General features: G+C 40.7%; 6 protein-coding genes across 10 annotated transcripts; 3 read left to right on the top strand and 3 right to left on the bottom strand.

Annotated features, from left to right (window-relative positions):
• Window positions 1–29,106: 29,106 nt before the first annotated feature.
• LOC133127496 (neuritin-like) lies at window positions 29,107–35,527 on the top strand. The gene is made up of 3 exons (XM_061240433.1): window positions 29,107–29,320; window positions 32,669–32,813; window positions 34,138–35,527. The coding sequence occupies exons 1-3, from the start codon at window positions 29,266–29,268 to the stop codon at window positions 34,364–34,366; spliced, it is 429 nt and encodes a 142-aa protein (XP_061096417.1). The 5' UTR covers window positions 29,107–29,265; the 3' UTR covers window positions 34,367–35,527.
• A 20,446-nt stretch (window positions 35,528–55,973) lies between these two features.
• Window positions 55,974–173,682, bottom strand: LOC133127644 (phenylalanine--tRNA ligase, mitochondrial-like). 4 transcript variants are annotated; one of them, XM_061240675.1, is made up of 9 exons: window positions 173,513–173,682; window positions 140,306–140,953; window positions 138,521–138,683; window positions 136,526–136,657; window positions 111,756–111,916; window positions 103,886–104,037; window positions 99,428–99,494; window positions 69,372–69,436; window positions 56,174–56,284 (listed from the first exon to the last, which is right to left on the bottom strand). In XM_061240675.1, exons 2-8 carry the CDS (start codon window positions 140,933–140,935, stop codon window positions 69,419–69,421), a joined length of 1,323 nt encoding a protein of 440 aa, XP_061096659.1. In that variant the 5' UTR covers window positions 140,936–140,953; window positions 173,513–173,682; the 3' UTR covers window positions 56,174–56,284; window positions 69,372–69,418. The 4 variants fall into 4 exon arrangements, with proteins under 4 accessions (XP_061096658.1, XP_061096660.1, XP_061096659.1 ...); XM_061240676.1 differs by lacking the exon at window positions 69,372–69,436 and having other exon boundaries at window positions 56,131–56,284; XM_061240677.1 differs by lacking the exon at window positions 99,428–99,494 and having other exon boundaries at window positions 56,176–56,284; window positions 173,513–173,681.
• A 32-nt stretch (window positions 173,683–173,714) lies between these two features.
• On the top strand, window positions 173,715–219,759 carry LOC133127646 (LYR motif-containing protein 4A-like). Its single transcript, XM_061240679.1, has 3 exons — window positions 173,715–173,867; window positions 181,374–181,494; window positions 219,236–219,759. The coding sequence occupies exons 1-3, from the start codon at window positions 173,782–173,784 to the stop codon at window positions 219,305–219,307; spliced, it is 279 nt and encodes a 92-aa protein (XP_061096663.1). The 5' UTR covers window positions 173,715–173,781; the 3' UTR covers window positions 219,308–219,759.
• A 502-nt stretch (window positions 219,760–220,261) lies between these two features.
• Window positions 220,262–222,695, bottom strand: ppp1r3g (protein phosphatase 1 regulatory subunit 3G). The gene has a single exon (XM_061240678.1). The coding sequence runs from the start codon at window positions 222,447–222,449 to the stop codon at window positions 221,577–221,579; it is 873 nt and encodes a 290-aa protein (XP_061096662.1). The 5' UTR covers window positions 222,450–222,695; the 3' UTR covers window positions 220,262–221,576.
• A 537-nt stretch (window positions 222,696–223,232) lies between these two features.
• rpp40 (ribonuclease P/MRP 40 subunit) lies at window positions 223,233–231,942 on the top strand. The gene is made up of 8 exons (XM_061238873.1): window positions 223,233–223,461; window positions 223,964–224,108; window positions 224,527–224,595; window positions 224,727–224,822; window positions 224,945–225,070; window positions 225,608–225,806; window positions 226,624–226,758; window positions 231,526–231,942. Exons 1-8 carry the CDS (start codon window positions 223,345–223,347, stop codon window positions 231,722–231,724), a joined length of 1,086 nt encoding a protein of 361 aa, XP_061094857.1. The 5' UTR covers window positions 223,233–223,344; the 3' UTR covers window positions 231,725–231,942.
• Window positions 231,943–232,594: 652 nt separating this feature from the next.
• On the bottom strand, window positions 232,595–278,158 carry LOC133126544 (chromodomain Y-like protein). Of its 2 annotated transcripts, none has more exons than XM_061238871.1 (7): window positions 277,757–278,158; window positions 249,069–249,846; window positions 245,869–246,122; window positions 243,760–243,932; window positions 241,138–241,348; window positions 237,685–237,828; window positions 232,595–236,653 (listed from the first exon to the last, which is right to left on the bottom strand). In XM_061238871.1, the coding sequence occupies exons 1-7, from the start codon at window positions 277,778–277,780 to the stop codon at window positions 236,495–236,497; spliced, it is 1,743 nt and encodes a 580-aa protein (XP_061094855.1). In that variant the 5' UTR covers window positions 277,781–278,158; the 3' UTR covers window positions 232,595–236,494. The 2 variants fall into 2 exon arrangements, with proteins under 2 accessions (XP_061094855.1, XP_061094856.1); XM_061238872.1 differs by having other exon boundaries at window positions 237,721–237,828.
• Between the last annotated feature and the right edge of the window lie 10,200 nt (window positions 278,159–288,358).

Raw genomic sequence — 288,358 nt, 5'->3', positions numbered from 1 at the left:
AAAGCTCAAAACTTTTGTCCTTCCATAACATTAAAACTGATCCTCGACCCAAACCCTAACCCAGCCCCCAACTCCAGCTCTAATCCAGCACATTCAAACCTGAAGAAGCCTTAGAGCAGGAATTTTTTTTGTTGAGCTTGCAAAACAGCAGAACTAAGAACATAGGTGGAAAAGCACATTCTCTATTAAATATATATTTGTTATGCAGTTATTATGCGGACCTTCCCGGATAATCATCTATATTTGTTATCTGCATAATTATTATTTGCATAATTTATTATTTGTGTAGTTTTTAATTTAATTACACATACCACTACTGTTAAACTCACTGTTTGCCCAGTGTCGACTAGAAGCAAATGAGCTCCCCCTTTGAGCTGGTTCTGCTCAAGGTTTCTTCCTGTTAGTCAGGGAGTTTTTCCTTGCCACTGTAGCCCTAGGCTTGCTATGAGGGGGTCTCAGGCCTGGGCTCTTTGTAAAGCTCCCTTGTAACAATCTTGTATTGTAAAAAGTGCTATACAAAAGGTGCTGCACAGGACCTCACTGCTTTTAGAGAAGCATATATGTGTCAAGCAAACTACAAGGGGCCAGTATAGATCTCATAGATCTCATTTTATCTCAATTGGCTCTATTTATCTCAACTCATGTTCAACCAAGATTGCTTAATTATGACTCATTACCTTTTGACCCATTTGGCTGTATAACCTGCATAATTTTTTTCTAAGAGGACACAAGATCCCATGTATTCCTATATACGGTTTTACAGATTGCATTAATTTTATTAACTATCGAAAGCAGCTAGCCTATTGCCACACATGTAGTTCCTGAGTTAATTAAGCAATTTATATAGGATTGCTTGCCAATAATTATAGCTGACACTTCTAGAATATTTTCTGATGTGCCAGAAGGAACAGTGACAGTGATTTTGGTATGGAACTCTGAAGAAAACACATACTCAACAAAGGACAACTGTGGTCAGAAGCACAACTCCTGCGTTGTGATGTTTGAGCATTAGTTTCAGGTGCAATTAACTCAAAATTTCAATCTAGTCCCAGAGCAGGCAGTTTAATCAAGTATGGTCAAGAATAGTCCACTAGGAACATATTAAAAATGCTACGGTTTTGTTACGCAGGCGAAAAAATGCTGCATTGTTTTATGCAAGCTTAACAAACTACACCATTGGAAACATAATGTCATTAGCTAAAACACTTCTCAGTCGTCACTTCAATAACATACCCCTCGCGGGTTGTATACTGAGTAGAAGTTATACTGTATTTTCTTGTTCACGTTCACAGGGTTAATGCCTACAGTATACTAGGCAACTGTATTACAGATACTGGTCAGAGAAACTTGTATATGGGCTCATTGTCTTTGAGAGAGCTTATACAAAATTTACAGTGTGCCCCAGTATTATTGGCACACCTGACTGTGACCAAAATGGAATGCTTTGGTCAGATACCACAACGGCATGTTTGGCATTGAAACAGAGATGCATAGAAGGAGAGTGCCTTATACCCACAGTGAAATATGGTGATGGGTCAGTGATGTTTTAGGGCTTTAATTCCAGGGGTGCAGAGGCACTGGTTAAAGTCTATTTTATAATGGATTCCAAGGAGCATGCAATTTTGGCTGACAATGTGATTGCCTCTACCACAAGGCTGAGACATGGCTGTTGGTGGACATTCCAGCAAGACAATGACTCAAAGCATACCTCAAAATCCACATAGTTCAGTGACAGCAAAATCTATGTTCTGCAATGGGCATCTCAGGTGCTGAACCTCGAATTAAAAACCTGTGTGGTGAACTTATCAAAGCTAGCTGATAAGTGCAAACTCAAGAATGTTGCCCCAAGACCTGCATCAAGGAATGGTCCAAAACCCCTCCATATGTGTTCCATACTTTTCTCAAGCATTGCAGGAAAAAACAGTCTGCTGTTATCCTTGCCAGAGGTGGATGCAACAAGTACTAAATCAGGGGTGCCAATAATTTAGTTTTTCAATTTTTAATTCAATGAATGTTTGATTCTGGTTGATTCCATTGAAACATTAATAAAGTACTTTATTTTTCACTTGTTGACACTTTATCTCAATAATTATGTTGTTTATTGTTTAAAGTATTTTTTATGCATTGCCAGTCAGGGGTGGGGCCCACTGTAGACAATAGCATTCCTATGTACAAGTACTTTTATAGAAGTATGCGAAGGCCAGATGGACAACAATGATAATTCCTCCAGAAATATCCTAAGTAAACAATGGACATTCCTTTCAAACGGTATATATTCCTTTCAAACGGTATATCCTGTTACTGTACTGATTGAAAGTTGTACTGTGAAAAAAGGAATGAATGCAAAAAAACTCTTAAGTGATTAAGTCTGGAGACTGAGATTGACATTACAGAACATGGATTTTGTTTTCGATAAACCATTTCTGTGTGGATTTTGATGTATGTTTGCAGTTATTGTCTTGCTGGACAATCTACCTACACCCAGGTCTGACCTTCCTTGCAGAGACAACCAGTTTTTCTGCCAAAATATCGTAGTACTTTCTTGTATTAATTGTGCTATTGACTGTAAATAGTGCCCCAGGACCACTAGCAGTAAGCCATCTCCAAATCATCAATGATCCACCTCCATATTTGACAGTAGTTGACTTGTATGCATTTCCTAATTTGCCACCAAACATGATGATGGTGTGGATGGCCAAAACATTAAATCTTGGTCTCATCTGACCTTAACGCTCTGTTCCGGTCTCAATTCCAATAACGCTTATATGTTGTTTTCAATTACGTTTAGGTATTTCTACATAGTGAAACCAACATATAAAAATACCTTTAAATAAAAGTTGAGAATGTGAATGTTAACCATATGTGAATTATTTGATTACAAATCTAAAATTGTGGAGTACAGAGCCAAAACGAGAAATAAATATGTCTTTGTCTTATATATTATGGAGCTCACTATAGCTTTCTCATATGGTCGTACTGAGAGAAGCCACAAGCCTGCAGGATATTAGAAGAGTGTCTTTATATTACTTTATATTAGATTACAACTGGGGTGAAAGTTTAAAAATAAGGACAAAAATATATACAAGTCAGCTGAAATTGCAATTCAGAACCTTAAATGTTGAAATATAAAAAGTGTTCACCTGTACAAATAAATAGCTCAACAAATGCAACCAGATAAATAGTTCACCTGTGTTTGGAAATGATTGTTCAAGATTGGTGTGATCAGAACCCAGAAAAAGCCCCTCTCCTGGCAACAAGACCTAAGTAATTAATAAAGGATATTTTGACTAAAATAAGAACCCTGGAGAAATTGGCGACCAAGTTATCAGCACTGTCACGGGATATTGAAGTGACATTTACTGTGTCATTATTACAGTCTTGAAGGATGTTTATCTCATAAAGCCATTATCTATTTTTACTTAGTTGTGCTGCTGGGGCACACCACAAAATAAGAAAAGAAGAAGTGTGCCCTATAATGTCAAGGTGACCATGCAAACTTCTGCTAAGCGCTCTCGTTTCTTTGAAAATGTCAGCAAGCAATGCTGAGTGCATTGAAAGTGAGGGTTGACACAGAGCCTGCTGGTTTTCATTATTATGCAACAATAATTTAAGGCAGCTGATTGCACAGTCAACTAATCTCAACAGGTTTCTCGGGTCTAAATTGGAAGGACACTTAATTAAAACGTGTCCACTGGATTTACTTTGAAGTAAATGCTTTTCTATTTAAAACCTGCAGGATATTAGAATACACACAACACAACACAAGGCACAAAAAAATATATATTTCTTTGATCATATCTTTCGTCATATCTGGTCACTGGAAGTACTTTGAGTACTAACATTTATATGATACTTTTACTTTACTTTAATGATCTATTGGAAATGTGATGCTGTAAATGCTGTTTGTTGCAGTTTGTTTTTTTCTAGACTTGAAATGTGGTTGTAGAGTGAGCGCTGTAATGTTTTGGACAAAGTAATATATATTTTTTCTTGTTTTGTCTCTTGTCTCTGAAGCAATTCACATCTCAATGTCAGGGCTGGGTCAGTGAGGGCTTTTTTGCATTCATTCATTTTTCATGATGCAATTTTCACTTTTAATACATACAGTAATCCCCACCATTTCAGGGCATTATATTGTTTGGGACAAATGGCTTCACATGTATTTCAGATTATGCAGATCTGGTGACACAATAAATGAGTTTTTCAACGCCAGAAACAAACAAACAGGAGCTGAAGGTGGCTACGGTGCAGGCATGACCAGAGAAGATATTCAACACCTGGTCATGTACAGTGTTGTAAAAAAATATTTCATATTTCCTCTATTATTGTGTATTTGTCACACTGAATGGTTTCAGATCTTTAGACAAAATGTGATATTAGACAGTGGGAACCTGAGTAAATGCAAAACATCCATCCATCCATCCATCCATCCATTATCTTAACCCGCTTATCCTGATCAGGGTCGCAGGGGGGCTGGAGCCTATCCCAGCATACATTGGGCGAAAGGCAGGAATACACCCTGGACAGGTCGCCAGTCCATCGCAGGGCACACACACCATTCACTCACACACTCATAGCCACAGGCAATTTAGACTCTCCAATCAGTCTAGCCTGCATGCCTTTGGACTGTGGGAGGAAACCGGAGTCCCCGGAGGAAACCCACGCGAACACGGGGAAAACATGCAAACTCCACACAGAGAGGCCCCAATTGGGATTTGAACCCAGGACCTCCTTGTTGTGAGGCGGCAGTGCTCACTTTTTTTGCAGAACTGCTTTTATTCAGAGAAATGTGCCTGTTTCCAAGCATAAACTGCTCTTTATCAGGAAGGGGGTAAATACTATGTTTTTGTCCCAAACATTATGGAGCTTAATGTTTATTACGAACATTCAATGGATATCTATTCTGCTGCTCTAGAAAACCCATCAATAGACTGAAGCAATTCTCTCTCAGACAATGACAACTTGTGATGCAAGTCCTTGAACAACAAGGCACTGTCATGAGTCTCTGTGTAGAGCCTTATTGTCATCTTTCACAGAGTTCTCTCACCCAGTTTAGTGCCTTTATGGAAGGCTGAGGTCAGCCTTTTACACCGCAACAAAAAACAGTCACCCAAAACATGTAACTTGCCATTCAGATATGCTCAATGATTATACCACTGTGGAACAGTTATGTGCAAATGTATTTTTAAAACAATTCCATTAATGTGTATCTTATAATGGATTATGAGGATGCATTTTAGGATTATAATGCATGTAACCTGGCATCTGGGTTTCCCCCCTGAATTGCAACTAGTTAAAATGTTAAATTTTGCCTTGATTTATTTCTTTGTCACTTATTAATTATTCTGTTTGTCTGTTTAGCAGGCTTCATCAAGGATGAGGTTTGCCATTGCTAATACCCACATGCTATTTGCATGGTAGGAGAAGATGAAATAAATTATGTGTTATGAATAAATCCATAAAGATGAGTCATAATGCTTGACATGAACTCATATAAAATCCTGCAGACCATAAATATAATTTGACTCTTCAAACTGAAAATGAGATTTGGAGTTTAGAGGAAACAAGTATGTATATGCCACACAACTATTCATTATTGACCCTTGTGGGGGACATAAGTCTCTGGTCTAATATCCAGAACCATATATTCTGCTCTACTGAAACCTAAACATTCAATAAAGATAAAAGAAATCATATTTTTGCAACAACATGTTTTGTCAACCAAGACGCTTGTAATTGTGTCAAAAATACTTTTTAAGACAAAGGTCAGTTCCACAGAAGTAATTAGGATGGTACATGCCCAACCCCCCTCATCACTGCTAGTCAGGTGCTCCTCAGGGGCTGTGTGGTTTCTCTAGTTTCCCCTAAGACAGGAACCCCGCCCTGGGAGAGCACCCCTTCTCTCAATATAAGGGGAACCAGACATCCTTAAACATTCATTCACCACCAGCAGCTCTACTACAGAAGCACAACTTTCTTCAACAAAGGTAAATAGCAACATGGTTTCTTTCTGTTTTTGTCATATATTGCAGAAATGTGTTTTTGCAGAAAAGATGGAAATATTTTAAATGTGTGCTATTAGTAATATACATACCAGCATTGCTTAGCGTGTTGGTAGTTTTACTGTCATTGTACTTTTATTACACTTATGGGACATATTATGAGAACTGGAAGAATAATGGAATGGTGTACAGAGTATGCCTAATAAAAACATAGTAATTATGTGGTAACACAGTATATTTCGTTTTTTAGGACCGCCATTTTAGATTATGGTATTGTTTTGGTGAAGAAACCAGAAACAGGTAAATGTGTGTGTTTAGAGAGAGGTTAATATAAGAAGGGTCATTATTTTGTACTCCTACAGCAACATAATATATTAAAAATGCTACCATATTTTGGAAAGGAAAAGTAATGATAATATATCATAGTCATATACGTTTCTGCACACACTAATTGATCAAAGGTTAAACAATCCAAGAATGTGCTTTCTAGGCAACATACACTGTATGCCAAGTGAATAGGTGTATCAGTCTGTTAAATGGTAATCATCTCAATTTGTATTCCATACAAAATTATTTTTTAACGAAATAAAAAAGGGATGTCTGTTTTTGGTCATGTCCAGTACAATTCTATTATAAAATATTCTTAAAGTGATGTAAATGGTCCATATTATCTGTATGCTATCAATGAGATATCTACTGTATAGAAAGACATTACATTACATTTTACTTTAAATTCAGGTTATCTGTTGCAAGGGACTGCTGAAGAAATATTCATGGAAATTGTATCAGCAATTCATAAATGCTCTCAATTAATTGTATTGCTTTTCTATTACTTATTTTCCTTTCCTTTGCAGACAACATATCATTTAATAATACATAGAAAATACCTCCCAATGAGCTTCCAAGATTTCCATTTTCATTAAACGATTTTACTTTTGAATGCAATTCACTTATGATTATCTGCTTATATAAGTACACATATCATATAATGAAATATTAAGTGTTTATAGACAGGTTTATGCAGTTTAAAGCATTTTTAATCATGAAAAAAAAAAATGGTTTAAGGATGTGGTTTTAATGTTGTGGCTCATTGGTGTATCAACTCTCTTCCATCACTGACTGAGTGCTTCTTTAGTACTGTGTGCCCTGTAGTGAGTGAAATAATCACTGGCCTGTAGAGTGTGAAATAATCACTGACCTGTAGTATGTAAAATAGTCACTGGCCTATAGTGTGTGAAATAATCACTGGCCTGTAGTGTGTAAAATAGTCACTGGCCTGTAGTGTGTAAAATAGTCACTGGCCTGTAGGTGAATATAACAAAGTGGTGTAGTTCAGCTGAAACTGCAAATATTAACTTTCATTCAATATTTTTAGCCCCACAAATGTAGGCAGAAATTGAACTCAGAATCTTTTCTTGTATTCCAGGCTAAGAGATGGATTTTGGGGGACGCTATCAATCCCCTTTGGACAAAACAAATGTTCTGTTTCCCGATTTTAACCCAGTGCTTGACTTCGCTGGACCGGAAGTGCTAAAACCACGGGTTTTACAACACCCACCTGGAAAAGGCAGGGTTTGCATTTTTTTAAAATTATTTCATACATTCATATAAGCTCAGTAAAGCATAGAGAAGTGTGCGAATCCAAAACAGTTAGGTATTTGATCCAGGTCTGATCCTATGTGATTCCTGTGCTTAAACTTACATGGTAAAGTGTGTAATCAACATTTACAGAGTACATCGGGTAACACTGGTCTGTCTTTGCATGGCACATTATTTGCACATGTTTCTCTATGATGCACTGTATCCGTTTCTTGCTGTTTTAGCTCATACAGGTAATTACAATGCAAATAAATGAACTGTTATCACTTTTGTGAATACTTCACAAGACCAGTTTATTATTACCAACATGACGATTATGAGACATGAATAGCAACAAAAATACTATCAAATATGAATAGGAATGTATCAAATGCATACATGTTTCAGCCCTTTGAGTTCCCTGAATATTTATTATTGAAAGGAAAACAGGTATATTCTGCAGAGCTATGTAGGTATAATCAAGCCCAAGCTACTGTACAGGATTAGTCCAGTAGGATAACCACTACTGTATATTATTATTATTATTATTATTATTATTATTATTATTATTACCAAATTGGTCTATTGTGTTTCTTTAACAATATAAGAGCACTCAGTATAATATGTAAATGACTGGAAGGAACAAGATATGAATGAACAAGACAGATTCAATTGTGTCATTTCTAAATCTGGTATTCACCCTGAGAACATTTCCAAGGAATCTAGCCAAGGAATTATGGTGTCTGAGTAATTCTCACAGGACTATATAAACTAGATTCAACAGGTGACACAGGTATCAGGGCATGCAAAGTCCGATTAAAGTGTGCAAATACCTCTTCTCAAAAATTTGGTTAAAAACTATTTTCTTTCTTTCTTTCCACCTTGCCAGAAACAATAAAACCAGGAATTAGCTACCTGTGTGCTTGTTTATGCAACATTATTTTATTGGTTCCCCTCTGTTCCCTTCTTGTCCTGCAGTATATTTCCTTTCTTTTCCCAACTTTCCTCCATCTTCCCCTCTTATCCAACATTTAAGTGGTCGCATATTGACCCATAGTGGCTAAACCCATATGAGATGAAGCAATTATGACCTGCAGCTATCAGCTAACCCAAACTTGAACTTGAATGCGTAAGCAGTCTGTACCTGTGCTAGTGCAGAGCTACTCAGGAACCACCCTACCCCATCATAGAAGTTGGTTAAATCCCCAATTTGTTCTTCACCCCTGTTGATTTTAGACCTGGTTGCAGAATATGTGGACACAAGACATATAGAGAACAGCAGAGACCACCACACCGATCTGTTTGATGAAGACTTCCTTATTGTGCGCAGAGGTCAGGAGTTCACGATTGATGTTCTCTTCAACTACGAGGAAATGCAACTTTACTCACATTTGGTCTATGTGAAGTTTGAAATTGGTGAGTCCGTTTTTTTCTTCTCTCTACATGATGCTGTGCCATGCAGAACGATTGGCAAAACATGCTGGACAACATTGTTTTTATTTATGAAAAGGGTTCCCTTTCATCCATCATATTACAGGTAAAATAGGCTGGTACAGTGTAAATCTGTTCAATACAATTAAATCATTTGATATATAACAGTGAAAACATCTGGCCACAAATACAATAACATTTTTATTTTAAACACTATATTTAAAAACAGTTTATTGACCATATTTCCTTTCAAATAAATACTTGGATTTTCATAAAACCGTGCAACCAACTTGAAGCAACCATTTTCACTGTACAAATGTATTCATTGCATTTAATAATGGCAATTATATAACATTATACTGTATATTAAAGAATATAGGCAGTAAATAAATTTAAAAATCTGTCTTCTTCCCCCAGGTTACAATGCAAATGTAATGAAGGGCACCAAAATCATATTACCTGCTGTTATCGGAGTTGAAACTGACTGGAAAATGCAGGTGCTGGCTGCCAAAGACCACAAAGTCCCTTTTGCCATCACTCCGCCTGCAGACTGCATTGTGGGAAGGTTCAGATTGACCGTTGGAATTCAATTACCTTCCAATAAAATCAAATGGCAACCTAAAACTGTGAATGATGTCTACATCTTGTTCAATCCCTGGATGCCAAGTAAGTATAAACATTACTGTTATGAATGTGTAGGTATTACATTACATTACATTACATTTCATTCATGAGTTGATACAGTACAATTTTATTTATTAAAATGTATTAGACTACACATGAAACATACCAGCCCTACTGTTATCTGTCAGGGTTACATATTGTTGCTCTATCTCTTCCAACAGTTTTGGAGCTACAGGCATCATTCTTTATCGTTTTATAGTTTTGCATCCGACCTGCTTTGTTAGTATGTGCGGAAAACATGTAGGTTTTTAAATGTAGTGAAATTCTGAAAATAATTTACTCTGTGTAAACAATATACAAACACCCTCCACCCTTTAGCCGTCCTTTGGCTAATTTATATAAAAAATGGAAGCAATGCAAACATGAACTACTGTAATGGTACATAATATGGTAGTTACAATACAGCACCATGACATCTATAATTGGGACTTGGGCAACTGTAATTATTTGCTGCATTTACTATCCCAAAATACCACTATCTATGCTGAACCACTAATTATGTACTGTGCGCTGTCATTTTGCACTAACTGCAGTCAAAATAGTATTTTACAAGTATTAGCTATAGATTTAGAATGAACTTAACCAGATTAAAGTGATTAAAAGCCCTTGAGAGCTTGCACGTATCAGTAGAATTGGACACAATAAAATACATGCCAATAAAGGTTTTTATATGATCAAAACCCTAATATTAAAACCTTTTTCAGTAATTTATACACATAACTGACAGCAGTATCTGGTATCTGGCGGCCTGTAGCGTAGTGGTTAAGGTAAATGACTGGGACACGCAAGGTCAGTGGTTCTAATCCCAGTCTAGCCACAATAAGATCCGCACAGCCATTGGGCCCTTGAGCAAGGCCCTTAACCCTGCATTGCTCCAGGGGAGGATTGTCTCCTGCTTAGTCTAATCAACTGTACGTTGCTCTGGATAAGAGCGTCTGCCAAATGCCAATAATGTAATGTTACATCCATTTTTTGTTTTTTTCTTGTTACACCTTTCTGGTGAAAAAACAGACAACTATTTTTAAAAACTTTTAAATTTAGGATGCATTCCACTACCTTGCTATTCTGATATATTTTAACTAACCTTAGCCCAAAGAAAACACACTGAACTAATTATTTGATCGGTTATTTTTATATGATCATAGAGTAAATAATAAAGTTAAAAAATACTTTAAAATTTTTAAAAAATTTTATTTAAACAGGAAACCCTATTGAGATTAACATCTTTTTTACAAGAGGGACCTGACTATATACATAGTACACAAACAAAATAACGAGACCAATGAATGTAAAGAAATGTATATATAGTAAGAATGTAAAGACTAAAATTCACAATTATAAACAATGGATAAAGGATGTTAAGACAAGTGCACTTTTCAGTAAAAGAATGGTATTAGTGTGTCCATTTTAAGTTGGCTCCGGAGATTATTCCAGCTTTTGGGTGCAAAGTAGCAGTTTGCTGGAATGAAGCTAATAATTACAGGAATTCCAAGATAATAAGCATCACCTTGTACAAATTATCGCTTGAGTGTATATTTCGTCCAGCCACAATGTAACAAGACACTTTCAGACAAATTTGAGTCAGCAGTGACCCTTGTCTTGTGTGTTAGCATGTAGCATGTAAGAACATACTTTTTGCAGAATACACTTATGCATTTCCTCTTGTAGATGACAAGGTCCACATGCCCTCTGAAAGGGAACTGAATGAGTACGTACTTGAGCAAGCTGGGTGCATTTACAATGGCACTGGTGGAAACCCATCACCTGTACCCTGGAACTTTGGTCAGGTAGCCTGTGCTTCACAACTACATTTCCCCATACACTCATTATTATTGAAGACACCAACATAACCATTCATTTTCTGTTCAATTCTGAGGGCATGAGCCTCTCTGGCTGTGTGCACCACAGTAAATGGTAAATGGTTGGCATTTATATCGCGCCTTTATCCAAAGCGCTGTACAATTGATGCTTCTCATTCACCCATTCATACACACATTCACACATCAAGTGCACCAACCATTTTACGGGCTAGGTGTCTTGCTCAGGGACACTTTGACATACTCCTTGCACCAGAGAGTCATATGCATTGCTTCATGATATGTCTCAGAACAGAGGCTTTTAAGCCAGATATAATTTTTATACCTGAATATGTTTTCTTCTTTTTTATATATCTCAGTATACATTCTGTGTCTAGTAGAGAGCAGATTTAGCATGTATGTGTACCGACTGTTCCCCATTGTAATGAAGAACAAATTCTTAAAACTGCACTGCAAAAAAATGTTTCAGTGGGTTCATTTGAATGAACCTACATTTTTCAGTTGAAAACATTTAAAATTGTTTCACTGTCAAAGTCATGTATAATAATAGCAATAACACATTCTGTAATAGTCTTCCATCCTATGAAATAACATGATTTATACAGTTTTTTCCCTCAAATTAACTTGATGTCTCACTGGTAAGATTGCTGCCAGTCTTTTCGCCATTCTAAGGGATATTTTTTTATAGTGTAGGTCCATAATTGGATGTCCCTTTGATGTTTATTTGCATGCCTATCCGTCTGTGTTTGGCAAACACATTCAGACTAGTTCAAACAGTCTCCAGTGTACTAACGAGATATCTGGGTATTGAAACATATACTATCAATGCATAATCATATCTCAGACAGCAATTATTATGCTCAACACTGAGCTTCCCAAATTATTATCACATCATATTATCTGTTGTTGTTCTTGTTGCTCTTGTTGCAGTATCAGCAAGGAATTCTTACAACCTGCCTGGAAATATTGGATGATTCCAACGTTTCCATCTACAACAGAGGAGATCCGGTCATCATAGTCCGGATGGGTTCTGCCTTGGTGAGTTCGCACCTCACCTCTCCAGCCTCTTTGATTTGTGATGTGAAATGTATTCTGACCAGTTTATAGTCCAGTGTCAGGGCATCGCTGCAACCGACAATGTGCAATAGATGTCCTTGTCTCAGTGATGTTTGGCTTGCACATAACATATCAATGCATTCCATAGCCATTACAACAGTATTTGTGGAATGTGAAATGTGGTAAAAGTTTGGTCTAAACCTTATTTACCCCGTTTGTGGAAAAAAAGCTAGGCTACCTTCTGGTGTAAAGTGAATGAGATCTGTGCTACTTTATTTAGAATCAGCACCCAGTTTTATTCAATATATTGAATTGAGCAATGTTTCATTTTGTTCTAACAGGATTCAGGAAAGGGGCCAGGTTCAGCCTGGGTACCCTGGTGCATTTCATGCAGAACAATGTTTATTGGTTTAGTTTAGAAGAAATTGTACTAGTGTTGCATTGCCTTTAATCAGGGGCTTAACCCTTCACTTTTTTTCCTTCTGCTTTGACGCTCTCTAAAGCAAATTTGGGACAGTTGTCCACAACATTCTACAAAAAATAATGTAATAATTGAATTCTGATAGACATATTATCTTCAGGGTTCTTCACAGTTAAAGTGAAGATTAATCTCTTGGCTTATTTTAACCCCTTATGGGCAGATTGACTGTACATTACATCTCCCTTAACAGACAGATGTGACCTGGGCCTGACATCTCCCTTAACAGACAGATGTGACCTGCGCATACATCTCTCTTATCAGACGGATGTGACCTGCGCATTACATCTCTCTTATCAGACGGATGTGACCTGCACATTACATCTCTCTTATCAGACGGATGTGACCTGCGCATTACATCTCTCTTATCAGACGGATGTGACCTGCGCGTTGCATCTCTCTTATCAGACGGATGTGACCTGCGCATTACATCTCTCTTATCAGACGGATGTGACCTGCGCGTTGCATCTCTCTTATCAGACGGATGTGACCTGCGTGTTACATCTCCCTTAACAGAAGGATGCGACCTGTGTGTTACATCTCCCTTAACAGACGGATGTGACCTGCACATTACATCTCCCTTAACAGACGGATGTGACCTGCACATTACATCTCCCCTAACAGACGGATGCAATGCCAGCGTTGTATTTGATCATATGACCATTTTTCCAGACACATGACCGTTGAAATGCATTGCGATTCCTAGGCCTTTCTATGGGTTTCCTATAGGCGCCTTAGTCCATAATGGGTTAACGTCTGTCTGTGACTCTACGTGACTCCCTGTCCCCATCCCGCTTGATGTCCATGGCCTCAGATGAACTCCCAGGATGACAATGGAGTCCTGGTGGGTAACTGGAGTGGGAAATATCGAGGAGGAACCCCACCCCTCAGCTGGATCGGCAGCACAGATATCCTCCTCCAGTATCACCAGAAAAAGCACCCTGTCAGATACGGACAGTGCTGGGTTTATGCCGGGGTCTTCAACACCTGTGAGTGCTGCTTCAAGCTATTTGTGCGGTCTGATGTGTGCTTCGATCAGAACATGGATTGCTATTGTACATTGCTTTTCGGTATAACCATATGCACTGTGATATGCTATAGCAATCCATGTCTCTCTCGGTCTCTGTTTCCAGAAATACACTTTATTTTAAACATTTTAACCCCTTACTGTAAGTCGTACTGGCCTATATTCGGGCTAGAATGGTATTTTTTGCATTCTTTTGTCACAGTGGAATTTTCATCTAATATGGTCACAGCATATACTGTTTGAATACATTAAAACTCACAGTTATATCTGTATAAATTATTTTACAATGCCATTGCTTTAGAATTAATATCCACAGTAATATCGACGACAGTTCCTTATTTTGTAATGTAGCGTGTAAAATCAAGTGAGGGGGGGACCTCCCCTTCTCTGCATTTAGCAGGCTATCCACAGGCTACACAAGTCAGGTTAATGTCCTTTTCTTGGCCAGTGAAGTGAACAAAAAATGTAAACAATATTTTTTGATGTTGTAATAGACATATTTGGCAAGTCCAGATATCACCATTGCAGATATAAATCCTAGTTCCTTTAAAATGTTCTCTTTCTAATATATGCATAGCTTCATTTGTATCGAAGACAGAATCTGAAATCTGAAATATTCAGGAGCATTATCAATAGGAATTGAAAGAATAATCTGTTCATGATTTTTTCCAGAATGTGCCTAATTGCGTGTTTTTGGTTCTCTACTGTAGTTCTGCGTTGCCTGGGAATCCCAGCCAGGGTCATCACCAATTATCGATCTGCCCACGACAATGATGGCAACTTAAAAACTGACATCATTCTCACAAAAGAATATGAATTTGACCAAGAAAGATCCAAGGATTCCCTTTGGTATGGTATACATTCATTGTGTTGATCTTTTTAACAATTTTACATAGAATAACTACATTTTTTAAATGAACAATAATATGTTTATGGATACCAGATGAATGCATTAATAATAATTTCATTCAGATTGAGAATGTATCTTGTTACATTACCATTTTAGGTGTGTGTGGGTCCTGAATACACTCATGCATGCCTAGAAAGATGAAGCAATAAAACAATCATGAAAAACTGTATGGACCAAAATGGAGAGGCCACAACTGAAATTTGAAGGATTCAAAATATTATTAGTAAGATATTTATTGGAAGATAAATGTGTCACTTGCTTCATTGTTCAATCTTATTGATAAATACATATAGCCTCAAGGTGTGCTAGCCTTGAGCTGACTGACATTGGAAATAAAGTGTAATAAATGTAATAGCCAAATGATGCCTTCAAATACAGTACAAGGTAGAAAACTGAACTGAGCACCTGTGGTAAACTGGGCGTTTTCTTCACTTTTTCTTCACTTTGCCTTGGATATTACCTCAACAGGAACTACCACTGCTGGAATGAGTGTTTCATAAACAGAGATGACTTGCCTGTTGGTTTGGGTGGCTGGCAAGTGGTGGATTCCACCCCCCAGGAGACAAGTGATGGTAAGTCACCGCCATCATTTATTAAAATGCACTGCATAATTTGATCCATGCTATTCATTTTGATGCTTCAGTACAGTTTCATATAATCTTGGTATACGTAATGCCCAGTCATACTCTTTGGCCAACCCCATTCCAGCAAAATCCATCTTCCATGCAGAAGAGGCACATGCTAGAGTATGCATCATTTGAAATGTGTGTAATCCAAGCCAATTTTATTCTATGTCAGCTGAGCTATAGAAACCACACTGTACGACTGCAGACAGATCACAAGCATTTTATTGACCAAAAAGTGACTTAGGACTGAGCAGGCAAGGGTTATAACTTATCAGGTCTCCCTTATTCTACTCATCCTGCCTTACATCTCAGCTCAGAAATACTTCCTCCTATTCACTGCTCCTTCCCTGAGTAGCACTATGGCCAATTTTGCATTGTCCTTTTGGGGGATATGATCTCCTTGTGCATGAAATTTTTGAAAATCTTCCTCCTTTGTCCACAGGGATGTACAGGTGTGGCCCTGCATCTGTGGCGGCAATAAAGCATGGTCTCATATGTTACCCTTTTGATTCACGGTTTGTGTTTGCAGAGGTAAATAGCCTAACTGAAAAGATATTGTACTTTAAGGATTATTTGAAAAAATGTACTAAGCATACAATTAATACATATGCACTACTCATGTACCAGTACTAACTGTACAATGTTTTTGAATTGGCTACACTTTAAGTGAATACTAAGTGCACTACAGTTGTAGTTTTCTTCTGTATAACTTTAATATACTTAGTTCTACTTAAGTATACTAAATGGGGACACGTTATACAAACTTAAAGTATATTAAGTATACTAATTGAAAGTAATACATATATTACTTATACATAATATATATCTATATTACAGCCCAGTGTTCCTACTCCATGTCTCTATATCTATATCACAGTCCAGTGTTCTTACTCTATGGGCCAGATTTACGTATTCGAAATTTGCAGCGCAAAAGAGGGTATATTGTGGTCTGTCTGAAATTAACATCGATGAAGACCTATTTGTGAAGACCGATCATTATGCAATTAATGAATGGAACTCTATGTATCTGGTGTCATGTAATAGTTTATCCTGTGCAGGACAAAATGTGTGGCGCATACAGCTGAGGAGGCAGATGTCATTTGAATTCACTAATTACAGGATTCACTATGAGTTGCACAAACTATTTTTTTATTAGCGTTTGTGTGTGGCTTTGTATTCCTACATGGAGTCTTGTTTTATTTTCCCAGTAATTATCTGTTGTCATTGAATAATGAACATGACACTTAATTACTGCTTTCACAGCAAGGTCAGCACCACAGATAAACATGTGTATGCTTACAAGAACTCATTTGTAGCCAGTAAATAATGTGCACAGAACCTACTACTACTTCTATGAGATCCCTTCCTAATGCTGGAAATCCAAATGCTTCGAATGCATTCGGTAACCACAGTCAGTTTATTTTGTATGATTGACTGAGAGAAACTGGTTATGTTTGAGTATATTTATCTCTCCAGGTGAACAGTGACATTGTGTTTCATGCACCTGGGCCATCTGGAAGGCTGCACGTGATTTATGTGGACAAAACAACTGTGGGCATGAGGGTGGTGACCAAAGAAGTTGGTAAAAGGTCACCTGAAGACATCACCAACCAATACAAATTCCCTGAGGGTAAGTTGGAAGGAATGGCTGAAATGGTCATCGATGACGATCAACACATGATCATAAACTAGTTAAAGACTACTGAACTTTCTCTATACAGTGCTTTTCATACATTTGTCTTTAGACAATGTGCTTAAAGGACTTTTCAAGTTTGAAACAAGTACTAAGGCACAAAGCAAAATGTAACAGTGAAAATAAGGTAAAATATACAGTATATGTAAAGGCAAAATATGATAATAAAAAACAGAGAAAGAAGCAGAGTTCTTCATTTGTTCTGAATGTCTAAGTGAAGTTACTAGTACCAAAGGAGGGTGTCAATAAGGATTTTAACACATGGTCTAATGCATTGGTCCTCACTTCTGGTCTTGGAGGGTGCAGGGTGTACTGGTTTTTGCTTTCGCCTTAATATCCTCATTCCTCAACCAATTCAGACCTGGTGAGGTGAGTTAACTGTGTCATTAACTGCTTTAATTGATCAATTAAGTGCTGAGTAACAACAAAAGCCAGCACGCACTGCAGCTGTCCAGGGCCAGGAGCGAGGATAACTCATCTAATTTATAATTCCCATTGCGTCACATTGCTGCCAGTCGATTGTAACTAACCTGGGGTGAGTTTCCTAAAGCGTGTTGTAGCGCTAAAAATGTCTTGAAGTATCTCTTCAAGACATTTGCCTATTTTACAAGTGTTTCCCGAAACATGTTTCTACTCAAGAAGTACATTTATTTCTTCCACCTCATCCTGGGATTAGTCGTGAGATTCTTAGTATTGCGTGTGCCCTGTGAAAACCCTTTCAGCCTTCATACTGACAGAGGAGAAATCAATTACCTTTCTAAACATGCCTAAAACTATGTCCCCCTACCCTACCACAAATGTCGAAGACAGTGGAATTTGTTAGCACAAATGTCTGAATGTCATTTTGATTCCGTATTGTAAACACACCCGAACTGAAGGTAAGGCTATCTTGAAGTACCTCTTTGGAGTTACTCTCGAAAAATTCTCCTCTCGTCATTTTGTTTTGGAGAAACACGTGAAATTTTCAAGAGCTGTGTTAAAATTGTGTGGAGAATAGCATGAATAGCATGCGGAGAGCCAGGAGCGACCAGAGGAAGAACCCTACTGAACGAACACGCTAGGGTTCGCCCCTGAATGCTGGGGTAGGTTTAAAGGGATATTAAGGAACGGAAAACAATATTTACTCCCAGAAGAAAGGGAGGAACAAAAACTAACCCGAAGGCGATTCTTAATAAAAATAAAAATAAAACAACCCTCACAAAACAGGGCGAATAACCAAATCACTATTTGTGCTTTAAAGGCGAGCACAGATACAGATAAATGGGGAGTTCAGAAATAAAAGTACAACCTAGCAAAAAACCGCTAGGCATGAAACAAAAAACCCATGAGGCGCAGCTCAGGCAAAACACAAACTAAAATACAAATAACGTCCCACTACCACCGGCTCACATGACCCCAAAACAAAAATGAAAACCCTTAGGGAAGGCGTCGGTGAACCCAACAACTAAACCGAGCACCTTCCTCACCTTAGTTCGTTTTTTTTCTCTTAATAGTATTGCTTAGACACACACACCTGCACAGTACCTGACTCGTAAAACCACAGAGTCTACCTTGTGCATTTACCGGCTTTGTGCTAGGGCGAACGGTAACACAGAAGCACTGAAGACCAGTCAGAACTGGCCTTAAATACTCTGCTGGGAGGCAATTCCCCTGGTGCAAACGAGGAACAGGTGTTACCAATGATCCTAGGCCCTCTAGCGATCACCACGGGTATTACCTCCCACCATGACAACGTCGCTATCGGGAAGCTCACCCCTGTCTGATTGGTCGCCCCAGGCACAGTGGAGTCGGAGATGACTGTGAAGAACGCCAAGCAGTACGGATGCAAACCCAGAGGGCCCTACGGCCCTCCCTCGGACGTGGAGCTGAAGGTCGACGTGTCACCCGCGCAGGTATATGAAGGCTTCACGGTGACCCTGCATTTGAAGAACCAGAGCACTTCCCCTCGTACCATCGACCTGTACGTCAGTGGCAATATTGTCTACTACACTGGAGTCCACAGCAGCCAGTTCAAGTTCCAGAACCTGCAGGCCGCACTGGCAGGCCAAGAAAGTGAGTTGGATCTGTATACGTTATGTCTCTGATACAAAGAAGCAGAACAGAAGAAACAAAGCATGTCTTTTTTTCTTATGATATAGTGTGTGGATGTGATGTGGATGTTTCTTAAATATGCATTTTTACTGGGCAGCCTGTAGCCTGTAGCCTAGTGGCTAAGGTACATGACTGGGATCTGGAAGGTTGGTGGTTCAAGCACCGGTATAACCACAAAAAGATCTGCACAGCTTTGCTGCCCCTGATCAAGGCCCTTAACCCCGGAATTGCTCCAGGGGGGATCGTCCCCTACTTAGTCTCAGCAAGTCGCTTTGGATAAAAGCATAAGCTAAAGAAGAAATTATTATTATTAATTATTACTGACTGATGGTTTGACACAAACCATTCATACCGAGCAACTGGTTTGCATGTAAAATCATTTACTGAAGTATTACCTCCGCATTGGGGAATTCATGCATTAGTATATTCACAAGTAGTTGGAGATAGAGTCCCTCTTGTCTCCTCCTGTCATGTTGTCAGACATCTTTAAAGCATAAATGCTGTCCAGGAATAGCTGTCCTGGCTTCTTCCTCAGTTTCTATTTTCATAGTCATAACCATAGGCATTTTGAAGTTACAGCAGTGGTGTGATCCTACAGTTAGGTATGTGTCAGCGACCAGAAAACCCTTCTTTGTGAGGAGCAGATGGTGGATAGAGCAGAATGCTGGTGGCACATTTGGCCTGCTGTGCTATATTGACCAGCGTTCACCAAACTTATTTGTTCAAACAAATCGACTGTGTGTGTTGTCCAACAAAACATGTCTTCTGTCAGGTATTCTGCTTTTCATGTTCCTATGGGCTCTGTGTTTGGTCTCATCTGCCAGCTGAAATCTCCCCCGGAGCTTCTCTCACACATGTTCTCTGCTTTACAGCTGCAACACAAACCTTACCTGTTGATGCTTCTGAATACAAGGGAATGCTTGTGGACCAGGCCATGCTTCTATTCTTCATTGTTGGAAATGTCCAAGAGACCAACAAGGCCCTCATTACCACGAAAGTGGTTGCAATGGAAGTTCCCAAGCTGACTATCTTGGTGACAAAAATCAATGTCTTCAATGTCACAGTTTTTTTAAGTGCCTCCAAAACGTTTGGCTTTGAATTTGGCCCATAAATTCACACACTTTCAGATTGCTTGTCCAAAACCAATCGATCCTGCAGCGGATTTACAGTATATCCCATTTACATTTCAATGTAATGATTGACAAGGTATGGAGCACCAAAATGGGAAAATGTATAGAGTGAGTTCCATATAGTCTATATTGGGACAAAGACCAATACCATAATTTTTTGGCTTTGTAACCCACAATTCGGGATTTGTAATCAAACAATTTACATGTAGTTTTTTTTCAGTATTTACTAAAGGGTCATGTCTGCCCTGATGAAGGCCACTATTTGGCCGAAACATGTTGGCATTTTTTAGTGTTCAACTATGAACTAGCCTTTTATAATAAAGCTGTTTTTTACTTCATTGGAAGAGTGCCTTGGATCCACTTCTTTTGCTCTTTTAACTGGATGGTTTCCCCATGTTTTTGGACCAAAGAGCACCTTCCATTATACTTTTGACTTGAACGCCGTAGCCCTCCTCCTCTTCTGTTTTTTCTGTATTTACTAAAGGGTATTTTAATACATTTTGGTTTCACCATGTTTCATATTCCCCCCCATTTCATGGTTCCAGGTTGGGGACATGTTATGTAAAAGAAAGTTTAATGAATTCAGAATTAATTCTGCTGCTGCTATCAGCAGTTACATTACCAATGAAGTGAGCCAGCAGCTGTAGCAGCCATACATGACCAAAATATAACACCGTCACCACATCTTGCAATGTAGCCTCTGTAGTTAGGCCTGTGAAGTCTTCTGTGGACAGTCGTCAATTACACATCCACATTGGAGTGTTTCTGATATTTCAGACAGATGTTTGTGGTTTTCTCTTCATTATGGTGAGAATTCTTTGGTCATCAACTGTAGAAGTCTTCCTTGTACAACCAGGTTCTTTGCAATTACAGAACATTAGTACTCTTTTTTCTTAATGTTGTTCCAAATAGTTGGTTTTGGCAAGCCTAGGGGCTCTATGAGAATGTTGTCTTACTTTCCTACTTTTCGTCTTACTTTTCAGCAATGGTTTCCTTGACTTTCATTAGCAGAACTCTGGTCCTCATACTGACAATGACCATTAAAGGCAATCAAAAGTCTAGGATCAAGACTAGATACTGAAAGCTGAAATGCCCTGAAATGGGTGGACTACAGTATGTGTAGGAAGTGCTGTAATGTCTACATGGTGAAACAAAAATGTATAATCATACCCTTTTAAAAAAAAAAGCTGAGAATGTGATTTTTGTACCACATGTGAATTGTTTGAAAACTTTATATATTAACTTTTAAGTGTTTATATATACATTTGCCTGCTCCTCAACTCTGTATGTTTGTTTGTTGTTTTCACGATTCTCTTTACAGGTGTCTGAAAACCCAATGTTGAATGAAGTACTCACTATCAAGGTTCAGTTCACAAACTCTTCTCCACATGATCTGTATGACACATACTTACATCTGGAGATTGTTGGCGTTTGGGTCTTCACACCTAAGACATACCGGTAAGAAATGTTCAAGAAAAAAACTTAAGTAGATTGCTGATGCACAGGTATTTGTCCAGCTACAAAAAGCTACAAAGAGCCTACTGTTGTTTCCATTTCATTTTTCAGTTCTTTTGGGAGCTCAGTTTCTCAATTCAGTTATTCTAGATGGCATTTCAGCTGGAAATGTGTTCAATGTGGAAAGTGTCAATAGTCAATAGTTTCTGTTTAATGCTCACTTTTTACTTCAGTGATCATAACAAAAAACATTTATGTACTTACGTAGTTATTTTATTTGCACATACCGTGTGTGGCTTTTAGATTGCAAAAAAAATAATTCACAAGCAAACTACACAATTCAAAAGCCTTTTTTTACTTAGTGGGGAACTGGAACATTTCCTTGGTCAAATGTAATGAACCACATAACTAGGCTTTTTCAAAAATCTTTTGGAGAAGCTGCTTCTTTTGATCAAACTTCAGGTATCTCTCAAACACAGTCAAACAGTCTCTCTTGTTGTCCAGTTCAGGTTAGGTTTTTGATGCAAAAATGTACAATTATTTGCTATTATTATTCTGCTGGTGTTAACCGTGTGCATTTATGAGTCTCCATGTTACCTCATTGTCTTTTCCCTGGCAATGCAGGTTTTAAATGACATTTAAACAAGTCAGAGCAGTGGCAGAATGGCAGTGGGCAGTTTAGCAGGGTCGAAATAACGGTTTCCTATCGGTGGGCATTTGTACATTGATGTGATTAATTGCCGGAGGGAGGCAATGATGGTAATATCATGGAGGTGGTATATCATGGGAGCAATTGAAATCAATGGAGTTTTGTTCACAGGCATAATCATTTACATGATTTTACTTTTTAATAGGCCACATACTGTGGATCTTAAGCAATGTGTTTCACCAGAAACTTAATCCACTGGAATGACTGAACCACCTTACTGCCCTATTCCCCCATGAGGTCTGCTGACAGTAACATGAAAGTGTTTATATTACAGCAAGATTCTTGCACACTCCACTGTGACATGGATCGAGTCCTTCGTTCCAAGAAAACCCAGAGACACACTCGTGATCGCCAGTCTATACAGCAGCCCATTGCCGCCGGTGTACAGTGAGGTGGACATCCAAATCTGTGGAAGTACTGGGCAGCCTGGAGCTGATCCATTCCCAGGCTTGCAAGGCTGGTGAAACTAAACAGCATTGCATTTCCCTCCTCAAATTTTTCCTTCTCTAATCCATTCCCTCCAATTGATATTTTGAATTATGTTTATTGATATGCTGGTAATGGGAGTAATACTTAACCCATACTTTCCTCGGCTGAAGATGAACTGAATGGGTTCAGTGTTTCAGATCTGGAAACACAATGTACCTTCTTGAGAAACAAGTAACTTTTATTTTGGACCCGCGTGTCAGCCACTGAATACATTTGCAAAAGCAAAACTGCCATTGCCATTGCAAATGCCATTGTGCATTTTCTGATACCCAGACCAACATCATTAATAAGCATAATTCTCATTGCTCGTTGAATTCTGCTTCAAATTTGATCATTATACATATAGTTACAATACTCAAATAATCAGATACTTATTAATGTAAGCAGCTATACTATTTTGATAATCCTTTTTTTTTTTTTTTTTTACGCTGAAACCCAAGGGTTTCATATTCATTAATTATCTGAGCTGATCATGAAGTGTTATGGAAATTGTACATAACTGTAACATGGAGTAACATGGTGGTTGAATGTGACATTTGCCAGTTGTCTTTAGGCAACAATAAAGCAAAAGTTCATATTTTTATTATTAATTTAAATGTATTTTAAAACGTATTTTTCTAAGCCTAAATTTCCCACTATAAACAGTCACTCGGACTGTCTGGCCGTGGTAACGAGAACTGTCAATTAGCTGTGATGTGAGGCCACTTTCCTGTCGGCCAGTGGCACAAACTGTGGGTCACGAGTTAAAGGGGAGGGGTAAGGGGGAAAGTGTGACCAACCACCATGTTACTCCTTTAAAGTATGACAAAAGGTGTGATACAAAGCAATCATATACAAATCAGTGACCATGTGATAATTTTTTCAAGATTTTTTTTTTGAGTGATTACATTTGGATTGTTCTGTAACTGATTAATTGAAAGCATACATTGCTCTCAGGAGGGTTGTTACCTCGATACCTAGTTCTTTTTCCCACTTTTTAGTCCTTTGCTTTGCGAATCAATAAAATGACAATTCCCTTTCTGAATCCTTTACCTTTTTCATTATTACTTAAGTATTATTTAAATATTTTTCTCTAGTCAAGAATCTCCATTATTCTCAGATAAGATTCAAGTAAGTTGAATGCTGTAAATATTGAAATTGAAAGATAAATAACGTTTTCTCGGACCTAACCTACTTCTATAAATTGCATTGGAGACTGAATATGCAGTCACTTCATTCTTTATTTCATTTGAATGTCAGTAATGCAAACTCAGATATCTCAAATATTTGTAAACTCAGTAATGCAACTTTTTGGCTCAAAGTCTCAGTGAGTCAGAAGAGGCAATTAATGTGTCAATTGGCATACAGGTGAATTTACTTCATCCAGTAAAATTGTCAAGTAAAAGGGAGAGGAGGGTCCACTCACAGCATACAACTCAGTCTTCCACTTTAAATTCAGTAATGTTAGTATCTACCAAGAATTTTCATTGCATCATTTCACATTGTGAAACTTGTGGATTGGCCATAAGTGAACTGATAACACAATTTGTCCACGTCCCTGGAATGGATTTCAAGTTCCACAACATCTGTAGTACATATTGTTTCTTTGTACGTACGTACAGATTTCTGTATGTAAAGGATTTTTTATTGCCCAGGCTCAGCTAGCAGTACTGTAGTAACGGGAGTGAGCTGAGAATATTGTTTTCATACTGTAGTATAACTGAGCTAATCTGTTGGATAAACCAATTGTGGTTCACTTATTAATTAGTTCAACATCAGCGCATTCACAGAGAAGGGGAGGGATAAACAGTGTTGTGGTTTGAGGGTATATGTTGCTGAAATTCCTTTCTTGACCGTGAGGAGTCCGAAATTACCTATTGTACCTGTGGGGAAACTTTTTTTTTAACATCAGTATGCCTCTCAGTTTAGAACTGATAAATCAATGTCATAAATGGCATGCTATATTTTATTATCAATTATGACTGAGCACTTCCTGCAGTTGACAGTTCGTCAGCCTAACCGTACCAGCTCAGCTCAGGCAGGGCATATTGAATTGAGACAGCAGCACACTGTAAAGTTAGCAAAGAAAGATAGAAGAATGACTTGAAACTACTTACTATAACATACATATGTAAGAATGAAGTAAAGAACTAAGTGTCACACTCTGCATTCCCCTGTCCTAGCATTTCCTAGCCTTCCCTGTTTCCCTGTGTTGTGTTCCGTGCCTCATGTCCCAGTTGGCTTTCTGTAGTTTTCATTCATTCATTCATTCATTCATTCATTCAGTTCACCTGTGTCTTGCTGTCAGCCTCCCTTCACTCACACCTGTTTGTCACTTCAGTTCATTATCTATGTATTCAAACCTGCCTGTCTCCCCTATTACTTTGCCAGATTGTAATGTGTTCCGACCATTCTTTCCAGCAGTTTTCTGCCTGTTTCGCTGTGTATTCTGACCCCAAATTTAGTTTTTTGGGTTTTCTTTCTGTTCTGTTTTTGATTACTGGTTACTGAATTTTGCTTGGATTTCTGGATTATGACTCTTGGATTAGTCTGTTTGGATTGCTTACCAATTATTTAACCATTGTACCATAAAAACCATTGTAGCAATCATCAACAAATTTATTATTGTGAAATCCATCCATCCATCCATTATCTGAACCCGCTTATCCTGAACAGGGTCGCAGGGGGGCTGGAGCCTATCCCAGCATACATTGGGCGAAAGGCAGGAATACACCCTGGACGGGTCGCCAGTCCATCACAGGGCACACACACCATTCACTCACACACTCATACACTCATACACTCATACACTCATACCTACGGGCAATTTAGACTCTCCAATCAGCCTAACATGCATGTCTTTGGACTGTGGGAGGAAACCGGAGTACCCGGAGGAAACCCACGCAGACACGGGGAGAACATGCAAACTCCGCACAGAGAGGCCCCGGCCGATGGGGATTCGAACCCAGGACCTCCTTGCTGTGAGGCGGCAGTGCTACCCACTGCACCATCCATGCCGCCTTATTGTGAAATGACAAAAATTATTGTGCATTTTGGCACATTTTGCATAATTGATTGTAATCAAATTATCAAAATTGTGGTGCAATTACGATTACTATCATATATCTGCTGATACTGCTCTACTTGTAGCTTATTGTCTGGCGCAAACCAAGTCAAATTTCTTTCTCTGTATGGAGTAGCCATTAATGTCCTTTCAGTTCCTGCCACTCATGCACTCATAACAGAGGGCATTTAGCCATTGTGGCATTGTGCTTTAACCTCACCATGCAGAATATAAATCGGCTGGTGTGTTATATTTTGTGGATTTTGGGAGTCTTTCACAAGGTGACACACACTAGCCAATAGAAAAATAAAAACAAGAGAGAAGTTTTAACTATGTACGTATTTGAGAAACTATATGATTTTATTTAGAATAAAACTAAACCCATTATATTTGGGATAAATCATGATAATTTTTAGATGCGTTTTCATGCTAATAAGACACATTGAGACTTGGACTTGGCATCGAACCCTTGTGACCTGGGATTTTCAGGTAAATGTAGCTTACTGTTCTGTTGTCCCTGCTGTGACACAAATAGAAGAGCAGTTTTGGTTGGCACACACACATAGTAAAAGTAAAAGCCTGTGACTGACAAACGCTGTTATACGTTTCAGATTATCTTTGAATGTCTGCATATGATTGATTGAAGTGATATTGTATGTAATATTGGGATAGTTGTTCACTATTTCCTGCAAAATCTCTAAATTATGGTGGATTTGAATTCCAGGCATTACAGTCACCCGCCACAAGAGGGTGAAGACAATGCGCAAATGTAGGCTACACATTCCGTCAGTCTAGTAAGCATCCGTTCAAAACGTGTAAAATGCCTTAATATCTATTCCCTCTGTCACTATTCATTTTAAAACACAGTACCAGGACGTTCCCAGCAGCCGTTACTAATGAAAAAGGATATTAACATAAAACCCAAGTCGAGTGGAATTGAATTTTTTCCATGAACGGCAACACAAGGCTTTTTATTCGCCGTGATATATAGCCTCATTGACAGGCGTTTGGTATCCGTATGTGTTTATAGCCTGAGAGGGGACTGAATTAAAACTGAACACAAACTAATCGGCTAAAAGTCGCTTTTTGCTTTAAAACCTGTCCACTCTAACACTCACTTCGGTGTATCGATTTAAAAAAATATTCCAAAAGAATATGATATTCATTAAACGTCTAAATGCTGCGCTGATCAGCGTTTATATATATATATATATATATATATATATATATATATATATATATATATATATATATATATATATATATATTTTTTTTTTTTTTTCCAATGGTGTGCAAAGATGAACAGGAGATATCCTTCGATGCGAAACCGTCCTTTTGTGAGAAGCTAGCACTGCCTTCCTGCAGCCACGAATCTAAATGCACATCATGCAGTCACCATTATTTTAAACGAACTGTCTGGGGACCTAATTACTCGGGTTTGGGATATGTGCACGGCGGAGGGACAGAAGTCTCTGTGCTGGGAGAAGTCGGTCAACTCACTGCAGTGGACTCCTTCGGCAAGTGTGGCAAAGAAAGTATTGCAGGCTATACTGTATGTTTAAATAATTTCTAAATCCCATTTACGTCAGCATGGAGATGAACAAGAAAATCCTTCCCTTAATAGTCTTCTCACCCCGGGCAAATCAACAGTCCGTCCTACACCCCACCATTATGCCATTGAATAGGATTTAGCCATTGGTATCTATTTTAATCACATATAAATCAAACGCAGTTATTTTCAATAACATTGTTTTGTGCTCATGGTGGTATCATAATGTTTTTGGGCATATGGCACTGTAATTCATTTGTACATTAGGTAGCCTACCGAGAAGATTTGTTCAAAAGCAAAATAACCTTATGTTGTTATGTTGCAATATTGTAAATTCTACTGAGATGATATTGTTAGCTCATCTTCACGAATTGCTGTCTTTGTGGAAACTATAGCCTGTTTTCTACGTTACGCGCCATTACTATTATCAAAGATTAATTTGATATATATATATATATATATATATATATATATATATATATATATGTATGTATATATATTTTAATAGGCTACTTTTTAATGTAAATTGGAAGGCTATGACAGACGATAATTAGCGTTCACATCGTATCTCAAAGTCCTAGGACAATAAACTGGTCAAATATATTACATAGCATGTGCGGTTTAGGCCAACTATATGTGTTAACCACAAATAATTGACCTGAGGTCACCTCAGGGCATCTTCTAGCCAGTGGCTGGAGAGCAAGTGGCATCTGTCGCACTGTTGGAAACAGCACACTGGGTTCGCTATGCAGGAGGCTACACCCACGACCAACCCACCCACACGCAAGAAACAAGAATTTAGAGATATGTTTGGGTTCCCTGAAGGGAGTAGCATGACCGCCGACCGCCGAAGCTTTAAAAGCAGTGCAGTAGATACTGAGATGTTTCAGACGAAAACAAATATAGATCTGGCGTTTGCATGATCGGTGCGTAGGCAGCATGCTAAATATTTTGAATAGTTGCTGCACATGCTATGACCAGTTAACAGAAAACCTCGCAAGCCGCCAGACTGTGAATTCATAACGAATCAGGCAGGACACCCATAATGTCACACTTCTGGGGAGGTATAGGCCGCGGTCACGACTGGGTCAACACGTCCATCCCTGAAGTAAAAACATAGCCTAAGCCGTGGTCCTCTGTGTACACGCGCATGCATGACCCACGTGTGGATATCTCAGTAGTCTGTACAGGGAGAAACAGAAAAGGGCTTGCCTTATCTAGCAAATGAGAGAATGAGGAAAGGGGGTTTGGCGAAGGTTCCTACGTCAACCAGGCCATGTGGGCGTGAGGGAAAAAGGCATTACCGCCTTCGTTTAATGTGGTACACCATCGCAATTCTCCTCTTCTTTCCATCCGCGGAAGAAATGGTAGAGGAACACACAGGAACTTATCACATCAGCTGGAGTTGATAGCAATGTCTGATATGCAGAATTTCCTCTCGTTTCTTCTTCCAAGTATTTAAGATCTGAATTCGCCAATGGTTTTACCACACGTAGGATGGGATTAACTTGGGGCGGCAGATATATCGCACTGTTTCTTGCAGTTCAGTTAGGTGAGTCTTTGCATGATATATTTTCTAGAATGGATAAGTCTTTCTCTTACTTTTTGTATGATTACAATAGTAGGCTACCTAGTATGTTCTTTGTATGTTTTTACCAGAGCAGCGAAGAAGTGGCTACAAACAAGGAGAATATAGCCTATTCTATCATTTTTCCAACATTAATTGTATAGCCTAAACGCATACATTATTGCTTCATTTCGCAGTCGCGTATGAGACACGATCCCGTAGGCTAGTGTATGTTGAAGTAGGCTATTTAGGCTATGCGCTGGATGAAAAAACCCACATCAGAAAATCACATAACTTTTTATGTAGACTATTTATTTCAAGATTTTAGAATCAGGTCTCATTTGACCTAACAGTTAATGTTCATTCGTAAACTTTAAATGTAGGCTATACCCTATATCGCCTAGCTTATGTCAAACCACTGAATATATTTGTAGTATGTTAAATGCAGGCTACCAAATTGTAGGCAATTTCGAAATTAGGGTAATCTCTGCAAATTGTCCCCCCTTCCCAGCACGCTTCTTAAACTAGCCTATTGCCAACATCAATCTATATTATTATATTCTCATCTCTATTAAGCGGGCAGCGGTAATCACAGTGAAAATAGACAAATAATTCACAGCCAAACAACACTGATATAATGCAAAATATTTTATATATTTTTACTTGATGAAAATGATCCAAGATAACCAAGATAACATTAATTTGCCGCAACCGAAGGCGTCAAATGCACACTAGCGCTTAGCCTATACATGTTAAGTATTTTTTAAACGGTGCCTTGTGATTTGAAGTGAATATAGCCAAATACTCACATAAACGAATAAACACGACTGCCCCCGACAACGTTAAAATAGTAAAACGAGTTTAAAGCGTAAAAGTTAATTTAACACCATATGATGAGGCTAAAGAAGGAGGCTGAATAAAGAGAAACAACGCTTTAGCTTACTATTATGATAATTATAATTTCCACTTGGTTTTATATGCTACTGTATATTTTACACTGGTTATCAATGTTTAGACATTTCACCGTGTATCCTTAAAATTACAAAAAGGAAAACATTATATTTTTCAGACTATTAGCTCAGATCGGAGTAAAATAGCCAACATTAAATGTGAACTCAACGTTTGTTTGATTTTGCACCCTTCTGCGCCGAAAGAAATACAGCTATCCCGCTAACGTTGTACTGAAACTATGCTACTGCAGTCAATTATTTCAGTTTGGCAACAAATAAAACTGGATCAAACGCGTTGATACGCCCAGATCTAACGCAAATCGTTACTATTTTTGTTACATATTACATCTTAATTTGTGTAGCCTAATGACAAAATGCAGCAACCATGGTGCGCTTTCAATTTCTGATTAGCCTACGTAGAATTATATCGTGGGCTGCGATTAGAATAAAACTATAACCTAGTTCCTGTTATGTTCAAAGGCTGGCTGTTTTCGTTTTACTCTGTAGTGTATTCATCTCTTGCATATATTGAATTTTTAACGTAGCAACTATTTTGGCTATAAATGAATACATAGCTAAGTAAAACATTTAACATTAGAAGCTGTTCAGCAAAGCCTGGGATAGGTGTTAGACATTCATACGAATATTTACGGCTTAATTATCCTATCGACTATCGAGAGATGTTTTATTTATAACATTGAAATGGTTCTCCTTGCAAATTGAATACATACAAATATGTATATAACCAGGCTGCGACTGATTAAGTTTTTCACGAGATTAGTTTCGTCGCTGAGGTCGTTACCCAAATTGTTCCATCAAATCTAGCCTTTTCTCTGGCCTGTGTTCAAAAACGAATGCGGTCACATTCTCCAGCATATTGATTCTGGAGTTGAATTAAAACGAAATATCAGAAAATGATAAGCTCATTCATTTTGAGTTGATACGTGCACAGGTTAGGAAGCTAGAGGAGCGTGTCCAAAAACGCACCAACAATTGAGAGTCGAATCTTGCAGTCCCATATGCAAGCACATTTGCAATAGACAATAAATCTAAAAAAAATAAGAGCGTTAGTTCTAAATCACTACGTGGTTACATTATTTTACGTTTTCTTTATTTCACACGCCAAACAACGATGAACAGTCACTAGCAACAACAACACAACACATAAATTACATTTATTATTGGTGTATAATGTGAATGTATATGGAGGTATATAAAGACGTATAACGAGTAGTTATGTAAGCTAAAACAAATGCTTTAATGAAGAGTCGTTTTATCAGTCTTCTTGTCGACATTACTATTATATCTTTTACATGCACCGACTGATCCATCTAAACAATGCTGCTCAAGATGAACGGCTATCAGATAACAATCGTATTGTTATCTAACAAAGGCTATATATTTAGTACCATGTATGTTGTATCAGTGATAGCTACGCTAACCGTAGTAGCAGGTAGTAGCCTAATAGGATAATAGTAGGCTAGGTGGTGTCCAACAAACCATTCTTTTTTTGTCCCTCCCCTTGCCTTGATCTCCCTCAGAGTTTCATTGACCAGTCCTACGCCGACACCAGTCTCTCATACCCGCCCTCAGCGAACTGAATAGGTAGCCTATAAATAAGGCAGTCTACACGGTCCCTATGTGGAACCGCAGCCGTTCACCCGGCGCTAATCGAATTGTAACAATATGATCAATTGACCCAATCCCCGATTTAACGAACCACGACCGACAGGATGGGAAAACACGTCACGCCCACGAACATTCCAAAATTAATTTACAACAAAAGCGGTAGCCTACCATTTAGGGAATTCGTTATTTTGTCCATCATAGGTTTATGGATGTTCTTAATTTCTTGAACCGATATTGATACCCAAACCACCCCAAGCACACCAGCTCAAACCACGCACACATAAACACAAAAGAAAGACGTCCACCGTTCTTACGCATTACCTCATCTTCCTTATCTGCTGTTTGTGCGCAGCAGCAAGGACGCACTGGATAGGCATCTGGCGCATTCTGAAAGACTAATAAAGGAACGAAAGTACTGTAGCCTGTAGCTGAAATTGTAATTAAAACTTTTTTTTCTGATCATGGTATAATGAACATTAAAGTATGTAGCCTACATTTAAATCATAATTTAAGAAACGACAGTGGTTTTACTTTTCATTACATTTTCTCGCTAAATCGACCTGTAGGGTATAGGCTATCGGCTATCTGTTTGCTTGTTGATGTAATGTTTATTAAAACGAATAGCCTACTTTTAGTCATACGTTATGACAAGTGCAGCCGTCATCCCATCTCTACCGGTGCCGGTCACAGAGTCACAATGTATAGATGTAATTGTAAATGTAATTTGCATGTAATGTTCTTTCTCTAATTTCAGTGTATCTGCTACAGGCAGTGAGAGCTGCGGGGAAATGTGACACTGTATTTCAAGGTTTCTCAGACTGTTTATTAAAACTGGGGGAAAATATGGTCAACTACCCACAGGATCTGGACGAGAAAACAAATCTACGGACCATCTGCTCGTAAGTTGATATAAAAACTGAAGAGTACAGGCTACCCAAAAAGTGTGCAGACATACGTCACATATGACCAAGCTACAACTGAAACACAGATGGCAGGAAAACCCCCCACATTAATTCAAATGCTGGCTCATCAAAATCTCCAGCAGCGAGAGTACGAGTTTCTCTATTCAATTCATAGCAATTAATTGGAAAGAGAATAACCAATTTTACATGCAAGGGTTATGGGATGAACACCCATAAATGGATTGGATTAGATTGGTTTTAGATTGGATTAGACTCGGAGGTGGTTGATCCAGTCAGATGATTGGCTAAATCAGTTCGTTCTTATTCGTTTCATATTCAAAGCCTGTATATACTGTAGTTGGGAAAAAACATCACTTTTCAGGTGTAGCTTTACATGATATTTATTTCAGTCTTACTTATTTTCGACAGACCGAAAGCCTTGTTTTTAAAGTGTAAATTAGCTAACGTGGCTGTTTATGTGGGGATATAAATTATTATGTTTCACATTTACAGAGATTTTTTTTTTACAATTAAAACACGTCCCTGAAATCGAATATCATGCCAGAAAATGTATATTATTTAAGATACATTAAATATTCATTTAAGTATTTTAAAACAATTTCTATTCGTATTTGTTCCTGATATGTTGTGTATTCTACTGCTGTTAGTAAATCTTTATAAGAAAACAGCTGATAAAGGGTTAAATGTGGGTCAGGTGCATGCGCATCTCTAGAGACCCCACTATGCAGAGAGGAGGAGATAGAGAAAGATCCAATTTCCCATGTAGAGTTGTGGGTTGCCCCATGCATTACCCTATCACAGTCAAGAATAAGAGACTTTTGAAGTCTAAACTAGGCCGATAAATTAATAGAAAAGAACATGACCCATATATTACCTTCTCAATATGACCATGGCACGTAACTAGCTATTTTGTATCCTTATACTTTAAACCGTGTTTGCTTTCCTAGCAGAACAAATGAAAGGGAGTCGGTTGAAAAAAAGGTTTTACTGTCCATAAAGTTATTCTGTGGGACATTAAGTGTGTTTAAATGTTAATTAAACATTAAATGTCTAGATAATTATTATGTAATATCGCAAATAGGGACTTATAGTCTGGGCTTGTACTGAGAAACTGTATTCAGTACACGTGTCAGGAGTAAAGCACAATATTTTCAAATGGTCTATCAAACTACTCTTGAGTAGCTATTTTTAATTATTCCCATAGCTCAAAGGGTGACGGGGTTGTGTGAAATATAAAATTAGGCCTACATGCACGTACATAAGTGATTGCAATATTTTAAAATATGCTTCTGGTTTGCAGATACTGGGACAACTTCCATGCATGCGCCTCAGCTGCGCTGGCGGACTGTCAAGAAGGAGCGACGGATCTATGGGAAAAACTCAAAAAGGAGTCAAAGAACTTGGAGTTTCAGGGTAGCTTATTTGAACTATGTGGTGGAGGAAATGGAGCATCTAAATCAAGAGTCCCGTTTGGCTTCATGATGCTTCTAACAGCCGTTTCTGCGTTGGTGACTTGGTTTGCATTTTAGCAAAGGAAGCGAAGATGAAGACTCAATATGAAACACTTCTCAAAAAATCTTGTGAAAATATTCATCGTCCTCTTCATCTATATGGATTTATACTTCCGAAGACCAGCTTAATCAGAAGAAGACCACCTAACATTGCTTGAGTCATTGACTGGACATCCTTGGGAAATGCTCAAGCATTTTGACGGATCTTTGGTCAATCACACTTTGGGGGTCCTTATTATGATAAACCTAACAAAACCTAACAACCTAACAAAAAAAATATTATGAACATTATTTGTTACTTCATTCAAACACTAATACATAAATTACATTGTGAAATTCCATGTTAGAAAAGCATTTACTATAACTAAAATCTGTGAATTTGAAATAGGCTAACACAGTTGCAGTTTACCCGGACCCTTTCTTGGTACTTTATTATTTCTTTAATTTTAGTTAGGTTTGATATTTTCGTTTGCTAAGCAAATGTTTATATCACCCTAAGTATGCCTAAATCAATCGCCAGTAAACGTAGGCTATTTTATACAGTAGGCTACTTACTTCCAACCACCAGAAAAGGCGGAAATATAAAATATTTTTAAAAAGGCAACTCAGGAACGGCTTCAGCCAATGTACAACTGTAATAAATTATTACACCAGGCAATGACAAAGGCAAATGACATCCCGAGCAACAAGAGGATGACGAAGGCCTTCCATGACTCATGTGAAACAAATGAAATAACGTGCACTCTTCTACTCCGGTCCACACCGCATTTGTTCTTCTGAAAGAATATGTCCTCACATACATAGCTTAATGAAAAGATGTTTCAAAAAGTTTCATAGCACAAAACATGCAAGCGATAAAATGAATTATAAGGGTAAAGTTACATTTGCTAGCTAAATTTGATGTTGCCAAGGCACAGACCACGTTTCACTGTATTTTGAACTGAAATAGTTTGTTAGTTCTATTTGTTTGTGTGTCTGTTTGTCGCTTGTGTGATTGGTTGGCTGGAACCTGTGATTTTGAACAGAAATATCCCAAAACTATATAAATAAAGAAATAAAGAAAAAATAAATATATGTATCAAAATATTTTGGAAAAAATGGAACTGCCCAATCCAAATTGGTTTTAAGACAGATGACATCATCAGATGGTTACAAAAAATGAAAATATATATTAAATAAACCAGCTATTGTTTGAAAACAAGTGTGTGGTCTTCATTCAAAATTTATATTTTTAAAATGTTTTATGAATGGTATGTGTATGGGATCATTTAAATAAGAGCATAATTCAAAATACTGGGAGATGCTAGTGCTGTTCTAAGCACAGACAAATATGTTTATAATTGATAGGATAACCCAGATCAAATGACACTGAATCGCCTCCTTATTGATTCGACAGGAAATAGCCTACAGCTTCAGCTTTGAACAATGTGTGATACGATGGAGTCGAATGTTTCCTGCAGAAATAAATGATTTTATTTTCAGGAAAAATAATGGCCATCTCAATGGCAATGAAAACCCATTCCAAAACCTTGTGGCCATGGAAGCTACATTAAGTTATGTATTCTCTCTTTTTTTTTCTTCTTTTTTTTTCAGTGTATGTAGCCTACAATAGGATAATAATTTACAGAATAGCTTCACAGAAAATAAATTATTACGTTGCTTAATTCAGTGTCAATGTTAAAGAAAATTGGCTGAATATTGGCTGAAAATTAGTAGTATACTTCTCAAGGCCCTTTAATCAGTCATAATGGTTAGAAAAAGCACGTAACCTATCATTTACTCACTTGTTCAAAACGAATGCAAAGATTGTTAAAATATTATTCACACACACATACACACATACACACACACACACGCACACACACACACACACACCTAATATTCTGACCAGCAGAAACTCGTTGCTAACACTCCCACAGGGGAAACTGATTTTCTTTTAACAGCAAAATCTGTGTAAATATGAAAAGAAAATTACAAATTACATCTTTTCAAGACGACCTTTTCACTACGAAAGCTTTTTGACGATAAATTGTGTGCCAATAAATTTAAGTCCTATGTGCGAGATGATCATTGTCTTTACATTATCAACAATGCCAAACCTTTTACAATTAGATGCTAAAATAACAATTAAATGACCCTTCAGTGCAAATAACAAGGGCATAGCTGAACAGAAACATATACCTTCATTAGATTTATTAAGATTAGAAATAATGGAAATAGACTAGATGTGCCTTTAAGCTTAAGATGTCGTAAAAATGAGAAAGAACAACAACACTACTACATGTCACATGGATTGATATGTAAGCATCCAATTTCTTCTCATATACAGATCAACTCGTAACTCAAAAGATTTTTTAAAGTTTTTGTTTTTTTGCTGTTCTCCCCAGGGATTCAGTCCCTGTTCTTGAAGGCAAAATCACTGGAAATTGGAGGGCCAGGGGACCAATGGCTTTCCCACTTTCAACCCACTCATTTGAATGTTTTTACCTAAAAGTGATTGTAAAGGGGCTGGACATATTTTAAATAACCATACATTATCATAGAGGATTGTATCCACTACACATCCACCAAATATCTGTTGTCAATAACTGTAATGAGTTATTTAGCTGATTCCTTTATCCAAAGCCACTTACAATTGATTAGACAAAGCAGGAGTCAATCTCCCCTGGAGCAGTGTGGGGCTCAGGGCCTTCCTCAAGGGTCCAACAGCTGTACTGATCTTATTGTGGCTACACAGGGGCTTGAACCACCAACCTTCCAGGTCCCAGTCAAGTACCTTTGCCACTAGGCTATATAGCTGCCCCGGTAATAGTAACACACATTTCAAGGCAAATATAAGGGGCGACATGGCTCAGGCAGTAAGAGCCGTTGTCTGGCAGTTGGAGGGCTGCCGGTTCGATCCCCCGCCTGGGCAGTGTCGAAGTGCTCCTGAGCAAGACACCTAACCCCCCTGACGAGCTGGTCGGCACCTTGCATGGCAGCCAATCGCCGTCGGTGTGTGAATGTGTGTATGAATGGGTGAATGAGAAGCATCAATTGTACAGTGCTTTGGATAAAGGCGCTATATAAATGCCAACCATTTACCATAAGATCTGTATTGAAAACAATGTCAAAATTGTATGGGTGTAGTCTGGACTGCTTTGCTACCCCACCTTCCTCCTCAACACCCAAAACGTACCACCCACAAGTAAATAATCCTGAGGGTCGAAGCGTTGGTGACAATAAATACTGAGCATATGGAGCTTCATTTATTCCTTTGAACATACCTGAACAAACATGACATATTATGTACACACCTCAATGTGTGAGAAACAGCAAGTGTAATAAAAAAATACTTTTGGTATTTGTAGGTTTCAGAGCAAACCACAGCACTGAAACACCCCTTGTTAAGGTATTCAATGACCTTAGATCAAGTAATGATGCCAATAAGGTCTCTGTTTTAAGTATTATTGGATCTAAATGCAGCCATCGATACCGGTGACCACAATATCTTAATTCAAACACTTCATAGCTGGGCTGGCCTATCTGGCCCAGTTCTAAAGTGGTTTAGATCTACTTCCAAGACACTTCCAAGATCTGGAAAAGTCAATATAGTGTGTGGAGTCCCCCAGGGGTCAGTTCTAGGGCCCCTGCCATTAAATCTATTCATTGCCTTGGCTTGGATATAAGGAGGCACAATGTCTGCTACCATTAGGAGCTATTAGATACATATTGTAAGATATTATTTAGACTCCTTTCAATAAAGTATGTATCGTGAAAAGGTCAGAAACCTTGGTGGAATCTCAAGTTCTGATCTTACCTTTGACAGTCATAGAAGAATCATTACTAAAACAGATTTTTATCATCTAAAGAACATATCTAAAGTGAAAGGTTTCTCATCACATATAGACTCTGTAAAACATGTTAATATGAACTATTTTGAATAATACACCCAATTTGACGTAAATCTATTTTTGTAATATAGAAACATTACATTACATTATTTGTTGGCAAAAGGCTAGAGCAAAATGCTCGGAGTCCATACTTGCAATAAAATGACTTTTCAAACATCTTTATTCATCAGGAGCCTATTATAAGGGAAATCTAATATTTCTTACATTTTTTATTTCTGGATAAAAAAATCCATCTCACCAAAAACCTTGATAAAGGTTGCATTGCAAACTTTTACCTTCCTGGGGTGATTCTGTCAATAGTGAATACTTTTGTGTTTTTTCTGTTCTTCAACATTGTTTGGGTGGATTCAAATCAAGCAGACACTAAGTAAACTGATCGTGAATTTCCTTATTGGGGTTGTCATAAAACATCTTATTTACTGGCCATTGTCCTGACAGTTTGTATACACTGTATAGCAGTGGAGGCTCCTCCATAGAGGTGGAGGAGGCCTGGCCTCCCCAATAATTTGAGAGAAGAGAGAGATTTAAAAAAAACAATAAATATATTTATTTTATTTATTTATTTTAACAAAAAACATATTTTTTATTTTTTATATTCATATTATTTTAGTTTTGTTCATAAATCTAAATTTTCCCATGGCTAAAACCCAATATTGCAATTGTAAAGCAACAGGCCAGATTTCCCTATCAGTTTGTATTAAGGGAGGCCTAGGAAATTCGCTTTTCATAGAAGTCAATATAATGCATTTTTTTTCATGCCAATATGTGATTGGCCAGATCACTGAAAATGGGTGGGCAACGGAGGCCTGGCCTCACCATGCATTGTGTCCAGGGCTGAAAGATTGACATTTTGTTCATCCAATCACATGCTACTGGTTCATTTGGAATCAACTGTCCTTTCCTTTCCTATTCAACACAGAAGCCATTTTGAGAATTCGCTAGTCACTTCAGTCAAACAAACACTCGCCATAGTGGCTACGAGTGTCCTATCAACTTGTGCTTTTCAGGAAATTTAGAGAACACCCCTGGCTATCATCCCTGGAGTTTATAGCTCATTTGGCCAAACACTTTTGCTTAAAACTACCTCGGAAGTCGGCGAGATTCTAGCGCAATTTGAGATCTTGGGCTGGAGATATGCAGATTCCAGATACTAGGGAGTGAGAATGACATTCAATAGGTCATGTTAGACACCATTTGGGATTTATTGAACAGTTTTATTTTTAATGTAGTCCATTTCGTTTTATTACAAGTCAATTTAATAATCTTCCATATCAAATTACCGAATTGTTGCTCTGTGAGGAAATTCACTCTAAATACGAATAGAGTGCTGCCCTCTAGTGGATAACGTTAACGTTAGATAAAGCCAACTGGAACCATATTTTTACATATTTTATATTAAATATATTGAATAAAACTACATATGATAAAGAAAGTGTTATCTTATCTTTTTTATATGCTAAACTTGATTAAATTGGTGATTACATGTTGAAGCTGTAGAAGAATGAAAAATGTAAGCTAAACAAAATTGTTTTTAACTACATAATTAAAATTCCTGCCTTTTACACATGTTCACTTGGCATTTATATTACATCCAAATGTCATTTCTCAGCTTAATTATCAGGCAGGCTCATAGACTTACAGCAATGTAATTTCTTCAGGAAGGCACAAGGCTAAGCTCTGCACAATGAATTTCATCAGCCAGAACTTTCTGACTGTAGCTTACACTCCAAATAGTATGCCTTTGGCCAGCACAAAGACAGATAAGAGAACAGGGAACATTCCATCGCGAGTGAAGTGAGCAAGCGGAAAAAAATGGCCTCCTCAATTCTGGAAGTCACCAGCCTCCACTGCTGTATAGCCAATAGCTGGCATTTTGCCTTTCGCCGAATATTGACATTTCTTAAATTTTTCTCATAGTGCTCTAACAATCTTCCTCGCTTTCATGGGAGTGGTGACAACACACACTATCCTCCAAACTGTAAAAATGGCGAATTATTTGCTAGATTGTCGTTTGGCTGCATGGATATAACACAATATGCAAAAAACAAAAAGGCATTTATCACAGTTTGCAATAAAAATCTGTTTACTTGTGACTGTAGTATATCGTCATTATATATAATATACACTCACTGAGCACTTTATTTGGAACACCCATACACCTACTTATTCATGCAATTATATAATCCGCCAATCATGTGGCAGCAGTGCAATGCATAAAATCATGCAGATACAGGTCAGAAGCTTCAGTTAATGTTCACATCAACCATAAGAATAGGGAAAAATGTGATCTGAGTGATTTTGACCGTGGGATGATTGATGGTGCCAGACAGGTGGGTTTGAACATCTCAGAAATGGCTGACCTCCACACAACAGTCCCTCGAGGATGGTGCGAAAAACAGAAAACATCCAGTGAGCAGCAGTTCTGCGGGCAGAAACGCATTGTGAATGAGAGAGGTCAGAGGAGAAGGGCCAGACTGGTTGAAGCTGACAGGAAGGTGACAGTAACACAAATAACCACGCATTACAACAGTGGTATGCAGAACATACAACACGTCTAACCTCTAAGCAGATAGGCTACAGCAGCAGAAGACTTAATAAGTCTAAAAAATAAGTGTAATAAATGCCTAATAAAGTGCTTACTGAGTGTGTATATGATCCATCAATCGTAAATGTTTTGACACTGTGAAAGTATGTAATTTATTTTGATTTGCCATTCATCGTGTTTTGCAATTAAACTCTTCAGTTATGTGCATGTGCATTGTGTAATACAATAAAATTAATAAATCTTAGAGAACCTGAGATAAATGTTTTATTATTATGCCATAGCATACTAGTAACAGTTATACATACAGACAGTGGTGTATCCCCCAGTAGTGTCTTTGGGGCATTTAATACTAGTAGACATGACACTGGGCCATGCAGTCATCCAATGTAGGACAAATGAACAACAGAGCTGAAGGTAGTGTTAGCATGAAGCTATGACGGAGAAAGATTTTGAGCAAAGGGCAACTGCGGGCAGAAGTACCCACTCCAGGATTTCAATTAATTGAGTAACTGCAGGTAAGTGACTTTTGAACCTGTGGCAAGATAATTCAATAATTACAATATATAAATAATGTCTACAATTAACCACATTAACTTGAAACCCTCTTTACAAATTACATAACCAATTACCACTATTGGAAATATCTCTGAAACCCTCCAAGTTACATAAAGGAGTCAGGCTACTGTAGTTTTACAACTTTTATATTCTTCTCTGAAATAGAATAATTGGGACAAAAGATTCTCAACAAGTTCTGCAAAACTAAAGCACAGCATTATAAATGTGGACTGTGTTCCACCCTGTTGTGATTTGGAAGTTCCTATCCATTTCTCCTATACTATCTATTGTTTCAACACATTTGTGTGGCCCTTGTTGATGATGATACCAAAATTTGGTTAAACTTGGTCAAGATATATTGTTGATTGGGAAGCTTTACTTCTCTTGGGGTTGGTCCACGAGGGGCTGGGTATAGGCTGTTATTGATTTGGATCCTGAGCTTGGTTGTCTCCTTGGCAAACTGGTTGTAAGTGTGGTGGGCCAGGACCAGATATGCCACTTAGATAGATTGTCAAGCGCTCTGCAGTTTGTCTTCAATATTATTTAATATTTGATATTCTGCCTATAAAGATTCAGCTGGGATATTATTAATAGTTCATATAAAATACATGATTAAGAAGATGACCAGGTTTTCCACATTATTATTATTATACAACACATAACATTTGCCATTGCGATGGGATTATTGCGATGGGATTATCATTGCAGGGAAACTATTCATGACATTGCATGGAATTTTGCGGTTGTGACATTCTGGCCTCTTTCTGTATTTACTGACATTTATTAATGCCGACCAGGCATGAACAAAGTATATGAATAATTTATAAAAGCCGTTATTAATGTTTTATTAAATGCACTGTATTCTTGTGTTACATGCATTTTTAATGCCAAAATTCACCTTTCTTAAATGTACAAACTCCACTCACAATTATCATTGAATTGACCAATGACCTCAATATTTGCAAAGATGTTACGTTTAAAGAAATTATTACACTTGAAAAATAATCTTCTAAAATATCTTAAAGCATCCATTATTGCTGCGAAAGATTCAAATCTTAACTGAACTAAAGTGATTAAATGCAGTTGGGCATGCAGGCAATGTCTATTTCCTTAAGTCTTTTGCATTTTTTGTCCCCTGTTGCTTTCCATAGTTCTGTTATCTAGTCATTCGTTTCACCTGAATCTGATTATCTGTTTGCACACGTGTTTATTGTTTAGTCATTCGTTTGCGTATTTAAGCCTGTCCTTCTCTGTTTTTGTTGCTAGTTCCTTATATCTGTTACCAGAACCCTGTATTTGTGCTTGCCATTTATCCAACCCATTCCCCTCTGTTTTTCTGTTCTGCTGTTTTTGGACTTCCTGGTTTTGAACTCTGCCTGACTTTTTGGACTCTGTCTTTTGGATTGTGGATCTTTGTACCTCTGCCCTGTATCTTGTATTGACACCAACCGGTTTTGGACTTCGCCTGAACCCAGAATAATTTCTCTAAACCATTGATTCTGATGAACATCACATTTGAACTGAACTGAATCATAGTTGAATGAATCACTTAAGGCAGGAGATATAGCCTTATTACCCTGGCCAAGGGAACCCATCTGAGGGGAAAATAAAGTGAGCTCTCCCTCTGCCTTTTCCATAGATTATTCCGCTTGATGTGTATTAACCGCAATTAATCAATTGTCACATTTGGCTTTACAAATGAGAAGACTGGGGGCTGATGGCCCGGGGCATTTACTAATGACTTTATCATGTCCCACCTTCAGCTGTTAAATGAGTGAATTGATCATATTATATTTAATACAGCTTGGACTCTAATGCCATGGAAGCCATGTAGTCACATTAAGAAGCATTGAGGGAGGTGCAGCAGCAATATGAGTCCACTGATCATGTTGCCGGAAGATCAGCAATATAAACTATTACAGAGTATTTGAAATTATTGCAGAATATTATAGCATTGTCTTTAAATAACAATGGTGTGGAGTTTGTCATTTACTAGAGAGCAAAGCCTCACTAACTGTTGGAGTAATTATGTAGTGATACCTAAGCATACGTTTATGTATATACTGATTAAACCATGATTAATTAATAGACTAATATACTAATGGTACATGTTTTCTTATAATGATAATACACAATGGCCAAATCCCAGAATTGTGTTTACTACTGCTTAGACTTCTGGAAATATATACTGTAGATATAAAATTAATTTCTGTTAAGATTACTGTTAAGAGTTTAGGGATCAAACAGGGTCTTTGCCAAATTAATTCACCGTAAGGTTAATGTGATTAAATTTGACTTGCCTGAATGAGAATTGATTATGTGTAGGCTAACCACCTGTCTTGCGGCTCTCCAGTGTACCCATCACCACATGGCTTCAGTCAGTAATGTAAAACCAGAATGCAAAATGTGTTAATTAAAACATGTTATTCAATCAGGGGCTCTTGGGATTTTTGTACACAATAGTCCAGAGTGGTTTGCAGGTAAATACGACTCTGTGACGAACAAACCAATGCAATACAGAGTCAGGCATTAATAACATGTTTTATTATATGCATTATTATCATAATGCTATTAAATGGGAAAAAATGCTGACACTTAGCTACTGAGTCTCGCCTAAATGTGTTAGCTATTTTAATGAAAGGTCCCATATTATACACCTTTCCAGTGTTTTATTTTAAGTAAGGCTAGAAATCATCAACACTGTCGAGGAAGCTCTAAAAAATAAACCTACCCCCGACGACTTTCCTTCCATTCGCCTCTTTGTTGCGGAGCCTGTTTGACCACAAGTTCTCACAAGGGCACATACTCCTCTTACCTGCCACCCTGGGGTCACGTTGGTCTTCTGTCCCGCCGGCGGCGTACGATGAAGCGGGATTCCGTTCGTCTTGCCATACTCCTACGCCATGTCACGAAGACAAAGAGGTTTGTGGAGTTTCTTGTGTCCTGGGTATGGGCCATTTATGGATTTGTAGGTCCCGGAACGTCACATCCTAGACTTTCATCAGAGACTTTTTTAATGAACACCCAGGGCTGGATTCTAGGGTGCCGGGTGTTGCCATTAGAGGGGGGGTTCTGCCACACTCTGTACTCCCCAGTCTTAATGTTTTTCTGTTTCCTGCGTTGATTTGTCTTCCTTGTCCTTGTCTGTTTCCACAGTCTGTTCATTCATTCATTTCACCTGTGTCTTGTAACCTGTTTCCCAGTACTCATACCTGTTCGTCATTTTAGTTAATTTGTCTGTGCATTTATACTCGCCCGTTTGCTTTAGTCCTTTGCCAGATTATAATGTGTTCCGACTGTTCTTTCCAGCACTCTGTATCCTGACTCCCTTTGCGTACCCCAACTTTTGGTTTTTGGATTTTTCTTCTGTTCTGTTGTTGATTACCGGTAACCAAACTTTGCTTGGATTTCTGGATTATGAACCTTGGATTATGTACAGTACCTTTGACTGTTTGGACTACCTTCTTGTGTTTGGACTTTTGCCTGTCATCTCGATTACGACCCTGATTACAGTTGCCTGTTTTGGATTGCCTTCCCGTGCTCGGACTATTACCTGATACAAAAGCCCAAGCCAGACGATGCCCCTGGATGGTGTACCACTGGTGCTTTAACGTACTGCTGAACATGCATCTTAATGTGACAAAATTAAAGGGGCAAGTTCAGGACAATGAAAGCAGTACAAACAAAAGGTGCCACAAGATCAAGGAGAAAACGAGAAAATCATTGTATTTGAGAGGGGGGATGATGGAGTTATGGGAAATATGAACCTGCAACAAAATAAGGATGGTTTACTAAGTTTACTGAGATGTGTCATAAGTAAACTAGGATATCAAGATCCCCCAGAAAGAAGACTTGGCACAGCAAACATTCCACCAGCCTGATATAAGCCACTAGGGTGAATAATCAATCTTTAAAAAATGCATTAATGAAGATGAAGACCAGCCAGCCAGATTCTGTATCTCGGGTTACTTGGTATGAGAAGGGGAGTGTATCTCAACAAAAGGACTGCTGACTTTGAACCACTTGGAGGACTTAAAAACTTCCACAAGCATCAGCAGGGAGCTTACAGGCAACAGGCCAAATTGGACCACTTTCCTTTCTTTTTTCACCCTTTGTCTCCATCACAGTCATCAAGGTCTCAAGGCACAATCAGTGGATCTAAACGACCAAAGGAACAAACATTTTGGAGGCATTCATTAACAGATTTAAATTACACATTGAGATAATAACTGTAATTTAGATCATTAGGTTTAAACAAAACAAAACAGGTTCAAGGAAACACCCCCCGGCTAAGGCAGCAAGGAAAGATTAAAGAGGACGTTGTGACCTATTTAATAGCAGTGGGGAGCTTATAGAAGCTGCGGAAAAAATGTACTGCAGCGTGATTGATTCCTGAATAACTTCTTTTTTACTCTCCGTATCTTCCACAAGTAATTAACATCCTCATAAAAGTAGACTTCCAGCCAATACAGTAACAGTGCTGAGGTGACAGGTCCTCTTCCTGGACAAAATTTGATAACCCTTGACCTCATTACCCTCTGAACTTTCAGGTGAAGTTACCAGGCATGTTTCACTCAGCGGGGTAATGAATATGCAGTGAGCCATTGGGCTGAGACAGATGGTTTGTCTGGGTTTTGTTCCATTTCCCAGTCCCACAGTTCCCAAAGTGGTTGGTTATTGAAATTCTTAATCAGCACTTTACAATCAAATCAAATTTTGTTTCTTATTCGAGAATACTATCTTGTCTTAAACTTACGTAGGGTGAATCTGACATTAGCAGGGGGGGGGGCGACATGGGGGCGACATGGCTCAGGCAGTAAGAGTAGTCGTCTGGCAGTCGGAAGGTTGCTGATTCGATCTCCCGCCCGGGCTGTGTCAAAGTGTCCCTGAGCAAGACACCTAACCCCCAAATGCTCCTGATGAGCTGGTCAGTGCCTTGCATGGCAGCCAATCGCCGTTGGTGTGTGAGTGTGTGTATGAATGGGTCTATTAGAAGCATCAATTGTACAGCACTTTGGATAAAGGCGCCAAATATCCATGGAAGCATATACAGCACATGTATTTCCAACACAGGATTCAAAACCAACACAATGGTTTCCTCAAAAGGCCCTGTTATAATGATGAATAATCAAGGGTGGCATGCAGAAGAGCAGCTCTGAACACACAAAGTGTTATACCTCTTAAGTGCTTCAGCAACAGCAGCAGAAGAATGAATAAGTCAAAAAAATAAGTCTAATAAATACTGAGTGTACAATTGGATACAAAAGGCAGGGAGCTACTTTCTTTACTCAAGCCACTGGGAGCCACTCCCATAGATTTAATATTGAGATATGTATCTGAACTCTCCAATTAGAATTTGGAGTCATTACACACCGTCATTACAAAAATCGTATCCACATCGGAGCGACTATTTTCCATGCTGTTGCCCTTGCAGTGTTACAAGAGAGCTTATGCTGTTCGAAGAGGAAGCATATCTCTCACTAATTAGCAGCCACATGAGAATCTCTGTCTTACCTTTTCTTTAATTAATATCTGTGAGGTGTTACAAATCAATAATGATGTGTATCTGGGGAGGTAGGGGAGAGGGCTGTGAAATGCATTAAAATGTGATGCTAATTATAGCTTAAAATAATGTTAATGTCAAATGTAAAGGAACAGTAATTAACTTTAACCTATTCCAAGACCGTTCTTCTTTAACAAGGACTATAACCTGGGCAGGATGCAAGTGACATACAATCCAAATGCAAAATCTGGTCACCTCTGCCAGGAAGCTGAGACTTGGGTCCAGCAGGACAATGACTCCAAACATGCATCAAAAACCACACAGGAGTATAGAGCAATTAAGTAAAACCAACAACCATGTTCTGCAATGGCCACCTCAGTTTCCAGACCTAAATCCCATGAAAAACCTGTGGTCTGAACTGAAGAGGGAGGGATGTATCCCAAGGATATCAATGATTCTGAAAAGTTCTGCATGGAGGAATGGTCAAAGATTCATCCAAATGTGTTCTCCAGCCTTATCACAAATAATAGGAAAAGACTGATGGCTGTCATCTTTGCCAAGGGGTGTTTGCACAAAGTATTAAACCAGGTCTGCCAATAATTGTGGAACCACTTTGTAACAAAATAAAAACAACTGCATGGGCAGGTGTGCAAGTGTTAAAGACTTTCAAGAGGGTCAGAAGCCACAGGTCACATCGCTTTCTGAGATACCACAAACCCTCCTGCACAGAGATGGCAGAACATTTTGTTGCCATTACTATAAAAATCGAAGAAAAGTGAGAAGAATGCAAATATTAGTGTCATCAAGAGAAATGTAAAACATATGGGACTACATTCTAATACATTATTCATTGTTTTCATTTCACTGATAGTTCTATTCTGGGTTTGCTCAGAAATTCACAGAACACATTTGAATCTCACAACAATGATTTCCCCTTTACAGGTATGCCTTTTGGTAACACATTACTCTGTATTGATATTTATAATACTTATAGCCAAATTGTATCCTACTGCTCATTGGTTAGGGCAAAAAAAAAACTAAAAACAGTGGGGAATCCACATACCACATATCTCTTTGAAGAATGTGGAGTATTACTGTTTTATGTATTTTCAGAAGATACACACTGCTATTTCCATATGACTGAAGCTATTAAAAGTGTGGAATAAGACACAGCCTGTCAAACATTTAAGTGTGCATAGTGACTAAGGTACATGACTGAGACTGTGGATGTCAGAACGGCAGAGTCTCTGACCTCTTTCAAGCGCAGACTGAAGACTCATCTCTTCAGGCAACACCTTTCCCTCCCTAACTCACCACCATGATTAGCCTTATATATGCCATAGACTGTAATGGCACTTACATAGTTGTATAGATATTGGGTTTTTCTTTGTATTAACTATTGTATTGTTGTACTCTGGGTATTCTAGCTGCCAACTGTGGTATGCTAGTTTGGAAGTTGATGTATTCTTTAAGGGTTCCGATTGTATCTGTATGGTTACACTAGGACTGTAGGAACTGTACTGTCCTCTCAGGTCCTCTTCGCACTTGTACTTGTGCTTGATCTGCACTTCGTTGTACGTTGCTCTGGATAAGAGTGTCTGCTAAATTCCTTGTAATGTAATGTAATGGACCCAGAAGGTTGGTGGTTCAAACCCTGGTGTAGTCCATAAGATCCGCACAGCTGTTGGACCCTTGAGAAAGTCCAGAAACAACTCAAGCATCCTCAACCCTTTGGACTGTTCAGACAGATTCCACCTGCCCTTGCTTCAGTGGAACCATTCACTAGTTCAGATTATAGCCACAGAAAAGTAAAACATAAATAAAAATGGCACATTTCCTGTGTATCACGCAGAACGCAACCACCGGGAGAGGACAGGGAAGAATACTTGATCATTTCATGCCAGTGTGTGTGTGTGTGTGTGTGTGTGTGTGTGTGTGTATGGGAGAGAGCGGCTCTAAATGTTACATTCAGGCTTTCTGTAGAAAACAGCAACAACCAGTACACTGAACCTCACAGCAGGAAGTTTAACAGAACACATGCAGATTAACAGTTAAGACTATCAGTGGTCTTCTGTATCTGTAATCAGATACTTTAAAACACTTTTATCAATACTGTCACTACGCACAATCATTCAGGCAGAGGCACACGCACAGGTACACACACACACACACACACACACACACACACACACACACAACACACACACATACACACAACACACACACATACACGCAACACACACACACACACACACACACACACACACCAGGGAAGTGCTTGAGCCTCATTGTGATTAATACCCACGCCACCTGAACAGCGGTGTGTAGTGTGGAGGGAGAGAGATGCCGGGTCCCTTAATGGGACCTGATATGAATAACTGCACAGCTTAATGTCTGCCGCAGCGGCCCAGAACCGACAGTAATACTCTTACTAGGGCACCATGGGCTCTCCTGCCCAACTCTAAACGCTGCTGCAGCAGGCAGGAGCTGCAGGCAGACATTTTCTCTGAACACAGCAGGGCCTGCAAATGTATGGAGGACGCTTTGTGACATATTAATAAATAAATCCTTAATTAAATCCATTTTATTTATTTATTTATTTATTTACCATTTTATTTATTTATTTATTTATTTATTTAACAATTTATTTATTTAACGATTTATTTATTTAACGATTTCATGCTCCAACATGCAAATAAGGGGGTGGGTTTCAGTTGGGCTGGCTGTTCTGATTGGACTGCAGTGGCCCTATGCTGGGATTGGATTGTCTACAAGTTCTTTACAAGCGTGACTATACTACCGGTTAGCTAGGTACCAAAATTGAGTTTTTATCGGAGCTAAGAAATGAAATGTTAAGACTGGCAGATACCCTTGATAGTGGTAATGTACCACTCCATAATATTATAGAAACAGTGGAAGACTTTGTAGACAGCATTGTAGAAATTGCAGCACTGACTGATTCTGATGTGGACGAGGTTGTGTGGAGCAACCTGCAGACGATTCTGCATCGTGCTGCATTAGAAAATCAACAAGGGAGAAGTGTAGGACGACCCTCTTATGAGATTCCTCCTGAGGTGTTGGAAACGTACATCCTGAGTGGCATAGCTGCCAACTCTCACGCTTTCGGTGTGAGACACACGCATTTGCATGTGCGTGTGAAAACAGGCAAATGCGTGTGTCTCACTTCGAAAGCGTGAGAGTTGGCAGCTATGGAGTGGCATTAAACCAGCAGATGTTGCTTGCCTCTTTGGTGTGTCTACACGAGCTCGATTTTAAGATTAATGTAGCTAGCTACATTAGCCTACTAACCGTCTCCTGTTTGCCGTTCAATTCGATCTGCTGCTTCACGCAGCAGGTCCGCGATACTCCTTTCCGCCATCTTTTTCTGACATCATAGAGACAGCGCATTTAAGGAGCAGTGACTGACAGCCTGTGCAGTCCAATCAGAACAGCTCTTATTTTCATGTTGGACCATGAAATCCTTAAATAAATAAATTGATAAATAAATCGTTAAATAAATAAATCGTTAAATAAAAAAATAAAAAAATAAAAAAATAAAATGGTAAATAAATGATTAAATAAATAAATGTATTTATTTCCGTATATATTGATGGATTTATTTATGGATTTATTTATTTAAGGATTTCATGCTCCAACATGCAAATAAGAGCTGTTATGATTGGACTGCACAGGCTGTCAGTCACTGCTGCAATGATGTCAGAAAAAGATGGAGGAAAGGAGTATCGCGGACCGAATTGAACGGCAAACAGGAGACGGTTAGTAGGCTAATGCAGCTAGCTACATTAATCCTAAAATCGAGCTCGTGTAGACACACCAAAGAGGCAAGCAACATCTGCTGGTTTAATGCCACTCCATAGCTGCCAACTCTCATGCTTTCGGAGTGAGACACACGCATTTGCCTGTTTTCACACGCACATGCAAATGCGTGTGTCTCACGCCGAAAGCGTGAGAGTTGGCAGCTATGCCACTCAGGATGTACGTTTCCAACACCTCAAGAGGAATCTCATAAGAGGGTCGTCCTACACTTCTCCCTTGTTGATTTTCTAATGCAGCACGATGCAGAATCGTCTGCAGGTTGCTCCACACAACCTCGTCCACATCAGAATCAGTCAGTGCTGCAATTTCTACAACGTTGTCTACAAAGTCTTCCACTGTTTCTATAATATTATGGAGTGGTACATTACCACTATTAAGGGTATCTGCCAGTCTTAACATTTCATTTCTTAGCTCCGATAAAAACTCCATTTTGGTACCTAGCTAACCGGTAGTATAGTCACACTTGTAAAGAACTTGTAGACAATCCAATCCCAGCATAGGGCCACTGCAGTCCAATCAGAACAGCCAGCCCAACTGAAACCCACCCCCTTATTTGCATGTTGGAGCATGAAATCCTTAAATAAATAAATCGTGAAATAAATAAATCGTTAAAAAAAAAATAATAATAAAAAAAAAAATAAAAATAAAAAAAAATAAATAAATAAATAAATAAATAAATAAATAAAATGGATTTAATTAAGGATTTATTTATTAATATGTCACAAAGCGTCCTCCATACAGATGAACATGCTATTCGTCTGAACAAAGTAATGAGTCAAGATCAGGTTTGATAGCGATTATTCCATGTGAACGCTCACGGCAACTGCAATGGAAAAATTAGTCTGTAAGGTAATCTCTCCCTTCATTTTGTTTGCCAAGACCAGCCTGGACTAAACTGGTTAACCCTTTATGCACTGCTATATTTGTTCATTAACTGTATTCCAACTTTTTCAGTATGCATGTATTGACATTTCTAAAATGATTGCTGGAAAAATTGTCACCACAGACAGAGAAGTTGCATAAGGACACAGCACAGAATTATACAAAATGAGGGATACTGTAGTGGGGTAATGTAGTTTGAAACCCTTCTTGCTAAAAAATGATGGTTATGTAACAAAAATGCATTACAACTCTGAGGCAGTCAATAATCTAGAAAATGACTTTCATGAATATAGACTGACATAGTAGTATGAAAGATGGATGCAAGGATGTCGATTCAGTCCCTTTCATTTCCATACATTGTAAATCCATGTGCATTTATTTGCCACAACCTAATAATGTACCAACAAGGTATAATGATGTTGTGTTTATGTTTGTCATCCTCGTTCTATCTACAGGATATGGTGTAAATGCTAGAGGACAGATTCCTCCTTCAAGTATTATAAAGTGATATACTGTATTGTGGCCCATTCATGGGACATTAGAGGGCATAACATATTGAATAGGAGACTAAATAAATTACCTGGGAATTTGTAAACAAATACGTGTAGTGCATTGGTATTTATGTACTACATTACTTGTTATATTACTTTAGATACAAACCCTAATGGATAACATTAGTTATATCTAGAACACAGTGCTGCATATAGTGCCACATTATCTATAATGACGTGAGAGGGAGTTGCAGCATCATCAAGAATGGCACTAAAACAACACACTCAGTATCCATCTTCCAACACACTTAAGGTTGAACATTTAAGATTAAGATCTAACACTTAAGATTTTAGCTTAATTTTTGATTTCATTCATGATGTAGCACATATACTTGCTGGTTTGCGAATGTTGCACTGTTGCTCACTTTACTGCATGCACTTTGTTTTCTCTTACATTGTAAGTCGCTTTGTATACGAGCATAGTACATGAGCACACACCATGTTGGTTACTCCATGTTGGTTGGTTAGGTTAATTAGTGGCCACTTAAAAGAACATTTAAAAAAAACAATGGTATGTCATTTGTAAAGTCATTTGAAAAGACACTTGTATGTCATTTGGTTGGTTAGCTTAATTAGTGCCCACTTAAAAAAACCTTAAGAACAAACAGCAATCTTACATAATTTCGTAAAGAAATCAAAATCAAATAAAGCCCCCCCCTTGGGAAAGCACAGTGGTATAAGGAAGTGCGTTACACATCGCACTAATTGCATTCCAGTCTCAATACTGCTGTACTTGAGCAAAACAAAGAGAAAGTCCAAAGACTGCCATATATTTTATACATCAACCACACTCCAGAAGACCTTGAGAAGAGAGCAGTATACACAGAACTCTCCTGTGTAAATAAGCTGGGCTAAACAATGCTCTGAAGTGGAGCACAAGTCCCAGGCTAAGAGGAATTGTAGAGCTTTTGTTTGTTCAGTGAAGATAATTGCCTTTTGTGAGAGACTCTGCATGAAAGGGCCAGGCGCTACGTACCAATTGCCTGAATGGCAGCTGGATTCAGCACCACTCAAAACCCATTTCGCAGGAGTCGTTTCAGAAAATAATGGCACTCATATGGATTCTGTATGCTTTTGCCATTACCACCCCCACAGCCTCTATACTCCCCGTTTGCTGAGCGGAGCTCCTTCACCGGAGAGCTCATCTTGAGTTCTGAGCAAGACTGCAGACGAGATAAGATTAACAGACCAAAGGCCTGTCACAGACGAGCAGCAAACAAAATAAATCCTTCCCCTTAATTGGGGAAAAAATGGCCAAACTAGATATATGACTCTCGAACCGCTTGTGTCGTCTTCTCTTACGAGTCGCTACAATTAGATTAGGACCATTGTTTATTTATTAGTGCAAGCTTTTGAGATGGTGGCATGTTTTTTGAAGTGGATGCTGGTGATAAAACCTTTTTTTTTTATTTTTATTTTTACATTGGATGAGTGGCATTTTCTACAACAGCATGCACTCTAATATTCTCCAGGCTTGTGCATTGCAGCAAAGCCTCCACAATCTGGTTGTTACCATCATGTTTTGACAAGTGGAGGAATATAGATCGTGTCCTATCAGTATATCAGTAGGTGAAATGTATTTCTTTCCAAGTATTTAAGTGCTTCTAAAAAAAGAAAGAAAGACAAAGTAAGCACTCATCATTACCCAGAAACATTATATCTAGCTGAAAGTTAATACCAAGCACGTCTCAAGTCAGACATCTTACAAGAGCGCTATGTAAAGTTCACCAGAATGGAAATCTCGAGGTTCTCTTTTGGACACACACTGAATTTTCCCAGAAGACAAAAATGGATTCCAAGTTCCAATTAAATATATACTGTATGTAATGCTAAGGCAATGTGTTGATATCTTCCCAGGTGAAATTGTTCCATCATTCTTTGTGTAGAGTCCAATCTTTCCTCTTTTCCCAGCTAGTAATTCGTTGTACTGACCCTTGCTGTGTGGCTGATAGAACGTTTTTTTTCTGGTCACAATTTTTCAGAATTGATCGGAGCCTTCCTTATCGGCTTGCTGGCAATGGTGTGGATTCATCCACAATGTTAAATCTCTGGACGGTCAGCAATTTATCAGCTGTCACTGTGATACTGTACTCATAGCTGCTACGCACTATGCTTTCCTACTTCCCATTCCCTGAGGTTTGGAACTCTGTATTTGAAATGAATATCAAACATCAAAGTTGTGACTTAGATTGTTGAAATTCATGTGGCTGTTCATTTTTAGGATTTTAAAAGGGTTTTTTAAGTTGGTATGCCTACACACAGAAATCTCTTCACTGCAACTAAACTGAAATGATTTAATGCTATGAGAAATCGGACATACAGCACATATAAATAGAGGAAGAACGTATTACAGACTGATCTATTATTTCAGCATTATGCTGGGCTACAGAGAGTTTAAAGTTGCCTTGACAGCTACTGTATGTGTCAAAACAATTATCTACTTTCCCTCTTGATGGGAAATTACTGTAGCATCCAGACTCGCAATTGCCATAAACATCAAAGATCCACCGTTTGAAAGATGGCTAATGGAGAGACTTGGATCTCTGGCACACTTCAATTTGGATGATATCGGATTTTACTCATACTTGATATGGTCCATGCTCATTTCTCCAGGCAAACTGACACAGTCGGTTCTCTGCTCACAGAATAAACGACATAAGTGTGTGCTGAAAGCCAAAGAGATTTCCTCTGCTGATCACAGAAACTGCAGCAAGGGGTGTGTGTGTGAGAGGGAGCGAGAGAGAGAGAGTGGGCAAGAGATAGCGATAGAGAGAGTGACTAAGACTAAGAGACTCTCAGTTCAGTGCTTATTGCATTCGTAAGGCTGAGTGGCAGTTTCAAATCTATTGTAATTTTGTAGAACTGAAAATATTGAAATATATTTTTACATTTTTCAATATGTTTTCTTTTTAGGAACATTCCACTACTAGAGTCATAGTAATGGCTAAAATATGCTATAAATGACATGTGGGCTCCAGAATTACTGGCACCCTGCCAAAATTGAGAAAAACATAAAAGTAAAAACAACCCATGTTCTGCAATGGCCATCTCAGACTTAAATACTATGAAAAACCTGTGGTCTGATCTGAAGAGGGAAGTATCCCAAGGATATCAATGATTCTGAAAAGTTCTTTTGAAATATCCAACTTTGTAATATTATGCTTTTCTTATTTTCAACCCAAACAATTACAATATGTAATTTCATATAAATAATTCTTAGTCATTAGAAAGTAAAATTTGAAGAAAGTTTAAATAAATAATATTATTAAGCCTGATGTCAATGATTGTTTTGCCATTATTGACCATGTCTGAATTACTAATTCACATTTCACATTTTAATTAAAACTTCAGTTAGCTTCAGCTAAGTTGATTGGTGAAAATAATTTCATTATAATAATTTATTTATAGTTATAAATAGTTATAAATAAGCAATTTGAGCACAACGCTATGCTTCGCAATTGTCCTTTGGCCATTTTGTGCCAGAATGGTCATCACATATCAGCTGAGTTTGAGAAGAAGGAATTCATTTAGCTGGTCAAAATGGAGCCTGTTTACATGGACAGATTGTGAATTTGGCCAGGAAATCAGGAAATACAATCTTTGAAATCAATACCATTCTCAGTCAGGAAACGAGACGAGTCATCATTATCCAAGTGTCTTCAACAGGGCACTGAATTTATACTTGGTTCAGAGGAAGAACTGAACCCAGCCTGGATTCCAAGGAGATCTACCATGAAAGTACTCACCATGACTAGCTCTCACTTTTTGCTTCACAAGTTTGAAAGTAAACTCACATAGAATCCAATGAAAATATTATTGCGCTGGTAAACAAAGAACAACAGTCTTCTTAATCATGGAGCACAGTATATTGAACAAATATTTTATTTCTGTTCACTGAATTCTAGACATATTTATTTTTTCTGTAAAACTGAGGCTTCCCTTTCTATGAAACTGGTGCTGGAGTCCTGCATAGTGGTTTGAGGGACTAAGACGGTCTACTGCCTGGTGGTCTGAGAGACGGAGACCGGGGATCAGAACCTCCCCTGCACACCCAGCTCCTGTTCCGCGGCTGTCTCGATGGCCTGGTGAATGACCCGCACTTCTTCCTGGCTCAGGGTCCTCTCCATGTGGCGGTATGTGAGGCGGTAGCAGTGGCTAACCTTCTCTGTCCTGGACGCGGAGAGGAGAGAGACAAGCGCGAGAATGAACACACAGACCTGTTATGCCTTACCATCTTAATGATGCAAAATTAATGATCTGGTCATTGTTCTAGTATTGCATATTCATTCTTACAAATAGTACCATCCATGACGCTGGGTTTGAGTAAATGGAGTTACTTCTTGCATAGTAATAAAATTCTTGTATCTGACATAAGTAAGTAAAATATTGCTCAATGCATTGAATGTTTGCCAATTAATTTCGCCTTCTATAAATTGAAATCATAAAATGATTGCAGTATAATACAATATCGCTTAAGTTATTGTCGAGAAAATGTAGTCTGAGGATATAGTCCAAGTAGCCTAAGAATTAGATTGGACAAAATTATTAACAATGGACAATTATTAAGGATATAAGGGTACATACTTCAGGTGGAAGGTTTTGGTGAGTTTGAGTTGAAATAGCTGACATGTTATATACACAACATATCAAATGGCAAAAAAAAAAATTATTTCTGATGACACGCTTTACCCAAGGAAGAAATACTACATATAACCTGAGACCACCTGCAAAATCCAAAACATTGTCTTACTGCAGTGTCAAATATAGACATCAATTTGGCAAGCAGGTTTGGGTTCACAAAGTGCTATTACAGCTTGCTTTGTTTTTTAAAAGACAATGCAGTGAAGACATTGTTTAAATCTGACAGGTATAAAATGGAGAAATCAAAGTTCAGCAACTATCTAAAATAGAAAACATAAAATCTGAACTCAGTTGATATTCCCCACTTTTCTTTGAGCATGCATTTTAACTTCCCTTCAAAATCTGACACCTGTAGTATGAGAAAAGGGTTCAATCACAAGAGAACTGAGCTAAAACTGAATATGTGCACCCAAGGGTTATATCTTGCTTGTACAAATTCATTGATTTTCATCCTCAAAGTTCACAAAATGGTGATGAAGCTCCCATGAAATTCTCGATGAAAGAAAGTCTGTTTAACATCAATGAAAATTTTATCATTTGAGGAACAAAACTGCAGGGCGCAGCACATGTTGATAGCTATAAGTGTGTAATGCCAGTCATCTAATGTATGTTTTGTTTGACTAGGGCTGAAAAGATTGACTTTGACTTAACGTCAACAACCCCTGCTAAACTGCTTACACAGATTGGTCATAATTTTTTAATGTTGGTGAGCAAACTATTTGCAGAAAGAATATGTAGAGGCAGTGGCCAGAAAGGAGTGAACCCAGACACAGATTGATAGCATGAATACTGAGATCTAGATCCTTGTTATTTGATGATATTCCACGAACAACACATAATACTAGCTGTTTATTTTATTACACTTATTAAGAAAGCAAATGTAAACTGATGGGTCAATGCTGTTTGAGAGCCAGTCACTCTGTAACCAAATAATCTACCATAATTTGACAATTTTGGCTCACAGTCAGGAAACAATAGTCCTTCTCAGGGAAATCTAAACAATCCAAAAGATTCCACTGCATCTGCCTAGAGGAACATTATATAAGGGGTCTTTGTAAGACAAAATGGTTCAACCTGGGAGCTTTCATACTTTTTGCATCTAGCATAGCGTATTCCATAAAGGACAAAAGGGTTCCCCTAGATATACCACAGAACCCCTTGTTTAATAAGAAACTGACTGAATTCCACAGTTCCAATATATGTTGGAGTGAAATATGAAAATAGCTTGTTCCTGCCCTTTTCTCCCATTTGGTAAACAAATGGATACAACCATTCCCGGAATGAGAAGAGGTTTTCAGGTGTCATACTGAGAGAAATTGAATTTGGGCTTTAGATTTAATCAGAAGTCTCAGGCCTTAAATCTGACCTGCTTTTCTCTATTGTCCACTTTTATCTTTCATAGCCAAGAAAATAAATTACATTTTTTTTCTTTTGACAAGACGTACATGTTAATAGTTTGACCGGTGGGGAGTGGCACAGCAAGTCACAGCTCACGGCTAAATACCAAATGACAATCAAAGAATTCAGAACTGAATGACATCAAATTCTCACATTAATAAATACATTGAGGCTGGGCTGTGTGAGTTGCTAACAACCTCATGTGCAGATGAGTCACAGGTCACAAAACGGTTCTCAACATGCAATGAAACCAAATATGCACAGGGCTCGACCATAGCCACCAGTCTGCTGGCCCAGCAGTGTCTTCTGACCCCTCTGGGCCAGTCAATTAAGATATGTGATGCCCCACTCAAGCCAGGGCATTTCAAGTATTCAGAATTGGAAAAAAAAAAGCAATTGTTTTCCAATGCTTTATAAGTGGTATTTTGAGAAATCCACTCTTGATTCTAAATCACTTCTACACATTATCATTGAACAGCAAGCACTAAAATCACAGATTTTCATACAAGTTATAGCACCATGTTCACATTCATTTCCCGCCATTCTACAGCTGTGGTAATTGTTAACATGTCTAATACACAGCTGAAATGTGTTAACATTAGCTAGATATGAAGAAATGGAGACAGAATGGAGACAGAAAGATAACACATTTTTTTTTCTCCCCACTACAATTTACAATTGATTTAGTACAGTAGGTATGGGTAAGAAAATGCAAAAAAAAAAAATATATGGGTATATGCGTGCTGTACACAGATGTTTTAACTTCGCTTGAATAATATTTTAACTAGTGTTATGTTCCCAGCTCATTTTATTCAACTAGGACTGATTCAACTGAATTGACGGGGAAGTAGGGCTCATGTGAATGTGTGTGATGGACGTGCATGGTTCAAAAAGGAACAAACCCCCTCATATGTGGAAAAATACTGGCACCCGTGGTCACTCTCTACATACAGTTGGGCGATACCATCAGTTCCATTACATTACATTTACATTACAGGCATTTAGCAGACGCTCTTATTCAGAGCGATGTACTATGAAGTGTAAATCAAACTCAGGGACAAGTGCATTGAGGACCCTAGAGGAAAGTACAGTTCCGAGTCCTAGCATGATCACATAGATATCTGAGCCCATGAAGAACACCTCAATTTACCAACTATTCAGTTCCAGCGAGGATGGCGTGTTCCCCACATTCCGCTTCGGCGACCAGCTCCATGGTCCCTCTCCCTTTTTAGTTCAGGCTTTACAAATTCAGTTTTAAGAATGGATTAAATTTATCGAGGTCTTTGTCTAGCAAGGCACTCTACAACATTGGACAATATAACAAAATTGTGGGGAAAAGAGGTAAAAGGCAATAATGAATGATGGAAAAAGTAGAATTTGTGTTACCTTGTACAATGAAGCCCAGATGTTTCATTCAGGAGTTTTACACATTCCCAGTCAGAAATAAACGTGATGCCTGACACATTTAGGTCACACTCGATGGCCACTGGGACACATTTCACAGCATGCCGACAGCCAAACTGACTAATTGGATAAGGTAATTTCCTTTAGAGCAGAGATTTCTCTCACTCAATACTTCCATATGTGCACTTCCTCTATTCCATTGCAGGATGACAATTAGCAGGAAAAGTGGTAAATGGTAAGTAAATAAGAGTGAACAGAATAATAATACTGCACAAAATGGTAACAGAACTTCCCCACACCTACGTATATCATTCTAAACCAAATGTATTCAGAGTGAACATTTCCCTACAGATTTCACTTTAATCTGGAGATCCAGAAATCCTCATTATCTATCAATCACTCAAAGCCAATGAATGGCACTTTGGAAATAAAGTAATTTTTCAACCAATGCTCATTGCTAATAGGGAAGCCTTTCTGTACTCCAAAAGTGTGTAGCAGAATGTATAGGGGACACTGAAGTCATCAAGTGAGCACAAGTAGAGGGCAGTAATCCAAACACATCAAATCACACTGTTTCCATGTTCTATTATTCTTACATTTTCACCACAGAACCTGCTGCAGTTATTTAAGCCAAAGATCCTGTCATTTGAAAACCGCCAAGAGCCCCATTGTAATTATGCAAAATTGATATTACAAATCTATGTTTCTACACAACAGGAGCATTGCTTGTGTGTTGTGAGATAAAATACCCGCAGAAACAAGGTTAACTTGCCAAACAAAGCAAAGGCACAAATAAACTGGAGTTTGTGGCTGTTCAACATCTTTTAAAAAGCTGGCACCCGATGTGTTCTTCAATCATTTTCTTCAATTTGTATAATTTATCCACATTCAATAAACTCAGTTGAATTACCATGACAATTTTCAAGATTCTAAATCAAGTGGAAGCTGAAATGACCCAAAGCCTAAAAAACCAAAATGAAGGTCTCAGAATACTTTCCAGTTAAGTTTGTACAATTAAATCAGATAATTCTTGATTTTACAATAATTATCTTAAGTCTTTACAGCACATTTATGATAAATTGAAAATATTCTCCACAGTGATGCAGTGTACTGGACCTTAGAAACTAACTTTCACCTCTCGTTCACACTTCAACTCCTGGAAGCCCAGGATAGATGGTCTAAGCTCTTGAAAAGAAAACAGTAGAAGCTTCCACCTCACTTTTCAAAGACATGCATGACCCCTCTTGTCCTCTACACAACTTTGTCCCCCAACCGCGTAAATCACAATATACTGTGAGCCTAAATGCGCTTTTGGGCCTGTAAGGTGCATTTTGATCTGACATGTTTTAGATATAGCTTTTATTCATGTCTGTTGTACTTCTTAATTTTGACTGTTGCTGGACCTTGTATGGTCTTTTTAAAGAACTTGTGAAGTTGACTGTTGCTTTGCACATGATGTGTTCTCGTAAATTTATGCTAATTGCAAAATCAAGTCACAGTTGCAATGTGAGAAACAGTAGTGAGGATCAGACCTTTGTCTCAGAACTCAACTCTCAGTCCCAGCACCACTGAACCCATAATTAAGGGGGGCTGCTGACTGCTTTTTGCTGCACGCATCTGCTTCAAGGCGCTAGTGTTGGCATTCCAGGCTGCTAAGGAGACTGTCACACTGTACATCCACACATCAATTGCTCCCTTCACCCTAGCAAGACCACTCCGGTCAGTCAATTCTGGTTGCCTTGTGGTCCCCTCATTACGAGCACTAGGTGGTGGAGTTGCACATTCACGCCTGTTTTCTGGTTCTGGTTCCTCAGTGGCAGAATTACCTGCTGAACAGCAGAATCCATCCCCATATTTCCATGCAGACCTAAAACACACATTTTCAGACTGTACCTTAGTCCTCCCACCTGAATTCCCACCGCCCCAAAATATCCCTATACCCTATATTTAAAAAAACGCTCTACATGCTTGTTTTGCTATTTATGGATTTGATGGTTTTCTGGAATTTATGCACTTGTTAGTCGCTTTGGATTAAAAGCGGTATTGGCATCCTGTCCTTGCACATGTCCGCAATGGACATGCAGTGGACCGGACCCCTCCCTACAAGCCTACAGTCCTGAAAGCCGCTTCAGATTAAATGAATCAATGCATACAGTGGGCAGCATCATACCACATTCTTCCATGAACACCACATTCCTTATAACACACATTTCTGCTCATGCCTCCGCAACAGCCGTGGCCGGAGGCTATGATTTTGGGTTGCCCTTCCGTCCGTTGTCCGTCCCTCCGCCCCATTTTTGTGAATGTGATATCTCAGGAATGCCTTGAGGGAATTTCTTCAAATCTGGCAGAAAAGTCCACTTGGCTAGAATTTTGGTGGTCAAAGGTCAAGGTCACTGTGACCTCATGGTCCCTATGGAAATCCCCTTGCTTTCCTTCTTTTTTATTTCAAGGTAGGCGATAGCCTAACCAAGAGATTGTGCGCTTGGTGAATTTTTTTCACGACATCAGTGGCGCAATGGGAAAACAATTTTCATGGGCGCATGCAGAAAGTTCCAGTAATGGGTCAGTATGGGTGTGTGAAAGATGTCCAGGGCCTAAACACACTGTAACTGATGCAAATTGGTTTTAATAGGCTGAAAGCGGCTGCTCCTACCGTCCACAAGACTCACATCCCTTCCTCCTAATTACTTTCTGACCCAAAAAATACAAAAAGCCTTGATTGCTCAGCTCCCATGGGATGGTCCAATTCAACTAAAATTAAGTCAGCACCTCTGTCAAACTCCTTTCAACGCCTGAATAAGAGTCGACACGTCAGTAGAAAGGAATGAAACCTGATTTGCCTCAAGAATGGTCCTCCATAATGTTTGAGGGTGTCAATGCTGGGTAACATGATAATGCGTTAATGCCATCTGTAGATTCTGGGTCTCTTCTTCATTTCACTTCATCAAGAATAGTATAGTCATATGAATTCTATACTAAAGTGCCTTGCACTGTATTTTGCCATCCAACACCCTTAGCTACAGTTTTACAAAACATCAATAGGAAGCCCTCTCAGATCAAGTGTTATTCAGTACCCTGAGGTAATTGGTCGCTGGTTGCAAGCAGACCATTGATCCCAGACTTTCATTAAGAGGAGCGGTAACAGATGCATCAGGGGTTCCATTGCTGAGGTGGAATAGGGTGAGGGGGGTAACAGAATATCTGGGCTTAATATATAATCTTGAATACAACTGTTTTGAGAGACATACTGTAGACCTTTTAAATCGAGGATATGAAACTTAACACCTCTGGTGGATCACAGCAGTCCGAGAGAGGAAGCAGGCCAGACAGGGAATTCACTGTCAGCCATGTGTAACAACATTAATCAAAGCTTAAAATATCCCAGAACAGCTCAAATGTGAAAAAGATATCTATCGCTATGATGCTTCCTGGTTTCGGAAAATCGATTTTGAGCTTTCAATGCTTCCCTATTCATGCTTACAGAAAAACCCAGTGAGGCAATAATACACAACAGTATATGTTTTAATTTTAGTAATCCTCACATTAACCAGAATCCCTGCAAATGGAGATTTCACAGCTCTATGGACTGATAGATTTGATGAAGGTGCATTCCATCACTACTAACAAACTATTTATATTTTACTCACAGATAGATGTGGTCTCTCAACAATGACTTAAAGTCAAAGAAACACGATTAAAAGTTTTGGCACATTTACAAATATTTGATAAAAAGTAAAACTTGGAATTATCACTGCTTCATTTAATCAACCGGTGTGTGTAGCTTATCCCCAAGTATTTCCATTGACCACTATGCTGCACTGCACTCATCAGCAGTTGACCACAACAGTTACACAGAAGTCAGTCAATGCATCTGTCTGAAGAAGAGTCCTACTGCAGGCCAATAATAAGGTCTTCACCTTATAAGTTTATCTGGGACGCTGTTTTCCCTAAATGAAGAACATGCCTGCTGCTCCTATAACAGTATGTAAATGCAGTTAGGCTCTCAGGCATTGTAAGTCACTCTGGATAAGAGGCATGTAAAAGTTTAATATAATGCAATACATGCAGCTGGATTGATACTGGATTGATATTGACCCTTGAGAGAAATTGCTGGTAACCAATAGGCTTTCAAACTGACTATTGTGTCCATCACAACATCTAGCTAGATTATTATTTTATTTTTTAAACAACTAAATGATGATAGCAACTGAAAATTATTTGTTGACTGTACAGTATATGAAGATAATGACCTAACATATGAACTAACAACTTTCACAAAACCACAGCTCATAGCACAAGTTATAGCTTAAAGGAGTAAAATGGATGTGGCAGCATCCCAGCATGCTCTTGGCCATGCAAACTGGAGGACAGGGCCTTGTTCTACACGCATCGATTAAAGGCGTCACCTGCAATCACAATCACAACGGCGTCATCTGATGCATGGACGGAAAGCATATGGAACAGAACGGTACATAAAAGCGCGTGTTGCTCTTACATAAGAACGTGTTGCGGTGACAGCCCTCTTTAATGGTCAATCCTTAATTAATCCTTTCTTTCACCGTGTAGCAATACAAATTCGATGGCCGGTGTGCACAAATGCAGTTGCCAATTCAGATCAAAGGGAAGCAGAGAAGAAAGGCACATTTTTCCTAATCAAAGACCTTGCTTCTTCTCCTCCGATGGTGCAGTGGAGAGAAGGCAAAGAAATCAATTTGTATTCCATTAAGAGCTCCTTGTTGCCTGTTCTCACTTACAGCAGACACCCCTTTTTCCTTATTAATACACCTACTCATTTATTTCCCAATTGTAATTAAGACACAGAGGCGTCTAAGTTTTAAGAATTGGCATGCAACAGAAACCCAAGAACTATAATGATGCAACTGCAATAAAACCTGATGATCTGGCCTGTCACAAGTTCACACTGAGACGAGGGAAGCAAATGATTGAGGTTGTGTTTTTGTCTTGAATAAAAATTTCCACTGAAGACAGAGCAGCTGACAGAAGATAAGTGCTGCTTCCCTTCGTGTCAGAAGCTATCACTAAAGTATTTATCGATCCACTTTTTTAACTAGATGTGGAAAGCCTAAATGTTTCTGTAAAACATATCAGTAAACCCTATATCAGTTTAGAAGGCCAGACAAGAGTCTGCATCCTCTGTGTTCCTGTGTCATTTATAGATCTACTTCATTGATACTCAAATTTGGCAATCGAGGAGTACCTCCTTATGTTATTACCATAGAACAGGGCTGCAGTCCTGAAGGGCGTGTGTGCTAGTTTTTGTTTTACCCAGCTGTTCTGACTTAATTTTATAAGCACCGGTAACAATATACACTTAATGTGGACCCACTGTAAAACATGCCCACCCAATGTGCAGTTTATAGATATAACTGTTGGTTTTATTGGGCTTGGAATTGAATTGACTTGAAACCTGTAAACATGCCCTCATTGTGCACCCCAGCAATATCTATTACATACTGTATATCAGAAATTGATAGCACAAAATACGATGGCAACAATTTATTGCATATTATCAACCTTAAAACATACTGCACCTGACATTTTGTATGTAAATAAACCTTGTCTATTTGCTGCATGATAGAATCTAATGATAAAAACCAAGTCTAATATCAGGTTCCCTAATCAATACTTTTTGGAACAAAGACATCTGCACTCCTCTTTTTACTAAGTGCTCTGAAATAATTGGCCTGCCACTTTCCACACATCTGTCATCAGGGAACCGTGTCCAAGGTAAACCTCTTTTTGAGATAATCCCTTTGTTAGTCTTTTTGAACAGATTAAATGGAGTCTACATTAATTAATCAGGACTCTGTGACAGCAGCCATGATCAATTGTGCTTCTGAAGACTGCAGAAGATAGCAGCTGGCACAGAAACTAATTTTAACCTCTTAAAGTCAGCTGAGGAGGATGTGTCAGCAGACATTAGCAAGAAACAGTGGCCAGCACCACCACAGCAAGGGACTCACAGAGCCTGATTGAGTCTTATCAAAGTGTAATACTAATACTACAACCACTACTACTACTACTACTACTACTACTACTATTACTACTACTACTACTACTACTACTACTACTACTAATAATAATAATAATCCAATGTGCTTTTGACATTATAACCTAACTTTGGTGAAAACTGAATCAATTTTAAAATATAGTTTTAGAGATTTCAGATTTCAATATTATAATCACTCGTAACTCATAACAATGTTACCTTTCATTCTGGGGTGAACATGATAGAGATAGAGCTGGTGAAGACCTATAAAGCAATATAAGAACCATTTCATGATGGTATTCTTACCATCATGAAACCATTTCATTTCAGATAAGAAAATCTCCTTGACCTATTTAACACCTGCATCTATTGCCAGGCATGACGATATCATCATATGATCCTTCTCACAGTCCCAACTGCCAGTTTGAAATTTGTCCCTCTGGCCACCATTACGGAATAACCAGGACTAGAGAGAACACATTCCCTTGTCTCTACTGCAGTGCATCTTCTGTATTCACATCCTCAGATACTATTTTAAACTTATTTTTCTGAAGCAATCCTCTGATCTTCTGTTCTGAAAGTTAAAATCTAACACAATAAAACATCAATGTGGATTGTGATTATAATGCATTTTACAGATGTATTGCCATGAATTAGGTATCGCTATTTATGTTTTACATTAAATTAGTTATTTAGCTGACACAAGTGACTTACCATTGATTAGACTAAGAAGGGGCCAATCCCCCTGGAGCAATGTGAGGTTAATATATATATAATTTATTTATTTATTATTATTACAAAATTTTTCACAATAGGAGTCTAGGGCAACACTTATACCTACTGGTAGCTATTTATGAAATCTTGCACAATGGTAGAGGGTGATACCAAAAGGCCAATGTTTTACATTGATTGGCCAAAGGGGGGTGATACAGCAATCAAATGAAATTGCTAACTTTGAACAGGCATATCTCTTGCCACGTTTCACCGAGACAAGTCTCATCAGCTTTGACTTCTTCCATGTTAAGGGACCTTTAGAGTGTTTGTGATATAGCTTTGCATTTTCCTTTGGCTTTGATGTTACATCCCCTCAGGAAGAGCTTTATAGATCACAAATAGCAATAACAGTAATGAGAGCGGAGTTTGCATTCTGACCATTCTGATACATGAGTGTCTTTAGGGATTATCAACAGACAAACTATTCGAGAACCCAGTCCTTTATCTGCTAAAAACAAACACTCCCCTAGATTCAGTCATTGCACAAAGCCACTTTTTCCATTTGCATTTAAATTAAACAATGGTGTTTAAGACTGAAAATCCAAAAACAGTAAAAGGTGTGGCTTGAAAGTTGTGGCCAGGCTGGAGGTGGGCGCTTTTTAGAGCAAGTTTGTACAACCAATTATGGCAGTTACTGCAGAAGGAAAAACTATATTAATAAACAAACTTTTGCTTTGTTTGCAATTTGGACTTTGTGTAGGACCATTTTTTCCAACTGGATACTGGTGACTTACATTTGATTCATTATAAAGCAAAATGGACTTTATCACAGCATTCAAAAAGGTACATTTACTGGACTTGCCTGTCTTTGTATCTGGGCTCCCCTAAAGTGGCAATGCAGTAGAGTGGAGTCTCAACCTGGCTGAAGCCTCTATCCACTGCCTCTAGGTGAGTGCTTTCCATGGTCTTGATTCCCTGGTCTGTGCTGTGCTCTCGAGAAAGAACACATTTAAGGACCATTATGGCAGCGATCACATCAGCTTTAGTTGCAGTCTCAGCTACCCTGGTCAGTTCCTTACTACCCTGACGCTAAAACCTCGACTTGTCTTCTCCATTAGAGTCCACTGATTCGGTGTCAGCGTAGCTGGTAGGTTGTGGTCAGCTACGTAGACACTGAGAGGCCGCTTTTGCTCCAGAAGGCTCTGCATCATGCATTGAGTGCTGTTCCATCTAACTAGCATATCTTGCTGTAGGCGCTTGGCTGGCATTTTCATATCAATCTGGATATCTTCCAGTGTGTCTGTGATGCTGCGGTGAGAAAGCAGACCCTCGTGCACAACCAGCTGAAGCACGTGCGCGATGCAGCCCACGCTTGGTACCCCCATATCATCCATTGCTTTTTTTCATCACATTTGTCCCCATGACATCGACCCGTTGCTTGTCTGTTTACCAAGTGTTCAGCATCTCCTCGATCGCCTGTTTTACATGCTCTGCTGTCTGAAGCCCGCGAAACAGATGAGCATGCAATACCACATGCTTTGAATCGATTCAGTGTGCAGGAAGGCTAAGCAATGACATTGGGCAAACATCAGATCTCTGTGGTAAAAGTGTCTTTCACCCTTTTCTCTGTAAACTCTAGAGATGCTCAAACCACCCAGCGTAGGGCCAATAATCATTCCACAGTTGTTTGGTCTGAACAAAACTTGACCATGTCTGCATACTCTTATGCAATGAGTTTCTGCCACGATTGGCTGATTTGATATTTGCATTAACAAGCTGGAATATCTAATAATGTTGTCACTGAGAGCATTTAATCATATTTTTAGTTGTTATGAACACCTTAAGAAAGCTTAACAGATCATTGTAAATTGCCTGAAAGAATGTATTTTTAGTAAAGGCTGCACACATCCAATTCTCTATTTATTGCCTCACTTCATTAAAAATGATGACTGAGTTTCACAGCATTTTCTAGCTTCATTAAAACTGCATCTATAAATAACTGGAACAGAAAACATTAAAGAATCTCCAACACAATGATAACTAAACCAGTTAAATGGGGTGGCAAATTCTGTGCAGAAAATATGCTGTTAGGTTAATATTTCCTAACTTTTAAATAAACGTAATTCATATTTTGTTAATTCATATATTTTGTGTGAGTTTGAACTGTTCGTACAGTGTTGCTGATTGTACATTAAACCTGTGTACCACTGAAAAACACCAATCTACCAGGATCTGCAGATATGACACTACATTATAAATCCAACTAGCAGGATGTGGACTGGATGGTGGAGCCGGGGGAACAAGTTTACCCCAGGCTTGCTATCAGCAACTGATGAGCTCCAACGACAGAGTGATTTTGTGCGATTATATAACCGATTTCTTCAGCTGGGTGATAAAGTTCACAGAGACCAAGAGAAAAACAAAGAAGCCCGTTTGACTCTTGAAACACCCCCAAGGTACCCAACGGCTAGGAACATTACCATTAAAAACCAATTACTACCAAAGAATGTACTCAGAAACAACCACTTTCTTGTTTCTAGCCATTCCGTATTTTGTGTATTTACATTTCGTGTGGAGAATAAAACCCTTTGGAAATATGGCTGGAATTGTCTTCGACAACTCAATATTCTTGTTTCGTAACAGAGTACCCAAGAGGACTTTAAACTTCACAAACCAACAGTGGGGTGTACAAAGTCAAGATAAAAGGTCGCTGGTAGATCACATGCTCACTTGCAAAAAGAAAACATTGAGCAAGCATTAGATGCCTGCAGTTTCTGAAACTTTTATTTCAGTACCCAGAGGGCCGTTGGCCAGCATAAATAAAGGACAGAGGAACTGCATGTTGAAAGAGCACAACCTGCTGGGGATTTTCTGGAGTTTTCCTTTATGAAAGGGTGCTCTCAAATGTGCCTTTTAAACTGTGGCTCAGAATGCAGGGGTGCTGAATTATTTGGTTCCCAATGGAGTGGCTAGCTGCTCAGCATCCAGGCCCAGCTTGCTGGAGATGGTAGTGAAATGGTGAAGTTATTGATGGTTCAGGATAAATTCACGCCGTTCGGAAAAGGGCATCGGTACGACAACACTTACAGTAAATAACAGCATCCTCTCGCCATTGTCATCATTGTGGGCTCTTGTCAGGCGCCTTGGGACGGCTGTGAAATACGGGATAAGATATTATTCACACGCCATAGAGCCTGCTTCAACACTGCAAGTGTGTGTGTGTGTCTGTGTTTTTGTGTATTTGCACGTGAGTGTGCATGTACACAGAGGGGCCCTACAGGACATAATTCGACCCCACACACCAGCTTGACCGCTCCGCTGCCACAGGAGAACACTTGCACATCCTGCCAGCTATGTGAATGGCTCTCTTTGGCCCTACTGCAGAGCTTCTCAATCCAAGCTCCCCATCCATATAAGAACTGTCCAGTCACTACCCATGTTCTGCCGTAGTCTGAAAACTCATCTCTTCACACTGTACCTTGACTTCTATGCGGGAGTACCCTGATCTATTGCCACTTGTTTCACCTGTTTGAATGTTTTATCCCCTTGTTGTACTTTCTAGAACTGCTGCGGTTGTATTTGTATGTATATTTATCTTGGTACTGTAGATACTGTCCTAATTCCCATGTGTACTGGAAATAATGTGCATGGCAGTACAACTGATTCTTTGTGAATTGTAGCTTATCCGACCAGTACTGCAGTTTGTTCTAATGACCTTGATATGCACTTTTTTGTATATTGCATTGGATAAACCTGTCTACTAAATAAAATGTCATATAATATCATAGCTGGCCATTGGGCAAGGTGAGAAAATTCCACAAGGGCTGCCTGCCTATGGGCTGGCAGTGATACTCTGTTAGGGGTGTAAGCCAAAACTGAACATCGGTATTGGGCCATTATTGACCTAAAATGCTTCGTAGATCGGGTATCGGAAACAGTGAATGTTATTATCCGGTTACACTCTGTAAATGCATGTGACATTGACTGGCAGCATGGAGGCTTGTGTGTGCTACCTGCAAGTGTTTGACAGTATGATTGTGAATATCTACTGTATTTTCTATTCTGTATTTACCAGAATTATTTTTCAACTACTAATATTCACAGAGTTAAGCCTTTATTAGCAGAACGCTGCCAGAACATTTGATCCCACAGTGCACCCGCTAATTACAGAATGTTGTCGCAGTGCTACTTGTAGTGAGGCTCAAATCAGCTGCCTTCACTCTGCATTACCTTGTAATTAAAGGCAACTGAAAAATTGCAGAAAATAATCCTTTACTGGTCTTACAGGTTTAAAAATCTGAGTTGAATGAAAAAGATCTACTCACATTTTGTTCTGAATTAAGCCTAAAAGTTAATGTTAAAGAAAATCATATTGCTTGATGGTAATGATGTCAAGAGAAACAGCCAAGGTTGCATGCTTCTCCTGCTGTCACGCAGATGATTGGCCAAAGACGTGTTCCTAATGATCATCAGCAAGTTGATGATATTTCCAAGGCTGGTGATATTTCACATTCGCTCAGGTTACAATGAACCAATAACACAAGACAGGCACAAGACTCCTTTTGGAGACCTATTTTGGATTTCCTGCAAAGACACAGGGAAGTTTGGAGTTGTGCCAAGCAGAAAAAAGACCCAAAAATCTGATATACAGTATGGTCTTGGTTGTTATTAGGGTATATAGTGCCCCCTCGTTTCTGTGTTAATGCGCCCAAAAGAAATAGTGAAATTGATTATTATTTTGATCCATATTTTTCTACAGTTAAAGTAGGCTTTCGAGGTATACAATAGCTAAGCGGGATTACCTCCTAACATATTCATGTTTGGTCTCATTAAAAAGAGCGTAGAACAATTAATCTTTTGGTAATACAACAATGTTGCTTTTTCAACAATATACAGTCACTTTAATAAGTACATCGACCTCTTAGATTGGCTAGTTCTTGCCATAGAGGAGTATGACCACCCCCCCCCCCCCCCCCCTACCTCCTTTCATACCTCGGCATCACCCAATCAGGGCAAGCATGCTCCTGCTGGGTAGCCTGGATAAGGTATTTAAGAAGTCAGAAGTTGGTGCTGAGTATTCTAGCTTGTTTACCTTGTTCCTATCAGGCTGAAGGTGGAAGAGGGTAATACTCTGGCAAGGTCTGGCTTATCTGCTTCTTAATTAATTACGTTAATCTTAACATTTGATATAGAGTTGGTTAATGTTTTGATTTGTTGGTTGATTCTGCCAGTATACTGTCGACTAACCTATCAAATAATTTGGTGATTTAATTGATAATTGTCATTCTTACAATTATTTAATTATTACTTTAAATCATGTAAAATATATAGTATGTAGGTTAAGTGAGGGGTTCAAGCACGCAATACCACTTGTGTTCAGTAATCAGAGCGCTCAACATCTTAACAAGGGCATTGATTGTTGGAACCACTGAATTCAGATAATAAACATATTTTACTTAATCCTCACTTCCACGACAATACTGTCAATAATATGGAAAATATCATGATAGACTGGCCATAATGACATACTCTACTTCAAAGTCTGTGCAATCAGATAATGGTGCATTTGGAGACCATTAAAGAAGAAAAGAAATACAGCCAGCCATATTATTTACCTGTATTTAGGCCAGTTTATTGTCAAACAGAATTATCTATTTTCTGTAGGCCATGATTTGTTTAAGCTTAGACCAAGCTTGCCTGCCCTAAAATTATTTTACAGGTTTTAAGCCAAGCTGGGTGTTCTTGTGTGTAGGCTAGCCTTTTAATAATTTAAAAAGACAAATAACAAAATTATTGGTCTAGGATTGGTATCAGTCGATACTGAATGTGACTGTAATTGGATTGGATCGGCCCCTACCTACTCTGTATTGTGATCTCTATTTGTAACCCCCACTGCATTTCCCATCTGAATAAGAGAATGAAAAAATAAATAAGGCGAGTGGACTACCTGAACGAAAGAGTAAAGTAAATGAAGGAAAGAAGCAGCTTGAACTTCAGCAGAACTTCTGGGTTCCCCTTTGATGCAGTGTGTTTTATGACATGGAAAGAACCACCTCTATCTTAATTTGCGACTCAAAATGTATCTTCTGTAGTCACTGGGTGCTTTTGCTAGTCAATAACTCTCCATTTCTCTTATTGATATGTACAGGTCATATTCTTTTTGACATGAATTTACAGTTTGTATGTCTTCCTTTCTGAGATGGGTAGGACCTTTTTTTATCAGCTATTGGCTTTATACAAGACCAGTTACTATTTGGCTACCTCTTATTACCACATCTTTCAGGGGAAAACAATCATGTATTGAGACCCTGTTGATATTGGCTTGATTATTGAACTATTTGATTACTAAATGAGAGACTCTTAAAAAATAACACAACATCACAAGTAACCATTCCAATAAATGATTCAGATTAAAATAAGTGTAATTTGACAAACCCTAGACATTCTGATATTCTCTGACCAATCCTGTTTGTTGCAGTTGAGGTAGAGGTAACCTAAAAGCTCTTTGCTGTAAGTAATAACATATGTTCATCATGAGGGCCAAGGTACATCAATGTGCATGTGCATTTCAATGATAGTTTAACTGTTAAATATACTATATATACAGACATTATGATCATATAATACAATACCATAATATGAATATCAAATACAGGCTAATGATTATGTAATTATATTCGGGCTAAGTACACTCTAAATAATGTATTACCTGCCTGTAGTTCATTTTTATTCAGGCTTCTGCTCACAGAGTTATTGATACATATATGACGATTGGCAGAGACCTATTAATCATTTAATCTTACAGGTACAGTACAAGAATGACAAATAAAAGTATTATGTTACTATCAGGAGAATAAAATCGAATGGAAAATAACAACAGAAAATATAAACAAAAAATAAGAAGAAAAACATCTGTGATCCTGCTACCTTACACATATTTAGGTTATTTTCCATTGTAAGAGAAAGAGTATGAGGATGTATACAAAATTTGAGTCTCTTCAGGCGTGTCTCTTAGCAAGTCAAGCAATAATCCCCATAGCACAAGCACAAATGCAATTGGGGGAAAATGGTGGGGGAAAAAATCTACATAGCTCCATCCGTCTGGCGACTGACACTTAAATGCAAAAAGCATGCCTGTCTTGATGGAGCCGTTAACAGGCATGAAGAAAACACACAAATCATGAAAATGACTCTAGATGCCCTCAGGAGAACCGGCCTATTTCATCAACATTCAGATTGGCGAAGATTTAGGGGCTGGTTCAGGTGCTTTAATGGTTATAGCGAAAAGGAGCAGAGTCACTGCTGCTCACTCAATAATTAAGTGTTGATGCAGGTTACGAGGGAACGATTGTGACAGCTTTAATCTATCTCGTGCAGGAGCGCTGGGACACTTGGAGTTTTATGAAATATTCAAAAGGGAACAGGTCCTCGCTGCTTTAGAATTTCTCATTGTGACGGCTCTTTCTGTGCAGCTCATCTGTTTGCCGTTTGATGTTAGTGAGGCAGCTATCACGGTACACAGTTTCACCCTGGGAAGCGCCGATAGGTTCTGAAAGGCCATGAAAGAGCATTCCATTTTAAATGTGTCCGTCTAAGCTTGCAACACACTACCTCCACAGCCTTCAATTACTTGTGTGCTGGCTTACTGTTCTGGAAGATTACTAACGGCAGTCGAAAGTCGAAAGCGTAACACTGACATTTATACTCATAAAATCCCAGGAGAAATTACTGGAAACCTTTCTCCAAAATTGCATTAAACATCTTGGTTGGTCAGGGATGCACAGTATATGATGGCTTTTAATATTAATAGAAAAACTGTAAACAAATAAAATCCGAATATGCATTATGAATCTATTACTATTACAGTAGATCCACTGGAGATCCAAAAAATCTGGTCAACTGAACAGGGTATGCAATCGGAAGTATAATGTTAATACAAAATGACGACTGCAAAACGAGTAACATGAGTGAAAATGTATATTATTACAAAAGTGACATTATATAAAAATTAGACAAGGGAGTGAGCATAATGTTGCTAAAGAGTAGTAGCTGGCAAATCATTTTCAATTCAGCTGGGATCGTGTCCCAATGATGGCTACGGTCAATGCAAGTGTCGACTTCGCTTACCATTGGTGCTCATCTACAAGAGTGCAAAACCTCATCACTGCCAATGTCACTATATGCATTTGTTTCTGATTAGGCTATTTCACAAGTCTACATGTTTAGCTTATTGTTGGTTGTTTGATTGCACTTTATACAACAGTTATTGTTTGGTCAAATGCCATTGAGGTTATTGATTTATTATCAAAATAAACTGTGAACCGAAATAAATATTTCATTTCCAAACATCACTTTTAGAATTTCAGTGTCCCGAACAACCATGATTCCTGAAGTGTTTGGTTCTACCTGTCAGCTCGATCAACAGCTGAAAGCTTACTAATGACATTGCATATACTGAGCAAATAAAATTGAATATACTGAATATACAGTACACACTAAATAGTAAATTAGGGGAATTGGATTTTGTGGAGGCTTTGAAAACTTTGATTTCTTCTTCCTTAAGTAAGCTGATGAGTAATTTTATTAGAGGATCGACTATTAAAACAGAATTTCAGTAAGTTGTTAGTCTGCATGGTATTCATTGTTTTAATTGAAATCTCATGTGCTGTAATACAGAGCCAACAACAACAAGATTTTTGTCACTGTCCCAGTACTTCTGCATTTAACTGTATATGGGAATGCACAGCCATTTTGAACGTTCACTTTTGAAAAGAACACGTTGTGGAAATGAAGACATATACGAAGCATTTAATAGCTTATGTTAGGCACTGGTTTCTCTGAGTAAAGGTCTGAAGAACTGTTGAAATGGTGACTGTCGCCCCATGTTCAGATCGGCAAACACTCAACCTAATGATCCATTATGCCCAAGAGCGGCAGGTTTTGCAGATGTGCTAACATTAGCGAGGCGAGCCTCTCGATAACTTTTGCTCATGAACGTTACTTTATTTAATTATTTATACCTTTCAATTTTATGGGTGCACATCTCACAGAGATATTTCCTGTTAATTGCCCGTTAAACATTCCACTTGACCTTTTTCAGCAGATGAGATTTCTGGATGATGTTTTTCAAAAGGAGAACGCGCTTCTGTGTCATCCACAGCTGCTTCTCCTCCCCCTTTGATTGCTCCCAGACCATTGCAGGGGCCCATTTACGAGCGACAAAGCATCTTGTCGATCATAAACTGCGCATTCAAATGTTCATTAACTTCTCTTCAAATGAACGGTAGTGCAAGAGAGGTGAGAACACCATTCCGGCTCCACTCTGTCTGTGTTGACAGAACATCCACTTTCTGTGAGGACGGGGTGTTATGGTACCTGAGGCGTAACTTCATCAGTAATCACCAGCATACATTTTTAATAATGCGATGCCACTCTTCCGGATCAATGGTAGCCTGTGATCAGCACAGATTTATTGTTATTTGCTTCGACATGGCGGACTGTTTATTTATAGTTATTGGGGTTTTCACAGTATGAGGTAGGGCAGGAAATATTTTTTCCAATGATATTGGCATGTAAAGATAAAAAGATAATAAAAAGCTTTTTGAAGCATGTTTTGCTGTTCCACAGCAGGCCAAATGAGTCCACAATTGTAAGAGTAGGAGCGTACTCATTCTGTTATACTGTTTTCTATGACTAATCCATGGGTACAGAAGTGTGATTTGTGTGTGTTCACTTGTAGACAGGTTCATGTTGGCATCAAATGTGTATTGCGTTCAGATATACCCGGTAGTAGTAATCTGCCATATTAGATCATTCTTCTAACATACAGTATAATGTTACAAGCATAAAACATAAATTAATTGAGCCCAAAGTCTTGCTATTGAATGGAATATGTGAAAGTTGTGAAAAAAATGTACAGTGACTCCATGAGTTTCAGGGGACAGTGGTGAGCATATTCCAAATGTTTGTTCATTTACTGATGATATATTGTTTCCCTCAGTTTCGCTCTAAATAATGTGGCAATGGGATGTACACTTATTCTGGCATAATTCTGTTGGTATTATACCATTCAGATATGCTTCTTGTAATGCTGATCACTCAACCATATACTGTAAATGAATGCTGTTAAATATAAGTAATTGTGGCTCTTTGTCTCTGTGGCAAACAGATTAATTACTTTCAATATGTTCTCTCAATGTGCCCGCTTGTGCCATTTGCTTATTTAAAAGCCTTGAAATGCTAACAGCCACAAACAAGTACTGTATGTGCACTAATGAGATATGAATCATTGATGGATGGAACGTCCCTTATCTGCACATGCTCATTACCGGCTTTTGTAGAAATACAAGATGGAGTTGGACTTTTATAAATGGGGGAGTGAGTATTGTTATATAGAACGAGGATCGAAAGTGTAGATACAAATCTACATTAACTGTACTGTGTTTTGGGCCTTTATGCTGGAAAACGATGCATGATGCGATAATCATTAAATCAAAGGTGATAAACCAAGGGGGTCCATTTTTCCAATTAACTGCTTCATTGTCTCAAGCATCCTTGTATTTGCTTCAAGCAATTCTCACACCTGATATGACTAGATTATTACAAGAATATTTGTTTTTCTCTGGGAAATGATATTCCACTCAGTGACAAGTGCTGCATGCAGCTGAAAAATAAACTAAGGACCCCGACAGTGTACAAAACAATTTAGAATGTTCTAGGGCACTGCGTTTGGTTCAGATCAGGTGAACACTGTGGCAAGCCCATTTGGTACATTTTGTTCCAGGAAAGTGAAAAGGAAGTAAATACTTCATAAAAAGACAAGTTGTAGGGTCATCTCACTGGCAAACAGGAAATGTTTTATCCTGTTGGTGATACTATATTGTAAATCACACTGGATTATGTATGTTATGATAATATTTTCTGAAGACATCACATTTGCAAATATCCACCTTGAACCAGATATATTATGGTTAGCTAATTATCTTTGCTATATACAAAGTAATCAATGTGAATACCACAGGAGCAGAAATAAACATAGTTAACTACAAATGTACAAAATCTTGTTCATTTCAATGCATAATCATGAAGCATAATAAACTTTGATTATCTGTGTTTATTTATTAAAAGCCAGATGAAGATGCTGACTCCTAAAGAAATGACCAATAGACATTACACAAAACATAGTCATGTTATATACAGTACATCCTATCTAGACTTTGTATGCAGAGAGAAAACTGACCCTGACTGGGATGCATATTTGTACACTTACAGTAATATAATTACGCCAAAACTTCAGGTGTCCTCTGTTTCAGTTTCAAAGCAATGTGTAACTATTGAGCCAGTGAACATTAATGCACAGTCACACAGCTTACGGTACTATAGGAATTTTAAAGCCGATAGAAAATTGAATAACGATAAAAATGGGAACAACCAGGGGATAAATTCATCATCAATTAAATTTGAGTGGCAATCTTATAAGACTAGACTTGCTGGTATACTCTGAAAAAAAGTTACCGTTGGTTATTACTGAAAGTAAGGACTGCTTTAAGTGTTGTCATTAATTACAAATAGAAGAGCTAGGTATATAAGACACAGCATACAACACCATTTCACTCATGAAGGAAATACAAGAAACATTTAAAACTTTTTGCCAAATATTAATGAAAGATGTTGAGCAAAGACCATTCCTGAATATAGTTACATTCATTATTATTACATGACTAAAAGACTCCTCAATTTCCACTTAGGTATAATTGTAAAAATCTAATGTTTTTGCAATACAATGCAATGCAATCCTGAAAAAAATACACCACAGCAAAAAAAAAAAATATATAGACCTGATGTTTTCTGGCATATAAGAGAAGCAATTCAAATGTTCAACAGATTGTGGGTTACCATAGTCATTTATGTAGTACTTTTGCATACTGTATGCAAATTAGTCTTTGTCATTTACTGTTGCACAGACCTGAAAATAATTGAAATTAATGCTGCAAAGGCACTCTTTCAGATTGATTAAAACAGGCAGTTATTGCTGGGGTGTAATTGTGCAACTCCTTTATCAAAATATTATGTGTGGTGTTTGTGGGAGATGCCAGGTTCGATTGTGGTGAGGGATATTTGAACTGTTTGTCTGCAGCTCACATCGTTAACATAATTGTAATTGATTAAAATGCTGCTAGTTGTAGACAACTGTGTATACGAGGATGTGCTCCTTGATAAATCTATTCATAAAATACAGTCCATGTAGAATGAAAGAGGATTGTGGGGAAACATACATCTCAATATGTCAATTTCAAGTACAAAATTACATTACTCTGAATGAGCAGAGAGAATTAAAAAAGGCACAAAATGCTCTGAAAAAAACACCTACAGTAACATTCAACAGACCCCAGTCATTTGTTTAAATTAATAGAATTTATTGCTTAAATTATGCATATGGCAATGAAACCATTGTGGGCCTCAAGGTGTACTACTAGATGGATGGACACAATTTGCAGACTTAAGATTGTGAAGTGCAACCTGGCTGATAAAGTACTAAATGTATTAGGCTATATTAGTAGTTACACAAATGTGGGAAATCTTCATAATGTCTAGCAAAACATTAAACCGAGCACTGAATAATTTTATTAGCCACAGCCCACAACAAACTCAAGCAAACTCCTAAATCCTAAAACCTTACCTCAGGGAAACCTACCACGAGCAGGTATTAGAGGTTATGAGTTATCGCAAGTATTATGAAAAGCTTGGGGCTTTTGTATAAAAATATTTTAGAGTTCTGTATTTTTGTATTTTCCTTGTCATGTCATGTCATTACGCAGCACTGCATCAACATGTAAAACAATCTTTTTTTATTTCATGGTATTTACATGTGTTTTACCATTTACAAAAACAACATTTATATTGATTCCCCCATTTTCAGCTGTGAAAAAGTAAGGATGAAGTTAAAAGCTATACAATGGAGCAAAAGTAGAATATTTGGTAGCATAGCCCTTAAATTAAATACAGTTCTACAACCCACTGACAGCACCAATCATTTGTATCTTCTTTCAAAATGCCTTTCCAGGCCTTCCATGCAGCCGCCTTCAGTTAATCTTTGTTTTTGGGCTTTCTGTCTTCAGTGTTAAATCAGGTGATTGACTAGGCCAGTCCAAAACTTTCCACTTCTTTTCACTGATGAATGCTTTGGTTTTGTTGGCAGTGTGTTTGGGGTATGGGCATTGTCTTTCAGCAGGATGAGGCACTGGCCATCCTACTGCTCCCATCCTCTGTTACATCAGCAATAAATACAAGTGAGCCTGTTCCAGAAGCATCCATATATGACCATACATGTATGTATGCTGACTCCAAATGCAATCTCCACAGATAAAAACAAAGGCGAAGTCCAAGACTAGACTCTCACTCACTGCTCTTTTATGTGTGAACAGCCTGAGCAACACCACCACTAAAATGCTCACCAGGTAATGTATTTTATTGTATTTTCGAAATACAAAATAGTATATTCTATTTTGATACATTTTTAGGTTGGAGTATTTTGTAGTTTATTTTGATACATTGATCCTTTTTTGCGGTATTTTGTATCAAAATGCATTTTTATGCATTTCTGCCCATCCCTGAGTATAAGAAATTCAACGCTAATGTCAAATAGGTAGTTTTACAGAACAAACAACAAAACCTGAATGAGAGGCAAGGATACTAATGTTTAGCATGTGAAATTCCCTGTGGCTTGATTTTGAGCAATAAGGAAAAATAGATCGATGACAACAGAAGTAGGAAGCTTAAGTGAGACTAGTCTCAGGCTAGTACCATCCAAACACACCGCACAGACAAAACCCAAACAACATTTCCACATTACTGTAATGCCTATCATTTTAGTCTGGCCTCTCAAAATTAAATGAATTTAAATGCGTTCCTTAAGCATTTGATGACAGGAGTGTGTTTGGCTTTATGGCTGTTTTGAAGGAAACAATCAATAGCTTAATGCTGTGCTAAAACATTGTGCATACTAGAATGCAAAAGCGGTTTAAAAATAGACACACTAAAACTCTGGACTGTGCCAATTGTGGCTGGCAGCCAACTGCCCATGGCGTCGCCCAAGGACATATATTTCAGTCAGTCAGATGTCTGCATCTCATCGTACAACAGTGACCCCTTTGGTCAGTCGAGGGCTCACAGCCTTCCTACACAAGTTGCACATGAAGTCTTCTCCTCTGACAACTAATATAACATCACATACTCGAGGACCACAATGGAAATAAGACATGACTTTATTGGGTCTTGTTTCCTCGCTAATTTTACAATGCAGATGGTTCTTGCCTAAGGTGTTGTTGAAATTATACATTCATGTGATTATTTTATTTTTAATTGCTTATCCTATTATTAATTGCTTATCCTGGAGTGATCCAGATCATACATAATTATTAAAGTATCATAACTTGCTTTGTGCTAATGAATATTATTTTCTGTAACTGTATGAGTTGAGATGTCTCTCCCTTTCTGTACTGTGGGTACACAGTGCTCTGTTCAAGGCTACGGCCATAAACTGTGTGCTCTATATTATCTTGTCTTGGGAGCCTGTGAACCTGCAGAACCAAAAACATAAGACCTCACCACAGAGGTTACCATGGGGATTATCTTCCCCGGACATAGGGAGTTAAAACAAGATAAGACAAGATAAGACAAGATAAGGCCCCTGCGTATCCATCGTGCTGGAATGTTTTGAGAACATATATCTGCATAAACAGTATGTTGAAGGGGGGAGATTTGAATAAACAATCTGTAGTAAGGAGAAGAGTGGGGAATTGTCTTTGAATATTGATCATTGGGAATGTTTAATCAAAGGGGGCGTACATTTGTTGCGCTCCGCACATACATATATCCAGACAAAGGAGAGAAACCTCTGTCCCTGTTTTTGCATGTAACTTGGACCCTATGCAAAGTAAAGATTGGATTTTATTTACTGTCTCTGTCTCTGAGTGTTTTCTTACAGGAATAAATTAAAATTCCCACCACATAAGGGCTACTGACACTGTGTATAATTCAAAATATGTTGAATAAAATCAATTGATCAACCAATCTACTGCAACATAACATAACAAGAACACGCCATTCAACCCAACAATGCTAGCCATTTACTTACACAAAATGGTAACTCGAACTCAGCGTTTACCTACAATCTAGAGAGCATCTAGCACTGTATCAAGCCTGTTGAGTGTATCTGGGTTCGTGTAACTGCTGGACCGTGGAGTAAGTTAAAGCCGCAGGTTTTTTGGTGAATTGCACATGCTTGTCTGCCTGCTCCCTAACTGACAGGAGGGGCTGCAGCTATGACGAGGAGTACTCTGAACACACCCTGGTACACCTGCATGGATGCATGGACCAGAATGGAAACAGACCCTGGTGTGTTCCATACATTTCCAACTAACTATGAAAAATCCTAGCATTTCATTACCTAAGCACAGTACTCAAGGATACTGCAGCCAGTGACAGTGGATTGGTACAATCCAAGAAAATCATACTCTTACCGTCATGACTCAAAACCTTAACTGCCACCCAGCTATTCCTAAAAAAAACACTTCAGTTCAGGTTATAAACAGCGCGATAAACTCGGGCCATCATGAAGAAACAGGCAGCCAATCAGAGCATGGCGCTGATATGCAGTCTGTCACCGCGCTTGATTGGGTCATCCAGTGCGCCAGTCTAGCAGGAGAGGAGGTGCGACTCGGGGATTGATAGTTGTGTCTACTCGGCTGCACTTTATTTACAGCCTCTGGGCTCTGAAGCCTGGGCCCATGAGTGGCGCAGTAAACTCCGCGAGACGGCCCTGCTTCCCTCCTGACCCTCAGGGGGGCCGTAAATGTGTCCTCACAAGCTCAGGGTTTGTTTTAGTGTGTAATGACCAGGGCTTAGCGGGGCCCTTCAACAAGACAAGGAAAGAACTTTGAGGAGGGACGGTGTTGCGATACTCTGTCTTATTTCTCGGAAGGGCGACAGTAATGTATGGGGGATGGGCATACTAGCACCACGAGGGAGATAGGAGAGGGTGGAGGGAGCAGAAGTGGCAAATCTCTGCCATTTATTTAACCGATAGTATGACTACAGCGAAACCAGCCAATAAGGATATGCTCCAGTGCTTCACAATGTAAAAATAAAGGCCACTATTTCTCAGAATTATTTTTTGGTATCAGCCAAGCATTAAATATTTAGAATAGAATGAATAATCCATTAATACAATGCAATCATTTATTTTTCCCTCTTTTATTTGAAATAGTGAATGAGATGATTAAATAATTTCATTTGAAATCTGTGTACCCTCTCTTTCGACAATAATAGCCAATATTAAGTCTATTGCTGTTATGGAAATATGAGCTAAATATCTAGCTCACTCTTGGTTGATGTTATGAAGTTGCTTACTATTCTAGCCTCCAGGTGCAGGATACAGTACATTATAAATAATAAGCACAGATCTCTAATTTCTCTCAATAAATATTCAATTGTAGCATTTTTGAATATAGGCAGCAAACTTGGCATATTTCATATGTGCTGTCACTCTCTCCAAGTCCAGTAGCCCCTTCCCCTCTCTAAATCAAGCAAACACCTAGATAGATACTATAAGTCCCTGTACCAGGTCATTATTATTTATTAGAGAAATTTGGGCACATGCGTGGTATTTTTTTACATAGGGGAGAAATATAAGATACCTAAATTATAATTTTTTTAAATGTATTTAATGGCTACCCAGCTTCAATGGTAGAACTGATTTATATTAAGAGAAAACGTTAAATCACATTACATTTCTAACAATGTTTCGCCCTCAATGAGACTTGGGTCTATGCATCGGATGTTTTTGAGCATCCAGTAAACAAAAAAACAAAAAAAAACAAAAAAAAAACCCACAAAGTAAACAAATAGTAAAAACCAAAAACAAACAAACAAACAAACAAACAAAAAAACAGCACAAACCTAGCTTTAGTATACCTTCAGTCTCCATCCAAGAGTCTCCAAGAGTAATATTTTAAATACCATCGCTTCAGATCATGACACTCATAAGTGGGTATTCCGAGGCCTTTATTTACAAATCATAAAAATGTCTGCTTCACTATTACTTTTGACAGCCGTATTCGTCACAGCCCCATGACATGGAGTACAGTAATGATATACAGTTGAACAGGGGAATTTACATACAAAACAGCAGAAACTGAGCTAAGACCTGCCACCAATTTCCCATCCTAAGAATGGTGCCATTGACAGCAGTTCATTTCTGCTGGACCTTTCTGACACTTTCGGTTTTGTCAAACTGGCAGCGCGTGGGTACCTGCTATTTTAATGACTATTTCCCAAAGCATAAAATCACATTTTTACAGGACTTCTATGAAAATTGTTTTTCTATTTGTTTTAGAAAAAATAAATTAATTTCAGCTGGAAGCTGATGAGCTTTCAGATGGGATCCCGCTTATTTGATTTCCCACTTAAGGAAGTTTGCTTTTGGATTCAGGCATCAACAATTTTAATGGAAAGTTTTGCTTCTCTGTAAGAACGTGTTATTGCTTTTGTTGCAGACTGAAGAAAATCAGGTGCGCCAGCAGGTGCAGCCCGAAACAGCAAATTGCTTTCCCCGTCCATATTTAGTTTTTCACATTTCATTGTAATGAAGCAAAATCCTTATTTAATGAAAGTCTGAGGCAGTTAAACAATTCATCACTGAAACAATACAATCCTGTCAGGCTGTGATTGAGTGAGCGAATATTCCAAATCACTGTGCAATCAGTCCGTCGCTGAATCATTCCCCAGACTTGCCATGTCCTCGGTGAAGGTTTACCAGAAGAGGAAAACTATAACCATAGAGTTATGCGTTTCACATCTGGATATAATGAGCTCTCTAATGTTTACTTTAAATGGAATCCTCCACACTATCTCAGTACTCAAATCGTCAGACTTTCAATCATTAATTTTCTTCTCTCTCCATCTCTCCGACCCTGGAGTGTGTCATTGAGAGGGTGCAATCAAAGCAAGGGGACTGCTATATCCTTGCACCGTCAGTGTAGGCTGACTTTGACCCCCTGACAGTTTTACTCAAGGAAAGGCAGTGAAGGGGCTGCTTGGCATATTGTCTGTGGAGACTACAAGGTCAACAGTAACAGAGGTCGAGAGGGCGGCATGTTGTTTGTACACTGTCATTACCGAGCAATACTGTTTGCACTGTCAAGGCCACTGAAAAGTTGCTGATACTACAATGTGATGCTTATTGTAGACAGTGTCTCATGACCCCAATTTTTTATGAGCAACAGGAAAAGATGACCAAAAAGACCAAATCTATGTTTGTCTGCCTGTCTGTCCCCCACCCATGTGCTGAGATGACTAAACTATTTTCTTTTTCTCTCTCTAAACAATGCTGATTGTTTTGCTACACTGTTGTCTGCTGCAAACTATAAAGATCCCCAGGGTCTGTCAGTAGATCCAATTAAATGTGTCCTGCCAGTGTCTTTTTCTGGAATGATCCAAACAGAGAATCATACCGCAGAACAGGTGTAGCATCCAAACTTATATGTTCCCAGCTGGAGGCAATAGATTTTTGGCAAGGGAGAATGTTCCAGCTACCCCCACTGAGGAAATCAAAAGTCCCTCGTGACAGAGCTTTTTAGGGACATGAAACCTTGACAGCTTTGATTCAGCCTCAACAACTTTAACAACATTAAGGCCAGTCCCTCACTGGGCTGTTACCTTCCCATGGAGAATGTGGTGGGGAAGAAATTAGCATAACTAACATTTACAGAATTGTATCTTTTCAAGATAGCGAACTTTAGTCTGAAATCTTAGCATTGTTTTATACACCTATTTTAGTTTTTATCATGAAGCCTTAAAAAGTTGCATGCCAAAAACACACGACAAAGGGCACTTTCATTTTCGACAAAAATGTCAGATGGAATCCATAATTCCATGCCCACATTTTAGAAAGAAGAGTTTTCAATAGTGATGTAATTACTCGTGTGTGGTTATCGAGTGCTGAGGTGATGTATTTAGCAATGTTATCAGAAGCTTTCTACACGCTGCCCTGGCACCAAACTAGACCGAACCGGTGATTATTATGGATTAATAATTTTTACTGTGCACATCATCCCAGGGAAAACAAGACTGACAGGCCTTTTTTGAATCTTCTCTAAGGCTGCACGGCGAAACAAAAATAGATACTCAGAAAGGCAATGAAGCAAGCTGATATGCTCTCGCCTTAACCATCCAGAGCAAATAAAAAAGTTATTGTCAAACTGTTCACACTGTAGAAACAACAGATGGTGACAGCAAGAATGTGTAAGGGTCTTTACATATTTGCTGGATTGGCAAAGATTTTTAGTGGTATTTAAAATACAAGTCTCGTCATGAATTTGCTACAGTTTAGTATCTGAATTGCTTACCTTCAGTTTTGCATTGTGAATGTGCCCAGTGCCTTTTCTGTTCTATTATTTTACAATGTTTCTTAAAGTGTTAAATCTGACATTTTTTCATATTATAAAATAACGTCTTTGATACCTTCTTACTGTAGCATTTTTGTAGCAATATCGACTCAACGCGTTTCTATTCTTAAATGGCTCCTCTATTTCCACTTGTTGTTGATGGGTGCGACATTCACGGCACATAATCAAATACAATGAAACGAACACAGGAACTAGCACGAAGACTAAGAAAGAGCAAGCAAAAGTATCTTTAAAATGGGGTCTGATATATATCTCTATTAACGTGGCAGACAACTTTGTTGGTTGTCTCTTCTTTCTCCAAAATACATTACACTCGATTATCAAATTCACAGCTTCATTTCTTTATGAAAATCTTGTGTTTGTACTGTGAAAATGAACTTTTGTGACCACCAGTCTCCAAAGATGTCGCCACATCCACCAAAACTGAAAAAATTATAATAGGCACTAAGTCACATCCTCCTGGTCTGTGATTGGTTCCATGGTTAAAGGTTATTTTGAAATGGCAGTTCAAGAATATCCAGGAACAATGGAGAGGATGGCTGCACACGACAGGTACCATTCATCTATCCGACAGCGACTGGCATAGCGGACAAAATGGATGCCCTCAGCCAGCCATTGGGTTGGCCACTGTAGTGTCATCTGTAGTGGCATTTAAAGATCAGCCTACTGCTGAGGAAGCAAATTGAACTGGAAAAGAACTGAACAAAACTCATCAGGGAAGGAACCTGCTGCACCGAGGTTAGATTTATGGGACTCAAATTGGCTGAGCCTGAGCAGATCCGAGATGTACAGTTGCACACAATCCTCGATTTACGGTTTTCAAGAATGTCACAAGACACAGGTACTTCCCGTCCTGAACATAATTCTTCTCAAGACAAGGACCGAATGTGAAGTCATTAGTGCAGAAATAGAGTTGGGGGGGGGGGAAGCACATTGCCAATTGCTACCATTTTCCTCCATCTCTTGCCAAAGTCAGGCCTCATTAAAAACAGCAGATTCATACCCCCCCCCCCATAAACTAATTAGTAAGCAAGGTAATTATAAAAATCTCCAATACCTCCCCTTGAATGTGCTCTGTTAGCCGAGCAGCTCACCTCCCTGATGGCTTCCAGCCTCTACATGCAGGAATTGATTTCATTTCCTGCCTATTTATCACAGTTCATGCTCAATTTCCAGTGAGGCGCTTAACATATAAATCAAACGTGTTTATGGAGTCACCAAAAGGGCGAGGCTATACTGTAGAACCGCAGAGTCCCATTGGGTTCATCTACAGCCTGCTCCCCATTCAGTAGCCCACAGCACACAAACCCAGCAAGATGTTTCTATCTGACACAGCGGCTACAGAGCAGAAAATCAGTCCTGAGATTCTTAAAAAGCCTAATATTATTTCCTCCTGGTGATTACACCTCCTTTTAATCTGGGGATTTTGATACTGCCCCAACTTCCTGTATCTTCACATTCTACTTTCCTTCTGCCTCCACCTCTCGTCTCATTTGTTCAGTGTTATCCTTTGAAATTATATGGGTCAGGTAACACACAGTGTGATTGGATGCTTCATCAGCCAGGTATAGTGTCAATTATAAGCCCAACCGTGTAGCTGCATAGCTACTTAATTGGTGTCACTGTCAGTAGTGGGGGTGGTACCTCACTCTCTTTTTACGACCGACTTCTCTGTGTGTTCAACCGACCTTCCTCTGCATTCTGGGTGATATGCAGCTTCACTGATGAAAGCTTCTCTCAAGATAGACAGCTCGGTGATAAACATGTTCACTCCATGTAATGTATCTGCAGAGTACATTTCCTCTGATTCAACAGCTATTTACTAGAAGCTGGGGAACCTCATTACTACTGACATGTTTCACGCATAACATTTCTGTTCAGGTAGAAAGGAAAAAAAAAACTAAAAACAAGCTCCCCGTCACAACACAACCTCCGTGGACTAGCACAAGAACTGTGGGCTAGAAACATCAGTACCTAAAACAGTAACTTACCCCAGAAACTCCTGAAGAAGAAGGACAGAGGCTTAGACAGTATTACATTATTAAATTCAATGTTGATGGAAAGCTTACTGAGCCAGTAATCATTTCTTTTCACACATTCACTAAAGACATAAAATCCACAGGGGCCAATGTGGGATCTCCTTGATCTGTACATTTGCAGCAATACTATGAGGGCCCTGTTGCTGATAGCAGTGACAACAGGAGGTAAACCCACAATGGCAATTCTACACGCAGTCCTTCAGAAGACCAGCCCTGCATACAGTGTTATGTCCTACTTGTAGAGCTCCGTAGAGCTGCCACTGCTCAGGCCCGGTCTACGAGTAGGGAACAGATCCCGATCATTAAGTCAGACAGTCACAGTGTTACCCATCAAGCCCCAAGTAGCAGGAGCTAGATAACAGTGTCTTTTCATGTCCGGGCTTGTTTCAGAGGTACATGTACCTAGGTGATACTCCGCTGACACCTCTACTTTCCTTCCCTCCTAACACCCCGCACGCATCACTGACTTTGGAGCGTTCAGCAGCGGCACTTACTGTTTATATCGACAAACCGAAGCTATGACAGACGGATAGCACACAGCCTACTGCCTCTTTCAAAGCTACAGTGACCACGCTATGTGATAATGCCCCAATGCCCAAGTAATTTTCCTGTCTTTATGGGAGTAACACACATCTTGAGAGAAACTGACAGTCTCTGCCACAACACACCTGTATAAAAACAATATGCAAGTATCTACAAAGACAATACCTCTGTCTGTGCTGAAATGATACAATGAAATATGGTGGAAAACATTTTTTCTTTTACAAATGCTATTCCTACTAAACCACAATTGTTTGCAGCCAGGTCCGGTAGCAGAATCAGTGGAATATCTCAGAAGGTCTTCTAAACTGAAGAGTTTTTAATCCATTCGTCATGATCTGAGAAAATATACACTCAGTGAGCACTTTATTAGATATTTATGAGGCCTATTTTTTAGACTTATTGGTCTTCTGCTGCTGTAGCCCGTCCACTTAGAGGTTTGACATATTGTGTGTTCAGAGATGGCCTTCTGTATACCACTGTTGTAATGTGTGGTTATTTGCGTTACTGTCACCTTCCTGTCAGCTTCGACCAGTCTGGCCCTTCTCCTCTGACCTCTCTCATGAACAAGGCGTTTTTGACCACAGAACTGCTGCTCTTTGGATGTGCTTTGTTTTTTGTGCCATTCTCTCCAAACTCTAGAGAATCCCAGGAGTTTCTGAGATACTCAAACCACCCACCAACAATCATTCCATGATCAAAGTCACTTAGATCACATTTTTTCACATGCTTGATGTGGTTGATGTGAACATTAACTGGAGCTCTTGATGAAGTAAGGCATTTCTGAGCACACAACATGTCAAACCATTAATTGGAAGGGCTACAGCAGCAGAAGACCACACTGGGTTCCACTCCTGTTAGCTAAGAACAGGAAGATGAGGATACAATGGGACCAACTGGATAACTGGAGCTGGACTGGTCTGATAAATCTTAATTGCTGCTGCGGCATGCAGATGGTAGGGTCAGCATTTAGTGTAAACAGCATGGATCCACAGTTTCAACAATGCATGCGGGTGGTGTTGGTGTAATGCTGCGGGACATGTCTTCCTGCCATACAATAGGCCTTTTAATACCAACTGAGCACCGTTTGAATGCCATGACATACCTAAGCATTGTTGCTGACCATGTGAATCCCTTTATGGCCAGACAACTGGATACTTCCAACAAGATAATTTGTGCAATCACAAAGCAAGCATCATCTGAAGATGGTTCTATGAACATGACAGTGGCTTTGGTTTGGTCCAATGGCCTGCACAATCCCCAGATCTCAATGCAACATAGCACCTTTGGGATGAGGTATAACATGACATTGCAGCATGAGTGTGTGGCCATAAAATCTGCATGAACTGTGTGATGGTATTGAGTCAGCATGGACAAAAATCCATCAGGAATGTTTCCAGCACATGGCTGAATCCATGGCATGAACAATACAGGCAAAAAGGGGTCATACCCAGTACAAGATAGGTGTACCTAATAAAGTGACCATTAAATACATATCAGCTGTAAATACTGTAAAAAAATAAATAAATAATATATACACACAATGTGATCACTTTATTAGGTCGACCTGGACACCAGCTTAATCAGCCAATCATGTGGCAGCAACTAAATGCATAAAAGCATGCAGACATGGTCAAGAGGTTCAGCTGTTTTTCAGACCAAATTTCAGAATGGGGAATAAATGTGATCTAAGTGACTATGACCATGGAATGATTGTTTGTGCCAGACAAACTGATGATATCTTGAGATTTTCACGCACAACAGACTCTAGAGTTTGCAGAGAATGGTGTGAAAAACAAAAAAACAGCAGTTCTGCGGGCACAAACGTGTTGTTAATGAGAGAGATCAGAGGGAAAGGGCCAGACTGGTCGAAGCAGACAGGAAGGTGACAGTAACGCAAATAACCACACACAATGTGTCAAACCACTAAGTGGATAGCCTACATCAGCCAAAGACTTAACAAGTCTAATAAATACCTAATAAAATTCTCACTGAGCCTATACAGTGGGGCAAAAAAGTATTTAGTCAGCCACCAATTGTGCAAGTTCTCCCACTTAAAGAGATGAGAGAGGCCTGTAATTTTCATCATAGGTACACTTCAACTATGAGAGACAGAATGGGGGGAAAGAATCCAGGAAATCACATTGTAGGATTTTTAATGAATTAATTGGTAAATTCCTCGGTAAAATAAGTATTTGGTCACCTACAAACAAGCAAGATTTCTGGCTCTCACAGACCTGTAACTTCTTCTTGAAGATGCTCCTCTGTCCTCCACTCGTTACCTGTATTAATGGCACCTGTTTGAACTCGTTATCAGTATAAAAGACACCTGTCCACAACCTCAAACAGTCACACTCCAAACTCCACTATGGCCAAGACCAAAGAGCTGTCAAAGGACACCAGAAACAAAATTGTAGACCTGCACCAGGCTGGGAAGCCTGAATCTGCAATAGGTAAGCAGCTTGGTGTGAAGAAATCAACTGTGGGAGCAATTATTAGAAAATGGAAGACATACAAGACCACTGATAATCTCCCTCTATCTGGGGCTCCACACAAGATCTCACCCCGTGGGGTCAAAATGATCACAAGAACGGTGAGCAAAAATCCAAGAACCACACGGGGGGACCTAGTGAATGACCTGCAGAGAGCTGGGACCAAAGTAAGGCTACCATCAGGAACACACTACGCCGCCAGGGACTCAAATCCTGCAGTGCCAGACGTGTCCCTCTGCTTAAGCCAGTACATGTCCAGGCCCATCTGAAGTTTGCTAGAGAGCATCTGAATGATCCAGAAGAGGATTGGGAGAATGTCATATGGTCAGATGAAACCAAAATAGAACTTTTTGGTAAAAACTCAACTTGTCGTGTTTGGAGGAGAAAGAATGCTGAGTTGCATCCAAAGAACACCATACCTACTGTGAAGCATGGGGGTGGAAACATCATGCTTTGGGGCTGTTTTTCTGCAAAGGGACCAGGACGACTGATCCGTGGAAAGGAAAGAATGAATGGGGCCGTGTATCGTGAGATTTTGAGTGAAAACCTCCTTCCATCAGCAAGGGCATTGAAGATGAAACGTGCCTGGGTCTTCCAGCATGACAATGATCCCAAACACACTGCCCGGGCAACGAAGGAGTGGCTTCGTAAGAAGCATTTCAAGATCCTGGAGTGGCCTAGCCAGTCTCCAGATCTCAACCCCATAGAAAATCTTTGGAGGGAGTTGAAAGTCCGTGTTGCCCAGCGACAGCCCCAAAACATCACTGCTCTAGAGGAGATCTGCATGGAGGAATGGGCCAAAATACCAGCAACAGTGTGTGAAAAACTTGTGAAGACTTACAGAAAACGTTTGACCTCTGTCATTGCCAACAAAGGGTATATAACAAAGTATTGAGATGAACTTTTGTTATTGACCAAATACTTATTTTCCACCATAATTTGCAAATAAATTCTTTAAAAATCAGACAATGTGATTTTCTGGATTTTTATTTTTTTCTCATTTTGTGTCTCATAGTTGAGGTATACCTATGATGAAAATTACAGGCCTCATCTTTTTAAGTGGGAGAACTTGCACAATTGGTGGCTGACTAAATACTTTTTTGCCCCACTGTATGTATATAGAGAGAAACACAGGGAGAGCCTTACTACATTACAAATGCAGTGACAAGCCTGAGAAAGGTAAGTCTGTGAATGTGAGATATGCAAAATGCTAAAAGCATCTCCGCACTTCATTCAGACGTTGTCACAGGATGGAAAGAGAGGGAAGATGGCACGCCAGCAGGCCCACAGACAGCTCTGTAAATAGAGGTGACAACCAGACAGTGGGATCCTCAGCCACACCCTCACATCCAGTGTGAACACCGCCTGATTTAACACCAATGACTGCAGAATATGAGGCAAACAGTATTTTTAGATTATTTTCCCCAATGGAGATAAGACATATCAACTACAACAGATATGGCGTTTAAGATCACAGTCTATGCATCTCGCTTCTGTATGGCACAGGCGGCGAGCAAAACGAAACATCAAGAACAGTCGTAAACCATCAACGCATAACGTGAAGCATACTAATGAATGTTCATTTTTAGAATGTAGAACAAGGGTGCCCTTATGGCAGTGTTTCATTGTTCTGATCCCGGTAGACCCTGCGAAAGATTGTGTCATTAAATTTGGGACAAATGTTACTGAGGTGGATGTTGGCGTTAAAGCCGCTGATTATGAAAGCGACCCCTCGAGCAAGAGGGGTCACGTCGGCCATGTCAGACACGACAGCAAAGACGATCGCTCTTGCAATTGGGGTTTGTCAGACACCCAGGCCCATCAGTTAAGGACACTGACAACTATGACAAGCACAAAATGCACAGTGACTGCAGAGTGAAATTGGCTTTCTGCGCATTAAATTGATACCTCTGAACGGATGTCATGTGCGGTTACTCTGCTGTGCAGCTACACACTGTAGTATGTGTTGTATGGGCAAAAAAAACATACATAAATCACAGTGCCGCAAAAAACAGGTACAATACAGGATGCAGTGTAGTTTTTAAAAAATAAGTCAATCTCAGCAAGTGCTTATTCTAAGATTTAAAGTTCTGGTTTCACAGACAAAGATTAAGCATAGTCCTGGAATAAATTGAGTTTTGTTTGGAGAATTTAAAATTGAATTTAGTCTGGGACTAGCCTTAATCTGTGTCTGTGAAACTGGCCCAAAATGTTGCCAATGAGGGAAGAAAGTTTCACTCATTTTAATCTTTGACAATGTGATAATAAAATCTCACTCATAAAGCAAATAGTAACTTATGGGCGGATGCAATCTTCTCATTATGTCTGCCTTAACAGACAGATTGACAACGTTGTATTACATTTACATTTTTGTCATTTGGCGGACGCTTTTACTCCAAAGCGACTGACAAATGCATAGGATCTTCCACAGGTTAAAAGCATCAAATCCATAACTAGTAAAACATGCATGAAGAGCTGTATTTCATCATCCATTTTTCAAGACACACCGTAGAAATAGGGCACCTTAGTCCATAATGGGTTCAAATAAGCCGATATTTTCTACTTTGAGAGAAAAGTCAAGACTAAAAACGCTTGTTAAGACAAACATTGTTTTGCAGTGTAACCCGCTTCTCTACTGTAAGCAGTTGTGCCCGTGTCCCTGAGTGCGGCTTGATTAATGGGCCGGTCGGCTCCAAGGTACAGTACCCCCGTGGCTCCAGGGACCCTGATTTCTCCCGTGGCCTGACAATGACAGTCCCCGCACGCCGCGCGAACAGGACACCGCGGCTCTTCGTCGGGGCCTGGGGCGACACCAGCTGTGCAGCCCTTCGCTGCCTCTCCTCCCGTCCTCAATTACGGGGAGATTACCAGCAACTCCCAGTCCCGGTGGCAGCCACCATAAATCTGCGGCAGCTGATCATGTTTAATTCAGCATGCTAATAACACACAGCCGTGCCCATTAAAACGCGTGCGGAGGGAACGGGCGCGAGCCGACACCAGCAAACGTAAGCAAAAAATTATATGCTGAGGTGGACAGGGATGGGGAGAAAAACAGACATATGGAGGGATATATCAGATCACAGCAGCCCTATTTATATTCATACAATCATGAGATTATTTTTTCCACTGGCAAGGGCGTGAAACATGCCAGTCATTTATCACAGTATAACATCCATACTTTTCCCTTTGACAATAGGAAGTGCTAATGCTAAAGAAGAATGTGGTAACGTAATATCACGGCGTATTGTATTCCGATAAACATAGCCTCACAATCCTTTAACAGATTCTCTCATTGCTCTCATCTAATAGATCCACAGATCCTCTACTCTCTCTTTCTCCTCCCTCAATTTGCCTGCTGGAGTGTAGTCCAGAGGTAGCAGCATGCATTAGCCGGCACGCTCGTCTCGTCTGTCTCGAGTCCCAGAAGGGGCTCACCAACATGAGCCAACATTTAACGAGTCTGGCCCTCGCCAGAGCCCGTCGATGAGGACAGCCAACCATATCATCTCCTGCCTTCTCTTTCACTGCACTTTTCTCAAACACTTAAAGCAGTTCTGAAACTGTGACCACTATTTTTCTCGTCTCTCTCATTCAAGTTCCCCCCTCCCTGTAAAACTCGACATGCGATGGCGATGAATAATTCATGAGGTCCAAAAGAAGAAGGGGGGGGTGGTCACTTTGGAAGTCAATAGGAAAATGGAGCAGGGTGTGCTGCTAAATAATACAAGCCAAATCCACAGGGACATAAAATAAAGGGAAGGGAAATGGGAAGGTTCTTAGTAGGGGTGGGACTGTTGAGTAAACAAGCACTCGCCAAGCAATTCTTAAATGTAAAGAAAAAAATGGAAATGGAAAAATTGATATTTGCCATGGTAATGGGTCTAAGCATATATAGCCTCTATGTTGTGCTTCCCCCTTGCCCAAACCCATTGTCCACAATTTATTTAAGCTCTGCAACACATTTAAGTGGGTTAGTCTGCTATTGTAAAGGGGGCTTTCAGCAACAAAATAAAACAAAAATACGTACAGAGGGAGTACTTGAGTAAACACAAGGACAAAATCTGCTTGCAATAGTTTGTAAAAAAATTGTAAAATGTCCCACCCCTATTTCTTTGTAGGCCGTGGTCTGCGTGGCGTGCGGACGTATGTAAGGGGTAGGTCCTGTGTGGACCAGGAATGTCCAGAAGTAGACATTATCTCCTGGTCATATGTACAGCCCCACTCTGAAGAGCGGCCTTCCACAAAGTTGCAATCTATTTCCTCCATTACAGTCAACTAATTTTCATAACTTACAGGAGCTCATGGTTGTCAATGACATATACGCAATTCAATCCATCTCTTTGTCAAGGCGCACCAAAATGGTACCAAGCATGAGTCCTATGGCCTTCACACCATTAGTTTCAATCTGGGGTCTGATAAGTCCCAGGGATACCTACAGTCTACAGTAATGAGCCATAAGTAGCCTTGTCAACTGGAGTAGGGTGGGTTCAATTCTGGTTTCTTGGTTCACCGCTGCATAAGTGCCCCTGAGATAATACTGCTTGTGCTGGTCACTAGGTCTAAGGTAAGAATATCTGAGGAGCTATGGACTAGTGGTTTGGTTGAAATTCTCCCTGAACTGGTGCGTGTGGTATAGTGGTAACATAACAGCATGGCACAGCTGCTGGTTCCTGTCATGATGCATGTACTTTTTTCAAATTTGCATACTGCATGTTTGATTTTACAAAATTGTGACAAAACAAATTTCTCATTCGTTGTCAGGATACACCATGATGAGATGTGACATTACCACACAAATCCCTATAGACTCTAAACAGATCTGCACTGAAGCACTCAGCATGTACAGCACTTTAAGTGACAAAGGAGAACATGAATCAGAACAGTCAGGTAAAGTTTAATGCCAGTCACAAAATGGTTAGCGATCCCATTGATCTACTGATCACTGTAGATCAGGCTGGTAATACTGTCATTTTGCCTCAACCAAGAAATCTTTGATGATTACTTATGAAGGCATTATTCTCCACTAAATGCAGATTTGCTTTGAATTTAGGATCTCTCTGATGTGATTTGCTATTGAGCCCAGAAGCAAACAACAGGAGCCAGCAAAAGTCTTTTTTTTTTTTTGGCTCATGTTGAAATAAAGACACCCATGTCTTTAAAACCTTCAACTGAAGGGATATTCTGCCTTGACATTATCCCTTGATCCCCAACAATGGAGTAATGTAATTGTCAAGTGGGCCAGGCAAACCATTATAAAGGTCTGCCCTTTGTTCTAAAAGTGATATATCTCATTTGGATATGTCATCTTATTGGACAATGTCAATTTGCTAGTAAATTTGAAGTGCTGATAAAGCTGATCAGTGGAGGTATGCAATATCTGAATCAAAAGTTTGTAATGTTTACACACACTCTCCATGCACAACAAATTAATTTAACAAAAGCACCACCGTAAGCATTCTATACAGATAATTGGCTGCTGGACACAGGTGCATTTCTCTCAGTTAGCTAGAATTTGCATTTGTTCCAAAATACATGCAAGAAGAAGTATTGCCGCCAAAATAACAGATTAATGACAAAAGGGCTCTTCTTGAGTCATTTGGGGGATATTTCGGCCAAACTGCGCAAACAGAGCCAAGGGTGTGACAACAAAATGATGGAACATGGCATAAAATGTCCATAACAATGGTCCACCCTAAAATGTATGTTTTATGTTATCATATCTACCAGCTCAATGCCTTCATTCAAACATTTGTTATATCAAATTGTATTGCTATCACAATGTTTAGTAAACATGTGATATGGGGGTGACATGGCTCAGGCAGTAAGAGCAGTCGTCTGGCAGTCGGAGGGTTGCCGGTTCGATCCCCCGCCCGGACTGTGTCAAAGTGTCCCTGAGCAAGACACCTAACCCCCAAATGCTCCTGACGAGCTGGTTGGCGCCTTGCATGGGAGCCAATCGCCGTTGTTGTGTGAGTGCGTGTATGAATGGGTGAATGAGAAGCATCAATTGTACAGCGCTTTGGATAAAGGCGCTATATAAATGCCAACCATTTACCATTTATATTGAAATATGAAAATTTGGTCCATATAGCATTAGCAACAAAAATACCATTACTTTTCAAGCTTTCCCTACAAGGTATGCTATTACATTACAACATTACAAGGCATTTAGCAGATGTTCTTATCCAGAGTGACGTACAACGAAGTGCAGATCAAACACAAGTACAAGTGCGAAGAGGACCTGAGAGGACAGTACAGTTCTAGTGTAACCATAAAGATACAATCGGAACCCCTGAAGAATACATCAACTTCCAAACTAGCATACCACAGTTGACAGCTAGAATACCCCAAGTACAACAATACAATAGCTAATACAAAAAACAATAATATCTATACAACTATATAAGTGCCATTACAGTCTATGGCATATATAAGGCTAATCATGGTGGTGAGTTAGGGAGGGAAAGGTGTAGCCTGAAGAGATGAGTCTTCAGTCTGCGCTTGAAAGAGGTCAGAGACTCTGCCGTTCTGACATCCACTGGGAGGTAATTCCACCACCGTGGGACCAGGACAGACAGCAGTCGTGAGCGAGAAGTGCAGGTGTGGCGAGGGGGAGGTGCCAGATGGCACGAAGTGGCAGAATGGACGGGTCTTGCTAGTATATAGGTCTTAACTGATCCCTTAGTAACACAAAGTTTTAAATTTGATGCAAGCCATAACAGGCAGCCAGTGGAGGTATCTGAGCAGGGGGGTGACATATGAATGTCTGTGCTATCCAGCACCTGTCCCACTCCCATATGCCTTTTTGTGGCCATAACAGTCTTAATATGACATAGAAAACAAAAAACATGTCATTACATGCAATATTGTTTCATGCATCTGCATTTTAAATGTTGTCGTTTGTCATGGTTTTGATTTGGTCCAGAACCAAAGGTAAAATTCCATTATTGAGTGAGTATGAAATATTTTGTTCTGAAATTGGCTGTGGCTGTTAGTTTTTTTTGTATTTGTTCTTTATCATATGCTTTATTTAGGGAATCTTTTGTTCTTCAAAAGTAAGTTCTGCTAATAAACGGCACTAAGATATCAAAATAGAGTGTGTAGGGGAATTAAGACAAGTTTCTGTTAGCTGCGACAATGACTTCCTATAGCCATGTAGACAGGTTTATTTCAGACAATCGCTTTTATATTCGGCATCTAGACAACATTACTCCTTTGGATGTTATTATGCCCCTTCTATCTTGTTAAAATGGGCTTATCGAGCACTGAAATTTGAGAAAACATTGATATGGGTTGAATGCAGATAAATGATCTTTATTAAGCATAGTTTTAGTACTTCAAAAACTGCAATTCTTGTCCTAATAGCAAAAAAATAGCAAACTCATGACAAATGCCTGTCTTGATATCAATCATTATCATTAGCCAAGGTCAGTTTTCTGGCAGTTGTGACACTATTAAATTCCCCATCCTCGAATGGAGATTTTCTAAAATGAATAAACTTAATTCAGAAATCATATCTTGCATAACACACGTTCTTCACTGCTGAGTTTGCTATACAGAGTTGTTCGCTCTGTATTGTGGTCTGGATATTCAATAGAAATTATATACAAACATGGATTCTGAACAGGTATTCCTTCAGTAATGCCATCCCCCAAAGGGATTTGAACCCACATCCGACTGCAATAGTGTATCGGCTCCTGAATAATTAATCCATAATGTTCACACAGGGACATTCCCACACATGCTTTGTTTGTAGGTACAGGGAGATTACAGATTAATCCGGTAATTGTAGGTGGTGCAGTTTGCGCATCAATTCATGGGTCTGGCTGTGGGGATGCTGATGACTGAGCAGAAAAACTGCACAAAATAACACACACAAACTGCATGCAAACCTTGTCTCAAACACCAAACAAACCGACTCACACACCATATATAAACACAAACACACACATACACAAGCACACACACGCACAAACACACACACGCACGCACGCATGCACACACACATACACACACCTATTAAGACATTTCCACTGAGATCCAAGAGATCAGTTCTTTACTAAATCTAGATTTCTCTAATGTTCTCAAAAGAACATTCTTGATGTGGTGAGTGAGTGTGTGTGTGTGTGTGTGTGTGAGAGAGAGAAAGAGAGAGAGAGAGAGAGAGAGAGAGAGAGAGAGAGAGATTTGATTAGAGTGTAATTTAATAAACGGTTAAAAGGCTACCTGACCGGGAAGGTTGTACTGTCTGAGAAAAATTAACGCATGCTACACTTGGCACTGTTTAACAGTGGCTTCTTTAAAGCCAGACAATCAATGCTGCTGCACCACGCCTCCAGAACACCAAGGATTATGCAGTGCTCTGCTGCTCTGAGATCTCACTGCGGCAAAAAATGACAGCGGAGGGGTCATTCGCTGCAGGAAACTGTTAATATTTTCTATAATTTCTGTAATCACCGCACAGTAGCATTGCCGTTTTTTAATGGCTGTCATTAATGGGGGGGGGGGGAGCGGATCTATTTAAAAAAAGATGAAGAGCAAGAACAAAGTTTAATGCTTGTGGCTTTCATGCACTGCAGGTTATTTTTTTTTACGATTGCACTTACTTTCGAGCGAGGGCCCGGATGGAGAAGGCTCTCCCCTGCACCATTCCCGTAGGCACCCTTTACAAATCTATAACAATGATATATCAATGCACAAGGCATAGAGGGCAAACACAAAGGACACAGGGAAAAAATACCTGCGCCACTGCACTTCAGGGCTAGAATATGATGTGGGAGCCTGGTCCTTAGCTGGTGACATTAAATAAACTGGAGTTATATGGAAATGATATATGTAGCACATATATATTCTGAACAACAGGCATACCCCCCAGAGGTTCTTAACATACTGTCGCACATACTGTACTGTAGATCTCGGTTCACTTGTAGCATTGCTTTTACACTGACACTTTAATGTTTTGTGTTGTATATTATTTTTGTCAGTAATGGCTACAAGTGCGTGGCTGCTGTGAGTTCAGTTTTTTATCTTAAAGAAGATTTTAATCTCAGTTAATTTGTCACACTGTCGTGCTATGTGTCCACTATAACTAGATACAGTCTCTCAGTTTGACCAACAGTATAACTAGTGCAAGCAGCCAGGAACCTTTTGAGTCAATGTCACAAATCTAGCATGTAGTATGGTCATTTATTTATTTCATGTATGAATTTTCATTTCGTAAAGTCATCATGAAATGGCTGGACTATGTGAGTCAAGAGGCATGGGATAACTACACCATTTATGCTTGCCTTAATCACGAGATGGCTATATCCAGAGTGACTATGGCAAGCCATTTTAACTTTTTAACTTTTTTAACTAGGTTTTAGACATCTACAAATGTATTTTGAGTAGTCATAATTACAATGTGATCAGTTAGAATGATCATTTAAATTAGTAACATGGTGGTTGGTAGCACGGATGGTGCAGTGGGTAGCACTGCCGCCTCACAGCAAGGAGGTCCTGGGTTAAAATCCCCGTCGACCTGGGCCTCTCTGTGCAGAGTTTGCATGTTCTCCCCTTGTCTGCGTTGGTTTCCTCCGGGTACTCCGGTTTCCTCCCACAGTCCAAAGACATGCAGGTTAGGCTGATCGGAGAGTCTAAATTGCCCGTAGGTATGAGTGTGTGTGAGTGAATGGTGTGTGTGCCCTGCGATGGACTAGCTACCTGTCCAGGGTGTATTCCTGCCTTTCGCCCAATGTATGCTGGGATAGGCTCCAGCCCCCCTGCGACCCTGTTCAGGCTAAGCGGGTTAGGATAATGAATGAATGAACATGGTGGTTGAATGTGAAACTTGCCAGTTGCCTTTAGGCAACAATAAAACAAATGTGCATATTTGTTTTATTATACAGTCAGGTCCATAAATATTGGGACATCGACACAATTCTCCTCTTTTTGGCTCTATACACCACCACAATGGATTTGAAATGAAATGAACATATGCTTTAACTGCAGACTTTCAGCTTTAATTTGAGGGTATTTACATCCGAATCAGGTGAATGGTGTAGGAATTACAACAGTTTCTATATGTGCCTCCCACTTTTTAAGGGACCAAAAGTAATGGGACTGCTCAGGCTCCTCAGCTGTTCCATGGCCAGGTGTGTGTTATTCCCTTATTCCCGTGTTATTATCTCATTTACAAGGAGCAGATAAAAGGTCTAGAGTTCATTTCAAATGTGCTATTTGCATTTGGAATCTGTTGCTGTCAACTCTCAATATGAGATCCAAAGAGCTGTCACTATCAGTGAAGCAAGCCATCATTAGGCCACGGAAAACAACTGTGGTGGATAACAGAATAATTATTTCCGTGGTGAAGAAAAACCCCTTCACAACAGTTGGCCAGATCAAGAACACTCTCCAGGAGGTAGGTGTATGTGTGTCAAAGTCAACAATCAAGAGAAGACTTCACCAGAGTGAATACAGAGGGTTCACCACAAGATGTAAACCCCATTGGTGAGCCTCAAAAACAGGAAGACCAGATTAGAGTTTGCCAAACAACATCTAAAAAAGCCTTTACAGTTCTGGAACAACATCCTATGGACAGATGAGACAAAGATCAACTTGTACCAGAATGATGGGAAGAGAAGAGTATGGAGAAGGAAAGGAACTGCTCATGTCCAAAACATACCACCTCATCAGTGAAGCATGGTGGTGGTAGTGTCATGGCGTGGGCATGTATGGCTGCCAATGGAACTGGTTCTCTTGTATTTATTGATGATGTGACTGCTGACAAAAGCAGCAGGATGAATTCTGAAGTGTTTCGGGCAATATTATCTGCTCATATTCAGCCAAATGCTTCAGAACTCATTGGACAGCACTTCACAGTGCAGACGGACAATGACCCGGAGCATACTGCAAAAGCAACCAAAGAGTTTTTTAAGGCAAAGAAGTGGAATGTTATGCAATAGCCAAGTCAATCACCTGACCTGAATCCGATTGAACATGCATTTCACTTGCTGAAGACAAAACTGAAGGGAAAATGCCCCAAGAACAAGCAGGAACTGAAGACAGTTGCAGCAGAGGCCTGGCAGAGCATCACCAGGGATGAAACCCAGCATCTGGTGATGTCTATGCGTTCCATACTTCAGGCTGTAATTGACTGTAAAGGATTTGCATCCAAGTATTAAAAAGTGAAAGTTTGATTTCTGATTGTTAGTTTGTCCCATTACTTTTGGTCCCTTAAAAAGTGGGAGGCACATATAGAAACTGTTGTAATTCCTACACCGTTCACCTGATTTGGATGTAAATACCCTCAAATTAAAGCTTAAAGTCTGCAGTTAAAGCACATCTTGTTCGTTTCATTTCAAATCCATTGTGGTGGTGTATAGAGCCAAAAAGATGAGAATTGTGTCGATGTCCCAATATTTATGGACCTGACTGTATTTGAAACCAAATTTTTCCAAGCCTAAATTACCCACGATAAAAGTTCACCCAAACTGTCTGGGTGTGGTAATAAGAACTGTCAATTAGCTATGATGTGCCCCGCCTTTGCACACATTGTTGTTTGTTACCAAAGCAACTTCATGATACAAGCTCATCTTGGGAGACAAGCTTCACACACTAGCTAAATTAGTGTATGAACTATTGATAGCTAAGGATAGCTGACTTATCCAATAATAATTTTGGATACAAGTTGAGATAAAAGCACAACTATAACATCCTCATGAAAGCAAACTTGGTAGCTAACATTATCGATTATGTAACCTTATGAAAGCTAGCTAGCTAACGTCAGGGTGGTCAGTACACTACTGCCGACTTGTGCCACAAAATTGTCCACATCCTCTCATTATGTGCAATAGAAACTCATGATCAAAGCTGGTGGAAAAGTGGATAAAAAGTAGTCATTGGAAAGGTTTGGGGGTTCAGGCTAAATCCTGAATGTCATTTGTGCACTTTGTCACTGCTGGTATCGGAATAAACCTTTCGTATTTTCATCAAGTTCGAGAGACGTCCTTTTTTTCCCTTACAACATCCAAAAAGAAATACATATTTTGGAACACATAATGTAACTAAATACAAGTGCTCCAAGCATCTGTAGGACTGAAGTCATAGCAAATATTTAGCAGACATGTTGACCTTAAGAAAAGAAAGAAATGACACTCTACCATTTGCTTGAATGGATCAAAGGAATCACATAATAAGTAGTTTGCTTTGACCCGGCTGCTGACTCTGTGAAAGTCAACTTTCCTCAGTCATTTTGCAAAACAAGGACATTCTTCTTCTTTATTGAGGGTTCCAAAGTGACCCATTAAATGTCTAACTGGGAAAGAAAAGCTTTACTTCCTCTTTACAATCCAATCTCACCTTCATTGTATCTAAACTGCCCCAAACCTTACAATATAATGAATGTGTCATTCTGGGCAGCCATTTTGTGTGCTCCTGTCAGGCCAAGGATTATAGTGATGAAGAAGACCTGCCTCTGTGTGTGTGTGTGTGTGTGTGTGTGCATGCGCACGTGTGTGTGCGTGCGTGTGTGTGAGGGGGCTCAGGAATTAAGAATCCTGAAAACTTTCTGCATTCACTTTACTGTAGTTCAAGTGTGTATAAAAAGGAGGTGCTTGTTGCCTTTGAGTAATGACTGACCTACCTTTTGGATCAGCATTAGTTGCCATAGAAATCATAAGTTGTACCATGTACTGCAGCAAAATGTTCATCCTTCAGTGTCATATGAGCAGTTGCATCATTCTCTTTTATCCTCCATAAATGTCACTCCACAGATATTAGAATACCATAATGGCTGAGAACAGCAGTAGCATAGTTGTAAATCGTGTCCATCTTCAACTGATGAATAGTAATTGACCTCTTTCTCCTTCACTCGACAGTCATATACTATAGCAATACAGTAGGTGATAAGTGATAGATTTTTTGTTCCACAACTGAACATATCACAGTGGTACATTCTTGGAGACCCAGCTCCAATGTACATTTATTATCTGTAACTACATGCTGAAATTATCAATAAAGAATATCATGCTAGTCCATCTACATTCACTAGGAAAGAGAAGAAAATGGCCCCAATGGCCCCTTACTTTGGATGAGTGAACTGGTCAACAAGGGACACTTTCTCCACTAGGTCCCCGGCAATAGTCCTCACAAGGTCATAGAAGTCATTCTCCATGTAGCCATCAGCCGGAAGCCAGAAGGATATATCATTTATCAAGGGAGGGTATTTACTCAGTTGCTAGAGAGAAGACAGAGATAGATAGAGTGAGGAAGAGAGAGCCAAGAAGAAGAAGAAAGAATAAAGCAGTGATGAAGGACAGCAAGAGAAGAACAAAGAAAGACATGAATAAACACATTCCTATTTTTTTCCAGTTATGGCAATTTGAAAGCTCAAATTCGATAAGATCACTAGGTCAGAACAGAATGGGCCATTTGAGAACATTACGATACATGAAAACTCACCATCGTGGGACTCTGTGTTATTGGAAAGTTTTCAGAATCTGGCTCTGAATGATTTGACTTCACTAGTGTGAAAAACCATAGCCGATACAACTTTGTGAAGAGAGATTACAATGATACATAAACTTTCCTACCCAATTTTATCTGTGAGTTTAGGACTGTTAATTACATTGTCCACAACATCTTTAAATAAATAAACAGAAGCAAAAAGGTTAAGAAATAGAACTATGGCATTCAAATAAAAATACATGATTGGATAGCATAATTAACAAAGGTTAATCATGCACCATGATAAACCTGCTGCATGCCTTAAAAAGATCACAACATTAATCTTCTGCAAGTGTATCCATGTTATTTAGACCATTAATTAATTCGTAATTAACGATTCAATGCTTTGGAGCCTGTACTGAGTTGCATGGGATACAATATTCTGGTCCTTTCACTTTAGTTTGGTGACAAGGACATCTTTATATCTTTATTAGAAGAGACAGAATTGAAGAATGTCTTAATAGTCAAATGATTTTCACAATAGAAAGTAAAATAGAAAGAAGTCACAAAACCACCTTTAACAAATATCATCATCATATTTTTAACCACAGTAGATAATAATCTTGTGACATTAAACAAAACTACCAGAACCATTTTAGCAAGATGTGCTCAGCGACACTTCTTAACTTCCAAGGGACAGTCCCTAAGGGGCCAACAGATCGATAGCAGCAATTCAGTTCAGTGCACTCCTAGTTGGTCTCTTTATGCTGTTATTTTCTTCAGATTTCAGACCTTCCAATTTTGCAGATGGATGGGGATGAGGGGAGGACGGTGGTGGATTCCCCTCCTCATCTACTCCAAATGATTCACCCCCCCTCCCCAAAGTTGTTTTTTATTTACTAGGGTCTACAGAAAAGAGGCCGGGACCATGTAAGCAGTTTTAGAATGCATCAGTGAAGCGTGGGTAACATTTAGTCATCCACTGCAGCAGGAATTCTTCTGGAATGTTCCAGAAGTGCTGGAGCCTTGATAATAGGAGTATACAGAGCATGCTGGGTGAATTGTCTGCAGATGGTACTTGTTCCCTTGGTACCAGTATTTTTTCCCCACATTTGGAGTTCTTCAGAAATGTTTAGACCAGCAATGATCAAATCTGGATCTCAAATCCAAATCTGGCCCTGATTATCGGTGAGATAATAAGATGAACAATTAGTGTTACTGATTGGCCAGACTGTGGTTTAGACTATAAGGGAAGACAGGTGGACTGTCCTAACTTTATGAGGAGCCCATGAAACAGTCCGAGGTAGCCATGTTGTCTTTATTATTTAGTCTGCTCATCCACATAAGTTTACGGGTAATTCCATTACCTACAGTAGTGTGCAAAAATTTGGGCAACCCTGATCAAAAAGCCTTTTACAATTAATATCTAAGTGAACAGAAGTGAGCCTGACCTCTAAATGTCAAACATTCTTCAAATTCTAAAGCACCCCACTGTATAGTATTCCATCCATGTAACGTGAAGGATGTTCCATAAGCCATTCATCTAGCCACTAAATGAAAAAAATAATAAAGAAAAAGCATTACAAGTATTTCATGTGAATAAATAAACCATCACCATTTTAAGTATGTGAACTTGACAGAGTATACAAATATTGCTTCTCTATGGAACACATACAACCCAATCTAAAAGTATTGGAACAGCAAGGTCAGTTCCTTTGTCAAAAGATGTACACAAGATGAAAGATCTGAATTTCAGCTTTTATTTCCTGGTATTTTCATCTAGATTTGTTAAACAATTTAGAACATATCACCTTTTGTATCATACCACCCAATTTTCAGGCAAGCAAAATAATTGGATCAGGTGACTGACAGATGGTTTTTGTTGCCCAGGTGTATCCTGTTATATCGATTTATTAAACAAAAAATTGTTCCTAATGTCAACTCATGGTTTTAGCCTTGGGTTTTGCCTGTGAAGACTGCATTTGTGATAGAAAAGATAAGCCAACATGAAGACCAGAGAGCTGTCTTTGGGAGAGAAGCAAACCATTTTGAAGCTTAAAAAAGAGGGGAAATCAGAGCCATTGCACAAGCATTGGGGATAGCTTGTACAACAACATGGAAAGTCCTTAAAAGAAAGAAACAGCTGGTGTACTGAGCAACAGACATCAAACAGGTCGACAAAGGAAAACAACAGCAGTTGATGACAGAAACATTGTGAGGGCAGTGAAGAAAAGCCCCAAAATATCATCAGGGGTGATGATATCTCAATCAACCATTCCAAGAAGACTAAGAGAGCAACGATATAGAGGCTATCCCACAACATTAGTAAGAATCGGAAGGCGAGATTACAGCAATACAGATTTACAGAGATGTTTTATGGACTGATAAAACCAAGATTAACCTCTACCAAAGTGATGGAAAGGCCAAAGTGTGGAGAAAGAAGCTCATACAACATACAAGCTCATCTGTGAAGCATGGTAGAGGAAGTGTCATGGCTTGGGCTTGCACAGCTGCTTCTGGACTAATCTTATAATAACTCATCTTTATTGATGTAACTCATGATGGTAGCAGCAGGATTAATGTCAACAAATCATTTTGTCAGCCAATTTACGGATAAATGTGTCCAAACTAATTGGGACGAACTTCATCATGCAGCAAGACAATGACCCAAAACACATTGCTGACACAACAAAGTCATCATTAAGTGGACTGGCTAAGTCAATAACCAGACCTTAACACAACTGAGCATGCATTTCACCTCCTCAAGAGGAGATTGAAAGGAAACCCCCCCCCCCAAAACGAACAACAACTGAAAGATGCTGCAGTAAAAGCCTGGAAAAGCATCACAAAAGAAGAATGCAACAGTTTGGTATGGTCAATGGGTCGTGGGCTTGTCAAGCAAGGGATATGCTACTAAATATTAACTGTTATTTACTTTCATTTACTTAAATACTCTCTGTTCCAATACTTTTGCTCACCTAAAAATTGGGTGGTCTGATACCAAAGGTGCTATGTTCTAAGTAGTTTAACACATCTAGAAGTAAATACCAGGAGATTAAATTCTGAACTCTTGTCCCATGTTCATATTTTTTTATCTCAACCCCAAATGTATTCAGTGTATTAGAAAAGCAAAGGAATTAGCTTTGCTGTTCCAACACTTTTGGAGGGGATTGTACGTCCATCATAATTATAATTTCATACCATATCAGGGGAAAATCACATATTGCTTCCATCTTGAAAAAACTTCATGATGAAGTGTTTATTTGGTGGGGCAATCGAGTACAGCACAAATCATGATGTATGTGTTCAAGGGGGAACAATATAACAGGACTGTAAGAAGGTAGACCCGGCCAGCCTCGGTGTGCAGGTGGAGTCAAGGGCGTTTCACAACCAGAGGCTGCAAACCCTGGGAGGCAGGTAATTCACTGTGCAGCTCTAAGCCTCTCGCTGCTGATCATGAGCTCCCTACCATGGGAACAGGTATGCAAATATGAACACACCAGCTGAACAATGGGATTTTCCACAGGTCATTATTCTGAGGTTACAAAAACAGACATGAAAAGATTACTTCCGAGATGAATTAAAGTAGATTCCCAAAATATCACATGCTGTCTCATTTCAGGAAAAAAAAGTGTTTGAACAAATTATTATTGTTGCCCACCTGAGACATTATAAATTATGAAAAGAAACGCAAATTGCTTGACTTGAATTTATGCCATGATGATTTCATTAATCAGTTGGGTTTTTTTTCCGCTATCCATGCCCCCCACCCCCCTTTATCCATGCCCATTCTCCTCAAAATGACCAAAACACACCTTTCAATCATATTATTTCTCTGGGGAGCCCGCTGAAATCAGCCACCAGCCGGGCTCTTTACTCCGGGTACGGCACAAACATCGGGGCAGCCCAGAGCACTGACCCCGGTCACACTTCATTAGCAACAGAGTGGGGGTAGGGGCAACGGAGACTTTCCACACAGGCTCCCCCTCCCGGGACAGGGACCACAAGATTACAAGATTACAAGATTACACAGGGAGTGCTGGAGAGGGGGCTAAATAACAAAAACAAGGACACAAGAGGCAATGGAATGAGGACAGCTGTTCCCGCCAGCCATGGTAAATTGGAGAGGGGGGGTAGGGGCTGATAAATGATGGGAACTGTGGGACCGGGGGGTGATAACTCAACGACTTACTGCAACAAGACCACTGACATTAGGTTATAAAGTTCTGTTTTCATTAGTTCCTCCCAGCATAGAAATGACAACATGCGTACCATATAACAAGGCTCTCCCAAAAGGGTGGACCTCTGTGTCAGGTCTTGAGACTTGAATACAACATAGGTACAAAATTGCATGTTACAAATAATGAACAAAATCCTTTCCAATCACTCAGGAAGCCATGTAATATAATGCAACGTGGCGTACAATTGCTCTTGGCACATCCCTCTGGTCTGTGGACACTCCATAAGCGAATATCCTCATTATGGAATAGTGTTAGCAGGGCTATTTTCAACAAACCCCATAAAGGGAAAGGATTGATTTCATTTTAACACATACTAAATTTAGACATTTAACCCATCATTTAACCATCCACTATTAATCCCATTTTTACAATTTGTTTGAATATATTATTACTTTATCTAGGTGAAAAAAGCTTGTTAGCGTGTTGGGCCACCACATTTGACCAATACAGTCTTGTGTCATGGTTGATTTGTGTTCAGAAGGAAGGTGAGACCATCTTTCTGTGAGAAAATCAAGCACCTCACATATGTCTCTGAATGCTTTCTGGTCATTATGACTTGCATTATGTACATGATGTTACTATCATTGGATGTTTGTGTTGTATAATTTGGACAGTTGACATAGTCCTACTGATGTTTTAAAATGAAAGAACATTTGCAACCAATGAAGACCAGGCCAGGCCAAATGCACCTTGCACCACTATGGAACTGCTAGAACCTTTAGTGTCGAAAAATTGCAGTATTTCCATTTTTGGTCACAACCTATTATTTCAAATGTTGCAAATGAGCTCCTTTGCAACAATTTTGCCTTGCTACAACCTTTCCAACCCTCTTGGTTGCTAGGAAATATATTTTAACAATCCTGTTCAAGAAATAGAAAAATATCCTCAAACTAAATATCCAGCAGCAGAGGATGATACGCGTGGAAACACCGAGCTGGACACTGCTCAGAACATGAACATTTCCAGGATGGAGACAAGCTTGTCCTTGACGTTCCATCAAGGTTCATTGCGTAGATGTGAGCCGTGAGTCTGACTCCTGACTGCCTGCAGGATCTTAACTTCCTCCTTCCTCCTGTCCCTTTTTAAATTTCAGTGTCTGTCTTTGTATCTGCTTGACATTTCTGCTTTCTGCGATGACTAGTGTATGCATTAGGGGCATTCTACCAAACAAATATTTCTTCATTTTGCCAGATATCATCACTGATCCAGTACATTTATTCTCTGCTGGATCCCAAACCACAATCATTCAGGCAAAGTATTCCTATGTGCATGAACATGAACTAAGGTACTGCAGAAATTGAATGATAGAAGATTAAGTACAAATGGGTTATTTTTATAGACTACTGCTTTCTGAAACATGCTTCAGCATTAATGCTTTGGGTGGAATATGAGACTATTGCTTTACTCACAGACCCCCTTCATGGTTCTACATTCACACCCTGGACATGAGAAACAGTTATCAACACCCACAAGACAATAGCCTGACTCACAATCTCACCTTCTCCAAGACTTGAGTTTTTCCAATGTCTATGAAAATATACAGTAGACAGGAACAAGCAAATAGGTTAAATTAACGAACAATGACTCGTTTGGCGAAGGTGGCTGCGGAACACTTTCCAGGCGAAGGGCGGGAGACGGTCAGAATCTCTTCCGAGAGGAGCGGAGGGTGGGCCGTGTTGGGGCTGAGCGGTGTGCGGTGTGTATTTATACTCTGCTAAACAGGAGCTGAGGAAAACGTATTAAAATAAATACGAGAGGCGTAATAATAGCCGCGCTCCCTCCGCTCGGCTGAGGTGATTAGCAAAACAAGCGGTCTGATCCTGATTCCGAGGGAAAGGGGAGGAGGGAAAGGGAGAGTTATTGATGCTTAATCTTTTTTTTCCTGGAAGACGAGGCGAGAGTGAAAGGGTTCTTCTGCGAGACTGAAGAGATGATGGGAAGAAGAAAAAGAACAACGGGCGAGATGAAGACATGGGAAGAGATGATGGCTTTAAATAAGCCGCAATGAGGCGAGAAGTGAGGTGGCCTGTCGGGGGGTGGGGGCAGTTTACCTCCGGCATCCATCATCCGAGGAAGGGAGCAGGCACTCGTGGACTCCAGTAGCGGTGGCTGCAGACACGACGCCCGCATGTCTAACTGGCACCACGACAGAAGCGAATACAATCCGCCCCCACGTGCCATTGCACCAATCAATTTCAGACAGGTAAGAGCACACCCCACAGAAAGGCTCAGTGATTATTAATTGATTGATTGATTCATCATTTGGGTTGTCAAAAGAGGGCCATGTACTAAACAGCTGATACAATGGTTGAACCTTGACATATTTCCAACTGGTAGCCAAACATTTAGGCCAAGTTGTGAGTTTCCTGGGTTCTAAAGGATAATCTTGCTGTGCTACCCATATATATTTCCGCTGGGAGGCTCATCATGTTAAGACACAGAGGTTACCAAATGTTACCAACAGCACATGTGCACAACTGCCTCTAGCATGGGCAGGGCTGACAGTGTCTCATCACTCACTAGCGATGCTAGCTGGTCGACAGAGCATTTGTGAGTCTTCCTCCAGCTCATGTCTTTGTAAGCTTCATTCGAGAGCTGCAGTATGATCACAAGCAGGACTGACATCACATGCTTCAGATGATAGCACATGCTTGGCTTTGCCCTCCAGACACAAAATTGGAGGGTGCCATAAGCATTTCAGTGTGTGCATGACTAAGCATTCCACACTGGGGAGAAACAGTGGGAAAAGCTGAAAAAGGTCCCATTTGGCATATAATGTTGGATTCTTCAAAAGTTCATGATTGAAGAACTCTGATATTAGCTTGAAATGCACAGCTATTTGTAACTTTAAGAGGATCTTATTTGACATGAAAAGTGTCTAATTAAAACAGTTACCAGCTTGTTACAACTTAAAAGTGGCAGTTATTGCCAAAACATCACCAAAAAATCATCGCCCTGTGGGGCCCCAGTTTAAAACCCCCCGCTAAACATAATCCCATCATCAGCACCTTAATTTCTGCCATCCTAGGCTTTCTGTTTATTACAGGTATTTCTGTCGCTTCATGAATATTCATGAGGAGGTGTGCCCAAGGACAGAACATCCATTACTGTGGCTCTGTCCTTGTCACACCCACCTCATAAATATTCATACAGTGTATCAACCCGCAATGTCAACGGTAAAGAGACAGAACTTTTAATGTTTAGAACATAGCTGACCATCTGGTTGGTTTCGAGAATCTGTGGTGTTGAAGACGGACAGCGCGGGTACCTGATAGGTGACGGTGTCGTCGATGTGAGGCACACGGAACTGCTTCAGGAAGCGCTCGTCCTCACTCCAGAAGAGTCGGATATCTGGGATCCCGTAGAGAACCATGGCCAGCCTCTCCAGACCCAGCCCAAACGCCCAGCCCATCTTGTTCTCCGCCCCAGCTGCAAAGCGCATCGCACATTGGTCAGAACACAGGTGATGGTTACATCAGCTATACATGAGCATAGTCATGGTTTAAAGCCACCAAGCTGAAGATGCTTTTAAATTCAAATTTGGGAATTAATAGAAAACATTTCAACTTATTAATGCAGGTAGAGTATTGTACAAGGTCAACTTATTTGGTACGGGGGTTGAATAAGCTTAGAACGCTCCTAGTAGGAATTTTCAAATGAGGAGCGCCCAACACATTCTAATCTTCAGACCCCTGCGGAAAAAAACATCTCAAACTAGGTTTCGAAACAGCAGGTAGCCAGTCAACCAGTTCAGACCAGCACCCAGCTTGACATGGTTTGACCAGCTCTATACATGGCTATTAGCTCATACCCAGCCTGACCAGCTTATGATCAACTTGACCAGTTAAATTGTCAAGCTGGTCAAGCTGGCATAGCTGGATTTCCCCCCGGGGGTTACTAAGCACACAGGTATGTTTGTACACATATTATACTGTCTACTCACAAACCTGTGAGTGCACTACAAAATCTGCTAAATTCAGAGGAATTCATTTTCACTGGGGTTTGTTTTTTCATTTAAATTCTTGAGGGGCAGCTGTCCTGAGACATACACAGCACAGTGAGTGTGAGCAGCAGAATGTGTTTTCTACTGAGACCTACATACAGATACACTAACAGTTTCCAAAAAACGGAGAGCAGGGCCAGCCCAGCCAAGGGGTGATTTGTTAAGGCGAGAAACAAGTGCAAGCACCACAGTACTGAGGAGAATCTGACATTTCAGTAACCGTACACAGAACCTTTAAGACTGTGCAACTGTCTGAACAGGTTGTTTTTCCTTACAGAATATGCACTCAGTGACCACTTAGGTAGACAAGTACACCAGCTTGTTAATGCAAATATCTAATCAGCCAATTATGTGGCAGCAACTCAATGCATAAAAAGAATGCAGACATGGTCAACAGGTTCAGTTGTTGTTCAGACCAAACATCAGCATGTGAACTAAGACCCTTGTTTACACCAGGTGTTGCGTGTTCCTCTACTTTGCTTGTTTCCTTTCCCTCTCCCATTCACAGGTGCCGGTGGTTATCCCTGATCGGTGTGCCTACTTAAGGTTCCAGGTGCCTGGTAGAAGAGGGCAACCTCACTCGCAACTATTAGTAGTTTCTGTCAAGGGTTATGGTTCCTTACTGGGGAAGGGGATCTGGTAGTTCTGCTTCTGTGGCTTTGTTTAGTGTTATTTTGCTTGTGATTAATTTAAGGTAAGCCCTGGGTTTGACGGCCCATTATGTGGTTTCATGTTTCTTGTTTCTAGATAGTATCCGGATATGACTTAATCATGTTGCATTTACACTTCATAGTCAGATATGTCTCCGGCTAGCCAAATTGAAATCCGATTCCTATTTTGTGAAAAAATGCTAAACCAAGACAATACACTTCCTGTTTTGTTCCGCCTCTCACAGAGAAAATATTGTATGACATTATACTTTGGGAGGAATTTTGGTAATCATATGTGTCTTGGAGAGATAGATGAATTTACAATTGTATAACATCTGTCGTGAATGCGTCTCAGTGCACCTCCTGAAGAGGTTTGGGCGATTGAATTTGAATCTGTTCGTAATGCGTCTGGGGTGCATTTACATCTGCATTTTTATGTGGATATTCACTATCTGCATAAGACATATGAAACGACAAGTCTAAACGGGATCTCAGAGACTATTGATCTTCTGAGAACAGTCACTAGATTTTATAGAATGGTGAAGGAAAAAAAAGACACATTTACACCAATGAAAAACTGTAAAGCATTGTCAAGCATATCATTCAAGCATTTCTCTCCGTCTTAACACAGAAAAACATAAGGCCACTAGAATATTTACGAATGCTTACATTTTTTAATATAAAAAAGGAAGCCACAGCCAAATATTTTGTCCACTCTGGCCATCAGGAAGGCCTAAAACATTCACCGACTGTTACAATTTGTATTCTGTGGGGACCAAATTCCACCACTCGCATAATGTAAAAGTGGATATAAAGTGACAGCAAGAGGAAATTGGAGGAAAAAAGTTTAGTAAAGCAGGAGGCCTAAAACTTTGCAGAGTCATCGTTATCTGCATAATGATTATGATTATGATTTGTTTTTAACGCCATGACCTGGGGCTGAACGGAAGCGGAGCAAGCAGGCAGGATTTTCAGAGCGCACACTTTGAATGAGGAAGAAATCTGCTTTATATGGTAATGAGAGGAGAACACAGGGTCAAAAGCACACAGAACAGCTCTTAGGCGGACTAAGCAAAATACATGAATGAGGCAAAACTTTCTTCCTGCCTTCTCATCGAAAGATCAGTCGAGCTCAAAGCATTCAGTTCCTTCAGATAAAATATAACAAAGTTAAAATAAGTGAATTATGATGACCTTGATGCAATTCTGAGACTCACAGTTCAAAGAGTTTCAGCCATAGGATTTTTGTAGGAGATTTTCATTTCAATTAAAATACATTTTATGGAAAAAACTGTAAACACTATACAGCTGAATGTGTACTGAATATACCTGCATAAAACATGATATGTTTTTATATAAATTATTTAATTATTTTTTAAACAATGCATCCTTAATATAAACAATATAATGTAAAAAAAAGCAATGAGGAAGGACTAAATCTGCTCAAATTTGTTAATTTCTTTTTACCTGACAAAAAGGGTTCACCATCCATGTTCCACCAAAAAGGTGACCTAGACGTCAACATGATGAAAGTAGATAATGGGAATTCATCTTAATGCAATGTTATCTTCCTCTTGTAAGAAGGTGGAAGGTCTCTATTTCATGCAATTTGTCATTCTTTTGATCATGGAAGGAGGATTAAAAGGAAGATTGCGTAATACTGTATGCACTCAATAAAACTTTGCCATAATTAAAAAGGGAAAGCGTTTTGCTTTGTTGAATTTACAAATAATTTCTAAGACAAATTAACAGTATTTACCATGCAAAGCGGTTGTGATGTGAACTACTGATTTTTTTTCCATTCGAATAGCCAAAACTAGTTTCAAGCCTCCCGTTGCCACAATGCACATGTGAGTCCAGTCTATTTGCTGGCATGAAAAACGTGAATATTCAGAGTTAGCGCATAGCAATATAATGCCCTGCTATAGTACATTTACATTTTCGTCGAAAATATGCTGTCAATGCCAAATGCAGTCCTAATATTAAAATAATACAGAAGCGTGAAAATATATTCATGAAGCTGTTTCAGGAAGCTATTAAATGTTCAGTGAAAGCATCACAGATGGCTCAAATTCTTCAAACTCTGAAGAATTCTGCCTGTCCTGAAAACCTTGCAATATCCTTCATACTAAATCGGAGACACCTTTAGGTTCTCCCCGGCGTCTGAGACAGAAAGATAGCCGACCTGCCAGACACTATAATATGGATGTATACAACCTTCCTAAGGCTTAATGAGGAAAAGACCAAGGAGTTTATTCTTATAGGCCTCAAATTTCAGAAAGAATAAGAAACAATAGCTTTAAAAAAAGGGCCCCCTTGCTCTACAGCAGAGCTGCCCAACCCTCGTCCTGGAGATCAGTAGGTTGTGACTCCAAGCCTAACAAAGCATACATCATTCAACAGCTAGAGATCTCCTTGAGCTGTTAATTACTAGAATTACATGTATTACATTAGAGTGGAAAACAAAAACAGGATGGTCGGTAAACTACTGGGTAGGCAGCCTTGCTCTGCATAGATTGTAAATCAAAAGTAAAGAACATATGGATATTCTTTCACAGTCAGATTCTGAGCTTATTATTGCAAAGCCCTTTTGACTGGCCTACCACAGAAAAGCTGTTGATAGTTTCCAGTCTGTTCATGTGGCTTCAAGAAAATTAACCAGGATAGAAATGAGAGCTCACATCTTCCCTACACTTGCTACCATACAATGTCTTATAGGGTTGATTATAAAGTTGTTTTACTTTTCTAAGGCACTAAATGGTATAACCCACAAAATATATTCATCCAAATAAGTTCCCAGTAGAGCCCTAAGGTCATGTAGGGATGAGCTGCTCAACATCTCAGAAGTAAAGCTAAAAAGAAGTTAAAAAGCAGCCTTTTGTTTTCATGGCCTAAAGCTATGGGCTGCCAGAGACTTAGGTGAATGAATTGTCATGTTTTAAAACAGCTCAAAAGATAATATGACTATTAAGTGGCTGACTATTACGGATTTAGTATAGTTTTAAACTATATTTTATGTTTGTTGCATGTACATGCTTTATTACCATATTGTCTGTATTTACTGCATTTTTATTCAACTGCAAACCAATTTACAATGAAAAGTGCCATAACACAGTCATTCACAAAGCCTGGCAAATGCAGAGATAATGCTGCAAGCCAAAAGGACACGCAAAAAGCAGCTTCCACTGGTGACCTCAGCTGGAACATGAGGTTATCATAACAGGACCCCTGTCCTTACAGCCAATAACTAAGGACACAGAGGGCAGGGGTGTGAGGCAGTGGGTCCGTCCTCCAATGGTATTTTCCTTGCGTTGACATCATCAGCTTCCGCAGCTGTTGGCAGGCCCTGGCATCCCTCAGTTTCCCAGCTGGATTCCACCACTATTTTTACACCACTCTATCATTTTCTCACACTCCCTCCCTTCTACTTTCCTCTGTACCTTCTCCTCTCTCCGTCTCTCTGCTCATTTCCACCCATTCCCCCACACTCTCTCGCACTCCCACTCCCAATTTATTTCCTTTTTATTTCTTTATTCATCGCTCTCTCACCTCCCTTTCTGTGAAGAAAGCCCAAGTCGCACTAACGAGGTAGCACAGGCTACGACTCACTGCACGGCGAGCCCGGAAGGGTGAGACCTGCTTTAGAACGTAACACACTGTCAACAACGGACTTGTTAGCACCTCCGCTAGCGAAGCGCATGACCAATGCTAAGGCGGGAAGGCTGGGGCTGACGCACGGCCCGCGCGAACACCGTGCAGCGTGGGAGTGGTGTCCTTCACGCGGAGTCACGAGATGCTCGTGTGCACGCAAGCAGGCTGGCAGGCAGCCGTACTCAAACACACACTCCAGCTGGTCAGCCATGTCTCGTTTCTTGTCCATTTCACTTCTTTGCTCACATCTTCACAGAGAAATTAATTTGTGGGATTCAGTCTGCTAGCAAATGCTTGTCACTGAATGTACTGTACTGTAAATGCAAATTAGCCCTCTGTTCATATCATTTTAGTATAAGGACAGAGGAATATGTCAAAAGGATGGACCCCGATTCAAAGCTTTTGATTGAGGTATTTTCTTGCCAGTTCAGCAATCGCATGCAGATGTGTATAAGGAAAATATCAGTGAGCGAGCTTCCTTTCTTTTCATTTATGCACTTTTCAGTCCAGCGCCTTACAAAACCGAATGCATGTACGATCGCAATCTCTACTACTACCATCCTGAAGTAAACATGAATTATGAGTGTGTTATTAATATAAATGATAATGATATTTGGAGATCAGACATCTGCCAACACAGACAAGACCCTGCAAACAGGCACATCATATATTCTGAATGGCCAGGAGACTACTTTAATCACCAGCCATTATTACTAACTTTGCGGTGGCTGAGAAAGTTCCGGAAATACATATCTGAAGCAAAGCATGATTGATATTGATTGATATTGATATTGTTTAACATTGATTGTGTGAAAATATTGATTCTGACTTCTATCACACAGCTCTATATTTAACAGAAATAATGAATAACCAACAGGGAAGAAGAGAATCATTTTTAATTTACAAAATGTAATTTCTATTGACTTCTTTTCACGATTTACTAAAATTGTAGAAACAGACAAAAAGAAAGTGAATGACGTTTTATTCCAGGTGACCATGCAAGACACAGTGATCAAATATACAGTGTATATCCTGTTTTCAAAAAGAGATGGTGAAGTCCATACGAGCATAATTTAATTCTCCTGAAATTTCTTTATCGAGGTATTTATTTTCTCTCAATCATTTATTTATAGTTTGCTGTCTTCGCAGACCTCATAGAACTAGATCAATAGAAGTCTAGAAGCAGGAACTGAGAGAAGCTCAGATGCATTTATGGTTTAAATATAATATCAAAATAATAACAAACTTGAAAGACAGAACAACGGGGAAACCTGGTTTGCAAGGACCAAGCTGACAAACAACACGAATGTACGATATTGTGCTTAATTTGCTTTTGAGCAGGCTGGTCATGTGCTGGTCATTACATGAGCCCAGAAATGAGCAATATGCCAGAGAATTGGCTGCGACTTGAGCCTTAGACCTTGGTTAAGCAGGTGGGTGGAAAAAGGGTGAAATGCGGACCCGTTTTACTGGAAAATTACAATAAGCTACACCAAAATGGCAATGAGCTGCTCACTCTTGACGGACACACCCCGAGCAGCGGCTCTCCTCCTATTTTGCTGTGCGGATGAAGTTACCAGAGGCTTCTGGATCATCAGGAAAATATGAAATCGACAGCCCACCAGCTCGCAACACGCCAGGCCAGAAAGCATGGCCTTGAATGTCCAACTTCATAACTTTCTTTCAGTCAAACATTTTTAGTTTCAATATTTTTAACCATAATTTAAACATTGTGCTTCTTGTTGGCAACATTTGATTTGATTGCAGTAATTTAAAAAAGAAATGCTGTCAGTTATGTTTATGTGAATAGATAAGAGCATTGCTTTATTAATCATACATTCTGGGCCACACATTCTGTCTGGTGCAACACTATTAACTGCAATGAGCAGCAGTTTTACATGTTGTTGTAATGCACATCTGAGGAACACAAACAGTGCAGCATCTTGTTTTCAAGATGTGTTTAAATGTCTGCATTTATATAGCGCCTTTATCCAAATCACTGTACAATTGATGTTTCTCATTCACCCATTCACACACACACTCGTGCATGGCTACCATGCAAGGCATCAACCAGTTCGTGAGGAGCAATTGGGGGTTAGGCGTCTTGCTCAGGGACACTTCGACACACCTAGGGCAGGACCAAACAGGCAACTCTCCGACTACCTCTTACCTCCTGAGCCAATGTCATCCCAATGTCATTTCAAAGAAAGCCGCTGGTTGCTCAGACGAATATTGAATTCAAGGGACCGGGAGTAATGGAGACTGGACTGAATGCAGAGTAGAATGGAATGAACTGGTAAAGCATACAGACAGACACAGCGAAAGAGGAATGTGACCACAACACTCACAGGCCAAGAAAGACAGATAGATAGAAACCTTGCAGGGAATGAGGGTAAGGAGAGGAGAGGGTAGAGCAATCAACTTTGAGGGACGAATTTAGTGTGGAAAACAAAATGGTGGCCTCAACCAACTGTCATACATTTAGCATTTTGAAGAATAGCGTGCCAGTGGATTGCAAATGAACAGTGAATTTGACAATTGTGCACGATTCCATTAGTGCAGAAATGAGCAGTGGCAGGCCGACCCAAATCAGTTCCCGCAGAACTCAATCACAATTGCAATTACTGTAAATGAAACACTTTATCAATTTAAAGAGGATCCACCTCGGAATAGCTGGGGAAATGTATATTACGTCCATGTATAACTAGCCTTTGCACTCAAAATATGAATATACTGATGGACTGATGCAGATACGGAGCAGGTCAATTTACCATATGCATTGAAATAGATTCAAAGTAACAAAATGACAAATATGATACTAAAACAAAAACGTGGAAACACAGAATTTGTTGAAGCTCAGTACACTGTAATGTGAGTTTAAGGAAGCATAATCTTATAGCACCTTAATTTATCACATATCTATTACTCAAAATCAGTTTTGGCTATTATGGATTCTACAGTGATGACAGGCAAAATGACTATATATTGAAAGATTACAAATGAAACTGTACTAATAACTGGAAGAGGTCATTTTGTTTCATGATATGTATAAAATAATATAATCAAAATTGCAGAAAATGAAAGGACGCAAAGGCAGAATGTGCCTCCATTTTCAAGGATGGTAAGCTTTACTGAGATAAACAGGACTGAAACCGAATGTTAACTGGACAAGAAATACTATACACTGTAAGCAATGATGAACCACAAACAAAAAAAAATATGGTAAGGTAGTTATGCAACAGAACGAATGCTGATTTGCATGCTTCTATCCTACACAGTACATCATCTGCAGAACTTTGTGGTGTATAATTGTCAGCTTGATTCCTTGTGAACCCCTCAGCTACAACCAGCCCAATTAGTGGCTGCATAATTTTAGTAATAAGCTCTGTAATAGAATAATGGCAAAGATAATTATTTGAAAACCCCCCACTAAAGTCCTCCCTGCATCTGCCCAGTGCCCCGTAGTACAGTGACTTCAGATGGATATATTACGCGGCAGGCTATTACATCTCAATTAATTTGGCATATCAGTGCAGTGGTGACGGAGCGTGTGTCTACTCCTTAAGTCTCCAGGCACTCGGCTGGGAGGAGAGGAGGGGGTTAGCGTATTGTGAATAATCGCACTCCCTCCGTATTGTTGTAATGCACGCGAACACAGAGGTCACGATCGGATACAGGGACCTCCTCTCCGTGGTGGGGTGTGACGATTCCCGTCTCGGAATTCTAATGAGCGTGAGGAGCAGAGCAATATAAACGCATTCTTAAGGATTTAGATCTTCCCTTTTGTGGGCGAATCTGCAGCCCGTCATTATGGGTTCTGGGGACATTGGCTCAGGAGGTAAGGGCAGTCATCTGGCAGTCGGAGGGTTGCTGGTTCGATCCCGCCTAGGTGTGTTGAAGTGTCCCTGCGTACCTAACCTCCAATTGCTCCTGACGAGCTGATTGGTGCCTTGCTTGGCAGCCAATCGCGGTTTGTGTGTGAGTGTGTGAACGAGAGGCATCAATTGTACAGCACTTTGGGTAAAGGCACCATGTAGGATTTTATTCAGCTGATCCTTTTATCCAAAGCGACTTACAGTTGAATAGACTACGAATGGGACAATGCAGGGTTAAGGGCCTTGCTCAAGAACCCAACAGCTGTGTGGATCTCATCGAGGCTACACCGGGGCTTGAACCACCAACCTTCCGGGTCCCAGGCATGCACTAGGCTAGGCTTCTGTCCTAAGGTGATGAACCTTAGAAGAGTTGAGAAATAAACCTTCAAAAGCCACTATGGCCAGAGTCAGAAAGAAGTCCTATTTTTGATCCATCTTCATTTTCATACAAAAGAGAATTCATAAGCTTGGTCTGCTATTTTCCAGATTCTGAAGTTCTAAAATGCATAAAAAGGAGGAAGTGCGTAATAAAAGAGAATGATTCCTCAGTAAGCAGTAATATTGGTAATTTGATGAAAAGGGTAATGGTCAGCATTTCAGTTTGCCTGATTCTCACTGCTACACAGCTATATTTTCATATATTATTTTATTTACTTTCCTTTTACCAGATTGTTACTTCAGTATGCAAAAAAAGACACCCCGATGTGGGTACGTCAGCAATATAATAAAATATACAAAACTTCAGCAACTGACACTTTGAAACTGTGAGGAGTGTTAGACTTGAGCAGTGTTTATAGTCAAATCACCACATTCACAAGTATTCCTATTCGACTCAATAGCAAAGTGTCCTACCCTGTCACACATTGATCCTCACTCAGTTTTCTTTCAGATACTTCACTCAAAAAAAGCGCAACACCACTTTCAGATTTATTGTTTATTTTGAACTTATTTCCACACTCGGGGTGGGTGGGCAGGCAATGTAATTACCAGACTTCCAATTAAATTCAGCTAATTAGATGTATTAATTTAAAATCTGTATTTGGAAAATATCATTTTAAACATATTCTTCCCCCCACGCCTTTCGGTCCATTTGCATCAAATTTGCATTCATTTCATCTCCTGTAATTAATCCACAGTTCTCCCATCATCAATTCCTCTTCACTGTTATTGTTTAGTGCAGGGATACTCATTTCTCATTTCTGTACAATGAGTTCAAACACAGGGTGGACACAATTAGCAAATCCTCATCCCACATCAAGTGGCAAAGTATATAAAAAAAATTAATAATCACAAACGACAAATAATGAAGCAAGAGGACCTGAATTTCATTCAATTCCAGCCAGCAGCAAAGTTATAGTAAAGACCCTAATCATGATTTATAAACTCATTGGTACTTTAGAAGAGTATTTTTGCCCTGGAGGCCCCTTTACCAATTTGTTAGGACTGCTGGAACAACAAAGAGCAACCACTCTAAACATTGCCCTCAGACTAAGAGAACCACTCAGCTTTGAGGACTCGTTGATTCCTTGTTCATTAACAGAACTCATCCAAACTCAAAGTCATAAGAACTTGGGCTCATCTCACAAAGACTGAATGGTCAGGATGTTGTGACTGCTTGAGGACTGCATATAATGAATAACTTTGCTTCATAATGGCACTGTCTGGGTACTCTCTTTTTACCAAACTTGCTTAAATCCCATGATCTTTCCATTGCCTTTCAATGGCTTTCATGACATTTTCACTTGTCATGGTTACTTGTTTAGGCTCAGTCTCTCGGTTTGACTGACACTACAACTAACACAAACAGCCAGGAACATCTTCAATACGAAGTCTCCGTCACATAGTATCTAGCATGTAGTATGGCAAGTCAGTTATTTATTCCATGTTTAAAATGTATTTATTTATTTTAGCCATCATGAATTGGTTGAACTACGTGAGTCAAGAAGAGGTGTAGGATAGCTACACCTGTTTTACTTGTCTTCATTGTTAGTTTATGAAGCATGTTTGTAGCTACAGCAATTTAACAATCTGTACATGAGTTTGAGTTTCCGTATTCATTAGATAGCTAGCTACCAAGCAAGTTATAAAAGGTGTATATAAAAAAATGGTATATAAAAGGTGGTAAATGTCGGCACAGTAACAGTAAATGTCGGCTACTGTGCACTGGCAAGCTTTAACCAGTAAATTGATAAATTAATATAAACATTCCCAAATTATAGTTACAATACAGCTCACTAGGTAGCTAGTTGTTGAACGCCCTTAGCGTACTGTACATGCAGCTTAATTTAGGATGTACTAGCCAATACAATATAGCTAAAACATTTATTTTCCACAACTCATGAGCATTCTTCCTTTTATTTCAAATTTTTTCTGGAAAGGAACCAAAAATTACCATAATCTTAATAATTTTAATCAGTATGCTTGCCGCATTGCCCCCCTCAAGCCATGCCACTGCTGCACAATCAATTTCTGCTCAAATCTAAAAAATTGTAACACAGTCAAACACATATCACCAAATATTTTAAGAAGGCTGATCTGATCTGAAATGCCACGCTTTGCGACTAAAAATATAACACTGTAATTGTACGTGGGATCCAGAGCCATGCCCCGTCCTCACCCTGTATCTGCTTGGTTTAACATAATTTCAGCCCACAAGCTTTATTCTTTTTCATACTGTAGCTAATTCCTTGAAAGGCCTTCAAAAGGTTTTCTCCTTTCTTCAAGCGTGAATCACACATTAAACCAATTTGAAATTAATCTTTCATGACCCAAAAGGGAAAAAAGTCATTCATTCACTAATTACTAAGTTTTGGATGATTAATGTAGGCTTCCATTCCAGCCATTCCGAACTGTATGGGTGTAAATAGAAAATTGGTATGCTTTTCCAGTTAAACAGTTGGCTCACAAGGGCTACGTTACTACAGCACACCAAAACATTACAGCCATACATCTTAATTTCCTCTTAGGTACTGTAGATATTAAAATTTTGCTTCAAACGATGATACCTCTTAATGAATTATTGATTCAAACATATGGCGGACATGAAGCGAGATGCGACCACCAGGCAAAAATATCAATAAAGTCTGAGCACATCGTTTGAAGCAAAACTTTAATATCTACAGTACCTAAGAGGAAGGTGCACCAGTCCAGGGGAAAAGGGGAAATAGGACACATATGACCTCTGTGTAATGCGCGGTCATTAACGCCCACCCAGAATGCATTGCAGAAAACATGTCTCCACAGACCCTTGTATCTTTGAGGATAATCTAATCTGACATAAGGCAGTCAGCCTGTGTCCCAGTCTTCATTACCATGCATTTGTGATGGAAGGGCTAAGCTTGGCCAGGGGCATAGGCCCAGGGGAGGGCTCACAAAAGGCAGAATGAGTTCTCCTAAAAAAAAGGAATTCAGAGTATCAATTTCTTCCGACATTTTTTGCCACATAAATGCAATGCAGTTGAAGTAAACCACAATTACGGGCACTACAGGAGTAATTAACCAGAGAATTCACTGAACCCTGGCTCAATGAAGTTCTGAAGTTCTTCACAGATTTTTGTTCTATTCCAAATTATGATTCATTGGACTAACATGCCTTATAAAGAGTAAAACTAGCTCTGGAAAAGGGCAGCTTAAAACTGTGTACAACTGGCACTTACTGCCAAACTAGCTATAAATTCCTGCTCACTAAACAGTCCCTGGACCACACTCCCCTCTATTAGGCTGCTGCTGAGCAGGCCCTGAAACAGCAGAGTGCCTCAATTTCTGTCTGACTGACTAATTGAGTGAGCAGTTTCACCACAAAGAGATACTAGCGATGTGATCCACCAAAGTACTTACAGGCCTTGTGTGGGGCCTGTTCAGTTTAGTTCCAAAATTGTTTCAGGTAGGCTGGGACGATATTACCATGCAAGCCCAACCAAAAAACTCCTAAAGGAGAGGATTAATGGAGCAGTAGGTTAATTCCCTGGTCCCTGCTGCTGCTTCACTCTGACTAATAGAGCTTTAGCAAAAGAACACTCCGCCACAGGTTGAGCTAGCACGACTGAGGAAAAGTCAAGTTGATAATGCGATGCTTATGCTTGCTGTCTCAAGCTTCATTCGCTCTTCATTAGTCTGCATTGTGTGTTCACCTAATTAGTGTAAGCTACTCTATATCAGACATTCGCCAGATACACTTCCCAGAAATTATTCAGCCCCAGAAATACTGCTATTGATCAAGTAATGCGCGATTAACACCTTCATCTTCACCTATTCATTTCCCTTCTAGTTCTTGTAAAGTTATTTGATCCATTCCCTAAGACGGAGAACTAGCTGACTAGCTAGCTGCGGTAGCTAGCTTCCTAGTAAGTAGGGACTCCAACGGAGACTTCTTGGTTGGGTTTGAACCGCCCCTGTAACTCCACTGTCCTTTCACTGACAGGTCTTTTTACTTAGAAGATGAAAGGGAATGCATTTTCAATGAGATTATGGGCAGGGTTTTGGCATGACTGTGTGAAAATTCTTTTCATTTGAATTGTGACGTAGTTTTTAGGCGTATGGAATGAAAACTAAATGTAATTGCCGATTAGCATTTTCATTTTGCCGTGGATATGCTTCCAAAGTTGACCAGTTCAGACCAGCTCCCAGCTCCACATTGTTTAGCTGGTTGACCAGTTCAGACCAACAGCAAGCTTGACACGGTTAAACCAGCTGAAGCTACGTTTTGAAACCGCTCAGACAAGCTACCGGCAGTAGCTTCTTGACCAGCTCATACCCAGCAAGACAAGCTTTATTGGCCAGCTTGGCAATGCAGGTTGACCAGCTCATACCCAGCTAGACCAGCTTTATGACCAGCTGGATTTTAGCTCAAACCTCATGGGGGAACTTGAATGTGGTTTGAGAATCAGCTGCCCTAGGAACTGCCATACACTTCTCACCCATTCCCCAGTTTGTTTTTGCCCCTCTTTACTGCATATAAGGCTCTCATATTCTTTCGTAGTCCCAAGACATTCTCCTTAGTTTAATTTTTATTAGAATTTTGATTGTGGGAAGAAAGGATTATTTTTATTTCATACGAGACTGATTATTTCTTAATTTAGCTCTGTATCTGCAATTTTAGATTTGTAATCAAACCATTTGAACATGTGGTTAGTGAAGATTTAGAGATTTTATTAAAGATAGTTATTTATACATTTCAGGGCTCAATAATATTTGGATAAATGGCTTAACAGGTGTTTCTGATTAGTCTGGTGCGTTCAGACTGAGAAATAAGAAAATGACAGTCAGAGACATATGCCAAACAATTTGCTTACCAAAATGAACAGTTTGAAACATTGTTAAGAACAGAGAGAGCACTGAGACTGGTAGGCTAAGGACGACCTCAACAGCTAACAGCTGATGAGCAAACAATTCTCGCATAATGAAGAAAACACTTCTGACAGATCACCAGCATTCTTCAGGAGGCAGGCAAATGTGTGGAGCCCAAAATGAACTGCCCAAAATCCAAAGCACCCCCCGTCATCTGTGAAACAAGGTGGTGGGGGTGGTATAATTTTTGTATATATTTGGCTGCCACAGGCGGTGGCCCACATTCACGCCAACATACTATATACTCCAGTTGGAGACCTGTTTCTCCTGACACATGTTCACATGTACGCTAATACTCACACAGCCAAAAGGAAATGCAGTCAGGGGCGATTCACCTCTGACCTTGATGGAAAGGTGTGAACACACACATCCGTTTGCACAGACACAGGCACAGAAACCCAACTAGACACTCCTCAGTTTTTTTAACAGCTCCTCATATATTTCCCTTTGCCAAAATGGAAATTGAATATGGAATGCAGGATCATCTGTAACTGATTTCAAGAATATACATGGAAAAAACTGCATGCACAAATCCTTGACCTTATGGATAGATTTGGAGAGAAGATGCATGCAAGGAAACACCAAGGATTTAGAATAGTTTCCCTTTACTGCTTTAATGTGATACAGAGCTGACAATTGCACCGGCTTTGAACCTACATATTATTCATTTATGATTTTCAGCTGAAAACTACAAACTATTTTTAGCTGAACGGTTTCCATACCAGGATACCCTCCTTTCAACACAGATAGAATCCTAACAGAACAAAGATTTAACAACAATAAATATTAATGACAAGCAAATGTAAGCAATTGCATCAAAAAGTGCTCTAATGAATATACAGTATGTGATTGCTATGTCAATTATATGTTATTATACATCGATATTGCAACCAATTAATAATTGGTTTACACACAGAAATTAAGTGGCAAACATGAAGGCAACAGTGAATGGAGGGCATCACTTCCGATGCTCAAGGATACTAAAGCCATTGCACTTGTAAATGCATCAAATTGTAGATTTGACCATATGGATAATGGAGTGGAAACATCATTTCAAAACACTCCCCATCAACCATACTTTAGAACTGTATCAGCTCAAATGATATAACTTTGTGATGGACTAATTTAAGACTAACTTCAGTACCGTAGTAGTCAGAGTAGTAATAGGGCACATATGAGTCATATACAGAATGAGACCTCTGTGTAGTGCATGGTCATTAACTCCCACCTAGAATGCATTGCAGGAGAACATGTCTCCACAGACCTTTGAAGGATAATCTAATCTGACATAAGGCAGTCAGTCTCTGTCACAGTAGTAATAGTTAGACTGAATATTTCTGGAATCTTCACTGCCTGCCTATGGGCTCCATTTCCCATCTGCCCCACAGTCACAATCCCAGAAAATCTAATTAGAAGATAATAGCTTTGGTCTGAGAAACCGAGAAAGAAAATTACCTCCACAAGTTTATGAAAATGCTATTTGTATTATATTCACTGACAGAATAGGCCTCTATTTGACTCCCTGGAAATTATGGGTACTTGTGTTGCTGCTCATACAGTAGTGTATATCCTTCATTCGTTGCTGGATCAAAATGAAGTGACCTTTTCTCTTTTCTGAGCTCAAAGTTAAGACTCAAAGCCAGGGTTTCCCAGATCAAACACAAATTTGGATTCACTGCTTATGGATATATTATTTCAGCCCAGCATTTACACTGTTATTATGTCATGATTTTCAATAACAAAATAAAAAAAGTAGAAAGAACAAACAGGCTTTCAAACAATATTTACAGTCTAATTACTGTTTTCAAACAGAACCTTCATATAGAGCCACAAACCAACCATGAAGATTTTCACTCCATTTTGTTAATTAATTTGGTAGCATTATAGTACTAAAACAAAATGTCCTGTATAGATTTTTGTTGCAGTTACATAATGGAGACAAACAAGTTATTTAATTGAATAAAGTTCTGCCTGCTTAAGATTCTGAAAAAAGTACTATACAGCAGGTAGAGTGCAGGAGAGTATTTTCATTATTCAAATAGAGAAGAACTTCAGTGTTCTTCTCCAATTTAAAAAGTCCAACTGGGCATTCTGCTCTAATTTAGTCCAAGAATATAAGACAACTTGTCAGGGGAAAGCTATTAAGCTGCAAACCATAGGACACAGGATTCCAGCCTCACTGCACTAATATTTTAGTTTTATTTTACTTGATTCCCAGCATATCCTCCTGAGACCCAGCAGAAAGGAAATGTAAGTATTTTAATTTCAAAAATATATTTGGATTTTACTTTATTGAAAGTCCTACTTATGGTTCTTCAAATAAAGATCCAAGACTTATGTCCTCTAAAGGGGACAGAAGTGAATCGCCTACCAGGATATGGTGCATGTAGGGGCAAATATCTCAGTCTAAAGGAAGACTTTTTAGGACAGGTGCAGTGTGTATTGTGCATTATGAAATTATCATTACATAAATATAAACATAAACCATAGAAAAAACAAACCTCATTAACTTGAAGGAATCTTTTCCCTGGCAAAAACGAAATGCATTTTAAACAAAATTTTCAGTGGCGGTGAGACATGCATACCTTCCATTTCATGAATTTATCAATTTGTTTTATCCAGAGTGACTTACACTAGGCGGATGCAGTTACATTGCATTGTAAGTAATATGAGAAACAGAGCCCATTCCTATACAAGCATACGGAAATGCAACATCACTACAGCACCAGCCAATGCCTTATTATGGGATGTTCTCCAGTGAAGACCTGTGAGTGACTATGGCTAACAACTCACCATAAAAAATATTGGTGTGAAGAACAAGTGATGACTCATTTGTATAATTAAAGATGATCAATTCCAAAATCTATTTTTACCAGAATGTTTCTTATGCGGCGGCACGGATGGTGCAGTGGGTAGCACTGCCGCTTCACAGCAAGGAGGTCCTGGGTTCGAATCCCCGTCGGCCGGGGCCTCTCTGTGCGGAGTTTGCATGTTCTCCCCGTGTCTGCGTGGGTTTCCTCTGGGTACTCCGGTTTCCTCCCACAGTCCAAAGACATGCAGGTTAGGCTGATTGGAGAGTCTAAATTGCCCGTAGGTATGAGTGTGTGAGTAAATGGTGTGTGTGCCCTGCGATGGACTGGCGACCTGTCCAGGGTGTATTCCTGCCTTTCGCCCAATGTATGCTGGGATAGGCTCCAGCCCCCCTGCGACCCTGTTCAGGATAAGCGGGTTAAGGTAATGGATGGATGGATGGATGTTTCTTATGCTAGAAATCCAGGCCCACATAAAACATAACCACAGTGCATCACAGCCTTTAGTTAAAGCAGATTTTTGGCTCTAATTTTTATAATTTAGGATTTTTTTGTTATTAAATATTACACTAATATGAGCTACGTATGTCCAAACTAGGAATAGTGTGAAACCCATGAATGAACAGAAGACCTGAATTGTGACTAGTAATAGGTTATTAGACAGAAACAAATGTGTCCCTTCCTCACCAGACATGCGTCAAAGACACAATTGTTTCAAGATTTACTAGAATTGGTGAATTGGAACCTATGAAATACTCTCAAAAGGTGCAAGGACCTTCTGGTCCTCTCGGTTGGCTTAATCGCACCAGGCAAGATCAATCAAGCGCAGAATCCCAAACAATGACATATTTGACGCAGGTCTGTTCCTCACAAAAGTATCTCAGGATCACAGACAAATCACAGACAACCATACATTTATTTCATGCTGTGCAACTGAAAATAGATGTATATTTGCAGACATTTTCACAGCAGGTGATCTACAGTTTGAGTGGAGTGTGACAGCTGTTGCTTATTATGCTGGAGGTGAGACATCATTTTTGCGCACACCATTTCACAACTATTATTTTCAATACCTTCAAAACTAGGACACATCTATCAGCCAGGCTAAAACGGCATGCACGCTATCCGTCTTTATCACGGCATATATTTCTAGCAGGGGATGCCGAAATGCAAAGCACAGCAGAATGCGGGGCTAATTATTATTTCCCGGGCCACAAAGGATTTCTACTCTATCGAAGCTGGAGAACAGAATTATCACTGTCCCTCTGATGATGACTAGAATAAAGCACTACTTTATATCGAAGAAAAATCGGGTCAGTGCAAAACGAGATGTTCTCCAAAGGAATTAGCAGACATCTGAACAACACAATACTTCCATTGACAAATTCAGCAATCACATTTTCCTGGACAAGATGAAAAAAAGAACTTCTTAAACAGTACTAAATTGAGTAGCTGCAAAACAGTTCTGCTTCTTCCTGCCTGTGATTCAATGACCTACAGTACAAGCCTCTGGCTATGCGAAACACATTACACCAAGCATTCTGGTATGTTCTTGTTAATGCACGGTCATTAATGCCACCCCCTCCCTCCATCTCTGTCTCTACACCACTCTGTGTACTTGGGCATGTTCATACTTCCTCGCTCAAGCGCGAGGTTCGAAATGGAACGCTGCACAAACAAATATTTATCCTCTAAGGCCCATAGGAGGAGAGGCGGGGTAGGGGTGGGGGGCCACTGGGCCGGCTGTCTGCATCTCCTGCCACGCCAGTAATGGCTTCCCCCGACCACTGGGACCAGAGCCAGAACGTGTGAGGAGGTGCTCCACAAAGGGGGTGGGTTTTGAATAGGAGCGAAGACAGGCGGACCCTTCGCCTTAACCAAAAACGGGAGGGGCGGGTAACGCGGATTAGTCACCCCCACTCGCTTCCTCCGTCTCTCGACACGCGTTAATCAGACGGGGAGGGCCAGAGACGGGTTTCGGTTATTGGAATTGCGAGTCGACTCCTCAGAAACTAACGCCTGACAGCGGCCGCTTTGTAACGGGCGCAGAGCCGGGGAAAAGGGGGTTTCGATTGAGGCATGATTTATTCAAAGAGGGGATTAAAATCGACAGTGCCACCTGAACCGGTCCTCAGCTGGTGCCTCTCCCCCTGCCTCGTCGCCCCCGCCCTCCCCCCCCTTTGCCTGGAGGGGTGCGGCTTGAAGGGTAGTTAATTGTCACCAAACATGGTTTTAATCACATTGGCGGGCCCCCCCGGTCCTCTGGAGCATGACAAAATGGTGGCCGCTGACGCGTGCCGTCATTAACACCGGGCCCCATATGGTGGCGACAGCTCCGGGGAGGTCCCCAAGGGGCCCCCAACCCCCACGTCCCCAAAGAATCGATGCGGACAGGGATTACACGCCGGCCCCTGAATGAATAACAGAGCAGGCCGGCAGCATTAATGACGCCTGCACCTCCCTCCCCCCCACGCCCCATTCATCCGCGGTCACGCTGCCTGTGGTGCACTTCTGACACGCTCCACATATGGTGCTCATAGAAAAATAAATACCAGCCTCCGACCCCCACGCAGCTATCCCACGCCTCCTCTGTCTGGTGCCCCCGCTGCCATCCTGGCTGCAGGTTGCGTATGGTAATCTGCATTACGCATTTAATTTAGCCTTTCTGGCAGATTTTCATTAAGTTTGGACTCTAAAGGGAAATGGCCGCATTTGTGTGTGTGTGTGTAAGTGCATGCGTGTAGTCGGGAGGGGAGGGGGGCATGAGAGGTTGCCTTGGTAACAGAAGGCACACTGATCTGTTGCAGCACTCTGCGCAAAAAGAGAGAGAGAGTTTGAGATGAGAGAGAGAGAGAGAGACAGAGAGTGGGGATAAGGAGAGGTGCAGAAGGGTGGGGTATTCCCTCCAATAAACCCCGCAGCACATTAATATCGGGGGCCAGGCTACCCAGGCACGAGGCAGGTAAGCAGGGAGCAAACACATCAGGCTGCCACATTGAAGGTAATAGACAAGAGCACAGTGACATTGGCACAAAAAAGATACGCAGCGTCCCCAATACAAAGTGAAAAATGCATGAAATATCGACCACATACCAGGAGTCTCTCTTGTGAGAGTTTATGGGTCTATTACCTGCACTTTAGAAGAAGAAAGACAAGAAAGACTTATAGTGGTGCTAGTAATAATAGAACCTAATGTCTTCCAACTGCAGCAATGCAAATGTTCCTTTCCCTAAATGCTGCAAAGTTACTGAATGATCGATCAAACCTCTGACGAAAGGTGAGGCGGATCTGTGGCGCCGCACTGAGAGGGAACAAGGTTTGGAGACGAAAGAGATGCTAATCCAATAGCCACCTCTGTGAGACTGACTCTAAATGACTGACTATTCCCTGCTGAAAATTGGGATTCTAAGCCAGTTTAAGATGTGTTTTTGACACTTCTAGCTGGTCATTGCTGGTCAATGGCTGCTTAATGACGGATAGGAAAAAACAGAGATAATGCAACCCTGCCTGATTTTAACTGCCAACTAGGACACGGCAGGCAGACTAAAGCTGGACTAATGGGAGGGTCGAGCAGAGGGGTCGAACTAATGAGTGGTTGAGCAGTCCAGAAGGAAACACCTGGAAAAGAAAACACATAAAAGCTAATTTAATCTATGCTTCGGGATACTCCTAGCTGTGTCAAATGAGCCTGTAATACAGTATGTTGCTATCCGGATCATGTTGGGCTTGTGACCAACAGTAATCCTTCTCGGTTCTTGAGATACCAGCCATGGTATTGGAGTACAAGTTAATTCGCTGCATGTGAACATTTCAAAGACAAAAACATTCAAGACACGGCATAGTCCTCTGTGAGGACCCAGAAAGTACACTGCCTGAAACATTATACATGTAGGTGTTGGAAACCGGGCCACACGTTGATTTGAGCAAGCTCCAAACAAGGCCGACTACAGCAGGAAAGGGTGGGAATCTGACTGGGGCCTGCTCTCTCCTGACTAAGTAGCAGCAATTTACTGTGCGGTGGAAATGAATACTCTTCCACTCTTAAGTGCCTCACTAAAAGGGATACATTTTTATCGCATACAGGAAGCGGAGACGGCGGGGGGAGGAGAATGATGTCTGCGCACAGAAACCAGCACAAGAGCATTCTAATAAGTACCAAAACAGGGATACGAAATCATACCTCTGCTACAGAAACCACCACAACTTATTACTACTACTACTAATACCACTACTGCTGCTACAACTAACACAATTAGCACTACTACTAAAAGTAATAATGGAGCTTCCCCCTGCTCCTTATACGGCAATTGTTCTTTGGCTTTAAAAATAATGGCTGGGGGGGGTGGTGGTTTGCTGGTGTCTGAAGGAAACACAGTCACTCTGTAAACACAAACAGCAGACTGAGTGAATTCTCTTGGCGCCTGTAAATGAGTTTGTCAGCCTGTCCTTTTGCCATAATATCTCTGAGCACACTCAAGGCCTATTGTTTAACTTCTCATTCAGACAAAAGTGAGAGTGGAGCACTACGTATTTTCAAAATATTCCTGCGCCACTCTATTAATACTGTAACACATGAATATCGTCACTACATCATAGCCCACATTGTCTGAACGCAACTCATTTACGTTTACCATGTTAAATAATTCAGATATTCTGCACAAATCAGCGTAACAGCGTGACAACGGAGGAGGGCTGGTCTCAGTGTGCTTAATGCGTAGCCAGCCCTGAAATGGCTAATAAGAGCTCATTTCATATTCAGCTCCGCTAGCGTAAACGAGCAGCATCCCAGCGCTAATGGCAATCTGTCAGGCTGCTATAGCGGGGCGGAGCTTTGTGTGCCTGCTGCAGGTCATCTCTCCCCAAAGACACGGGCAGCCCAACCTGCCCTTCCCCGTGGGTTCCCGGTCTGCTCTGCCTTCTGCTCCAGCTGCACCAGCCTGCCCCAGATGGGAGGCACCTCTATTAGTTTTGCACAACACTGCCATCTGCTGGAGGAGGCAGGAGGTTCAGCCCAGGGGACTTCACAGCAATGACCTTGCCAGCACGAATAAAACAATTTGACCAATAAATGCAAGTGTAGAGATTTTTTTTTTTTCACAATAACACAAAGAAAGCTGCAAACAGATGTTGACTGAGGCCTCAACTGCACACAGACGTGCGCACAGTTTTGCCAGAAAAAAATCACGCCTACTCAAGTATTTTAAAAATGCAAGCAATTCCATTCTCACCATTTCCTCACAATTCACATTAAAAACTCGTCTCAGTCACATAAATGTTAATGTGACACCATATGGGATGCTCAATTGGAAGCTGAGGGTGATAATGTCAATGACTGCAGATACTTTGATGTACCAAGGTCTGCAGTATCACATCAGCAGTGGTTATGCATTCACACTCATCACAGAGAACAGTCAAGATAGCCACATCTGCACAAGCTCAACATGTCTAATTCAAGATGGCGGTTCAGATAAAAGCATCACGGCCAATTATGCCCATACTGACATGGTACTCAAAGCTCAGCACAAAGTAATGTAACATTTCTGGATACGGAAAAAATAAGCTCGTGTTTAAACCAGAATACAGTACCATATGCATAATTGCACAGATAGTGATTTGTATACCACGGTACAACAATAACGTTAGCTCAAGGAAAGTAAAACCAGGTGTTGGGCATGGTTAAAATGGTTAACCAGTTAACTTTCAAAGTTATAGAAAAAAATAGAAATGTTAATAGTTTTAATCAATTTAAAAAATGCATGAACAGAAGAAGTGACTGAACAGAAGAAAAATCAAAATCAAATCAATATTTGGTGTGACCACCCTTTGCCTTCAAAAAAGCATTAGTTCTTCTAGGTATACTTGCACACAGTTTTTTGAAGGAACTTGACAGCTAGGTTATTCCAGACATCTTGGATAACTAGCCAGAGTCCTTCTGTGGATTTAAGCAGCCTCAAATGCTTCTGTTTCTTCATGTAATCCCAGACAGACACAATTATGTTGAGATCAGGGCTCTGTGGGGGCCATACCATCACTTCCAGGGCTCCTTGTTCTTCTTTACGCTGAAGATAGCTCTTAATGACATTGGCTGGGGTCGTTGTCTTGCTGCCAAAAATTTTTGTTGGCCAATCAGATGCCTCCCTTATGGTATTGCATGACGAAGTATCTACCTGTACTTCTCAGCATTGAGGAGCATTGAGGAGACCATTAATTCTGACCAAAACTTTGCAGAAATGCAGCCCCAAACTTGCAAGGAACCTCCATCATGCTTCACTGTTGCCTGCAGACACTCATTCTGGTACTGCTCTCCAGCCCTTCGGCGAACAAACTGCCTTCTGCTACAGCCAAATATTTAAAGTCCAGAGAACCTGCTACCATTTTTCTGCACCCCAGTTCCTGTGTTTTTGTGCATAGTTGAGTCGCTAGGCCTTGTTTCCACGTTGAAGGTATGGCGTTTTGGCCGCAATTCTTTAAACTGTCCTCAGCCTCACCTTGGAAGCAGACTTCGACTGTTCCTCACCAAGTTTTAACCCTCCTACACAGCTGTTTCTGTTTCAATTAATGATTGTGTTTCAACCTACATATTAAATCATTAGCTCATGTTTGGTATAATTGGTCAATCAGACACCTGACTATATGCCTACAAAATCCCTGACTTTGTGCAAATGTACCTAGAAGAGCTGATGCTGGTTTGAAGGCAAAGGGTGGTCACCCCAAATATTGATTTGATTTAGATTTTTCTTCTGTTCACTCACTTTGTATTTTGGTAATTGATCAACAATTAACATTTCTATTTCTGAAAGCATTCTTACTTTACAGCATTTTTTCACACCTGCCTAAAACTTTTGCACAGTACTGTATAGTGTGCATTTTGGCAGAATGTAGGTGACTGTACAGCAGCACTGTACTGAACAAGGGAACAGGTAACATGCATACCGTGCATTGTACAGGCAGACCACTCATATCGTACCACTGTCTGCAAAACAACGCGGACAAAGATCATTTGTTAGCATTTATTAATAGCTCATTGACTGTACGAGATTAAAAACGTCTCAGGCTGTGCATCACGCCTTTGTGCGAAGCGACACCTTTAAATCTGCGTGTGACAACACAAGGCCGTGAGAAGCGCGCGCCCGTCAAACTTTCCTGGCAGGGAACTACTTCCGTGTGATGAAGTGGCCAACTTATTCACCTGACGTGAACCCGAATCCTCAGCACCTCGAAGACACTGTGTACCAGCGTGCATCCCGCCATAAACACACTGAGCAGCGGGTTACACTCATCACTGAGAGGATTATCATTTCCCTCAGAGCAATAAACCTGGCCATCCAGACAAGTTGATCCCAGCTTGTTAAAATCGTTGCAGCAAATTGAAAGATATATTGCATTTCTTATTACAAAAAAAATCATGTTGTTTATTAATGCTTTCTAAATAACCAAAAATTATATGCAGTTGTGTGTGTGTGTGTGTGTGTGTGTGTGTGTGTGTGTATTTGGGAGTGACTGTGTGTGTGTTAGCTTGTGTATGCGCCCATGTGCATGTGTGTGTTGCCTGTGTGTGTTTTTTGCTCAATAAGCATACATATTTACACAGGAAAATGGTGGATGTGTCAGTACATGTTAACACAGGGAAATGCTGGATGTGTCCTAAACACATTCACACTGGGATATGCTGGCTTTTTAAGTGCAGCTGTGATTGGGCGTACCTGAGTGGACCAGCTCCTGTTCCATCACTCCACAGCCCAGAACCTCCAGCCAGTCACCCTGGAACCGCACCTCCATCTCGTAAGAGGGGTGGGTGAAGGGGAAGTAGCACTCCACCCAGCGAATTTCCAGATCTGCCAGACAGACAAGCACACCATCAGGCAAACGCATCATGCCAGCGCAGTAGCAGCTTGCAAGCTGCTGACCGAGGTGTGGAAAAGAAGGGAAAATAAGGGTTGAAAAGGAGGACCAGAGGGAAGCCTCAGGCAGACAGAGAAAACCAGGAAGTAGAAAGGACATAAAGGAGAGGAGATAAAGACAAAAACCGTGAGTGAAAAACGAACGTGATATGAATACGAACACGCACGGAGGTCGTTGGCACGGGCAGGTGTCTGGGCTGTGCCTCCACCTACACTCGACGCCGCCCTGCTTCACCGCGTCGACTCGGGGAAGTTACAGGCGTGAAGGAAGTAAAAATAAATCACAAGGGCCCCCCCTCTCAACGATTTCGTTACGGACAATAAATCTGCAAAGTTCGGGGGAGGAACGGTGGTGTCGCTTCCAATTTCAGAGGAGATTTGTGCAACTCACTCCATCTCGGAAAGTCAATTAATCTCCACTCTCGCTCTCCTTAAGGAACTGGGGAGATGGAGGCAGGGGCAGAGCTAGAATGTTCCGCTAGCAATCCTGAGAAAATCAACATCCCTCTTAGTACAGGAAGGTGACCACACAATGACCCAATTTGCGTTCCATCCTAATTATGTTCAACCCTATATGACACCGTCCCTACCTTGTACTTTCTAAGTGAAGGTCAGAAGTACACAAACAGATAAAGGAACACTAATTAAAACAACGACTGAGATGCCTGCTATTACGGCAATATAAAATGATAGCTATCATTAGTTTCATCCAATATCAAGATAATCATTTTCTGAATGACTGAAGGAGGCAACTGAATTAATGTCATCGTTAAAACAATCTCCGACGGCGCAATACAAATTGAGTTGAAGGTATATTTTAAAAACATAAAATTCTGTCCATGAGCCATGAATCAGACTACAGATGGAATATAAAATTCATGACAGCAAAGCATAAATGGAGGGAATTTGTAATGGACACGCTTCCCTGTTCGATCTGATGAAGCGCCAAATTCCAGACGGAGATACAAGCTCAAAAATTCTGCCAGTTCTGGTAATTGTATATGTAAGCACACAACGATGAAGCTGTAACCTACAACCTCAGTTTATATTTGTAATTCTTAGCAACGGTAACTGAATAGCTAGCTGTTCAATTATAGCTGTCTTACTGGCATTTAATATAGGCAAAAGGCCATCAAAATTATAGAGAATTTGATGGCTGAATAAGCTGCTTACTGTACAAAATGTTTAAAAACAGTGTTGTGGTGCAAAATAAATGCATGCAATGTAATGCCTCCATTATGATGTGCTATATAACCCACAGATACAGAGTTACACAGAGATAATATATTTGTTTCAGATACTAAAAAATGCTGTCGATATAGCAACAAAAACTGAATTACACAGGACACAGCCTTTCAGAGAATACTATGTGTTGCATTAAAGGTAAACCAGCTGGGATTCTAAGCTGGTTTAAAGCTATGCTTTCAATACTTCTAGCTGGTCAGTGGCTGGTCAAAGCTGGTTAAGATGGAAAAGTAAGCTGGTGGTCAACGGTAGACTAATTGATGATACGGGCTGGTAAGCTGGTGAACAGCTTTTGACCAGTGAAAAATGTTGAAAACACCTCAGTCCAAAGACATACGGATGGAAATTAGCTCATTCGGCACATTTACATTGATGTGGAAAATGTTCATGTACAATGTTGATTAATGGGCACTGTCCCTGATAAATAAAATAATAGAAGGGGAAAGAAAGGAAAACTGATAACTTAGGCATGTGCAGAGGGGAGGAGCAGGGGTGAGACAGGGGTGAGGAGGAAGTCTGGAGGCGGAAGCTGAGATGTGTCACGCCGCTCACCTTCCCCAAACAAATGTCTGACGAGACGGGTGAGGGTCCGTTTCAGGCTGAACTCCACCAGCTTGACGGCCTCCAGCGTGTGGGTCTCCTGCTTCTGAGGGGTGCGGCAGCTCCCACTCTCAAACAGACGCAGGTCCTCGCCGTGCTCTACCTGCACAAAGAGCTGGGCATAGAGATGGGTATATTGTCATAATACGTATCATAATACATGTCATAATACATAGTGCACACAGCCTAAAATCACCAGTATGTTGGTCACCAGCTTCTTAATGGCTGGGTTTTCTACAAATAGGGACAGAAAACTGCACAGGTTACACAAACAATTATAGCCAACTATGAATAATATGCTCATGATGATAATTCAGTTTGATTTGTATTGTGCTTTTTATGGAAGACCCAATATAGTAGGTGAGGTAAAAACCGCTCAGACGCTGGCAAGAAAAAAACTCCCCAATGGGAATAACTCTCAGGAAGTCCACGATCAATGATGAAGATTTACGTGATTTAGTGATGATAATTTACGCAGAATTCCAAAGGTGTGGGGCAACAGCCCAAAGTTATGACCCACATAGCAGAGATTGGCTCCATGCAAAAATCTACATTTTAAGTTTTGTCCAACACTCAATATTACCAAAAAAAAAACAATTTTGGTGGCAGTCTAGATCTCAGATCTCATTCTGGGAATTGTATGTCACAATTAATTTGGGAAAGTGATACAAAATGAATAGGCAGCTGTATTTTCTGTCTATTTTATGAATTTGTATTGAGTTTGTTGCAAGACCTCGTGAGACCTCGGCACTGTCATTGTTATATTGGAAAACCCCATGATCTGGGCAGCACGATTTCAGATGCACTCAAGTCTCTGCAAGCTTGTGAGCTCACTCTGGGCTCATATAGGGATTCCAGCAGTGTACACTGTACTTCTCCAGTCTTGTGGAGACAAAGGCAGGGAGTATCAGCGGCTGAGAAGGAGCCAGAATTCACAAATATATGGGCAGAAAAGTTTTTTTATGTACCAATCAAAGGTAAGAGAGGGGTCAGATCCAGTTCAAAGATTTGCAACAAAGGTCTAGACAAATAACTTGTCTGGCTTACTGAACTGGAGGGCATTAGAGCACAATATCCAATGTTTTCTAACTTACTTTATATTTTATATTCCCCTGAGGGAGTTTTTGTATCCGGCATCACATAAACAACATCAAGCACAATACACAAAATACATCATATAATATATGAGAAACAGTATACTCGCACATTATTCTAATCTAAAAGCAGGCTGGAAGTAAATTGCACCAAACAATCATTTAGGAGAAATACTGCAGTTGGGATGAATGATTTGTCCTGTGATTTCTGTTCCGACGTGCCAAACAGCATGATCCAATGGGAGATATTTCAAGTTAATTAAACAGAAGGATGTCTTGGACCTGAAATTCTCCAGGTACCTACTGATGGGCCTACACCTACAGCTCGACCAGATTACTTGCTACTGCAGAAAATCACAGTTCTCGCAGTAAAAAGTTACCACAGTAATAATAATAATTAGTTATTTAGCTGACGCTTTTAGCCAATGCGACTTACAGTTTCATAGCCTAAGCAGGGTACAATCCCCCCCTGGAGCAAAGCAGGGTTAATGGCCTTGCCATTAAGGGCCCAACAGCAGTGCGGATCTCATCGTGGCTACACCGGGGCTTGCACCACCACTCTCCCTGGCCTCAGTCATGTAGCTTAGCCACTAGGCTACAGGCCGCCCTGTAGCCCTCTAGCCTAGTGCAACAGCAGCCTCACCTCATGGTTGGAGAAGAGCCGGACACCTTCCATCTGGTGGAAGACGGGGTAGTGGCTGCTGTCGATCTCATCGCGCCGGTACACGTCCCCCGCGACCAGGAATGCATCCAACCCGGAGCGTACCAGGTCTCGCTGGTGGGCAGAAGTGTGCGCCCGGAGCATGTGCCCCCGGTTCAGGTAGTAGTTGTCGCCCTTCTTCCTGCTGACGTGGTCCGCAGGGATGAGGAGGCTGTCGAAGTTCTGCTCCACGCTCACCACGGGACTGAGGTTGTCGTGGACCGAGAAGAGCGGAGTGCCCGACCGGCCCATGTAGCTGTTGTAGAAGTGGGCCTTGATGCGCTCCTTGACCAGCCACAGCGGGTGGTGGGCTCGATTGTGCAGGTGTCGGCCCACTTTGGAGAGGATCTTGGGCGTGACGTTGGTGTAGTCGTCGCGGGGGAAGAGTTTCCCCAGCACTTCCACCGACTCCTGCTGTCTGGTGAGGTGGGAGGAGGCAGGGCCTTTAGTTGTCAGCCCTCTGCAGGGGAGGAGTCTGTGGGTCACTGCCCAATGGTTGACATTGAGCCTGGGAGAAGGTTCATTCAGGAAAACTGACTCCAGCAGGGGGAGGAATTTACAGCACAGCCTCATGGTTCCTGGTCCATCAACCTGGTGAAGGAGAGGGCACATTAAGAATTAAGCATGCGGAGGGAAAGGCACAGCCAATTCAAAATGCTTCTCAAACACAATGGTTGTAGAAAAGAAAAAGGAGAAAAGGTAATGCTAGGAGAAAATATGATGATTGTGATAGCTTTAGAATACAGGGTCTGAAAAATATGGATATGTTTTCATACATTTTGATACATTTGATACGTTTTAGGCCCTTACAATATTTATTTGTTACAAAGTGGGCTATTGTTTGACTAAATAATCAGCTTGTGCACATTTCACTCTCTCTCTCTCTCCTTCTAAAACATAAAATGGAATTCATTGGGCAAGCAAATGTCACACTGAGGCTAAAATAAATAAATAGGGTGTTCTAGTGTCACCACTCACTGGCTCGATTTATTATCGGAAGAAACACCAGAACATAAAAATATTCATAGTTTCAGCATGACCACACCACACCACTATTCCCTTTTGGATTTAAAGATTCAATAGTGAATGCGCTTCCATAAATAAAAATAGCAAAAAGAAAATGACAATGAAATAGCATGGAAACATATTGTTTTCAAGATTCCCAGTCTGGGATTTGCACTGTCCAAGCCATACTAGTTTTGCCACTTGATAGTGATTTAAATACTTGGGAGACTTAGGCATTATTATTTACGAACATCATCGGGTCATTTATCATTTTTGTTGCATTTACCATGCAATATATAATATAATTCTCCAAACATATTAATCTCCTTAAAATAGCCTAAACTAAAGCAATTAATCAGTTGATATGATAACATAATGGTGCTTAGCTCTGCTTTCAACATTTTAAGATTTACTTTAACTAAAAGTCATTTTTGTGAAATCCATGGCAGAATTTGAGCAAACTAAATAAACTTTATATAGTTAAAATGTTACTTTCTTTCAAGAAAGAAATGCCATCAATTAGGAAATTAGACAGTGAACTGTTTTGTCTGAATGAATACAATTGACTTGACTTGCAAATTGACTTGTCAACACATAAATGGTCATAGCAAACCTTTGAGGACACCACATTAGAGATTGCAGACAGTGGATGACAAACATGTTAAATCATTCACTTTGCCCCCATCATAAACTGAAGCACATCAATACAGATGTACCCCTAAGACTTATCAGCTACCCTGAGGGGCGACATGGCTCAGGCAGTAAGAGCAGTTGTCTGGCAGTCGGAGGGTTACAGGGTCGATCCCCCGCCCGGGCTGTGTCGAAGTGATCCTGAGCAAGACACCTAACCCCCAAATTCTCCTGACGAGCTGGTCAGCACCTTGCATGGCAGCCAATCACCGTTGGTGTGTGAGTGTGTGTATGAATGGGTGAATGAGAAGCATCAATTGTACAGCGCTTTGGATAAAGGCGCTATATAAATGCCAACCATTTACCATTTACCCTCTGATAGCCACAATCCAAAACCTGGCACTGACAGAAGGGAAGTTATTGGATCCTGGGTCATGACGGCTGCCTCTCAAGATGGCTGCCGTGACCCCCCTCCCCTGCTTCACTGCGCTCCGCACTACATCATACATCACACACACAACGATGGCCGAGAAGACAACATGCAAACGCGCAGCACAGCAGAAATGTCCCAGGAGATGAATGCTTCTTCTTTCTCCATTCTTACTCAGCAGGGAATACCACTTTATCTACACCTGGAATCTCACTCATAGAGAAATAAACAACTGTCCTCTAGCAGAGTCACCTCAACTCCCTTGGGAATTTAACTTTTTTAGCGCTTTTAATGCCGACAAACTAACAAAACATGCTGTCGAAAGACATCAGAGTGCCCCTGCTGCTCTACATTCAAAGTCTGAGACTTTGAATCATTCTCCTTTTCACTATATCATAGGGGAGGAAGACAGTCTAATCTTTGCCTTAATTCCTGAATATTCTCTAAAATGTGACTGCAAGCTTTATGCTTCACTGTCACTGCTCATCCAAAGTACAGAGAAGGTGAAGGAAAATAAGCTTAATATGTTATTGTCAAACATCAGAGATAAATTATACAAAGCAAATAAGACTTCATTGCGATCTGGAAGAAGATTGCATAGGTATGCTGTACAGTATTTGAACCAGATGCAGGTTCGCCACTATACATACAATGAAAATGATTGAAAAAGCAAGATTGTTCATTTATGAAGACATGCATTTCATACATACATACAGTGTAATAGACTGCAAATGACAGAAATGAGGTATATGACAAACCACTAATTGATTCTTTTGCTGAAACGGGCTCTTAGCCAGATGGGTATGTTTGAGTTGATGAAGCCATGCTGCAGAAACAGGTGCGTTGAACATGAGAGGACTGAGTTGTATTTATCTACGGCTAACAGTGGCTCTCGATTGGATTCTGTCAAATATTTGTCTTTCCCTTGCAATAATGTGTGAGAAAAGAGTGTGACTGGAGCATCTGAGCAGGATTCGAAGGGGTGCCAATATTGCACATTACAATTGGTGAACCTCAAGCTTTGCCAGTGTATGTTCTACAATGCACTAAATACATTATATTTACATGTAAGCATGTAAAAACAGACACGCCTATTTCAATTATACAGGGCAGACTGATACGTCCTCATACATTTAATGTGAACTCTATGTTGAGACCATTATTAACATAGTCCATTAGTCCATTACCATAAATCCATTATTTTATGGCATGCTATGGTCATTTTTATAATGCAGTTTATATAAATAAAGTGTTCAATGAAGAGGGATGTTTAGGCTCGGACTAAAACTGACTCTTCATTCCATAACAGAGGAAGAATGAGTCTCCTTGTCCCCGCTCCTAAATCAAGTCACGCTTCCTTTCCCACTTCCACCAATCACAATCTGCGGGGGAGCAGCACAAATCTAATGTGCCAGTGTGCAGTGAGAGACTGTGAGGTGGAAAAGAGACAAAGACCAAAAATGCATTATTATTATTAATGTTAGTATTATTACTATTATTATGATCGTGAATATTATATCTTTTTTTAGATCTAAATGTTCTACATGATCTAAGATTGAGGATGCTTTTAAATCTGGATTTCACTTATAGGTAGTTCCTTGTGGCACAGTTCCAGGAATGTTATCGTCTTCATTTAATATAGAGCCAGGCTCACTCGAGCACAACACAACACAGTGGAGCACAGCAAAGCCCAGCACAGTGGAGCATTTTCCAGCACAATAGCCACAGTCCAGAGTACCAGCATGGCCATTCGAGGGCAATACCACAGTCAGAGCCCCTGTCATCTTGTCAGCCAATTAGGAAAAGGCGGCCCACATCATATCATTTTGGGATGGATATGCGTTTGTTTTTTTGACCAACAACCAAGCATCACAGTGGTAAGACAAGTGATCAGGTTTGTGTTATACACATAAAATAGCTATTGCTGTATATTTAATTTAGGCTGTGCCGTTTTTGTCAAGTTCACATTTCCCTATTGTTTGTGTGTCTGTGGGTGTGTGTCTGTGTGTGGCGTGTGTGTGTGTGGTTTCATGTCTGTGTGTGTGTGTGTGTGTCTGTGCCTCTCTCATGGGTAGGAGCAGTAATTGGATTGAGGTGGCAGAGTCTGATTGCTCTCAGTCAGCAGTTCATCTCCAGCCCTTGAGTGAGAGTCAGGCTGAGACACAATCAATACAGAGGATCAGTGTGTCCACACCTGTTAGAACTGAGCCCAGCAGCACACAACAGAGAAGAGACTCAACCTGGCTTAGAATCTCAGAACAACATACTGTACAGATAAGCACATACATATCCACCCAGACATACAGGTAAACAGCACACATGCACACATGCACACATGCACAAATGCACACACGCGCACACACACACACACACACACACACACACACACACACACATGCGCACATTTCCGAGTTAACAGTTACTGTACATGATAATAATCAAATCTTTTGACATTTACAAACAAATAAAGAACACGTTTGAAGGACCAGTAGTAAATGAGGTACGTTGATTTCAAAGATTTAAGACCGCACACAGCTAATTCATCCTGCATTTAAAATAACTTCGGTCAACTACGGTTGATTAAATCGTACTTGGACGGAGGAATCTGCTCACTTCCTGGCCTGTGGATATGCCAAACGTCAAACACCTGCCTGGCCTGACCCAGTGTGGGGGCTTCTATCTTTATCGAAGAGCATCACCTCTGTTCCCCAGTCCTCCCACACAGCACTGCTTTACCTCACATTACCCCCAGACAGTGACTGTAAATATCAGCCCAGGAAGACACCTGTGCTTCTCTGCAGGGGAGAGCGGAAAGTGACCCCCAGAGAACCATATGAAGGGAAACCTGTTGCCATTGTGACCCCAGAAAGAGAAGTTTTCCAGCAGAGTTTACAGAGGATCAGCAGAGAGACAGAGTACCTTCTGTACCGAGATACATTACATTCTACATCACAATCTACATTACATTCTATATTACATTACATTTAGTATTTATCTTACAGTTGATTAGAGTAAGCAGGGTTAAGGGCCTTTTTCAAGGGCCCAACAGCTGCGATGATCTTACTGTAGCTACACTGGGGCTTGAACCACCAACCTTCCAGATCCAGTCAAGCACCTTAGCCACTATAGGCTGCCCCAAATACTATTACAGTATATGCATGTTGGTCAAACAATTCCAATTTCAAAATCAATAATTTGCGGCAGTGAAATATATAACAATGTCGCCTCACAGGAAAAAAAAACAAGTCAGGCGTTTCTGCTTGGTATTTGCATGTTCTCCTCGTGTACATATAAGTATTGGTTTCCACTGGGTATACTGGTTTCCTAATTGGGGACATGAAGTTGTGTGTGCCCTGTGAAGGATTGGTGACCTGTCCAGGGTGTATTCCTGCTGCTTGCCCAGTGCATGCTGTGATAGGCTCCAGCCGTCCCATAACCTTTTAAGAAAATAGATAGATGGATTATTTGCTCTTGGAAAACCAATTTCTACCATAGCTATTGGTCTTCTTCCACTCTGTGCCAGCAATTGATGTATTTCCCCTTGCACTTGGACTTTAGATTAGTGCAGTGAAATTAACTCAATGATCAGCTTTTTAACCTTTTTCTTTGTTCTCTTTCCACCAAATTCGCAATGCCAAATTGCATTTGCTTCCATCAATTCAATAAAGTTCTGTATTGATTTGAGGGCACAAAAAAGCAGGCTCTCTCCGAGCCATGCTACACGTCGCTCAATTTTTCACTCTGCGGCTGCCCAGCTTTCGATGTCATCACATCGGAGGAGAGCACTTCATTAACAGGTAGACAGCAGGCCTCCATTAAACTGGAGGAGGTGCTCTTAATATTTATAATAGTTTGTTATTTAGCTGATGCTTTTATCCTAAATGACTTACAGTTGATTAGACTAAGCAGGGGACAATCCCCACTGGAGCAATGCAGGGTTAAGGCTGTAAAACCCCACACTAACCCAATGACGGAATTTAGCGAGGGCCGAAGGGGGTTTTGCGTGCTTCTGGTGTTGCTGGAAGAATATTAGCAGGCTTAAAATAGCAATGACCGCTATGCGGAGAGTCTAGATCAGCTAATGAATAAACCACGTTACAAAGACAGTAGTACCACTCTGCCTTCCTCTCTTTACTGGTCTGGGCTGACCAAGAATCTCCACAGTAGGGTCAATACATCTACCTTCGTTATCTGACTCCATTTAAGATATAATTTAGAATTTGGGTTTGAAACATACGCAAACCTCGGGAGTGATTACACTCGACTCTTACCGGCGCCACCATTACTCAATATATGCTCCCGGGATTAGCATTATTGCTGAAATCTCAGTTCGGTGGAGAACTAAGAGGCTGAGGGTCTAGCAAACACAATACATGCAAAACATTGCCATGATAGTTGCGAGCCCAAGTCGGTGTGCATTAAATGGGCTCCTTAGAGTTAACTTGACAAGAACCAGCATCGTAACGCCCAGAGGGTTCCCTTCGCACCAAATTACAAGAGCCATGCACCACCAATCCTTTTATGGGCCGAACTTGACGGCCTCTCAGCTTAGAACTACCACAAATGTACCAAGCCACTGATCAGTCGGTCTTTAGCCATCATTTCCCCCTGAGTATTCAGTTGTAATTTAGGCTGAAAAGGTACAAGATGAATTAGAGTCATGGAGATCACGCAAGTTACAAACAAAATAGTTTATTCGCAGACAGGTAGGTTATTAGCTTTAGAATTCCAATAGTCAATTACAGATACACAAATCATCATACCTAGCCTGCGTTGGCTACAGACAAATAAAGAGTAGAACATGCAGAGTGTGGGAAGCCGAGTACGATCTTCCGCTGCTACACATACATACATACATACATACACAAGACATGTTGTGTGGGAAGTCGAATACAATCTTCCGTTGCTACACATACATAGAATGTGCTGTGTGGTTACGGTCTTCCTGATACTTACATATACGTACAATATGCTGTGTGGGAAGTCGAATACGATCTTCCACTGCTACACATACATACATACATACCCAAGACATGTTGTGTGGGAAGTCGAATACGATCTTCCCAGATAGGTCTGTCTCCCTTGCTTTTATGCCAAATCAAACGTTTGGAACCAGGCGGCAGTGCCATAAATCAACCTGGAGGGGTGGTCAAATCTGGAATTTAGACCCCCACCCTTGGGGGTTGTTAAGTAGGGAAAATTAGATGGTTCCCAGAGAGGACATGTAGGTTTTCCCTTGAGTTACTGAAACTATGGTTTATTAAACTCCATTTGGTATGAAATGTATCTCATCCGATTCCTTGTATTTACCGGATCACATCCATACCCAACAGATTACCCTTATGTTTCATTATGTTGCAGTTATCATGAAACTTCCCTCCTGATTATCCATTTTACATGCAATTCCTGTTACCATTACATAAGACGTACAAGGATCACACGGGCAATGTTTTCAAGGTTTTACTGGGTCTATTTACTATCTTAATAGCAGTTTTGAATATTTAATCTAGGAGAGCAGTCACCGGTGTAATGACAGCAGTGCCCAAATGAGGGCACTGTGGGTGTGTCCCGAGCTTTTCCCAAAGGTGGTGGGTTACAGCCCATGACCCCTGTGACCTCTCAAGTAAAACACAGCCACCTCCTTTTGCGCCGATGGCTTGAAACTCCCACAAAAGGTAGTCTAAACAGCATTGACCAGAAACCTGAGCTCTCAGGCCCCTCACAAATGGCAGCCCTTCCTGACCTTAACCACTACGCTACAGGCCGCCCCATCATATCTATGAATGCTGTAGTTGGGAGTTTTCATGATAACTGAATTATTCTGTAAATATGTATTTGTGCCTCTCATGGTAATATACCTTTTGGAGAAACCTGATTTGGGTGAATGAAAGGAAAGGAGACACCCCAGATTGCTTGGTTTCTTCTCCTTATCTCCAAAATCTAGGCCTTAGTTCTTGACCCTAAAAACGGGTCACCCATCTGTAAGTTACTGCCAAACTCCCACCAGTGAGACCTTAGTCAGGGAGCTAAAACAAATGGCTTCTACAGAGACAGCTTTTGCCCAGTTTCCCCTTCGCTCCTGAATGGTTATGATATCAAAGGTAGACTGTTACAAAAACTAGACCATTACACCAGTCGCACTGAACCAATCAGAATAACACCAAACATTACTATATTCTGACCTGGGATTATCATGAAACATCTTTATGCCATCTCCAGTATTCCTGTGCTCTAACCTGTGAGGAATGTGAGAAAAGGGGGGCCCCCAGGGGGCCCAAGAAGGCTCCTCTAGGAATCCTTCTCTAGCTCTCCCCCACAGGCATGTGTGCCAAAAAGGTGGAGGCTATCAATGCATGCTCCGGGAGGGGGAAGTCAGCAAGCTGACCAGCGCATGACACCAAATGTTACTTATTACTGGCTTACAAGGCCGTTGCTCAAGTGCCCAACAGCTGGGGAGATCTTATTCGTGGCTACACTGGGGCTTAATGGGGCGACATTGGCTCAGGTGGTAAGAGAAGTTGGCTGGCAGTCGGAGGGCAGAGGAGCATCAATTGTACAGCACTTTGGATAAAGGCGCTTTATAAATGCCAACCAATTACCATTTATCCTACCGAGACCCTTTTTCCCGCAGGTGACGCTATGGACAATTGCGTACTACTGTGAAGGGCAGCATGATGTCAGCACCACTGCATGGATCAGGTTTCAATACAAGACTGTTGGACTTGGCCACATTGAAACCCAATAGTCAAGTTTCCATCTAAATGTTTCAAAAATATTTCCAAAAATTTGGCCAAAGACAATGCAAATCATAGTGTATTTCCAACAACTCCTCTTATGCGAATATTCTGAAGAGGACACAACAAAATTTAGCAATGTAAGGAGTGCCAGCTTGGGCCAGCTGCCATTTTTTGGGCCTTCTAAATCAGTCAACAGATCAACAGATTTCCAATTTTACATCACCAAAAATAAAGTACCCACTCATTGGAATGACAATAGTGATATTTTCTGGAGTGACTGAGGTTAGAAAGCTCCTTTTTACACAGCTATGGCGATGTGGGAGAAATAACCGCAGTGATCTGGCCAAAGAGGACACGTTTCAGTATAAAGGCTGTAAGTAATACCACCGGGATGGAGAGACTCATTCCACCTGACTCTCGGCTCTGCGTCATTCACTTTATCGATGCTTCCTCTGACAGCCCTGAACAGCTCACTCGACGTCTAATCACGGAGCGACGCGCATTCGGTTGCACCTTCTGGTGATCTCCCCTGTATCTCCGTCGAAGCTAAGACTCTGGGATTAGACTGGAGCCAGGATAATCATCATCATGACCGCGAGGGTGACGATAATAGCAGTGACCGGATGACGGGCTAAAAGCATTCCATTCCATTCCACTGTCCTGTGGACAAGGCCTTCTCTTCGCACTGATCATCTCTGTGACAGCTGAGTGATGATTGGGGCAGTAAATCTCTCTCACAAAATGGCTGACATGCTCCAGAGAGGGGGGGAGGGGGTTAGGGGGCGGGGTGAACGGAGCAGAAGGAGGGGAGATGGAGACAGCAACTAGGGAGGGGGAATGAGAGGTGAAGCAGGAATGGTGAGAAGATAGAGAGACGAGAAGGAGAGGGAGAGAGAAAGAAGAGCTACACACCAATATTTAATCCTGTTTAACAGGCCACTATTGTCCACTCACAGTACAGCAATTGACAGTGAAATAGTAGAAAGCAAACAAATTGACAGTGAAATGGCCTTTATCGACACAAATGTCTGCTGTCCGCCCATTCTTATTGATTTCAGCTTTAAACTTGAGGTCTTGAAAAACTATTTTGAATACAATGAATGAATACTCAATGAAACTGAAACAATCACTTAGCAAATGTGCTGTTGGCTGGACATTACTATATAAGAAAGCAACACATTACATCTGACTTTTGGCAGATGCCCTAATTTAGAGATATGTATGAAGGGGTGGGGTAGAGGAGGACTGAACCAAAAAAGGGGAAGAAGGATGGATACAGTACCTAGGGTAGGGAGGGAGAGGGAGCACCAACAACAACATCAGGGATACATGTCAGGGATACTAAAATCTGGCCATCAAGTTCAGTAGAACTGTTGGCTTTCTCGTCTGCTTTATTCTACATAGTACAATAACAACACTAATTGGCCAGACACGAGGTCAGGTTTAAATCAGTTGATTAAAAGGGAGGAATGAAAAACATCAGCACTATTGGCCCCAAGGACCAAATTTGAACATCCGTGTTAAAGGTATTACAATATGATGAAGGGGTGAATCAAAGTTCTGAGACTGTGGCAGTCGAGGCGGCATTAAGCGCTGACCTGTGAAAATGCAGTCACGCTCCTACGCAAGACTGCATGATTCACGCTTTGAAGGAAAAGGGCAGCGTTGTCAAGGGACGATCCGCGCTCCCCTTGTCTGTGCTATTTCCAGAGCCAACCTGGCACAGAGCAGGCATCATACCAACACGTTCATGGGGAGCCTGGCACCTGTCGGTACTTTTTCACCCAACACTCCACTGAGCCTTGCATCCTGGCTACTCCAATATGCAGAGCAAGGGGAAGAGCGCTAAACTCCGACAGGAGACCCTGGGCTAGCCAAGAACCCACCGGAGACCCTGGGCTAGCCAAGACCCACCGGAGACCCTGGGCTAGCCAAGACCCACGCACCCCCCCCTCCACAATACCACCAGCACAACAGCACAGATGAGCAACAAATTGGCCACTGGAAACTCCCAAAAACTCTCCCCAGCTTAAATACTGACCTGTGCTGGTAATATTGTTTATGGAATTTTGTTTGGCTTGTACTTCGAAACACAACCATTGCAACTCACATTCCTAACATTTTTTGAAGTGAAACGTTTAGTCTACGACTAAAGACACTGGGCTCTATTTTCCATCCGATGCATGGTGTGTTTCCAGCTGTTGCACTGCTGAAGTTGTATTTTCATCTTAGAGTTTGTCGCACCTGAGCCCTTCGGTAATTCTTTGGTCCACCATGCACTGAAGTGGGATAACAGCCACTGCTCAGGGTGTGTCAGACAAGAGCGAGTATTGGATCTAAATTTTTGTACAGCTCATTTTCTGACCAGACTCTCATTTGCCCCCTTCACCACCCACCTGCTCAACCCAGGTCTAAGACACAAGCCACAGGCCAGTCTGTGGCATATTGCTAATTTCAGGGCTTTCTCATGCAATGTGCACATGGATCATACGCTGTCCAGTTTCTCTTCGATATAAATCCCTCAAAGATTTCTCAGTGGCAACTGGAGATCCGCAAATTTGTAAGTATCAAATGAATTAACAGTTTCAGAAACGTAAAAAAAATGAAGAAAAACATTGGAACCAGGACTGGGTCTCCAGCGAGAAGGACCGAAGCTGTTTGTTCCACTGGCACGCCCGTCAGATGCAGTTTGAGCAGGAGGATAAATGTCACATCAGCCACTGACTGGAGGGCAGACAAGAAACTGAGGACTGTCTGTGAAAGCTGGCAATAGATCAGGTGTGGCAGAATGCACTCCCTTCACAACTACACCTGGATAAAAATACCCGCGACAGCTCCCAAAAGAGCCAAACACCAAAACACCAAAAGCCAAAGCATCTGTCAGGCGAATTACCCACAGGCATGTACATGGTATCACATTTTTTTCTTTTAATTAAATTAGAATAACTGTGCTTTCGGGAATATCAGCATTGCTGGTGTTTGCTGGGTTTAAACTAACATTTAAACTGAAATTAAAACAAATGCTTCTACAATGTTTTACCAGATTGTTGCTGCATGTTTATTACAAGCTTACGAGAAACCAGAGCCCTTATTGTCACTCTGCAGTCCACCAACTAAACTGAATAGCCATCGGATCAGAAGAGGAAACTTCACACGGGGTTGGCAAAGGTACATTACTGGTGCCCAGTTAACCAGAGGAGTCACCGATAAATTAATATAGATAAGGGCTCTCCCACTGAGTGGATCCAGGAAAGTCCTGCCTATGGAAATCCCCAGCTAAGTGTACTGTACAGTATGCGACCTTTGCTGCAATTCCAGATCATGAGGTGCATCAGTACACTGAAGTGTGTTTTTGTAAGCCACATCAAATGCTTATTTGACCTAAAAGACAATCCAGTGGTAGCATATGTTAGAGAAAGACTGACTCGAGACAACCACAATGTCTGACACAGTGATATCTTGCAAGATAACCAACATCATTTTAAAGATGCTTTTTGAATTTTAGGCGCTTGCTATTAAGTTCTCATACAGGTTCCTGTGCATGCGTCATCATACTTTGAATACTTGGTGGGATTGTCGCACCCAACACCACTAGTTGAAAATAGCACAGAGGAGACATTTCCGAATGCAAACATTTGTTACAAATATGCCAGCTTGAAAAGGTATGAAATTTGGCATTTTTTAATATGAAAAAAAATTAAGGATCGCCACTTTAATCAGGCTTAAGCCACCCAGCAGCCTCCTGCTTCAACACTCCAATAACAATGTCTTTGACATTTCACTCTTTCATGCTATACATAATTCAAATTAATTTGTCACCATTGGTTTTATGAGAATGATTTAAGAGTGCGACTGAAAATTCACACTTTCCAAATAAGGTTTTAGGTATTGAAGTTAAGGTCTATTTTTTGCTCAAGCACCTATTAAATACAAAATTTGTCTGCTTTGAGAAATGACAGATAATTGAGGCAAGCCTGGCAAAATATTCAATAAAACCCACATTGGACTAATTCTTTAGTTTTGACTTTGACACAGACAAATACAAAATTACAGGACAGTTCCCAAGGCAAGTTCTCATCACTGATATTTACATCACCCAGACAGCTAGGTCTTTTTTATTTAGTCCACCAGACAATATTTCCCATAAAAACACTGACAAAGTGAATCTGCAGAGAATCACTACAACGCAAAACAAAACAAACAAAAAAAAAACCCAATTCCTTGGCTATAAGAATGTGTAATTACAAATATTTGTCAAGTCTCCATTCAGGAAGGCAATGATAATGTGTGGAATGTGAAGACTGTAGTTTTGCATCTGGAACATTTTCTCCAGTGTGTCTTTGAAAAATCAAACAAACAATCTCTCGGGCTGAAGTACCCCCAACCCGAACACCTAATTTCTCACTGATGTGTGGTAAGGATTGCAATGCCAACAGAGGGCTGTCGCGGTGAGCCTTTCGGTAAACATTATTACTTCAGCTGACCCATGCCCTGTGTATACACACAAAATATCTTTGTAGCACTTCATGGAACAAAATAACTTTCCTGCTTGCAGCTGGAGTCATCAATAATCATTTACACACACCCACACACATGCACATATATATATATATATATATATATATACACACACACACACACACACACTCACCAGCCACTTTATAAGGTAGACCAGTACACCCGATTGTTAATGCAAATATTTAAGCAGCCAATCATGTGGCAGCAACTAAATGCATAAAAGCATATAGACATGGTCAAAAGGCTGAGCTGTCAGACCAAATGTCACAATAGGGAAGAAATATGATCTCAGTGACTTTGACTGTGGAATGAGATATTGAGCTTTAAAGATACCAAAGTGAACGGGCTCGGTCTGAAAGTAGACGTTCGAGTTCAGATGGGACATTAACTGTCGGGTTAAAAGGATGACTGTGAAAGCAACGGGCCCCCCTGGCACCTCTGCCCACTGCCCCCTCAGAGTGGATCATAGGTAGGCCAACTGGCTGCTGCCACAAAAGATTCCTGTGCACCTGCAGAGAGGTGGGCATCAACCAGAGTGGCCCTTGCATTCGCCAAGACAGGCGCCCGGTTCCTGTCCGCTGGCAACCAGGCAGTGCAGTGCACGGCAGCTCCACCTCGCCAAATCCCTGCCAATACTCCGCTTCCTCTGCAAAGCTCTTCTCATCCTATCCTCTCATTTGAGCAATTCTAAAACAGTCCTATAATGTGAAGTACCTACCCACAACAGCCTCACTCCTTCCACTGATTTTATGTTTCAGAGTCCGGGGTTGCAATAGCGGAACTTCAATTTGTGTTTAGTCAATGCGTTTGGTATCATACACCTGCTTTGCTACTGGCAAAATACACTGGCGCTTTTTATATATAATGCTCAACAGTCATAGTCTATATTGGGGAGCGGGGAGCAGTAGGAGGGATGCATCATCATCATTTTTCTGGATCGCTAAGAAATCCTTAACGGTTGTGCTTAAGTCCAGCTCTCCCTACATGTCTCCCACCACTTTGCTCCCCAACCCTCACCCAGCAGCAAACATATTCCAATTTTATCTTCTTCAGCAGCACCCATGCCAGATACCATCCTAAACGGCGCCATAAAAATAACAGAACAGCCACGCACGGCCTGTTGTTTACACTTTCGAAAACTACTGGGTCTCGCTTACAGTGACTAACTTTTCAATTACAGAACTTTTTGGTTTTTTCCCTGCCTTATTGTTGAACAGCTCTGTGCGTAGTGTGTGGAGTGCTGGTTCTGGGTATCGAAACATTGCTCTCAAAGTTCAGCCGCGTAGCCGTGGAGAGAAAAGATTGATTTCCCCAGGCTGTTGCAGAGAGCTAGCAGGGGCCACGCACTTCATTCCAGGTGAGTTTTCAGACAACAAACACAATGAAAGGAGGGACAATCCAATACTCAACTTTTTTTTGGTTTTGGAAATAGTACTGAGATAGAGCCAAGAGAGGAGTATTGCTGATTCTGGGACACCTGAGGGACAACAGCCACTAAGCCGTGGATGGAATTCTCTCAAATTGAATCCTGTGGCATTTGTCAAACTCATTTAGAGCAACTGTTGCATTATACAACCTTGCGGTAAACATGTCTATTTAAAACTGAAATGACAGCAGCCAAGAATTAAATACAATCCCCGGCAAAGTGATTCTCTCTGTGATAGAAGCTATTTGGACTCGATATACCTCAACCAGTGCCACGGGCAGAATTCGGGAATAGAATTGCAGCGATGGGGTCCAAACTGGGGTGCCAAAATAGCAGCAGCTGAACACATCACGCTATCCGGGTGCTAGCGCGGTGGGTGTGTTTGAGACCGGGCCTGTGTGCACGCAGCTATGTGATTGGAGGAGTCAGGGAGCAGGAGCGCACATGTGTGTGCTAGAGCACTGGAATTCTGTTTTCAAATAACCATTCGCACGCAAACGCGTACACATGCACAGGCACAACAAGGTAACAAGGTCACAGAAACATAGACAGCACTAAAGACACGCATAAATGTCACAAATAAACCACAACTGTATCTAAACACCAACGGGCAAAGCCAATTGAGTATTCTGACAATATTGTGGAATGATGCCTAATAAGGATGCCTCGAACATTTCCCACTTCCATTACCTTGTGAATTACGCAGGGCTTTGACTCATTGAAGACTGGCTCCATTCTCCTCCTTCCAAATTACCGTGTATGGTTAGGAGAAGACCACAAAACAGAGGAAGAGGCTGAAGAGGACAAATGCACATGGTTGTCTCCAATGAAGTGATGGCCACCATTGCAGACCATGAAATCAAACATGGTCTTACAATGGCAGAGCCTGGTCAAAGAGTGCAGCATAATGTGGGCCAGACCACGTTGTCATCAATCATAAACATTCCAAAGGGAAAGCAGGTGTGCAATACTATTCATAAAGAATAAATGAACTACTAAACTGTGATGTATTGGGGATTTCCAGGTGATTACCCTGCATTGTTATGTTTTCTGTTTACTATATTGCACTGTGTCACAGTATCAATAAAATAAATTTTGATGACATTGGCTAATTCATTGTAACAGTTATTTAAATTTGATACATGAGTTAAATATTTTGAGTTTGGTACACGCTTTTGGAGGTGAACCACGACGTTGTCCAGTATGCATGAAATTAGCTGCCGATTTAGCTGTAAGTTTCTGTTTATGTACACCGATGGTCTCTTTTTGGCCCTTGATTTACTGTATCCAAAACATTTTTACAAATTGAATGCTTGCTTTCCACTTTAGACAGACTGGCTGCTGTTAGCCTTCCGTGTCATCTAGCAACAACCTGCACAGGATAATATTGCTGAACATAGCTGCCTCATGTTAACATAATGTTTATAACATAACCTTTTTTCTATTTAGTACAACCAATTAGCCAGATTTAAGTTAGCGTTGTGTTTCGCCATGTTAAGTCTATGGACAATTCATCTTCAAAATGTAGAATTTTGAAGTCTGATTTAAATTTAATGAAATGTACAGTCGTAACATGAGAGCACATATATTTCAGATTTTCCCATAGAATGAGTGGTCTTGTATAGGGATCCATTGGATTTAAATTGAGTTATGCAAATCTTTTAAGGGCATCCATAACACTAAAATGGCACATCGTATCAATACTGAAATCAGTAGTTGATGAACCTGTTGCCATTGTAGTAGACCTGCGAAATGGCTGTTTTGAAACTGATCTGATATTGAGGTACAAAATGTGCTATTAATGCTCTGGACTTATTACAGTAACATATCTTATTAGAATAGCTAATCAAAGTATTAGACTTCAAGCTTTCATTACATACAGTAAGCAAAATGTATTCCTAAGAATATGAAGATCAGTAGCGCCACTGGGTGTGCAGGTTGGTTGCTAGATTATCTGATTAGCTGCTTTTCATGTGCCAGGAGCCACAAACAGAACTGGGCAGCCAGTTACTAGGGCACCAGGTGGTAAGATGGCAGACTTCCCATGAATTCCCCCTCCCCGGCTGCCAATCGCAACCCTTTGAGTTCTAACTCCAGCGGAGCACAAAATCCATTATAAAGTCGCTGGCATCAGATCCCAAGCTCCCATCCGAAAAATCGTGCTCAAACAGAAGAATCAAAGCCCCGACGCCTCCCCTGAAAGTAATTAATCTCCTTTTGAAATGATAAATAACACCAACACCATCTTGACCACACCGGACAAAGAGGTGTTACAGCTAAACAGTATGCTTCCAAGAGATGGTTATCTTTTGCCAGCTTAAAGTTTATTTGTATTCATTCCCAATTCCTTCAGTTTCAAAGAGAGCCCCCATTCTCATGTCAGATTACTATGACCATTGTAATGCAAGTGTCCTATTATGTCTGCATTTAATAACTGTTCAGCCATACCCGCATTAAGATCCTTGGATTTGTAAATGACTTTGTTTGCTCAATTCACATACTCCCAAATTAATTTACAATTTGGCTTTTACCAGACAATTCTAACAGACTTTCTCTGGGGTTTGAACCTGATAACTTCTCTGTCCACACCTCAACGTCACATTGCTACCCAAGAAAATGTATTGCGCTCAAATACATTGTGCTAAAAGAGCTCTGCAATAGGTTCTTGCCAATAACACACAGAGAGAATATGCCATTTTAGTTTTTATGGGATGATGCCAAGGCAAAAAAATGCAGTGCTAAGGAGTTTGCTTTCGGATTTTGCCAAAATTTTTCATGATTGATAGGAATTTGATAGACAACGATGGCCCAAATTCTTCAGGAATCTTTCAAAGGTTGAATTCAGCAACTAAAATCTTACAGCTGCCGCAATGTATTCAGCATGACTCACAACTTGAGGCACTGTCAAACAGGTTAAATCCCTTCCTTCAATGCCGATGGTCAGTTTCCTGAGACAAGACCCATGTTCCCTTGAGGCCTCACTTTCAGGGTAGAGGTTGACTCACCCCCAGGGCTTCCACACACCTTGATGATGCTATGGGGAGCTCGATACATGTCAGTCAAGAGCAGCCATGTCACCTTTGTCACCCCTCTGCCTTCTCTAGAGGAAACAACTACAACTACATCATGTTCAAACATGATGCAGCATCTTCCTTCGATTACAGTTCAAACACATAATATTACACTAGCTGCGTTTCTTCAGCTGATGGACTGAGATGTTGGACCTGGCAAACTAAAAAAAAAAACCAATACACACCTTATTAGTAAAAGTATTTGATGCTACAAATGAATGGTAAATGGTAAACGGTTGGCATTTATATAGCACCTTTATCCAAAGCGCTGTACAATTGATGCTTCTCATTCACCCATTCATACACACACTCACACCGACGGCGATTGGCTGCCATGCAATGCACCGACCAGCTCGTCAGGAGCATTTAGGGGTTAGGTGTCTTGCTCAGGGACACTTCGACACAGCCCGGGCGGGGGATCGAACCGGCAACCCTCCTGAGCCATGTCGCTCCGGATCGATAGGGTGCCGCAGTGGTGCAAGGTTACGGCATTGTACTTTGGTTCGCACCCTGGTCTGGCCTGATCCGAGTATAGCTGGTGCAGAAGGAACTGGGCTCCGCAACGAGGGTGGGGGGAGGCAATCGGAGGGGAGGATCGCCGCATGCAAGCGTCCCACATCGCCTCATAATCGATGTCTGGGGTTAGAGAGGGCAGGGCTTGAAGAAGGTATGCCATTCTCATTCCAGCCACGGGTGGGCAGGGTTGAGACAGCGTTTCCTCAACAGAACACGGCAATTGATAATCAGGGTACAATTGGCCAACAAACTGGGAGAAAAATGGGAAAAAATATGAAACAAATAAATGAAAAAACAAATCAAAGTACAGTATGTAGACCAGTAATTGAAATGGCACTTTGTGATGACTCTGCAAATTTTGTTGAAGATAAGTATTAGTCCACATCTATACTGCATCAAAATGCCACTTCATATAATCAAAAAAAAGAACACTATTTGACTCAGCGTAGAACAATAGGACTTTACATAAGAGTGTAACATTTTATCCTATGACTTCAAACATCTGTCACTGGTTGCAGTGTGTGGAGGTGCAGGGTGAATCAGAGTTTTTTCTCCGGTTGCCACTGCTGGGCAAAGTAATTCATCGCCGGCCCTTTTGACAAACTCTAATTTCTGATAGAGAGGGGGAGGGAGGGGTCCAGTTGCGCATTGTAGAGAACGCAGGACGAAAGCAGAAAACTGTGAATAAATGAAGGGAAAGGAGGAAAAATGACACAAAGAAGCATAAGCATCTGACAATCTGGAAATAGTTCTGGATTAAGTGGGTGGGGCCTCATGAAATACTCTCAAAAAAAGTCCAAACCCCACCTTCTGGTCCTCTTGGCAAATTGCACCAGGCAAGATCAATCAAGCACAGAAAAGTATGTTAACCAGATTCAGGTGTGTATGTGTGTGTGTGGTAGTAAATTGTGAATGAAAGAGGGGGAGGTTCAGAGGCAGGATTAGCGGAGGGTAGTTGGCAGCAGTCCACTGTGCATGGATCTCCACTCATTGGCGGGGGGCTCCACAGGGCCAGGAAGTGCTTTCCTGAGCAGATGGGAGACCCTCGGAGCAGCCGCCTTAATCCTGGGAGGCCCCATCAAACCAAGTGGAAACTCTCCTCCCTCAGAGTTTCAGCGCTCTGCCTCTCAGTCTCTTCTTTTTGCTATCTGTGTCTCTACTGCACTCTTGCTTGAAATAAAGCAATGTTTTTTGTCCTATTCACAGAATTAAATTTTCATATAAAAGCAACAGAGGCATCTGGGAAGTGTTTCCCCTTCAGGGAGAGGAAAAAATGCACATAAGAAAACTGTAGCGTTGAGACTGCAATGCTTCAACAAAAACAGTGCGTGAGATGATGCCAGAAAAGGTTGATGTTTCACAACAAAAAAAATATTTAGATTAAAGATTTAGTAAGCAAAATACAGTATTTTACACCTCATAAGACCCATAATATTGTTTAGTTTTCATGTGTCCTCAAACTGCCTAGACAAACATTATAAAAAACAATGCAGAATGCTCATCTTTGGTGATATTGTCATCAAATTTGAAAGTGGATGTATTCAGTGTTGTGAGTGTGGCCCCATTGTGTTTCTAAACATACCAGGCTCAGCCACAATAATCTGTATCCACTCAAATACAGAAAAATGCTCTTGTGAGAAAAAAATATTCCAGGTTCACAGTGTGTGAGCTCCTGTAACTTTGTTTTTGTTACATTTAGAGTAATTATGACTCTTGGAAAACAAACCTCAATGGCTTACCTTTCAGAAGAGACCAGGCTTAGGGCTGTAGTCAAAAGGGTTCAAGAATAGTAACTATTTTATTCTGGGTATATCATTTTCAAGCCTGTGTTGAGAAAGGGGGCAATACTTAAAAGCTATGCTACATTGGGGAATATGCTTTTCCTTTGTTTTAATCTAGCCACCCTGATGAAATGCAAAACTATTTTTTACTTTGACGGAATCTATGAGACAAGAGAAAAAGTCTTGACAAAAGTGTTTAAAATGTGAAACAATATTTTTGCATTTCCCTGTGAAGCGAGTATAGGCTAAGCGAGTGATTGATGTGAGACTTCCCGAAGCTCAAGAGAGTTTCTCAAAAGGTTCATTTTGGAAGGACAAAGCACGAATGGAATAATAAGTCATGGTCAAAGATTAATAATGTGGACCTTTTTCCGAAAGACTGAAATGGAGACTGGTGCCAGATTTTTTTTAAAACAAAAAGGACTGATTGTCTCCAGAATCTGAGGCTCAGCCTCAAGCAAGTTTAGATTTAGCCTCCTGACAGCTGCCCAAACTCACACACAAGGACACACATTTACTCCACCATGTTCCCGTAGCTTTGACTTACAAATAAATGGAAGTACAAGTAAGTGATGTTTTTCTTCACAAACAAAATTACTTGAGTTCAGGAATCTGGCACTAGCTAAACTCTATTTGTAAAAAATAGGCACTTGCAATTTGAATAGCAATGTTGGCTGAATCAAGTTCATATCATGTTTGCAGTATGTCAGGCTATGTCAGACATATGAAACAAAGATAATAAATGTAAAGAATCGCAAGTTAACTTTTTCTGCATCTTGCGCATGGTGAAGGTTTCAGCCTTGGGCCTGTTTTAGGCTTCAGGATGATGGTAAACAAATGAGAATTGTGTTGGCTGTCCACATGGCATACCTTGCAGGGCACACCAATGTAGCAATGTAGCACTGACAACTTCCCAATAGCCAAACTGCCTCCATGTTTTGAACATAGCTACTATCTCCCACAGGTAAAGTATGACAGAGGGCCTATGTCAGCCCTACTGTATTACTAAGTACCAAAACATACCCCAGGACAGCAAACAGCAAAGTATTGTACAATTTACACTAAAGTCAAGTGTACTAAAATGTCAAAGCATACCAGAAAAAGCGACGTCATGAGATTTGTAAATGACATCACATGTTGTGAGGTGGAGCTGCCGTGGATCAGACTTGTTGTTCCAGCACATCAGACAGATCGGATTGAGATCTGGGGAACTCTTCGGCACGTTCCTCAAACCATTCCCAAACAATTTGTGCAGAGTGGCAGGGCACACTGCTCAAAGAGGCCACTGCCATCAGGGAATACCGTTGCCAAGAAGGGGTGTACAACGATGTTTAGGTAGGTGGCACGCGTCAAATTGATGTCCATATAAATTCCTGGGCCCAGAGTTTCCCAGCAGAACATTGCCCACTGGACCAGGCGAACTTCTTCCATTGTTCCAAGGTCCATTTCCTACACTCACATGCTCATTGTAGGTGCTTTCAACCATGGGCACTACAGTTTTCGGCCAAGCAGCCCCATACTGTGTGCGACAGTGTGCAATGCACTCTGTTGTGACACATTCCTCCCGTAATAATCATTAAAATTGTCTGCGACACAGTAGCCCTTCTGTCGGTTCAGACCAATAATCTTTGTTGTCCTCGTGCATCGATGAGCCTTGGGCACCCAAGACCCTGTCAACTTTTTGTGGTTTGTCCCTCCTCAGACCACTATCGGTAGGTACTCACCACTGCTGACTGGGAACAACCCACAAGCCTAGCCGTTTTGGAAATGCTTTGACCCAGTCGTCTGGCCATAATGATTTGGCCCTTGTAAAAGTCGCTCAGGTCGCATGCCCATTTCTCCCGCATCCAACATGTTGAGTACTAGAACAAACTGTTTGCTTACCGTCTAATTTATCCAAGACTTTAACCTGCACTGTTGTTACAAGATCATCAACATTATTCACACAAGAGCACTTACTTTCCATGTGTTTTACTTTCTCTTGTTTTAGCATTTATTCACCAAGTGCTGGATATCCATTTTTTTGGCAGACATAGAAAGCCTGCTGAATGGATTGCTGAATTGGGATCAACTCATAAGCAGAGCTGAAATTGTCCCTAAGAAAATGGAAGAAGGAACAAACCTCATTTTGGTTTCATTGCATTTACTTTGATATTTAATATCTGCCCCTTTTCACTCTGTTTGTGAGGCAATAACAATTTCTACAGGTGGAAAGTTGCTTCTTTTGTTGGTCCAAATTATTCTAACCTGTAAGCTTAGAACAGAATATACATTAATCCAATTTTCTTTTGCTGGCACCACTTGCTTTGTCTTGCAGTGCTAAGCAAAAGCCAGCACCTTATACCTCCTATTATAAATGATCAGAAGTCACAGGTAAAGAGCAAGACAAGAGGTACACCTCATGAATAAACTGCTCTTGTATCCAAAAGCCATTTACAGAATGTCTTGCTTTTCCAGCATATAACACTCCTGCTAGTGCTATGATTTATGTTTGAAGCAGCCGAGCCCTGGTAATAGGCGATACAACAGCCTACCACTTTAAGTCGGACTTGACAGGTGAGATATTTTTTAACTGCGGGAAATTACAAAAGCCCATTCCACTTTGTCATCGTGTATTAATGTCATGAAGAAAGACCATTTATTGTACAGGCTCTGTCGCCGGTCCCTGGGTACAGTACCAGATGCAATGGGCAGCTTCCATACATATTAATGGGGTCCTTAGCATTGCGGCTGAAAGCTGATACAATATAGTTGCGGGTGTGTACACACAGTGTCTCATTAATGACAATTGCATCCTTGTCTAGTACACGGACGAGCCCCACGGTCACTGAACGAATCTGGATTTGGCAGTGTCGACTGTGGCCAGCAGGCTTGCAGGGGTGATGCAGAATTTCCGATTGCGTCTCCCAGGGACGAGAAAATTCAGTAGGTCAAATTGTGAAAAAAGAATGCATAACTTCTATAAGATGTCCATGTGACAAGTTCAACATATGCTCAACAGGTTTTCATGTAGTACTATGAATTGCACAATAAACTGATAAACTTGTGTTCTTTATGTCAATATCTGTATGAAGTGTATAAGTGTATAAAGTATAATGGAATTATAAATTCATTTATAATTGTTTTTGTCAGCCAACTTCTTTCATCCAAAGGAATACTACTATATACTGTTTTGCTAAATAATAGCTTAAACATTCTTAAATACAGACTGCAGAATCATGAGCTAGCCAATGCAACCTGAGTCAAAGTGCTTAATTTGTGTCAGATGTGTGAGATTATATTGTTCAGCCCTTCAACAAGTGATGCTTGGTACAAGAGGGCCATGGTTATTAATGTGCAATAAAATGTCGAGCTGCAGCTTGACTTATTGTGGTTCATGCCACCCCCTTTTATGTGAAGACAGAGCATAGGGAGCCATGAATCTTGAGACGTGCGACCTTCAGCTGTTGGGTTTTAGCATCAATGATCCTGGAATGAGTGCAACACAACGCTGATGCATTAGCAAACAGAAACAGTAAATTAACAGGCTTCAGGCATTCAAGATGAAGCATAAATCTGGCCACATTGGATTAGCATTGGGCCATGCCATAACGGCCAACCGCTAATGACAACTGTGCAGCCAAAAAATCTAGTCGAGCAGATTGCAGACTGATTCTGGTAAAAGGCTGAGAAAACACACAGAATCGCCGTTTTGTCTTTGGAGAAGGTTGAAAACAGGGGAATCTAGACAGAAGATGTGGAGGCCACGGCAAAACACTGCCCTGAGAGGTAAAGAGTTCGCCCAGACACCCGGGTAACATCCATACTTATCTATACACACTGATACTCAGCTAGCAGCTGAATTGAATAGCCAGACACTGACTGGGGATGTGCTCATTAGCAGTCATGGTGCAATCACAGAGACTCCGGTGAGCATTGTCAGGCTGTCCAGGTGCACTGTGGCTGGGCTAAAAAACGTGGGCAATGTCAAAGAGCCCTGCAGAATTCTGCATTTCATTCTCAAAATAGCATTTGCCCTTGATGTACCAACAACACGGTGAGTGGATATACAAGAAAGAAAATCCCAGTCAAGCAACCCAAACTGGACTTTAGCCTAAATTCCACAGCTCCCATGCACTCGATTGACATATGGGCTCTACTTGCTCACAGTTTTCCCCTAAGCACTATTTCAGTGCCCTTAAATCGGAAGTTACAGGACAGAAATACTGTTAAATGTTACAAACATTCCCATGCCAGTTTTTAGTGCTTTCCTCAGAAAGGAGTCTTCTACAGAATTCTAAGAGATTGTTGAACATATTGAGGGCAATCTTTGACCATTCCACCATACTAAATCTTTCAATATTTTTCAGATCCTTTGGTTTGTGCCTGTTGACACTGGAATGAGCAATGTCATGGGTTATTCTGTGGCCACAGCCGTGACATTGTTGAGATTTTGAATTCGGACAGCCAAGCCTCAAGAGTCCCTATCGATGCCCTCCGAATGTAAATGAGTTACAACAGCAATTCCACACTGGAACTGAGCCGATTATTCTTTGAGCCTGCAGAAATGCGTATCTTTCTGTTGTCTGCTTTTTCCACGTTTTCTTACACATTACCAGCCCAATGAATTTTTAGAATGGTCATTTACACTTGCAGTTGCAATAGTATTCCATGGGGCATCTCTGTAAGTGTATCGGTCCAACTAAACAATTAAGAAACTGCAACATCATCAAATACCAAGCAGAAACTAATTAGAAAAAATAAACCAATTTAACAAAGCAGTTAGACCTCACTGCCACAAAAAGAAAATAATAGTAAAATTGATTCAAGATTAAGAAGGAGTATGGACAATTACTAATCTAACCTTTATTGAAATATACTTACAATTCAATTGGTACCATTTTATTTCTATGAAAAAGATTCAAGTTAGTGCTTCAGCAATTGCCAAGCTTGCAATAAAATCAAACTGAAAGGCACTCCATTCTTAACATGCGCCAATTTCCATTGCATGAACATCCCACGATTCACATTGGCCCCAAGCTAAATAGCCGGAAGCCCCTGATCTATAACTTAATTAGGAAGGCCTGGATTTTGCCACAGCCTGTAATTGCAGTAATATGGAAAAAAAGTAGATTCTGTCAGCTCCTGATTGCACTTTTATGCTTTCCCAAAGCCAACTGTTAACAGAGACATATTGCAGGTGGTATGTATAACAAGCACAGCAGACACAGTAGGAAATTATCTTAGCTTTTTTAGAACACTTTACGAAAGCACATTCAAATTCACTCTAATTAAGTTGAGAAGAAATACGCCCGCACATGTATCATGCCATGAAGGGGGGAAAATGTTTTTAACACACAAAAAACATACAGTGTGTCTACCATCTAACTTTTCTGCATTACTGGCATACCATTAAAAGGGCAGTCAATATTAAGTATCTGAAAATTCATGGAAGAAAAACATATTATTATTGAAAATACCCTATTTGTAATAACTTGAGACGTGATCACTTTTCTGCTAGATTGTGTTACAGCATGGGCCACCAACCCTGTTCCGGGAGATCTACCATCCTGTAGATTTCCACTCCAACCATAATTTGGCCCACCTACCAAAACAATTTGGCCCACCTACCAATTAGCAGCTCAAGCTGTTAAATGAGGTGCGCTGTGTTATGGTTGGAGTGAAAACCTGCAGGACAGTAGATCTCCAGAAACAGGGTTGGTGACCCCTGTGTTACAATATAGGTGTTGCACTGAAACGACATCTATACTGTAACACAGCTGGCCTACCTGAAAGGATTCACCATCAGGTAGGCCAGCACCGCTCCATACAGAAGACCAGGCTCCGTCTGTATTGGAATGAGCCAATGGAGGCGTGCTGCCAAAGGCCACTGCCAAAGAGGAGCCTCGTTTTGCAGACACCTCCTTCTGTGAAGCATGCACGGATCTTGTCAGTTTATTTTTGGATTCACACATATCACACTATTTCTATGTTATTATTTCTAAAAAAAATTTACTGGCAGGCTACTATTGATTTGCACAAAGCACAAAGCACTGTAGCATATATTTCCATTCCTCAGATCAATGTGATTTATATTAGGGAAGCTGACTCCATCCTACAGTAACAGGGTGCCTAATGATACAAGGGCTACGCATTAGTGTGCATTTATTTTATATTGACAACCAAAATCAGAGCAAATATAAAACATTTGCAGCTCTCGTGTTGACAGCACTAAACTTGAATAATATAAATCTCCTGTTCTTCCAAATATACTGTGATAAGAGTGAACTATATATTCCCCTTCTGCACCCACTATATATGCCACTAATGCTAATGAATGAAGTCTTGCAATTTGGGCTACATAGGTTATTTCACCACAGTGAAGTTACCAACTTCCATAATTACTACAATTTGTGTCTGCAACCACAAAACAAATTCGACATGCAGCACAAGTTATTGTGTTTCCTTCTATCTTTAATCGAAGTCAGCTGAGATATCTGTTGACCTTACAACAAAGCTAGTAGGCCCAATTAACTTGCTATAGCAGGATACAATTAGACACTAGGGAATCCCCAACAAGCCCAACCTCTGTAGCTGATAAGATTCATTAAAACTTTCTCTCTGCCATTTGTGTGCACACACAAACACATACTTTTCTGTAAGCATGGCAGGATGACACGACAAAAACCTCACTAGTCTGAGCTCTAGGGCTGTAGCGAAGTTGACCAATAAATTAATGTACAGTTTAGACTCTTGTTAAGATGCACTACACCTTCACACAAATTCAAAAATATTTGCAACCGTATGCAAGTAAGGTCCTTAGTAAGTAAGGCACATTTGAATATGTGGGACTGGGAAGATGTAATATAGATGATCATTTAAGAGTAGCTTAGATAGCTATGATGCTATTACAACTATTATTGTGAGCTGTTCAAAACCATGTGGAACAAACTGTCACAATGATATCAGCTAGGAATGTATGAAACCAAATTAACCACATGCCTGAGCTATTTGGTGATAGCACATACAGCACATCCAAAACATGGAGAAAATTGAAACATGGTGAATTAATGCATTACTACCTATAAGGATTGCCTACCAACTCAGTGTGAGATAAAGGAATAGGGATGTGAGCTGAGATTAGCCTACAAGAGAACAACATATGACTCACAAATAAGTAAAGGAAGAAATAACTTGGGGACAGGACAAGCAAACATCCCAAAGCCATCAACCCAGACTCTCAGCATCAGCTCATAAAGGCCATTTCAGCAGAGTCAATGGTCACTGCAGTCTACAAGTGACACTCACTGTGCAGATAGGATGGTAAAGAAACACAACATGCATCATGAATACCTTCCAATGAATTCTACTGGTGCATTTAGTTTAATGTGTATTGAAACTGTAGTTGGGGATGTTACTTGTCAGTTCTTATGCGATAATGAACTGAGTTATGCATTTAATAATGTTAATAGGAAGGGGAACTTAACCTGCAGTCTGAAGAGAGAGCAACCGTGAATTGAAGGTAAGCCCACTCTACTCATTGACAAACCTCCAGAGATCAGACCTATTAAATTAATTGGCCTTTTGCCATCAAATGTTTTTTTTGTTTTTTTATGCTCATGTAAATACTGCCATTTCCCAACTCTCTAGTGTGTGTTGCTACAGTTATTTAAGCCTTTAGTTAAGAGCAGTGCAACGGGGAAAAAAATCCCTTTTACATTGTAATTAAAAGATTAAACAGACAGGCAGGCTATAGACTATTTTTATTATTCCACAGCCTTTACCATTTTGTGACACCAATGCATATCTAAAATACTTAATACGGCACAGGCACTTACAAAAAATTATCTAGAGTATTTCAGTCCCATTAGATCAAATGCAAACACGCTATATTACTGTATTTACTGTACATTTAATGTTGTATACATGCATAGGATTAAAACATCATAAATATCTGAAAACACAAAGCTTTGTTGCAGACAACAGTATCCAACCCAACATAAACAGTCACACATTACTCAAAACAAATGCTTGTGAACCTCAATTCAAGGCCAATCCCAGAGCAACCCAGTTGGAGTATGTTTAGAAAACATAACATAATTATCTTTCAAAAGAGTATGACAGGCTACAGCTCTGGAGAACAGAGTGGAAATGTTTGGTTCGCCTGGTTCTGCTCTCAAGTTTGGGTCGAGCCAGGGTTCTTCTAGCTCAGGCGGTGCTGGTTCGATTCCGCCCTGGGTGTGTCAAAGTGTCCCTGAGCAAGACACCTAACTCCTAAATGCTCCTGATGAGCTGGTTGGTGCCTTGCATGGCAGCCAATCGCCATTGGTGTGGAGTGAGTGTTTGAAGGGGTGAATGACAAGAATCAATTGTATAGCACTTTGGATAAAGGCGCTATATAAATGCCAACTGTTTACCATTTAGATGAATCCTGCCTACTTCAGTTCCTAAACACTGACTAAACAAAGGATTTATGACAGATTTATAATTCCCACAAGCCCATCCCTGCGACCGAAAATTCAGTGAAATATGTGTAACAATGTGACGCTTCCTTTCTCTTTTAATAACCTCACCCAAGTCCACCTCTTCAGTACAACTTACCCTTGGCTCATCTATTGCCTTGTTCATATGTTTGATTGCTGGGGCTCATACTTTATTCTGTACTCAATTCTGTATTACTGTCCTACATCCATTTTGAAGTTTGTAGCTTAGTTTTTTTTTAGCATTTTAACTTTGTCAAGTGACCTTTGGCTCTGGAAAGGTGCTACAATATATAACTACTATATATAATAGTTGTTAAGATCCATTTTAAATACTCAAAAATTGTATTCCAGAGAGCCGTGGTGGAGCATGGCTAAAGTAACGGACCTTAAAGAAGGCATCAGTTGTTTACAGTTGCGCACCGTAACACAATTTAACACAAAAATCCATGAATTGCTTTGATCTCTCAGGTGAATTCTGCCAACTTCAGTTCATAAACACCGACTAAACAAAGGATTTATAACGGATTCATGATTCCCACAAACCCATCCTTTCAATGCAACATATAGCCTAATTAAGGAAGGCCCATTACAGTGTGTGCATCCTGTGAAATACATGTGACAATGTGCTGTTTCCTTACTTGAGGACCGCACAGTTAGCACAGCTGCTGCAGGTGCCTAGCCTGCCAGAAATCATACAATAAGCAACACTACTAACAAAGTCCTGAGGCAATGCTGTTCATTTGGGCACTGCCTCAGCCCACAGTCGGCACCGACAGAGTCTGGATTCGATTCACGACCGTGGAGTGAAACAGCCCTGGGGGAGATACATCACCTCCAGAGATTATGAGGTCCTGTACAGGCAGAATTGGCTTATATAATGGTACTGGCCTTAAATGAACTGAGGTATTGGTCAATTGAATATCATCATGTAACAAAAAGCACCTTATAAAAATTGCTTGCATTCGCCCTTCACGATCCACCTCCACTGCTGAATGCTTAGTTCACGCTTTTGTTACATCCCGGCTTAGTTTCTGTAATTATCTATTCTACGGCCTCCCTAACACCCAACTGACCAAACTTCAGCACGTCCAACACTCTGCTACCAGAATGCTAACTCATACTAGATTCTGGCAATACTTACACACTTAAAAAAACCTACTATGGCTTCCCATCAAGGTACGTATCAAGTTCACATACAAAGCACTCAATGACCTGCTAACTCCTTACCTCACTCATCTGCTAAATGTGTATACCCACGTTTGTATGTTTGCTTGTTGGGGCTTATACTTTATTCTGTACTTGATTGTCTATTACTGTCCTATGTATCCGTTTTAAGCTTGTCAAGCAACCTTGGGCTCTGGAATGCTGCTACAGTAGATAACTACTATATATTATTGTTGTTGCTAGCATCCATTTTTAAGCACTTAAACAAAAACATTCCAGCCAGAAGTCTTCCGGTTGTGTGATCTATCCAACACAAATCACAAAAGAATTTAGCTGTTCCCTTCACTGTTCGAAAAAGTTATTCCACATGGCTGTAATCACTTACCAGCTGCAAAACAGATCATGTCACCCCATAATGGGAGTGACATAGGAAATCAATAGGGAAAGAGCAGCTCCACTTCAGGGGAAATGGAGGAGCCGGGCGAGGGCAGACACTCGCCGAGTTCCCCTGTCGGAGACTGACAGCAGGGTCTGAGCGATCGTCAGCATCCCCGCTCCATTCCAGACGGCCGCTGGGTGGGAGTGAGATCAGCTAAGCAGAGAGGCACGGCGGTTTGTCAGCTCTCTCTGGATCCAAGATTGTAAAGAGGGCCAATTCAGCGGCAGGTTTGATCACGCGTGCGGACTGCAGCAGGGTAAATACACTCTAAGCCCATTCCCAAGCCACCCTGACTAAGCTCACACGCCTGTCACACCCAAGGGTGGTTTTCACAAGGTTTCAAAGAACTGATGATATTCTACTGTGGTCATGCGTGGCTGTAACTGACAGAACCTTACGATTCAAATGGGAAAGCACGATGCAACCATTGAGGCCAAAATTTATGAATAATTTCATGCAAACTCGTGTGATTTTAAATATGTGTGAACTGCCCTAAGACAGACACATAGTAAATGGTAAATGGCAAATGGCTGTGCTGTACAACTGATGCTTCTCATTCGACCATTCACACACACACTCACACACCAACAGCGATCGGTTGCCATGCAAGGTACCAACCAGCTCATCGGGAGCAATTGCGGGTTAGGTGTCGTGCTCAGCGACCCTTCGACTTCCAGATGACTGCACTTACCTCCTGAGCCAATGTCGCCTTATTTCTGTATTGTCAATGATTAGTACAATGGATACATAGATCAATGAATGTGCATAGCTTTTGAAATAGTTTGGCTTTTCTGAGCAAATATGGAGCTAAGGAATCTCTTTTTTGCTGTAATGGTCTTTAAGTAATTATCAACATGGAGCCTGATTCGAACCGGCGACCCTGCGACTGCTCTTACCTAACTAATGTCGCCCCAAAAAGGCCAAAAAGACTAGGCCTAGGCATAGTCCACATAGTTACAATTATGAAGGAATACAAAATTAGATGGTTTGGAAAATAATTTTCCAGGCTTTTACAAAATTAGATGGTTTGGACATAAAAGCTTAATTTTCCAGGCTTTAAAAAAAAAAATTATTATTCTTTTTTTTTTTTACAAATGCAGAATGCACAGGGTAACTGCACACTGAAGAAGGCATAGCCGAAACATCTGTCAAAGCTGTCTATCCTGCTAAATAAAAAAACAGTATATTTCAGCTTGAAACAGCTTGGAAATTTTTCAGTGCCATCTCATTTTTAATTTGTGTGTATTTTATTGGTTTTGACGCGCCAACCATGAATGCGCGCTTCTTGTTACAGATTTAATTATCCGGGAGCAATATGAGACCACACCTCAAAAAATGTAATAGTCCATAGTAGCTCACATTGTAGCACAACAATCCATCACAATCAGGTTCCATGAACAGATCATTGATCTTCTTGAGGTCAAAAAGGGTCCATGTAAACTCAACACACTTTTTGACCATATCCTCACAGATTTGTATGAGATTTTTCATGCTGATTTGGCCTGATAAGAAACCCCTGGAACTAAAATTACACTTAATTAACTTAATCTGGAAGATATGGGCTAACAAAGTTTACAGTAATTACACTAGACTTGTCCATTACTGTAGGTTGTAGACAAAAATGTTCTTATATCACCTTATAGGTCATAACCAGCTCTATCATTTATGTTCACCCCAAAATGAAAGGTATCAGAGTTATGAGGGAGTATAATCTTGAAATATGATTTGTGGAAAAAACTACAGTTTATGTACAGTGTATTATAATCCACATTCATCCCTGGTTTTCTTTTCTCTTGGGTAATGAATCAGTATATTGGTTTTGTACCTTCCCTTTACTTGGGAGTCATATAAAGGAAAGACAGAAAACCAGGAACTAGCTAGTAGTGAGTAGTTTATTGGGCCAATACCAATAGGTTCAGTTTAACCTACGTATTATCGCAATAGAACCAATACAACCTTGTCATTATCCCAACTTTTCTTTTTGATTAAAGATGCACTTCGGGGTGAATCTGTGTTATAGAAAATCCTTCTTTTTAGGAAATGAGTAGTTATTAGTAATGTTATGATGCGTAATATTTAATTTACAATATTATAATATTGCAATACCATTTATAATATCACTGGACATTAAGCATTAGGTCTATTTGTCATTTAGGCTACCTTTCAGATCATGTTTTATTTATTTATCTGATCTTTTTTTGCTGCAAAAAGTGCAATACTTTCTGAAGGCACTGTATATTCTTAGCATACCAAGCTTGTATACCAAGGTGGTCAAAAGATGTATACGGTATAGGTCACTATACGCCTTCGTCAAAATAACATGAAATATAAACTGACAGACTGAACTGCCTAAAAGGGCATCAAACACGTGGGTTCACATACGCTACCCAACTGGCAAGCCGTATTTCGTGACTCGGAAATGGGCTGACAGACAGACCAGTCAATGAGTCAAACGTAACCAAAAACAGGCAGGCAAACCAACTTTATCGTAATGCAGCTTTAGTTACAAGATTGTAAACCGACTCTCCAAGAGTTCCATTACTGTCCTGATATTAGTATACTGATGAAGTAATCTATTTAGTTTAATGGCACATTGGTGTCATGAAATAATTTGTAATAGTCGAAAGCTAAACTGAAGTTTAATCCATGTGGAAAAATGAGCTGTTCACTGACTTAATTACTGAAATATTGCAGCACTATAGCCACCTAGCTGCAATATCTGGTCATTTATGTTCTTTCTTAGAGTTACATACACATTTTATATCAACTTGATGTCATGTGCAGTGATCAAAGTGAGTTAGCTAGCAACCTAAATGACGTTGCTGCAATCGACTTAAATTAATAGTATCTGATGAGTGGGAAATGGTATTACCGAATAACAATGCACATAATTGCCACCTAGCTAGAAGTACCAATCGAATGTTGCAATCGAATGTACTTTTTATGTCAAAAACCGTCCAGGCGGACTCACCTTCTCAGCACTCGAGAGCGACGAACAATATTATTGAGTTATCTATGTATATGCCTGACAAATTGTACGAGTATAGTGACGTTAATTACGCAAAACATGCGTATTCTGATTATAAAATTGAACCAAACATGCTATACCGTGATTTTTTGTTACACATAAAAAACATACAACTAGTCAGTACGTAAATATAAGGTATTTTCATATGGGCAATATATGAGTATATCTTGTAGTGGGGTCCTTAGCACTAAGGTCTTGGCCTTAATTGCAAGATGGCGACTTCCAGTAGAAGTCAGGTGTTGTCTCTGTACCGAATGCTTATAAAAGAAAGCAAGAAATTCCCTTCATATAATTACAGGTATGCGCAAACCAACTGTCTTTACTGTTTGTTTTCACAAAACGGAATCACTTTTGTGAAATCGTAGCAACAGTGTTCCCCGTGGCCACGCTGCTGAAGTGACGTGCGGTTGGCACAAACGGACGATTTTAATGGACTGTTTTAACAAAAAAAGGATGCAATGAAAGTAGTTTATTCAGTAGTTTTCTTCATCGTCCCTGTTGTTTTCACGCGACTGTCATTTGTCGATGTCATTTCTTGCTATGCCATTTTCTGCCCCCCTTATCATCACAAATGTATCAATCGCTTTATACATTATATGCCATGCAATAAAATAGGAAGGAAACGCTATGTACTAAAACGGTTGCTATTTTGATAGCACTCAGACCCTGTAGATAATGATGCTGACTGGCCACAACATTTGTGCACATGAACCTGGCGAACGAATTTCCGAACTTGTGTGACAAAACTGTGTAAAAATATTTTCTGAAAGGTCCGAAAGGCTATGTCATTTTGAAAGTTTAGTGTGAGTTTTGCTTTCACTTTTGCACATTGCTCTAGTTTTGCGGTCTTTGTCCATCCTTAGCTCATAGTCTACTTAGATGCTTCTCTCGCTGCTTAAATGCACATTTTGTGATAAATCTTGACACTGATTATTGACTAGATTTGGTGGACAGGGAATTTGGAAAGGACAAATGCCCTCAATTTTATTTCCAGAAGTTCCCCAAGACCACAGTGTTTCATAACTGTTTGTCTCACCCAAGGTAGCACTTTCATGATGCTGCCCCATTTTATATAGATATATAGTCAGCTTCGGATGAGGATTGCCATCTTTAATGTTTTTTTTTATTTTCTGTTGTGCTCAATCATGTGATATACAGTACTGTGCGAAGATTAAAAGTGCCTTAATATGTCCTATAAATTGTACTATAAAGAGCTGTAAACTGTTGAAAATCTAATCAAATCAATATTTTCTCTTAAATACACTGTCCAGTGTTTCCATTAGAAATTCGGCTTAGTGTTTGCGCAGTTCTTCAACAGACATTGGCTCCACATCTGGGGTGCTTAAGGCTTTTGCACAATACTGTCTATGTGATGTTTTGCAGGTCCAACAAAATATTGTGTGTCTTATTTAAAATTTTGGAAAAGTGAGAATATACAACAGTATAATTAATTCAAACAAATTATTTAAATAGATAAATTATCTAATTAAACCCCACATAGAAGAGGTACCCCTGTGATACAATACACTGCTGGGATACTTGGCAATATAATCCCTGTTCCTCAAAAAACACTGGTTTTGTACATAGTGCATGCAAACCCACTCATGACATATGAGGTATTGGGGGTGAATGGAAATGTCTTTATCAAATTGATAAGCATTGTATGTTTCCCTTTCATTTACTTTTTTAACCGGATCAAATTTATGGCAGGACTTTGGGAATTTTAGCATATATCTAGTTATGTCTTAATTGTTAAGAAGCATGCCTTTCTTTGTAAAGGAATATAACCGCTAGTTATATCGCTGGGAGAAGATTTATCAGTTCAGAACTTTTTTTTATTTTTTATTTTTATTTATTTTTTTTGCATTCATGCCTGCCTTCTACCTCCCCTTTGTTGATGTACCACACTTCAGTGGAAGCACCCAAGTGTATTTCATGGCAATGCTTTAATGGTGCAATTTTGATGTTTGCATGTAGCCTCCATTTTGCAATAATTAACTATAATTATTTATTTTATAATTTTTTATTTAAAGCTGATGCTTTTATTTTAGCTGACACTTTTAACCAAAGCCACTTACAGTTGATTAGACTTAGCAGGGGACAATTCCCCCTGGAGTAATGCAGGGTTAAGGGTCTTGCTCAAGGGCCCAACAGCTGTGCAGATCTTATTGTGGCTGCAATGGGGCTTGAACCAACAACCTTCCGGGTCCCAGTCATATTCCCTTGCCACTTAGCCTTAAATAAACATCCAATTAATGGCCCATTATCCAATGAAGTAAATTGGGGGCATTGTTCACTTGAAGGCTTTGCGCAAACTTTTGTAAGGCTGCTCAGAAGGATTGGCTGGATAGGAGTGGCCCCTACCCTCTTCATGGGTTTCCTTTTACCATGGCATGGAGGAGACTGAAGCAGTGATAAACTGTTTAATAATTGAGATATGAAAGACACCTATTATTTCCAATGCCCTCCCCACTGAAAATTAATGCCAAGGAGAGAGAGATGAGAGAGAGAGATGAGAGAGAGAGAGAGAGAGAGAGAGAGAAGAGAGAGAGAGAGAGAGAGAGGAGAGAGAGAGAGAGAGAGAGAGAGAGAGAGAGAGAGAGAGAGAGAGAGAGAGAGAGAGAGAGAGAGAGAGAGAGAGAGAGAGATCTTACAGAGCATTCCTGGAGAAAACAGTGTGCACAGACTGGCAGAAGTAGGACAGCCATTAGGCAGAATTACCACAGAGGGTAAACACGCCTTCCTGTTAAAAATAGCTGTCCCTTGTGGCATTCATCTATAACTCAACATTATGGTGTCGGCCCATGCTGAGCTTGGCAGCTTAGTCTTGAAGCCAGCCGCACTGCAGAGAATTTGGTTTTCTGAATCTCTGATTTGTGCAATTTCAGCATACAGACTTTACCTACAGATTATTTTGGCGGTTAAGTGAATGTTGATTTTGTACATATACACTCAGTAAGCATTTTATTAGGCAGAAAAGCAAAAAACATCCAGTGAGCAGCGGTTCTGCGGACAGAAACGCATTGTTAATGAGAGAGGTCAGAGGAAAAGGGCCAGACTGGTCAAAGCTGACTGGAATGTGACCGTTAATGCAAATAACCGCACATTACAACAGTGGTATGCAGAAGATCATCTTTAAACACACAACATGTCTAAGTGGATAGGCTACAGCAGCAGAAGTAAGATAAGTCTAAATAGATACCTAATGAAGTGCTCCCTGAGCCACACCGAGTGATTCCTTTCTGGCCTCTCTCTTCCTGGATTTTGTAGTCCCAAACCTGTCCTGGTCCCTCTCAGTGACTTTGGCCCCTCGCTGAGATTAAACAGCTGGCACCATCTGCCCGTGCCCGGCGGGTGGGACAAACCCCTGTGGGCCAACCCCTCCGCCATGTTGGCTGGAAAGCCATTTATTATCCATTAGGTCTCTCAGAGATGCTGATTGGCAAATGTCACCAACCTCAGGGGTGGCAGTCAGTCATTCTCGCCTCCCATAGCAACCCGACCCCTTGCTCACTCTCACCAACAAACTCACACTGATGCACACACGTACTGATGCAGGTGTAAGCACAAAGGAATCAAAGACACACCAACATATTTGCATAGACATTAAATGCTGTCATTGTGTGCTTGCCAGTTAAGTCTGTCTTTCGTTAAACGGTGAATTGCACAACTGGATAAATATGCACCTTGCATAATAGGACATGACTGTACAGCGGGATTGATAGTAATGGATGAATTCATTTTCAGTATGCTTGTGGATGTTTTTCACTGATCTTGCACCATATTCGTAGAGCTGTATTGCACTGTGCTCAGTTCAAGAGGTTTACTCTTGTTTTGTAGTCACTACTAGAAAGATGTAGCTTTGACCACTGAAGCTGTCTTCTCTCTTGACGGACAAGACTTTCGCTTTTTTGTGTGTTTTCCAACAGAATTATCTTGTTCTCACAGATTTGCAGTTCTCTTCCCAGCTGTCTCCTGTATCGTGAGAAACCGTTTCTCCTATCTGTCAGTGAGAGGAGCCTGCCTCTCACTGACTGAACTTCTCCCAAAATGGAGGGTGCATCCATCTACGCATTCTGATGAAAGACTGATATGCAGCCTTTACGCTCTTGGACATCGGACAGGCCGTTTTCCTCCAGCCCTTAATGAGCAGACCGGTGAAACATTGACAGTTAGGGAGTGTCTCTGTGATCTCGACTTCCCCCATTTAAAAGTACAACTTAACCCGGTGTAGTTATTCAAGTCGAGGATGAAAGCTAAACAAAACAAAAGCCAATTTTTTAACCATCATGTTAACTTATGTTGACTCTGATGTAAAGTAAGTCTGCCCAACTTCTGGGGATGCAAGTTAAGCCATTGGTAGTCAATTACTTGTAATCATAATCTTGTGTTGTTGGGGCTTCTACTGGAAAGCGCAATTCAAGCCAAATCAACCACTAATTTAGCCTAACATTAACAGGTCTTACAAACTAACTTCTCTTTCCAGAAGCTTGAGAGATTTAGTGGCTGGTAGACACAATTAACCCACTCCCCACTATAACCCACTATTTTTCTATTCTTTAACACTCACTACTTTCCCATTTAGTCTTTGGGAATATAGTAAGTCATGATATTAGAAGCTGTGAACTCAGGATTCACAGATTTACGGGATGTACAGAATTGCCATGTGGAGGCCTTGTTAATTCCCTTTTGACAATATAAGGTCTGTGATGGTGTGAACCATACCAGCATATGAAGGTATTTTTTAACTTTTTTATGATGTACATTGCAGCTTGGCTCTCCACATCAGTGTAGCAAATGTATGCTCTTTCTCTATAGAGGTAATCTTACGCCAACCCAGAAATGGTTCCTGGAGTGACCAGTCACGCATTTCCCAGATCGGTGTTTATTTATCACTCGAGTGGTTAAGAGCTTTAGATGGTTTGAAAGAAGAAATGGTGCTAGAGATATTTCACTGTTTTGTGTTTCTCTCCATAGCAGGACACTGCTTGCAGTTGAATGAGTGAACGGAGAATCAGCCTGTTGTCTTAATGGCCCTGGCTGGACTGTATTGGGGAGGGAAATACATTGTCCACCTATGGACTGTATTTCTAAATTAAGTTAGAAATATTGCACCCCAGATTTGGGAAGGTTTTTTTCAAAATCTTCCTGAGAATTAAAATGATCAAATTAAAACAAAATATGTTGGCCGCCTTTGATATAGTCAACCATGAGATTCTGCTCTCATCGCTCTCTGGGATGGATGTCACAGGATCTGCACTCACTTGGTTTTCCTCCTACCTCTCTGGTCATTCCTACCAGGTGACTTGGAGGGGCTCAGTCTCTGACCCTCATCCCCTACAAACTGGAGTCCCGCAGGGCTCAGTTCTTGGTCTTCTCCTCTTCTCGCTATACACCATGTCTCTTGGTTCTGTTATCTCTTCCCATGGCCTTTCTTACCACTCTTACGCCGATGACACCGAACTCTTTATTTTCCCCCCCCGATACCCAGGTCACCTCACAGATCTGTGCCTGCTTGGCTGATATCTCTGCATGGATGACTTCCCACCACCTGAAGCTTAACCTTGCCAAAACTGAGCTTCTCTACATCCCTGCTAAGTCCTCTCCGACAATCGACCTCTCACTGATTATTGAGGACTTTGTAGTTTCCTCCTCCCATATGGCAAAGAATCTTGGGGTGACTCTTGATAACTGCCTCACCCTGGCTCCACAAGTATCCTCCACTGCCAGAACCTGCAGGTTCTTCCTCTACAATATATGCCGTATCCGTCATCTCCTAACGGAGAAAGCCACCCAGCTCCTAGTCCAGGCGCTCATCATTTCCCGCCTGGATTACTGCAACTCCCTCCTAGCCGGTCTACCAGCTTGTGCCATCAAGCCCCTCCAGCTGGTCCAGAATGCTGCAGCCCGCCCGATCACCAGTCAGCCCAGGTCGGCTCATGTCACCCCGCTCCTCATTGGCCTCCACTGGCTTCCTATTGCCGCACACATCCGATTCAAGGCCCTAGTGTTGCCATTTCAGGCTGCTAAGAGGACTGCCCCACCTTACATACAATCCTTAATCACTCCCTACTCCCCAGCTAGACCACTCCGGTCTGCCAGCTCTGGTCACCTTATGGTTCCCTCACTACGAGCACCTGACGGTCGAGCTGCACGTTCACGCCTGTTTCCCGTTCTGATAGATAGATTTGAGGATTTCTGTAATGTGTGCTGTAAAAGCCTTTTGATCTAGAATGTACAAACAAAGTATTATGATACAATATCATAATACTATGTCTGGTTTCCCCAGAACATGATACTGAAAAACCCTGTTTCATTTTTTTCTCCCTGCACATGACCAATGGCCTGTGCCGTAGCTGAAACATCCCTTGTCATTTCCAGAGGAAGCTAGGATATGTAGACCCTGCCCAAATGGGTGAAATCAATTCAATGCTTATTTCTGCCGTCTGCCTAAGGGTTACTGCTGAGAGATGAAGTAGGGTGCTCCCTGCTAACTGAAGCCCTGCCTCCCTGAGTGATGTTATGGCTAATGTTGCGTTATGGCTTTTATTGCGCCGCCCTAACTGATTTCTTACCACAGCTGCCACTAGCACAGACATGATCTGTGACACAGCGAGCATCACTGTGCTATGTACCAGCACCTTAACTGAATAGCCCATTCCCCAGGATCCAAATTTGGAAAGTATGGATAGATTATAATCCTTATGGCAGGGTTTAGTACACGTGCAGGGAGGGTCCTTGGAGCTTGTAAAGTCAAAAGAATATTGTTTTGGATTTATTGTACCTTTGTGCTCTGCACTCAAACTTAGGGCCATATTTTGGCAGTTTCCGTGATTGCAGGATAATAAAAAAGAAGTGCCCTGTAAGGATGTTGAAATTTTATCTTTAGAAAGACTTGTAAATGTAAATATGCTGCAAGGAATTACATTGATTTGCTCATAAATGTAGGAAATAGTGCATTGTATTACACTTTTCCCTATGGTGACTTAATGGTTTAAATTATATCCAAGAAGGATCACCATTTGCTGTGGTCCTGATCCTTGGTTCAATACGAGAGAAGCTTCTGGTTTGGAAAATCAAATGAAATAACTGCCCATTTAAGTGATTTCACAGTCCATTTAAAAAAGCAACTTTTCTTTTTGCTGCATCACTGCCATAGTTTCATATTACACAACCAGTAGGCCTTCATATAGTATATTATAGTGCTAAGAAATGTATTTATTTTTAAAGATTGACAGTGTAGTGTTCTGCAGTGTTTTTATTGGCGCATCCAGTATTACACCTTACAAATGTGAGGACAGAATGATCTGAAAATATTAAAAAGAGAAACTCCTTTCTCTGGTTGCGGCAAATTCCAGTAGTTGGAGCAGGTTTGCTCAATTTTACTGACTTTCTACCTTTGCCAACTAGTAAAACATTTATGTGTATGACACTCAAAACCAAAATGAAAACCACAATTGTACCAAATGATTTGTGAAGCTTTTAGCATGTCCGCAGTGTGTAATAAAAGGTATTGTTTCATATTCACGTCATTTTGTGTTTGTGTTTTTTTTTTTTTTTTTTTTAACATTTCATTGTGTCATTCAGATTGGTGGGTACAGTAGTATTACTGACTACTGAACCATTGAATGCATTGTTATTTAACCTTTATTGAACCAGATACTTGGGCAGCCAATAGTATGTCATAACCAGTGGCTGTCATAAATTGATGTCACGCTGAGGGCCATCTAATGTTTACCAAAGAATACACTATTGTTTGTTGTACCCAGATTTCACAACTCAGAGTTCATATTTCTTTCCCCAGGTCTTATGCCCTCAGAAGAATTAGAGATGCCTTCAGGGAAAATCAGAATGTGAGTGACCCTAAAACCCTAGAGGCCCTATCCAACCAAGCGTGGGATACCCTGGCAGTCATCCAGCGACAGGTAGGCCTGTTATCCCAGATCATTCCATAGGGAGGTAAAGCGGAATTCCCGCTGAATGGCATTTCCGGTATACTGCTAAGTGCTATGCTAGTGGGTTTCATCGTAGACGGCAGCAACAACAACAACAACTACATATAAGCAAATGAAGCATTAAATCATTCTTCCAACAAAATGACAAGGCTCCAGATCATCAGCAAATTATCGCTATGCATCTTTTCATTGCCTTTTTTTTGTTTTGTAGTTACGAGCGTACGGTCAGATTTGTGTATCAAATACTTTGAATCCAGTCTTCAACGCTACATAGATTCTATTTAGCTTTCAGGCCCTATTTAATAGACAGAAGTATTCTGGAAGTATTGTTCCCAATACATCGGCTTTACCTCCCTATAGACATGACCCATAGTATCATTCAAGCCCAAGTGCAGAGTCCAGGCCAAATCAGGTCCATGGCAAGATGTGTCACTCCTATCCTAACATCTCCATCTGCCCATTAGTCAGCTTGTCCCCAGCCTACTCATGAAATGCAATGTGAGTCAGCAATTGCAGCTGGCAAGAAAAGTTATCAACATGGGAGTTCCATGGCATGGCCTTTTCTTATTTCGCTGGGTCTTAAAATTTGGTTATGTGAACTGTAACCTACAGTCATTGATGGTTCCTGCAGTTATACTGTTTCCAGACCCCCATGTAAGTCTGTGGCTGACTGTAACTGATGCAGCCTCACTTACGAATTCATTTGGGAAGTCTGTTGGCATTTTTTAGCTGATCGACAGGACTCCACATAAGGAAGGTATTAGTGGGGGTGTTTGTGTATGGGCACTGTTGATTGCTTTGTAGGATCGATAACAGATTGCAGGTGCTGAAAATTGATAATGCCATCTTCTTTTTTTATGCCTCTGGACCTCTGATACAGTTGTAAACTAACCACAAAGTGCAAACGGACTGGAAAATACACAGAAGAGTCTGGACTTGATGGCTTTGGGTCGTAGGTGAAAGTGGCAGAACTTTATCCTGAGATAAATGTCTCTTTTCAGAAAGGAGTGGAGAGACGGGGCTGGCATTGTGAGGTTTGGTTTGATCATACAAAAATCTGAATTAAATACTGTATGTAGTTTGGCTTTCTTTCGAAGACAACTATAGAACATGACTAGACCTAATGAAGAATGGAATCAGTAACCAATGTCTGCATAAAAGGTGTGATCCTTTTTTATCACACCTTTTAAATGAAAAAAAGGATTTTTTGTTTTAAATGAATTCTCAGAAACTCGTGCAAGAAACCCGTTCTGTTTTTAAAGACACGGAAGGAGAATTTTGGTCTTTATTATTTTGATAGTAATATTGCTCTTTAGCCCTGTTCTGATTTCAAATGGTTTAACAGATCTTTATTTCATAACTCTTTATTACTTTTGAAATATGATAAAAAAAGAAAACGGTAATACCAAACCTCCCAATGCAAGATAATTCAAATATGCTGTATTTCTCTCTGTCAGGATAGAATGCCTGTGCCTCTCAGTTCAGTGTTTAATTAAGCTTATTCTCACATCTCCAAATATAATTGGGATATGACGCTTCTGGACTTATTCGTAATGGCTGATTGGTGAAGACTGTATTTGAACGTGCTGAGCGGATGAGATTTGAGAGATTTCGAAGGTGTGTTCGCACATTTCAGAATTGAAATTTCTTCTTCCTTAGCACTTGAGTAAAATCACGTCTGGCTACTACCATGTGTTGATCTGATGTCAACAACAGCAAGAAATATGCAACACATTATTTAGTGCTTTCATGTCATTCATGAAATATGTTAAAACAAATGATGTTGTTCAGTGACAATGTGAAGTAGAGTGTGTGGCTACAACTGAAAAACTCTTTACCAGAAACTTTATGAACTGTCGATCCATGCTCTAAAAACTGTTATTGTCCGCCTTTTACATTTTGTGCATTTCGATAGTTTTATGTTTCTTGTGTTGTGGCATTAGACCGCATTGCTTGACTGTATAGCATGTTTTTCAAATAAATGTAGCCTAACTGAACAAACTAACCTAACTTTCTCCATGGTTCCAGTTAAGGTGCTGGTACATAGCACAGTGATGCTGAATGTGTCACAGATCATGCCTGCGCTAGTGGCAGCTGTGGTAAGAAATCAGTTAGGGTGGCGCAATATCAGCCATAACACAACATTAGCCATAACATCACTCAGGGAGGCAGGGCTTCAGTTAGCAGGGAGCACCCTACTTCATCTCTCGGCAGTAGCCCTTAGGCAGACGGCAGAAGTAAGCATTAAATTGATTTCACCCATTTGGGCAGGGTCTACACTGTTATAGCATGTTTTTCAAATAAATATAAATGTAGCCTAACTGAACAAACTAACCTAACTTTCTCCATGGCTACTATATTAGAGCAGTTTAAATAAGAGCATTGTTTTTCTTTTTCCACCGTTTCCTTTGCCCCACCATTTTTTTATTTATTCATGCAGACATGCCTCCAGGTATGGTATATCACAGAATATACACTCAGTGAGCACTTTATAAGGTAGACCTGTAGACCAGCTTGTTAATGCAAATATTTAATCAGCCAATCATGTGGCAGCAACTAAATGCATACAAGCATGCAGAGATGGTCAAGAGGTTCAGCTGTTTTTTAGACCAAATGTCAGAATGGGGAAGAAATATGATCTAAGTGACTTTGACCGTGGAATGTTTGTTGGTGCCAGACAGGTTGGTTTGAGTATCTCAGAAACTGCTGATCTCCTGGGATTTTCACACACTACAGTCTCTAGAGTTTGCAGAGAATGGTGCGAAAAACAAAAAACATCCAACGAGCAGCAGTTCTGCAAGCAAAAACGTGTTGTTAATGAGAGAGGTCAGAGGAGAAGGGCCAGACTGGTTGACAGTCACAGTGACAGTAAGGCAAATAACCACACATTACAACAGTGGTATACAGAAGAGCATCTCTGAACACACAACACATCAAACCTCTAAGTGGATACGCTACAACAGCAGAAGACCAATAAGTCAAAAGAATAAGTCAAATATCGAATGAAGTGCTCACTGAGTGTATGTACAGATGCATAAAAATGAACATCTGCTCACTGTCACTTCACTCAGTTCACTGTGGTCCACACTGCGCTAATGATCGACCGTTCCCTGTGGCGTTTGTCATGATAATGGTGGTCCTACTTGGAAAATAATCACCCAGGGCACTCACTGTGGGAGTTTTTGCACACATTCATCCTCAAGGTGGTTTGGGATTTTAACTCCCGACCAGCTCGTTGTTAATTCAGGTCCTTCAACTGAAGATGAAAGAGAACGCACCACTGATCCACCAAGAACGAGGGTCAGAACGGTCACCTTGGTAAATGCCAACGCAGTGGTCCAAAACGGGCTGCTTGTTTTGGGTGTATGAGACTTGCCTGCCTTTTGCCGACCGACTGTCTCTGTGACTCGTACGTTGGCATCGGCCTTGTTCTTTCAGCTGCCCGTCTGTGACCTGCATCTTGTGTCCGTTGAGAGTTTTCCCTCAAATCTTCCCCCATTAAATTGTTACAGAATACGTTCACCACCAAAACAAATGGAAGTATGGGACTATACATTTGCCAACAGGATGAAAGAGGGCTACATATCAGAATAATACAGAACAAGAATTAGAATATAACAGTCGGGCAGACATTGAGAGTTTATATGCAGTGGTCGCGTTAACATTTTTATGCAGAATGCAGATAGAAATATACCGCAGTCTAAATGCAGATATTCTGAGGACTTTAAGATTACAACATGGTATGACCCAGACTTGACCTACAAAATATATACTTCTGTTTCTTTAAACCAATTATCTTTCTGTGTCATTTGTATTTTTTATTGATAATAATATTTACACAGCTCTAGCTAGCTTGCTCAACATGAGTAAATTAAAACGGAAATAGTTTTTTTACTATTATTATTAGACAGTGTTGCACAAATTTCTGTCTAAACTCTCATGGTTGAATAAAAGCTAATGAACTCCCCATGCGGATAATGTATAGGCTATATGCTGTTACAGGTAGTGTAATTTCCTCCAGCCTTGGTGAATCCTATTCGATATTTCTCCTGTGCAAAAGTGCAGCGGTTACCTTTCTCACATTTACTGGCATTAGTTTCTGAGTGATAATCTGGTTAATATGACAGGATTCAAATCCACGTGGCAATTCTGCCAAATCTGTTGGCTCAGCTCAATTTCAGTATGCCAGATATGTTGGTAGGCATTGGTAATGAGAAAAACTTTTCCAAGTATTCCCAGAATATAGCAGAAATTAATAACATTAGAATGTATTACATTTGCCTAGTTTACCGTGGTTTTTTTGGGAGTTGTGAATTTCAGATCCATTTGGGGAATTTATGACTGTGCCAATCTTTCTTTATTTATTTATTTAACTGAAGTACAGTTAAACAAATGGTGAACCGGTAAGTGTTAGTGGTGCATACAAGGCAAGTGAAAAGGCAGAGGTACTCTGGTGCAGCATGTTGTGTTGAGCCTGGCAAGAAGCAGTGGGATTCAAGCCTGTGTTTGCGTTACCGTGCGCTTGGGTGTGTGTTGGCGTGGAAGGGAGAGAGGGGTGCGTGTCCAGAGTGTTCTTTCAGCGCCAACACAGGCCACTGCGCCAGACGGTTCCAGGACTGCGTGACTCCATGTTATTTCATACGTGCTGTTTGTCAGATTTACTCAGAGGACCTGCGTGTGTTTGCTTAGGGATCCGTGTTGTCATGTGTGCGAGAGAAACCGAGTGGGAGCTAAGGCGGCGTGACTCCGCACTGGCACGGGGGGGAGAGTGAGCCGTGAGAGTTGGTGAGTCACACACAGACGTCCTGGCAGACGGACTTCAGGGCTGTGGTGGTGACGGGGTCAGCGAGTCCATCAGGAGGCAGTGCGTCACGCCTTGATTGGAAGTTCATCGACCCCCCACCCTCCGAACCCCCACCGCCCACCCACACGCAGGTAACCTCCCTATAGGTAGCCTCGACTGGTGGGTTGAAAGAACCCAGCCCTATGCTTTTTTCTAATTAGTCGCTTTCTTTGACGGCCTGGGCAACGCACGACACAGCTTGCGTGTACATCAGGGGTGGGCGTGAGGTGAGTTGGCACGAAGTAGGAGGATAGGTGGGTGGCGTGTTAAGCTGGGCCGATGCTACTGGCCCACATAAGCATGAGTCATGACATATACAAGCCCCCACCCCTTCCTTTTATAACATAACAGCCAAAGTAGTCCAGCGTCTGATTTCTGGCTTATGTATTTTTCTATGTAAATGTGTGTGTGTTGGGTTCTTTTGTTGATCACTTATGTGCTTTTCTGTATTGTTTGCACCATTTCTGTGTTTAGGTTCTTACTTAAAGTGGCTCACCAGAACAAACAGAGGTTGAAATAAATGTAGGCCATACAATATTAAAGTACCCTGTGGAAATTCTTTTTTCAGGCCCTGTTAGCGGTATTTGTGCGTCAGGAGTCTTTTTTTTCTATCCCTGCGTGCACTGGAATCTCTCTCCTTGCCACCACAGCTTGAAATAGAATTTTAATGAGACGTCTAATGGATTTCACCTCATTTCAGCGCTGAAACCTCTATTTACGTCACCTGACTCCCCCTACCTTGCAACAACGGGTTTCCTTACTGTCAACAGGCAGGTGCTTTCAGAGAGCACAACGAAAGGACCGAGGCTCAAGCGCCCACTTGCCGCACGGTACGGCGCGTCACACCCGGCCGGTGTCTGAATTTCATGCTGCACACAAATTTATTTCCTCTTCGTTCATGGCTGCCCTGGACGGGCGGGTGTCCTCAGTGATTTGCTGAAGAGAGACATGCGTCCGTGAAGACTTGGTGTGAAGCTGTTGTTCATAGACCCATGTTTCATTGACGTGTCCCTGTGCAATCAAAAAGAAAAAGAACCCAGGCTTTCCAATCGACAGTGTATTGTGCTCCTCATAACATCGCACAATACTGTACGTTTTGAAAGCCAAACGGACTGCGGCACCACCCGTAAATCTGTTCCAGAGAAACAAAGACGGTTTACACAGCGGAGTTGTAACACGGAAAGGGAACGAGATCCCAGGGAAAAGGAGGAGATTGTGTTTAAATTAATGAGCTGCTTGGAGGGCTTCGGAAAGGAGAATATGAGCCGGGTTTTTCTTCAGCGTTTCCCAGATACTCCCTAGCTAGCTCTTTCTTTCTCTTACTCTGAAGAATATTGCGTATGCAATATTTATTGTGGCAAACAAACTTTTAATTATGTGAAAACATTGTGAGCCTAGTGGATTTCTGTCAGGAAGCTAAAAGAGAATACTTACACATACTGTACACGTAAATACATACTGTACATGTATTTACTGTGTCACATTCAAAATTATTGGAAACCGTGATAAGTATGAAATGCACACATAACTCAAGTCAACTGGTTTCTTGGGTCTGACTCATTACATTACATTACATTACATTACATTACATTTATTGAGCAGATGCTTTTATCCAAACCATCATTCAATAAGTGCTTATGGAAGGTCATTGGAAGAACTAAAGGACTGGTCATATGAAATAAAATTCAGATGAAGTATCAGTTGTCTACAGCCATGAGTGTTGAGTGTAGTTTGCATGGTAAATACATGGTTGTACCACAAGACCTCCTGGAATGGAGAGGTTTGGTTTACATCGCAGGCAGGACATAGCAGTCCTAGCCTTTTTATACTGTACAAAGCCCATTTGCTCCAGCAGTTTAAACCAGATTTACAGTCTACAGTGGTTTAAGAACCTGTTTTGCATTAATATTGAAAAGATTTAAATGAGCAAGGGAAGGAATGATAGCTAATCCGGATTTGTGAAGTGATTCTCTCTGCTTGTCTGATTGCCCTTGTCAATTCTCAGGACTGCACAGAGTGAACATCCCAAAGTGCCATCCCCAGTTGGTTGGATAGATGACCAGCAGCAAGCAAATCAGCCTTGCCTGTATATGGGGTGGGGTAGTAAAGTGATTAAAAACAAGCCATCCTTGGACAACTCCCCATTTTATGCTCATTTTCTATTGCAGAGTACTCAACTTCTTTAGTATTTTTAATATGAGACCCAATAGTCTTGCTGTGTGTGTGTGTGTGTGTGTGTGTGTGTGTGTGTGTGTGTGTGTCTTTCAAGCACACATACTCACGGAGCACTTTATTAGGAACATTTTTACTTTATTACACCTAGCTACTTATTCATGCGATTATCTAATCAGCCAATTGTGTGGCAGCAGTGCAATGCATACAAGCATGTAGATACGGGTCAGGAGCTTCAGTTAATGTTCACATGAACCATCAGAATGGGGGAAAAATGTGATCTAAGTGACTTTGACCATGGAATGATTGTTGGTGGCAGACAGGGTGGTTTGAGTATCTCAGAATCTGCTGGATTTTCTCTAGAGTTTGCAAAGAATGGTGCAAAAAACTAAAAGATTCCAGTGAGCAGCATTTCAAGACAGAACACGCCTTGTTAATGAGAGAGGTCAGAGGAGAATGGCCAGACTGGTCAAAGCTGACAGGAAAGTGACAGTACTGCAAATAAGCACACATTACAACAGTGGTATGCAGAAGAGCATGTCTGAACACACAACGCATCATAACTCTAAGTGGATAGGCTACAGCAGTAGTCTAAAAAATAAGTCTAATAAATGCCTAATAAAGTGCTTGGTGAGTGTATGCTCTCATATGTATGTATGTGCCCATTTGTGTGCATCCTTGTACTTTGATGTGTGCCTAAATATGTATGTAGCCTAGGGTTTCAGCAGCCTTGGAGTCGTACATTGTACGACCATGTCTCCATTACACTGAAATATTGATACGACCCTCCCCTATATTCCTATTATATTACCACAGTGCAACAAATCACAGGTGATGCTACTGAAGGTAGTTGTAGTCAGAATTTGCAGCTGTAATGTCGCAATGAAGATCAAATCTCATGATTTACAGCGAAATGTTTATAAACTTGTGCTCATGTTTCAGGCCAGATTGGCGGAAACGTCCTCCGAACACAAACAGTCAGTCTCAAGCATTATGACACACCTGGCACATTGTGCTTGACACTGGCAACTGTCGAAGAGAGTGTGAGCAAATACTACTATACTATAAACAAGCGTTTCTCCCTCTCCTGCTCACTGTTTCACTCATTAACTTATTCACCGTCTTCCTCAAACAGTTACAGACTTGCTCAGTATACTTTACAGTCATGCACTAGCTCGCTCACACATTTATTCATGGACAGCACTGGTTCACTCAGTCGCTCACTACTTCATGTTCTGACTCCCTTGTTCCCTCTGGTAATGACATGGCCTCTGTTTTCACTCGAACTGTGTTAAAGGCTTGAACACTGACCCTCCAGTCTAGCCATAGTCCCTGTACAGTGTTGCTCTTTATCTCAGATACAAAGGTGAAACAAGCTAGATCTGTTTCTGTTCTCTCGGGGATGGTAGGTTCTTTCTCTGAAAAAAAAAAGCAGTTAGCTAGCTAAACGGAAAACCTCAACAGAAATAATCTACTTTTGTTTATCACCTCAATGTGTGCTTTGACTGAACAGCAGTTTGAAGAAATGTTTCCTCAATGGAAAAACAACATTGGCATAAACTGTACTTTAGGCTTGAAACTAATCCCTTTTCATCTGTTTAACATTTTTGAGTTACAGCCCTCTTGTAAAAGCCTGCCAATTAATATTTTTGTTCTCTGAAAATGTTTGAACTCTGTTTTGTACATAAGGTTTGAGGGACAATATATGCCCGGGACAATTCCCAGTGTGATAAAATGAAAAGTAGCCCACACTATCTTGATATGGTTTGCGGTTATAAAGGCCATTTTATTGTATTTGCTGCAGCGGATGCTGATGTTTTGATATTTGTCTTCACACACACTTAAGCCTCCAAACCCCAAAACATCAATTTGTGGACAGGCACCAAAATGCTAAAATGCAATTTAAGAAGTGCAAACTACATCAAGTGAGCACTGGATGTTTTATGATTCTATTTTGAAAAAAAGGGCCGATACAAGCAGTTACTTTTTGTAGCCATATTCTTTCAGGATAGTAACATGTTTTGTTTACCAGGTGGAACTGCACTGCTAAGTAACATGATATTTTATTTATATTATCTCAATGATTTGATTTGATTGCCGGTACACTTCTGCATTTCAGAATTCTCTATGGTACCTGCGGTTACAGCAGTTGTGGAATTATTATTGATTTTCAGCATAGTCATTGCTGCAATGGGGAGAGATAAGCGCTCTGATATCAAATGTGTATGTTACCTGCAAAATAATATAGTAATACAACTGTGAGCTTTGAGACACTGGGAGCTATTTTCAGCACCCTTTTGTTCAGGATGTTGATAAAAGAATGTTATTTGTCCTTGCCTGAGTATGGAAATGACCTGTCTTCTGATGACTGCATGACAATGTATGGTGGTGTGACTTGGCATACTTGAATATCATTACACATCATTTGCATTTGTGTGTATTCCCTGTGGTGCCCTGTGTTCTGTTTGTACAAGATCCGGCCCTGGTCGTGTTTTACTCGTCTCACGCGATTGTTGTGTGCCACACAAATGCCCAGGGGTTTGTGAGGTCTCCATTCCCCACTTTCAAACTGAGGCGGAATACGAACTGCCTGTCACCTCCAGCGAATTAAAGGGCAACAGCCTCTTGTATGAACACTTCAAATCATTGGCAGACAGCAGTCTCTTCTGACCGAAAGCTTTGGCTCTGCAGCCTGGCGTCAAACCGTCAAATTCTCACGCTTTGCTTGCATTCCCGCTCATGTGGAAAAACTCGATGTCAGCAGTCATCTGTGAACCAGGCCTGTAATGACTGGACAGCTGCTGCAGTTCACCCTGGATTGAGGAATCCAGCCACCTGTCAAGCATAGAGACTGTAATGCTAATATTGCTAACGTCCTGCCCTTGTGATCGTCCGTGTCATGGACTGGCCCATATGTGAAGCTCCTCTTCTCTCCGCAGTCTGCAGCTTTAATGGATGGCCTTAAGGGAGATTAAGTGAGGCAACGATCAAGGAAGGGTCAAGAAGGTGACTTTGACAAAGTGACATGACACTCATTTGTCCTGCCTGATCTTAGGATTAGTTTGCTGTATTTTACCTTGTATTTCATTTTAAAAAAAGGGAACACTTTCTTATGTATAAATGTTTTTTTTCTTTTTTAATTTTTTCCCTTTTTCTCCCAATTTGGTAGCCAATTGTACCCCGTCTGATGCAATTAGAGCTAGTATTAGCTACACCGCCCACACCCCGTCCCTCGGCGGCCCGAAGGAGAGTGACACGCCTTCTTCAAGCCGTCTCGTCTCATGCTCATCTTCCGTGATTCCAAGGCGGCTGAGGTGCTTTTTGTTGTGCAGCGAACTACTAACCCTGCCAAGTCCCTCCCTCTGGAGCAGCGAGCCAATTATGCTGCTCCACATGAGCCGGCCAAGCTTGGCTTTTGGCAGGACCGGGAATCGAACCCTGGTCCCCGGTGTGCAACTGCAGTGAACTGCAACTGCAAGTCCGCTGCGTCTTAGCCTGTTGCGCCACCGCGGTATTAACCTGACTTATTTTTAGACTTATTAAGTCTTCTGCTGCTGTAGCCTATGATACATTGTGTGTTCAGAGATGCTCTTCTGCATACCACTGTTGTAATGTGTGGTTACTTGCATTACTCTCACCTTCCTGTCAGCTTTGACCAGTCTGGCCCTTCTCCTCTCTCATTTAACAAGGCATTTCATCCCGCAGTACTGCTGCTGACTTATTTTTTTATTTTTTTATTTTTTTGCTGCACCATTCTCTACAAACTCTATGCAGGCTTGTATGCATTTAGTTGCATGGTTGGCTGATTCAATATTTGCATTAACAAGCTGTTGTACAGATCTGCCTAATAATGTGGTCACTGAGTGTATAGATGGGAAGTACATAAATAGCCATACTGTTTTGGTGCCTTGGAGTATTAGCAAGGCGCTTTATGAAGTATTGCTTGATTTAGAATCATGATGTGAATCAGTATCAGTTCTTAACTCATCCCATTGCTAAGAACAGGCTGATTGGTTCTAGCATGTCATGTTATTGGCCAGTGATTGTGTTGAATCTCCACCCCCAATAGGGGCTCCACCTACACAAGATCTTGATTCGTCAAAAGAAGTAACTTGGTCTTTTCATAAAAGCCATCCCCGGAAGTTGGGCATACCTATCTTACATCAGTGCGTCAACCTGTTCAGCGCGTCAACCTGTTCTGGCCCGTAGTACAGTAAGGTACACACTAGTGCTGAACAGGACAGGCTAGTGCTAGAACAAACTGTGCTGGCAAACAAACCGTGGCACCCAGCACGCTGTAAAGCTTGCAGAAAAATCAGATAAATTCCTCCATAGCTTTCATGTCACAGCCTTTTCCTGAGCTTTCCATCTTGATCCAAAAAAACAGACGAAGCCATCTGCCCACATTATTCCCCGCCTCACCACACGGGCCGGATCGATTTAAGAAGTGCGGGCAGGCCCTCTAGAGTGTTGGGAAGGGTTTAGGGTGGAGAGGATGGAGGGGGGGGGGGGGGATGCATCGAGGACAGTTTCCAATCTGGCGCTGATAGCAGCTGCACTGGCAGCCAAAGCTGATTTTTCTTTTCTTATTCGGTAATGCTCTGTCCATGTGGCTTGGAACAAACTCTGCCTGCTGGTGTGGAGCAGCTGCCCGGGAATCTGCATCTGAAGATCGGGGCCGCGGATGTTCACAACCGATGTTGCGCTTTGTTGCTTTGGCAATAAACTTTGACAGTCCGCCCTACACCAACGTTGTGACTCTTCAAATACATAGAAACTTTTATTTATACAGGGAGAGCAAAGCTCTTTTCAACTATGGCGCCCTGCCAATACAGCAATTCAAAGAATGCACAACAATACATTAAAATACCACGAAGAAGGAAAATACGATAATGTACAGGAAAAAATGTTCCTGAAAAAGTACAAGTTTCCTGAAAAAACATAATTTAAAATGAGCTGTTTTACTAAGGCATGGCAAAGATCGGACAGATGAAGAGACCACTTAATTGCAATTGATTGACATCTACATCTGACATTCTGTTGACTCAGGTATTTGTAGATACCCAGGGTCGTTTCATATGACAGAAATGGGGGAAAAATAGATGCGGTTGACACTGCCAGTTTGCTTTCTACACAAAAAGCTAATTTATGCGCTTTTCATGGCGGTGGGCGGTGGTGACATCAAACGAGCTCAGCTCAGCGATTTTGAGGCACATTGTGCGCAGATTAACTTTCCTTCATCTTTCAGAAGAGCGAGCACCGGCCATACAGCGCGCATTAATTTTGATCAGAGATTGATAGAGACCTCTGCTGAGCACTCCAAAGACTGCGGTCGGGGATCAGCCCTGATTCGTAATTCCTGGTGTAATTATGTGATTAAATTAGCTCCTATATGTGTGAATTGGATTGCTTTCCATTACTGCGATATTAAATATTCATTAGTTTTGTATATGTCCATCTCCGAATCCTATTACAGGCATAGATGGCGGTAATATGAGAGGGTTTGTTGATTGCCAGTAGCTACCACATTTGTCGCATTATACCGGTGTTCTGGTTTGCGATTAGACACTTGCTGTAACAGTAGATAATTAATTGTGTTTTATATTCACTTGAGTTGCATTTGATATCAAAGTAATGCAAAAATTCAAAGCTTTCAAAGGTGATATTTTCACAAAACAACATCACAAACCCTGATAGATTTCACCATTCTTATTAGCCATGATTCCGCAATAATGAGATTGCTGTGGAGTTTTATTTTACATTATGTTTACATTGCAAGTTGCACAAATGTGATTGGGTGAATAGTTGAGATGACTCTTGACTGGCTTCGATGATTGACTTTTGTAATTATGTTGGCCACCAGCAAACATGCAGTGCTCACATATAATGATCAGGCCAACAACCTGAACCAAAGGTGACTTGATTTCTTAAAACCCAGGACAAAACCAACTTTCATTTATGTGTATATATTCAACCTGGGACTAGGCTTCATTTAAGTGCAATTTAGATTTAAAACAAATCATAAGATACCTTACATAAGGTACCTTAGATTAAATATGGAGCCAAAAATGCTGTTACTCGAGTTGTCAACAAGTTGAATATTTGTTTGCATTCTTTTACCTACAGTACTTTGTCAGTATTATTTTCCTTTTTATTTGGCAGACTGTCATTATTTTAATAAAAGCCTCTCTCATCCATGACTGTTTTTGGGGAAACAGATATGGATGGCAGGCTCTGAAAAATGTTCCCCATGGAAAACCGCACTGACATAATATTTTGAGCATATAACAACCGAGTTGTGTTTTAATGATGGAAAGCCTAAAGCCTCTTCTATGTTATGTTAACATCACCTGGAAGGTGTAAATCCTGTGTAGGGCTGGCAGACTCCACGAGACTCCCTGGAGAACGAGTGCAGCAAGGCACGTGGGGCTCGCCCACAGAAATTTGGCCTTCGATAATGCACAATGTTACGCTGCCAACCTCCCATAAAAGTGAGTGATTCCGTTCCATGGATGACTATCAGTGAATCTCCCTTCATCGCTTGGAGTTGACTTCCATAAAGTTGTCTGCACAGAGAAGAATGTGAGAGTTGAAGGGGTGCTGGGGGGGCAGAGGGTGGAGGGCGTATCACCAGAAATGAAATTGTAAATAGTTTCGAAAAAAGGATCTGGACACCCAGGAGATGAGGTTATCTGCAGAGGGAGGCAGGGACGCTTCTCAGGGGGTGTAGGTGTGGAGGCATAAAATTTGGGAATTTATATTTTGTTGTTGTCGACACAGGATGAAATTGGCTCTGGGGATTGTGTTTTATGTGAAATGTAGGAGTGTGTTTGGAGGTGAAGCATTTCATCTTGTTTCTGAGAGAGAGGAGAGGAGCAGGGAGCCACTCGCGTGTCACTCCGGCCCCCCTATCCCTCCCTCTCATCTGGACGATAATTCAGCTTCTCACTCACCCTGTGTTCCTTTTTGAATTCTCTGGAAAGCTAACCGTGCAGTGCTAATGCATGCGCTTGAAGCATGTCCAGTGTTCGCAATGTGCCTTTTCAAAATGATGTCCACTCTTCTTCCTTGAGATACTCAGCCTTGAGGGTATTCACAAATAAAATTTGTGGCCATCTTCATGCGCTCAAGGTAGCGGCAAGGTCAGCGTTTCTATCAAACGCAACCACCTTTTGAATTTGAACATAGCTAGCATATTGCATGATGCTGATACATCATTGGTTTAAGTGCCTCAGTTTTAAGTACAGTTTTAAGTGGCGGAGTAGGTTGGCAGCTTCCAGCCCCAGGCTCAGAACACAGAAGCTGAAATGATCCTAATGTTGTACTAGGGCTGTGCGATATAGCTATTGTGGGCATCACACATCAGTGATGTTATACCGTGATATGCCCCCTTGTCATTCATTGTCTCAGCTTTTGAGCTAAACCAGGGTGCCTCACAGCTAAACCAGGGTTGGCCGATCTCTTGGTTTCAAAGTGAAATGAACACCTCTTTGTGTAGGTGCAGGAGAGGCCAGCCCACCACTTGCTGACTGTCAGTAATTGAAGGGACGGTCCTTAAGTGGGTGTCTTCACCATGGCAATCACCACCTTGAGTCTGAAAGCTTTTCCCACAGTGCGATCACAGCAATCACTGGGATCTGAGAGGTGGGGAAGCAACAGATAACCAAGGAGAACTATCTCGGCGGGCTATTTTTAGCCTATTTTTGAAGCTTGCAGAAGCTGCATATTGGAGAGACACCAGTACTTTGTATGTTACAGCGATGCTGTGGGGACTCCATAAACCCCCACCAGCATTGGGTATCCGCTTTACCGCCTCCCATTACAGAGTTTCCTCTAATAAAACAGTAACCCAATCCGACTGTCTACAATAGGGCCAGTGGTTAACAGTTGAAATTTGAATGGGTGTGATTGCAGGATATAACTGAATTCACAGCTGTGGCTGTCAGGATGAAAGTGGTTGGACTGTGTGTGACTATATAGGAACAGGCTAATGAAAAACATGCTCATGGTATATGAAAATTGGAAGGTTCTGGAAGTGCTGCATCAGAAAATGTAGGGTTGTGTACACCTTTCTAAAAGAGCTTGGGTAAATGTGTGAATACAGTGGCAGAGAGAGACATTTCTACCCTGGTTTTGTGTAGTTGTACACAGTAGGCCAAGTGGCTACACTGTAACAAGGATTTTGTGAAAAATGACTTGGTAAAGGTTACCCTTTACTGGAATGAAATTAGGTAATTTGTTCTTTTACTGTGCGCTTCAAGTATTTAATGCTGACAAATTCATGTGGAGTGTATTGCTCATTGCAGCTTTCACCAGGGGATTCATTTCAAAGTAGCTTTATGTGCAATTTATTATTTATCAACAGAGAAATATTAGCGACTTTTATATGAATATTGTAGTGATGCAGCAGGAGAAAATAAGGATGCACTATTTTGTGCTATGTTGCTGATACCTCCAAAAGTTGTATTCTGTTTGTCCTTCCCTTTTCCGCCTTGTTTTTTGTTGCTTTAAAAGAAGTGCATCATATGCAACTTCTTTCATTTGGAAATACTCAGTAATACTCATAGTTGAGCTCTCAGTTTGGTAGTTGGGCACCTTATTTCCTATTTTCTCAGTCGTTGCTTTCTGAACCTCCCCTTGTGTAGTCCATGTTTCTTTTCCAACATACGTTGATTTGTGATAAGCAGTGAAGCTGTGATATTGTCACACCGAGGAGCTTCTGAGACGGTTGTATTTAGATGCACACATTTCTGCATTGATGACTAAATCATCAGCTGGAGACTCCTCCTAACATAAGACATTTTCACATCATTAGTACAATGGTAAATAATTGTGGATATCATGACTAATCTGAATTCTATTTGTAGGAATGTCTTGATAAAATGACACATCTCATAGTCCATCTTCCATCTTAATCAACTAGACCTGTACAATACAAACTCTCTGGGAGATGTTTATATTACTATGAAGGCCCCTCCATTTTTGTAACAACCTATGAGGCTGTACAGAATAGCTTTGCTATTCAGCTAAATTCATAATGCAGGATTGAAGGCTCTGGAAAGCTGGTGAGAAACAACTAGTCTAATTCAAAGTTCTTCCTTGTTGCATTTTGTAAGTTTGGTTATTTGTGAAGCTGCTATCGTCATAATCATCTAACCAAGTAGTGTTTGCACACGTCCTGGTGTACCAAGGCTGCTATATTCTTTGTAACTTGAGAAAGTGGAGCTAGGAATGAGATCGGAAATGAACTCCTTGTTCCCTTGACTTTTGTAAAAGCAAAGATAATATTGCCCTTGGTACGTGTGTAGGCACATACAGGTGGACAACATATTGAGCAACCTCTCAAATTGCACTGTGCTAACAGTCACGTATTTGATCCAGTGTCTGGTTATTTTGCTCTGTGTGGTTAACACAAGAAGGCAAATGAAATACGCCTTTGACCTCTTTCAACAGAAGCTTTCAGATTGATCTCTCAAAGTCATTTATTATCATTGAGGTTCTCTGTCTTTCACAACATCCATATAGCCGGTTGTACCCCACTATAATGCTGTGCAACGTGAGATTTGGACTCGGACAAGTCACTGCCGAATTATCCGAAGAGCACGGCACTCACTTTAGCCAAATGTCCTGACCTTCTCAGTCCCCAGATTGAATCTAATAGGGCAAGTTCATTTCAATAGTATGAAATATGTAAATAATTTATCAAATGGAGACTCTTCCTCTCGTTGTATATCTGGATCCATGCTGTCTTAGCATATTTTAATAGAACCTTTTGAAACACGACTTTACAGGAACCGAATGAGGTGATTCATACGAGAGCTGCAAAAGTAAAACTGCCAATACTCATAAAACAACCTTCAGGCATACAGGACCGTCTTAATAGTGCCCTTTATTAGTTTTCCGGCGAGGGTAGATCAATCTTACAGGCCTTTAATGTCTACGCTCAAAATGCGCATGCACGTGCAGTGCCTCCTCCAGCTGTGGTTGTGCGAGAGTGGCGGGAAACGTGTTGACCTTGATCCGGAGATGTCCGCCGTCGACAGCACGCGATCCTGAGCGAGAGGCTCCTCATTAAAGGCCGCCTCCTGCACCTAATGTCGCGAGCGACTTAAAGGTACAATAGGTAAGATTTTTGTGTTAAAACATTGTTACAAGACCATTGTAAATCCCTTCCTATCATTGAAAAAGGCTCAGTGACGTGTTGACTCACCCTCTGCTTGTGTTTATAGTCCTTAAATTTGGGTTTAAAAGTATACAGTTGATATGGACCCAACACTTTTCCAAAACATTGTACTTTGTGTAGCTGTACAATAATTCAAGCTCATTGGTTGAAAATGGCCGGTTTCAACATTATCGCATTCACAGAGTGGAGGGATGAATAGTGTTTGAGGGTGTTTGTTGCTGCAATTCCAGACGCACGTTATTTCGATGACGTCAAAATCGAAACGAACGTGCACTTGGCGCATTTGCACTCTTTGCACTTCTGTCTTCACAGCAAACCAATATCATCCTGAACTCCAGCTGTGCTGCTAAACTCCCATGTTTGCTGGTGTGACATCGGTTTGGCCGTGCGTACCCTTGCGAATGCGTCAAGCATAAATCAAGCTTAATTGCTTGCGAGCGTGAGCACCGTATCTCTGGGAGGGATGCCGGAGACTGTGCCCGGCTCATCGAGCAGAGTTCCCCTAGAGAGCGGGCTTAATAAGCTGGTTAATTGGAGCAATGTGAGAATGCCTGAGGCGGGAGGTTAGTGCTCCAAGAGAAAGGTGAGGTTTCTGGTGAACCCAGTAGTGAGGACAAACGGTTTTTACACACGGCCAGGTGGGAACTAGTCCCTGTTTCTCAGCAGGCCATGTGTTGTCTGAATATCAAATTGTGTTGTTGTGATAATAATAATAATAATAATAATAATAATAATAATAATAATAATGACAATAATAATATTACCAATAATAAAAATAATAATTCTATCCAATGTAGAGGTGGTGTTTGACAATTACAATTGTCTACAATTGTCTTTCGTTTTGAAGTACGATAATTCATGTTCTGATTGATATCATAACCAAGGCTACCATCAGGATACACATTACATGACATTACATTACATTAATGACATTTGGCAGGCGCTCTTATCCAGAGCGACGTACAACAAAGTGCAAAGTGCATACTCATAACCAGGGATCCTCAGGGCCCGGGACAAACCTTGGCAGTTGAGGCCCCCCAAAAACATTTGTTACCAGGTAATTTTGACAGGTAATGGGACCTCCCTGATGGTGGCCCTGATAATAACCATATTATGTGTGCTAGAGAAGTTACTCTGAGGCTAAAAGTTCATCAGAAATTTTAACATCACGTGTCTTGCATTCACATCCTTTCCACTGGAGGCTTGTTTAGGCATTGGTCTGGGGAAGAGAACTTTACCTGTGTGATTATTCTATGCATAAAACTACAAGATAATTATTCATAGCCACTTCCAGGGTCAACAGAGGGGTCATGTAGAATGTGTCGGCTCCCACTGCGGTTGACGGAACACGTTTATTTACATGTCATTACCATGTGTGGAAAATTGGCTGGTCCCACAACATGCGATTGATTTAAATTTAAACCAGCTTAGATGAACACGGTATTTATTTTGCCTCTCAGTCTCATTTCAAGGTGGAAACAGAAGTGTTGGAAGTTTTGCATCACGAAATTGCATTACCATACATTTCCCTTTTTCACCCGCTACTACCTAATTGACATTGAAAATGGAAAATTATATTTTTGACTTTGTGAGGACTTTTAAATATTAATGGTGTCTAAAAGGAAAGCGCTTGGGGATTCGGCAGGCAGCTGCCGTCTAATGGCACGCATTAAATCCATATCTGATCCGCGCCTCGCCAGGCTGGCCGTACTGCCACTGGCCATTTTTTCCTGCCCGGATCCAAGAAACACATCATTAAACCGTAATGAACACTGTCGCTGACGGAGCAAAACCTGACAAATGTCCTGTAGGTTCTCATGGCCTCAGAATGCGGTGAGGAAAAGCGCAAATATGGGTCATTTGAAAAAACATTGGACATCTTTATCAATGAGTTCTGCTGTCCAGAATTTCCTCCTGGTAGCTTCTTGTGGGCCTTACTTGTACTGTAAATTGAAGGACATGCAGCACACATGCAGTACCTTTAGGTCTGCGTATTTGTGGATCAGTGGATGCGCTTAATTATGTACCAACAGGTATTTGTAAATGGTAAATGCCTGTTTTTATATAGCGCCCTTATCCTTATCAGTGTGGGTAATCATGGCAGTGTGGGTAATCAAGATGGCGCCCGCAGCGTCCACTGCTCAAGCGAGTCAAACTTTTAAACGTTTTAAACGTTTTAACCGCCCTACTTTTAAACGTTTCAATTGTGGATTGCCTCCTATTTTAACTTTTCCACAAAGATGCGTGATTGTCATTGTTTTAATCTTTTGCCTGATCGCTTGCTCGTCACGCTGTCACTTCTTGCCTGACGATGGGGAGGGAATCTACTTCCCGACTGCAGATAGCCAACATCTCCTGTTCTCCGGGATCCTGAATATTGGCCGTGTCGGAGCCCCATCATCATCTAGTAAGGATGGGGTCCCTACGTCGAGCTCTTCTGTTGGATTCATTTGGCTGACGCTGATACTCCTCTTGGCCGGTGACGTTGAGCTTAACCCTGGCCCAGCTAGCCCAGCTAGCCTAGCAGCTAGCTTGGACTTTCCTCCACCTGCGCTGCTTTCTTCGGCGGGCCGTGGCAGTCCCGCACTGGCGGCGATTGGCCTGGTGACTGGGTTGCTGGCTCCTCTGGCCTGCTTCGGTGGAGGTCTGCTGGCTGATTTGCAGTCTCTTCCGGTATGTTGCGGCGGGGCTGTTGAGGTGATCGCCGGACTGTCGGCCTATTCTGGCGTTGGTTCATTCCGGGAGGATTGCGCTCCTGCTGCGGTGGTGGCTCGTCTTCAGCCCGGGTCCGTAGCAGGGCGGCCTGCGCAGTTGGGCAACGATTGCCTCGAGTCCAGCAACTGAGTTGCGGAGCAACAGCTGGCTTCCTGAATGGTCTGGTAAGGATACCGTGGCTTTGTGTGTCATCCCCACTATCAGCCCCCTCCCAGTACGTCTTCCTCGTCGTGCTTCCAGGCCAAGCAGAGCTGTGCAGGGAAACCTGGTGGTTGTTTCTACTGGTATTGCCTTGCCCGGCTCTGCTCCTTCTGCTACTTTGGGATCTAATGATTTGGGGTCATTGCAGGACCTGCGGGCCATAAACGGTTTGAAGCTTCTGCACCTAAATTCGAGGAGTTTGCTGCCCAAGATGGATTTCATTAACTGTATGATTGTTGATGCCGCCCCCGACATACTTGTTATTACCGAGTCTTGGTTGTCTGGGAAAATTTCCAACTCAGATGTTTCTATTGCTGGTTTTAATTTGTTTAGATCTGATAGGAAAGCTAAAGGAGGCGGAGTGGCTATATTTGTCAGGGAACACCTAGCCGTACGGGTCCTTGTGTCCTCCACCGTCCCGAAATGTTTTGAATGTTTAGTTTTAGATGTTTTTCTGGGTGGTGACGTCCATATTGTGGTTGCTGGTGTTTATCGCCCACCCTCTGCGCCAACATCAGCATTAGAGGAGTTGGGGAAGGTGTTATCTATGTATGCCTCTTCCGAATTGGTGGTGCTGGGCGATTTAAACCTGGACTGGCTCTCTGATAGCTCTACTAGTCTTAAACAGCTCTGCTATTCTCAACTTATTTTACACCCCACAAGACCAAATGCCAAATCTCCATCTAGATCCACCCTAATTGATATTATATTTACCATTTAAATATCCTCAGTGCGGGGTGTTTGCACCAGGCATTAGCGACCACTGCCCTATAGCTTGTGTTAGATTAGTCAAAGCTAATAAATCCAATGGTCACCTCATCACAAAGCGTAATTTTAAAGATTCTTACACGATTTATCCCACTCTGATTTAGATAGATTATGCTTAATCCCTGATTCCGAGTTAGCTTCTGACCACTTCTCCCATATTTTTAACTCCATCACTAATAAGCATGCTCCTTATAAAAATCTCAGAGTAAAAAATCGCTCTAGTCCCTGGATCTCTGAGGAAACCCTTCAACTCAGAGACTCCGCCTGGACTACTGCCAGATCTACTGGTAATCCGACAGACTGGTTACATTTCAGGAAAATGCGGAATAAAAGTACTAGTATAGTCAGGAAAGCCAAATCTGATTTCTATTTATCTTCATTTGCAAATGCCCAAGGAAACTCAGCTAGTTTTTGGAAAACTGTAAAATCACCTAAATCTGGATCCACCTCTACTCTCCCACCTCAAATTAGCTATGAGAATAATGTAATTTCAGACAAATCAAAAATGTGCGACGCATTTAACCAACATTTTGTAGCTTCTGGCCTTCTATTTGATAGGCTATCAGCCAATACGGTCTCGCCGGGACACGTCCATGACCCGTCATTGGCCGAAAACCTTTCGATCCCCTCCCCTCTTGCTAATAGATTCTCTTTTAGACCGGTTAGTGACTATGAAGTCTTCATGGCACTCTCCCATCTGAATATTAAAAAGTCTAAGGGTGAGGATGACATAGCCCCATATCTTCTGCGTCACAGTGCTCACCTGGTCGCCTCCCCGCTTGCTCACATTTTTAACCTAACTTTTATCTCCGGTGAAATCCCATCGGTCTGGAAGTCCGCACAGGTCGTGCCCCTGTTCAAAGGGGGTGACACCAGTGACCTAAACAATTATCGTCCCATCTCTAGACTGTGCTGCCTAGCTAAGGTTTTAGAAACCCTGGCAATTGAACAGCTGCGGGCTTTTTTAGAGGCATACAATATCCTACACTCACACCAATCAGGATTCAGACCCGGTCATAGCACTGTTACTGCCACTTCCCTCGTCATTAATGATATTGTGAATGGTCTTGATAATCGCCAACATTGTGCTACCCTCTTTGTCGACCTCTCTAAGGCCTTCGACACTGTTGATCATGGTATTTTGTTAAGTATGTTAGCTTCCATTGGCCTGGATGACCTTTCTTTTAGTTGGTTCTCTAACTACTTGTCTGGGAGAAAGCAGTCTGTTGTTGCTGGCAATCTTAGATCCAGCTCTTTATCTGTTGTTAAGGGTGTCCCACAAGGGTCCATTTCAGGTCCAATTTTATTCACTCTTTATATAAATAATATTCTTTTCCCTTCTGTACACACTAATGTTCATTATTATGTGGACGATACAATAATTTACTGCTTTGGTCCCACCCCAGCTCAGGCAGCTGCAAGCCTGCAGTCAGCCTTCGACACATTCCAACGATCTCTGCTTGATCTCAAATTAGTCTTAAGCTCAAACAAAACTAAATGGATGTTTTTATCTCGATCTTCAATTGTTAATAATAGCCTTTCTCTTCACTCTCTGCAGGGAGAACTAATTGATTGTGTCGACTCATTTAAATACCTGGGTATTTGGCTGGATACCAAGCTCTCTTTTCGCACACATGTTGAACATCTCATAAAGTTGGCTTTCTTTACAGGAATAAATCCTGTTTCTCTCTTCAAACCAGGAAATCCATTGTTCAGTCCCAAATTATGTCTGTTTTTGATTATGGTGACATTGTGTATATGCATGCTTCTCCTGCCATTTTGAAGCTGCTTGATGCTGTGTATCATAGTGCCCTGCGCTTTGTAACGGGTGATGGTTTTCTTACTCACCGATGTGTTTTGTATGAAAAATTGGGTTGGTCGTCCCTAACTGCACGAAGAGAGCTACATTCTCTTCTATTCATCTATAAAGCTCTAATTGGTAAACTTCCATCGTATTTATCCTCGCTCCTCATTCACAACTCTATGAGTTGCCGAACACGCTCGCAGTCACACATCAGATTGCTCATTCCGCGCGTGAGGACGGAATATGGAAAGACTGCTTTTTCTCACTATGCTCCGGACAAGTGGAATAGGCTCCAGGACACTCTAAAATTGGATCAATTTGTTTCTCTAGACTCTTTTAGAGTGCTCCTCGTGGGTACTATGACTGAGAACTGCTCGTGTTTTACCTGATTTTTAGTGTCTTACCAATTATTATCTGTTTTTTATAGCTTGTTTTTTGTCTGCTCTTATCTTGTCTGTTGCAACCTGTATCTTTTATATATGTTTTTTGTAAACAGCACCCTTGAAAATGAGAGCTTGCTCTCAAGGGACTTCCCTGTATAAATAAAGGTCAAATAAAATAAAATAAATTTAAAAATCCAAAGTGCTGTACAATTAATGCTTCTCATTTACCCATTCACACACACGCACTCACACACCAACGGCGATTGGCTGCCATGCAAGGCCCCAACCAGCTCGTCAGGAGCAATTGGGGGTTAGCCTAGGTGTCTTGCTCAGGGACACTTCGACTGCCAGACGACTGCACTTACCTCCTGAGCCAATGTTGCCTTATTTGTGTATTGTCAAGGTTTCGTACAATGGATACATAGATAGATGAATGTGCATAGCTTTTGAAATAGTTTGGCTTTTCTGAGCAAATATGGAGCTAAGGAATCCTGTTCTCTATTGGCATGATTTTGAATTTTGAAACGGTTGTAATGGTCTTTAAGTAAATATCAATATGGAGCCTGATTCATGCTACAGGAGTTCAAACTTCAGCCAAGTATCCACTTAGGAAGATGGAAAATTGAGCTGATTCATTCAGGAATATTGATTCCAAGATATTTCTATTAAGATGATAGCACTAGAACAAAAGTACCTGTGGGTGGGCTGCTGGGATTCATTCTGTAGGCATTTTAACATTGAACTGATCTCAAGGACTTACTAGCTTTGTGAAAGCAAATAGATTTTCAGTCAGGAGGTGAAATTATGGAAATAGACACCCACAAACAAGTTAATATGTGTGTGCTTCTGAACAATGTTTTAATAAGCCAAAACTAGTTTGCCCTTATTTTCTCGCTTCGTTGATTTAATTTAGTGAAATCTCATGATGGGTTGGCCTCTCAAAATGGTCTCTTAAAATTGGTCCTCCCTACCGATTTCTCTTTAATTGAGCTCTTCAGCAGCACTCAGCTCTGAAGGACACATTCCTGCCAATAATTCAGTTGCTGAACTGTAATGCATTCAGCCCATTCCTTTTGTGCTGAATTTGAGAGCTAAGTGATTCCATACCTGATCGACAGTAGGTTGCAACAAATTTTAAAAAGCGTGTCGACATATAAACAGCAGCCAATGTTGATTCTTTAAAGATCCGTCCTTTAACTGTTCCATTATTCTTTCAGTTTGCAGAGTTGCTCAAATATCAGAAAACACATGTAAGTGGCCATATTAATCAGAATATTGTCTTCCCGTATTTTTAAGTGTAAACACTGGTTTTGTCATGATGATTTTGTCCTAGGACAGTGTAAAATGTTTCCCTGCTGTGTCAAATACATGTTGATGCACAGGTTGTTCACTCAAAAATTTAATGAAAGCTATGTGTTTCCACCTACCCAGAGTACTTTTTCCATCCAGATAGTTTCACTGAGATGTGACAAAGTTTCTAGATTTGACTTTTTTAACTTTTAGCCATGATATAATGGACCTCTATGGAACTCTTTTTTTCTGAAATGCATTTTAATTCAGAACTATTTCTTATTCTGCGGACACTTGCCAACTGTTTAGGTGCTAGCAGAAGTTTAGTTTTCTGGGGCAAAGTGTTAGTTGTTTTGATCAATGTTTTTCCTGGCTGTTTGCTGTGCTTGACTTACGTATCGAAACATGAAAGTGTTAGCCAGCTGAGATCTTTAGTTATTAAAATTATGCCAAGACAATATAGGAACTACTTTAGCATGTAATGTCAGACAATGAAGTAGTATGGAACCACCAGGACTAGAGTTGGCCGTCCGGCCAGACTTAGTAACTTGGCAAGAAGGGCCTTGGTCAGGGAGGTGAACAAGAACCCAACGGTCACTCGAATAGAGCTTCGGAAGTTCTCTGCAGAGATAGGAGAACCTGCCGGAAGCATGACCATCTCAGCAGCATCAATCAGGCCTTTATGGTGGAGTGGTTTGAGTAACAGGCGTACAACAGTGTTGACTTTGCCACCAGGCACTGCTCATCACCTGGCTAATACCATCCCTACAGTGAAGCATGGTGGTGGTAGCTTCTCAGTGGCAGGGACAGGGAGACTGGTCAGAATTGAGAGAAGGATTAATGCAGCCAAATACAGAGAGGTCCTTGTATAAAACATGCTCCAAAGTGCATGCAACCTCGGACCTCAATGACCCAAAGCATATACTGCCTAGACAACACTGGAGTGCCTTCGGGACAAGAACATCTGTGGAGAGACGGTGGCAGTACACAGACATTTCCTATCCAATCTGACAGAGCTTGAGAGGAAAAATGGGATAAACTGCCCAAATCCAAGTGTGCAAAGCTTGGAGAGATTCACGCAAGATGAATCAAAGCTGTAATTGCTGCCAAAGGGACTTCTACAAAGTACTGAATTAAGGTTCAGAATACTTCTATAAATAAGAGATTTCAGTTTTTGATAAATTAGCCAAAAAATCCAATAACATGTTTTCACTTTGTCCTTATGGGTTATTGAACGTAGATTGGGCAAACATGGCAAGTTTATCCATTTAAATAAACAACAGAATAAAGTGTGCAAAAAGTGAAGGGGTCTGAAGCCACTGTACTTTAATATTATTTTTGGCTGAACTGCCTTTAAAAGCAAGCTGGAGAATACAGCAGCGATCTTAAGAGTTTCAGACATCTGCGCACCATCCCTGTGCTCTCCGTTTCTGTAAAAATCACAAGAGCCAAATCAACCTTTTCACTCAGCTGAAGTTTTTTTGAGCCCCAGGAGCCCACCCGTTCATCAGCCTTGTCCTCGGAGCCCCAGCCGTGTACCGCACGCGCTCTACCAAGTTAGTGCGGCACTCAGAGGACTTCATTAGCTATGGTTCCTACATTCCTACCTACCACATTGCCCCTGTTGCTACAGTAACCTTTACCTGCAACCATGAGGCTAGGAAACTTTGATGAAAATGGAATTCTGAGCAGAACAGTTGGACAAATTGTTCATGAGCTTATGAGGCCACTATTCACTGCCAATGGAGTCTTGTGCAAACTGCAGATAAATAATGACAAATAATGACATAATCTGAATTGCCGATCAATTACAGAGACAATATTGCCCCACTCTCCTTAAAGGTGCATGTACTCACAAAGTGGGTAATTGCATCATTGCTGTGCACAAACATAGACCAGATTGCCAGATTATAAATTTAGCTCCCTGGTCAAACAAATCGGTAATGATTTATGTCATATTACGCCACTGTCTTGGCATTGCATTGGAAGCTGTTGGGTTCCATTTTGAAATGACAAATTCCATTTCAGATGCTGAGTTTTATGTTTTATAGTTTCATAGTTATTGAATTTTAAAGAAAGGTTCACATTGCCATCACTGGTGCATCTCTAGTTTTCTGGTCATTTTAATTTGCTTGTAAGGCTTTACAAATTTTACGTGACCAAATAATACATCACATGGGGATATTCATTAAAATAAAATCACTGCACAATGTCATACATTTAAATAATGTATCTATGTTTTTTTTTGATTGAAAGGAATAGGGTAACAATTTGCAGTGTCCAACTAACATGGCAATCTAAGAAATGATAAAATCCTGTAGGTGCTCTACAAACAGGACAACTAGACCATATTACCCAGACAACTTTGCAAGGACGAGCCTGAAATAAAGCTGGAACACATGAAATGCTTAATGGACCGGGGAGACTGAAATTATGACGTCAAACGACAACTTCCTCAGAGTCAAAAACAGTAGTAAGGTTTTCGCTGAGTGTAGCAATTATTCTGAAAGTTTTGGCTTGGCTTAACTTCAGGAAGCTGGACATGCATTTCATCGAGCGATGAGTGCACTGCAGGCCCTGGCTAATGGTCTGTGTGTCACGCCAAACGAGTTCTGCCCCACAGTGTGGGACACAAACAGGCCGTTAGCCAGACCTCCCAGGCAGATGGGACCTCCGGCTGACTCACGGACCCTCGGCGTGGGGTGGGAGTGAGTCAAACGCGTGGCCGAGGGGGGGGACTCCTCTAAACAGCAGGCAGCCAATCACATTCACAGCATCACGCAGTGGCCAATTTTCAAAAACCAAGGTGTGTGGGATTCAACGGGACACTGTATTTAGCCCTTAACTCATCAGATTGCATCAACACACCAGCGCATGCCATCCTTGTTTGATCCCCAAGTGGTGGCTCTGAGCCTTTGAGGCTTTCAACATGCTTAAAGGTACAATAGGTAAGATTTTTGTGTTAAAACATTGTTACAAAATCCCTTCCTGTCATTGAAAAAGGCTTCCTGACATGTTGACTCACCCTCTGCCTGTGTTCATAGTCCTTCAATTCAGGTTTCAAAGTGTACATTTGTCGGGCCGTCAAATGTATCAAAACATTGAACAGCTGTTCAGCAGTTAAAGCTCATTTGTTGAAAAATGGTTCCAACGGCCACAGCCAATGCCATTCTGGGGGCTTATTCTGATTGTTCGTGTCGCTGCCTATATTGCACTCTAGACAAGCAATCACTGAAACTCTGTGTACTATTGCTTATTATCCAAGCAAAGACTACCTGTATCTACTTATAAAACAATACCATTTTGTTATTGGTAGCAACAAGCAAATTAGCTATAGTTAGCTTGAAGAATTTACAAATATCCACTTCCAATAAAATATAGGCAATACGAACATAGTAGCGATTGCACAAGCATTGTGCTTCAGGTGGATATTTGTACATTCGGAATTGCTAATTTGCTTGTTATAGCGAACTGGTATTGTTTTTTTAACAGTTTTTTTTCAGTGATCGCTTATCTGGAGTGCAATTTGGGCAGCTACACATTCATTTTGTCTCTTTATGTGTTCAATCATCTGTAAACCTTTATTTCTCTCAAACTTTAAGTTGCAGTTGCATCGTTTGTATCATATATTAATTATATAGCCAGCTAGTTATGCAGCCAAATAACAATATAGTTGGTTAGCTAAAGTGAAAACTATAAATAGTGTTGTGTAGGACACCAAAGTCAAGATTTCATAAAGTCACCTGTTCGCGAACATTTTCTTACTAGAACACAACGAAAAGACGGCAGGCTGTGTTGCGTTTGTCCCTGTCAGCTTTCCAAAACAATGCATGAGAACACTGAACTGTATAATAACAATTTATATTCCGCGTTATATTCCTAGACTGTGGGAAGCATAAACAGTGTTGTGGTTTGACCGTTATGAGTCCAAAATTACCTATTGTTTTTTATTGCTTTAATAGTGCATTTCTAATATATACACTCAGTGAGCACTTTATTAGGTATTTATTAGACTTTTTTACTTATCGGTCTTCTGCTGCTGTAGCCTATTCACTTAGATAGGTTTGATGTTTTGTGTTCAGAGATGCTCTTCTGTATGCCACTGTTGTAATCTGTGGTTATTTCTGTTACTATCACCTTCCTGTCAGCTTTGACCAGGCAGGCCCTTCTCCTCTGACCTCTCTCATTAACAATTTGTTTTTGCAGAACTGCTGCTCACTGCATGTTTTTTGTTTTTCACACCATTCTCTGCAAACTCTAGAGACTGTTGTGTGTGAAAATCCCAGGAGATCAGCAGTTTCTGAGACACTCAAACCACCATACAATCATTCCATGGTCAAAGTCACATAGATCACATTTCTTCCCCATTCTGACATTTGGTCTGAAAAACAGTTGAACTTCTTGACCATGTCTGCATGCCTGTACGCATTTTGTTGCTGCCACATGATTGGCTGATTAAATATTTTCATTAACAAAATCGTGTACAGGTCTACCTAATAAAGTGATCACTGAGCAGTTTTTGTGCTACATAATTTTTCACATTGATTCTGTAAAACCTCACAAATTACCAGCCGCACAAACCCCAGTCATGCTTGACCATTCATTATTCATGTATTTTTTCCTGCACAGAAAGTGAAATTTAAAAAAACACATTTTGAATAACTGGATATCCTAACAAATTAGTTGATTGCCTTGCTAAACCTTTACTTTTTGAAGAACTGGATATCCTAACAAATTAGTTGATTGCCTTGCTAAACCTTTACTTTACCATTACTGTATAAAATGAACAAACTGCGAATAATTCCCCTATTTTTCCCCCCACTAGTGGAGTCATGATTTAACCTAACACAATTCACGGGTAGTATTTGCGAATAACTGAGAGCAACAGTGTGCATGTTCTGGGTGTGTTGTGGAAAGGGACCTGCTCCTTTGCTCTGCATGCCACAGTACCTGCGGCCACACCAAAGCGCCACCCAGCATACGGGCTTCATCATATTTATGGGCTTCAGAATGTCGTCCCTGTCAGACCTCATTCAGAACAGCGCTGATATAAGATTAGGAACACGCTTACGGACTTCGGTTCATCCATTCAGCTGTACATACAGTACTGTATATGGTACATACCAGTCATGGGGGTTAATTAGGACATAGACAGTGAATCTCGCCTGCTGCTAACACATCAATAATTCATTGTTATTGGCTAAAGAAGCATTTTTTTTGTAAGCTCATGCGGTTGGGTGCCTGCTCGTGCGAGTAGGCAGACTGTGCTCGTGTACGCATCTGTACGTGCGCATATGTGTATGCGTGTACATGCAGGCTACAGCACGACTCGGTTTGGTATACTATACCGAATGCTTCAGGGTAAATACGTTTTTGATGCACGTGTTAGTGCCGTGTTGCTGCTGCGTTTTGGATGATGTGCAAGGCACTGCCGCGAACACGTCGAATAGGAAATTTCTTTGTGGTTTTCTTTTCCAGAGGGAGGGGGACGGGCAGGGGTGTTCCTCGCTGGAACAGGCCCAGCGTGAGGCTTCTCTGAAAGGGAGGCTTTGCCTGCGGTGATGTGCGTACTATAGGCACGGCAGCAGAGGAGAAGACAGAAGGCGAGATATGAGAGCAGGAAATCCCCGCAGTGAGGAAGAGGAGGCACTTTGCCCACGCGTACGCCGCTCTTCGGCTTCGTAAACGCTCCCAGTTCCGCTCAGGCATTCGGCTGCCGTTCAAAAGGCTTTCCTTCTTTGCTGCCAGTTGCCTTAGTTGAGGGAATTCTCTCGTTACCATGGTTATGCATAAAATTACCAATGAGCGTAGTAAAAACCTCTTCCTTGATGAAGCTTGTGGCACCAACAGTGAGGCTCAAGCTGTAAGCAGTTTCTGTTTTCCAATTTCAGAATCGCATCTCCTGCTGTTCAGACAGTGGCTGATTCTTGGTGTAGGGACTGTGGAATCTGAATGGCCGAAAGGCTGTCTGCAGCACCGCAACAATGCAGTCGCATAACTCCCTCTCCCCCCACAAGGGCTAGGAGGTACTATCTGTTCCAGTAAGTGTCAGTACACACCAGAGAGGTAGGAGTGTGTGTGTGTGTGTGTGTGTGTGTGTGTGTGTGTGTGTGTGTGTGTGTGTGTATGTGTGTCTGTATTTATGCGTGCATGTGTGTACTGTGTGTGCATGTGCGTGTGCCTGCGCATGCATGTGTCCATGAGTTTTTGTGTGTGTTTGCGTGAGTTAGTATGTTTTGTGTTTGTACTATGTGCATATGTATGCCTATGTATGCATATGTGCTCATGTGTTCGTGTCTGTCTTTGTATCTTGTGTCTGTTCTGTGCGTGCGTGCGTGCTTGTAAATATGTTTTTGTGTGTGTTTGCATGCTTTGTGTGTCTGTATTTGTGTTTGTACTATGTGCATTTATGTCTGTATGTATATGTGCACATGTGTTTGTGTCTGTGTCCTGTGTCTGTCTTTGTATGGGTTCACGTATGTGTGTCTGTATGTGTTCACGTATGTGTGTCTGTATGTGTGCACGTGTGTGTATGTGTTCGTGGATGGGGTGGTGGCTGCAGTGAGATGGCGTGGTGAGAAGAAGCCTGTTTCAGCCGCAACAATTAACATGCGGACCCCGCCAGCTGAATGCTGAGAGCCACCCCCCCACCGCAGCGCTCCACTGCGAAAATGAGAGAAATTCTGCCATAGCAGCTTGATGATAAAAACGGCTGCTTAAAAATGAGCATGCCAGCCTTATTCGCAAGATGATGCTGCCCTCTGGTGGAAAGATTGGAACATATGAATAAAGTACACACATATTCCCACATATGGGCACAACCTCTCTCTACCTGCATGGATAGGTAGGACTGACATGAATCTAACCTGCATTTTTATGTTGGGCTGCCACGTTATAATCTCATAGTAAGTTGCTAGTACTGAGACAGGTCTTTTTTTTAATTTTTTTATTACTGCAGGTGATGGCCCAGACCACAATAGACCCAGATGTGTTTTTACTTTGAGACAATCATGTGTTGGTGTCTGACATTTGTGTTGTTTATTGATTTCTCGGTGTCTGACATTTGTGTTTATTGATTATGCTGTTGAACTTGGCAGCATTGCGAGATTCGAAGAGAAAGCACTTAATTTGAAGGGAAAGTCTAAAAAGGAGATGTCACACTCCAGCAACATGAGTAAACGAAAACATAAGTCTCTCCCAGGGGTTTTTCATGTCATTAGCCTGTGCGGCAAAAATTCCTCCCGCTGTTCCTGCCATTTCGTCCACTTCCATTACCAATGTCGTAATAAAACTATGAATGATATACACTTTTGTTATTATTGTGAATTGGCATAGTATGGTAAAAAGTAACCATAGTAACATTTATTTTATAGATGAGACCAATCCAGTCTCAGACGTTGGTTCTAATCTGTGCCTCCGGAACTTTCTGTTGCTGCATACGGGCTTCCTGTCATGCTCTCCGATTTTGAACGCACTCATCCAGCGCACACCGCCAGCTGTTTCATGTACTTTGAATGCAGCGGAAGCATCTGGCCTCCCACCTGGTAGGAGGGTAAATGTAGTTGGCGCTCAGGGTCCTGAAGAATCTGCATATGTGTGCCACCTCTGTTTTGTACCAAAAAACAGCTGAATACACTTCTGTATGGAGCGTGTTTGTACGTAGCCGTGTCAGACTGCATTGTTTATGTTTAGGGCATGTCTGTTTAGCACGTTTTAGGTTATGTGTTGGGGGGGGGGGGGGGGGATTGTTAAAAATATATCCACCTGTAGTATATTTCATTTATTTTTTGGGCAGAACTCAGAGGCGTATGGTAAATCTCAATCAATGACTGATACTGTTGCTGAAAGTACCTCCGTTTTCGAAGGCCCAGCAGTTGAAGCCTAGCAATGCCCACTGCATCAGAACGCCCCCCTCCCTCCTGTCTTTGCCTCAAGCAGCCATCGAGGGGAGCAGCTCATTGCACCTGACACAGCAGTGTCCCTTTCAGCCCCACCCGGTGGAGACCAGGGTAACTGCAGGGAGCTTGCGGCAGCAGGCTGGCCACCATGTCTCATTGCGCGAGGGGGTTTTTTCCGAGAAGGGAGGTATGCGCTTGTTACGGTTCAGAGATACTGGCACCCGTAGCTCCTCCTGCATTATTTAACACAGCACAAGGTGCAGAATACAGCACAGGGCAGAGCCGTCTGCCCTTGAATAAGCACAAAACTTCATTGGTCTCCAGCCAGAGCGCCCCATCATAATGTGCTTCTGAGTCAGGGAGTGGGTCTCTGATCTCCAGCAGCATATGGCAGCTTTAAATGGGTGACTTGTGCTCGTCTGTCGGCTAGCATTTCCCATTGGAAGCTATGATTTCCCTCTGCCAGGTTATGCTGGGAAACTCAGGAGCTGAGAGCATACATGCAGCGTGTATTGTTTGCTTAGGAACAGCACTCGATCACAATGAATGTTTGTCAATGACGGGCAAAACTGCCTGTGGTTGAAAACGAAATAGTTTGCTAGAACTTAGCTTGTCGATTGCTAGTTTAGAATTTTAAAAGCCTGACAGGAAGTTATACGCGGCCATAATCTTTAAAACCGTTTGAACGTTTTTCCGTTTACACCCCTACCTGTCCTCAGTTCCAGCCATCCTGGCACATGGAGGCCACCCCAGGGTGCCACCTCCCCCACCCACACCGCAGTGAAAAAGGAGCCACAGTTGGCACGGGGGCACAGCGGAAGAGTACAGGGCTACACTGTGGTTGTGCTTCGCCCGGAGGCACCTCTCCAGATCTTCCAGAGGGCAGATCAAGGGCAGGGTGGTTCATTGTGCTCTGGTATCTGCTGCAGTGCTCACAGTGATTAGGTCATTGGGACCTGAAATTAAACATAATGGCTTCTGGAGTATTATGGTACAAGTACATTATGCAGCATGTACTCTTGTGGCTAAGGTACATGACTGGGACCCAGAAGGTTGGTAGTTCAAGCCTCGGTATAGCCACAATAAGATCTGCATAGCTTTTGGGTCCTTGAGCAAGGTCCTTAATCCCGCATTGCTCCAGGGGGTATTGTCCCTTTAGTTATTGCGTGAAAAATCAACCAGAGGTGTGGGGGGTGACCACTCCAAATTTGCTAAAAACTTAATGTTGTAAATGTTCCTCAGGCAGTAAGAGCAGTTGTCTGGCAGTCGGGGGGTTGCCGGTTTGATCCCACCCTGGGTGTGTCGAAGAGTCCCTGAACAAGACACCTCCTAAATGCTCATGACGAGCTGGTTGGTGTCTTGCATGGCAGCCAATCGCCATTAGTGTGCGAGTGTCATCAATAAATGAAAAGCATCAATAAAGGTGCTATATAAATGCAAACCATTTAGCATTTACCCCTGTTTAGTCTAATCAACTTTAAATCACTTCAGACAAAAGCTTCAGCTAAATAAGAATTTATTATTATTTGAGATATTATTACTAAGAAAATATCATGTTGGGCATATTTTTTTCTTAAAAATGGACTGTGTGTGTGTATTTGTACCTGAATACAGGTACAGATAATGTGTTGGTTGAACTGATACAGCAGATAGTGTTGTCTTCTGATCCTTGATGTCTGATGCTGTTAGCATACTGTTCTAGTGCATGTACACTATGGGCCACTTGGTCCGGGACCAAATCCCCATTGTGCCAACAACAAGGGTGACACAATTGCTGGTTGAGTCCACAGGGTTAGGGTGCGTTCAGTCAACCGGGATCAGCATCTCGTCACTCTCTAGCGCCCCCTCTGGTCAAACAGGTGCCCTCAGTCCGTTTGCTAAAGCTGTGCATCTGGTGTCCGACTTGTGTCAGTTCAAGATTGGCTTGGGGCCTGCAGTGTTGAATAAGGAGCTGGTGACATCACATGTTTTGGTGGAGAGAAGATGTGGTCTACACTGTCCCAGAGATGAGGACAGCGTAGACCAGCGCGACTCAACTCCACGTCCTGCGGACCGCATTCTCTGCAGGCATTTGCTTCAACCTTGAGCTACACCACCTGATTTCAGTAATTAGCTTGTAAATTGGATGAAAAGCATAAAAAATCTTGTAGAAATTATATGTATTAGTATCAATGGGAGCAGTCGAGCAAAGAGAAAATCTGGCCCATCCTTTCATATTTCAATGTGTCATTGCCTGTGTAGTAAATCCCGGTTTTCCTTTCTAGAATCGCACAAAAAAGGTACCTTCCAAAGTGATGACGGCGAAAGAAAATATTGTAACACCTGCTGCCATAAAAGCACACGTTTTATGTGCACGGCTCACATTTGGTTGTAATTACAGTGAAATCCTCTGGGAATCAAAGTCATTTGAAAGGGACTTTAAGCTGTTCCAGGCGGCCATTACAGGTAGAGTGGCACGGAGAGCCGCGGCTGTAGAACCCGTGATGGTATTTTCGCTCCACATTAAAAGATGACAGCTCCTGAAAGAGGGCGAAGATTTATGTCTCTGTTTTGGTGTGGAGAAGTGCTGCGCGAGGCTGACGATGCACCGAGGGCATTTACGTGGGCGAAAAAGGTTGCAGTCGATCGCTTTTCAAATGGCTTTATTAGAGCTTGTTGTTTTGTGTCAGCATTTGAAGCAAAAATGCCCCTGGTCTTTGTTTAGAGGCATTTCAGGCAAACCTGCATGTAACCTATTCTGTCAACTTGGTAGAGTGCTTACAGTGAGTGCTTGCAGTAATAAGACTATCACTGTTTCTCATCTTAAAAATACATGTGTTTTGTAAATGGTAAATGGACTGCATTCATATAGCGCTTTCATCCAAAGCACTTAACAATTAATGGCTCTCATTCACCCATGCATGCAGTGCACCAACCAGCAAGTTGGGAGCTATTGGGGGTGTCTTGCTCAGGGACACTTCGACACACCCAGGGCAGGAGAACAAAGAAGAAAAGAAGAATGGATTGCTTTGTTTTAAGTTTGAGAAACTTGAGGTTGTTCTCTTGATGAAATATTAAGATAATTGCTGTAGGCTTTTTGCTTTATTGTTTACCTTTCTGAGTTTTTGTCTACTTGATGTTTAGATGAGTTTCAAAGTAGCAATGTCCCATTTACATTGGATGCATCCTTGTGTTTAGTCCACATCAGGTGTAGTACGTAGATTTGCAGATTTTAATTGCCTAGTATTTTACCTGTCAGATGGGCTCCCACACTGCTAAAACCACAATGGATTTTACTGTACATCTCCTCCATCAGGGGACGACACTGCACTGCTCGAAAATATCACAGGACTGAACAATTTAGAGGCCTTAATAATTCAGAAGTGGTCTACACAAAAGTAGCATGGTAAAGTAGGCAGTGATGCTTCAGCCAAACAAATGCAGTCACTGCAGTCTGAATTGTTTTGTTGGAAATGGAAAGGGATTGAGCCAGTGAGTGTCACAGCTCTGAATTTGGCAGGGAAGTGATTTTCTGTTAGTGAAAAAGTGGAAAAAAAAACTAGTGGAAAAGTTTTGCTCTTCCTCCAACCATTTCAGTGGAGTCCTTGCTACAAACAAATTGATAATTATTCTCCAGAAATATCCTGCGATTGTGTGAGTACAGCTTCTCCTTAACAAGGCTTCATCTTTATATCCTTTCTCTGTATTGAAATTAATCTGTCCTGCGCTCAGACCTGGGTCAAATTTTGGATTCAAATACTTTTCTATGGTTTACTTACGGTTTGGTGTATTGAAATACTCTCAAAAAGTGCAAACCCTGCTTTCTGGTCCTCTTGGTTGGTTTAATTGCACCAGGCAAGATCAGTCAAGCACAGAAAAGTATTTGAATGCAGAACATATTTTACCCAGGACACGTAAAATCAATGCATCTGCCCTGTGCTGCGGACATGCTAGCAAAAACTAGTTTGAAAAGATTTCAGTGTTGTGTGGAACTTTCTGTTCTGTGCCCAACAGTTAAGCCTCTCTGGGGCAGAGAGTTTCATTTCTCTTTTGAACTGTACTTTCCAGAACCAAGTCTGTTAGTCCTCCAAGCCGAATAGTGTCAGCTAGTGAATGATTCAAAAGAAGGATATCCACACACTTTCTGAATGCAAATGTAAAAAGCATTTAATAAAGAGCTAAGCTTACGAAAGTATGGCTCAGTATAGTATTGCATTGCATTCATAATCCTGTATGTTGCTTTGGATAAAAGCATCTAATCAGAAGCATATCTGGTTATCTGGCTTTTGAAATTTGCAATGCGAAAATGAGTGGATGTCCATTTCGTATTCGTCAGTTTGCCTCCAGCACTATTCCTGAATTTGTGTGTGCAGTAGTTTTCTCCATACTTTTGATGAAATCCTCATGTTTATAACAAGAGCAAAGACTCTTTTTGCATGTGGGGAGCGTGTGGGCAGAAAAGCAATGCATGAATATTCAAATTCGTCTCCAGATAGCCATAATAATATTGACATTTTAATTGCTACAGTAAACTAATGCTAATGATCTGGTGAGGGGTGACAGGAAAATTATTTGCGTTGACATTACGCAACAATTGCTGCTGGAAGATTTAACGCTCTGTAAAAGGACCAGGAGGGCTTCTGGGATTGCGGCCGAGTCTTGCTGCCGCTATCGCTCGTTTTCTGCTAGCTTTCTTTTGAGTAAACATAAACCAGAGGTGTCACAGCCTGTCGAAGGGACTCGTTTCACCTGTCTCTGCTGCAGTGGACTATTGATTTGACCCACTGATGCCCTTGTCCAGGGCCAAACCGTCTCTGTTGAAACAGGTCCCTTCTGGTGCATTTCAGTGCATTATAACCTTATGTGCGACACCATTCAACTAACAGCTAGATTTGACTGTGGCACATTGTAGTCAGGGCAAAATGTATTAGCCTGAACACAAATACTACTCTACCGTTCAGCATAGTTGACCTGTATTTATGTATGTTAGTGTGTTTGTATATATGTATGTACATACATGCCATCAAGTAGCATGTGTTCAGTACAATATAATATAGCTTTTGTGATTGATGCATGTCTTTCAACTAATATACTGTATTTCAGTGGTTCCCAGCCCTGTTCCTGGAGATCTACCATTGTGTAGTGTTTCATTTCAACCCTAATTTGGCACAAATGTTGCAAAGTAGTCGCTATGCAAGATCTCTAGCTGTTGAATTAAGTGTATTTTGTAAAAGAAAACCTACAGCTGCTCTACTCAACTCCACGTCCTACGGGCCGCAGTGTCTGCAGGCATTCACTTCAACCGTGAGCCTGACTTCACTACGTCGCTTATAATCTGAACCAAGCAGGTGAAGTTGAGTTGAGTAGCACTGACCTACAGGATGGTAAACCGGGGTTGGGAGCCATGGATTTAACTGAGGGATACATTTGAATGATACGTTTAACTGAGGTTTTGTTCTTGGTTTCTCTCTGCAGGTGTCCATTGGAAAGCTATACACTGCTCAGAAGACGGTTGTAGAAGACCCAGTGGTGAAGGAGACCAGATGAGCCAGAGAGGGGACCACATTATGCGTCTGCTGAGGGAAGGGCACAGGGGTGGCGGGGAGCGTCGCGACAGGGAAAAGGAGATCCACGCTGCTTAGCCCAGGCTGTAATTGGCTTTCACTTGCAAGACCACCTCCACAGCACTGCAGTGACATATTGACCAGCTTTATACAGAATGAGCCATATTGACTGTGAGGTAGTATGTTGTACATTCAACCTTGATTCCCTTCTTTTTTTCTTCTTTTTTTGCTTACATTTTTTAACACTTTATTGTTTAAAATTAATGTTGGATACATTATATAAATACATGTGTATATATTTCTTCATTTGAACAGAAATAAAAAAAAGTATTTGAATCAGCTATTTTTAAAATTATTCTTTCTGAATGGCTTGTTTGGAAAATAATGTCAAAATAAATAGTAGAATATAAATATAATAAAATAAAATTTGCATGAGTGGGGCTATGTACTTGTATGTCTCTGTATAAACACATATTAAACTTAATGCACTTGCTTACATATGTTAGTCTTAAACACATAAAATGTTTGTATGTGTGGAGTATATCCAGCTTACCTACTTATTATAAACTGTGTGTGTGTGTGTGTGTGTGTGTGTGTTTTTGTCTGTGTGTGTGTGTGTGTGTGTGTGTGCACATTGCCATGCAGCCTGGGTGTGTAAAGTATGGGGTAATGTTGTTCAAGGTTGAGAGTTTAAAAATAGCCAGTTTGTTGTTGTTAAGGCACACACTCGGTGAGTGGTGACCTTGTGAAAGAGAGCAAAGTGTGTAAAGTTGTGGCCATCCATCATAGCTTTTCTTCTACATTGCTAGGTAAACAGACTCATTTTGTGTTCAGGTAATTGAATAAACCCAGATCCACCATTTAGAAATCACATATTAAGCAAGACCCAGGTGATTATGGAAACCTAGGTTTAACCATAATCTAAACTCACCTAACGTTTAAGTTTTCATATTATATTTGATCCAATATCTGAATCTCTTGTGGTTTCGCCTAAGTGCTGCTTTGGGTTAATCATTGTGTTCAACCTTTTCAATCCCATTTATTTGATTCATCCTGATAATGAGTCGTGTAAGAAAAAAAACGATGAAACAAAATTGTATTGTGCATGGAGCATATTGTGCTAGATTTTGCAAGGTTGTCAGTAAACAATTGGTTGAGAGTTGAATAGAACCATCGTCATATGATTTGAATCTGTATTCATGTTTGCAGGTTAATCTCAGGGGGAAAACTGCCCCTCATTCCAAAATAAATACAGGACTGATATCCCCAAAACACTGTTCACCTATTGAACCTATTCCTGACCAGGTTTCTGTTTGCTGATTCGATGGTAAACATGATAATGCGTGATCTTCTCTTGGACTTTGTTACTCTGACAGAAAAGCAAAGCACAGGAGACAAGCACATCTCCATTACAATGTCCTCCGGTGACTCTTTCTTCTTTTCAAACCAGTATTCAGAGCATTATTTTAATACATTCAACACTACATACAATCCACTTTCAAAATGCATTATATTGTGTAATACAACTTTTGGCATGATTTTATTCATTTCTTTTTGTATTTTTTAACATCGCGTAGTATTTCTAAAAGTTGTCTACTAGAACGCAATAAAGTCCGAACAATGGATATGAAAATAAGATGGAGAATATTGTCGGCACAACATGAATGAGAATTTCCGTATTGCTATATCAACGGTCAATATTGTCAAACTGGTTACTCTAAACACGTTGCAAATATGTTATATTTGTCCATTGTAAGCTTAAATGTTGAGCTTAGGTCAGTAGTACCATTTGACATTTTATTAAAAATGAAATCAAACAATTGTGATTTTTTTATTATTGGTTCCTGGTTTGGTGATTTCAATAATTTACGGAAAAAGAAGGGTACACATGTACAATATTACTCCATGTACCGTTTTTTTTTTACATCGCAGTAGATAGTGGGAGCATCAGTGTGTCATCACTGATTTAATTCTACTGTTTATCAGATATTGTTTCCGCATAGTCTAAACAGCTATGACAGAACTAGTAGCAGCATATGTGAACGATTTATAAATGTAGGCTATTTCTGTCCCATTTAACTCATTTCCTAACAGATTAAATAGCCTATCCAATGCTCAGCAAATATGGCACTTAATTGACAGCCAGGTCTCTCATTTGCCGTCATGAAATAACAAAACCAAGATCTATTATTATATATGTCGGCTATTAAGTGTGTAAAGCAGTGAACGACACGTAAGGTAATGCGCTGCATTCAAGTGGCATGAAATGCTGTTGTCTCATGAGCAGAAATGCAGTGATACTTTAAGGTGTAATTATCTCCATCATTGTTATCCCAAAACTCGCCTTGGTCAGTCTTGGAATATACTGCGAAGTGAACCGAGGAGCTGGGGTCCATGAATGGCGGTGTATACATCGTGAACATGAACTTCTCTCCAACTGCAGCAGTATTCTTGTCTGACATTGGTATCGCTTGCGCATCCATGAATGAAAGCCAGTCATTGAATGTATATCTCACCCCAATCTCCCTCTTCAAAGAGCCCGAAGTTAACGCTTGTATCGTCCCTCGCACGTCATATCGAGTAATAGTTATTTTTTCAAGAGTTACGTGGCACCGTTCAACTCTAGTTTCAAAATCAATTTTCTCCACTGGCATCTTGAACGTGGGTACCAAGCGATCCAGTGCAAGTGTAGAACTGAATGTGTCACATAGCTCACCAATATATTCACGGTCGTGTTGACGAGGGAAGCTATTGAGTCTTGAGAATACTTTAGAAGGGACGTGTGGATCTTCTGTGCTGCTGAAGTGCTTCACACTTTCCAAGTTAAGTCCCAGTGCATCTGCAAACATTACTCTCTTTCTGCATCCCTGTGAGATTTCTTCGAAAAGGGTTGCCTGCTCCGGGTAAGCGGGCAGTGACTTCGCCCTCCGCCTGTCTTTCATGCGGATCTGTTGCTCCACAAAATCCGAGAAATCAGCATCATCGTCAAGTCCATTGCCATTTTCATGTGGCGGCTCACCAAAACTGTTCCAACTGTTACACTCCACACTTGTAAATCCTTGATTAGAATTATGGACAGGACCTGTGTCAGACATAGCAAGCGGCTCTACGCCGTTGATATCCATGATGTTTCCGTTAAAGGCAAACTAAAGAGGAAACTACACTTAAAAAAAAACTACCTGTTGCTGTATCCAGCATCAAAAGCACTGTGCGTCACAGCCTGAGTTAATTCATCAAAAAATGTCCATATGTAGTCATAGTAGCCTACTTAAATGTGGCTGGCTGTGCACTAATTTCGAACGTGATTGCTGTAACCTACTTGATTTTAATTTTACTATAATGAAACATGCGTGTCAGTCTACCTCCAGCCTCCAATTCATTTGTGTTTCATTTGGCTCGGGCGTTCAGTTGTTTAGTTTTGCTAGCCTAGCCTATGTGTTTTAGTTGAATTAATGATTAACAGTGTGGTCGTCGGCCTATTTAGCCAACTTTTTTTTTTTTTTTTTTTTTCAAGTCAGCTTTAACAGGAATGTAGTCCGGTAATTAGGCTAGCCTACATGATGATGAAGATTATGATGATGATGATGATGATGATGATTATTATTATTATTATTATTATTATTATTATTATTATTATTTAGATATTGTTAAATAATAACAGCATAATAATAACAATAATAATAATAATAATAATAATAATAATAATAATAATAATACATTTTAACGGTTTTAATGATAAATATGACCGTATATATGGGCATTGAAGACAAATTAGATTTTTTTCTTCTTCCTTGAAGTGGACTGGAGGTGAACTAGGAGGAATTTTGTTTCTTCTGCAAGGTTTTTTTTCGCCTGTTTTCCTTTTCAAGGAAGTGCATGGGGATGTGACAGGAAGTGACGCCACTGAATAGAAGCGAAACAGGAATAGAAAAAAAATAGTGAAGATGTTCGCGTACTATTATCCAACTAAGAAAGTATAGTCCATGCGCAGTTTAGAAGTAGATATTTTCACTGTCAACGATGTTCACGAATTTGGAGAAATGTCCAAGGAATTTACTTGTCTGCGAGAAATCTAGTTTATTGAATGACAAATCTCGTCATGCCACACACGTGGCTAAGCACTTTTTTAACTACAAGGTTAGTAACGTTTTTGCTGTGTTGCACTGTAATTAGCTAGATGCAGGCATGGAGATTCCAGCGGTAATACAGCTGCCGATCTGTAATGTTTTTGGCAGATTGTTAAAACTGGCGGAATACAATTGTCTTCTACATTTAACATTACCAAAGTTTGATGCGAGTTTAAATGTCAAATGAATTACAGTGACAGTAGCTGACATTTAACCTAATTAACGCTAATGTATTCGTGTAGCTATATGGTAATTGTCCAGCCGTCGTATTGTCTCGAGTCTTTTTAAAGGTAACTGTTGTGACTTCGTCAGAAGCTACTAGATAACTACAAAACTGTCGTAAGGAAATTGGTGTGAAATGTGATGGGCTTAGGTTGGCAAATGGGTGCAGATACAGGTAGGTAGATCAGATACAGGTAGGCTATATTGCATAAACAGAGATGCCCAACCTCTGTCTAGCTATAAAAATGAATAGAAATGTCTCATGTTATTCACATTACCTTTGCCTACAGGTGTCTGTTTTAATACCTGAATGCGGAATTACTCCATCGGGACTGAAAAGTGTTTTCAACAGTTTCTCAAAATATTACCTTTTGAGGAATTTGCCTGTTTATAAACTTCTTGAGGAAGAGTTTCTGGAGAAAGTTGTTAAGAAAGGTAAAAATATTTGAATTTAAGGAATTTAAATTGATTGCATCTCATTATATTACTGAGTTTCGAATCCCTACAATCCAGGTCCCTCTCTTTGTTCCTCTGGGTCTAGCAAGCATGCTGTACCCTCTACCATACTCTATGGGTGACAGTGCTTTTAGTGCTGCAGTGCTCAGGCTCTGGAATGACCTACCTGAGTGCATTAGGTCTTCTAACTCCATTCACTCTTTTAACCTGTATATGACTACATACTAGAAATAGTATTTTAAGAAAATTACCACAGAGGTCATTCTTTTTAATCTAGAAAGAAACCCTTTGTGACTAATTACTAAAAAGTTGGTATGTTAGCAGTAAAACTATTCTGACGTGTTGGAGTGCCGGAATGTGGTGGTGATTAAGTTGTGATCTTTCTGTTTATTTGCAGGCTCTCTTTATGCACTATCTTACAAGACCAGAATCGACCAAGACAACACCTTTGCCCTTCTCCCCTCTGGTAAGAATAAAGATGGTTATCATCTTCTTGTCCATCCATACATTTGTCCTCCTTTTTGCCCAAATAGTATGTTTTTTCCAAGTTGTTATATTGTCTCCAGTTCATGCTCTTTCATGTTTTCTTTCCTTCAGGTCAGGTGATATTGTCTGTTGATAAGGACACATATGAAGAGCTGGGTCTTGAAGGCAAGGCCTCACAGTACAACCACAGACAGCCAATGAGATATGGTGAGCATTCACAGCCTCTTACTACTACTAATCAGTTTTGGTCTTTTTTGGGGTAATGTTCTCTGTAATATGTAATTGAAAGGGCAGCTGTACAATGGATCTTTGTATGTTTTATTTCCAAGTGGTGACCCTTGACATGACGGATAAGTCGCTGGCCCCTGGAGGGAAGCGGTACAAACGGGTGATGTGGGCCTTGCAGGAGAAGGTCCAGTTAACAAGTGATTTCCTCATGGCCAGATACAGCATTGGTAAGCTGTTATTAGATTGAAGTTTTATATGTCTTCTTTCATGAGTCATCAAAGGAGTGATGCAGACCTGTTATATGTTTGTCATTATGATGTGATAATTCCTTAAAGTTGCATATTATGATAAAACAAAATGACTCATTGGCACATACAATAGAAAGTATTTGTGGTTTGGAAACTGATAAATTATATAAAGCAATTATAATTTTAGCTTAATAACAGAGTGACAGATGGCCTTGTTGGTCAAATTAATCGACAGTCCTGTCTTGTTAATGCGATGGTATTAAGTTGGCAAATTGATTTTGCATTTACACTTTTCATTAGCCCAGTGAGTAGCACTATTACAAGCCCATAAGCCTTTCAATGTTTCATCCCCTGAGACACCTTGTGTGCAAATTAAACTAGAGGCAATGTAATGAGGATGAATACTCTAATGGCTGACAAGGAATGGCTGTTCCTTGTCTTTGAATGTGCTGAAGCATACGAGATAGCATCTCCATCGGACCACTCTTCCCAATGACTCTCCTGTGTCCTCCTCAGGGGGCAATGGTGAAGACCTGCTTCAGTCCATCTTCTCTCAGTACAGCTGTAGGGAGCTCAGACCGTCCATGAGTACCCAGAGCCTTAGGGACTTGTTGTGCCCCTCCCTGGACCCCACCGACCTGCACGGGGACTCTCGATCATGTGACCCGCTGCAGTTCCTGGAGTGGTTGGGAGCCGTTACCATGGATATGAGTTGGTGAGCATGAGCTGTGTTTTTGTCTTTTATGACTCCTCTGTTGTACGATGCAAAAAAATAACTGCCACATAACAAAGTTTATGGAGCTAATAACGTAAGTGTAGATATTGTTTTTTATTGTAGTTTAGGTGTCTTCAAAAAATACTAGTAAGAGAGCTAGTAAAGGAGATCCTATGTGTCATCAGAACCGGTGCTGTCATTTGGAAATCTGACCCCATAGAAAACTGACTCCTGGGTAATTTTTCTAGTATAGAATACTGACCCACGTATTGTAATCTTGGTCTTTGGGTTTGGGGTCACTTTCCTGTCCGATACCGGATTAAATAATAGTTAAATAATCATAGATTTTTTTTTTTTTTATCATAAATTTTATCAGATTTTTTCCCTTTTTCTCCCAATTTCGTAGCCAATTGGACCCCGTCTGATTCAATTAGAGCTAGTATTAGATACACCGCCCACACCCCGTCCCTCGGCGGCCAACGGGAGAGCGACACGCCTTCTTCAAGCCGTCTCGCCTCCCAAGCTGTAACCGTGATTCCGAGGCGCCCGAGGTGGCGATCTACTAACCCTGCCAAGTCCCTCCCTCTGGAGCAGCGAGCCAATTATTGCTGCTCCACGTGAGCCAGCCAAACTTGGCTTTTTTGGCAGGACCGAGAATCCGGTGTGCAACTGCAGCGAACTGCAACTGCAAGTCTGCTGCGTCTTAGCCTGTTGCGCCACCGCGGCTCCCCTAAATATTCATAGATTTAACAGATCTTTAACAGGATGTGCCTTGTGTCCATTGCCTGAGGTTACATGTATATTATGTTTTTAACAGTAACAATGAGGCATCCAGCTTTGTATCTACATATTGCTGCCCAGAGCCTCAGAGTTCTGCCAGTCAAGCCCTGCTCTGCACCGCCGTCGGCCTGCTTCTGCCAGAGGACATCCACTCCCTACTGGAGGAGCTGCGGTAAGATAAAGTTCAATGAAAATGTATTTGCCCCCATTCCATTACATTACATTACATTACATTACGTGGCATTTAGCAGACGCTCTTATCCAGAGCGACGTACAACAAAGTGCAAATCAATCACAAGAACAAGTGCAAAAGTAGACCTGAGAGGACAGTACAGTTCCTAGAGTCCTAGTGTAAACATACAGAAATTCAGAACCCTTGAAGAGTACAATCAACATTCAAACTAGCATACCACTGTTGGCAGCTAGAATACAACAACAGCCAATAAAAACAACAATACCTATACAAGTAACGATATCTATACATAAGTGCCATTACGGTCTAAGGCTAATCACAGTGATTGTGAGTTGGGGAGGGAAAGGTGTAGCCTGAAGAGATGGGTCTTCAGTCTGCGCTTGAAGGAGGTCAGAGACTCTGCCGTTCTGACATTCACCGGGAGGTCATTCCACCACCGTGGGACCAGGACAGACAGCAGTCGCGAGTGCAGGTCTGGCGAGGGGGAAGCCCCAGACGGCACGAAGTGGCAGAACGGAGGGGTCTTGTTGGTGTATAGGTCTTGATAAGGGATTGAATATACACAGGGGCTGATCCTTTAACTGCCTGGTATGCGAGCACCAAAGTTTAAAATTTGATGCGAGCCATAACAGGCAGCCAGTGGAGGTTGCTGAGCAGGGGGGTGACATGTGAATGTCTGGGAACATTGAATACCAGACGGGCTGCAGCATTCTGGATGAGTTGTAGGGGTCTGATGGCAGATGCTGGAAGGCCAGCCAGCAGAGAATTGCAATAGTCCAGGCGGGACAGGACCATTGCTTGAACAAGGAGCTGAGTGGAGTAGGTGGTGAGAAAGGGTCGGATTCTCCGGATGTTGTACAGGAAGAACCTGCACGCCCGGGTCACCGTAGCGATGTTCTTGGAGAAGGATAGCCTGTTGTCCATCACCACTCCAAGGTTTCTTGCACTAGGGGATGAGGTCACTGTGGTATCCCCTAGTGAGATGGAGAAATCAGAGATTGCTGAGAGATTGAAGATCACCTCCGTCTTATCTGGGTTGAGCTTTAGATGGTGGTTGCCCATCCAGCTCTGGATGTCTCTCAGGCAGGCGGAGATACGGGTAGAGACCTGTGTGTCTGATGGGGGGAAGGAGAGAAAGAGTTGGGTGTCATCGGCATAACAATGATAGGAGATGCCATGAGCAGAGATAACGGGGCCAAGGGATCTCGTGGAGATGGAGAAGAGGAGGGGTCCGAGGACTGAGCCCTGGGGGACTCCTGTAACAAGGGGGCGAGGGGTTGACACTCCTCCAGCCCAGGACACCTGGGAGGACCGGCCAGAGAGATAAGATTGGATCCACTCTAAGACTGTGCCACAGATCCCTGTAGATGCCAGGGAGGCTAAGAGGATGGAGTGGTTGACCATGTCGAACGCCGCAGAGAGGTCAAGAAGGATCAGGACAGAGGAGAGAGAGGTTGCTCGTGCAGCCTGAAGGGACTCGTTGACAGAGAGGAGTGCGGTCTCCGTCGAGTGGCCAGGTCTGAAGCCGGACTGGTGGGGGTCCTGCAGGTTATTCTGAGAGAGGAAGGAAGAGAGTTGGTTGGAGGCGGCTCGTTCAATGGATTTGGATAGAAAAGGAAGGAGAGGTACCGGACGGTAGTTTTGAATGCAGGAGGGGTCAAGAGTGGGTTTCTTTAGGAGCGGGGTGATGTAGGCCCTCTTGAATGATGAGGGAAAGCAGCCAGAGGACAGAGAGGAGTTAACAAGGGAGGTGACAAACGGGAGGATGTCAGGCGTGATTGCCTGAAAGAGGTTTGAGGGGATGGGGTCCAGGGCACAAGTAGTAGGGTGGTGGGAGAGCAGGAGGTGAGACACATCAGCATCTGTAAGGGGACAGAAAGAGGAGAAACAGGGGGCAGACACAGAAATGGAGGCAGGCATAGAAGTGGTGGTGGTCGCGAAGGTGCTGCGGATATCTGCAACCTTCTCGTCAAAAAATACCGCAAAGTCATCAGCAGTGAGCGAGGACTGAGATGGTGGGGGAGGTGTGCTGAGGAGAGAGGAGAAAATGAAGAACAGTTGACGAGGGTTAGAAGTGGAGTTCTGGATTTTTGTTTGGTAGTAATTTCTTTTGGCAGTGGTGATAGCGGAGGAGAATTCCGCCAGGAGAGACTGGTAGGAAGACAGGTCCGACGGGTCTTTTGATTTCCTCCACTTCCTCTCAGCTGCACGTAGGCTTGGCCTGGAGGAACGTAGAAGGTCAGAAACCCATGGGCTGGGAGGGGAGGATCGAGCAGGCCGGGAGACAAGAGGACAGAGAGAGTCAAGGGCTGAGGAGAGAGAGGAAAGCAACACGGAAGATGCGGAATCAGTGGGTAGTTTGGAGAAGGATGGAGGGAGGGAAGCGGTGACTCTGGGGGCAAGGGAGGAGGGCGATAGAGAGCGGAGGTTACATCGGACAGAAACAGTGTGGGTGAGAGAAGGGGAGGGAGGTAGAGCAGCTAGGGGGATGGAGAAGGAAATGAAGTGGTGATCGGACTTGTGTAAAGGGGTAACAGTGGGGTTAGAAGAGGAGCAGTTCCTCAGAAAGATCAGGTCAAGAAGGTTTCCAGCCTTGTGAGTTGGGGGAGAGTGCTGCAGAGAGAGGTCAAAGGAGTGAAGTAGTGGTAAGAAGGCAGCAGACTGGGAGGCTTCCAGGTGGATGTTGAAATCTCCCAGGAGGATAAGTGGGGTGCCATCCTCAGGGAATGAGCTGAGTAGAGTGTCAAGCTCATCAAGGAAACTTCCCAGGGCACCTGGTGGACGATAAACAACGACAATATAAAGTTTAACAGGGTGAGTAATTGAGACAGCGTGGCATTCAAATGTGGATAGGGATAGGTCAGTGAGGTAAAACGCAGAGAATTTCCACAAAGGGGAGATCAGCAAGCCAGTGCCACCTCCACGGCCAGAGGGCCGGGGGGTGTGTGAGAAGGAGAAGGAGGATGAGAGGGCAGCGGGGGTGGCAGTGTTCTCTGGTGTAATCCAGGTCTCGGTGAGGGCAAGGAACTGTAGGGACAGGAGGGAGGCATAACCTCACACGCAAAAAACACAGAAACAATACTTAAGTTCCCTGGAGGTCTTCGAGTACACACCGCTAGTAAAAAAAAAAAAAAGGACTTTTCTGCCGAATTGCAAACAATTCCACTGTTATATAGCGTCACTCTGAGCACGCCTATATAAACTGCTAATTACTAATGCAAACTAGCGATCTAAAAATGATCCTAACAATTGCAGCGTCCAAAGTATCCAACTGATTCTGATCACCTAATCAGAATAACAGAACCGAGCGAAACTGCCGGCGGCTGGTGAAAAAACACACAAGATTTGCTAACTAATGACAGAAAATGCAGAACACCTGGTCTAAGTAACGCAGTAATTTGACAACAAATCTACAACTGCTGATGGACTAACAAGGTTTCCTTATAACCTACTGCTCACACGCAAAAAACACAGAAACAAAACTTAAGTTCCCTGGAGGTCTTCGAGTACACACGGCTAGTGGGGAAAAAAAATGCACTCCTCTGTTATTCCATATTTGTCACACTTAATGGTTTCACTTTAAGATCTTTAGACACTTTCAGACCTTTAGACAAAATTTTGGGATTAAGTCATGACTTGAACCATAGAGATGCAGTGGCAGGAATTGAAAAGAGCAGTTTGTCTGAACTAAAGCAGTTCTGCAAAGAAGAGTGGGCTAGAGTTCCTCCTTAGCGGTGTGAAAGACTGATATCAAACAGGGATGTGCATGGTTAATCGATTAACCGGTTAACCGAAATGGACACTTGACTGAAATGGCCAACGTCCTAATCGGTTAACTGGTTGCGTGTTACATTTCCATGCAAACAAGCAACCATCTTTCTTAAAACCGGCCAAAAACTGACTTCCTTTTTTCCACTTGGGAAAAAATGCAAAGTCGTGTATTAGTGGGCAACTCTGTCTACAGGTAGCCTATGTTGTTCCGTGCCAGTCCTATAGTTACAATATCTGTTGTTCGGCAAGTAGCCTATTGCTTGGTATTGATGTTTAGAGTTGCCATTTTCGTCCATTTTCACTCCCTGTCAGTGTCATGCTTTAGAAATATTACCGGTGATACACTGCTATAGACATGCTGTCTTTTGTGCAACCATAATTAAAGTAATTTTTTCCTGAAATGATGCCCTTGTTGTGCAGTATCTAATGAATGTGCTTATACTGACTTTTATCATTTTGGCTGTGGTCCAGCTTATTGCAGCATGCATGGGGGTTCTAAAAATTGATTTTTAATCGGTTGATCGATTAAATGTCGTCAGTTGAAAGAAACATGAAAATATAAAAAATGTCCATCCCTAATATGAAATTGTTTGTAGTTATTGGTGTTAAAGGTAGTACAACCAATTATTACGTTTAAGGGGGAAATTCCTTTTACACATGGATGATATGGGCGTTTGCTAACCTTTTTTGATTTAATAAATAAAATAAGTAAAAAAAGTTTTGTGTTGACTCAGATTCCCTTTGTTTAAAGATCTGAAACCATCTAGTGTGACAAATATGCGATAATAGTGGAAATCAGGAAGGGGGCAAATTCAGCACTGTAGATACACAGTAGTATTCATTTTCTGCAATCTCAATTTCTTTTCTTGTGCATGGGTGCATATTGCTGGTACAGTAGTAAGCTGTTGTGTGAAACAAGTGTCTGTGGACAGGCTCCAGCTGAAACGTTTTTTAAACGATTTATTTTTCATGCAGGCGGTACTTCGATGAGCCCAGGTTCACGTCCTGGCTGTCCGTGACGGTGCACGGGTTTGCAGACAGCCCCGTCTCTTGGGGTGCCACGGAGCATGGCTTCCACAAGGGCGGGGAGAACTTCTACACCTTCGTACTGTTCAAGAACCAAGACTACTGGCTGCACATGGCCACCGGGACCAATGATGGTTGCCCTCCCTAAAATTAACAATTAATTATTTATGTCTGCGTATGGCCATGACACATCCACACTATGTCAGTTTTTCAGGTCAATTTCAGTTGGAAGTTTTCAGTTTTTACTTTTCATTGAACTTTCTGTTTTGACTTTCAGGCTTGTGCTGGAACACCATTTGACATTTCCCAGATGTGGAATCAGTGTACTTTTTTTTACGCCCCTAATAAATTAATTGGTCAGCTGTTTTCATTCTTATTTTCTGGATACATGCAATTTGATTCAGGACTGCAGGATTGTTTCTGGATTGAAGATGGCGTTCCCCTTCACTTTATTTTGTTGCATTTATATCTCCTCTCACATTGATCCTGTTCAAATGCATTTTTAGATGCTTATGGTACAGTTAAACTCTAAACTCATTTTTAGTAATAAGTTATTTCAGATGCACTTTTCTCCTTCTCCTGGATTCCATTGCCAAATCAATCATGTATTGATTTCACTATCACTGTAATGACTGATGCACACCTTACCACTGGGTAAATGCTGCAAAGAAGATCAATGTATTTTTTTTATTTCACCAAACAACATGAATGTCACCAGTCAGACTTCAGTATTGCTTGCCATCTCCTGGAAATTGTTCAAACAGGTGTGCAGTTGGGCCTTTTCTTTTTCTTATATTAATTTGCAGCATGTTCTGAAGGGTACTTTATTTCATGCCTGGTCACAAGTCATTTGCTTTATTTAATTTAAGTTGGGTCTGAATCGGGTTGAATCTGTCCGGAATCAAATGACTGTGCCATGGGGGTGGAACGTGTGGTTCTGGCCTCTTTCGAGTTGGAGAGCTGTCCTTTGGTGCGAGATAAAAAACAGCATAAATATTGACTACGCAGAGGTTGATACTGATGTACAAAACCCATTTTATTTACCATTTTTCACAGCGGAATATATGTTATCAATCTATAAAAACTTTACAGATTTTATAATATATATAGTTCATAGACTACAACATAAAATGGGTCCCACAGATGTAAAAATACTGTACCTAGAGTTCAAACTAAAAGCAGGTATATACACAGTTCAGTTCTCTTAGGGGGGTGATTCAGCTGTTGGCAGTTGTCTGAGGGGGTCAGCCAGTTTTTCTGTACAAAAATAAGATGCAATTCCAAGAGAAAAGCTTATGTAACATAAACCCCTTGGAATACCATCAGCAACAACGGCTCAATATGACATTTTGGCATTTCTTCTTTCAAGGACATTAAAAATACACCTCTGCAAAGTCTGTTACAAATGTGGTTATCTTTACATGAACAATTTTCCAGTTTGAATACAGTAGAGAAAAGGTGACAACCATGTGCTACTAATTGTGAGATGACTTGCCAAACTGAGGCATTTGACATGTAACCAAAATTGGTTACACCTGCAGTTCATTTTAGTGAGTCAACAGTTGGTCTAAGGAGAGCTTTCACTAAGTTGTATGTGTAGACTTGCTCCTGAGGCTGTGGTCATTAACTAGTATGTGCGACTGCACTACAGGGAATGCCTGTATCTATTTCATTTCTTTATAAACCTCATTTCACTGCATCCTCCAGGATACCTGAAGGGAGCATGGTCAATCACATTTAACGTATTTCATGTCTCATTATGGCACATTTGCGGCCGTAAGAGCAGCAGTATAGAGTACACAAAATGGCTCCCAGAAAGAAATGGGAATTTTAAGCTCGAATGGACTGAATCTTCACAGCTAGACCCAGAATCCTGATCGCACCTTCAGAATTCACATTTCTCAACATCAGATTTAAGTTGACCACAAATTGTGAGAGCAGGACCACAGAGAATGTTGGGATGTGCCTGTTTTGAGAATTCATCAGGAGTTAATTTTGTTTGTGGTGATTCATGTAACAGAGGGAACGCAATGCTTAGACCTGGAGCAAAAACTTCATAAGGGATAATAGATTAACTTTTTCTGTTGTTAATTTTTAATGGACAGTTTAGTCCCACATCTCATATTGCAATTCACCCTATGAGGAAGACCACAGTATTAACTCCAACAGTCCAACGGTCCCATTTTTCACTTCAGTTAGCAGCCACCTCAGGTTTCAGGCCAGTCCCCTTGACAAAATTTCCAGCAAATCACTTTTACAGCGGGAACCATAATTCATTGAACAGTGACACATTTTTTGGTTATTTTGGTTCCATACTCTAGCATTTTATGAGTTTGAAAGGATATGATGACAATGAGATTCAAATACAGACTCAGCTTTGGGTTGAGAAATGACAGCACCTTTTGTACATGGTCCCCCCATTTTATAGGACTACAAGTATTTGTTGAATTGGCTTTACAGATATGTTTCATTTGTGTTGTTAGTGAATGCAGAAGAGACCTGGTAATATCTAGTCTTGATTCTAGACTTTGCAATTGCCTTTGGAGATTGTTGTCGGTGTGTGACAACATGAGGAAGACATCTTTCAATGCAAATTAAGCTGGCCATCATAAGGTTCAGAAATGAAGAACAATCCATCAGGAACATTGCAAAAACCCTGGGCATGCCCAAGTTAACAGTTTGGTTCATTATTAACAAAAAAAAACTAGTGAACTCAATTCTGGCAAAAGACCTGGTAGACAAAGGAAGAACACCGTAGTGGATGACCGAAGAACACTATGGTGAGGAAAACCCCTGATAATGGCTGGACGCAGGTGTAGATGTGTCAAAGTCGATCATATGTAGAAGACTACACCAGCAGGACTATAGAGAGTACACTACAAGATGCAAAGCACTAATAAGCCTGAAGAACAGAAAGGCGAGATTACGGTTTGCTAAAAAGCACCTAAAAGATCCCCAAGAGTTCTGGAACAAAGTCTTGTGGACAAATGAGACAAGGAAGATTAACATGTACCAGAGTGATTGAAAGAGGAACATGTGGATGAAAAAAAGGAAATGCCCATAATCCAACGCAAACCACATCATTCGTGTTATGGCTTGGGCCTGTATGGCTGCCACTGGAACGAGCTCACTTGTCTTCATCGATGATGTGACTGCAGACAGAAGTAGAACATTGAATTCTGGAGTCTACAGAAATATTTTATCAGCAGATAAAACTTATTGGATGGCACTTCATCATGCAAAAAGACAAAGTGCAAAAGGTTCCATAATTTCTAAAAGTTTCATCTGATATGGATGAAGTTATCCACAAATTATGTCATTGTATCCTTTCAAACTCAAAGTGCTATAATACTGAACCAAAATAACAAAAATGTGTCACTGTCCATTTATTATGTTCGGGCAAATTTCAATATAAAAAGTACCTATTTAGAGAGCAAACATTTGTAAATAACATGAAATGGGTCACATCAGGCTTTCTTTGCTTACTACTCTGTTACACAATATATTAGACAATGTAGTGTTGTCATTAACAGAAAAACAAATAAAATGTTCAATTTGACCTTAGTGTAGTGGGGCAGTGTGTTCTACTCCTTGGCAAGGCCCATCATGTCAGCTGGTTTTGAGGTGTTGGTTACAGTTGCTTAGACACAGGTCTCTAAAACACAAGTGTGAGCAAGGTGCACTTTTCGTGAGGGACTCCATAAATGTTTGGAAAAATGCTGAAGATTTGATCAAACATGACAGGAGCCAGGATTAAACAAAAACCAATATGCACATTGCACACTGGGATACCCTGGCAGACTGCCTCACTTTGAACCTTGCTCAATCATTTGCAACCCTCGCTAAGACAGTACAAACAAAAAATTCTTTATATCAAAAAGCAAAGGAATATTCTCCTTTGGCTCACTTTTCTTTGAAGGCTTTTTTAGGCTTTTAACTTATTAAATTAGAATATTTAGAATACAGTGAACCAAAACCACATTTCGCTTAACAATACTAAATATTTGGCATAAGCTAGTCAGTCTAAAAATAATAGATAAATTGTGCGCACTCACTCACTCAACACACACCTCTGCAGTTTTCATTCTTGTAAATGAGCATGTTGTAACCCACGAGAAAAAAAAAAAAATTTGACCACAAATTATTGAACTTGAAAAAAATGTTCCCAGGTTTAGCAAACCAGATGTATTTGTCTTGATTAGCTCTAATACTGCCATAGGTGATGTGTGGAGTTCTGCTACGAGCATCTTCATGCGTGGAAGAAAGAAAAATGCTTGTCTGGAAAAGTTCACCAAGTCAACTCCAATGGATGTGCCAGTGTAGATATTGAGCTCAATTTCTTCTTCAAAGCCTTCTGCTGCCATAGCGACAGTCTGGCAGCTCGGCTTCCTTCACGGCCTCCGCGGCCAGTCATTGTTACCAACAAATTTTACATATTACTTGTCTACAGGTTTGTACAATATGAACATTATCAATAAGGCTTGTTTATCTTAATTGAATATACTGTATATATACACAGAACCTTATTTGGCCAAGACACTTTTAGCCTGTCCCCTCCAAATAGTGGCACACTTCAATTTTGCTGGGCGGGGCCACCACAGCAGGTCATCGTGTTTAAGTAAAGCTCATGAGACACAGAGGTGGAGCTGTGGAACAGAAACAGGGACGCCGATCAGTTCTGAGCAGTCAAACGCGTTCCAAAGTACACCCCCCGTTGCCATACCTCCCGACTTCATACATCCGTTTCAACACAAGTTGTCCAGTAGACCCGGGAAAGGATCTACATGCAACACGCAGAGACGTATATTCATACAGTTTCGCACAGGGTCCAATCTTCCAGGGAAGCCGGGCTTCCTCCAGGCTTGCGTGAGTGCGTAGGTGTTGCCGTGCTCGTTCGCCAAGGAACAACGACGAGTGCCTAGAACTCGTCGATCTTCTTCTGTAGGTACTTCAAGATGGAGTCCATGCCTTGCGGCGATCCCCAAACCCTCTTCAGGACCTCGCACTCCCGCTCGTTGGCCTGCTCTAGGGCAGCCCTGCCGGTGCTGCACACCAAGGCTTTGGACTCCCGCAGAACCTGAACACAGCCGCGGTCCCACATTAACACACGGGGGGGGGAGAAGAAGAGGGGGGTAGAAATCGGTTTATGAGAATGAAAATGTCAGGGGAAAAACAGCTACCATACGATGAGTCTGACACCACCTGGTTTGAAAATCTTCATTAATGTTTCACTGTGGGTAAGATCTTTACATTATCATTTATAATCAAGTATATGGGTATAAATCATCCCAGGTGACACAAAATTAACCATTGCTACATAATGCATGTCCTGTAAAAAGGGAAAATTGCAGTTTCCCCTGGTGCCATTACTGCAGTTATCAAATGGCAGTGCAATCTTTTTTTATAGCAAAGGAGATACAGATGTGTGCAAGATCTTAAATATCTCAAGCAAATAAAATAGTACTTGGGACCCCAACTCTGCATTTAAATCTGGCCACTCTAGTCCAAAACAGCCTGATAAAAATACACATTAAAAATAAAATAGTAACCTTCTGCTCTTTTCCAAAAACTTCACATTTTCAAGTAATTAATTTAGTTTCTCCTTACATCCCCCCTGAATGTCAGTAAAAAAATAAAAATAGTCTGCTTACTGCCAAATGCGGAGTAACATGCAGTCACCAAATTGCTCTGATGAATCATGCTTTGGTTGAAGTGCCCTCCATCTATTATAGCAGCCACAAACCACTCAATTACCTACACTACAAACGCCCATTACTATACAATCATCTCACTGACAAGGGACGGGTAGGCTAGCATTACAAATACTTTTCTCTAAAGCCCACAGTTCTTCTCATCATCACTCATCGAAGTACTCTGCCGCAAAGGAGCTAAAACACATCAGTGTGACCAGAACCGTTTACAGGGAGGAGGGTATGCAGTGGTGTACTGTAGGGGCGTCCATGATCGGTGCATGAGGCGTGAGAAAAGTGAGAGAAAGAAATATCAACGAGGATGGAGAGGGGAGGGAGGTGACGGCTGCGTTTTTGTCTTTTTTTTGTGTGAGAATGTTGCAAAAGAAAATCAAAAGAAATTAAAGGATGGACTTACAACTGAATTACAAGAGACAAGCTCCCTAATGCGCACCATCACCTCCTGAGTGAACGTCCCCGGCCAGAACACCTGGGACACCAGGCCCTTGGCGCAGGCCTCCTGGGCCGTCAGCTTGCGCCCGCTCAGCAGCATCTCGTTGGCCTGGAAGGGTGGGGGACAGGAGGAGACAGGAGGAGACAGGAGGAGACAGGAGGAGACAGGAGGAGACAGGAGGAGACAGGGGGGGGGCAGGGGGGGGGCAGGGGGGACAGGAGGGGGACAGGAGGGGGACAAGGGGGGAACAGGGGGGATGGCTGTCAGCATGAGGTCAGTCTGGAGCGCACTCACACATTACCTGCCATTAATTACCCAGTCCTGCTGGTCCTATGCACTCTGCTCCAATTGAAAAAAAAAAAGAAGATACATGTCTGAAGTTAACTGGCAGTGAAGGGTAATGCACCTAATTGGCGTGACTTTGGATGGGAAAGCCCATGTGAGCAGGGTGAAGACTGTAAACACAGAGGCGTAAGACCGATTCCTAGGACCCTGGTGTCTCGTTTTAAAACCGTTTGAAACTTAAGGGAAGGTAATGGGGCCTACGTGTACCAAGGGCTGAAGCAGTAAGCAATGATTATGACCGTTAGTGTGCTACTGCCACCTAGAGCTGACAGAACCACTCTGACCCATGATATTGCATCTCCACAAAACCGTTCACATCCTGACACGGTCAGCCCAAGTAATATCCAGTTACTGCCACTCAAAAGAGAGAAAAAAACAATTAACAAGTATTTTTCAAATTAACTGTTGAGATGCGTAATAGTGAAGACCTGACAAGGCATCTGATGTACTTAACTACCTGATAATTACATATTTATATACAAATAGATAAGTAGATTGAACAGTGACTTTCATAACTATACGCTAACACTTTTATTTTTTTAGCCCTAAACTCAAGCAGTTTTGACTTCAAAAAAATATGGAAGGCAAGTACAGAATTTATTTCTAGGTATTTAAGACGACAACAACTTTTGTCTGTAACCTTAATCTTAGGCGCTGGATGTATTGGGAACAGATCTGGGTTGAAATAGTATTTATTTTGTTTCAAATACTTTTCTCCATTTGAATAAACTTGCTTGGTGTATTGGAACAAGTGAAGCGATCCAAATAAGTCAATAAATGATCCCAGGCTCAAATGCAGGCAAGATCAATAGAGCACAGAAAAGTATTAGAATCCAAAACAAATACTAATTCAACCAAGGTCTAACTGGGACACATTGTATTGGGTTTACAGTCTGTTACAACATGTCATCGCATATTCCTTGTAAACCATAGCTACATAAAGACAGTGTAACTTTACCAGAATCGTCTTCGCAATATGTAGAACAGGCACTGTAAAATATGTATTACCCAAGACATTTAAAACATATAAACATATACATTTTTAAGTTCTTCGAAAACAACATTGATATTCCTAACCTATTCTTCAATTCTTTTGATCAACTTGTCTAATAGTCATACCTAAAAGTGTTATTCCGTATTACTTTTTCTGTGATGTAAAGGAAGCCATCATGGGGAAATGTAAATAAAAAAATGTAAATCTTAGTAAATAAAGCAAATGGTTTGCCACAAATGTACGTCAGCATGTTTCAATGTATTTTAATTGCTCAGCTGAGTCCCATTTTTTTTAACACAGCAAAGCTCCATTTTGGATAAGCCCAACCCACCTTTAACCACAGTGGTCACATATTTTACTTCCTCTCACTTCCTGTTTCCTATAATGACACAAAAAAATACTGTGTGTATGTGTGTGTGTGTGTGTGTGTGTGTGTGTGTGTGTGTGTGCACATGAATGCGCGCATGAACCAGATGAACCTTACTAAAGTACATTAGTATGAGGTGCAGAAGCGCCCATGATAAATTAATGTCCATTACCAAGGACATTATCAATAGACAATCATTTAGTATTAACGTAACAACAATAGCAGTTGAGATGAAGTAAACATGTACCGGATTGTGTGTTTGTTTCCTTTTAAAAGCAGTTATAATTGTCCAAAGACAGTTGTGCTGTTTATGTTACATACTCTCTGCACTTAATGGCAACATAGGTCTGCTCATTACTTTAATCTGCTATTACAGATTTAGGCCAGTGCTTTGAGGTTCATGGGATAGTGGGGTGGCCTGGCACAGTGAAGGTGCGACAGCTTTTCTCATCACTACAGGGGCAGTCTGTAGCCCAGTGGCTAACTGAAACCCGGAACCCCCAGTGTAGCCATGATAAGATCTGCACAGATGTTGGCCCTTGAGAAAGGTCCTTAACCCCACATTGCTCCAGGAGTGATTGTCCCCTGCTTAGTCTAATCAACTGTAAATCCCTTTAGATTAAAATGTCAGCTAAATAAGAAATTATTATTATTATCAATTTACTTTGTAAGAAGGTACTAGCTTCTTCTGAAGATGTTAGGGATTTCCATACATTGGCTCATTCCTTGCTTCCTGTCCTAATGGTGTTAATTTGTGAAGATTCTCTGGTTGGCATTGTGTAATACCACTGCTATTTGCCTCCTTCATTGACTCTCTGTTGCTGCACCAGCTTGCTTTCGTCTCTTGCTTTAGTCTCTTGTTCTCATTTACTTGTTGCATCAGCTACTTGATTTGTCTTTGTCTTCATTCATCCTTTTATACTCCCTCTCATACACTGAGATCATCATTTTGCCCACATAATCTGTTCCCTCTTTTGTTTTTAATGTCAAAATCTTCACAGTTCCTGTCCCTCCACTAACGGAATGCCCACACATTTTTGTGTTTTAGTTTGTTAACATTCACTACCCCTTAAAAAAAATTCCTCATTTCCTCCTAGTATGAAGCTAAACAGTGGCATTCTTTAAATTATTTTATGTAAACTGGAGTAACCGTTGGAACAATTGAACTAGAATAATTTAAATAAAATGGTCATATGAATGTCAAATATGAAAAAGACTTGTTTCACTAAAATATAACATGTAGAAAAATGGTCCTGCTTCTTTGATATCAGCCTAACAGGAGCCGTTGAAACTGCGGGAGGTAACTCATAGTTAATGTAAATGTACAAACTGAATGTACAAACTAAAGAGCAGCTAATGCGTACCTCATACTGCCATTATAGTGAGGAAGCAACGTTTACTCTGCACATCGGCAATCTATAATTCAGTATGTATTCAGAGAAATTGGATCAAATTAATTGGAAAAAAAAATCAGTGTGAGTCAGTCAGCTGAAGTGTAGATTCAGGGGCAGATTCAAGGGCAGCTAGTTAGAGTGGTGAGGGGAGATAGTGAAGGACACAGAAAAGCATGAGGAGAGAGGCAGGGAAACAGAGAACAACACTGGACAGGACTGTGTGTGAGAATACAAAGGAGTGGCATATGACAGACACAATATGTCGGAAAAAAGGGTCAGAAATGACATGGCGGGGAGAGGCGGCCGTCGGGACTCACGGAGACCACGCCCATGACGCGCTGAAAGGTGAGCGAGGAGCAGGCGTCGGGCGTCTGTCCGAAGGTGGTGTAGGGTGTCTGGAACCAGGCCTTCTCGTTGGCCCAGACCACGTCACACAGCGGCAGGATGGAGGCCCCCAGGCCCACCGCCGGGCCGTTCACAGCCACGATGATGGGCTTCTTGAACTGGATGAAGGTGTTCACAAACGTCCTGTGGGCGACAGAAGGGCCTCGCATAACTACAAATATCATCATGACCACCGCCTCCACCACCACCACCACTTTCCAAGTGTTGAAAACAGTCAGAAGGATCTCAAGAGCCATCACAATAAAGAATGAGAGCATTCTTTTAGTCAGTTACAGCATGTACAGAATGCAGCAGCATGTGTACTGACAAAGATCAGATGGATAACACACATCACCACCATTTTAAAGTTGCTGAACTGGTTACCGGTCAGTTTTAGAATCAATTCTAAGATCCTTTAATTGGTTTAATTTTTTGTATTAATTTATTAATTATTATTTCATGTTGTTATTATTTTATTTCTTTTGTATGGCTTTCACCTAGTTTTAGCCTTGCTCTTACCCTCCCTGATTTACCTTTTATACATATTTAATATAGCCTACATATTTTATATTTTTTACATATGTTTTATTTGATATTGATATATACATACATATATACATATTTTATATACGATTTACCTTTTATTTTATTTATTTGTACTATTTCTGCTTTTAGACATTTATTTTATTTTAAACTATTTATCCAGCTTTTTTGTCTGTTTGTCTGTTGTCTAATTTTTATAATGTTTTATCTGATCTTATTTCTGTCCTTTGGTCTTAAATGTTTTTTGTATTTTTCAATCACCCTGTTTGTTTAGTCTTTTATGCTAAGTTCACCGAGTTGCACCCACTGAAGGAAATGTGCTTTACAAATAAAGTTTGATTGTTGATTCTTTTTTTTTTTATTCAGTTTTTAAATAAGGATAATTGCTACAGGCTATCATTACATTAAATACTACTTTATACTTAAAATATTACTTCTTCCTTGCAAAGTTCTCTCTGTCTATCAAATCCTTTCATCGCTCCCTTTTAGGAAGAGTGTTTATTCTTTTTTTCTTCCCGGCTTCAGTACACAAAACCCACAAGAGCACACAAGGGGGAATAAATATTTTCACAGACATGAGTCGGAAAGAACATTACAGCAGCATTTAGCGCTCAAGTACAAAGTCATTCTTGAGAACTAAAAGAGAACAAAGAACCTGAGGCAATAACATTATCTACAGAGCCCAGATCTCTGCAGCGCATCTGTGTATTTTAATCGTCATAACATGGCCGCCAATTGTGCAAATGAATATGACTATATTTCAGGGGCAAAACTGATCTGGTTTCTCTCATCTTTTCAATCACATTACATACATCAAAGGTTTAAAATGTGCAAATTGTGTAACCCTTTCTAGAATTAAATGGTAATAAATTAGCTCTCGCATAAAAAATATATACTGTGTGGGACTTCAAAGAATGAAGTTAAAAGCTAGTTGTGGTGAGCTAGTGGGAGATCAGTAGTCTACACTGAAATATGAATCAGCTCTCACGATAAAAAAAAATTCTCTTCACACTACAACGTGTTTTTTTTCCACCACAAATCATCACAAAACAACAGCCTTCAATTCTCTCATTCAGTGGTAAGCAGTTGGCTGAATGTTGCAGAGTTGCATACTGATTTGGAAAATACATCATTTTAAAGCTTAAATAAAAAGTATATGCTTCATTATTTAATTATATGTTTTCAAAAGGAAACCGTCAGTCCCAATGACCAATTCCATAACTGATATGACAGTTTAATGGTTGAAGGTAAAACTGCCCTGCACATTAGTACTCATGTGCAAGCACACAGCATCTATTCATGAAAGGCGAAGCAGAAACTCAGAGCACTGACATCACACTGGTGTTTATCTAGCTCCAGGAGTAAATGTAGTGTAATGTAGCACACTCCCACCACCCACACACTGACAGAGACTCAGCCCTGCTTCCTCCCCTCCAATTGTCTCCCTCTTCTTCACAAGCCGGAGCCTCTGCAGCCTGATCAAACAGTGTCCTTTCAATGCATCACATACACAGCCACTGGAACTTCCCTTTGTTTCTTTATTTCTGACTATCCACATTCAGGAGGCAAGAGCTTTCCCAGCTAACTATAGTCATGTAGAGGGTGTGTGTGTGCGCATGTGTGTGTGTGCATGAGTGTGTGCGTGTGTGTGTGTGTGTGTGTGTGGGCGTACGTGTGCATGCATGCAATTCTTCGCTACTCATTTCATTTTCAAGTTCCGCCCTGAGAAACTGCTTAAAAGTAGGAATTAAACAAAGATGAACCATTTGAGTTCATTTCATGAAGTCTTTATACCGGCTCCATTTTCCTTACTTCAATATGTTATGAGGCACCGTGTCATTCCCTGTCTTTTGAGTCTTTACTTTATGAACAGTGTTTAAAGCCCCTGATGCTGTGACAGATGAAGTCGACCATCTTGGCTCTCCTCCTTCCTGGCACTTGTTAGTTTCCTAAGGGACCAACCAGTTGGCTTCAGGCACAAGGGTCTGGATGCCTCTGTCAACCCCATTTACCTAATGGAGTCCGCCATCTTGACGCTTTCTTTCTTCCTGTCGTCGGTGAGCCGGCGGATGAAGTAGATGAAGTCCAGGCCGAAGCAGAAGACGCTGCCCACCGCGCTCAGCAAAACCAGTTTACTGTCATCCGACGCCGCCGTGGCCAGTGCACTTTGCACCTCCTTCATCACCTGAATCACGTCACTCGTTATCATCGCTGTGCAATCGATGCCTCTTTAAGAGCATCATCAGCCCAATATTATCTCAAATAAATTTCAACACTCAAATACATTTCAACGGTATATTGGTACATATATAGTCCCCTCCAAAGGTATTGGAACAGCAAGGCCAATTCCTTTGTTTTTGCAATGCACTGAATACATTTGGGGTTGAGATAAAAAGAGGAACAATAGTTCAGAATTTTAGCTTTAGTTTCCTGGTATTTATACCTAGATGTGTTAAACTACTTAGAACATAGCACCTTTGGTACCAGACCACCCACTTTTTAGGTGAGCAAAAGTATTGGAACAGAGAGTATAAGTAAATGAAAGCAAAATAAAATTAATAATTGGTAGCATATCCCTTGCTTGCAATTACTGCATCAAGCATGCGACCCATTGACATCACCAAACTGTTGCTTTCTTCATTTGTGATGCTTTTCCAAGCTATTAGTGCAGCCTTTTTCAAAAGATGAAATGCATGCTGACTTGGCCAGTCTAAAACCTTCCACTATTTCTCCCTAATGAAGTTATCTGTTGTGTCGGCAGCGTTTTTTGGGTCATTGTCTTGCTGCATGATGAAGTTCATCCCAATGAGTTGCATTTCTACATAAGAATGCTTTAGTAGACTTCTGAATTCACCCTGCTGCTACAATCATGAGTTACATCATCAATAAAGATTAGTGAGCTCCCTCCAGAAGCAACCATGCAAGCCCAAGCCATGACACTTCCTCCACCGTGATTCACAGATGAGCTTGTATGTTTTGGATCATGAGCAGATCCCTTCTTTCTTCACACTTTGGCCTTTCCATCATCTTGGTCTCATCAGTCCTTAAAACTTTGTTCCAGAACTTTTGTGGCTCATCTCTGTTTTTCTTAGAAAATTGTAATCTCATCTTCCGATTCTTACTACTGATGAGTGGTTTGCAACTTGTGGTATAGCCTCTATATTGCTGCTCTCTAAGTCTCCTTTGAACAGTTGATTGAGATACTTTCACCCCTGCCCTGTAGATATTGTTTGTAATGTCACTGACTGATGATTTTGGGTTTTCCATCACAGCTCCCACAATGTTTCTGTCATCAACTACTGTTTGCTTTCCTTCGTCGGCCTATTCAATGTCTGTTGCTCAGTACGGCAGCGGTTTCTTTATTTTTCAGGACATTCCAAGTTGTTGTACAAGCTATCCCCAATGTTTGGGCAATGGCTCTGATTGATTTTTCCCTCTTTTCTAAGCTTCAAAATGGCTTGCTTTTCTCCCAAAGACAGCTGTCTGGTCTTTGTGTTGGTTTATCTTTTCTAACACAAATGCAGTCTTCACATGCAAAACCCAAGGCTAAGTAGACATTCAGAACTATTTAACCAGTCAATCTAACAGGACATCACAAAAACATTGGGTGGCCTTATGATCTGTCATCCCATGTACATCTTTTGACCTCAAACTCAATCATCTTCAGTGTAGAGCAAAAACAAAGGAATTGACCTTGCTGTTCCAAGAGAGGACAGTATTTCTTATTCTAAATACTCTTATTACAATGTCCAGGCTAGTTGCATTACTAATAACCACCTATTGTAATGTGCTAACTGCTCTTGAGGTGTCAATAGAAAAGTTAAGCACTCAAAATGTTACTCTACATATGTGCAAATTGCCATAAGTAATATAGTTACAATATATAACTAAATAGTTAATGCATAATACTGTATTTAATTAGATGGCATACAAATACGATATATAACTAAATAATGTATTATTAAACTATGTATAGACTCATACATTTCAAATAGGACTTGGGATATAAGGTAAAACCAAGGTTTTCTAGGTTGGTGAAGCTGATCCATCAAGCACAATAGCATCCTTGCAAAAGCACATAACAGAGAAGCTAAAGCAGAAGAGGTGAAAGGAGGACTCACATCAGGGTTGAGGGAGTTGTTCTCAGAGGTCTTGGTAGAGAGCAGGATGTGCGTGAAGCCGTCCTGCTTCTTCACCACGATGTCCCGGTAGCGGTACGCGCTCTCCGTCTGCCGTACGCTGAAGCGCAGCCGCTTGTCGAAGGTCGAGCGCTCCTCGAAGCGCCGCTTCCCGGGCACCCCAGAGACACTGCCCACTGCACTCTGCAGGCTAGCGGTCCCGTTGGCTACCAGGGCTTCCATCAATGTGCCTGTCCCTGCGGAGGTCACCAAAGCTCATCAGTCAACCCGGCAAGTAACAACGGTTGTAATACAGTGATTACCTAAAACACAAATGATTCATTATTGTTGATTATTTGGGCAGCCTATAGCATAGTGGTTAGGAACATGACTGGGACCCGGAAGGCTGGTGGTTCGGTGTAGCCACGATAAGATCTGCACAGCTGTTGTGCCCTTGAGCAATGCCATTAACCCCCATTGCTCCCGGGGCACTGCACGATGGAAGCCCACTGCTCCTAAGTAACTAGGATGGGTAAAATGCCCCAAAAGGTTCAATAAAGTATATCTTATTCTATTACAGTCTAGATAAGAATTTGCATGATTTATGTTGTATCTTATTTACATAAATACAGAAAACTACTCAAAATGAGCAGAATAAATATTCACTAAAAAAAACAAAAGAAGAGAGCTGAAAGCAAGAGACACATTGAACATTAGCTGCTTCACTGCAGTGTCTATTTTGCTCTCCCCACACACACTCAAAGCAGATTCTGAAAAATGCCATCAGCACTGTGTCCTAGCAACTACACACTTCCCAAAAATCCCCAGCCCTGGCCAGTCTGGGGACACTGGGTTGGTGAGCTGGGAGGTTTTTACGGTTTCGAAACAACCTTTGGTAAGTGGGAAACTGCGACATTGATGGATGGGCCGTAAATAAGACTGCACTATCCACAATTATGCACTGCTGAAAATACCACCCAGCAATCACTTCACTATTAGCGGCAGCTCAAAAGCCCAGCTACTGCTGGAGTCTAGACTCGAAGCAACACTTTCATCCACCAAAAATAAGGGCAACAGCATTAACCTTGTGATTTTCATTTAAAAAATTTGATTAATAAATAATAATTCTGGAGCCCACTGGAATTTGTTCGCTTCCTACATCAGTGTCTTTTGGTGTATGGTATCCAAATCTGTGAATATATAACACTAAATACTACTAAATATCTTGGTTAAGCAAAATGAAGTGAATAATTTTTTCGTATTTTATATTATACAATGCCAAATTTGGGTCTGTTTCCAATCAAAATTAAACTTTAATTTATTCAAAAGACACAATATCCTTACTTATATAAAAAAATAATTGAGTTGAAACTGCAATGCCTTACAGGCTATTTTGAGCCATTATAGAATATTGCAGTATGCAGCTGTATGATGTGGTAATACTTTTATTCTATTCCTCTATTCTATATACTGCAATGAAAACCTAAAATATAAAAGATGCATTTTGGACCTGTTGGAATCTATACCTATAATAGCATATTTAAATTAATTATATTGAGGGGGGGTGGAGTGGTATTTCTGTGATTAGAATTAAGTCATATTTACCAAATGAATATCAACAAAAAATGGAATGAAAAGTAATTCATGGATATGAACAATATATAAAACTGAAATCAGCATTTCACAACATTCATTGCATTTTACATAATTATGCAGGCACATTACTAGTTAAATGGACTCCAGCTCTTCTAACTGCCAGCCACGGTTGAAAGTGATTTGTTCTGATAATTGGGAAGATGTGTTCTGTTCTAAAGTGGAATTCCACCTGAAAGTGAAACCTTAAGAACAGTGGCATACGTGACAAATGCAGCACATTCATCCAGAATGAAGCGTGTGCTAGACAAAGCACATGATTTGTGCCGCAAAGTTAATGGGAGCCTCTCTGGCTCACTATTGGGGTAAAGTGATTTCGCTCTTCCTCTGAGCAAAAATTCCATAGGTGGCCTCTGCTGACCAAGTGACATCAACCTTTAGCGGAAAATATTGCCATTTTGCACTCTGCACTCCCTTTTAGAAGCAGAGGTGAAGCTGTGGTATGAATATTAATCTTCTTCCTGAGGTGTGACCCACCTAAGCTAGAAATAGAGACTACCAGCACTAAAACGTGACTGCGACGGTTTGCCTCTAATCAGCTACAGAAAGCATATTTAAATTCATACCCTAGAATTCATTAAAAGTTGAACTGTAGCTTTGAATCTCTTTCTATTTCATCTGTCACAAGAAAATGGCCGAGCTATGAATACCATGTGCTGAACTGTGAAGACAACTCATTATATCCCCTAGAGCACATGTAGCCTATAATGGAGGAGTTGATGTAAATGAGGTAAGAGCTTGTCACAGATAGGCAATGGAAGAAAAATCTGTGGGTGAGGCTCTGTTGGAGAAAATATACAGATAAAATGAAATTAATTAATTTAGTTAAGCAACAAATGCCATTATGAAGGAATACAATGGCGATGCATGATATCACAGGAAGCACGCCTGTCTGGCCAGAGACAGTTCTCTTGTTCTAGACTTCAAAGAGGGAGAAAGGAAGCAGACTTGCAGACCATCTCAGTAGTTCCACACCAGTGACCCGAGGGCAGAGAGTTCACTTGGCACATCATGTTGAGGTTCAGACACTGTTGCAGCCAAAACATGGTGCACACAGACGTAAACAATGCATAGACCACAATGCCCAAATACAGCTAAACCCCGGCTTCTCTGAAGTCAAGGCCACACAAAGGTCAACATGCTGAATAGTGCTCTATTCAAAATTGAATTCATATTGCAGCAGACACCACCCAGGCAGTGGACTTGGTTTGTTCTAGATATACAATGCAGATCCACATCTAGATTTGTAAATCTAGGCCTGATATATGCATATAGTATGGCATGTAATTGCTTTCTTGACAGAACATGCTTCTGGTGGGCTGTGAAATAGTGTTGCATTGCTCCCTGTGGCTAAACCTGGCCACAGTATCTGTGGGTTTCTGTTGCTTCATTTCAATTAGCTGCCAATTAAGGCTATGAGAACAAGGTGTGCAGATTCTTTAGCCAATCAATGACTCCAGTAAACAAATCACTGGTGCCCGAAAACCAGCAGGCATTGTGGCCCTCCAGACCAGGAACTTGACACCTATGCATTAAGGCGACCACCCCACCTTTGCCGTTGAGAGTGAGCACAGCAGCTGGCGTGATGGGGACCTGCGGAGGCGGAAGGATGGTCTGCATCCTTGGGCGGGTCCCCATGCGTGCCCTCTCATCCCCAGGCCCCAGAAGGGCCCCTGGGGGCTTCTCTAGCAGGGCCACCTCGGGGGGTACGGAGTCCGGCCCCTGCTCGGCCGTCTCCAGGCTGTGGGCCGCCTCGCTGGGGGACTCCTCCACCTCCGTCCGGCTCTTCATGGGGCTCTTGGGCACCAGAATTTTAATCCTGGACTTGGTCAGTTCCATACTCCTCCGCCCGGTACCTATGGGGTGGGCGACCGCCATTCCCGCGACGATGCCGCTGCTGTTGTTGGCGCGTACTTTGTACTTTTGGCTGGAGAGAAGCAGCTGAGGGTCCGCTTTAGTGTCTGTGTCCCTGGGGCCGAGCGACAGCTGTTGTCGCTTAGCTACGGCGGGCATGCCGGCGGTAACGGCGGAGGGGCCGACTACCTTCGGCAGAGCGTTCCCGCTGGTGTGTGACAGCGGCCGGCAGATCTGCTTGCGGGCGTTGTTAGCCGTGCCGTGCCCATAGCTAGGGGAGCTGCGTGTGGAACGTAGGAAGGTGCCGACCCGGCGGTCGCTGTTCAGACGGTTGTACTCATGGATGAACTCCACGCAGTTGGCCAGGTGCGTCTCTGGCTCCCAGGTATCGTCCTCGAACCCGAAGCCTCTCCAGTGCACCAAGTACTCCACCCTCCCCTTTTTGTTTTTCCTCTTGTCAACTATTTTTTCTACCTGAAGGGAAAACACAGGAAGGTCACAGGGTGGAAAGCAGTCAAACAAGGTCAAGGAAATAAAATAAATGATGACTATGTGATGAAACATGGCACAGTGTAAGGAGCTTTAAATGGTAAATGGTAAATGGCAGGCATTTATATAGCGCCTTTATCCAAAGCGCTGTACAATTGATGCTTCTCCATTCACCCATTCATACACACACTCACACACCGACGGCGATTGGCTGCCATGCAAGGCCCCGACCAGCTCGTCAGGAGCATTTGGGGGTTAGGTGTCTTGTTCAGGGACACAGCCCGGGCGGGGGATCGAACCGGCAACCCTCCGACGGCCAGACGACTGCTCTTACTGCCTGAGCCATGTCGCCCCACATTACATGTCGCTTTACATTAGGAAAGTCATTTCAACAACAAAGTTCAACAATAAAGCAGCAACAAATATCATAATGAGATAAGGGATCTCATTTACATGCAGTTAGAAACTTGAAGTATGCTGTTTTATGATTATTTAATGTTGAACCAAATTCAAATCAAAGTTAGCTGCCAAATAGCTTGCCCTTTTGAACCACCTATTTATAAAAATCGTTTATTATCGGAGAAGCAGACATGGAACAGCCACCACTCCAAATGGCAACCTGTCAACCTGTGAATTTCATAGCTAATAAAAAGTATGCGTTAATATCCACTAAAGTACAACTTCTATGCAAGTTTGACACTATAAAGCTTAAAAATTAAGACATATTTCCAAACTTTGGTAAATGATAAAAAACATGTTTATATATTTGGTTTAAATACACAGCTTATTTGCTCTGTCAAAACACATTAAATGACTAGAGGGCATCAATCTCCAGAGCATTCTATTAAATCAAAATATTTAGAAATACCAAACTCAACTTTCAGTTCCAACAAGAGCCATGGGAATATCAATATTCATGTTGGACAGCAATGTTACTTATTGGCTGCCTGAAGGAAACGGTCCTGTTTATGTCACTGGCCCGGTACTGTCAGCCACATTCGATTGACTGGCTGGCTACCACAAAAGGCAGCAGCCATTTAACAGAGCCCGATCAGAGCCTGCTTTCAAAAATAATCCTATAGCTAGACCGAAAAAACAAATGCAAGTCTATATATACACTGAAGAGTTGATGACCCACAGCCCTGTCAACCTCACTAAGTGAACCAAGTCAACGGCTGTTCTCCCTCTCCTCTTTAGGCCTCCATCTGTGGACACTTTTCTCTCAGGGCAGGAACACATGTTTTTGAAGGTGTATGGATCGCGGCACTTTATAGCAGCTGTTAGTCTAAATGGCTGTTGATGAAATCCAGTTAAACACATGCCAGTGCGTGACTGTTTCTTCTCTTTGTTGGATTGCATTTCTGGCCTCTTGGGCATCCTCCATCTATAATGCCATTCCTCCTGCAAATACCACAGACTCAGAGAGAGAGTCGCTTATTGGAAAAGCTGCACTCACACCTAAGGGAAAGGATGCCTTGTAAATCAGGAATGACTCATTCTAACCTTGTTAAGATTTGATAAGGAGAGTCTGTTAGAAACCAAGAGTTGCACTTTTTACAATGAGCTATTCTAGTCACTTCAGGGCAATGGTATTGGTGAAGCGAACTAGTCAAATGTACTGTATCCCGCTAGTGTTTACGAATCCAGTTGAATATTCATAAACAGCAATGATTAACAGATCTAAATTTCAAATGATTTGTGATTTGATGATTTTTCTTTTCATTGGAAGGCAAGGCCTTACGGTTTGGTGGGAATCTGCAACAACCTTTTGCTTCACAGTGAGCCCTTTGGTGGCCAAAAATAACAGCAGAGAATCAAGAGTTGTGGTTGTAGAGAACTGCCTGCAGGAAAAAACACAGGCTTGGCACACAAACATTCAAGAACATCATTAACCAAATGGCAGTGGCGGTGAATTGTACACCATGCAAGAAATATTACGTAAACCGACTACATAGCATCACATGCCAAAAAAATAAAATAAAGGAATACTGCTCAATAAGAAAAACAAAAAACAATCAGGTATCAGCATTGTCTTAGATTACCGTGTAATCTACATCCTGGAGATAGTCAATAGTTCCAGTAACGGTTTTTAAGAGTAAGACAACATGTTAATTATACATGTTGTAGCAGGGAGGGAATGGTTAACTGCACTGCTTTCAGATTTGAGAGATACAAAAACGTGCTTTTCACCTCAGGGGTTGTCACTGGGTTACGTTATGTAACACATTCTCGTTGTGCCATTCAGCAGGACTCAGATAAGTGCTTGGCACTGCTATCCACAGCCTGCCTCAGCACTGACAGGTGTAGGGACCTCTCTTCCAGGTGATACCTGCTGTTGGTGTGCAGAAACCCAAGATTCCCAGCCAAGGAAAACCAAACGCATTCAGACTTGTGCTTTATATGCACCATCCCACAATTTCCTTTGAGGCACAGGAAATTAATGGCGTAAATATTCGAATGGGTGATAAGCTGGGGCTGAAGTCCCAAGTCATTTAATTTATTTTGGCTAGTAATACAAAAAAGAGCAATATCCTAAAAGGTCCACCTGCTTATTTTTCGTGTTTCGATCATCATCCTGGAGTTTCGGTTTGTGTTCCTGATCCAAGTAAAACAATTGCAATTTTGGTTGAAGTATGCATATTTTAGGGCAGGGGTGCACAGCAAGGGCCAATCTGTTTCAGGATTGAGTGGCTACTTCTGCTCTTTATTGAATTAGCTCAATCATGTCTAAATCTGATATGTATGAGCACCAGTTACAGTCACAGACTGCAGGTGTAATCTACAGATTTTACTGATCCAGTACAGGAGTGAACCAGTGTAGTAGTTTTAGAGATCTCAGAAAACTAAGATTGAGGTAATTGGTTGGAACAAAAACCAGTACGTAGATCAGACATACAGTTGTGCACCCCTGTTTTAGGGTCTAACTGCAATTCTCCCAAGTCATTTTCAAAATGATTTCCCATGTGACATGACAAATGTTTTAGCATAATTCTTGGATGACTTTGTTAAATGTTCACAAAGAGAGCTGACCAGAGAAGGTGGTGGGGGAGGGGGAATTGGGCTCTGAAGGCAGGGTTAGGGATGTTTTGCAGGCGTTTTAGATACTAAAACGAGGAAGAGAACACCGACGCATGTGGGCCTTTAAGGCCAATCCGCTGACAGCTGTATAACTAACATTTCATTACGGTTCAGTGGGGTTAAGATCGTCCCAGCGTATCCTCTGACAGACGTGGAAATGTGAAAATTATAGTGAAAAATCTGTGATTTCCAACTAAGGCATGGAATCTAAGCTCCCACGAGCAGAAACATCCGAGGAATCCTTTGGGGAGGGAGCGGGAAGACCGTTGCGTGATGTGGTGCGGTCGGAACGTCTCACTAATGACCCACATAAGCAGGCTCTGTTGGCAGTCCCAGCTCAATCAGGGACACTCCCACTGAGAAACACTGAGCCCGAGAGCTGGAATGTTCTAGTGACTACAGGGTCACCCTGAGTACAGATGCTCTACAGAAGTGATATGCCCTTCAGGGAGAACCTGGAGCAACAGCTTACTCACTTGCTGCATAAACTGACATCAAAGCCAACTCCCTTCAGCTCTGCGGAAATAATATGAGACAAACATATATAGAGTGACAAACTGAAGGTCAATAGGTCAAGATTAACAAGTATATCATATTGTGAGGTTATAATGCTCGGCAAGCACCACAAATATTAATTATGTTTTCCATATAACTGTCAACAGTTCTAGCCTGTGCCAGCTATATATTGCCAGCTATATATTTTATGTTGGACCGGAGGAATTTGGCTGACTTTTATTAGGGACCTATAAAAAATATATATCGTTAGTTTGATTCCTGGATAGAGGTTGTAGCTGTATAAGGTCTCCCAAGCAGCTCCCTTAGGGGCACTGCAACACATGCAGGCAGTGCCATTTAATGACAGCTATCAGCAAAAAATAGCCTACTTGCTAACACTGATTTCATTAGGGCTTCATTAAACATACACATATTCCTGATTCTGGCATTAGCACTGTATTAAGCAGTTAGTTATAAAAAAGATTTGTTTGATCATGGCTCATGCTTGTAATGTCATCCGTAAGGACTATCCTTCATTTCTCCCAGTGATCTATATTTAAACCTGTAATACTAAATCAATTACAGTGCAAAGATTGAAAGGTTCTATGAATAATGTTGATGATTTCACCATGGCTTTAACATGGAAATCGTTCAGCACCTTACGGCTTACAGGCCGTCTGTGCTACTGCACCCGTGAAATCTACAAAATTGATCCATCCAGATTCCATCATTTGCTGTTAGCAGCTGAGGAAGATATTATTAGTATTCCTGAAGGTTTCATATTCCAATTCATATTTATTCCTCACCAATATCATAACGGTAGCCAACCAAAGGAATATCACTACAGGTTCTAAGGTAAGGTGTAGGTTTAGGCTATACCCGACTGAATGAGGGTTGAGCAACTGAACAGGGGTATAAACCCACTTTTGCTTTTCACTGTGTATAATGCATATTTTCCTTCACTTAAAATGCATGTCAAGGACTAGTACCTGGCGATGAACCTACTTTATGTAATGTATATCAGTTTGGAGACTTGCTTGGCTGACAGATGAGTCAATTACTATCTGCCAAGATGTGAACAATTTAGCCCACAGGAACTAGCTCTTCTACAGCAGCCAAGCAAGACTCCTTATTACCCAGGGTATCCAACGGTCCTGGAATGCTGCAGGATATTTAAAAACCTGGGTATGAAACTAATTCTAATTTGATAAAAAAAACTTTTTTTAAAATAATATGCCAATTCACATTAATAGCACAATAATTGTCATTGATAATTGTATTATGACACTTGTAACAGATGCGGAATGAAATAAGCTACAAATAATGTTTTACCATTATGATAAAAATGTATTTTTGCCAAGCAAGCTAAAAATAGTAAATTGATAATAGCAAAGTGATTTATATTTGTGGCAAAATGTGGAGCAAGCTACAGTGGTGTAGGCAGAACGAATTTCGCCCAACCCGTGAAAAAGTGGGAAGGCCGATGAGGTAGGTTTTCCCACAGGCTCTTTGCCTGCTCCAGCCCTCTTATAGCCATCCCATGATACTACGGTCATTCTGTCATAGGACACTATTAGAGACTATTCCAATTCTATACCCCCCTGTAGCGGTATAAAACACACAAATATGTAACGTTTTTCTTTTTAAAACCAACATTACCGCAAAACAATACAACAAGCACAGGATACACATACTGTAAACCCAAACCAACAATGAAACGCCCTTCCTATAACATATGTATGTGCTCGTAGCAAGCACAAGTATTAGCCCTATATACGTAGGAAGAAATAACACAACTGTGGAGATTTAGCCTGCGCAACAAAATCTCAAAATCAAAAACGAGACCAACAAACTTTTACCCATACCAAAACATCCTACAATATAGCACTCCAGTAGCCTATTACTAGACTTTTATTGTTTTCCATTGGCCACCGTAAAAGGATGACACACTCTTCATTGACACACTCTTGCATTCTCTTCAAAAAGCTAGCTACAGCATGAAATCTTGTTTTCGACACTTAATTCTTGCAATACAACCAATAGAATATTATGATCAATATTCAACTCAAATGTCAGACCAATATCTGCTTTTATAGAATGTAGTGTCTGTTTCCTGCGTTTTGGCTCTTATTGGTGTGTAAAAAAACACAAAATCCTGTGTTAACACGACCTGTGACACTGCCATCTTTTATTTTATATAAACTATAATAAAAGTTCTCCTGCTCACATAAATGGGATGCACATTTGGTAGGGAGTAACAGCAGTAGGAAGTACAATTGAAGGGCAAGTGCACTGAAAGGCCAAAAACAGATGCCAGGTAAAAATAGTACTCGTCATTAAACAACTTGAAATGGCAAGCATATTAATAATACAGAATCCTGCATATGGTTCCCAAATAAACTTGCCACAACCAAGGGTAGATGACTACCTTGCTAAAACAAACATGTTTTAGTAGGAAGATGACCCAGCCATTACACCCAGCAATAAGACCATACAGGTGGTGAGCTGTCGGGAATAAAAAAACAAATGCATACATTACTACTACATAACAGATTATTAACCGTGTTTAAGAAGTGGTTTCTCGTCAATTACACAGCTTTGAGGTAATTACAAGAACTATTTTGAGGTGGAGTGCACGGATGGGACAATGGCTGTTTTCTGTCTGGAGTGGGCTGTCAGCAGCAGACGGTGGCTGGTTTGTGGAGTGGAGAGATCTTGTGTCTGGACACACAAAGCAGCTGCGACTCAGCGGTGTCTGGGGTCAGGATTGGGGTCGGGATCGGGGGCAGCAGGGGGGACCCTGTCGCTGGTACGCTGTGCGGTTAGAGAACACCTGTGAGGCTCTCCCATTTGCCTTTCAGCCCTTTGGCCTCATGTGACCGCCCTCACTTCTGTACTAGTGCACATGACCGAAGAGTTGCTAGTTACATTTCAGGAAAAAACACCTGGATAGCCTGTCTTTTTGTGTGTTTGTGTGTTTTGTTTGCATGTGTATGTGCATGCGCGTGATTATGTGTGAGTATGTGAGTGTTTGTGAGTGTATGTGTATGTATGTGTGTGTGTGTGCATGTGTGTGTTTTGTTTGCATACGTATGTGTGCGAGTATGTATAGGAGTGTACGTGAGTGTGTGTGTGTGTGTATGTATGTATATGTGTGTGTGTGTGTGCGTGTGTGTTTCCATGTATGTGAGTGCGTGCAGGTGTTTACGGTGATCAGCACTATCATCAACACTAACGGTCGACCTCGGGAAGGTCCTCAAAAAGACTACTTGGTGAGAACCTCTAATCCTGGACCTTACTTCTACAAGCTGTAGAACAGCAAACACTACCCAATACTGAACTCCTAGTACAGAGCCTAGATAAAGAATGCACAATTGACTCATATAAATAGTCAATTGAGCACCATTTCAAGTGCAAGGCGGTGACTTGGGAGGGGTGTTCAATTTGGAGGAGGATGAATGGCATTTTTTCCACATCCGAGCTGTCTCCATCCTGTTTTTCAGTGAACTCGGCTTTGAAGACGTAAGAATTATGCGGCTTTGCCGCACATTCATTTCCCAGGACCAACCCAGTTATCTCAAAGACATTTCCCACAGAGCAGGCATTCGCAGTTCGGGCTGTGCACCGCAAGGCCTACCGAATCTCACAGGAGGGAGTATTACGGCACTGAAAATGGCATCAGATATCAGGACAACGCATACGCTGTCAAACAACCTCAACTCCAGCTTTTTACCACCCACTCCTTCGGTAAACGCAATGGGGACTGAGGACCGTTTCAGCAACGGGCACGGTTGGATGTCAATGCGCCACCTGGCTGCATATTAATTCGCTGAACATACTTAGGGAAAAAGGATATTGTGGTGTTCTTTATCTGTTAAACATTCATGTCCGAAAACTACGGTTCTACATAATGGGGTGGCTTTATCTCGTTGGACCCATTACATCTGCCATGCTGGAACAGAGACTGCAAACCAGTACAGCCTTAAATGAAATTTTCCATTACAACAAACAGTGTAAACATCCATCCATCCATCCATTATCTTAACCCGCTTATCCTGAACAGGGTCGCAGGGGGGCTGGAGCCTATCCCAGCATACATTGGGCGAAAGGCAGGAATACACCCTGGACAGGTCGCCAGTCCATCGCAGGGCACACACACCATTCACTCACACACTCATACCTATGGGCAATTTAGACTCTCCAATCAGCCTAACCTGCATGTCTTTGGACTGTGGGAGGAAACCGGAGTACCCGGAGGAAACCCACGCAGACACGGGGAGAACATGCAAACTCCGCACAGAGAGGCCCCGGCCGACGGGGATTCGAACCCAGGACCTCCTTGCTGTGAGGCGACAGTGTAAACAATGAAATTGAAATTCATATCTACATAATTTGCTGGTGTACTTATTCCAGTCGCTGTGTGCTGTAGAGGCTGAGGGAAAGGACTTATGTAGATTTTGCTGAATTAGAAAGATGGGTGAGACTCATGTTTTATGTACCTACCCTTCAAAAGGGTTTATAACCAGAGAAGCTTCAGCAAAAAGTAGCTAAGTAAAATATGCAGCATTTACAGTACACTGCAAATTGACCAAAGTACTATTCCAAGTCCAAGTCAACATAACATGATTCAAGTAGTGATACTCAGTTTGTAGAACATGCATGACACATGAGAAACCTGCACTTGATATGATAATAAAATAAACTGAACCTTTATATTACAGCTTATTTCCCTATATTCTTTAATACCAATTTCAAAGGTCCCAGTTTAATCAAACAAGGATAGGCGAGACTCCTTCATTGTTTCCATGTGTTAAGCCATTTGTTCAGATACTGTTAATGTAACACTTTGCACTAACACTTACATAAAATAGACTGTGAAAGAGGAATAATTGTATTATCTGGAGAAAAAAATTATTCTGTGGGAGGAAAAATAAGAAAAAAGCTCAAATAGATCACATGAAAACACATAAATGAAACATTTGCAGTTTGTCTAAATATTTTAATATGTAAAGCCAGCTTGTCTGCAGGCAGGTGGTCTCAGATATTTTATGATGACATGATGGGATGTGATTTTGATGTTCCCATTAAAAGAACATTTTTAGCAACAAACAGTTGCTAAGCCAGCCTGTTTTCATGATAACTTCATTCAAATAAAATGTAATTGGCTACAAAATCAAAGCTGTTGGACATTTTAAGAGGACACAGTCAAAGATTCGGGATAATAAATCTAAATAATGTCACTGACAAATACTTTGATATCTAGGGATCTAGGGATTCATGCTATTGAAAACAAAATGGAAAGCTCTCCAAACTGGCCAAGTTCTGAAAAAACTGTAGAGTCTCCAACACAGAGCCTAATATCCTCATATAAAAGATGACCCAATGGGTGCAGGTTTGGTTGGGGGTTGATGTAGCCTTGAGTAATGTGCTTAACAAACTTAAGAATACACAGAATCCAATGTATACTATACTACTATACTAGTCTAAGTTAATATGAACCAAATTCACCACTGAATTACGTAATGGGAAAAATAGTTTCAAAACTTGGCTAGACAATGCAATTAAAGAAGGTTGTTTGAGTTTAATGAGCACAGAATTATCTTGCGGTGGAAAGGAGGTGAAATAAAACAACTTCTGATAGTGAATTCGCCTTGTTAATTGAAACCATTAGCCAACAATATGTTCCCAGCAGATGTGGAGTTAAGTATATTTTATATAGGAAAATGAATGAAATCTCCAATACAATTTAGCCACAGCATGTAGTTAATATTTAAAGACTTAGGCTAAATGTTAAGACATTTAAAGATTTACTTAGTAAAATATAGATCTGAATGGAAGAACAGGAACATGGTTAGTTACCCTTTCTTAGAAATGTGACAAAATTGAGGAACTATGTACATCCTATGTGACAGGCTGCCTGGCAACAGCACGTGATGATGTATTAGTATTATGTCAGGCTACTGGGGGGGGGGGGGCATTAACAGAGCATTGCTACAAAAGAGCACACATGCTCAGTCAATTTACCCTGCATAAATAAATTCTTCCCTTGTAAAACGCAGATTGCACATCTGAAGCACCTGTGTGAGCTGAACAAACAGAGCAGCGATTGGGGAAATTGTTGCTCTCGAAACCCCCACGCTGAAGGATACAGATATCTGCAGATGTTCAGACCATACACCAGCACTTTTCACAAACTCTGTATTCTGCATCGTTACAAAGGAGACTGGATCACAAAGGGCAATGCAACCTCTTTATTAACACGACCCAACTTTAAAGGCGCAGCTCCACCCAAAACAAAAACACGTAATTTACTGCGTTGTTCCATACCATTAAAGACAGGTGGCACACTTCATTCTTGAAACGAACCACTACCTTAGAGCCAAAATGAGTTCTCGGTCTCTACATCACAGAGTAGACTCGGTGGCATTGTGTGATAAGGAAATTGGAGTCTTTGATTTGTTTATGGAGATTACAATGAGTAAATCCTGGATGACTCAACGTCAACGTCAACGTCACTCAAATGTGTCTGCGGTACAATACATTCAGAGAACAGGGCACCTGCAATTACCTGGATATTTACACAATTTCAGTTAAACAATTGCTCTCCATTACAGTATAGTCCCTGAATCCAATGGACAAGGTTCTAGTTAAAGGTATGGAACTCGATGGCATTTTTCTAAATAAATGAATGTCTGAACATAAAACATCTGCCTTGGGACTGCACACTCAGCACCAAAGAAATGCACCTCAAGTAAATTATTTTAATGGTCATATGATGCAGAGCTTCATCAAGGAGGACATGGTTGTTTTAGAAAGAGGAACAAGAGAACCAGACTTTGAACACTTCAGATATTAGTCATTAACAATTACAGTTTCTTCCGTACCGAGATGAATTCCTTTGGGGCCCTTGGGGCCACCGTGAACGTATAAGAGACGGTGACAAAAACGTCAATGGAGTTTCCCGCAGCTAGTGGAATGGCTGAATGAGTGGAATCTCAAATGAAATACCACTCAAAATATACCATTTCTGTGTAAAATAACTATTCCACTTAGAGCTAGCACTTGAGTAAAAGCGGTAAAGTAAAATTTGGATCTTTCTCAAAAAGATCATCTTATGTGTAAAGAATATACTGATACCAGTAAAGATATTGCTAACAAGATATCCAAATGTGTTGAATCGTGTAGGGATTTATTGCACCCCACTGTTCATCAGGCAGATGCCTGCATGTGTTTATCTAGCAGTGAGCCATTTTCTAAATGCTGTTTTTCCACTGTAGATTGTAATTTTAAGGCATAAGCGACAAGCAAAAATATCACTCATGAGGCACTCTCTCACCAAAGCTCTGCGCTATTTGTAAGCCGTGGAGCAGCCACAGAGCCTGAAGTTACAACATGAGTGTGTACAACATGAGTACAGAGCTTAGATAAGCATTTGTATTGTCTACAGCGTGATATGTTTCACCTATGATAAATATAAGCACAAGAGCGACTTCAGTTTCTCAGCCAAGCAGGGAGAACACCGCAGGCACGTTTACACAGTACAATGTTCGGTTTTACTTCAACTCTTTAACAGAGCACACGAGTCTAATAGGAACCACGTCCTCTGCCAGAGTGGATTCAACACTTAACATTTTATTGCGTAGAACAACTTCATATGCATCTAGTCATCATCAGTAAACTGACCTCAAATATTTTACACTCGTCTGTGATAATGTTCTCATTTAATTTCTCTAGGCAAGCCGAGGGGGACGTGAGACCAGTACGCGTCTTCAGAAACCTAATCTTAAATAGTTTAAATCCCCAGTTTCTCTCCATTAACTCGAGCGTCGGCGATTCCGGATTTGCGGTGCGGGGGGGCCTTGACGCGCTAAACATAGACAACCTTGGCTGTAGGTTATCCTCGCGAACGAGGCTGCTGCAATTAAGGCTGACGCATATTTACATTTTAAAAAGCGTGCAGGACATAAAAGACGAATGGCCCGGCTTCCGTTTGCGAGCCCAGATTAAAAGGGAATATATAAACGGGCAGCACGCTGGGACTGTGGAGCTCTCGCAGTAATGGTAAGTGGCATCCTAAAGAGAAAGATTCTTCAGTCATTAATTCCTCGGTGGATGAATCACGACAATTTTAATCAGTTAACCAGTAATCAGAGGAGGCCCCCCGAGTCTCTTGGATACAACGCGAATCGCAGCAGAGACCGCAAGGATGAATATCAGAACATCAGCTTTTCAAAGTGGGTTCCCCAATGGCATTCTGTTGAATGACTCGCTGTTCCGCTACACCCACACAATGTGCTGGCGGTGTGCAAGGACTGAAAGGCGCTGTGGCAACTGCAGGAGTAAGATGGATGAATGCTGACTTATCCCTCAGGAAGGGACTCAGATATTGGGGTGGGCTGCTACTGTAGGTGGCAGCTCCAGCTAAAGCACAAGCCCTCGCAGCAAAATGCTCTGCGCTGAATCAAATCTATGATCCTGCCGTTGGGCAAGCGGTTATGCCTAGTGGCGAGGCCTTTTCACACCAAGAACTACAGTGCAGTTCAAAAGTATTTGGACAGTGACACATTTTATATATATATTTTTTGTTGTTGTTTAGGTTGTTTTGTACTCCAGCACATTGGAAATTGTAGAGTGCTTCGGTACCATTTAGAATTAATTCTGCTGCTGCTATCAGCATTTAAGTTATCAATGAAGGCAAGTGAGCCAGCACCTGTGTCAGTCAAACATGCCCAACGACCCCCAGCACCATGTTTCACAGATGAGGGGGGATGCTTTGGTTCTCACGCAGTTCCTTTGAGTCGCCATACTGCTCTTGCCATAACTCTGATACAGCTAACTAGTGGTTTTCATCTTGCACAGTAGCCCCTGGAGTTCTGTTTGCAAAGTCTTCTGCAGACAGTAGTCACTGACACATCCACACCTCGGTCCTGTAGGGTGTTTCTGATCTATCAGACTAATCCAAAGTGTTTTTATCATTCAGGCGACTGGAAAGAAATCTCTCTGAAAGTGATCCCAATGATATCATTAGTCCGTGTTGTTGTTGTTATACATTATATATTATATATTATATGCTGTGGACTGATTCAGGATATTCCAAGCTTCGTTACTTACTGTAATGATGTCTCGGTCGGCTGCCAGGGCACCTGAATTGCTCAACAATGTCTCTGTTAGCCAACTGGACACTTGAATTGCTCAATGATGCCCAAGTCAAATGCAGATAAACTGGTCCCAAAAATAAAAAATAAACTGGATTTGAGTATGTGAGCAACAGATTAAGCAAATGGTTAACAATCATTTAATGAGGAGGAACACTAATAATATTTAATTATGTTACTATGTTCTGCAACAGAAAAGAGGTCATCCTTCATCTTCCTTAGTCAATTTGTCACCCAAAACCCAGAACAATTCAAAACAAAGGGGTGACACAATTTCCTATTATTCATTAATGGAACAGTTCTCTGAGACTTTTGAGCTGCTGTTGCATGCTATTTAGGGGAACAAATGACTAATAATTAATTCTGCCGTACATTAGAACTTGATCGTTTGTTTAGAGAACAAACAGCTACATGACATGATTATTTGTCTTGATATGGATTCTGAATGTGGAAATGTATCTTTTAAAAATCTTTTCATTGTACAACTCAATCATTGACAATGAAGGCATGAAACTGAAGTGACACAGTACAGCAGAGCTTCTTTCTCCTGCTCGAATACAATGGTCGGCTCGGCAAGCAGGACAGCAAGCCCAGTGAATGTTGGCAAGCTAGCTAGTGGAGCTGTATAACAACGAAATAGCGAAGGCACACACGTTTAAACAAGCCTATTTTCAATGAGAACGAATGACACTGCTTTGCTTCAACCTTGATTAATAGGCTGCATTATATTAGCTATTAATAAATCAAACACAAGCCATTGTTACATAACAGCTAACTTGGGAGCCTGGATGGCTGACATTGGCAAGCTCGCTTGCCATCTGAATAAAATGGCATCAATCATTTTATGGAAGCTATGAATTCACTGATAGTTGAAATGGAAATGAAATTTCATGAAGCAAAAATATTTAGTTCCAATTGCAACAGCATCTGGCTGATGCTGAGCGGTTGAGGATTTAAGTGCACCGATTCCCATGTTAAAACTGTTCAGACAGGATATAAAAAAATTATTCGATATACTTTTTATAATTTTTTATTTGGCATTTCTTTTGCATTATAAATGGATAACTATGAATAATTATGTTCCAGATTAAGATCCAAAATGAAGAAGTAGCAGTTTTACCAATTAATCCTGAATGCTTGTGTTGAGAGTAGCCTGTTAAAAAAACAATATCATTTGTTAATTAATAAAAATCAATTCACAACTTATAAAAGATATGACAAGCAAGCTATTATGAGGTTAGTTAGAAAACCACAAGTAGAATAATAACTGCTAAGTAGTCTAGACTTACTCAATTAAAACTTGTATTTCTACAAAGATCAGCTTGTTTAGTTTTGGTGGCTTGCATTTCTGTTGCAGTTTAAATGTAACGGCAGGCTGTTTCCCTCTGGAGAATTAAAACACTCTTTTAATGTGATTTTTTTACCGGATTAATCATTAGTATTCATTAGTATTCCGAAAGCCACAATCATAAACTTCATTTTTTCCACGCTACAAGGAGATGGAACTGCAATCCCAATCACTTTGAAACTTTTATTTTTATTGTTAATGAGGAATATGGAAATTGCCTCTGAATTATATGTGCAAAATTATATTTGTTCCATATATTACTTTTGTCATTTACTAAAGTATCTGTTTTAGCACATAATTTTAAGGATAAGGTGTTTTCAAGCCCACTGACTTCTCGTTGGGGCTTTACTTGCCGATCTCGGAAGTGTGTTTATAGTTTCATTCATTCACTCAATGCCCAGTTTATTGATTTGAAACATCAGCCAAAGGCTGTAGTGTGATTTCAAAACAAGATAAAGAATTTAGGGCGTTGCTCTCTTACACTAAAACTGACTGTCAACATAACTGCTGCAATAGACAGCTAATTCCACTGGCAGTCACATTATCCCTTCAAATGATTCACTTCGCATTGTGCTGAATTGGAGGCATTCTTAAGGAACCACTCTTCCTGGACAATTCAATTCAAGGTCTGTGTTGACAGTTGGATATCACAGATGGACAGCAATTTTAAAGTTTTACCGCATATTTATATGTCTAGTCAGGACATTCATGTGGCTACTCAAAAAAGAAAAAACATCACTTGCTCCTTGTTCAGCCACTCCAGTGTAGTCCTGATCTTGTTATGAGGAAATGTGCTGCAGAAAAGTGAGTTCATTCCAGATTTTTAGCAAACTGGAGTTCCTGAAGTCATGATTTGCCAGTACATTGCTCTATCCATTTCCCCCTCAACCTAGGCAAGCTCAGAACACAATTTCTCAGACAGTTTGCTAAATGTCAAGATCCTTTTTTTTTTTTTGCGGCTGAACTAATTTTGGATTGACAAGAGCTTTGATACTCAAATGAAATATTCTCACTTTTAAACTCATCATTTATTCCCTATATGTTTATATTGACGGTGTCAATGAGTTTATGTAGACCACAAGTACTAGCCAAATTAGTAGAAGTGCAACCAAATGTGAATATCTTGGTAATATCCATGGCACTGTACCAAGCAATGTTGTGATGAAGTGAGCTGTGTTCACCAAATAATTATAAGTTTCAGGTAGTGAGAATTTATTTTGAAATATCATTTAAAAAATTGAGTATTATGCGGCATGTATTGTTGGTTGGTCTTCAAAGAAGTCTTCATATTGGTATTGCTACCTATTTTGAATGAAACCAGTTCTGCAAAGAGCCAGCTAAGATTCCTCCACAGCAGAGTGAAAGATTGATAGCAAATTACAGGAAGGGTTTGGTTGCAGCTAAAGGTGGTGCAACCGGTTATGCTTAAGAGGGCAGTTAATTTTTCACATGGGTGATTTGGGTGTTTGATAAATAAAATAATTGAAAAAAACTTGTTTTGTGTTTACTCTGGTCCCCTTTGTCTAATACTACATTTTGTCTAAAGATCTGAAACCATTCAGTGTGAAAAATATGTAACAATAGAGTAAATCAGAGCAAATTCTTTATCACAACCCTGTATACCAGAAACCTAGCTGTACTTTAGCTGTAATGTCATAATTGCCAAGGAAAAAAAAAACTGCGCACTACACTCAGTTGGTGGCATTTGAGAAATGGAGACCAGAGAATTAAAATCAGTAAGGCAGAGAGTGGCAAAGACCAAGATTTCATATGGCAAAGTATACATTAATGAAAAAGCCTTGCATCAAATGTGAGTGAACTGTGGAGATAATGATCCCAATTGAAACTTGTTAGTTTTTTTGATTAACCAATGGAGGTAACCCCTAATATCACCACAAACCTTGTATGCTGCAAAAAGATGCAGCTATTTAAAGTGGTTTAGATATGGAACTGAATTGATCAAGAAATATTCCACTGGAAAAATATATCACATCTGACCTTGCTTTTTCCATTAGCATACAATAAAACACACCCATCAAGTTGCTCTTTAACCATAACTTCAGCTGCATTGACAAGCAATAGTCCGTGGGGCAGACACACTCAATGAAACATTCAATAGAAATGTGCACGCATGAACCTGTCTCATATGGAAATTATGTGGCTATAAGATATTTTCTTGATTCATAAAACAATCAGAGACCCACCTTTCTTACAAGCCAACGATTTTTAGATTAATAAGGAATATGCTGTTGTTAATATTTTTGCAAATACATGTTTATATATTTGGGACGAAAACCACAGAGATTATGGTAATTTTACCTTTTTTTTTTTTTTTTTTTTTTTTTAAATCACTGCCATTTTCAGGACCATGGAGAGCAACACTGGCTTCCAAGACCTGCTGCTTTGCGATTCAGGTGGCCTTCATAATCCTATTTGAGTACTTGCACAATGGGTGAGAGAAGGTACTCAATGAATCAAGTACTCTTGAGGAACATGAGAAATAATGAATCAGAAAACAACCAAACTTGAAAATTCTGCAGCAAAATGCATGAACACGATAATAGTTTGTCTTGCATGTACCAAGTCTAAAGCAGCTACTCACCACTGCCAGATTATGTTTTCATATTTACATGTTTTCACTGTCATTATGGGTTATTGAGACTTTATTGATGGGAAGAAATGGCTATTTTTTCCATTTAAAATTAAATTTACAACACAAAAAAAGGTGCAAAATTGAAGGGGTCTGAATACTTTCTGACACTGTATGCCAAAGCAATAACACCCCCACCACCATGTTTCACATACACTGATGAATGGTAAATGGTAAATGGTAAATGGTAAATGGTTGGCATTTATATAGTGCCTTTATCCAAAATGGCGATTGGCTGCCATGCAAGGCACCGACCAGCTCGTCAGGAGCATTTGGGGGTTAGGTGTCTTGCTCAGGGACACTTCGACACAGCCCGGGCGGGGGATCGAACCAGCAACCCTCCGACTGCCAGACGACTGCTCTTACTGCCTGAGCCATGTCGCCCCCATAATGATGAGCCAAAACATTATGACCAGTCACAGATTAAGCAAACAGTTGTTTCTCGTAGTTGATGTGTTGGATATGGGAGAAATGGGCAGGCGCAAAGACCTGAGCAGTTCTGACAAGGGCCAAAATGTTATGGCCATATGACTGGGTCAGAGCATCTCCGAAACAGCTGGGCTTGTGGGGTGCTCCCGGTCAGCAGTGGCGAGTCCCTACTGGCAGTGGTCCGAGGAGGAACAAACCACGAATCAGCGACAGGGTGTTGGACGCCCAAGGTTCAATGCTGCACAAGGGAAATGAAGGCTATCCCATTTGGTCCGAAGTGACAGAAGGGGTACTGTGGCACAAGTTGCGAAAAAGTTTAATGATGGTCACGGGAGGAATGTGTGACAACACACAGCGCACCATCCTTCGTATGGGGTTGGTCAGACTGGTCAGAGTGCCCATGCTAACCTCTGTCCACCATCAAAAGCACCAACAATGGGCATTCAAGTGTCAGAACAGGACCTTGGAGCAATGGCAGAAGGTTGTGTGATCCAATGAGTCCACTTTTCTTTTACATCATGTGGATGGCCGGGTACACGTTCACTGTTTACCTGGGGAAGAGATGGCACCAGGATGCACTGTAGGAAGAAGACAAGCCGGTGGGGGGAGTATGATGCTCAAGCAATGTTCTGCTGAGAAACCCTGGGTCGGGGCATTCACGGGCCAAGTTTCCTTAAGTATCCTCTTCACAGGGCCATCCTGTTTTTGCATGAACTAGTGGTTTGCACCTCGCACTGTAGTTTCTGTAGTTCTGTTTGTGAAGTCATCTGCTGACAGTAGTCACGGACACATCTATGCATGCCTCCTGAAGAGTTTCTTATCGCTCGGCCAGGTGTTTGGTGGTTTTTCCTTCTTTATGATGAGAATTCTTTGGTCATCAACTGTAAAGGTCTGCCATGGCCTACCAGGCCATTTGCGATTACTGAGCTCACCAGTGCTCTCTTTCTTCTTAATGATAATCCAAACAGTTGATTTTGAGTCTTTTTTTCTTATTTCTTATAATGGCTTCCTTGATTTTCAATGTCAAAACTCTGGTCCTCATATTGACAAGCACCAAAAGCCTACAATCAAGACTAGATACGGAATACTCTCTCATACCTGCACTAAGGAATCGATTGAACACACCTAATCAGATGACCACTTATGTTTGCTACAAGAGGAAACTACCAGCCATATGGGTCAGCTCATTCTACTTCCTGCCCAGCAGAACACTTTTGCGGACTCTGATGTACTGGTGTTCAAGAGAAATTTCATCATGTGGCTCCACAGTGATTTTTAAGACAAACAGAATGACAGCCTATGTTGACTGGCAGGAATGCATGAGTAACCTTCACCATATCAAAGTGACCTGCCACATATATACATGTATGACTGTCAAACGTGAGCACACACATATGCGCACACACATTGTGCAATCCATCAGAGTTTAAAATAGCCACCACCAGCTTTTTTATTTGTGGTTGCAGGTGACTGCTATCTGCATTATTAAAATAAACCAAGCCTGCTGGTTAAAATTAGATAGCAGAGCATCTACATAGTTAAACTTGCATTGGCAAAGATTTTCCTATAAGGCAGGTGTAAGTGTCACATTTTAAAAACTTAATTCAATGCAGTATTTCTTGACTGTGGTTACTCTTGCTTTCACACTAGACAGCAAAAACCAGTATCTAGATGTGGAGGGGGGTGGAAATCCTGGTAGAGAGACATCTTGACATAAACGGACGTGGTAAACCCCAATAGCTCAAGCCTGTCTACCTCATCATCTAGATCTTTCACTTTTCAGCCATATGTAACCTGAATGCCTAGAAGCAGTTTCACTCAATTTCACCAAAACTTTTCACTGGGTAATGACCATAATTCTGTAAGCCAATCAAGAGATGTCTGCATACACCCTGCTGGTACAGCTTCAGCTGGTAAAAAAGCTAAAGAAAATGACTCTGCTCTCAGGTCAAAATATTGATCAGTGGTTTGTGGCTTTTCAAACTCCCACCTACCAATCAAGGAATTTGATTGAAGTTTACCGAATACATAATTTATCAGTAATAATACAAAAAAAAAAAATAATAATAATAATAAAGTTTGCTATCATTTCAATGATTGCTGGCTGCCACTGAGAATTCAAACAGGTCTCCCCTGACAGTATCCAGGCATCCCACCTCTCCTAGAAGGTCCAGGAGTCTTCTGGAATTTGTCACCTGCTCCCCAATACCCACGAGAGGGCAAAAAAACATCCACAAATCAGCAATCAGCACAACAGGCAGAAGTGAAATTCGCATTTAATCTCGCAAACTAACAAACAGTCATAAGTAAGGAACCGAAAAGTGTGGGGAATCCCCCTAGGTCACGCACTTTTAACACTTGCTTTCAGTAATTATTCATAAAATTCTGTTTTCTGGACAATATTTTTTCTCCCTAAAGCAGTCCTGGTTATTATATCTCTGACATCTGTCAGATGTAGTTTCTGTGGAACATTTAACAATCATCTATGCACGGTGGAATTTTAAAGTTTATGAAAGCATGAATGTGTTTTCCATTTTGTGCACTTTAAGCCTTTAGGCTGCTTCAATTAAGAGTATGCGTATAAAGGAAAACATAAGTGAACGCCAACCTGGCAGCTTACATCAGTGATCCTCAGTCCTGGTCCTGGAGAGCCACAGAGTCTCCTGGTTTTTATTTTCACTTTCAGATCAGCAACCGATTCAGACTCAAGAAACCAGGTCAACAGTAGCTGTGCTGAGTGACAACAAAAACCCTGTGGCTCTTCGAGACCAGAATGAGGATCACTTGGTTATACCAATGTGAACACTGATTCATGTCTGTGTCATTACTGGGGCCAGTACCAGGGTGCACCTCAAATTTGAGCATCTGGCATTCCAGTTTACAGAAGGAATACATGAAGTACACAATGGGCATGAGGCCTAGTTAAGGCAAGGGTAAGCAGGTACAAGCGCAATGCAGTTGTCCAGTGCCATAAGTACACCTACATGTTTTATTAAGAGACTTTAACATACATAAGAAACACTTGAAAACTGGTCAAATGTAGGAATCAAGAGAAAAGAAGAGAGCACAACATGAAGTGTGCTTTTGAATTGAGAATGAAGAAGAAGCACTTGTGTGGTAAACAATACAACTTTATCCTACCCAATAGGTCTAAGATAACCAGTGGCTTTCAGATGGGTTCAGAGGAATGCACAGTTAATCCATTGTGCTTCTTGTACAATTGTAGCATACTGCTGCAGCAACTTGCTATGCACAATTAAAAATTGGGGAGAAAAGACCAAAAGCAATTCTTGTTTAAAATGGCCAGTAACTTTGCATCAGGGTTACTACTTCTTCATATTGACACAATGGCATGTTCAGTTTGTTCTATTTTGAGACAGCTGTTTTTTTCATGCAGAGCACGACAGTGAAAAAGTGGGTAGGCTGTCTAGTTTTTTTTCGGAATACATTTTCCACACATGCTTTGTCCCACTCCACTGCTCCATGGAGCCAATCTCGACCACCGTATGGGGGCACAAAAAACACAATTAGGTTAGTATGTTTTTTTTGTTTATTTTAATCAATATTACAGTGAGACTAAGTAACAATGTAACCTCTCACTAAAGTGTGCATCCACTCATGACAGACACAACTTGTTAGCCCCAGTTAAGGGGAAATAATTACAATTGGATATGTTTTCAACAAAGTTGAAAAAACAAGCAATCTCAAAAGCATACTGTAACATTTATTTACTTAGGATACCTCTAGTGACAAACATCAACAACCTGTTAATGTACAGCAACTTTAGTGATCATATTATAGTGATATTGCCATGGCTCAATTCTCAATGTTATGTGACCTTCAGCGGCCATGCAAAGGTAAGATTCAAATTTCTATACTTGGTATTTATTAAAAGACTAGAAAGGGCTCTATTACACAGATGTTCCTACAGTATTTCATGAGAAATTTGTCATTTTAACCAATGATTTTGGAAGTGGAAGATTTCATCGAAGATACGAAGGCACAATGCAAGGTTTTGAATATAGGACAAGCTGTTGTGTACTGGCCTTTTTGGGCGTTGTGTTTAAGGTTTTGAAAAATGAGCACAAACTTGAGAGATTAGGGCCAAAGTGATTGCAAAAAACTGTAATTGCTTGCAACTGTGAACAATAATCAGAAACACATCCATGTGACAGCACAACTGTCAGTGGGGGTTGTGGCCAGGAGTTATCTGTGCACTCCTGAAGGCGTGAAAACCAACGACAAAGAACAAAGACTGTCATGTTTCAATACAGTTCCAAGTAGGGCTGGGCAATCAACTGTAATGGTAATGATCGAATACTGTATGAGTGTATTAACGATCACCATCCGCATGCAGAATATTGGCTTTCTTTTTTTCTTTAAATCATGATGATGTAGTGGACCTCCAAACATCAGAGGCCAACACATCACTATTTGGGGTTTATGACAGCCAATCAGTATCACTAGCCATGCTGCTTCGACCTGCTTGACAAAACCACCTACATATTTCACAGTTGATATGAGGTGCTTCTCTGCATGCATTCCACTTTGCCGCCCAAACATGTCGATGGTGTGTACGATCAAAACAATTTTGGTCTCATCTGACCATAGCACTCTTGTCAACTCATAATTCCATCAACGTCTGCCAACTCCAGATGCGTGGTTTTGTTTATTGAGCTCAGTAAGGGCTATCTTTGTGCCAGCCTTCCAAAGAGTTTGTTGGTATGGAGGTGCCATTTTATGGTTCTTTTTGAGACTTGGTGACCCCTCAGACTCAAACAATCTCTGTAATTCTTAAACTGTGATCCTTGAATTCTTTAAGGCCTCCCTCACCATCTTCCTCACCATCTGCAGAGTGCACAGGCCTCCTCTTCCTGGCAAGTTTGCAACCGTTCCATGTGTTTTACTTTTTATTATTAGCCTCACAGTGCTACATGGTATGTTTAACAGTTTATGTGTTATTTTGCACCAAAAAACAGACTTGTGACAAGTTATATAGCTAGCAGTAGTTATCGTGCATTGAACAGCAAGTCTACCAATTTAATTCAGGCCTATTTAAGTTTACGACACCAGGGGCAAGACACTTACATTATTCACTTTCTTACTTTTTTAAGATTAGGGGTAACCATCACTTGTCTATTTTTTATCCCATCATCACTGTGTTGGCCACTAGCAGTTCTCACAGCACGTGCCAAGATTATGACATGATATATTACCCAACTTCACTGAATGCACTTATTGTTCTTCTGCATAAGAGAGTTTGTGAAAGGAACAATTTGTGCATAGAAATCATACTTTATTTTGAGAAGTGAAATAACATTCACACTCATTGTTAGTTCAGAAAGACTGTTTCATTACCCTGCCGTATCAAAGCATTAATTCCATCTGTGTAATTTATATTTTTGTCTGCAAATATAAAAGGAACAATACATCTATGTTTTCCTGTCTCCAACGGTCATAATAATCTTGCCATCTTCACTTGTTTGTCTTGTTGGTCTGAGGGCTCTAATTCAATCTCTGCAGTGCCAAGACATGTGCAGCCTGTGGACATCCAGGAACATTCTGGCCTGCACAGCTGTCCTGGCTGGATGGTTTTCTGATGATTCAGGATTCTGATGAGCGATATTGAATTTCAGCAGGTAATTATATTTGGAGGTCTCTGTGGACTGTCATTTCCAAAGAGGAAACGTGTCATATTTTCAGTGGATGGCTCATCACACAGGATGACTTGACTTGGACATGACCTAAAGTTAAAAAATCTGTAGTGTGAACCATACTTTATCAAAATGTCACCGTTAAAGGCCCACTTAGTAATTTCCACAGAACTTTTGGTTGCTTTTCGATTAAAATTTTGTGGATGTGAACCAAGTACCTCAGTGGATCATGGTCCTTGTAGTTTTTTAAACGTCTTGCTAACCTGGGAAACAATTGTAGCCCTCTGAACTCTATTATACTGAGGGCCAGATTTACTAAAGAAACAGTCGCAGTGCAAAACATTTGCTATATTTCAGCTCTTTGTGGTTGTGGTATTGCGGTTCTAGATAGTGACATATTAATGACCGATTTACAAAGACGGGTTCTAATTACGCAATCAATTAAATTAGATGCCCTCACTTGGAATTTTGCGGCAGCAGACGCCCATAAAAACTGTTCCTGCTCTAAAGGCACTGCTGCTTAGCTTTGTGGAAATGGAGCTATTCCAGACATGAACCGGGGTAATTTGGGACATTTGTGATTACTTGACTTATCACAACCTGTACAATCTGAGTATGAATATGTGTGTTTTCCATTTTTATTTCAGATTTTTCCCTTTTTCTCCCAATTTAGTAGCCAATTGTACCCCCCTCTAATTCAATTCGAGTTAGTGTTAGATACACCGTCCACACCCGCCCCCTGGTGGGCCGAGGAAGAACGACACGCCTTCTTCAAGACATCTCATCTCTCTAATCATGTCCGTGGTTCCAAGGCGTCCAAGGCGCTTATTGTGCGGCGATCAGCTAACCCTGCCAAGACCCTACCTCTGGAGCGGCGAGCCAAGTGTTTTCTATTTCTGAAAGTATATTCGCTGTGTGATGGTGGAATAAGTGGAATGTGTGTGCAGACGATTGCACCAATGACATGTGGAAAGTTTGCCACATCGTAAAAATCGTGTTTGGTTTGTGGAATTTGTTCTCCGTTTGGGAAATATACACTCAGTGAGCACTTTATTAGGTATTTTACTTATTTTTTAGACTTATTAATTCTTCAGCTGCTATAGCCACAGAATTCTGCATTGGATGCATTGAATGATCAGAGATGCTTTTCTGCATACCACTGTTGTAATGAGTGGTTATTAACAGTACAGTCACTATCCTGTCAGCTTCAACCAGTCTGGCCCTTCTCCTCTGACCTCTCTCATTAGTAACTAGTTTCTGCCTGTAGAACTGCTGCTCACTGGATGCTTTTTGTTTTTCGTATCATTCTCTGCAAACTCTAGAGACTGCTGTGTGTGAAAATCCCAGGATATATACTCAAACCACCCTGTCTGGCAAACTATTATTTTTATTATCGTGCCTGGAAAGTGAGTGATGAGTACATTTCCATGGTTAGAGGTTGCGTTGATGCAATTTCTTCTGGAATTTCCTTTGATTGTGGCAACTTTGTGGTGACCACTTCACTCTGATGGTAAAGCTACATTGTAGGCTACATTGAAAAGGTCAATCTTAAAATAATTGAATTATCAATTACATTTGCTTAATTGGCTGATTTAGTAACAAAGGGGGCAATTACTTTTTTTTTTTTTTTTACATGGATGATATGGCCGTTTAACATTTCTCATTGGAAAAATAAAATAATCATTTTTAAATGTTTTGTGTTGACTTGGTTTTTCTTCGTCATAATTACATTTGTCTAAATATGCGAAACCATTCAGTGTGGCAAATATGCAATAATAGCAGAAATCAGGAAGGGGGCAAGTACTTTTTCATGGCACGGTAGGCTATAGTCTAAATCAGTGTTTCCCAACATGTGCCGTCAGGCAAGGACAGGTGTGGTGTGTGGAAAATCTGTACTTTTTTTTAAATAAAAAATAAAAAAAAACCATACCAAACAAACCCCATTGCTTACCATTAATTAACTCAAATGTGGCTAACCGCCAGTTTAGTTCGCCCTGCCAGAGTTTCAGAATAGCCAAAATATTTTCTAATCTCATAATAAATATGACAGATGCCTATGTATTTTGCTATACATGTGCACAAGATCAGAGCGGGCCTTCAAAGTCTCTTTTGAATGCTCGAGTCCTGCATCTCAACTTCCACAAGCCATCGATCCAGAACACATTTTGAAGAGACAAGATTGCTCTATTTGCTGACTATAATGACATGAATGTGATTTCAATGGTTTAAAACATTATTTCCAGCATCAGATTAGTAAAGTAAGTATCCTGAATGTGTATCCTGAGTTTTAATCAAACTCCTTCTAGAGCCTCTGCTTGAAACTTGTTGATTAAACCTTTTTGCTATTTGAAGTTTTTTTAAAAAGACAGAATTCCTGTGTTGTAGAAATGTTGATATGTTAACTTTCACTCACCATCAGGATTTTAGTTGAAGTGTGTTTGGAGTGTGATTCTATCAGTGAAATATGTGACAGCTTCTGCTTCAATTGATGGCCCAAGTATCATACAAGTTGGTACAACTGTATGGGGTTTATGATTGGATTGTTTACAAAATACAATTTTCACTTGCTTCTACATCTCAGAAAATGTGCCAGATTGATACATTTAACTGTTAAAATGTAGGCTACTCCCAAGGAGGCAGTTTGGGGTCATCTCACCACAGTTTTCCAAAATCCTGTGTGAAACACAGAAGCCCATTCACAAAAGCCAAAATAAGTGTCATTAAAATGTATTATTAGTTATGTCAAATTGCTTAAGAACATTTAGGCCTACTGTTGACATGTCACATGAATGTATGTCACACACTTCAGAGATAGCTGTATTTGGAAAGTGTGCCACAGAAAGAAAAGGGTTGGGGAATGCTGGTCTAAATGGATACTCAACTTAATGATATATTTAATCACACATTACATTAATGAGTACCTCTTATCAGATTGAATGTGCACAAGTCAAAGTTAACCTTATGCACAATGACCTAGACATCATTCTAACTGCACATCAAAGCAAAGCAATAAGCTTTGTTCCCAACTTCACAGCGTTGTCCGAAACAATTGAAACAACTAAAATAACACTCAGCTGTATTTTCAGTTAAATCATTTCGTACAAAGAAAATGTGCTTTTCCTCTGCATTTCCAAGAGAGATAGCAAGTTACAGCCTACCCCAAAACTGTTCTTTCCCAACATACTTTGCAATACATTAAGGCAAAGGCAAAGATGAGGCTCCTATACTGTAATGGCGATAAATAGGGATCCATTATATTTTTTTCATGAAACCAACAGCATATTTGGCTAATAAATAACCTATGTCTCTATTCACAATGACAAAAACAGTATTCTCTTCCAATACAGAAGTTACTATAATCTTCAGGCATCACCAAATTTCATAAAACTGCTACTTCAGACCAAGATAAACAGTGCTTGAGCACAGCGAGGAGATCACAGTCCTTTTCTCCATGTTGCCAGGAATTTGTGATAGCAGAGGGAGACTCGGCCAGACACACATATGCAGCCAAAATCCCAGAGTAACTTAGTCCTACAGCAAAGCCTTTCAAAAAGCTAACATCATTTCATATTAAGCTGAAAGCTCACCACAGGGACCTGTTGGAGAAATACAGTGTACAACTGGAGCAACTCCAGATAATGGTGTCTGACAGGTCTTTCCCATGTTGCACTGGGGCACTCCAGGTGCCTACCATGTGACATGATAAAGTCAAGCAGTATATGGTCTCACAGGCATCTGGTTAGGCACCTATCCAACTATGAAATGGGGTCAACTGAATGCCACAATTAAGATGAACCCACCCATCACCTCCACACCACAAACACAAATAATAAATAAACACATACTCCAAACAGGCTGATTTTTCACATGCCTCTAGCTTTGTATACTGAAATACTGGGCAACCATTGCACCTGTAGCAACTCAATGAATTAACTTGAATGATGCATCAGTAACTCAAGGACGCATGACTGTTTGTGATTCGGTCCACATTCAAAACCAATGTACATGGCCATTTCACTGTGCAGAGGTGGTAACTAATTATTGCCAACATAAATGGAATTTAAAAATAGGATCTTTATATATTGAATCTATTCTAATTAAATACGCTTTAAAAATCCGCTACCTTCCTCGGGCAAATAGCATGGCAAGTATCATGTACTGTAGCTGAACTTGGCAACTAGGAAAGCCGACTTCCTGGAACTATCCAGCTTGCTGTCTAAAGAAAAAAGACTAAGTAGCCAACCTTCCATTTTGTTCTCAAAATTATAGGTTTAACCATGGGCGAATTGTGCCGAAATGAGACGCAACAATACGGCAACATTTAGGCTACATGGACGACTCTATATGTTGTGTAGCTATTTCAAGCAAGACCTACTCTGCTATTGACATGGTTGAACTGGTGTTGACTTGGTAGCCTAGATATCAACTGTTCCAAACGTCTGAGAATGTATTTATTCATTGGTTGATTTCATGACTCAGTCATAACTTGTGTGCTTTTGGGCAAATATCAAGATCCTACGTAAAAACAAAGGGCAGCACTTCAGTCAACATGACAGACAAAACCAGCTTGGCCACAAACAACAAAAACATCAGTTACAAAGTCGCCGAATTTCGCAAGGCAACGTTTTCGCCGAGATAAGAACAGAATGTCAGACTGCAGAGCTGCATGGCTACGAACACAACGCAACTTAAGTGTTCAGTTAACAAAGAAAGCCGTCTTATTGATTGTTACAGGTAGCTTTCTAGATCAATAGAGCAAGGAACCAATTTATTTATACGCCCAACAATTTGGATAGTTAGCCAGCTACTTGTTTCGGGACACCGCGAGCATCTCCAGAAGAGCCCCATTTAGCTAGTTACCAAAATCACAGGGTAGCATTCTGTGAAGTCATTCCTCAACTCGACGACGTACACTCGATCGAACTGTAGAAAAAAGGCCACCGACAGTAAGCGGATGGGCGACACTTTTCGCTGTCCTTTTATTTTGTTTCCGTCCACCCAGCTCACAGGACCGACGTTGTAAATGCAGAGCAAGCAAGAGGAAGAGCTGAAAGACACAAATTACTGGAATTAAATGATACACTACCTCGTACAGCTCCTCCGGGGCCATTCCGAAAGGATATATTTCCTATGTTTATTCCGGTTGTTGGAGAGACACTCTTTCCTTTCAGTTGTCGAGACAGCAAAATAGCTAGCAAGCTAGTTATCGCTGGCCTTTCCTTCCTCCTCCTTTCCCTCTCGCTAGTTCACCTACTCTTTTGGTCACTATTTTTGCGTTGTATACTCGCCCCCTCTCGTACGTTCACTCTCTGAACACTCACTAGGCTGTTGGTCTTTCTCCCTCTTCCTTGCTCAATCTCTGGGTTAGCCTGCTCGGAGCTCTCGTTTCTACTACTCAGACTCTCGTAGCTACCGTAAATGCCACTGTAATTATGCGCAAAGCCGACTGCGTGTTTGCTCCGTCGAGCTCCCCCACTTTACAACACACCGGAAGTCTTAATCGAGCTCAGATAAGAGGGAGAATGAGTTGACCCCGAATTTATGGGTGGGTCTTGGGTTACGATATTACGCTTTGGGGAGTCTGTATCAAAGATACCGCGACTCGCCGCAAGTGGGTCTTATAGTTTAATCTTTCAACATGCAGAATCAACTTTTCAACTTTATGCGTAGCCTACATCACTCAATCTATTCTGCTCAAGTGTTGGCGTCGTTGGATGATAGTTGACTGCATCCTGCCAGTTGCGGTTATAGAGAATCAACCTACAGCATGTCATGTAGATGTATCGCAGCAAATATACTCGTAGTCTTAATATTCCTCGTCGAAGCCGTAATATTATGCGTAATTGAAGGGTTCAACAGCTCTTTTCCAAGGTAATTTATAATGAAAACACGCGTGCAAAGATCAGGAACCAAAGTGCCCTTGGTGTCCGAAAATAAACAGCACTTGAAAAAAGTGCACTTGATTGACGACATGAAAACTGTCGTCTTGAACATTAAACTAAGTAATACAAACAATATGAAAAGTAGTAAAGTACATTATACAAACAACAATAAACAACCAACCATCTGATCAAATGTTAGGGCTAGGTAAAAGAACTAGAGAGGGCATTGTCAATATTGGACACAAGGTATTCCTGACTGTCATTGATTCTGAAAAGCATCTCATTGGCCATACAGAAAAACACAAAGCAATGCATCAACAGTATATCACCCCAAAGTAGCTTTGTATTTCACAAAACACAGATCCGTAAAATTAAGATAGGATTATTTTTCAGTCATGATTTGCTGTGGAAAAACATCCCACATTAAAACATTAACCCTTTCCATTTTGTCCCCGAGATGGCAATTATGTTTTTACAGTTTAGCACTGAATGTCTCAATTTCTAAGTCAAGGACCAACCGAGAACTCCTTTATTGGTGCACAAACTTGATGTCAACTTGTGTACAAATTTTGGTGAGGATATTGACAGGCATTCAAATTCCACATGTTTTCCCAAAACTGGACCCAAATATCTCCAAATACAAAACATATGCATATTTCTTTGTCCAGACACATGATTACATTACATCTAACCAACCTACATCACATATAAAACTAATTACAAAAGTACAATATCAGAATATACACAGACTGAAAGCACTATATCTGTTGTACCACCAAACATCAACCCACGCACACACTAAAAACACTGTCCTCTGATATTCATGTATCCTACAAAGATTAGCCTGTAACGCAAACGCTCATAGGATGGTTATGCACTCTGTATATTCATTCTGCTAAGCAAATGCAGTGAATATTCCTAAACTGTTTGTCGCCTAAATACGCCGCATTATACCTTGTTGGAAAGGGTAGGAATCCCTGTATAAGAAACTAAACATGTTTTACATTAAGTCGGTACTAAAATGACCTAGTAATGCATTTATGCAACAATAAGACAACATTCCTATTTTTGAAAGCATTCTTACTTTACAGCATTCTTTCACACCTGCCTAAAACTTCTGCACGGTACTGTACATTTCAGAAGTTGCATGATTTTCTTAGTTCACTATGAAACATTGAAGCTTGTTTCGTAATCCGTTCGGCCATTTTTGAGAAAACTATATATTTGCTGGGACTATACCTCAGGGAATGAATGTTAATAGTTCATTTTTATCAATTAAAAAAATGCAAAGTAAGTGAACAGAAAAAAATTGTAAAAATAAAATCAGTATTTGGTGTGACCACCATTTGCCTTCAAACTAGCATCAATTCTTCCAGGTACACTTGCACAAAGTCAGGGATTTTGTAGGCATATAGTCAGGTGTGTGATTAACCAATTATACCAAACAGGAGCTAATGATCATCAATTTAATATGTAGGTTGAAACACAATCATTAACTGAACCAGAAACTGCTGAACAGCCAAACTCTGCTTCCAAGGTAAGGTTGCTGAAGTTTAATGTCAGAAGTCATACACCATGGACCAAGACTGAGCGCAGCAACAAGACACAAGGTAGTTATACTGCATCAGCAAGGTCTCTCCCAGGCAGAAATTTCAAGGCAGACAGGAGTTTCAAGATGTGCTGTCTGTTGAAGAAGCACAAAAAAACAGGCAATGTTGAGGACCGTAGATGCAGTGGTCAGCCAAGGAAACTTAGTGCAGCAGATGAAAGACACATCATGCTTACTTCCCTTCGCAATTGGAAGATGTCCAGCAGTGCCATCAGGATTGGCAGAACTTTGCGGCCAAAAAACCATACCTCCAACGTGGAAACAAGGCCTAGCGACTCAACTATGCAGGAAAACACAGGAACTGGGGTGCAGAAAAATGGCAGCAGATTCTCTGAACTGATGAGTCAAAAATTTAAAATATTTGGCTGTAGCAGATGGCAGTTTGTTCGCCGAAGGGCTGGAGAGCAGTACAAGAATGAATCTCTGCAGGCAACAGTGAAGCATGCAAGTTTGGGGCAAATGGAGTTGGGGATTTGGTCAGAATTAATGCTCTCCTCAATGATGGATACTTATCCATCATGCAATGGGGAGGCATCTGATTGGCCCCAAATGTATTCTTCAGCAGGACAATGACCCCAAACATACAGCCAATGTCGTTAAGAACTATCTTCAGCGTAAAGAAGAACAAGGAGTCCTGGAAGTGATGGTATGGCCCCCGCAGAGCCCCTCTGTTGGGATTACATGAAGAGACAGAAGCATTTCAGGCTGCATAAATCCACAGAAGAACTGTGTCTAGTTCTCCAAGATGTCTGGAATAACCTACCTGCCAAGTTCCTTCAAAAACTGTGTGCAAGTATACCTAGAAGAATTGATGCTGTTTTGAAGGCAAAGGCAAATATTGATTTGATTGAGATTTTTCTTCTGTTCCTTCACGTCTTCTGTTCATGCATTTTGTTAATTGATAAAAATGAAAATTTCTATTTTTGAAAGCATTCTTATTTTACAGCATTTATTCACACCTGCCTAAAACTTTTGCACAGTACTGTATATTTTTGTTCTTATATTGGAACATGATTTCTTGATGTAGAGAAATGGTATCAAGGATTGTTAGAATATGCCTTTTATTGTCTGAGTCTGTGGCGAGGTGAGAGTAAACAGTGAGTGTGGCGAGGGGGAGGCTGGTGTTTTATTACCCTGCTTTGCAAATAAGAGGTTAAACAAGCCCCAAGTCTTTATTTGTTATTTTGTGTCCTCTTAAAAAAAAAAAAGTAGTAGAAATACTAATAAAGCATAACCATAGGATCACTTTATAATTTTCTACATAGCTATATTATCAGAAACATAATTTCCACACCTGTGCCAGTAATCTTTTCATGTCACTCCACAGAAGTGCTGCAGCAGTTGATTTGGCCTAAGGCATACTCTATGTTTTTTTTTTTTTGCCTTGCCATGGTCCTGTGTTTACACTCAAAGAAGTCACGTCATCCATCATTATTCCTATCCATTCACATCCGTTTCTATATTTAATATATGTTTTACCGTTTTTGTCTTTACAGATAAAGATCTGTTTTTTGCTGGCTGTCACCAGCAAGGAAAATAAATTCCAAGGTTGCTCTGAACAACTCCCAACAGCTTGTTGTTTTGCTTCACTATACTTTTGCTTCTTCACTTCTGCCATTGCAGTAGTTCGCTAGCTTTATATGCTCCACTAAACCTGATTCCACCCCACAAGCTAATAAGCGGGATAATCCATTCCGAGGCGGTCTGCTATCAAAAAATTCAGACGGGTGTGTGGGGGTTGGACCAAAAATGCATGACTCAGACAAACAAATGTGTAATAAAGTCCCTTCAGGGCTTTAATAAGGGATTGTCCAATGAGCATAGTCGAAAAACAAGCAAAGTTCATAGACATTAAATCCAGCCAAAATCAAAGTACAGTACCGAGGGAGGGCGGCACGGATGGTGCAGTGGGTAGCACTGCCGCCTCACAGCAAGGAGGTCCTGGGTTCGAATCCCCGTCGGCCGGGGCCTCTCTGTGCGGAGTTTGCATGTTCTCCCCGTGTCTGCGTGGGTTTCCTCCGGGTACTCTGGTTTCCTCCCACAGTCCAAAGACATGCACGTTAGGCTGATTGGAGAGTCTAAATTGCCCGTAGGTATGAGTGTGTGAGTGAATGGTGTGTGTGCCCTGAGATAGACTGGCGACCTGTCCAGGGTGTATTCCTGCCTTTCGCCCAATGTATGCTGGGATAGGCTCCAGCCCCCCTGCGACCCTGATCAGGATAAGCGGGTTCAGATAATGGATGGGATGGATGGATGGAGTACCGAGGGAGAAGGCAGTCTCGAAATCGGTACACCATGCAAAAATGTCCAGTAACCAGGAAAGCTGTCAGTGGGGCAGTAGTGCAGACAGACGGAAGGCAGGCTCAGAGTTGAGGGCAGTGCAAGAGTCAAGACCGAAGTCCGCTCCATGGGGCAAAAGTACAAAGACAGCAGGCAAGAGTTTGTGGTACAGGCAGGCAATGGTCAATAAAACAGAAGTCATTAACAATGGTCAATTAACAGGCTTGGATCCTAACGGGTAGACAATGGCTTGGAAAAACGCTCAAGAGTGCACTGATAAACAGGAGGCAACAATTCCGCAAAGACATGACATGAACACTGATCTTTATGCAGGTGTAGACAGGTGCTAAACAATGAACGGAACAACATAACATGAAACAAACATAAATTGTGGCATAACAAGTTTGCAAAACTGTGACATGAATAAACTACAGTATATAATGTGACATGACAAGACTAGAAAATACATCGTAACAAGAACTAAACATGAAACATAACATGACATGAAAATTAAACGTAACAAGAAATAAAACATAAAAACATGGCGAGACTAGACTAACATAATATGTGACAATAAAATAACTAAGACAATAACTAAACATGAAACATGACATGACAAGCATAAAACGTGCATTGGGCATTGTTTTTCATTAGCAGACCAAATAGTAGATTATTCCGTACATATACTGTAGGTATATCATAGACATATGCTCTGACCTTTTGCATTTCCACTATACATAATTAAAGGTGGTGTTGAACTACTGTCAGAATGCTTGTGATAGCAAAGAGTGTGGGGAAAAATAAGTTCCATTCACTCCTTGTGCCACAACAATTCAAGGTCAAATTACCCTTCTTTATACATATGAAGATGCCAGTATGGTCAGAATAGAAAGTTGTTACTGACTTTAGGTTATTTACTGTAATGTAATGAAGGCATTAACCCCTTAAGTCTCACTGGCTCAGCCTTGGTTCGGTGTGGTGTTTTTTTGCATTCATTCCTTTTTTCATGGAGCAATTTTCAATCAATATGGTAGCAGGCTATACCATTTGAAAGCATGAAAACTCACAGTTTAATCTGTATAATTGTATAATTATAATTTTGAAATGTCATTGCTTTAACAACAATAGTTCTTTATATACATGTGGGTGGCGAAACAAGCATGGGGGGACCTCGCCTTCTGTACATTTCTGAAATCCGCAGACTATACAAATTAAGGTAATGTCAGTGTCCTTTTCACAACAAAGTTCCAGCAATCCAAATGCTTCATAGTTTCTCATTCTAAAAAACCACAATAATCTTTATCCACTCAAAAACAGAAAATATTTTCAAAAGATCTTCTACTTCCACTGTGCTTGAGCTTCTGTAACTTTGTTTTAATAATATTTAGAGTAATTCTGACTCTTGGGAAATAAACTCCAAAGGGGTACCTTTCAGATTATGTCTGTACTCAAAAGGGTTGACATACTTGTAGTGTTCCTAGTATGGTAAATTGAATATGGATATGACAGATTGATTGAATGCTCATTTTGGGTCAAAGCTAGATAAAGTTCAGTAAATAAAATGTTTTGTTCAAAATGTTAATATTCTGCATTTCTCCATTGCATTTCTTTGTCAGCTTCTAGATGTCTACACACAAAAACATGCAAAAAAAGAGGAATAAATACATTCAAATTATGTGGAGTTATAGATTGGTCATGAAACTTATGCTTTGCTGATTGTCTGCAAGATCGTACTAACGAACAATTGTCAGCATACCTAATTGAACAAAAACTCAAGTTCTGTCACATTCTGTCTGGTGCATCTGCATGCATATGCACTATAAATAGAGGACACCCCATGAAATAGTATTCTATTTTAATAAATTGCAATACAAGGCAACACAAATCAAGACCCTGTTTTTTTCAACACTGCTGAAAATGTTGGCTGTCTGTCTTTTTAATATCTTATACCAGCACTGAGAAGTCCCATCCTGGGTTAAAGATGAATAGGTTTATAATGCAAACAAAGCTGTGCTTTTATTTCTCATTAAATGTCTCACCCAGTCCAACAGGCAGCTATTTTATTTATGTTGGAGCAGAAAACAGTCTCAGTGGGGCCTTAGGCAAGACAAGCTAGAAGTGAAAGCTTTCACCAAGTGTGGGTGTAAAGGAAGGAGAAAATGTGCTTGTGTGCAACAGTAACTCTGGTTTCCTTTAGAGTGCACTCAGTGATTCTCTATTGCTGTTGTTGACAGTCTGAGGTAGAACACCATGACCCCTTCTAACATGAAGATGCTTGCCATGTAGTTTGCAACCTTACTCAAAAAACCCACCCACAAGTGATGCATTGATAAATAATTTGCATAATGTATGTGTGAGGAGGGAAAACAGTGAAATTAAACCTATTAAATAGTTATACACATATACTGTACATATTCATGTACACCATTGACCATTCACTATAAAATAATAATAAAAACAACTGTCTGCTTAGGCAGAGGGGGGATTTTGATATAACACACATACATAAGAACACAATTACATACAGTAGATATTTTAATATGTTCTGAAAGTCTTGGGGTGGCGGCACGGATGGTGCAGTGGGTAGCACTGCCGCCTCACAGCAACGAGGTCCTGGGTTCGAATCCCCGTCGGCCGGGGCCTCTCTGTGTGGAGTTTGCATGTTCTCCCCGTGTCTGCGTGGGTTTCCTCCGGGTACTCCGGTTTCCTCCCACAGTCCAAAGACATGCACGTTAGGCTGATTGGAGAGTCTAAATTGCCCAAAGGTATGAGTGTGTGAATGAATGGTGTGTGTGCCCTGCGATGGACTGGCGACTGGTGTATTCCTGCCTTTCGCCCAATGTATGCTGGGATAGGCTCCAGCCCCCCCGTGACCCTGTTCAGGATAAGCGGGTTCAGATAATGGATGGATGGATGGAAGTCTTGGGCCACAATAGTTTACAACAGTTGTTACAATTGTTTTATTTCAAATTATAATTGGGAAAAATGGCAAAATATAAAACTAGAAGTTTTATATTTCAGAAAACAGTTGAGATGAAACATAAGGGGATAGAGTGAATGGACTGATATTTGAATAACTTTTAGTCAAATATGTATAATTATGCAACTGAAATTATATTTTGCTACTGGGGGACACCAAGGATGGTTATCCTCAACACCTTCAACATCAACAATCCACATTTAAATGGAATAATTGTATCACTACACTAGTTCAGCTGATTTTCTCAGGTTAGCTTGAAGAATATGAATAGATGAATATGCATTTTCATCACAGATACAGATTACACTCATGATGATATTTGGAGACAAAATGCAGTGAGTAAATTGAGAATTAGCATAGTTCAGTTTCTGGTGTGAATTAGGCTGGGACAATGAATTCCTACTGGCAGTGGGTGGTGCAGCTTTTTACAACTGATATGCCAGTTTGTAACTTGCCAGATTGTACAGTGCACAGTTTCCAAAAAAGACATACTGAATTAACATATTTATATAATCACACATCTGTAGTAGGTTCTGTGATATGATGGTAAACCAGTCTTGGTCTACTAATTGAAGTAATCACAACATTTACATTACATTTTACATTTTAGTCATTTGGCAGACGCTTTTAATCCAAAGCGACTTACAAGTGCATCACATCAAAGCATCACATCCAGAAACTAACAAAATACACATGAAATGCTGTTCTAAACATAGTTGTCATCAGAAGTGCATTTTTTTATTTTTTTATTTTTTTATTTATTTATTTATTTTTTGGGGGGGGGGGGGGGGGGGTTAGACAAGGATAGGGATATCAGAAAGGAGGGGCAGGGGAAATCAGGAGGGAGGCCTAAGGTATAGAACAACACTGTTGTTCTATAACTTTCTTTACAATAAACAGCCAATTGGCAATATATGACATTATGAAGAGAAATTACACAATGTTTAATGTAAATATTATTCAAATAAATTATACAGTAGCCAGAAATATGATAATAATATTGATAATAAAGATTTTCCAGAAGTATTTGGATAATCCTAAATCTTTTATTCAGTATTTAGCTTTATATGAAATCATGAGATGTATGCTACATTCATTTTAATACATTACTGTAGTGTTATTATGAATATGTGTGCATTTGTATATTAAAGAGAGTAAAAGAGAGTGAAAAGATTGTCTTGTTAGTATATGCATAAAATGACAAAAGTAAGTAAGTAAGCTCTAGTCTTAACATATTTCATTAGATTCTGCATTCAAAAAGGGAAACTGATATTTGGTTTTAGTTCTTATGTCTATATTAAATAGACAATCCATTAAATATCATTCATTCATTATCCTAACCCGCTTATCCTGAACAGGGTCGCAGGGAGGCTGGAGCCTATCTCAGCATACATTGGGCGAAAGGCAGGAATACACCCTGGACAGGTCGCTAGTCCATCGCAGGGCACACACACCATTCACTCACACACTCATACCTATGGGCAATTTGCCTAACATGCATGTCTTTGGACTGTGGGAGGAAACCAGAGTACCCGGAGGAAACCCATGCAGACACGGGGAGAACATGCAAACTCCACACAGAGAGGCCCCGGCCAATGGGGATTCAAACCCAGTTACCATCCGTAACTAATGAATTCATTTGATGATGAATTTGTTCGAGGATTAAATAATAATTTCAGTAGTGATTCCTTAAATAGATATTCTGTTTTATGATGTTGATGTTAGTTAAATGTAAATAATTGTAAAAATGTATGTAAAAAACAACAACTGATAATTACAGATCTAATGCACATAGTCTTTTTTCAATGGAGGTTTTTAAATGTGAATTATAAATCCCCTATATGTTTTGCATGTGTGTGTATGTGGATCACTCCATCCTCCTGTCTGCCCTGTCAGCAACGGGCATCTGTGGCACAGCCCTGGACTGGATTGAGTCCTACCTCTCTGGTCGCTCCTTCCAGGTTGCCTGGGCTGGTTCGGTATCGACACCTCGGCCCCTCGCCACAGGAGTTCCCCAGGGCTCAGTCCTAGGCCCGCTTCTTTTTTCTCTTTACACTCGCTCCCTTGGCCCTGTGATCACTGCACATGGGCTATCCTACCACTGCTACGCGGACGACACCCAACTCTTCGTCTCGTTCCCGCCGTCTGATACGCAGGTTTCAGCCCGTATCTCTGCTTGCCTCAAGCGTCCGCCATCAGACCCCTCCAACTCATCCACACATCACCCCCCTGCTTACTTCCCTCCACTGGCTGCCTGTCATGGCTCGCATCAAATTCAAAACATTGGTGCTAGCCTTCCAAGCAGTTAAAGGGTCTTCCCCAGCTCATCTACAAAAAATCATCAGACCCTACACCCCTGCCAGACCTCTTCGTTCAGCCTCCACAGGCCGCTTGGCACCTCCCCCTCTCTGAACCTCCACCTCACGCTCACGACTACTGTCTGTTCTGGCTCCACGGTGGTGGAACGTACTCCCCGTTGAGGTCAGAACTGTAGAATCTCTCCCCACCTTCAAGCGCAAGCTGAAGACACACCTCTTCAAGCAGCACCTCTCCCCGTCCCTCCCTACCTCCCTGTGAACCTTAATTGTTGTCTCTGTGACTTGCTTTGTGTATCGGTATTTTTTAGTTGGCTAGGTAAGCAGTGTTTTGATAGTTAACTTTGGTCACTTTTGCTCTGTTTGTTTGTTTCTTGTTTAAAAATAAATAAATAAATAAATAAATAAAAAGAAAAAGCCAAATGCCAATAATGTAATATGTGTGTGTGTGTGTGTGTGTGTGTGTTTACAGGTGCCTTATTTGTTGCCCCGATAGATAGGACTGAAAGTAGCTTGAGCATGAAAGTCAAGTAAAAGTCAAGCAAAAAGACACAGTAGCTTGAATTTGTATAACAACTGAGTAGATGACATGACATATCTGTGTAATACTTTACTAGTTTAC

The sequence above is a fragment of the Conger conger genome, chromosome 4 (genome assembly GCF_963514075.1).
Source record: "Conger conger chromosome 4, fConCon1.1, whole genome shotgun sequence".
In the NCBI taxonomy this organism is placed as follows: Eukaryota; Metazoa; Chordata; class Actinopteri; order Anguilliformes; family Congridae; genus Conger; species Conger conger.
The sequence above is the reverse complement of the archived record's forward strand: the minus strand, read 5'-3'. Positions and strand labels throughout refer to the sequence as shown.

What these genes read in the sequence shown, in the direction of transcription:
- LOC133127496 (XM_061240433.1), top strand. Translation starts at nt 29,266, where the DNA reads ATGGGATTAACTTGGGGCGGCAGATATATCGCACTGTTTCTTGCAGTT. An exon ending in GTTTCTTGCAGTTCAGTTAG is followed by an intron (nt 29,321 to 32,668) that starts GTGAGTCTTTGC and finishes CTCTAATTTCAG; the next exon opens with TGTATCTGCTACAGGCAGTG. An exon ending in AATCTACGGACCATCTGCTC is followed by an intron (nt 32,814 to 34,137) that starts GTAAGTTGATAT and finishes TCTGGTTTGCAG; the next exon opens with ATACTGGGACAACTTCCATG.
- LOC133126544 (XM_061238871.1), bottom strand. Translation starts at nt 277,780, where the DNA reads ATGGCCCCGGAGGAGCTGTACGAG. An exon ending in CCCCGGAGGAGCTGTACGAG is followed by an intron (nt 249,847 to 277,756) that starts GTAGTGTATCAT and finishes TTTTCCCTTCAG; the next exon opens with GTAGAAAAAATAGTTGACAA. An exon ending in AAGATGGCGGACTCCATTAG is followed by an intron (nt 241,349 to 243,759) that starts GTAAATGGGGTT and finishes TGTCGCCCACAG; the next exon opens with GACGTTTGTGAACACCTTCA.
- ppp1r3g (XM_061240678.1), bottom strand. Translation starts at nt 222,449, where the DNA reads ATGGATATCAACGGCGTAGAGCCGCTTGCTATGTCTGACACAGGTCCT.
- rpp40 (XM_061238873.1), top strand. Translation starts at nt 223,345, where the DNA reads ATGTTCACGAATTTGGAGAAATGTCCAAGGAATTTACTTGTCTGCGAG. An exon ending in AGCACTTTTTTAACTACAAG is followed by an intron (nt 223,462 to 223,963) that starts GTTAGTAACGTT and finishes CTTTGCCTACAG; the next exon opens with GTGTCTGTTTTAATACCTGA. An exon ending in TCCCTACTGGAGGAGCTGCG is followed by an intron (nt 226,759 to 231,525) that starts GTAAGATAAAGT and finishes TTTTTCATGCAG; the next exon opens with GCGGTACTTCGATGAGCCCA.
- LOC133127646 (XM_061240679.1), top strand. Translation starts at nt 173,782, where the DNA reads ATGGCGACTTCCAGTAGAAGTCAGGTGTTGTCTCTGTACCGAATGCTT. An exon ending in TTCCCTTCATATAATTACAG is followed by an intron (nt 173,868 to 181,373) that starts GTATGCGCAAAC and finishes TTCTTTCCCCAG; the next exon opens with GTCTTATGCCCTCAGAAGAA. An exon ending in TGGCAGTCATCCAGCGACAG is followed by an intron (nt 181,495 to 219,235) that starts GTAGGCCTGTTA and finishes TTCTCTCTGCAG; the next exon opens with GTGTCCATTGGAAAGCTATA.
- LOC133127644 (XM_061240674.1), bottom strand. Translation starts at nt 140,935, where the DNA reads ATGAGGCTGTGCTGTAAATTCCTCCCCCTGCTGGAGTCAGTTTTCCTG. An exon ending in ACGACACCGTCACCTATCAG is followed by an intron (nt 104,038 to 111,755) that starts GTACCCGCGCTG and finishes TCTTCTCTCTAG; the next exon opens with CAACTGAGTAAATACCCTCC. An exon ending in GACCAGTTCACTCATCCAAA is followed by an intron (nt 56,285 to 103,885) that starts GTAAGGGGCCAT and finishes CTCCGCGTCCAG; the next exon opens with GACAGAGAAGGTTAGCCACT.